The sequence below is a fragment of the Marmota flaviventris genome, chromosome 10, assembly GCF_047511675.1.
Source record: "Marmota flaviventris isolate mMarFla1 chromosome 10, mMarFla1.hap1, whole genome shotgun sequence".
Classification (NCBI taxonomy): Eukaryota; Metazoa; Chordata; class Mammalia; order Rodentia; family Sciuridae; genus Marmota; species Marmota flaviventris.
In genome coordinates, this window is record NC_092507.1 from 24,524,663 (window position 1) to 24,759,155 (window position 234,493).

At 44.8% G+C, this 234,493-nt stretch overlaps 3 protein-coding genes, 1 long non-coding RNA gene and 1 pseudogene across 13 annotated transcripts; 2 read left to right on the plus strand and 3 right to left on the minus strand.

Annotated features, from left to right (window-relative positions):
- Positions 1-48,379: 48,379 nt before the first annotated feature.
- Positions 48,380-55,172, minus strand: LOC117794773 (uncharacterized). Its single transcript, XR_004618639.2, has 4 exons — positions 55,077-55,172; positions 49,618-49,687; positions 49,061-49,142; positions 48,380-48,609 (listed from the first exon to the last, which is right to left on the minus strand). It is a non-coding gene; the product is annotated as an uncharacterized lncRNA (long non-coding RNA).
- Positions 55,173-55,841: 669 nt separating this feature from the next.
- On the plus strand, positions 55,842-94,012 carry Znf362 (zinc finger protein 362). 6 transcript variants are annotated; one of them, XM_027937237.3, is made up of 9 exons: positions 55,844-56,225; positions 69,566-69,691; positions 74,794-74,857; positions 75,031-75,277; positions 78,793-79,120; positions 79,858-80,082; positions 88,730-88,808; positions 88,930-89,088; positions 92,243-94,012. In XM_027937237.3, the coding sequence occupies exons 2-9, from the start codon at positions 69,654-69,656 to the stop codon at positions 92,357-92,359; spliced, it is 1,257 nt and encodes a 418-aa protein (XP_027793038.1). In that variant the 5' UTR covers positions 55,844-56,225; positions 69,566-69,653; the 3' UTR covers positions 92,360-94,012. The 6 variants fall into 6 exon arrangements, with proteins under 6 accessions (XP_071473741.1, XP_071473736.1, XP_027793038.1 ...); XM_071617637.1 differs by lacking the exon at positions 55,844-56,225 and adding an exon at positions 57,558-57,732; XM_071617638.1 differs by lacking the exon at positions 55,844-56,225 and adding an exon at positions 68,480-69,111.
- Positions 94,013-97,243: 3,231 nt separating this feature from the next.
- On the minus strand, positions 97,244-107,902 carry A3galt2 (alpha 1,3-galactosyltransferase 2). 2 transcript variants are annotated; one of them, XM_027937564.2, is made up of 6 exons: positions 107,690-107,902; positions 104,090-104,208; positions 100,968-101,054; positions 100,696-100,785; positions 100,271-100,408; positions 97,244-98,477 (listed from the first exon to the last, which is right to left on the minus strand). In XM_027937564.2, the coding sequence occupies exons 4-6, from the start codon at positions 100,761-100,763 to the stop codon at positions 97,790-97,792; spliced, it is 894 nt and encodes a 297-aa protein (XP_027793365.1). In that variant the 5' UTR covers positions 100,764-100,785; positions 100,968-101,054; positions 104,090-104,208; positions 107,690-107,902; the 3' UTR covers positions 97,244-97,789. The 2 variants fall into 2 exon arrangements, with proteins under 2 accessions (XP_027793365.1, XP_027793364.1); XM_027937563.2 differs by lacking the exon at positions 104,090-104,208 and having other exon boundaries at positions 107,690-107,901.
- A 2,007-nt stretch (positions 107,903-109,909) lies between these two features.
- On the minus strand, positions 109,910-214,593 carry Phc2 (polyhomeotic homolog 2). 4 transcript variants are annotated; one of them, XM_027937122.2, is made up of 16 exons: positions 214,505-214,593; positions 199,205-199,308; positions 162,364-162,591; positions 159,722-159,880; positions 158,472-158,549; positions 157,863-158,027; positions 156,074-156,160; positions 154,666-154,978; positions 141,350-141,753; positions 140,942-141,107; positions 120,552-120,754; positions 118,758-118,887; positions 117,821-117,935; positions 116,037-116,178; positions 114,675-114,951; positions 109,910-111,313 (listed from the first exon to the last, which is right to left on the minus strand). In XM_027937122.2, exons 3-16 carry the CDS (start codon positions 162,535-162,537, stop codon positions 111,159-111,161), a joined length of 2,568 nt encoding a protein of 855 aa, XP_027792923.1. In that variant the 5' UTR covers positions 162,538-162,591; positions 199,205-199,308; positions 214,505-214,593; the 3' UTR covers positions 109,910-111,158. The 4 variants fall into 4 exon arrangements, with proteins under 4 accessions (XP_027792923.1, XP_027792922.1, XP_027792921.1 ...); XM_027937121.2 differs by lacking the exons at positions 140,942-141,107; positions 141,350-141,753; positions 154,666-154,978; ... (5 more) ...; positions 199,205-199,308; positions 214,505-214,593 and adding an exon at positions 135,902-136,124; XM_027937120.3 differs by lacking the exons at positions 140,942-141,107; positions 141,350-141,753; positions 154,666-154,978; ... (5 more) ...; positions 199,205-199,308; positions 214,505-214,593 and adding an exon at positions 135,366-135,594.
- Positions 121,647-121,814, plus strand: LOC117794774 (large ribosomal subunit protein eL39-like; annotated as a pseudogene).
- Positions 214,594-234,493: the final 19,900 nt, after the last annotated feature.

Below are 234,493 nucleotides of genomic sequence, written 5' to 3' on the forward strand. Positions count from 1 at the left end.
AGTAATGCTTTCAAGTGGTTATTTTAATTTTTTTCTCAGAAAGCAGCTTCTGGTTGATATAGTGTATAGTAGGACAGATGAATAACATGGTCACATGCTTCCTTCCTCTGGGGGATCCCATGATGATAAATTACATATTCTGGGAGATCTTATTGGTGCTGGGCAAGACATTGTGGACAGAAAGGACCAATCTATCAGTTCCGTGAAGTCTTAGAAGAGCCACATCCCCTCTAGGATGTTTGGGTCCAATATAATCAGCCCAGCACCATATGGTCCTGGCATGGTACCAGGTAAAAAGCTCATCCTCAGACTCTGACAGATTGAACCCTTCACAAGAGTAATACCTGGTCAGCCTTGGCCACAGGGAGCCCATGCTGTTGGGCCACATGCGACCTCCATCCCTGTCACCATGACAACTAGGTCATGGGCCAGTTGTGCTTCAGAGTGGCAGAGGAAAGAGGTAGGCTTATTTCTGCTGGATGAGTCATTCCATCTACCTGGTTGTTCAGTGTCTGCTCTGTAAGGGACATCGTCTGATAGATCATAAAATGAGATGGAGATCCACACATTTTGTATCTTCTCTCATAGCTTGTTCCACATGCCTCTTCCCCAAACTTCCTTAACTGAAAATTTTCCATCTGACTCTTTGTGAGTCCCTAAGCAGTCGGCCAAACCCGTGCACCACTACCCAGGAGGCCTGACCCTAGGGAACTTCTCTTTTTGTACCAAGTTGATGACATCCCACTGCTTGAATTTACTGCATCTGGCACTGCTTGAAGTCCTGCCTCCTAAGAAAAATCCCTGTGCCCCCATGCTTTAGAAGCTTCTAGGTGGGGCTTTAGCACAGCAAGAGTATTTTTGTCTTATGCAACCCATTGTCCCAATCTGTTCAAAAGCCAAACCCAAGCTTTTTCCTTTTCTGTCAGCTGGTCACAAGGAATTCATAGGCATGAACGGAGGGAGAGGCTCCAGTATAAACAGAGGTGACCACATGGGGATCTAGACCTGCTTATATATTTTATTTGGGACCTCTGGTCCTAATCCTGAATGTTTTATTTCCAACCTGCAATGGATTGCTGTTGTACCTGTCCAAATTTATGGCTCAGTGGACCTGATAGGACCCAACTTATGATGGGAAGCTCTGGCCAAATACTCCCCACAGGGATTGACTGCCTGATGCAGGTGAACTTCCCCCTCAAGCTCTGCCTAAGGGTGTGACCTGCCAAGATGTCAATCAACCTGCTGACTGCAAGACATCACAAAGCAAGACTCCACCCTTGAAACCTTACGCCTGCCTTTGATGTACCCCCTTAAGTACATTGGAGCAGTACAGACTGGACACTTGTCTAGTTCAAGAACTAGAATTTACCAATGTGGTAAATTCTTGTCTAGTTCAAGAACCCATGTGGATTAGATCTATCAGGGGCTTCGCTTTTCTAAATGTATTTCTGAGTGTTTGTATTTTATTGTTTGTTAATTATTGAGATATTAAGATTTAGGGTGGCTTGGATTCCTCTGGGAAGAAGAACCCTGCAATGAGACCCTGGCCATCTCCCCCCCAACCCCGAAACCACAACAAATGGATTGGAGCAGTTCCCACATGAGATGTATGCTGGGTCCAAAATCCCAAGAGGTCTACTGAGTGGCTCTTGGTAGTAAAAAGTGCAAGGCCCAATCACTTATGCATGACTTTGGAGGAGATATCTCTGCATGACATAGGTCATAGAACACCTAGGATCTTTACTCTTGGGTCAGACCCTTGAATTTGTTTATCTCCCACCCTCTTGTTCATGTGTCTTGAAGGGCATCCAAAGTCTTTTCTCAGGCCTGATTATCATGGTATCATCAACAAAGAGAACCAGAATGACCTTCTAGGAATGGCAGGTACTATAATGTCACAGTAGGAAAGTTAGCATTGCCCTGAGAAAAAACCGTTTGTGTACACAATTATCTGTTCCAAGTGAATGCAAATTGCTTCTGTTCTTCCTTCCTGAAAATGACTGGGGTTTGCATACCACATTGGAATTGCATACCACATGTCAGAACTTGTCTTGACTTATTTTAGTTAACTTATTGCATCTGGCGTAAGTTACAATTGAGGCTACTACTTGGTTAAGTTTATGGTAGCACACCCATCACCACCATGATTTTTAAAAAATTTTTAATTTTTGCACTGGCCAATGTGGTAAATTAAATGGGGCCACTCCTACATTTGTTAAATCTCTTGAATATATTGCTAATCTCTGCCATTCACCAGAGAGTACAGAATTACTTCTATCTTATCTCTCTGTCTCTGTCTCTGGGTGTATGTGTGTGCGTGTGTGTGTGTGTGTGTGTGTGTGTGTGCGCGCAATTCCAGATGCCTCCATTTGGCCTTCCTTCCATTATGGATCTTACTTCACAGAATGAGAAACCGCTGTAAAATTTCTACTGCCTACTGAGTTTGATCATCCCAATTAAGTATTCAGAGACTAAGAAATGGACATAGGAGAGCCTGCTGATCTATTGGACCCACTATGAAGTGTGCTTTGTCAAAGACTCCTTTTTGTCATCTTGTCTCCATACCTCCTACTAACAGGAGGGCCATAATGGCATTTTGGATTCCCCTATCTCACTGTTAGTCCAGACCCTATATCCAAAAAGCATGAAGATATCTGGATATTATTCTTTCCCTGCTGTGCAGTTACTCAGGTTAAATGGTCATAGGTTCCTTTGGTGAAAGACTTGAGGGAATCAAATATGTAGATACTTTCTGAGTTGCATCATGGTCCCCTTTTTTAAGGAATCCAATCTTTCCTTCAAACAATAAGCTCTGGGTCTAAGGACTAGCACAAAAAATGGGATGGTGATTTTCCATTGTGTCTTGACCTTTGTTGTGACAGTGGTCAAAAATACCCTTGAGTATCGCCCATTGACCTTACCCTTAGGAAGTCCAGACTCCTGTGTAGGTAAGGACCCCTGGTTGGCTTTCTGGCTTTGCTGCCCATATAGTAATTCTACCCACTGCGTTCCTCGTGGTTAAGTGCTGCCAACTGGCATCTGCTGTTCTGGAGTCCCATTGTCACCAAAAACAAACATTGATCCCAGTTCCATAGCAACCTCTCCTACTGTTCCCCTATCTTAGAAAAGACAGCCACTGCTGAGCTGCTCCGTGGTGCCCATGCCCACTTTGTGAGCACATTCCTTTCTTCTCCAATGAAAGAGCATACTGGGAAACACGTGGGTCCTCTGGTTTTAAGTAATGGATTTCTTCTAACAAGCCCACCTCTGACCCTTTTGACTGCTTCCTCTTATCTGGAAGTTCGTACATGTCTTCATCATTTATTGTAACTGTTCTTTAGAAATTGTTATTATAATTATTAGTGTGCACTAATTGTTCGAATTAATGGGTTTCACTGTGACATTTCCATATTTACATATATGGTGATTTGGTCATGTCCACCTCCCTTCTCCTCTCTCTTGGCTTCCCCACTCTCTCTCCCCTTCCCTGGGTCCTATTCCTCTTTCCTAATATCCTTCTTCTACTTTCAGGTCAGTTCTTTCCTTCTTTTACTTTCTACATATGAGAGGAAACATGATGTTTGTTTTCCGGGTCTGGTTGATTTCACTTTACATGGTATCTTCAAGTTCCATCCATTTTCCTGCAAAGTACATGATTTTATTCTTCTTTATGGCTGAATAATACTTCCTTGGGTTTACATATTATATTTTCTTTATCCATTCATTTGCTGACAGGAACCTAGGCTGATTCCATATTTTGGCTTTGAATAGTGCTGCAATAAATGGATAGGCAGGCAGGTATCTCTTTTGTAAGATAACTTCTTTTCCTTGGTATAAACACCCAGGAGTGGTATAGCTGTATCATATAGTAGTTTTAGTTTTTTTGTGGAACCTCCATACTGTTTTCCATAGTGACTGTGCTAATTTACATCAGTACACCCACAGTGGATAAGGGCTCCTTTTTCTCCATATCCTTGCAAGCATGTGTGTAACTGTTCCTTCTCTCATTAAGCTATTGCCTCTTAGCGCCACGCCTACCCTTCTACACCATGTTGTGTGATGTGGGAGCTACGACTCAGAGAATCCCAATTCAGCCCTGCCAATCGCTCCCTGCTCTGCCTTGCCAATGATTTCAGGAGGTAGCTGATAAGGCTGAAGCAGGAAGAAGGAACTTGCTTCTTCCTCTTGGCTTCCTGTTCCTGTGAGCGTCGCCCTAGCAACACTTCTTCACCCTGGCATCTGCTCTGCCTTCTCTTGGCAGCAGCTGAACCCAGTTTGCAGTTTTCCCAACACTTTGTGGCACCAGTTTCCAACACTTTGGCATCCCTCCTCAGAGTCTGAGCTTTGGTTTCTTGGAAATCCTCTTCTAAGCTTCTAAATTTGATAATGTTACTCTCTTACCTTGTTTCACCAGCCCTGGGTATGGTATCTGTTCCTGTTGCTGCTTCTGTGTGACAACTTAATACTCTTTTTTTTTTTTTTTTGCCTTTTCAGTTTCCTAGATAATAAGCTAATACCTACATAACAATAATTTACATTAGAAAAATATGTAAATTACTGCTGTGGTTTATGTCTTCTGATGGATTCTGATCATCTTTCCCCTCCAACTTTCAAGTAACCATCCCAGATCCAAGTGTCCTTGCCCAGGACAGTACCTCCTTATCAAGAAACTCTTCTTCATCCCTGTGTTCCCTTCCCCTTCCCCACTTAGCATCCTTAATATCCATTCCCAGACATGTCCTTCAACTTTCTCTTGGTTCTAGTTATCCAGGCCCTGAGGAAATAAAACAATCCTATTTCTCCAAGCAGGGATAGTACTTTCTCAGTGGTACCATGCTGAGACTTGGTCCTAGTGATTGGCCTAAAGACACAGAGGAGGTAGAATCAGGTTTTGAGGAGTGCAAGTACCATCTTTCAAGGCATCTTCTGTGAGGCCTCTGCATGTCCTCCAGGCAAGGGGAGGGAGCCTACTGTCCCCTTGTAAAGGGGAATGGGACACTTCTGCTGCTCTTGTCATTAGGTCCTGGATGTGGTTTTCAGCTCTATCTGCCTTACAGCTGCAAAACATTAAGGAGTTTTAAAAGTGTCATCATTGGTGTTTTCTGTCTTTCATGGCATGCCCTGTGTTGGTAGTTGGCTAGTCTAACCCTGTAATTTTCTTCCTTTGGCACATCAGTGCATAACAATAACCAATGGGTTTCACCAGTTCTTTAATTATCATTGCTTCCACACCTCACACATGCTGGAAGGACTACATGGGCCACTTCATTCCCCTTATATATGTGTCCTAGTCCCAATTCAGTATAAGAGAGTTCTTACAATAGTCCTTATAATGTTATGGACTATCAGAAATGGGATCTCACTGTTATTGGCTGTAAAATTATCCAATTCTACAATCCATCCTAAGACCATTATAAGACCACTTCTGGTATAAGCTCTTAGTGTAGGAGACCAAAGCAGATCCAAAACAAAAATCGTTTATTTATTTATTTGTTCAATCAGTTATACATGACTGTATAACTGATAGAAAGCTCTTTGATTCATTGTACACAAATGGAGTAGAATTTTTCACTTCTCTGGTTGTGCATGAAGTAGAGTCACACCATCCATGCAATCATATATGTACCTAGGGTAATGATGCCTGTCTCATTCCACCATCTTTCCTACCCCTTTGCTCTCTCCCCCATCACTTTTGCCCTATCTAAAGTCCCTATTTTTTGTTTGTTTGTTTGTTTTGGTATTTAGCTTTTTGAGTTCTTTATATACCCTAGAGATTAGTGCTCTATTTGATGTGAGAGTGGTAAAAATTTGCTCCCAAGATGTAGGCTCTCTATTCACCCCACTGATTGTTTCTTTTGCTGAGAAGAAGCTTTTTAGTTTGAATCCATCCCATTTATTGATTCTTGATTTTAATCTTGTAGAGTCTTATTAAGGAAGTTGGGGCCTAATCCAACATGATGGCGATTTGGGCCTATGTTTTCTTCCAATAAGCACAGTGTCTCTGGTTTAATTCCTAGGTCATTGATCCACTTTGAGTTGAGTTGTGTGCATGGTGAAAGATAGGGTTTTAATTTTATTTTGTTGCATATGGATTTCCAGTTTTCCCAGCACCATTTGTTGAAGAGGTTATCTTTTTCTCCAATGTAGTTTTTGGCACCTTTGTCTAATATAAGATAACTGTAATTATGTGGGTTGGTCTCTGTGTCCTCTATTCTGTACCATTGGTCTACCAGTCTATTTTGTGCCAATATCATGCCGTTTTTGTTAGTATTGCTCTGTAGTATAATTTAAGTTCTGCTATAGTGATGCCACCTGCTTCACTCTTCTTGTTAAGGATTGCTGTAGCTATTCTGGGTCTCTTAATTTTCCAGATGAATTTCACGACTGCTTTTTCTATTTCTATAAGGGATGTCATTGGGATTTTGATTGGAAATACATTAAATCTGTATAGTGCTTTTGGTAGTAGGGTCATTTAAAAATTTTTTTTGTAGTTGTAGATGGACAGAATGCCTTTATTTTATTTATTTTTATGTGGTGCTAAGGTTTGAACCCAGTGCCTCACACATGCTAGGCAAGCGCTCTGCTACTGAGCTACAGCCCCAGCCCAGTAGTATGGTCATTTTTACAATATTAATCATGCCTATCCAAGAACAAGGGAGATCTTTCCATCTTCTAAGGTCTTCTTTAACATTCTATAGTTTTCATTATAGAGGTCTTTCACCTCTTCCATTAGATTAATTGTTTTCACTCTCTTGTTAGATTGATTCCCAAGTTTTCTTTCTTTTTTTTGAGAATATTGTGAATGGTATAGTTTTCCTAATTTCTCTTTCACAGGATTCATCACTGATGTATAGAAATGCATTTGATTTATGGATATTGATTTTATATCCTGCTACTTTGCTAAATTCACTTATTAATTATAGAAGTTTCCTGGTGGAGTTTTTTGAATCCTCTAAGTATAGAATCATGCCACAAGACAAAAATCTTGAATTAAATTACCTTATTTGGTAAGTATCAGTTACACTAGTAGAGAAGTCTGCAGTGATAAAAGGCAGCCAGTAAGAGTGCACTACTGAACCAGCTATGAGGGGTTATTAAAGCTCACTCCAGTGGGGAAACTCTGGAAAAAGACATAAAACATGACTCAGAAACAACCTACTTGAGGGATGAGAAAGCTGGGATATTTAAATACCACCACTGAGAGACCTTGGTGAAGGGTGGATTTATCAGATATAAGCAGGAAATGGACAGTATCTGCAACAACTCACCTGTATGTCTGAGCCATCTGATCACCATCTTGAAGTGCTGGATCCTGAGTAGGGTCCTGGGAGCACTGAGTCCTTAAAGTGCCCCATACTTATCATCTGTCCACTTCTCTGGGTCCTTGCCAGTGTTAACGAGGTCTAAGTCATCACCATCTTTTCCACGGAAGATTTTGAAAGTCTCCCAGCTGGCTCCCTGGCTGTGCCCCTTTCTAGTCCACCCCCACCCCAATGGCCACATAGGCCTTTTGGAATGAACTTGGGCCACGGGTTACTTCTTTATTTAACTGCTACCTCTCCATGACTCCCTAATTCTCTTAAACTAAAATCCTATACCCTCACCGATTCGAGCCCACCTGGGGCATCCATCCCAGAGTGTCACTTCACAGTCCCCCTCATTCCATTGCAGCTCCACTGTCCTTCCTGTCCCCTTAATGTTGCAAGCCCTCCTTGTCTCTGAGCCTTCACTTGCTTGTAAATACTGTGGAATAAGTGGGGGAAAACCCCAGAAAATATGAGACATGGTTTCTTCCTCAAAGAATTTACTCTGATGCAAGAGAAAAATACTACATGCTCTTCAGTAAGGAAAACAGTTAAAGGCCAGACTGTAAAAATAAAGCAATGAGAAGGAGAGCAACCACAGAGGGCTTCCAAGAGGACCGTGAGGAATGTTTGCAGAATTGAAAAAAAAAATGAGCTGGGTTTGCTGTCTGTCCCCTCATTTGTTGATCCATTTAGCAAATATTTATTCTGATGCACCATGATAAGTGCTTTGTCAGAAGTGTGGCCAGAAGACCACCGGGATCAGGGGAACCAGGGGAAAGCATCTCTTTCCATACAGAGGATCTAGAATGGCTTCACAGAAGAGGTGATATTTGAGTTGAGCCTCGATGAGTAGGTGTTCATCAGAGAGAAGAGATGGGAGAAAAGGACTGAGGCTGCCAGGCAGATGGATGGGCACAAGAAGAGACTGGCACATGAAAGTTCACAGTGTGTTCAGGGATAAGAAGCATGAAGCTCGGCTGGATTGGGAGGAGAGGAGTGTGAATACCAGTGGCAAAGAGCTGCGAATCTCCGTGACTTCCTGCACCTCACACCACACTGTCTCCATTCAAACCGTGTTAACAGCATCATGGAAAGTCCTAGAAGGCTTTTAAAGAGGATGTCTAAACTAAGACCTGAAAGACGAGCTGAAGGTAGCCAGGAAAGGTGGGAGGAAACAACAAGGAAGGATGTTCCAGGAAGAAGGAACAGCATGTGCAAAGGTCACACAGAAGGGAGATGGCAAGGTCTGAGAGGCAGCTCACTTGGGATGATGGGAGCATGGCTTTCCAGGTGGTAAGAGAGGAGGTGGTGAGGCTGAGATAGGCCAGGTCATGTTATCTGCCCCCCACACGTCCCTTCCAAAGCCTAGCTCAGCAGCCAAGGTCTTTAGGATTCTATCTCTCTGCCTCTCTTTCGTCCTGCACCCCTCTGCCTCTGTGCGTGCGGTTTTAAGTGCTGCTGCTGATCATGACATAATAGCTTTGAGGACCCTCAGAATCTTAGGTACTATGATGAGCATTATTTCATTGACACTCTCAACAATGCTATGGCTAGTACATTTTAAAAGATTATTTTCTTGCCAGGTGTGATGGCACACACCTGTAATTCCAGCGGCTTGGGAGGCTAAGGCAGGAGGATCACAAGTTCAAAGGCAGCCCCAGCAATTTCATGAAGCTCAAAAGCAACTTAGAGAGACCCTGTCTCTAAAAACAAACAAACAGGGCTGGGGATGTGGCTCAAGCAGTAGCGCGCTCGCCTGGCATGCGTGTGGCCCGGGTTTGATCCTCAGCACCACATACAAACAAAGATGTTGTGTCCGCCGAAAACTAAAAAATAAATATTAAAATTCTCTCCCTCCCTCTCTCTCTCTCTCTTTAAAAAAAATAAAAACAAATAAAAACAAACAAACAAAGGCTGGGGATATGGATCCATGATTTAGCGCCCCTGGGTTCTATCCCCAGCACCCCCACCAAATTATTTTCTTTTTTAGACTTTATTTTTTAAGGTAAATTTTTAGCATACTTTTAGATTTACAGAAAAAATGAGAAAGCATTCTAGAGAATTCCTGGGAATCCATTCTCACCAGTTTTCCCTATTAGCAACATTTTATGTTACTGTTTAATTTGTTATAATTATTGATGGATTCTTTTACTGGTATATTATGGTTAACTAAAGCCTGTAGTTTATTTAGACTTCCTGAGTTTTCCCTTAATGCCATTTTCCCCCGTTCCTGTTTCTCTTTTAACACACCCCATTACATATACCTGTCATGCGTCTTCCGGTTCCTTGGGGCTGCTCCAGTTTCTCAGACTCTCCTTGTTTTTGATGATCTGGAGAGTTCTGAGGAGTAACCAGACAGGTGTTTTGTTGGATACTCCACACTTGATGTCTGATACTTTTCTCCCAGCAAGTCTAGGGTTATGGTTCTTGGGAAGAAGACCAAAGAGGTAAAGTATAATTTTTATCACATAATATCAAGCTCACATACTATCAACATGGTTCATGACTGTTGATGTTGGCTTTGGTCACTTGGCTGAGGTGGTAGTTGTCAGGTTTTTCCACTGCAAAGTACTTTCCTCCCTCCTTTTCCACACTGTGCTCTTTGGAAGGCACTCACTATGTGTAGACGATGGCTAAGCAGTATGGAATAGCCACACAAGTTATCTGGAATTCTTCTGTACAGGTGATTTGTCTCTCTGCCCCATTTATTGGTGGATTAACTCATGAAATGTCTCAACAATGGACTGGCACTTTTACTCTCATTTCTGGAAGCTGGAAAATTTTCCTTTCTTCCCCACCAGGTTCACTCCAGAAGGACTTTCTGAAAACCACCTTCAGCTCTCTGGGGAAGAGTGGCCTCCTCTGTGTTCTCACACTGTGCCTTGTGATGCCAACTAATTCATGCCACATGTAAGTATGGTGCCTCTGCCCTGTGCCAGTCACTGTGCTTGGGGATTGGGGCTTGGGAATAAAGGGCCTCTATGGATCCTGTCCCCAGTTACCCCCATTTTTTGCCATCCTATGCTAGACTAGAAGCTCCATGAGGACAGAGACCTGTCCAACTCATTCATAGCTGTACTCCCAGTCAACCAGCACATCATCTGGCACTTAGTAGGTCCTCAATAAATGTTTACTGGACTGGGAATGGCTTCCTGGAAGATATATGATTGTTTATGTGTGTGCCCCTCCTGGGGGGATTGGGTGCTTCCTGAGGGCAGGGCCGACTTTCCTCCCTTACTCTAAATACATAGAAACACATTTTAAAATATAAAACTGAAGTTTTAGGTAGAGCAGAGCCACCCAGCAGCAATTGTACTCATGGTCTGCATTAGTGTGAATGTGAGATTGCATTTGCAGTAACTATATCATGATGTAAGTGGTAGGGGAACTCTAGCCAAGAAATTGACAAAAAATTCATCTTGGAACTAGTTAAACTAATGGAGCTTATCATGAAACTACCCATGGTACCCTCCCACGATGCAGAGCACATGGGGCTTCTACAGAAAGTAGCTCCTACTGAAGATAATCTCAGAGTTTAAAAAACACATATGTATGAATGGATTGCTGGGAGAGAAATTCAGAAAATGAAACAAGTTGGATGGTTCACACATGTGTTAGTTGGAGTTAGGAGTATGGAGGGTTATTGAGGGGTAAGGACTGCAAAAGATAAAGTGGGGAGGAAGCCAGTTTGGGCAAAGAGAGCCTCAGATGTGACACATAAATGAGAATCTTGGTTAGCCCAAAGAGGAACTGCAGAACAAATACTCCCATTAGAGGAATGTGTTGAGCCCAGAAATGGCAAGACTCCAGGGCCTCTGCCCTGTCCAGGTATTGCTTAGGGACCTCCAAGGGAAAGCATGGCCCCTACTCAGTAGCAGTCACTGGGATTATAGGTGTGCACCATTGCACCCTGCAGAGGCAGCTTTCTGCTCCTGGAGCCTAGGACTTAATAACAAGCATAATCAGATTGTTCTTGCATGCACCTGCTGTGAGATCTAAAGTGCACTTGGTGGGGAACAACTGAAACAGGAATGGAAGATTATACCTGGGGGACTCAGGCTGGGGACACTGAGGGGAGTGCAACATGCTCTCACTTTGGATCTGATGGTTTGTGTCATTGGCCAGAGAGAACACTCTCTGTGTTCAACTGGACAGGTGGGCACATTTGCACTCAGGCTCTGATCCTGGGAGGCTCACGTTCACTTGAGACCTGCATGCAGAGGTTTGGACTCTTTGCCCTACCAATGGAGTTCTTAAGAGGCCCTGGAGATCCAGATGCCCAGCAGAAATTAGCATATGCCCTCCAATAGGGTAGGCGGGCTATTCTCTCTTGAGCCAGATACCACCTGACAAAACTCCAAATGTCCACCAGAACTAAACACCAGCTGTTAGAATTTCACATTTAGAACTGTGCCTCAGTTCCACTCTAGGAGTACATCTATGTAGTTTGCCCAGACAAAACTCCAAATGATCACTACTTCCTATTCTGTTCTGCCTTATACTGGTGAGAGGAAAAGTTGAACTCTATTACAACCAGCTTTGGTTCCAGGCCACTCTAGCGGCAATTTAGTGAGCAACTCAAGGATTAACTCAAGGTTTAACAATCCCAAGCCCTAAGGAGTACACAGCCAAAGAAATGGAAAGGACAGGATGGCAGAGTTTTGACCATGTCACCAGAGATAATCCCTTTATTTTCTTTCTTTTTTTTAATATTTATTTTTTTGCTGGGCACAATATCTTTATCTTATTTATTTTTTATGTGGTGCTGAGGTTCGAACCCAGGGCCTCACACATGCTAGGCAAGCACTCTACCACTGAGCTACAACCCCAGCCCAATCCCTTCATTTTCTAATAAGATATTTTCCCCTTCCCCCAGCCCCCCGCCCCAGGCGTGTGTGTGTGTGTGTGTGTGTGTGTGTGCGCGCGCATGTGCATGTGCACACATTCTTGCTTTGCTAATTTGCTCATGGATATATATATATATATATATATATATATATATATACATTTTTTCCTAGTTCATTGGTTTTGGTTTGACTTTTGTTTGTTTTTGCTTCTCTTATTACTCTTTTTCTCCTTTCTTTCTCCTCCAATAGCCAAATTCACTTGTTCTCTCTCTCTCTCACTCTTGTTTTGGTACTGGGAATTGAACCTAGGGGATCTTAACCACTGAGCCACATCCTCAGCCATTTTTTATATTTTATTTAGAGACAGGGTCTCACTGAGTTAACTAGGGCTTCACTAAGTTGTTGAGGCTGGCTTTGAACTCCCACTCTTCTTGTCTCAGCCTCCCAAGATACTGGAATTGTGGGCATGTGCCACCACACCCCACTCTCTTTTTTAAATTTTAATTCTTTTGGTTATTTTTATTCTTTCTTTATCACTTTCTGCTTCTCTCCTTTTACTCTGTTTACTTTTTGAATATTTTAAGCCATTTTCCCCTCCCTACCCCATTTCTTTTCTCTTAATGAACTGTAATTTGACTCTCTTTTTAAAATTTGTTTTATTTAGTTACACATGACAATACAGTGATATTGACATATCATACATTTGAATCATATGGGATATAATTTCTCATTTTTCTGAGTATCAGGTTGCAGAATCACATTGGTCCTCATTGTTATATGTAATTTGACTCTCATAGAACTATTTAGTTTGTGTCATTCCTGCCCACACCACTCATGTTGCACTGAAGTATACTGAAAAGGCAGATTTAGTTTATGGTTGTTTGTTGGTGTTACTGTTGTTACACACTAACCCTGTCATTCCTCATTTTGTGATCATTAGTGTTGTATGCATGATAGGAGGCATCAGCCTTTTATTGTGATGCTGTGTATTGATCACTATTGTTGTTGCTGATGCTAGTTTCCCCTTTTTCTGAGAGCGGCTGAGAAGTGATTAACAAATTCACAGCATTGAGACTGTGTGGCTGAATTGTATTCATAACTCAGCAAAATAACAGTGCACCTTCCTTCACATACAACTTAACTCCACTCAAACTTCACCAATACTTTAACACATAGAATAGGGAAGACAAAAGCCCTAAACCAGTGACTAGGCCCCAAGTAAGAACAACTAGAAGGGGATGCCACATCTCACTCTTATATGTCTACTCCTATGCAAAATCAGAGAAAGATTCCAAAATAATGGCTTAGGGGGCTGGGGATGTGGCTCAAGCGGTAGCGCGCTTGCCTGGCATGCGCGAGGCGCGGGGTTCGATCCTCAGCACCACATACAAATAAAGATGTTGTGTCCGCCAAAAACTAAAAAAAAAAAAAAAAATATTGAATTCTCTCTCTCTCTCTCTTTAAAAAAAATAATAATGGCTTAGGAAAACACACAGCTCTCCAAGCAGCTTTCCAAGAGTGAATTAAATCAGCAAATCTGCAGTAGCTCACTGAGAGGCATTGGTGTTAGAAACTAATGTTTAGATTACACTGAGCCTGTGTGTTAAACCTAAGAGATACCAAAAGCACAGGACTTATTATGAAAGAGATAACTACACATCAAAGGACATCCTCACAAAAGAGGAAGGAGCGTCCACCTCAAAGGTGCAAATCCAAGACCTCTGAAAACATGAGGGAATAGGCAAACAAATCTCTCCATCCCTAATTTACAATTACCCAACAATGGAACCCATAAACTTGGAAGGGGATGAAATTCCAGAGGAAAACAAATTATAATTAAAATGGTTAATGAGCGAACAGAAGCTTAGGGATGAATTAAGAAAGCAAATATAAGAGGTGAAAGACCATTTCAATAAAGAGAAATTCTGAAGAGAAACCAATGAAAACTATTCATGAAGGCTAGGGTTATGGCTCAGCGGTAGAGCACTCGCCTAGCATATGCAAGGCCCTGGGTTCCATTCTCAGCACGACAGAAAAATAATAAATAAAGGATTGTGTTCAACTACAACTAAAAAATAATATTTAAAAAGAAACCATTCATGACTATTAAACCATCACTACAGAAAATACCTAAAGAAATACTACACAAAGAAACACAAACCCTAGAGCTCTCAAGCCAATGAGGCTTAGCAGAACAGCAATTAAACAAATTGAAAATTAAATCTATGAAACAAACTGAAGATGTCTGTAACAAACATCTCTCCATAATAACTCTGAATATAAATGGTCTCAACTCTCAATTAAAATACATAAACTGGCAGAATGGATTAAAATAAGACCCAATCATATGCTATTTGCAACAAACAACTTGTAGACAAAGACATCCACAGACTGAAAATAAAAGGCTGGAAAAAGATATTCCATGCAAACAGAGTTTAGAAACAAGCAGGAGTAGCTATTCTCATATGGACAAAGCTGATATCAAGCAAAAATTGAACAGAAGAGACAAATAAGGTCACTGCATACTGTTAAAGGGAACAATCCAACGAGAAGATATAATGATAGTAAATGTGCCCTAAATGTTGATGTACCTAATTACATAAAACAAGCATTTATTGACAATAGTCCCAGATAGACCTCAATACAATAATAGTGGGTGATTTCAACACACCCCTCTTACCCATAGATAGGTGATCAAGACATAAAATCAACAAAGACTTTTTTAAATCTAAATAATGCTATAAATTGAGTGGACCTAATAGACACATATAGAATATTTCATTCAAGAACAGCTGCATACACTTTCTTCTCAGCAGCTCATGGAACGTTTTGGAAATGGACTATACTTTAGGCCATGAAGCAAGTCTTAGCAAATGCAAAATAACTGCTATTATCTCATGCATTTCATCAGATCATATGAAATGAAATTAGAAATCAATAGCAAGAAAAATTATAGAAATCACATAAATACATGGAGATTGAACAATACTATTAAAGGAGAAATAGATCATAGAAGAAATGAAAGAAGAAATAAAACATTCCTAAAATCAAATGAGAATAATGATAGATCATATCAAAATTTCTGGGACACTATGAAGGTGGTTCTAAGAAGAAAGTTTATAGCATCAAGTATTTACATTAAAAAAAAAGAAAGATACAAAATAAACAGTTTAATGCTACATCTCAAGGCCCTAGAAAAGCGGGAGCAAATTAATTCCCAAACCAGTAAAAGACAGGAAATTATTAAAATCAGAACTGAAATGAATGAAATAGAGAATGAAAAAATAGAAAGGATCAACACAACAAAGATTTAGTTCTTTTTTGAAAAGATAAACAAGATTGATAAACCCTTAGCCAAATTAGCTCAAAGAAAGAGAGAGAAGACTCTAATCAACAAAATTAAAGATGAAAAAGGAGATATCACCATAGACATTTCTGAAATCCAGAGATAGTTATGGTCTATTTTGAAAACTTGCATTCCAATAAATTAGAAAAATTTAGATATTGACAAATTTCTAGTCACATGTGACCTACCCAAATTGAGCCAAGAGGATATAGAAAACCGAAACAGATCAATATTAAGCAGTGAGATTGAAGCAGTAATAAAAAGCCTTCCAAGAAAGAAAAGCCCAGGACCCAGATGGATTCTCAGATGATTTCTACCAGACCTTTAAAAAAAACTAACACCAACCCTCCTCAGAATGTTCCATGAAATAGAACGGGATGGAACATGCCCAAATTCATTCTATGAAGCCAGGATCACCCTAATACCAAAACCAGATAAAGACACTCGAAAGAAGGGTAGAGGGTATGGCTCAGTGGTAGAAAATTTGTTTAGCATGCACAAGACACTGGGTTCATTTCCCAGCACTACAATAAATAAATAAATAAAGCGCTTCAAAGTTATTTAAAAAAGGCACACCAAGGGAAAAAAATTACAGACCAATATCCCTGATGAACACAGATGCAAAAATCCTTGATAAAATATTACCAAACCATATTCAAAAACATATTAGCAAGATTGTACACAATGAATCAAGTTGGATTCATTCCAGGGGTACAAGACTGATTCAATGTACAAAAATCAATACATGTAATTTATCACATAAATATAATCATGGACAAAAATTACATGCTCATCTCAATAGATACAGAAAAAACCTTTGACAAAACTCAGCATCCATTGATGCTCAAAATACAGAAGAAACTAAGGACAAAAGGAACTTACCTTGACATCTAAAGGCTATATATAACAACCCAAAGCTAACATCATGTTAAATGGAGAAAAACTGAAAGCATTTCCTTTAAAATCAGGAACAAAGCAAGGATATTGACTTTCACCACTTTTATTCAACGTTTTTGAAACTTTAGTCAGAGCAATCAGGCCAGATAAGAATATTAAATAATATTAAAGGAATACAAATAGGAAAAAATAAGTCAAACTCTCTGATAAGAACATAATTCTATATCCAGAGAATCTAAAAAACTCCACCAGAAGACGTACAGATCTGATAAACAAATTCAGCAAAGCAGCGGGATACAAGGTCAACATACAAACACCAATAGCTTTCTTCTATTCCAATAATGTATCTGCTGAGAAAGAAATCAAGAAAACTACTTATTTACAATAGCCTCCAAAAATATACTTAGGAATAAATCTAAATAAGAAAACATAGAAGAAGTCTCTAGAAGATGGTTCAATCAAACATATTAGTGCAGGAACTGACATCCTTAATAAGATTCCTAAATCTCAAAAAATAAAAACCAGACCTCTACAGTGAAAATTATAAAACACTGAAGAATGAATTAAGTCGTATTAGAAAGAAAGTGAAGAAGACCTTAGAAGATGGAAAGATCTCCCCTGTTCGTGGATAGGTAGAATTAATATCATCAAAATGACCATATTACCTAAAGTAATGTAATCCCCATCAAAATATTAATAATAGTTTGAACTAGAAAAAAACATGGAAAAATAATAGAATAGCCAAAGCAATCTTGAGCAGAAAGGCAAGGTCGAAGGCACCACAATACCTGATTTCAAATTTATACTTAGAGCTATAGTAACGGAAGCAGCATGATATTGGCATAAAGTAGATATGGTATTGGCATAGCAGTAGATCCACTCCAACATATTGGTACAGGCACTGACATCCTTAATAAGATTCCTAAAGCTCAAGACAAAACCAAGAATCAAGAAGTGGGGATGGCATTAAATTAAAAAGCTCTGCATAGCAAAATAAATGTTTAAGAATGTGAAGAGATAGTCTACAGATTAGGAAGCAATCTTTGCCAGCTACTCTTCCAACAGAAGATTAATAACCATAAAATATAAAGAATATATAAAAAGCTCAAGAAACTTAACACACACATACACACACACACATACACTAATAATCCACTCAATAAATGGGCAAAAAATCTAAATAGACATTTCTCAAAAGAACAAATGCAAATGGTAAGCAAATGCACTCAGGGAGATGTAAATCAAAACTACACTGAAATTTCATTTCACCCCAGCTTGAATGGCAATCATCAAGAATACAAATAATGATAATTGCTGGTGAGGACATAGGAGAAAAGGTACACTCATACATTGTGTATAAGTGTGCCTTATACACTTATAAGTGGATGGGATTGCATATTAGTACAACCACTTTGGAAAGCAGTATGGCGATTGCTCAAAACAAAAAACAAAACACAAAAAAACACAAAAACCCAGGAATGGAACCATCATATGACTCAACTATCTAACCCATTGGTATTCATCCAAAAGAACTAAAATCAGTACACTATAATGATATATGCATACCGATGTTTATAGCAGCACAATCCACAATAGCCAAGTTGAACCAGCATAGGTGATCATCAAGAGATGAATGGATAAAGAAAATGTGGTATATATACACATAAAGAAGAATGAAATTATGCCATTGCTGGTTAATGTATGGAACTGGAGAACATCATGCTAAGTAAAATAATCCAGACTCAGAAAGTCAAGGGTCTAATTTTTTCCCCATATATAGAAGCTAGAGAGAAGAAAGGAATAAAAAAGGTTCGAGGGATCTTGTGAAAATAGAAGGGAGATCAGTAGAGGGAAGTGTTCAAGGGGAAGGGAGGGAGAAGGGAAAGGAGAAGAATTGGGGAATGAAGTTGACCAAATTATGCTATGAATAGATGTATGAATATATCACAGTGCATTCCAATGTTATATATAACTATAATACAACAATTAAAAAATAAACAGAAGGAAAACCAATAAACTCTAGAAAGAGGATTATGGGAGAGAGGAGGGAAGAAAAAGAGAAAATAATTGGTAAGGAGATAAGCAAACTACTTATATGCATATATGAATATGTCAAAATGAACTCCACTATTATGTATAACTATAATGCACTACTAAAAACATTAAAAACTCAATAGATGTTTTAAAGAATAAATTAGACACAGCTGGAAAGAGATTTAGTGAACTCAAATGCATATGAAGAAACTACTAATAATATCATACAGAAAGCATAGCAAAAGGATGAAATAAGAATAACATAGAATATTGGTGGAGAATATGGGCTTTTAAGCCCTGCACCTGGAATTAAATCTTAACTCTGCCACTTGCTAGTAATAAGGCCTTAGGCACATTTTAAACCCCTTTGTGTCTCATCTATAAAATGGAGATAGACTGGTACTACTTCATGGTGTTGCTATGAAGTTGAAATGGGTTTATGGTTCTTGGCACACAGTAAGTGCTCAAAAAAGAAAATGAGAATTTCCAACATTTACCTTAGGTTAGTGGGTTAGATTAGTAGCTGCAGAAGGAGAAAATAAGGTAGAGGCAGCATTTGAAGAAATAGTGGTGATGGTTTTTCTGTAAGTGAAGAAAAAATGGGCCCCTAAAATGAAAAGGCACACTGAGTTGTGAGTAGGATAAAAATTTCCAATTCTGGTCATGTTGTAGAGCAATTGAAAAATAATAAAGACAAAGGAGAAAAATCTAAAAAGCTACCAGGAAGGAAGCATGAGCCATAAATAAGTGATGTTCTGTCAGAAGCCAATTTCTCATCAGCAACAATAGATATTTTTTTGGCATGGGTGGGGCAGGTACTGGGGATTGTACTCAGGGGCACTCAATCACTGAGCACATCCCCAGCCCTATTTTGTGTTTTATTTAGAGACAGGGTCTTACTGAATTGCTTAGTGCCTCGCCATTGCTGAGGCTGGCTTTGAACTCTCCATCCTCCTGCCTTAGCCTCCCAAGCCGCTGAGATTACAAGCATGCACCACCAGGCCCCGCTCTCATCAGCAACAATAGATGACAATGTTCTTTTTTTTTCTTTGATTAAATTATTTATTTATTCTAATTTGTTGTACATGATGGCAGAATGCAATTTATTTAATATTACACATATAGAGCACAATTTTCCAAGTCACTGGTTGTACACAAAGTATTTTCACACCATTCGTGTCTTCATACATGTACTTAGGGTAATTATATCTAACTCATTCCATTCCATCGTCATTGTTATTCCTACCCACTTGCCAGCTCTCCTTCCCTTTCTCCCCTTTGCCATATCTAAAGTTCCTCCATTCCTCCCACACTCCCTCCCATAGCCCTTATGAGTCAGCATCCTCATATCAAAGAAAAATATTCAGTCTTTGGTTTTTTGGGATTGGCTGACTTCACTTAGCATTATATTCTCCAACTCCATCCATTTACCTGCAAATGCCATGATTTTATTCTCTTTTAATGCTGAGTAACGTTCCATTGTGTATATAAACCAAAGTTTCCCTATCCATTCATCTACTGAAGGGCATCTGGGTTGGTTCCACAGTTTAGCTATTGTAAATTGTGCTGCTATAAACACTGATGTGGCTGTGTCCCTGTAGTATGCTGTTTTTAAGTCCTTTGGGTATAAATCAATGAGTGGAATAGCTGGGTCAAATGGTGGTTCCATTCCAAGTTTTCCAAGGAATCTCCATACTGCTTTCCAGATTGGCTGCACCAAATTGCAGTCCCACCAGCAATGTATGAGTGTGCCTTTTCCCCCACATCCTCGCCATTGTTTGTATTCTTGATAGCTGCCATTCTGACTGGAGTGAGATGAAATCTTAGAGTAGTTTTGATTTGCATTTCTCTAATTGCTAGAGATGTTGAACATTTTTTCATATGTTTGTGATTGGTTGTGTATCCTCTTCTGAGAAGTGTCTTTTCAGTTCCTTGGCCCATTTATTGATTGGGTTATTTGCTTTTTTTTTTTTTTTTTGGTGTTAAGGTTTTTGAGTTCTTTCTATACCCTAGAGATTAGTGCTCTATCTGATGTGCTTGTGGTAAAGATTTGCTCCCATTATGTAGGCTCTCTATTTACCTCAATGATTGTTTCTTTTGCTGAGAAGAAGCTTTTTAGTTTGAATCCATCCCATTTATTGATTCTTGGTTTTAATTCTTGCACCAAAGGAGTCTTATTAAGGAAGTTGGGGCCTAATCCAACATGATGGCGATTTGGGCCTACTTTTTCTTCTATTAGGTACAGGGGCTCTGGTTTAATTCCTAGGTCCTTGATCCACTTTGAGTTGAGTTGTGTGGGTGGTGAGAGAGAGGAGTTTAATTTTATTTTGTTACATGTGAATGATGACAATGTTCTACTAACTTCAAAGAGCTCAGAAAAACAATTATTGTCTGCACTCAGCTATCCAGCATTTAAAGTGAACATAAAAAGCAGAAATTTTCAGATATACACAGATCAAAAATTTACTAATTTTTTACTCAAAAGTTTTGCTTAAGTGACCATTTATTTATTTTTTTTTTTACTTTTGCTCAGAGATTTTATAAAGGATAAACTGCAGCCAGAAGAAATTAAATTTGAAGGAAAGAAATTATCTTTTAGTGAAGATGGAATAACAAGGACTAGATTTATGCTCATACCTGGTGCAACCAAATGGAACAAAATATATGAAACAATTCCTGAGACATTGGCCATCAAGGACAGGATATCTGAGAGATGGGAAACAGGCAAGGTGAGCTGCACAATTGCCCCAGCTGTTGCCTAGAGACAGTTTCCAGGCTATGGTATAGAGAAGAGGAGCCCAAGCTGACCCTGGATGCCTGCCTGAGATGAAGGGACAGGAGTGGGAGTCCAAGTGGAGCAAAGATACTAGGGTCTGCAGATCAGAGAACCAGAGAGGGGTAGAGTTTCATGGTGATGAATGCTGATAAATTAATATTAGGAAATGATCCAGGCCTGGGAAAAGAACGTCCCAAAGGATGAGAGGAACAATTCTCAGAGTTCACCTATAGCCAGGAATAGTGCCATTCCCCTAACCACAGTGCAAAAATGTCATAATTCTTGGGGCCCTGGGTAGAGTAATCAGTTTACATCAGTAAAGGGGAAACTCAACTCTAGACTGAATGCTGGTCCTGCCAAACATGTTAAAAGCAAGATCTGAGAGGATGAGATTATTCCCCAATAGCTTAACAACATTTTAACCTAAGCTAAAGGATTTTTATAGAAATAGAAAAAGTATCCAACGTCCAACAAGGTTAAATTTACAATGATTAGTATCCAATAAAAAAAATCACCAGGCAAGTAAAGATGAAGAAAATTCTATTTATGTGTAAATCAGACTTCCATCACTGTGACACAATACCTGAGAAAATAAATTTGAAGAAAGATTTATTTTAGCTTTTGCTTTTGGAATTTTCAGTCCATGGCCAGTTGGTTTCCAATGCTTTTGTGCCAGTGGCAAGGTAGGATATCAAGGCAGCCAGAGTGAGTGACAGAGAGTCTGCTCACTTCCTGGCAGCCAGGAAGGAGAAGAGAGAGACCTTCAAAGGACACACCTCCAATGACATAACTTCCTTCCTTTCACTAGGCCCTATCTCTCAGGATATCACTAGGATATCACTATTAATTTTAAAAGTCCCACCACTTCCCAATAGTGACATCTTCTGAGGACCAATCCTTCAACACATGAGGCTTTGTGGAACACTTAAGATCAAAACCATAAAAATAAGAAAGAAAAACCAGTTGATCAAAACTGACCCAGAAATAACACATAACAGAATCAGGAGACAAAAACATTAATATAGGGCTGGGGATGTGGCTCAAGCGGTAGCAGGCTCGCCTGTCATGCGTGCGGCCCGGGTTCGATCCTCAGCACCACATACAAACAAAGATGTTGTGTCCGCCAAAAAATAAATATTAAAAAATTCTCTCTCTCTCTCTCTCTCTCTCTCTCTCCTCTCTCTTTAAAAAAACATTAATATATCAATTGTAACAGAATTCCATATGTTCAGAAGCTAGAAAAAAGATTAAACACATTAAATATAATAATGGAAGATATTTTAAAATCAGACTTCTTTAGATGAAAACTCATAATGTTTGAGCTAAAAAACAGTCTGAAATTAATGGCAGTTTTGATGTTGTGAACTTGAAAAAGAGTTGTGAACTTTAAAAAAGTTGTGAACTTGAAAACATCGTCATAGACACTATCCAAAAGAAAAAAGAAAAAAAAAACATACTAAAACAAATAAAAAGAGCATCAATGAGCCATGTGATAACTTTAAAGCAGTGTAATATGTAGTATTTAAAGCCCCTGAAGGAGGGAGAGAAGGAGAGGCAGAAACAAATTTGAAGAAATGTCTGAAAAATTTCCAAATCTGCTGAAAACTATAAATTCACAGATCCAAGAAACTAAATGAACCACAAATACAAGAAACATAAACAAAACAAAAACAAAAACAAAAAACCAAGGTACATCACCAGATTGCTTAAAACAAGTGGTAATGAGAAAATCCTAAAAGCATACAGAGGAGGAAGAGACATCACTTACAGAGGATCAAGGAATGACAGTAGATTTCTTATGATAAAACAATGCAAGCTAAGAGACAGAAGGACAACATATTTAAGGCACTGAAAGAAAAAAATCTGTCAACCCAGAATTTTATACCCAGTGCAAATATAGAAATTTTAAAAACAATCAACTATTTAAAGCAAAAATAATTACAATGCATAAGCATAAGCAAGATATATGACAAAATAGCAAGAAAACCTGGAGGAGCTAAGTGGAAGAATACTGTTACAAAGTTCTTATATACTATAGTGAAGTGATATAATATCGACTGAAGATAGACTGTAATAAGTTAAAGCTGCATACTGTGAATACTAAAGCAATGACTAGAACAACACGATAAATTATAGCTAATAAGCTAACAAAGGAGATAAAGTATAATTATGGACAACCTAAAGAAGGCAGAAAAAGAGAAAAAAAGGGAATAAAGAACAAATGAAACAAATAGAAGCCAAAATGCAAGATGTAAGCCCAACCATATAAAAAATTACATTCAATGTAAAAGATCTAAATATTTCAATTTAAAAACAGATTTTCAGATTGAAATAGAACATTCTATGTTTTTAAAGAAATTCACTTTAAATAGATTTAGACACAAATAGATTAAAAGTAAAGTGATGTAGCCAGGCACAGTAGTGCACGCCTGTAATCCCAGTGGCTTGGGAGGCTGAGGCAGGAGGTTCGTGAGTTCAAAGCCAGCCTCAGCAACAGTGAGGTGCTAAGCAACTCAGTGAGACCCTGTCTCTAAATAAAATACAAAATAGGGCTGGGATGTAGCTCAGTGGTTGAGTGACCCTGGGTTCAATCCCCAGTACCAAAAAAAAAAAAAAGTAAAGTGATGTAAAAATGCATACCACTTAGCAGCCAATCAAAATAATTAAATTTCAGAGCAAAGAATATTATCAGGGATAAAATGAGTTATTGGTCAATGGGTCAATTAAACATGAGGACATCGCAACTTTAAACATTTCTGCAAGTAAAATAGTCTTGAGATACATGATTGTGGGATGAATTATGTACCTCTCTAATTCATTATGTTGAAGTCCTAATTCCTAGTACCTCAGAATGTGAGTGCCTTTGGAGATAGTCTCTAAAGACACAAGTAAGCTAAATTAGAGTAGATCCTAATATTCCATGATTGGTGTCTTTATAAGAAGAGAAAATTTGGACCTAATTTATAGAGGGAAGATCACATAAAGACGGATATAAAATGGCCATCAATAGTCCAAGGAGAAAGGCCTCAGAACCAACCCTGCTGACACCTTGACCTTGGACTTCAAGAGTCCATAACCATACAAAAATAAATTTCAGCTATTTAAACCACCCAGTCTGTGGTACTTTGTCATAGCAGTCCTAGCAAACTAGCAAAAATATGCAGGAAGATGAATTGATAGAACTTCAAGGAGAAAGAGACAAATCCATTATCATAGCAGGAGATTCCAAAACCTTTCTACCAAAAGTTGACAGAAAAATAGGCAAAAATCTGCAAAGATCTAAAGGAGCTGGAAAATACTATCAGCAAACTTGACCTACCAGATGTTTTCAAATCAACTCACCAGCATCAATAGAGTACCCATTCATTTCAGTTAATACACAACATTTACCAAGACACACCATATTCTGGACCATGAAAAAAACATCAATACGTCTGTTGGATTCAACACATATAAAATCTGTTTTCTGACACTAATAAGATGAAATTAAAATTCAACAACAGAAATATCTCTGGAAAATCTCCAAATATATGGAGAATAATAAATAACACACTTCCAAGCAACCTATGAGAAGAAATAAAAAACCAGAAAGTATTTTTAAAAAATTATTTTTTAGTTGTTGAGGACATTTATTTATTTATTTATATGCAGTGCTGAGAATTGAATTCAGTGCCTCATACATGCTAGGCAAGTGCTCTACCACTGAGACACAACTCCAGCCCCAACAAAAAGTATTTTGAATGGAATTAAAATACTAACTCAACATATTAAAATTTGTTAGGCTGGGGATGTAGTTCAAGCGGTAGCGCTGGGTGCTGGGTTCGATCCTCAGCACCACATAAAAATAAAATAAAGATGTTGTGTTCACCGAAAACTAAAAAATAAATATTAAAAAATTCTCTCTCTCTCTAAAAAAAATTTTTGTAGGATGCTGCTAAAGTACTACACAGAAGGAAAGTTATATCATGAAATGCCCATGTTAGAAAAGAAGGAAGATATCAGCCAACAGCTTTAGCTTTCACCTCAAAAAACTGGAAAAAAGAGAAAATTAAACAAAAAGTAATCAGAATAAAGGAAATAATAAAGAAATGGAAACAGAAACAATACAGAAAATTGATAACACCAAAAGCTGGTTCTTTAAGATCAATAAAATGGAAAATCTCCATCCAGAATGATCAAGGAAACAAAAGAAGATAAGATACAAATTATTGATACCAGGAATAAGAGATGACATCACTATAAATTTTAAATACATCAGAAGGAGAATAAGAGCAACTTATTCCAAAAAGTTTGATAACCTAGATGAAATTTCTTGAAAGATACAAACTACAAAAGTTTACTCAAAGAAGAAATAGATAACATGAATAGCCTTACAAATACAAATTGAATTTGCATTTGAAATTCTGAGGCCAGATGGCTCCAATTAGAAATTCTTCCAAACATATGATAAAGAAATAATACTGATTCTACACAAAATCTTCCATAAAATTAAAGAATAATTCTCAATTCATTCTATGAGACCAGTACACCAAATTCAACAATGTATAAAAAGAATACTATATCATAGCCCAAAGGGTAACACACCTCAGGACTGGAAGATTATGTAAAATTCCAAAAGCTATCAATATAATTCACTATATTAACATACTGAAAAGGAAAAGTCATATGGTCATCTTAATAGATGCAGAAAAAAACATTTCACAAAAGCCAAAATTTATTCCTGACTATAACTCTCAACACATCAGGGATAATAGAGAAAAAGGACCCTTATTATTTTTAATTTAAAAAGGACACATTATTTTTAATTAATTTTTAAATTTTATCTGTTGAAGCTAGTTGTAATCCTGAATACAACCCAAATTATTAACTATAGTCCTGATATTGTACATTAGATCTCTAGACTTGTTCATCCTACACATCTGCACTTTGTATCCTTTGGCCTATATCTCCTGGTATCCTCATGATTTATTCTCCATCTCTATGTTTTCAACTTTTCTTTTTATCCACATGTAAGTGACATCATATAGTATTTTTCTTTCTGTGTGAATCTTATTTCATTTAGCGTAAAGTCTTCCGGGTTCATCCATGTTGTGGCCAATAGCAGATCTCCTTTTTAAAGTCTGAATGATGTCCTCATGTTGTATGCTGTATATTTCAGGTTTTTTATTCATTCATTTGGATGTTACCATATATGGGCTATTGCGAAAAATGCTGCAATGAACGTGGCAGTGCAGATATATTTAGGATGCAATGATTTCATTTCTCTTGGGTAAATACCCAGAAGAGGGATTGCTGGTCACATGGTAGTTCTGCTCTTAATTTTTTGGGGAACCACCATACTGTTTTCCATAAAATCTATAATAACCTACACTCCCACCACAGTATACCAGGGCTCTCTTTTTTGATAATAGCTATCCTATTTGATGTGAAGTGAAACTATGGTTTCAATTCACATTCTTCTGATGTTTAGTGATGTTGAGCACATTTTCTTATACCTGTTGGCTATTTTAATATCTTTTTTTAGAGAAATGTCTATGCAAGTGCTTTCCCCATTTTTAAATTGGGTTGTTTGTTTTCTTCTGCTTATTGAGTTGTGTGAGTTCTTTATATATAGGGGATATTAACCCATTGTCAGATAGATAATTTGAAAACATTTTCTCCCAATCTGTAGGCTCTAGCCATAGGCAGGTAGCAGTGTTTATAGCGTGGATACCCTGGGAAAAAGGATGATTCCTGTCCAGGTTGGACAGAGAGAGACTGCACAAGATTTCACCTTGCTACTCAGAATAGTGCATAATCTAAAACTCATAAACCATTTAATCCTGGGATTTTCCTCTTAACATTTTCAAACCATGGATGATGTGTGATAAATGAATGCACAGAAAACAATATCAGAGATAGAGAAGGGCTACTTTAAAAGACATTGAAACTCTATAATAAAAAAACACACAACATTCCCCCCGCAAATTGGCAAAAGATTTGCACAGACATTTCACCAAAGAATATATGTGGATGTCAAATTAGCATATAAAAAGATGTTTGCTATCATTAGTTCTCATAAAACACAAATTAAAACCACCTTAAGATACTACCATGTACCTGTTGCTATGCCTAAGACCATTGCCAAGTTCTGGTGAGAATGAGGAACAATTTACCTTTTCTTATGTTGCTTGTGGGAATGTCAAATGTACATCCATTTTGAAAATAGTTTGGCAGCTTCTTTTTTTTTTTGGCAAGCTCTTAAAAAGCTAAATATATATATGCCATATAACACAGCCATTCCTCTTCTAGGTACCCAAGAGCGAAAGCATATGTCTATATAAAGATTTGTACACAAGGGCTGGGGTTGTGGCTCAGTGGTAGAGTGCTTGCCTGCCATGTGTGAGGCCCTGAGTTCAATCCTCAGCACCACGTATAAATAAATAAATAAGGTAAAAAATCCATTGACAACTAAAAAGTATTAAAACAAAAGATTTGTACCCAAAAGCTCATTGTTGTTTTATTTAGAATAGCCAAAATTTATTTTGAAGTAAACTAAATGTCCAAAATCAACAGGTGAGTAGGTAAACAAAATGTGGCATATCTATACGATGATCTATTACACAGGACATAGAAAGAATAAATTATTTATATACACAACATGGCTGAATCTTGAAATAATTGTGCTAAGCAAAAGAAGGTAAGCAAAAAGTATATGTAGAATAATCCCATTTATATAAAATTCTTGAAAGTTACATCTGATCTAAAGGAAAAGAAGGCAGATCAGTGGTTTTCTGCCGACAGGGGCGGGGCAGAGAGTGAAGGGAGGAAGAAATTACACAGTCACAAGGAAACTTTGGGGTTGATGTTCATTATCTTAATTGTGGTGAACATTAGATGGGTGTATACATGTCAAAACTCTTCAAAATTGTTCACTGTAAATATTTGCACTGTAAATATCTATCAATTATACTTCAATAAAGCTGTTAAAAAATACCAGAAGGGAAGTAGGAAGTAATGGTGAAGAAAGAAACTGGCAATTTGTTGGTGAATCTAAATAAGTATTGGCAATTGACAGTAATAATGATTGTATTGGTCAGTTTTCCATTACTGTAACAAAGACCAGGGGGGAAAAAATAGGAAAGGTTTATTCTGGATCCCAGTATTAGAGGTTTCAGTCCCTAGTCAGTTGGCCTGTTGCTTTTGGACTTGGGGCAAAGCAGCCTATCATGGGAGGGAGCACTGGGTGGAGCAGAGCTACTAACTTCATGGGTGGAAGAAAATCAAAAGGTTCCCAATACCCCCTCCAAGCGCACATCCCCAGTCGTCAGAAGACAGCAAACCAGGAACTGCACTGGGTCTGTGGAACATGCTGTTTAACAGTGAGCTTAATTCTGACTCAAGTCCACCTTATGGAGTGAGAGCCACAAAGAAAAGAGCCTTGGGTCTGAAAGTCTGGGTCCTAGTGGTGACTGATATAGCACGACTAACTCTCTAGATAACCTTGGCCAAGTCCCTTGCCCTCTCTGGGCCATTCAGACTACACTCCCGCCTCAAAGGGAGAGCAGACCCTTCCATCTGACTGCTCAGGATTCACTCCAGAAAAACCTCACACTGGGCCAGCAGATCCAGGCCCAGATCTCTGTGCCCCACCTTAAAGACCCAGCCCACTGGCATGCCCTCCCTGTAGGGTCTCCTGTCAGCCTTACCACAGGCTCCACCAGCTTGGAAACAAGGCCTTCTGCTCACTTTCTTTCCTCAAAATAAAAGTAAATTTATTGTTTTCATTATAAAATTCTTATGGACTCACTGTTAAAAATTTCAACCATAAGGAAAGTATAAAGGAGACAGTTAAATGCAACCAAAATCCTACTGTACAAAGGTAACCACCATTAAGGTTTTGGTAATAATCTTCAAGATAATTCCTTATATTCACACACACACACACACACACACACACATATTTCCAATGCCCTTATATACAACATGACAGGACAGTAGTAGTTTTTCATTTTTCTGGTGCTGAGGATGAAAACCAGGGCCTCACACATGCTTGTGCTCTACCACAGAGCCCCAGCCCCAGCCCCAGGATTGGAGTGTTTTAACTGTGGAGCAATCTAAGTTTTCCATTCAATAATATGTCACAAGTATCTATGTAAAACATATACCTAACTTGTTATCTCCAAAATGTTCTCTTGATCACATACTCACAACTATTCAATTTTCAAACAAGTACAAATGTGATCAGCAGGTTTGTGAGTGGACTCCAGCCATCTCTTTGTGTTCAGTGGGTCCCTGTTACTTCATAAGTAGTTGGGCCATAAACATGCTGCAGTGAACATCTTTAAACATATATCCTTCTCCATTTTTAGGATAAGTTTCTAGATGTGGAATTTTGCCCCCATCAGGGTCAAAAATATGAGTATTAAAATTTTTGACATCATTCTCCCAAAAGTCAGTACTTATTATCACTTCCACCAATGATATGTGAATGCCCATTTCTCAACACCCCTTCGACAGAAGGCATTATCCATTTGTAATCTAAGAGGTGAATGTGTCATCTCATTTTTTTAAATCGTAATTTATTTGGTTGTTAGTGACATTGATCATCTGCTTATTGGTTATTTGGTGGCTTTTTTGTGTCACATGGCCAGTTTGTTTTTCTTTTGGGTACATTTGGTTGCTTTGTATTCCTTTTTGAGAGCTCTTTGAATGTCAAGGATTTAACTTGAGACCAATGGGTTTCTCAGGGTTGCTGAGGTTGAGCAACCTGGAGTCCTTGTTGTCAGATTCCCAAGAGACTGGAACAGTTCTGCCTCTGGTCAGTGGAGGGCAGCAGTGGGCAAGATTCACTTCCAAGCCAGATCATATGCAAGACTGCCCAGGAGCTTCACATACAGACACACACCAAAGAGCCTTCCAGAGTGCCTCTCAGGAATTCTCTTGGTCCACTGACTCTTCAGGGCCCCAAACACAGACAACTTTCCCATGGTCTCTAGAGACAGGTCTGAACAGTAAAGAGAACCAGGTCCTCCAGGCAGACTGGAGTTCAAAATCCAACTCTGCTGCTGGCCAGCTGTAGGCTGGTATGATCTTCATGACCTTCCTGCCTCTTTCTGTCCTCATCTGCAAAATGGGCCTGTGGTCTCTACTTCACTGGTGGAAGTGAATGGCACTGAGGGATGCTGCGGCCTGGGCTATGGAAGGTGCTCGGCGAGCCGGAGCCGGGTGCTGGGCCTCTCAGCCTGCTCCCCAGCCTCTGTCCACCTCACTTGTTGGCTGACCAGAGAGAAGTTCTGGCTCCTGTGGTCACAGCTGGGTGTGTTCCTTCCCCAGCCTGCCCCCAGGTTCAATCATTTCCTTGTCTAAGGAAGATTCCCCCTTGGGGTGTAGGGAGGGAGCACAGGGGAGGAGATCTGGGAGAAGAGCTAGGAGGACTGAACCCAGGCCCTGGGAAAGTCTTGGGGTGGGAGGAGTCAATAGGTCAGCTGCTGGTCCAGGTAGGAAGGCCAACACCTGAGACTGATAAGCTGGCCAGAGGGTGGGGGCTCCTTGGCTTCTATCCGAGGGACCTGGCGGTCAGCCAGAGAGGCATAGTTTTATCATGGAGGAGATGAGTTCTGCCTGCACTGTGCTGAGTTTGAGGTGCCATAAGGACTTTCAAGATCCTCCCAGCAAGGGAAAATCATGGCCCTAGCCTGACCCCTCCCCTCCTCCCTGCCTCCCTCCATACCTCTCACCCCAGCAAAACCTGGGTCCATCCCTGCCCAGGGATCAGCTGCTCCAGACTAACTCAGGCCAGGGAGGGACTGCCTCCTCCTTCCTTCCTCTCCGTCTTCTGCCTTAGTCCCCCAACTCCCCCAGACCCCAGGTCTGGGAGGAGACAAGAGGAAGCCCCTTATTCCAGCTCAGGGCTCCCTGCCCCTCCCTTCATGCTGGCAGCAAGGCAGTGCCCAAGGGGCCCTTGGCTCAGGAGGAGAAACCGGAAAAGTGACTTTCTGATGGGCACAGTTATGGCCTGGGGAGGATGAGTCAGTAGTCTGCAGAGGGAGAGGGCTGGGCCCAGCCGCAGGGATGTGGGCTCTGGGGAAGGAGGGGCCGACAGGTAAGGGTGAGATCCTGGGGCTCCACAATGTGAAGTGGGGCTGTTTCCCTTGATCTCCAACCTGGTCCCAGGGTTAAGGCAGGATAGATTTTATTCCATCATTAAGAATGATGGCAATAGGGCTCCTTTTATAGATGGCTTCCTACATGCCGGGTCTCCTGCTCAACCCTTCACAGTGTTACTTCATCGACTCCTCACTTACCTTATAATTGAACTCCATTTTACGGAGGACACGGAAGTTCAGAGAGGTCAAGTCCCTTGTCCTAGATCACAGTGAGGAGTCAGGGCAGAGTCTTCCATTTGTCCCCAGAAACTAAGAACTCCCTTTTCCCCTGGCCTCTATAGTCATGGTTGGACTGTGTCCTGAGCCCATCAGAAGGTGTCTCTGTGGGCCTGAGTGGTCCTCAGGGCTGGCCCAGGACAGGTGAGAGACAGGTCAGGTCTTGGAAGTTCTGGCTTGCAGCATCTCAGGCCTGACAAACTTGGGCAAGTTGCTTTTGCTCTCTGGCCCTCCATTTGCCCATCTGTCCAGCAAGATTAATGGTTCCATTCTGGGATTTCAGGCCCCCAGAATCCATAGAGCCATAATCAAGGTGAAGAAGCCCAGAGGGTGCTGGGTACCTTCCCCACCATCGGGCCCCCCTGGCCATGGTTTCCCTAATGCTGGAAGTTATTTTAACGTGCAAGTTTCATGTGGAGGAAAGGAATGAAACTGGTTGGCACTCAGTGGAGAACACGGGAGGGGTCACTAGACAGAGGGCAGAGTCAACAGGAAGGTGGCAGGGGTTCTTTGGAGTTCCTTAAAGCTGTACTATCCTGTGACGAAGAGGCGGGGCATGTGTGCCTATGGTAAGAGGTGCTGGCAGTCACCTGCCTGTAGCACTGAGGGGAGGGTCTGGTCTTGTGGGTGGTGGGTGTGGCTTCTTGAATCTTATCAATCCCTCAGGAATGTACGTGGCTTTGGCAAACTCCAGCTGCAGGCAGAGGAGTGGGGTACAGGCCAGGGCCTGTCCTGGCTATGGGTGGGGATCCTGGGAAGGGCCCCTATCAGGTAGGCCTAGGCTGAGGCCAGGTTTGAGGTGGAGCTGGCTGAGGAAACAGTACAGGAGCATCAGACATCTGTTTCCCCTGCCTGAGCTGGCCTTTCCTCACCCCAGCTTCCAGATCATACCCACAGGGCTGCTACGGCCTCAGCTATATCTTCATTAATCAAAGCACAGAGTGCCTACTAGACCAGGTATTTCTTGTCAAGATCTTTTTTAATCCTCACAAATCCATCCAATTTATATTTTTAATCATTAATTTATACCTGAGGAAAAGTAAGTCTCAGAGAGGTTAAGTGACTTGTCCAAAGCCAAGGAGATACTGAATGTTCAGAGCCAGGTACTTACTGGCTGACTCCAAAGCTGAATCGTGTCTCATTTCACTGTTTGAGGTTCAGAGTAAATAAAATCTACTCCTTGACCTTAAGGTGTGTGCTGTCTGTTCCTACAAGGATAAGCAGATGGATAGATAATCCCACCTAGTATGTTAGTCAGTTTCCCAATACTATAACAAATACCTGAGATAATCAACTTACAAAGAGAAAAATATTAGAAGTTGCATTCCATGATTGTTTGACTCCTTTGCTTTGGGCTTGAGAAGATGCAGTACATCATGGTGGGAATGTGTGATGTATCCCAGAGGAAAAACCCACTCATTTCATAGTTGGTAAGTAAAAGGGGTGGGGAGGGAGAGATGGCCAGGATCCTACAATTCTCTTCAATGGCAAACCCCAATGATCTAAAGACCTCCCACTAGGCCCCACCTCTTCATCTTTCCACCACCTCCCAATAATGCCAAGCTGGGGACCAAATCTCTAACACATGGGCCTTTGGAGACATCTCAGATCCAAAGAATAGCACACAACATGAATGGTAGACTGTGGAATGGCTACTTTTTCTTCTGCTGTAGACAGTTTCCTCTGTGGGTGGGGTGTAGCTGCAGTCACTCCAGGATTAAGAAAAGAGAGGGAAACAAGTGAAGGAGGAGGTGAAGGAGACCCAAAGAGAGAGCAAGATAGTTTATGTATGTTTTGATAATTGTTATAGTGCCTGAATCTAGCTGCCCCAAAGCCTTTAACTCCCAACAATGTTAGCCAACAATTTCTCATTTTTGTTTAGGCCAATTTGTCACTTGAAACTAAAAGACACCAAATTAAAGCCATGTGTGTAGCACTTAAATGGCTCAAAATGAAACTCTTGACTTTCATCCCTCAAACCTATTTATGTCTTCCCCATCCTTCCCAATCTTGGTGTATGATTCTACCACCCACCCATTTGCTCCAGGCCTTTTCTTTCCCCACCAACCCTACATCTAATCTACATCTACTACAAGTCCTGTAAGTTCTACCTCCAAAATTCATCTCAAATCCATCTATTTATCTTCATTTGTCCTGCATCCTGGTCCAAGTCACTACTCTGACTCACCTGGAATACCAGGATCACTGGTCTCTCTGCTTCAAGTCTTATTTTCCCATGGATATTTCTCCCCTCGCAGCCAGAATGATCTTTCAGAAACAAACCCAAGCCAGGTATTGTCACTGCTTTGCATGAAATTCTTTAATAATTTCTCACTGAAATATGTTTTCTTTTCCAGGGCTTCTAGTGGCTAACTCCTATCAACCTTGCAATGTCATCCTGCCTTCTTTCTATCCTACAAAGCTGCCAAGCTCATTCCACCACAGGGCACTCACATTTGTTGCTTGCTCTGTCTGGAAAAATCTACACCTTCCCGTGGCTGTTGTCTTTTCATCATTCCATTTGTCACCTCTCATAGAGGCCTTCCTTATGTACCCCAGCTAAAGCAGCATCCACTTCTTACTCCCAGCCCAAAGTGCACTGTTTTATCACCCCTTTTACCTTCTTCATAGCACTTTTCACAAATTACAAACTTTGGGTGAATCGGAAATAGACTAATCATAGACTGAAAACCAGCTTTGGATCTGCTCAGTCTGACTGCATGAAGGTGATCTGCCTCTACTACCCATCAAAAGTAAAAGTCTATCATCTCTTGAGGACAGTACATAATCCAGAGCTTCAAATTATCTCTGTTTTCATTCACAATGTCAACTTTTAATCAAAAGTTAATAAACATGCAAAAAGACAAGAATTGACCAAAATATCAAGAGAAAAATGTGTGATAGACACAAATCTACAGGAGACCCAGATATTGGCATTATCAATCTTCTAAATAATAATGATTAATGTGATCAGCAAATTAAATGAAAAGATGAGGAATTTCAACAGAGAAAAGGAAACTATGAAAATTATTTTAAAAATTAATTCTAGAATTTAAAAAAGTAACAATTGCAATTAAGAACTCAATAAATGTGTTTGACAACAGATTGGACAAAAGTGGAGAAAAAAGTTAGTGAACTGTAAATAGGCCAGACCAAAATTAAGGAGAAGTTCAGACCAAAAACCCTGACCAAATTAAGAAGAAGCTAAAAAATGAAGAAAAAAAAAATAGAGCAAACAATGTAAAAGATATATCAAACAGTAGAAATGTCTAAATTGTGTGTGATTAGAGAGTCAAAGTGAGGGAAAGAGAAAACAGGACAATATTTGAGGAGATAATGGTTGAGAATTTCCAAAGCTGAAGAAAGACATCAAGTTATAAGATGCATGATGACCTATGAACTCTAGACAGAATGGATACAAAGAAAGCTATATTCAGGCACGTGGTAATAACATTTCTTAACACCAAAGGCAAAGAGAAAATCCTAAATACAGTCAGAGGGAAAAGGACATCTTTAGGGAATCTACAGTAGGACTGGCAGCAGACTTCTCCTCAGATATCATGGATGCAAGAAGATGATGGAATGAGTGATATCAAATTGCTGAAGGAAAACACTGCCAATCTAGAATTCTATATCCATGACCTAATAATTCTATATCTATGACCTTGTCTTCTTCTACTCTCCTCCTCATTCCTTCAGTTCCAGTCACACTGGCTTCTTTGTTCCTCACATATTCCAGATATGTTCATGCTGCAGGCTTTTTGCGCTGTTTCCTGTATTTGATTTTTTTTTCTTCTGTGATATTCAAATGGCTATTGACCTAATTACTGTCAAGTCTTTTCTCAAATGTCACCATTTCAATGAGGACAACTGTGACTGCCCTATTTAAAACTGAAACGCACTCCATCTGACTCTCCTTATCTCTCTTTCCTGAATTATTGTTCTCTTTACACATTATTACTTTCTGACATACTATATACTTTACCATTTATACTTTTTTTTGGTTGATCATCCTTGACTTAAATGTAAGCTGATTAATTAAAAAATATGTATTTTAAATAATTCCACCTGTTTTTAATCAAGAAGCTCATTGAGTAGATCAAGATACCAGAAACAGAAGCCCCCCCCTTCATTACTTGTTTGCCCTGTTTTGATTTTCCCTGTGTCTTTTATTGTAAGGTAAGATTACTCTCCAGAAATAGATCAGGTGGAGCTGTGGTTATAGCTCAGTGGTAGAGCACTTGCCTAGCATGTGTGAGGCACTGGGTTCAATCCTCAGCACCCCCCATAAAAATAAATAAATATAAGGGTATTTGTCCATTTAACAACTAAAAATATTTTTTAAAAAAGAAATTGATCAGGTGGACAAATAGATAATACTGACCTGGGTTTAAGTATGGATGTTCTCAGTTACAGGTTTCAGAAAACCCAACTACAAGTGACTTTAAGAATAAGGACACCTATTACATCACATAAGAACTCATCCAGAGGCAAAACTTCTCTAGTGTTAGCTTACTAATGACATAAATGAGCTGTCCAGTTTTACATTGTTTCTTACTCAGCAAGCTGATTATCTTACTAAAGAGGGGTTGTGTCTCCTTCTGCTCTTTTCCAAGGGCTATGCTATTCATTTTCTGCAATGTTCTCCAGCAGACTTCCCTCTATCTTGATGACCAGTAATAGTGCATCACTAGGCCATTCCAAAGCAGACAATGCATATTGTGAATGGTTTAGACTGATCATGATTTGTCCTCTGTGGTAGGAGGGGGGTCTAGAACCATAAGTAGACAACTGCTGTATACTTGTCCTAAATCAGCATTTGGAGACCAAGGAAGGGAGTGCTGTTGGTGGGCAACCCACAGTGTCTTCTAAAAAAAATCATTTAAAAAGTCATTTAATATTAATGCTCACCTGGCCAGGAATACTTTATCATTTCACTTTGTAGATAAGGCTCAGAGATGCTGGGTGACTTGCTAAAGATCACAGAGCTAAAACATGTTTTTTTGGATGATCAAAGGTGGTTTAAAAAAACTGACTGTACATGAATATTCTCTGCCAGCATCATTCTTGAGCCAAACTACAGAAACTGAGGAATGGATAAACAAAATGTGGTTGTCCACACAATGGACTATTATTTGGCATAAAAAGGAATGAAGTACTGATACGTGCTATAAGATGAATGAACCTTGAAAATATGCTAAATGAAAGAAGCCAGTCATAAAAGATCACATATTATATGACTCCATGTATGTGATGGAAGGAGCTCCAATGACCCCAGTCTTCAGTTGCTGGAGTCTTCCTGGGCAAAGCCTCAGCCATCATGGAGCAGAGAGACCAGCTATTTCAGCTGTGCTCTATCCCAATTCCTGATCCCTAAATCCAGGAACATAATAAAAATGTTTTATATTGTCAAGTTGGGAGTGGTTTGTTAAGCAGCAACAGATTGCCAGAAACTTCTGACTTTATAACTCTGTCCCGTCTGATCCTTCCCAGGTGCCCTGAAGAAGCAGATGCTGCTCAAAACTGGGGAGGGCAGGGTCCTTTTCCCTCACTCAGTTCTTCTCTGAGGGTGTTTCCTTGACATTATGTATGGTTGAATACTTCACCTGCAGGTTCAAATTTCTGATAATCCCTGGGACACCTGCATGAACACCTGTTTGCCCTCCTCTGAGATTTGGGAAAAGGGCTCAGGTTGGTATAGATTTGCATTTCTTCTATATAAACGTGCCAGTACCTCGGGTAGCCCCTGTTTCAGTCTCTTGTCCAGGTGCCAGGCCACATCCCTCTGTGTGTCCTCCAGCGCACACACCATTTTCCCTCCACGATCTGATCATTACCCTGTGTCCTTCTTTTCCGAAGAAGAAAAACAATCCTACTTAGCAGCCCATGCCTAAAACCCCAGAGTCACCCTTTCCTTTGACACTCACTCTAGACCTCCTTATCCAGTGCACAGGCATTAAGTATCGCCTGTACCTTGATAACCCCTAAATTTTTGTCTCCTGTCCTGACTTTTCCTCTCAGCATCTTTCCAGATCATCTGCCAACTACTTGACCTCTCCCGGGGGCCACTGAAAGGGATCTCAAGCTCAACATATCCAACCACTCCCAGCTTACCTCTACACACCTAGCTCTTGGACCATCTTCTTCTTCTCAGGAAATGTCAACTCCATTCTCCCAGATGCCCAGGCCACACATTTGGGACTTACTCTTGATTCTTCTGCACCACATATTCAGTAAGTCAGGAAATAGTCTGTCCAAACTACTTTTCAGAATCCAGCGCTCTATGTGACTCTATGGCTCTGGAAGTACCATAATCTCTCCCCAGGATCATCGTAAATGCCTCTAACTGACCCCCCAACCCCTACTGCCAACTTTGCCTGTGTCTTTTTCCTACACAGCAGCCTCAGTGATCCTTTTGATCCTCTTTGTTTCTCCCTGAAGAGGCTCTCGAAGCCTTGGAGGCTGCTGTTACCTCTGCAAGGAATGGCTTTGCTCAAGATGCCCACAGGCCCCCCCAGTTCCTTCCATCTCTACTAGACTGTTTCTAAAGGAATGCAGGCTCTGGCTCCCCCTTCTCTGAACTGCCCCTCAAACCCCTCAACAGCTTTCCTTTTCCCTATAACACTCTTACAACCAATGTGCCATATAGTGACTTGTCTTCTCTCGGTGAAGGTGTGTCTGTTTAATGTGCCTGTTTCTCACCTGTAAGATGGGGTTGGTATTATTACCCACCTCACTGGCAGGGGTTGAGGATTAAATCTGGAAAGTGAACTTGGTAAATGCTTTCTAAGTGTTATTATTCTTGTTTTTTTTTTTTACTGAGTGCATGAGCAGGCTGTATATCTATTTTTCCAAGTCTATCCCACGCATAAACTCAGGTAAACCACCCAATCGCCCTCCAAAGCAGATGCAGAAATAACAACACAGTAGCCAAAGTGGCTCCAGTCACTTTACAAAGGGAAGGGAAAGCAATGCTGCTCATGGCTCTCTCCAGCTTACAGTTGTTGATGCTGCCACCATTAAAGAGGACACATATCACTACCGAGAATAGCTGGTGTTCCCAAACTCTTCGCCTGCTTGGGCCCGGCGCGAAGGGTTTGATGTGCAGGCATTCCTCCTACCACTGAGCCAGTTTTCAGAACCCAATCTGTGCATAGCTTGTTGGATTAATTAGACAACACAATTTGCATCTTGCAGCTTGTGATTGGTTATACACCGTGCAAGCTGGAAGCAGCCTGGCAGCTGCGGCTGCTGGCTGGGTTTTGCTTTGTTTATCTTAACAATGGTTGCTTCTCCAGGTGTGTTACGGATAGTAATGGTGGGGATAGGAAGGCTGGGTCCTCAGTGGACAATCTGGATATAATAGAAACCCAGGAACGCTCAGGGATGTTTCACTTCCACAGCTGAACACATATTCCTATGACAAACACCTTTATTAAGATATTGATGATAAGAAAAATGACTTTGTAGTTGCTAGCCTGAAAATATCTAACCTTACCATATTTTCACATTTGTTTTTGTGATTAATTTCAAAAGAATGATAATCATACTAATAATGTTTGCTAACATTTAATGAGTTTACTTCCTGGCCGGCTCTGTGCTAAGAGCTTTATCTACATGATCTATTTAATCATTACAACAACCTCTTTGTGATCGGCTCTATTTTACAGATGGGGAAACTAAGGCCTATGGAGATGAGACAATTGCTCAATGTCACACAGTTAGAAGGAGGTAGAGCCTGGTCTCAAACACATGAGTTTGGTCTGACTCTGCATTATCCTACTTGATTATCAATGGCCTGAGTTTCTTGGAACTGTAGTTATTGCACCATGGTCTGGCAAGCCATATTATGTCATTTAGTTTTCCTAGCAGTCCTGGAAGGTAATAACTTCCCAAAGAAGACCAAGCCACTGAGGTGTCAAATAAGCATCAAAGTCACACAGCCAGGAAGTGGCTGAGCCTGCACACCAAATGACACCTGGTGAACCCAAAGTCCTCCACCTCTCTGCCTGAGCCAAGTCTCCTGACATACCCCTCAGCACCAGGTGTCTGTCCATCCAGGCTGATCATTTTACACACACCTGTGTGGCTATTTGACTATCTCTCCAATAGAGGGTGAGCTCTGTGAGGGTCAGGTGCATGCTGAGTTTTGCTCATTGTTATGTCCCCAATACAAAGTAGGTGCCCAATTATCACGTGTGGAGTGAGTGGGGGAGAGATGGGCTCTCCAGAGACTGAGGTGGACTCAGGGGCATCGGGGTACACCCTGGCCCTCTCAGCTCTGCAAAGTTGATTTCTAAGGCTCAAGATGTTGGAGTCAGCATGTTCCAACCTCAGGGACTACAAAAGGAAGTTAGTGCCTGAGCCACCGCCAGGTGGGACCTGGAATGACTTTGATTGCCTACAGCCTGGATTCAAATCCTTAGAGGCACATGTAACACTGATGTCCTACCCACATCCATCTCCCTACCTTCTTCTTGGCAAGAAAGGCCAGATTAAAAAAAAAAAAAAAAAAATATATATATATATATATATATATAAAATTTTTAATTGACACAGAGTAATTGTCCACAATTATGGGGTACAGTGTGACCTCTCAATTCTTGTGTACAATGTGTAATGATCAGATCCGTATATAATCACCTCAGACATTTATCATTTCTTTGTGTTGGGAACATTCAAAATCCTCTCTTCTGGATATTTTGAGGTAGTCAACTAATTTTGTAAGCCACAGTTATCCTACTGTGCTATAGAACCCTGTGCTGATTAAGCATCTTCTCTCCTTTCTTCTCTCCTCCACACCCCTCCGGTCTCTGGAATCCACTATTTTCTACTTTTTTGAGATCTACTTTTTAGTTTCCACATGTAGATGGGAACATATGGCATTTGTTTTTTTGTGCCTGATTAATTTTCACTTCCAGTGCCATTCATGTTGTGTCAAAGGACAGAAACCCATTCTTTTTTTATGGATGAATAATATTCCATTGTCTATATGGACCACATTTCCTTTATTCACTTATCTCTCTATAGACACTCAGCTTGATGTCCTATCTTGGCTATTGGGAATAGTGTTGCAATAAACATCAGAGGGCAGGTGTCTCTGCAACATACTGATTTCAATTCCTTATACATCCATCCACTACTATACATACAAATAGTAGCAGGATTGCTGGGTCAAAATGGTGGTTGTGTTTCTAGTTTTTTGAAGAACCTCCGTATTGTTTTCCAAGATGGTTCTGCATTAACTTAAATTCCCATCTTGAGAATTTCCCAGGAAAGCCCAGGTAGGTTTCTTTGTTGTTGTTGTTTGGTTCTTTTCCTTCCTCAGTACTGGACATCAATCATGACTGGTTTAAGCCAATCACAGTGACTATATTCCTTTTGTTAAATATTGCTTTAGTGAAAGACTGTATGATTTAATTCCAGCCAAAGGGACTGAGGGGAAATCTGATGATTTCTAGTGAGCCTTTGTTTCCTTTCAAGATGCAGAGGAAGAAATGCCTTCTTCACTGCACAGCGTCATGTCTGCAGATGATGGCAGGTGCTACTGCAGCCATATTTTGGCCATAAGGCAGGGTATTGTCAACAAGTGAAGGAGGCTGACCTCAGTGAAGATATCATTGAGCCACTGAATTTCCAAATCCCAGAATTTCTCTCCTTTGTATTGTGATAAAATGAATTCCTTATGGCTGAATGTTGAATCAGGCTTTTCTCTTCCTGCTGCTTATAGCCTCCTGATTGGCACACAGGGAGCTCTGGTTGTGTGGCACTTATCTGGTTATTCAGCTGCACCTCTTTGTTTCTGGTTCCTCATTTCAGGGCTGGTGGGAGGTGAAGGCTGGAAACTAACATTTGTGGGGTTCTCCCTACAACTGCATTGTCTCATTTCTTCCACTCAATAACTATGAGATGCAAAATAGGTCCTTATAACCCCAATTCACGGAGAAGGAAGCTGAAGTGCAGGCAGGTCAAGCAACTTCTCCGGGGTCACAGGTCAAGGCTCCCCACCACCTGCAGGGTAAAATTCAAACTTCTGAACATGGCATTCAGTTTTCTTAGGAATCTTGGTTCTCTCTCCCCATCTCCAGCTTCAAGTTTTCCCATTCTGCGCTCCCCACCTCATTCCCCGATTAGCCAGACTTCCTGTGGTTCCCCAGCGTGCCCTCTGCCCCCCACCCCTCCTCACAGTCAGTTTCCTTTCTGCCTGACCACATATGATTCACTCTTTTCTTTTTCTTGTGGTGCCGGGAATCAAGCACAGGGCTTCATACACACAGGGCACATGCTCTGCCTCTGAGCTACCGCCCAGCTCCTGGGTCACTCTTCAGGCGTTGATTATGCTGTCACCTCCTCTCCAAGGTCTCTTCCTGACCACCCAAGCTGGCCTTGACAGCCCTTTCTCTGCATGCCCACAGTGTCCCGTACTGGCCACGTCCATCACTTCTCACACTATTACAATTACCTAGAGCCAAGTTTGTCTTCTACCAGACCGTGAGCATGGGCTGTCACGCTGAGACTGACTGGCGGGTCTGTGGCTTCCTGGCTATGGAACTGTGACGTGTCCCCTTGCCTCTCTGTGCCTCACTTTCGTTCCCTCTAAGATGGGGATATTTAGTAGTTTCCCCTTGCGTGATTGTTGTGGGGATCAAATGAGTTCATGCATGTAAAATACTTAGAATAGTGACTGGTGCATAGGAAGTACTCAGTAAGGTTTGCCTATTTTTATTATCTCTTTATTCAAAGCACTTGGCCCCTACCAGACGTTTGGCAAGTGTTTATTGAAAGAATAGGGCAGTGGAACTCAGATTTCCCAGACCACAATGCCTAGGGCTCTAATATTAGTGACCCCCAAACCCAACACTCTTAAGGCCTTGGTATTCAACGAACTTGGGCTCAAATCCTAGCTCTGTGACCCTGAACAAGTTGCTTCACCTCCCTGAATGTCTGCAAAATGAGGAAGCCATTGTCTCCAAGGAAAGGCTGTTGTCTACGAAAGATTTACCTGCACAGAGCTGAGCATACAGTAGGAGCTCAGATACCTTACTTTTCCTCCCATCTCTGACCCGTTCGTGGCATAATTTTTATCAAGGGCCACATTAGACGAAAGAATTTAGTAAATTGGCTTCTGTCCACTTAAAATCTCAGAGGATAAAGTAGTCTTTGTGGTTTAAAGACCCCCCTCCCTGTCTTGCACTGTCTCAATCCCCCACCATCCAGGGGCCTTTGAACTTACTCAGCTTTGGCAGGAAGCAGACTCCCTACAGCAGAGAGCTGGGAAGGAGCTGGCCCTCCCGCTGGCTCCCCACTGAGTGAGAGGAAGCTGGGGGAATGGGAAGGTCCAGGGCAAGTGAGCACTGTGGCCCAGATGCTGGGCCCAGCTCGTTCTCTGGCTCCCTGTGCCTCTCAGGACTCCACTGGCCCCATCTGTCCAGTGGAGTTGAGCTCCGTGACCTCTGAGGTCCCTTGCAGAGCAGGCATTCTGGGATGCAGGAAGCAGGATCCCCTTGGCTGCCAAGGAGATCAAAGGCTGGTTTCCCAGAGGAGGCCTCGCAGCTGAGCTGCGGCCCTCTGAGCAGCTCCTGGCTTCCTGCTTTGCACAGAGCCTGCTGTGCAGCCCTGGGAACAGCTGAGGCCTCCGTGGAGGCCTCAGCTAAGGTCAGACATGGGGCTTCTTCACTCTCTCACCCCAGTCCTGGGTCAGAGGTTTGAGATACTTGACTCCATTCTCCTCTGTGAGCCACCTGGAATGCAGGCACCATGTGCGCGCGCGCGCGCGTGTGTGTGTGTGTGTGTGTGTGTGTTCTCCAAGTTTAATTCACAGGAAATGACTGTCTATACCTTAGGACACTGAGGAACTTCCCTTTTACCCTTCTGGAACCTCTTGTGACTTTCCATAGTTGTTGGGCCCCATCCACATTCCTAGTCTGTTTGTCCACCCTCAATCCTGGCTGGCTGGTTTCTCCTTGCCCTGCCTAGTGCTTCCTCTGCACCTTAGCAAGAGCAGCCTCTGTCCCACCCCACCCCACCCCACCTCCCAGGTACTCAGGGCCAGAGACAGAACTGTTACTTCCCTAGATTGTCTCCCATCTTTCTTGCAAAAGCCTCTGAGAAAGATGTTATTGCCTTCTTCACTTTCTCGGAGGAGAAAACAAAGATTTGGAAGGTGAGATGTCTCCTAGAAGATCTCCGGAAGGCTCTAGGAGGCTCACCAGGATTTGGCCTCCTCTCTCCATATCCAGCACCTTGCTAAAGAAGAAAATGATTCCACGGTGCCTGCTGAACGCTAAAGCAGACTTGATTCAGGACCATCACTATAGGTATAGGGACCATGCGATGGGATTTTGTAGTGGGGAAGAGAGATTGGACTCAATTCCAAATATAGCAGGGCTAAGTGGGAATTTATAGCCAAGGAGTAGGGTGGGGATCAGAGAATGGAAAACTACCCAGTGGAAACATCAAGTGTAGAGTTATTCTGGCTAAAACCACCTAATAGGATTCTTGCTGAAGGCAGACCATAGTGATCAGACATACTTGGCGGGGAGGGGTGGAGGATGGGGAACTAATCAAATATCAAGGATAGGGAATTCTTGCTTAACGGATTTAGCAGGGTTCTTGTGAAACTGGATTTACAAGGAAATGCACAGATGGGCCCAGGAGGAGATTCAGGAGTCTGACTAAAGTTTGGCCAGCCTGGTCCAGACTCTTTCCTCTCTGCTATCAGGAATGTTGGGTTTGCACAACAACAAAAAGCCCCCTGAAGGAGCTGAAGCCCAAAGGGAAGGGTCTGATGCATCAGAGGACATTAGGACAAATCTTAGAGTGGGACTGGGAAGACAGATTGTAGAGATGCAAACGCTGACTGGGCCACTTTCTAGCTGTGCAGGCCACAGCCAGTGAGGTCACCCTGGCTGCTTCCACTTCCCTATAGGATGGAGCTTAAAATAAAACCTCCTTCCTTGGGTCGTAGGGAGGAGCCAGGGAATTAGGGCAGTGACTGCAGCCCACAGTAAGAAAGATATCTTCTATCATGACCAGTACCCACATAAATATAAAACGAAAGTCCACAAAACAATGTCCTTACTAGGTGTGATATACTCTGATATTTTCTTTTAGTTTAGTCTGGTTTAGATTTTTATTTTGTTTATTTAAAAAGGGCTGGTACCAGCTCCTTAAGACATGCCAGGGCCTTTTTGCCTTCTTGTAACATGTTAGGAGGTGAGATGGAGAGAGGGGGCGGAACTCTTTTATCTCAGGGAGGGCTTACCAGAATAGCACTTGACCACTGAGCTACATCCCCAATCCTATTTTGTATTTTTTATTTAGAGACAAGGGTCTGACTGAGTTGCTTAGTGCCTGGCTTTGCTGAGGCTGGCTTTGAACTCGAGATCCTCCTGAGCCACTGGTATTATAGATGGTCACCACCATACCCGGCAGGGGATTGAACTCTTACAGCTCCAGTACCCCCCATGAGGGTGGAGCCATCACAGCCTAATCATCTGTCAAATTTCCCATCTATTAATACTCTTGCGATGGCAATTAAATTACAACAAGTTTTAGAGAGGGCTTTCAAATCATAGCATCCCAAGACCAAAAATCTTCACTATGGTAGCCTTCTGTTTTTTTTTTATGATATATTCCTGATCTTTAAAATCCCTTAATTAAAAAAAAAAAAAAAAAAACAGACTCCAACCCTGCTGTCACTTCGATCTTGGACTTCCAGTTTCCAGAAGTGTGGAAAGCTAACTCAAGGACAGTGAAGTGCTGTGATTGGCCAAATTCCGTTCCAGGCGTACTCTTTAGCCAATCAGCACAGCCATGAAGATAGAGTCACACAGTCAGAACCAAGGGAGAGGTTCCACGAACTGTCTTCTCACAATCCATGTTGAAACCCAAGTATACAGTTGGCTGTGGTACATGTGGAATCTGCAAAACCTATCTGTTTTGAGAGTAATTTCATTTTGGTTCTTATGGGTCAAGCTGACTTTGGCGCCCTGTTGTGTTACATAGCTCTGTGTTTAAAGAGCAGACTCAAAATCATCTCTGGTGGCAGAATGATGGCAAAGACACTCTACTTGAGTTAGTTTAATTCTGACATTCCGTGTGGTTACCTGGAGATTTCCTCCCACATGTGACACTTTTTGGAACTTGGGGAAAATGTACTCCTTTTCAGTCTCGCTTCACTGATGGGAAATGCTGCAGAATAAAGGTGTGTAAGAGTGAAAAGACTTCTTTTTGCAGATGAAACGTTGTCTCCACACGAAGCTGTGCATGCAGTAGAGATGGCATTTGCAAAGTTAACCTCAACGTTTGAAGTGCTGTGTGATCAGTAGAGAGATCCGTTCAGATTTTGCTCTCTGCTCTACGCGATAATTTTTTCCCCCACTGAGTTGCTTTTTTTCAAGTGTGATGTTTCAGGTGAGGTCAATCAGATACAGAAATATTTGGAAACAGCCAGAGTCAGCCCTGCTTGCTGTACAGGAAAATATCAAGCTTTAAGATTGCTCCTTTAAAGAAGGTTGACATACAGAAATCAGGAAGTTCAGTAACTGCGCAACTGCAAAGTGTAAGGAAATGAACATTTACCTAGGAAAAATAATCAAACCCCAAAGAAGAGAGTTGGAGAAACAACAGAAAATGCTAGTCTTGTGCTGCCAGAAGACATAAAAGGGAAAAATCTGAATGCCATAATCATCCTCATCAAGAATTGGATATTCTTCAAAGACAACCAAATAATGCCAATGTTTAGCCATTTTGTCTGTTTTTACAAAAAGGGAAAACCATTAGATGTTATTTTTTAATCCAAATACAATAGAAATAGTTGAGTTTGCTGGTGGATATATTTTAATGGAAAATTTTTGACTGCAAATGTTTCAATCAGTATCAGCCCCAAAGAAATGAAGTCATGTGCATCACTGCAAATTCTTGCATTTATTATGAAAGAGGGTGGGAAATGTAACCCAGTTGGTAGAATGCGTGTTTAGCATGTATAAGGCCCCAGCACCATCCAAAATAATAATAATATCCGGATGTGGTGGCATATGCCTGTAATCCCAGTGACTTGGGAGGCTGAGGCAGTAGGATGACAAGTTGGAGGCCAATCTCAGCAATTTAGTGAAACCCTGTCTCAAAATAATAATAAAAATAAAAATAAGGGCTGGGATTGTGGCTCAGCGGTAGAGCGCTCGCCTAGCACGGGCGGGACCCGGTTCGATCCTCAGCACCACATAAAAATAAAGGCATTGTGTTGTGTCCATCTACAACTAAAAAATAAATATTAAAAAAAATAATTAAAAAATAAAAATAAAAAAGGACTGGGATGTGGCTCAGGGTATAGCACCTTGGGTTTAATCACCAGTACCAAAAAAAAAAAAAAAAAAGATAATAGTATGAAGGAGGATTTTTGTGAGTCCCTTACAGACTCACCCCTGTGTTTAAGACTTTTCCTAACTATTTGTATATCTGTTGATTCACGAGAAAGAAACTTTTCTAAATTAAAATTAATAAAATGTATTTTTATCAACTGAATGAAGATAGATTTATAAATCTGGCTACACTTTTATTAAATATGAACATAGGAAGATGAATTTTGATGAAGTCATGAGAAATTTTTAGAAGTCACAAAAATAGTAACTGTAAAGTGATTCTGTCTCTCTAGGACGGACAAATGTGTAGGTCTACATTTCCACCCTTCTTTTAAAACTATACGAATGTAATTAAAAATCATTAGCCCATTATTTTTTCCTTTTTGTCTTATAAGATTTAAAAATCTTTAATTTTCTTATATTGTTACTGGCACATCTGTGTTTCTTTTATGGCTGTTATTATTCATATCATCTTTGTGATTATTTCTGAAAATAACTGTTTCATCTGGGAGAGGGAGCGTTCATAAAAAAAAAAAAAAGTTTTGTTCTGCGTTTGGTATGTTCTGGAAGATCCACTGAAAAGTGTACAACCCTCAGTGGTATTTCTACCCAAAATGTATAATCTGATTCTAATCATAAGGAAATATCAGACAAACCCAAAGTGAATGACATTTTACAAAATAACTGGCTCATGGAATCTTCAAAAATGTCAAGGTGAAGAGAGATAGAGAAAGGCTCCGGAATTGTTTCAGATTACAGGACACTAAAGAGAGATCACAATTAAATGCAATGTGCTGTCTTTGTTTAGATTCTGGACTGAGAAAAGTAGTTATAGAGGACATTATTGAAACAATTGACAATATTCAAACAAGGACTGTGGATTAGACAACAGAATTGTGCAATATTAATTTCCTGTTTTTTGTGATTGTATTTTTATTTAAGATAATACTGTTGTTCTGAGATGGGGTTGTGGATCAGTGGTAGAGTACTTGCCTAGCATGTGTGAGGCCCTGGGTTTGATCCTCAGCACCACATATAAATAAATAAAATAAATGTATTGTGTCTACCTACAACTTAAAAAAATAATAAATTTTTTTAAAAATTTTAAATTTTTTAAAAATTTATTGTTCTTAGGAAACACACTCTGAAATATTTTGCGGAAAAGAGGCATGATGCTTTCATGTGAGTGATGTGTATATGTGTGTGTGTGTGTGTGAGAGAGAGAGAGAGAGAGAGAAACATATATCTAGGTAGAGCTGGAGAGAATAACAGAGTGAATGAGGTAAAATATCAACCATTGTGAATCTGGGTAAAAGATTTTTCAAGATTGCTTGTGCTATTCTTGCATCTTTTTTTAAAATTTGCAATTATTTCAAAATGAAACATCACCCCCAAACAAAACAACAAACATAACAAAAACCCTGCAAAATCAAAAACACAAACGAGTTTACCTGGACTTAGTAGTACTGACACTGAGCCACTGCGTTTATTTTGGTTTTGAGGAACATAGACTTGCTAGAGTGGGTTAAGTAAAAAATTAAAAAAAAAAAAATAGGGATAAGTAAATGTGAGCTTATTTGGTAAAAGGATCTTTGCAGATGTAATGAAGTTAAGGATCTTGAGATGAGATCAATCTGGATTACCCAGGTGGCCCTCAAATCCAATGCCAAGTGTCACTGAAAGTCAAAGGAGGAGGAAAAGGCCACATGAACATGGAGGCAATGATCAGGGTTATGTACCCATCAGCATCTGGATAGGGCAAAGGAAGGAGTCTCCCCTAGAACCCCAAGAAGGAGCAGGAGGACCCTGTGGATACCTTGAATTTAGACTTCTGATTTCCAGAGCTGTGAGAGAATAAATCCCTGTTATTTTAAGCCACCAAGATTGTGGCAATTCATTATGATAGCTGTCGGAAGCAAATATACCTGCCCAAAGGGGAATTGGCCTGGCACACTGTCGCCAAACCAAGGGAAAGGGCCTGCAGTTGGGCTGAACTCTGGGGTGGCTGGGATCAGACAGTGGACATTGCCCCTTTTGACATAGACTTCTATTTGCTTAGTTGGCTTCTTATGGGGCAATGACCTTAGATATCTCCCAAGGAAAGACCAGAGAAGGGTTGTGACTGACCTGGCTTAGATTATGTGATCCCTGGAGTCCCATGTAATATCCACATCCATTGATGAAGCATGTCACCCGGCAGTGGAGAAACCTGGGGACAGTTTTTTTCCACATTGCTGTAGCATGCAAAGGGGATGCTCAGATAGGAATGGATACCCCAGGGCTGGGGTCTGAAGTCAAGCCTGCCTTGAATGGTACAGCTCTCTTCTCCTCCCCCTGGGGGAGCCTCCAGCATTTCTGCATTCCTGGCGATTTGTGCTGTCACTCTGGTTTAATGTCACTTTCCCTCCAATGTTGTGTAGGCCAAACTCAGGAACTTTGTTCTGGTGAATACACACCAATTATGATGCTTGCTCAGTGGCCCCCTTTCCTTTAGGCCTGACCCCTTCTCTAACTTCATCCCTAAAGGTGGCCTTGGGACATCATAGATGCTGGTCTACTGGTTGCATTTGATTAGTCCAAGGGTGGTCACCTGACTCAGGCTGGGACAATAGGGACAGATGCCCTTAGGAGGCTGAATCTTTGAACTGCAGGTTGGGGAAGATGTTGGTGTCCATTTTTCTCACCGTCTGGAGGAAGAATATAGTTGCTATCTGAGGGAGGCAGCGGTGCTCTTGTCCCTGGTTTGATTCATGGCTGGGATATGAAAAGACAGACAGAGGAAGGCTGGAGCCCCATTATCCCCAATGACTGGAAGAGCTCCTGCTGAGACCTACCCCCTTTTAAAGGTTTTCACCACCTCCCCATAATGCCAGGCTGGGGACCAACCCTTTAGCACATATGCTGTTGGGGGACATTCAGATCCAAACTGTAGCACTGAGACCTCTGTGTTTTTTTTTGTTTTTTTTTAACAGATTGATTATTCAAGCATGTTGTCAACCCTTGTTGGGTTCTATGAGTGAGTAACCCTCTTTTTCTGCTTGCTTGCCAGCCTTAGATAGATTACTACCTCTTGCAACCCAGAGTGTGCAAAAAGGATGGCCCATGATTTCATATGAACAGAATAGAGCCAAGCATGATAGGCTTATGGCGGGTCATCTTATTTTATATATGGGGAAACTGAGGTCTAGAGAGAGGAGTGAACCAACCAAGCCAATTCCTGTGAGCAGTGGAGCTAGCCGAGGCCCTCAGTTGTCGGGCACTTGGAGTCATTTCTTTAAGGACCTTTCCCGAACTCTGGCAATCTGCTTTGCATATGACTAAGGGCAACTGGCCTTATTCCTCTCTGCCTCAATTTCCCTGTTCCTGTGGGCATTCCATTCCTGGCAGAAGGGAGGGGAACCAGATGTTATGAATGGGCTGTTTTGAGTTCTCAGGGCCTACAAAAGGTTATTATTATTTAATTACAGCAAATGGTAATTAAAAGGGAAAGTAATTGTCTGCTCTTTCATTATGGCCCATCTGCCCTTTTCCTCTGGCAGCCTCCAGGCCAGTCATAAAAGAGAGCTGGGTACAGATCTATGGTGAGGGCCACTCCAGGAGGACATCACCTTCCCCAGCTGGGAAGGGAGGGCTGTAAATAGTTACTGTCATCAGCCTTGCTTTCTAGAGGTGACCTGCGGCTGATGCAGCCCTTCTGTACCCAAGAACTCCTCCGATCCCACAGGACAAGGGAGTTAACTACCACTTGCTGAGCATGGCCATGCCTTGGACACTGCACCCTGCCTACTTGGGGCCAGGTCCTGTGGGAAGGGGTATATATCCCCCAAAGATAAACTTAAAATAACCCTTTTTACTCTAAACTTTTTAAATTTGGATTCATCAGGGCTCAGTGTTGCGGAAAGGCATATGTGTCCAAAAAATGTACATAAGCCCAAGGTACTTTGGAAGGATAGTCTAACAGGACAATGGAAAGGTCCTGACCCAGTGATTGTCTGGAGTCTGGGTTCTGTTTGTGTGTTTCCACAGGGAGAACAGCAGCCAATTTGGATTCCAGAGAGACTAACCAAAGCGAACTCTTCAGGAATCCCCGCGAGAGCTCAACCGGAACTCAATGGGAACTCCGCGAGAACTCAAAAGTCATCATCTTAATGGCTCCCTGGCGTCACCTCTCAACCACTACTTCTGGCAAAAATGCCATGCATCATCCCAACTCGGCTGTGGCCCTCAACAGTCCTGCCCAAGAGATGCCTGGATAGGTGTCCAGCTTAAAGCAAATACTTGGCCAGTGGTGGTGTGTACAATTTCTAATCCCAGGGCACTGCCCTGTGAAGTGAAGATTACCATCCGCTTTTTTAAAGAACACTGAGAGCCTTTCAGGTGCTAAATGGACTAGGAACCAAGATTTGGACCCTTAGTGTCTGACCTCAAAGCTCATACTTGCCCCTGGTACTCTTGGCCTGTTTCTCAGGTGAAGAAATGGACGCCCAGCGTAGTCAGACAGTTTGCCCCAGCTCACAGGGGATTGAACAGAGTCTTAAGACTTGGAGTCACATGCTGGGTGCTGTTTGGTTGAGGTTCTGACCTGCTGCTGGTTCTTCTCTGTACCCCTGCCAGCTCCCTCCATCCCATGCCCCCCAGCTCACTATTGATGGCACCGATATGAAAGATGACTAAGACACAGTCTTTACCCTCCAGCTAAGAAAACGCTAAGCCGAACTGCAGACCTGGGAGCTGCTGAATGAGGCTGGCTTATGAACTGTCACTGCCCGTGACAGACATTGCTAATCAGTCATAGCATTCTTTGTGTTTAGAGCCCAGATTCCTAGGCCTTTGAGATTTAGATAACAGTTGACTGGAATTTCCTATTTCATATCTTGGGAAAATCCGATGATGTCCCCAAGACTTCTTCAAATTCCAGTAACTCACAAAGTCCTGGTCACTTCCATCTCTAATTTTCTGCTCCCAATGCACCCATACTCTTGTCTCCCCTGTTTGTCTTTCCTCTCTGCTCAGTGCCAATCCAGGTGACCTGGTGCCAACCTAATATTCAGAGTACAGCTCATGTTACGTGGCTCAAGGAGACAGAGCGAGGGTTGCATGGTAGCAAAGATAAGGGCAGAAAGAGCAAGAGCGGATATCCCGGTCCTTACAAGTCCCCCAGCCCTGGCCCCTGGCCACCTCTCTTCTCAGGTTCTTCTCTTTCATTGATCACTCCACACTTCAAGACAATAGTCACACATTTCAGCTTCTTCATTTTCTGAGCCCCTCTGCCTTCAAAAATTTGATCCCCATCACTTTTTTTTATTACACGAACGAACAAATATGCACTGAATTTATAAACTGCTGTCAAGTTAAAGTATTAGAAATCTGAATATAGAATTATAGCTGGGATAGGTGTGCAAAAAGGGGAGAGGATAACCAATCTGTGAGAGCATCCTGAAGGTGGCAGAAAGATGTAGCTAGGGGCCAGACCAAGGCAGGTGATTATGAGTTCCTTAGGTGAGATTGTGGTGTGGTTAAACAGAAAGGGCCTTGCCCAAGAGAACTGCCATGCAAAGGCCCTGTGGCAACGTGCTTTCTACTAACTCACAGGAAACCTATGTGGCTGCAGACAGAGGCCAAAGAGAAAAACAACCCTAGTTGAGGATGAAGAGTTTGGCAGGGGCCAGACTGTGTAGAGACCTGGAGGCCACAATCCCCAACATTCTATCATTAGAACAAAGTAGACCTCCATCCCCTGCTCACTTCATGGACAACTGTGGTTTATCCAAAGCTCCATGGATATCTCTGCTTAACAGAAGCCAAGTATTCAGCGTCTCCCTAGAGAAAGGGGTAGAAGTTCTTCCTTTCCAGTTCCATTCTCCCAAAAAGTAGAAAGGAGAGGACAGAGAGAATTTACCTTTCACCAATAGGAATTAGGTCAACAATCTAAGAAGCAAAGCAGCCAGTTGGGGACTGAAATGCCATTTCCCTGCACATCATAGCTTGGGAGGTGTGCATGAAGAGCCGGAGGAGCTCCTGTCAGGCTACTGTCTGGCTGGTGTCCTCTGGGAACATTTGCCAGATGAGGAGCATGTGGATCCACCATGAGGTGGCTCCGGGCCTCTGGAGGACAGAGGGCCACATTGCTGCAGCCTGACCCGCACGTTCTCTTTGAATAGCTACCCTGTGAAGTAGGTATTCAAAAGAAGTTCTGACCAGGAGTTGGAGGACCCCGGCTAGAGGCTGGCCCCGAGGTTTAGCCAGCCACTTCCTACCTATGGGCCTCAGTTTCCCCAGCCTCCTTCTCAGGACTGCTGTGGGGGTCAAGTAGAAGGTGCCTGTGTTGGTGGTTGAGTTTGTTTTGACCTTTGATAGGGCTACACCCCACTTTGAGGGATGAAGCAGTGGCTAGCTTGACTGGTGGGTAGGGAGGAGGAGACCCTCTTGGCATCAAGGTCCCACTGCAAACATGCTCAGGGGATAAGGAAATGAAGCCAGGCTCATGCTGAGCAGAATGGTAGCTGCAGAACCCGGGAGTCCTCTGGACACCTCCTGATTTCTCACTCCCCACAACTATCAGTCACCAAGTCCTGGGAGCACTGAGTCCTTAAAGTGCCCCATACTTATCATCTGTCCACTTCTCTGGGTCCTTGCCAGTGTTAACGAGGTCTAAGTCATCACCATCTTTTCCACGGAAGATTTTGAAAGTCTCCCAGCTGGCTCCCTGGCTGTGCCCCTTTCTAATCCACCCCCACCCCAATGGCCACATAGGCCTTTTGGAATGAACTTGGGCCACGGGTTACTTCTTTATTTAACTGCTACCTCTCCATGACTCCCTACTTCTCTTAAACTAAAATCCTATACCCTCACTGACTCGAGCCCACCTGGGGCATCCATCCCAGAGTGTCATTTCACAGTCCCCCTCATTCCATTGCAGCTCCACTGTTCTTCCTGTCCCCTTAATGTGGCAAGCCCTCCTTGTCTCTGAGCCTTCACTTGCTTGTAAATACTGTGGAATAAGTGGGAAAAACACCCAGAAAATATGAGACATGGTTCCTTCCTCAAAGAATTTACTCTGATGCAAGAGAAAAATACTACATGCTCTTCAGTAAGGAAAACAGTTAAAGGCCAGACTGTAAAAGTAAAGCAATGAGAAGGAGAGCAACCACAGAGGGCTTCCAAGAGGACCGTGAGGAATGTTTGCAGAATTGAAAAAAAATGAGCTGGGTTTGCTGTCTGTCCCCTCATTTGTTGATCCATTCAGCAAATATTTATTCTGATGCACCATGATAAGTGCTTTGTCAGAAGTGTGGCCAGAAGACCACGGGGATCAGGGGAACCAGGGGAAAGTATCACTTTCCATACAGAGGATCTAGAATGGCTTCACAGAAGAGGTGATATTTGAGTTGAGCCTCGATGAGTAGGTGTTCATCAGAGAGAAGAGATGGGAGAAAAGGACTGAGGCTGCCAGGCAGACGGATGGGCACAAGAAGAGACTGGCACATGAAAGTTCACAGTGTGTTCAGGGATAAGAAGCATGAAGCTCAGCTGGATTGGGAGGAGAGGAGTGTGAATACCAGTGGCAAAGAGCTGCGAATCTCCGTGACTTCCTGCACCTCACACCACACTGTCTCCATTCAGACCGGGTTAACAGCATCATGGAAAGTCCTAGAAGGCTTTTAAAGAGGATGTCTAAACTAAGACCTGAAAGACGAGCTGAAGGTAGCCAGGAAAGGTGGGAGGAAACAACAAGGAAGGATGTTCCAGGAAGAAGGAACAGCATGTGCAAAGGTCACACAGAAGGGAGATGGCAAGGTCTGAGAGGCAGCTCACTTGGGATGATGGGAGCATGGCTTTCCAGGTGGTAAGAGAGGAGGTGGTGAGGCTGAGATAGGCCAGGTCATGTTATCTGCCCCCCACACGTCCCTTCCAAAGCCTAGCTCAGCAGCCAAGGTTTTAGGATTCTATCTCTCTGCCTCTCTTTCGTCCTGTACCCCTCTGCCTCTGCGCATGCGGTTTTAAGTGCTGCTGCTGCTGATCATGATATAATAGCTTTGAGGACCCTCAGAATCTTAGGTACTATGATGAGCATTATTTCATTGACACTCTCAGCTAGTACATTTTAAAAGATTATTTTCTTGCCAGGTGTGGTGGCACACACCTGTAATTCCAGCGGCTTGGGAGGCTGAGGCAGGAGGATCACAAGTTCAAAGGCAGCCCCAGCAATTTCATGAAGCTCAAAAGCAACTTAGAGAGACCCTGTCTCTAAAAACAAACAAACAAACAAACAAACAAACAAACAAACAAATAAAGGCTGGGGATGTGGATCCATGGTTAAGCGCCCCTGGGTTCTATCCCCAGCACCCCCACCAAATTATTTTCTTTTTTAGACTTTATTTTTTAAGGTAAATTTTTAGCATACTTTTAGATTTACAGAAAAATTGAGAAAGCATTCTAGAGAATTCCTGGGAATCCATTCTCACCAGTTTTCCCTATTAGCAACATTTTATGTTACTGTTTAATTTGTTATAATTATTGATGGATACTTTTACTGATATATTATGGTTAACTAAAGCCTGTAGTTTATTTAGACTTCCTGAGTTTTCCCTTAATGCCATTTCCCCCCGTTCCTGTTTCTCTTTTAACACACCCCATTACATATACCTGTCATGCGTCTTCCGGTTCCTTGGGGCTGCTCCAGTTTCTCAGACTCTCCTTGTTTTTGATGATCTGGAGAGTTTTGAGGAGTAACCAGACAGGTGTTTTGTTGGATACTCCACACTTGACGTCTGATACTTTTCTCCCAGCAAGTCTAGGGTTATGGTTCTTGGGAAGAAGACCAAAGAGGTAAAGTATAATTTTTATCACATAATATCAAGCTCACATACTATCAACATGGTCCATGACTGTTGATGTTGGCTTTGGTCACTTGGCTGAGGTGGTAGTTGTCAGGTTTTTCCACTGCAAAGTACTTTCCTCCCTCCTTTTCCACACTGTGCTCTTTGGAAGGCACTCACTATGTGTAGACGATGGCTAAGCAGTATGGAATAGCCACACAAGTTATCTGGAATTCTTCTGTACAGGTGATTTGTCTCTCTGCCCCATTTATTGGTGGATTAACTCATGAAATGTCTCAACAATGGACTGGCAATTTTACTCTCATTTCTGGAAGCTGGAAAATTTTCCTTTCTTCCCCACCAGGTTCACTCCAGAAGGACTTTCTGAAAACCACCTTCAGCTCTCTGGGGAAGAGTGGCCTCCTCTGTGTTCTCACACTGTGCCTTGTGATGCCAACTAATTCATGCCACATGTAAGTATGGTGCCTCTGCCCTGTGCCAGTCACTGTGCTTTGGGATTGGGGCTTGGGAATAAAGGGCCTCTATGGATCCTGTCCGCAGTTACCCCCATTTTTTGCCATCCTATGCTAGACTAGAAGCTCCATGAGGACAGAGACCTGTCCAACTCATTCATAGCTGTACTCCCAGTCAACCAGCACATCATCTGGCACTTAGTAGGTCCTCAATAAATGTTTACTGGACTGGGAAAGGCTTCCTGGAAGATATATGATTGTTTATGTGTGTGCCCCTCCCGGGGGGATTGGGTGCTTCCTGAGGGCAGGGCCAACCTGGATTCGTCCTAGAGGCTGCGTAACCATGTGTGCATAGAAATCTACTAGGTTAAAGAGACCTGAGCAGGCTGCCTCATCAGGTAGAAGTGAAGTTTGGAAGCTGACACAGCCTGGGAGGCCAAATCAGGAGGACTTGGTGACTGATTGGCTGGGGAGGGTGAAGCGGGAGGAGGAGTCACACAGATGGCTCTGAGGTCCGGAGCTGGGGGACAGCGGTGCCACCTCTGATAGACTGTGAGGAGTGCCGCTGCCAGGCTCAGGCCGCCCAGTCCATTGGGATTCAGGCCTAGGACCAGGAAGGGGTGGCCTTCCCTGTGCAAACTTCTGGCCCCCACCCCATGTCCTTGTCTTAAAAAAAAAAAAAAAAAAAAAAAAAAAAAGCCTGGATTTTGAGCACGGTTGTTCATTATCAGGTGTGAGAGTCCACTTCTTCGAAGAAGACCCCAGGGGCATCCTGGCACCGCGCGGGCTCAGCGGGGTCAGGGCCGCGGCCCGCCAAGTCCAGGTCCCCTGCCCGCCATCACTCGGGAGAGGGTTGGCGAGGCGGTAGCCGGGCTTGGGCGGGACAATGGCCGCGGCCGCCGGGGTCCCGGGAGCCCCCGTGCTGGGGAAGGGGCTGTCCTAGGGCCGGGCGCCGGTGCCCTCCCTGCGCGGCTCGGGCGGGCGGAGGGGGGCGAGGAGTTCCTTTGTGGCTCTGCCTCCGGCGCGGCGCGGGTGGGGGGCGCCGCGCAACTTTGCTAGGCGGCGGCGGCGAGCGCGAGACGAGGCCCCGGGGCCCGAGCGGGGCCCCCAGCGCGCGGCCCGCCCCCGCCCCGGCCCCCTCCCCTCGCCGTCGCCAGCGCCGGGCGCTGCCCACTCGCCGGAGCCCCGGGCCGGACGGGCTGCGCAGCCAGAGAGGCGGGGGCCCGACGCGGCCCCCCCAGAGCCGGGCGCCTGGCGCGGGGGCTCGCCGAGCGCACGGGGGGCCGCGCGGCGCTGCAGACCCAGCCTCCCGCCGCCGCCGCCGCCGCCGCCTCGGCGCTTGCAGAACCCAGAAGTGAACAGCAGGCGACCCGGAAGGTTTGCGCGCGGCTCCGCACCGAGCCGGAGCCCGAGCCCGGAGCCGGAGCCGGAGCCCCAGCCCGGCCCTGCTCGGGCCGCCGGGCGCGGGGCTGCGGCCGCGTCCCGGAGGCACCGCCAGCACAGCCAGGTCCGTGCGGGCCCGGGGTGCGCGGGGAGCGGGCCCGGCGGCGGCGGGCGGCCGCCAGCGGGAAAGTTGCGCCGAGTTGCGGGTGGGGGCCGGGCCGGGGCGAGGGCGCTGTCAGCGCGGGCCGGGGCGCTCCGAGGGCCCGGGGCCGCCTGCGCCTCGGGCCCGGTCCGGGGTGACGGCGGCGGCGGCGGCGCTCGGGGTAGGAAGTGTCTCCGGCGGCGTGTCTGGGGTTGGTCTCCGAGTGTGTGTGCGTGTGTGTGTGTGCGTGTGTGTGTGTGTATGTGTGCGTGCGTGTGTGTGTGTGTGTGTGTGTGTGTGTGTGTGTTTTCTTAAGCCGGGCTATTCAAACCTGCTGCAATTCTCCGGTAAACAATGATTCATGGGGCTTAATGCAAATAAACGGATTGCAAACGGCGCGGTTCGCGCACTTTGCAGCCGGCCCGGTGGAGCGGCCAGTGCCGGATTTCTCCCTTTTTTTGCAGATCTGCAGAATATGGCGTCCCTGTCCTGTTTTAAAAATAAGCCAGGCTGCCATTTTTGTTTTTCTTTTGTCTGAAAATTTTAATAAAACTGTCTGAGAATGTGGGAGAGGCGGCTGGAAGCAGAGGGGGCACCCGAAGGGTTGGCTTTTTTCCTTTTCTTTGGCGAGAGCCGCGAGCCTTTCGGGGAGGTGAGACACAATGCAATTGCACTTTAAAGAAAAAAAAATTAGGGAAGCTGCCGGGCGATTTCGGGGGGAGGGCTCGGAATTTTAAAGTTAACTCCGAAAGTTTTCTTTTCTTTTTTAAGCTTTTTCTTTCTTTCTTTCTTTCTTTCTTTATTTTGTGGGGGAAGTCAGTGAGATGCCGAGAAAGGATCCCGGGCCCATTTCTCCCCCCAGCTAGCCGCCTTTACAGGGTTTTTCAGAAAAGTTAACTGCCGGTTTCCTCATAGCTGCGCGGGGGGGACGTGGAGGGTTGGGGCTAGGAGTTTGGGGACTCCCTGGGAATGACTTCTGGAAGGGGCTCTATAAAAATGGCATTGTAAGGAACTATGTCCTCAGATCTGGGGGAGAGGTCTGGCACTAGGGGCCCTGAGTGGGCCCGAGGTTTCCAGCTAAGACCCCTGGCATGAGGCGGTAATCCTGCTCTCTCCCCACCACCCTGCCCTCAGTGTGGAACCTTTAGGAGCTGTGTGTGGGGTGGGTCTTTCTCCTTCATGGGTGGCCAGGGCCCCTTGGTAGGCGGGAATGGTGCTCTGAGCGGTGTGGTTCCTCCCACCCCCACTTGGGGCAAGTGTGCTTAGCTGATTGCAGTGGGAGAGCCCCATCCCCAACTTGGTGGTCCTCCTGGCCCCCAGAGATGGTGGGGAATGCCCTTGATGGTGGGCTTTTGGCTGGGTGAAGGCCTGCATCCCCGGGGATCCTGTGGGGTGATGAACTATGCCTGGTTTGCTAGTCGCCTGTGGTGTGGGCCTGTCTCCTGTGTATACTCTTACCCCTTTCTGCCACTTATGTGGGACACACTGGAGACCTCTGAATTGGAGGCAGTTTAGACTTCAGTTAGTTCCTGAAGTATCTGGCTGGACGGGTCAGGACTTGCCTGCTCTGCCGGCTGCAGAGGGGGCTTGAAGACCAGGCCCATAGAGTCTGGGGTAATTGGTGCTGTCCACAGGGCTACGCAGAGTTGGACCTGACCTTTTCCCCATTGGGAAAGTCTGACCTGGGAGGACCCTGTACTCTGCTCTGAGCCTGTCTAATCCCTGCCTCCAACCCCCATTTCCTGGAGGAGAGACCTTTATGTCTCACCCCTGGTCTATGTCCTGGATCTCCTGGACCATGTGAGCTCCCTAAGGGCAGAATCTGTGGTTGAAGGCTGGAGTTTAGAGCCTCAGAGCTGCAGAGCAAGGCATGCCTGGGTCAGAGGGTACCAAGCCGGGCATTTTTTAGAGGGAGAAACAGGTCCAGAGAGGGAAAATGACTTGCCCAAAGTCACACAGCCAGGTAGAAGGAGAGCTGAGCGCAGGACCCACGTGTCCAGGTTCCCACTGTTGGGCTGTTTCTGCTGTTGTCCATTGAGGGCTCTGGTGCCTAGAAGGTTCGTTTTGGATAGAACTAGATTGGAGTGGGGCAGTATAACCTCCCACTGACCCCTGCCATCTTAATCCTTCTTTAGAAATCAAACTTTACAGTTACAGTGTGGCACCCAGTTTTTGCCACCTCCTGGAAACTCAGTTGGGGTGAGATGTTCAGATGGGGTCATTGACTCCATACTAGAATTTCAGAAACTGAGACTTGGAGAGGTTGGACAGTGGCAGGGGGGAGCTTTTCAGGCAGACTTTGGTGCTTGTGGGCAGGACTCTTCCCCAACCTTCTAGTTTGGTCTCTGAAATTCTGCTGACCCCAGTGACTATGTAAAACTCCAGAAACTGACCCCCTCCTCCACTGCATGCCAGAGATGGAAAGGCCCTGGGGAGGTCTTTTGGGCTCAGAGAAGGGTAGCCACTGCTAAAAGTCACTCAGTGGTTCTTATCCCAGCTAGGACCACGGCCTGCCTTGGCCACCTGTCACCTTTCCTCTGTGAGACACTAGGGACAATGAACCACTCTTCCCACCGCCAGCTCCACCTGGGCCCAGGGGAGCTGTGAAGCTGCTGGTGGGCATCATGGCCAGCACTTAGTGGTGACCTGTGTTTGTCCTAGGTGCTGGGGAGTAGGCCACCTGTAGTCTTGGTGAATGGAAGCAAGCTGGTCCTAGGTGGAAAGTGGAAGTGGTGTGTGAGTGAGGGACGTACTGGGTCTGAAGCTAGTCTGGCCCCAGCCCTTCCCTGGGTGGGCACTTTTTTGCCCTACCTCTCTCCATTCATCCGTTTTTCTGCCATTGGTTAGTTTATTCATTCATTCGTTATTAGAGTGTTCGTTCACCTTTTCAATGTCCATTCATTAGTTTTTTGGTTAGTCAACTCAGTGGTCCTTCCATCTAACCATCTGTCCATCCATCCAATCCCTGGCTCACCCAGCCCGGTTGGACAGGTGGAGGTACAAGTTTGGTCCTCCGGGGTTCTAAAGCCAACAGGGAAGAAGAGGTGAGGCTGCAGGTGCGTGAGGTACCACCCAGGGCAGCATTCCCGGGGTGCCTACATGGGTCCCCAGGGAAAGCCTCTCGGAGAGCAGGAGCCTGGAAAACACCAGAGGAGTTCCATAGATGGTCACAGTGGTGGAACTGGGTTCTGGATTAAGAACCATTTGTGTCACATGGCTTGTGGGGCTTTGAGCACATTGTTTCCTTCTCTGGCCTTGGTTTCTTCATCTCTAAAATGGTACTGTCTGTGAGTTTCTCCTGAGTTGGTGGCAGTGATAGCAACATAGCATCTGCAGTGTCTCCCATCGATGGCCAGACATGTCCTAGGAGCTCAGTGACAGTGACCATCAAGGCCCTGCCTTTCCTCTGTGAACTAAGATGATGGTTTCAGAATGACCCAAATGATCTGGAGAACCTGAAGGCCCTGCTCTGCCTTGTCGTTCCCTTTTGAAACTCTTCTGCGATTTCCTGGACATTTAGAAGGGGGAAAAAGAAAAAAAAAAAAACAGTTTTTTCTGGACCAACAAAGCACTTCATGGTCCAGGCCTTGCCTGTGTCTCAGCCTGGGCTCCTCTGCCCTGCTCCCCTGTCTCACCACCCCTAGCCACCCTGCCTTCTTTCTGTAACTCAAATTTACAAAGCCTGTTGGTGGGGCCTTTGCACATCCCCTTGCCAGGAATGCTTTTCCCTTTTGCATGACTGGCACCAACTGAATGTCACCTCCTCAAAGGGGCTTTCCTGACCATTTGCTCTAAAATAGCTTCCCACTGTCACTCTTTGTCACATGAGCCTCTTTTTATTTTCTTTTGCAGCTTTCAGATCTGAAACCTCTCCCCGCTTTCTTTCTCTCTCCCTGCCTCCCTCCCTCCCTCTCTCCCTCTTTCCCTCTCTCTTTATTTGCACTTGCTCTCTACCACTAGAACACACTCAGGCTCCCTGCAAGCTTCTAGCATGGTGTGGCTGAGGTGGGGCAAGGCTGCGGAGTCCAGGTGTGGCAGCAGCCCCAGCGGCCTGGGAGATGAAGTTACAATGAGGTCTGTCTTTTCCTTCCCCTGGGAGGCTCTGGGTTGTTGTTAGGAAATAATGAGATGATTCAATCGCAGAATCTAAGACTCCTAGACTCTCCCAATCTCAGAATCTGAGCAGTTTCCAGCTGAGAACCTTTGACACTTGGATTTTTTGCATGCTCTGATCTTGGATTTAGAATCTTACAAAGTGAACTCTCACCACCTTATTTATTATTTAGTGACAGAGCTCAATTTGTGCCACACCATGTACAACAAAGCTTTATAAATATGAACTTATTTAATCCTCATTGATATTACCCCCATTTTGTAGATGAGGAAACTGAGGTACAGACAGATGAAGTAACCAGTTGTCATGGTGTTGCGGGGGCTGGAACCCAGCACGGTGGGACTTCTTAGGGTCCCCCAGCTATCCAGGGGAAGCCCAGCCTCACCTGACCCCTGCACAGAGCAGGAATCCCCTTCTCACATCTTGACAAAAGGGCCTCTGATCTCTGCCAGAAACCCCCCTCCAGCGAGCTCCCTCCTCACCAGGCCTGCAGCTGCCTGTGGTCAGACAGTTCTCATTTGCTAGGAAGATTTTCTTGTTTTAAAGTGTAAAGGGCTGCCCCTCTCCAATGACTGACACCTGCGAGGTGATGTTAGCGTTACAGTTTCCCAGTGCTTTTGACCTTGTGGTTTCATGGCCTCTTTCTCTCGGGCTTGTGAGCTCCCTGGGTCAGGTAGCCTTGTTGAACATGTGGAGGATTGAATGAATGAATGGGTGCACAGAGGTGACATTAGCATCTGGTATTTCCTGAGCTTCTTTCGCTATAGCACTGGCTGACACTTGTCCCGAGTTTTTGGACAGGCTCCATGTAGATAGGGGAAAGGAGGCACTTTCCAGTAAAGTGAATACCTGATGATACCATCTTGGGGAATCATGGGCAATCCCAGGTCTAGCACTGTTGGGAAGGCGGAGCTCACAGATGATCCAACCAAACCTCATTTTACCACTGGGGAATCATAAGTGGGAAGAGGGGCAGGCCTTGTCTAAGGCCAGGAGTGCCTCCTGGGGCTCTGCCTGGGGGGCCTTCTGCTCCCCAGGTACCCACTCCCGGCTGCCACAGCCTCTGCCTGGGAGTTCAAGGGCAGGAGAAAGCCCTCAGTGGGGCAGCTGCTCCTCTTCTGGCACTAAATTCCTCACCTCTGCCTTGGGGGCGATATTCCTGGGTGCACAGGGCTGCATCTGTCACTTGAGTGACAGGAATGGGTTGAGGGATAGGATGGTGGGGATGGCTCTCGAACTCAGGGTCAGAGCTGGGTTTTAGAGACTAGGTAGGATTTGGGGAGGTGGCTGGTTAGTGTCTTTGGTGGAAAAAAGTGTGACAGGTGAGGGATTGGCTCTGGGGCCTAAGAAGTCCTATCTTATCTCTGCCCCATCTGTGGCCACCAGGATGTCCTTGGGGCCTCCCCACCATTTAGGTCCTTTTCTGAATGTTGCGAAAGGGCTTCAGCCTCCTTGAGGGGATAGTCTAGCTAGCTAGTTCTAGGATTCCTGGCTAGAGTGGACACATCCCCTGACACATTCAAACATACACATTCCTACATATTCACACAATTAGCTATTCCACTACCACTCCTTACCCTAGCCCCTGCCTCATCTTTGCTAATTTGGGGTGCTCCCCTGCCATTTCAGAAACAGTACCTTGGCGCATGCACCATATAGGGACATGTACATACACCCTGCCACCCGAAGGGTTGCACATCTGTGTACACTGTGCACACCCTCCCAGGAAACTGAATGCTGCCAGGGCCTGCTCGGCCGTATGTCCTCGAACACTTGTGGTCCTCAGCCTGTGCATTTACACAGAGCTCTCCTCACCCAGGCCTGCCTGTACACACGTGTTGTACACTTAGGCACATCTTGCACATGTGCTCATTTACACCAGAGAATGTAGCCCTGCATTCTGGGCCTTGCACTTATGCCTGTGCTCTATTCTTGCCTGGATCTGCTTGAAGGAGCAGGCAGCTCATTGCCATCCATCCAGCAGTATTTATTGAGCATTTACTGTATCCCAGGCCTGTGGCAGATGCTGGGGGTAGAGGGAAAGAAGAGTGACATGGTACCTGCCTGGACCCTCTCTCTCTTTCTTGGTTGCCTGGTGCTGTGTGGGGCCTACTCTGTCATCTGGTCCCCAGCCATCCTGAGCCTTGCTTGACTTGCCCCACAGGCTACCTGCCAGGCAGGGGGGTGAGGAGCACTGAGATACAGTATGGGGAGGGGCTTATGATCACCTGCCAGGGGTTCACTTTCCAGGAACCCTGGCACCTGTCTAAAAGGATCCTGGGGACAAGGCCCAGCTGCAGTCTTGTTTTGAATTGGTCGCAGAGCTGGATGGCCTCCAGCTGTCAACAGAGCAGCCCTGGGGTTCCAGGTAGTGGAATCTGATTGGTCAACTCCTGCAGGTCTTCCTAGTGTAGGAAAAGCCTCCCTTAAGCCTTGGGGAACCTACCAAGGACAGTTAATACATCTCCTGAGTCCCTCCTGCACACCAGGTTCCATTCTATGGCTTTAACCTATTGAGGCGTGTAGTCCTCTCAGTAACCCTGTGGGGACCACTGCCATCCCAGTTAACAGATGAGAACACTGAGACTCAGGGCCTTTGTAATGATCCCAAGGAGCCAAGCCCTGCTATCGGGTCCCAGAATCCATACTGTTAACCCCTGAGCTGCCACATTGCCCCTTTGGGCGTACAACTTCGTTGGGCCCTTCAGCCCCTGGAAGAGGGAATGAGGAGGGGGACTTGGAGGGCTCTGCTCCCTTGACCCTCACCAGCACATGGCTTTGGGGAGGTTAGAACCACCCTAGGCCTCATTTTGGACCCCAAACAAGGAAGAGATTATCATGGAAGGCAAGAGGGAGGAGCCTTAGGTGGGGACTAGGGGTGAGAAAGGCCCAGGCAGCCTGGGTGTCCTGGGTACATGCTTTACATAAGTCCCTGCACCAACGAGGGTGTTCTGGGCCTCTTTCCGAATATGTGCTGTATCTCGAGATGTTCACAGCATCTACCGCACGAGGTCATCAGGAGACCAGTGAGACATGCTCTGGAAGCATCTAAGGGCACCCGGCAGGGAAGAAGTGCTTAGTTTCTATCATCATCATCCTCGGCCTGTGGGCATGGGAGCGGGGTCCCCAGCAGGCCTGTGTTCATAATTTGCAGAACATTCTCTCGGCCCTGAGAAGGTGTGGGCCTTGTCCCTAGGTGAGGGCACCAAGGCTCCCAGAGAAGGTCCACTGCCTGGGACATCTGTGGGTGACTGGAGGTGGGGTCCCAGAGGGTGAAGGGATGGGGCAACACAGACCGCAGCCCCTTCCCACTAGAATCAGCTCTGCATCGCCACGGAGACATCCCTGCCCAGCCTGGGCACTGAGGAGACCCAGCTGAACTGGATCCAGCACCCTCAGGAGCCCTGCTCCTCACAGGGGGTTCCCGGGAGCGAGTTTCCAAGGCTGGCCTGGCCAGGGTCTTGGGGGTGGGGTGGGGTGCAGCAGAGGGGCTCTAGGCTGCATGGAGTGGAGGTGGGTGGAAGGCAGGGGGTCCATGGGAGGTAGATTTGGAGCTGTAAGGGTCTCCAGGAGCTGGGACAGTGGGACACCTCAACTTCTCCTTCCTAGATGGCCTCCTGATCATCCCTTCCAGGCCATCCTCTGGCCCTGTCAGGACCCGTCCCTGGAAACCCTTGACCACACCCTCCCCACTCAGTCTTCAGGGACCCATGGAAAGATCCCTGTTCTTGCTGATCCTCTTGGGTGCTCCGTGGGCACACTGTGGACTGCCATGGCCCTGTCCTTGGGTCACCACTGATGGGGAGACAGGAATATTTAGGGTGTGAGAAGGTTGGGCTAGAGAGAATGCAAGGGGCACAGGAATGTAAATCAGGGCCACCCAGTTCCTGTTGGGGGAAGGTCAGAAAGTGACCTCTAAGTTGAGGCCTGAAGGAAGACCCAGCCAAGCTGTGGGGCCCAGAGGAGGTATGGTGACTGCCACCTAGACCCAGGCCCAAGCCCCTCCTCAGAGCTCACAGCTGACGGGGTCCTGGACAGACATCCAGGCCATTCATAAGAATGGGTGACATCTGAGCTCAGAATTGGTGACAGGGGTCTAGGGGGATAGTTTGGCCTCAGGTCAGTGTAGGACAAGGCACGATGCACAAGAGCAGCTTGTTGGAGGACCTGCCAGTGGCATACTCGTGGGAGAATGTGGCCAGCAGGACCTTCTTGGCAAAATCCTTGAGTGTCTGGCTGCCCCTTTGGGAACCTAAGAGGGATTTTCAGTGGGAGAGCGAGTGACCTCGGCAGGCTAGGCTGTCCCTTGGCCTGTCCTCATTTGAGCCTCTGGATGGGATGGGATGGGAGCCCCTTTCTGACGGCTCACCTGTTGGGGTCGAGGATAAGCCTGGGCTTACTGTGGGACTTGAAGCAAGTTGCTGCTCCTCTCCGAACCCCAATCTCCTGGGTCAGTTTGCAGGACTTGAGGCTGGAGTCCTTTCTGGGGCCATGGGCTGGCCCCAGAGTTATTGTTTTGTTAAAGCTTGCTGAAGCTTTGTTTGTATTAAAACTATTTCTTTAAAAAGTCACATAGTACTGGGTGTGGTGATGCATTCCTGTAATCCCAGCAACTCGGGAGGCTGAGGCAGGAGGATCCAAGTTTGAGACCATCTTCAACAAGTTAGCAAGACCATCTCAAAAACAACAACAACAAAAAAAAACAAATACAAAACAAAAGAAAAAACCAACAAGGTCTAGGGAGGTAGCTCAATGGTAGAGTGCCCTTGAGCTCAGTCTCCAGTACTGGGGGGAAAAAAAGTCACATAGCCACCCTGTAGAAAAACCATAATATAGAGAAGTGAAATAAATCAACCCTTACTCCCATCTCTGCCCCACTCCAGGCTTTGAAAACTACCACATTAGCATTTAGGTGTTTTATAACCTAATTCTTTCAGTTTTTATAAAGATGTCATTGCTTTATTTATACATATAAAAAGTTTCAGTCTTCTCCATGAATACTTTTTTGTGTTTTTCTAAATAACTGCAGTATTTTCTAATTCTTCTTGTTAATGGATCCAGTGTCCAGGTGGAGATCCTGGGCTCAGAACCCAGGATTCAAGTTCTACACTCAATGCCGGACCCTGGGCGAGTCACCTAATCTTTCTGTGCCTCAGTTCCTGATAGGTCTATGTGAATGTTGAAGGGGTCAGGAGGATGCCAGTAGCACTGGCTCTTGCTAATGACTGTTGACTACGATGCTGAGCCACATGATTAACAGACCCATCCCCCTATTGACTAAAAGTTTGGCTGTTCCAGATTTTTGCTGCTGTGAAACCACAGAAGCAAACAGCTTTGTCTTTCTTTGGGTTATTTTCTGAAGATGGATGCCCGAGAATGGGATCACTAGGCCAAGAAGTCTGAACCCTTTTAGAGTTCTTGACACGTGATGGCCAGATTGTTTTCAGAAATGATTATTCCAGTTTACACTCTCACGGATAATACATGGAAGTGCCGATTTCACCATACCCTCGCTGGAATTGGGTATTATCATTTTCTTGTTTCCTTTTGCTCTTTTGACAGGTGAAGCTCATTTAATTTTCACTGCCAGGGAAGCCGAAGCATCTGCTGTGTTTATGAGCTGTTAACCTCTGTTTCAGGTCTGCTAGGCTTTACCGAGACATGTAGCCCTTCCTCGGATCAATTAGGAAGAGATACTTAGATACAGGAAATAGAGAACAGTGCCATGCAGGGGATGGCATAATGGGTAGTGGGGACTCAGAGGAGGTGGAGGGGCTTTCTTCTTGCCAGGCCCTGACCTTCCAGCTCCCTCCACCCAAGCATGCATGCCTTCAGACCCTTACCAGACACCACATGGCATTTAAAAGGTCAACAACTCAGCCGTGATGCTTCTCTGATGCACTTGAGTCCAGAAGCAGAGAAAATACACCGAGCAGAGTGAGCGAAGCGCAGGTTACAGGGAGCACAGCCCAGGGTGGAGGTGGAGCAGCCCCTGCCGGCTTCCAGGAGGAAGTGGCCTGTGAACTGGGGCTCCCAGGAAAAGTTGGGATGAACCAGGGAAATGGGGAGGGCAGAAGGTATCAGGGGGAGGGTACAGCCTGCTTGGAGTTGAGGAAACAAGAAAAGTGGAGTTCCAGGGGACAAGGAGACTGTCTGGGCCGTGTACAAAGGGGAAGGACAGTGAGGCCACAGAGGTCAGCAGGAGCTGGTTATGTAAGGTCCAAAGAACCCTTAGACTGGAGGGAAGTAGGGAGCCATGGGAGGCTCAGTAGGGCAGCCCATGACTGCAGTGGGAGATGGAATGGAAGATGAGGGTGCAAGTGGTCTCTTAGCAACAGCTGAGGCCAGAGCTGGAGGGGCCCTGGACCTGAACAGGGGAGGGATGACTTCCTGTTTCCTCCGACCTGTAGACTCCTAAGCAGGTTCACAGTGCTCAAAGCATGTCACTTATTTCAGGTAGCCCTTCCAGTCACCCACTCCCCACGCAGGTCCTATATGCTTGGGGGTGGGGGCTGTGGGGGGCTTGGCGCAGGTCCTACATGCTTAGGGGGTGGGGGCTGTGGGGGGCTTGGCGCTGGCGCCCCTGACCTTCCTCTGCTCCGCCTCCTTCATGCCTCCTGACCCTGCATCTGCTGCCCCCCTCGGGCTACCAACCACTTTCTTTCATTTTTTTTTTAAAGAATAAATTTATTGTTTTCATTATAAAAGTAACTGAATGACATTACTGAGAATTTGGAAACCAGAGAAACAAAGACAAAAACCCAAAGCGGCGGGCGCCTCCCCGCCTGCCTACCCCCTCCTCTGGGCGTGGCTCCCTGCAGCTTGCTTTTTCTGACGCAGGTTTTTATTTTTGCTCCTTGTAATCATAGTGTCCGGACACTTTTGGGTCCTGCGCTCTCGCGTTTGCTTTGTTGGGAGCAAGTTCCCTGTGGCCTCGGAGCCCTGGGCAGGCTGCATTTTTTAATGTCTGGGGCTGGGGGGGGGGCACGCGTTGCTCAACGGCTCCCCCTGCTCCACCGTGGGCGAGGCTCCTCAGACCCAGCCTGGCCGCCGGCCTCTGTGTGTCCTGCTGTCTGGGTCTGAACCTTCCCACACCGCGGGGCCTGGCACCTGGTGTTTCCCTCCCTCAGCCCCCCCCTCCCTAGCCCTTTTGTGGAGTTTCCCGGGTTGACCTCAGAAGCCACCCTCCTGGGAAAGGGTGTCAGACAGACCTGCTTTCAAATCCAGACTCAGCTCTGGAACCTCAGGCAAGTTGCTGAACCTCTCTGGACCTCACTTTTTTCATCTGTCCAATGGGTTCACTGAAACAGTAAAGTAATGGCTATCAATATTCCGCCACAGTTCCCAGCCCATTTTAAGTGACCACCTGGGGTCCAGTTGTGGCACAGCTGAGTGAGCACCAGCCCCGCCTGTGACAGGCTCCGCAGACTGGTGGGGTAACAGGACTACGTTTGTGTGGGATGGGGCCTGTAGGGCTAGACCAGATTTGGGTGAAAACTTAACTCCCTCACTTTATTAGCTGTGTGACTTTGGGCAAGTTGGTTGACTTCTCAGAGCTGCAGTTTCTTTTTCTATTAAGTGCACATCTCAGAGTCATTGGGAGGATTCAGTGGCCTGAATCATACTCAGGACACAGGTATTGAAATCAATAGTAGCTGCCATTTTATTATTATGATTGTTATTGTTATTCCCATATACAAGGTGCTGTTGGGAACACAGAGGAAGTGACTGACTGGGGGTTCAGGGAAAGCTCCGTAGAAGAGGGAACACTTGAGCTGGGTCTTGAAGGATGAGTAGAAGTTCACCAAGTGGGAAAGGACACTCTAGGTAAGGAGCCTGATTTCAGGCTGCATCTGTCATTGAGGGGTTTGTTCTTTGGGGGATTAAGGCATTGTGTTCATCCTCGTGTCCTGAGCCCCCCTCACGGCTGCCCTGGGGGAGGTGTGTGCTCCCCCCCCCCCCCCCCCCGCAGCAGCCTCCTGTGTCCTCGTGGCTGTGGCTTCCTGCTCATGGCAGTTGCTGTGTCCCTGTTGGTCCATGCTGTGTCTGTGTCTGTCCTGTGTGTCTGGTCTGGTGCTGTCTGCATGTTGCTGTGACCATGTTTGTCCAAATCGGTATCCAGAGCTCTCCCAGGCCACTCTGTGGGGAGCAGCCTGCTTCCTTGGCCTCCAGCTCTAACCAGGCCTCCTCTTCCGCCCAGGGGCTGCCCCTGCCTCTCACCTCCCTTCTCCAGGGCCTCCTAACGGACTCTCTGGCTGCCAGCCTCCGGCCCTTCAGTCCCTTCTGCACGCAGCAGGCCGAGGGGTCTTCCTGTCCCATCACACACTGCTTGGAGTCTCCACTCCAGGCCTCCTGGCCTGTCCCCGCCCATCTCCCAGTGAGCACTCCCTGTACCCCCTCCCCGCAGGCCTCTGCTGAACTGTCGCTTCTGCTGGAATGTCCCCACGTTGTCTTTGCCTGGCTAACTCCCGCTCATCCTTTAAGACCCAAGGCAGGCCTCACCTCCCCAGGGGAGTCTTCCTTCCCCTTTCCAGGCTGGGTCACCCCAGGCTCCAGGCTGCTAATCCCTCACTTGGGGACAGGGGCAAGTGACTCGCCTCAGATCACACAGCTGGTGAGTTGGAGCCAAGATTTGAATCCGGGCATGTGGGCTCCAAACAAAGCAGGCTGTTCCCTGGTCCCAGAGGCGGTGCTAGCGACGGGACTGGTGCACAGGAAGGGGTTCTAAGGAGATCCTGGCAATGAACTCCTGAGGACTCCGACCACTCCTGGTGGTGGTCTGGGGTGGGTGGGGATGGAGAACAAGAGCTGTGGTCACTGGGCGTCTGTGGCAGAAGCATCTGGGCAGATGGTGGTGTCTGCTGAAGGTAGGGTAACTAGAGGAGGGGCATGCCTCGGAGGAAGGCCAAGTGCACTGCAGGCCTGCTGAGGCCAGGGGGAGGGAGCACTGCACGGTGGCAGAGCTCATGGCGGTGGCCGCAGCTCTTCCTTGCTGAAGCCACCGGTCACCTGTGTGCTCTTCCATGTAGCGTAGGCAGGCAGGGCTCCACTCAGGTTCCCCAGCAGTGGCCCGTGGCTTAGCTTGGTATCTAGCACGGGCGGCTGGACAGTGGCTGGAGGGCCAGCAGCCACCAGGATGCCGTTTTCAGGAGCAGCTCCGAGGCAGGCCATTCATCACCCATCCAACTTTTCACCTTTCAGAACAAGAGAAACAAAATGATGGCTGGCGAGCCCGTGCTTTGGCTGGGCTTCCAGGATGCTGTCCCTGTTTCTGTCTGGTGCTTCAGGCCCCTCCCAGTCTGCCTGTCCTTCCCAAGTGCCAGCGTGTGGCCACTGTCCATCTGGGCATGGCTGCTCAACCCTAGCTGCCTGCCTGCTCTACCTCCCCACCCCGACCCCTGCCAGGCACCCAGGCTCTCCCTGACCCTGGCAGTCCCCTGTGCCCAGGATGCTCCCTGAAGCCTCCGCACCACTGACATCTGGCTCGTCCTCATGTTCAGCGTGGCCTTTGAGGCCCTGCTGGCTGGCCAGCATCCCTCCCACCTCCTCATTCTCCTGCTCTTTGGTGCCCACTGCCCAAGCCTGTTGTGTGCCGCCACCTCCATGCTCTGCTTGAGCTGCTGCCTCTCAGGAATGCCCTCTGCCTCATCCATCTGCCCCAAGCACACAGCTGGCCGCACCTGGCTCCTGCTTCACACCCCCTACAAGACAAGGCCGTAGTAGCTTAGCCTGGCTCTGTCTGCCTTCCTCCTTCTTCACCTCTTGCCAGGTCCCAGGGTGGCATAGGGACCTCGAAGGCTTGTTGGGCACTCACTGTGCACCTAGCAGTGGTTCAGGAAATGCTCTGTCCCTGCCTCCCTGCATCTGGCACATAGGAAGTGGACGCCAGAGCCAGGGTCGTTGACTAAATCATTATAGTACCTAGCTCCAGCCAGACGGGTGCGGATGAACCAGGTAGGGGCTGCACAGATCAAAGTGACCCGGGGCAGACCCCTTCCCTCTGTGGGCCTGGATCCCCAGTAGGGTAAGCAGTGGTCCCTGGTGGACTACAAGCTGATGAGTAGCAGCTCTGGACCTTAGGCAAGCTCCCTAACATTGACACTGAACTGAAGGGAGGAGAGGTAGGTGGCTCCCCCAGAACTGTCTGAGGAGCAGCCTGGTACAGTGGGTAGTGTCCTGAGCCAAGGATGGAATGAGGTAGGGCAGCTTCTCTTACCCCATTTTGCAGATGAGGAAAATTGAGGCTTAGAGGGCCAACCCCCAACATTGCAGCACTGTTGCCATCTCCGTGGCTCAGAGCAAGCAACCTCCCTACTGATTCTCTTGTGTGTTACTCTGTGGAAATGGGGCAAACACCCTTCTCTGATTTCCATCCTCCTGGGGTTCTGGAAGTTATGACAGTGGATACAGAAGGGCTTGACAAATTGTGCACAGCTAGAGGATTGTGTGGGATTGTCTTCAGTGATTCTGATTAACATTCCTTCATTTACTCATTCTGCTGTGCACCTCACATTATTGATAACCTCTGGGCCTGAATACTGGAGATACCCAGACAAACCAGACAGTTCCCAGGCTCCCCTGTCCCCCCATCTCACTGTCTCCCTTAGCCCTATCTTTGCTCACCCATAGGGTCACAGCCATGCTATCCTGAGGGAGGGTACATCCACAAACCTAGTCAGGATGCTTTGTCCTTTCCCTAAACAGCTAAGGGACATAGGCACTGGACATTGAATCAGGTAGATTGGAGTGGGAGTCTCAGCTTTATGTGCTTACTTGCTGTGTGACTTTGAGAAAGTCACTTCTCTGTTGCAAAATTGGGATGATGAGTATCTGTCAGTGTGCTTGCATAAGGTAGGCTTTTGAGGACCTGCAGCCTCCTCTCTGCTATTATTTTGAGATTTTTCTGGGAAAGGAGAAGCCCCAGGGATTTGCAGTCCCCAGGATTTGGAACTCCAGGCAGAAGTATTTCTTGTGTTGGGCTGTAAGGAGTGGGTAGGGTTTGGATGGGCAGAGGGAAGGGCATTGTGTGAGTGGCAGAAGCAGGAGGCTGATAGAGGGCAGGAGCTGCCTCAGACTCCCAGGCTGGCCAGGCTCAGACCAAACCAGCTCCAGGCTGGAAGTGAGGGGCAAAGATTTTTACATGTAAATATTGAGCTATTTACATGTGGGTACTTGCTCTACCAAGGACTAGGGTTTGCAATACAAATTCCCCAAAGGAACCAACTTGAGCAAATCTGATCTCTAGTTTGACCCTGGCATCCCAGCCCTGTGTTGTGGACAGGTCGCTTCCTTCCCCTTTCTCCAAGCCTCAAGTTTCTTAACTATAAAATGGAAATAAGTCAGGTGCAGTGTTGCATGTCTATAATCCCACTGACTTGAGCTGAGGCAAGAGGATCACAAGTTGGAGACCAGCCTTAGCAACTTAGCAAAACCCTGTCTCAAAATTAAAAAAAAAAAAGAAAAAAAGAAAGAAAAGAAAAGAAAGAAAGAAAGCAAGAGAATGAAAGAAAAAAGGCTGGGGATGTAGCTTAGGGGTAGAGTGCTTGCCTGGCATGTTATAAGACTCTGAGTTCAATCCCTAGTACTTCAGGGGGGGAAAAAAAGCATTATAACTCTAGTTCTGCTTTTCAAATAAAGATCATAAAAGATAATTTGTATGAAAGTTCTTTCTTAAAATGTTCAGATTAGGGGATGGGATTGTGGCTCAGTGGCAGAGCACTTGCCTAGCATGCTTGAGGCCCTGGGTTCGATCCTCTGCACCATATAAAAATAAACAAATAAAATAAAGGTATTGTGTCCATCCACAACTAAAAAGAAATATTTAAAAAAATGTTCAGATTAGTTCATGTCCTTATTGAGGGTTTTATCCTGAACTCTATGCTTATAATTCCAGTAGGGACTTCTCAAGCTCATGGGACCTGGAAAAGAGGTTGAAGGCTCTTTAATTTGGCCTTCCCTCTCAAAATAAACAATTTTATTTAAGCAACAATACCAGGCAGCTAAATAATTTCTGTAAGAGAAACTTGATAGGGAGCAAGTCTTAATGTGATATGTCTGTGCAGCAAGGTCCCTGTAAGACACTTCTTGACTTACTCTAGGGTCACAGAAGACTCAGACCCTCCGGACGACTGAGATAGCACTGAGGGCTCACCCTTCCTACAGCCCTGGTTGAAAAGGCCTTCTAACCACACAGGCCTGCCATGGAACTTGCCAGAGTGAGGGCCAGGAATCAGACTATCACACACTTTGCCTAAAGAGCCCCAGACTCCCCTAGCTTCAGGCCTCCAACCCCTCCTTAGGTACAGCATCCTGGTGCACATCTTGTAGGTCAAATGTGTCCACCAACTCCTGTTTCTAGATAGCTTTCCAGAAGTACCATTTCTTTGTCAAAGGACAGTAATCATTTGGGTCTCCATTTGGATCTCTAAGTCATCCTTCCAAACTGCCCTCCAAAAAAGCTGTAACTGGTGACCCCAGTTTGTCCCCTGTATACTGAAGAGGAGGCCTTTATTCAAGGGAGCAGTGGACAGAAGGGCAGAGATAGGGGATGGACAATTGCTTCTGCTCTGTGGCCATTTACAAAGTTGCTGCAGGACACCCCAATTTATCTCTGGATGGGGGCAGGGGGCTTTTGTGTGGAATCCATGGGGTTGGTTCTGCAGCTTAGGAACCTACTGGGGAATGGAGATTTGTTGGGGTTGGGGGGGGTGTCCTGGGAGTGCTCTGGTCTGGATGTGACCTTTGCCCTCTGGGGCCCACTGAGGGAGATACTAAATTCCAGTGTTATGAGCCTGAAGATGTGGTTTCCCTGAGCCCCGTGGAAGGCCTGCTCTTCTGGGTGCCAAGGGAAGGATTCCAGACACTGGCTCCAACTGGAGTGTGCATAGCTGATGGGAACCTCCTTGTGACTGTCGCTCTCTCCCCCTCAGGATGGCCGAACCTCGATTTAACAACCCCTACTTCTGGCCCCCTCCTCCCACCATGCCTAGCCAGGTAAGACCGACATCACCCCTCCAGTTGCACCCCGCGTTGCAGCCGCTTCACTTTGCCCGGGTTTGGTCTGTGCCCTGCGGGAGAGGGGCTCCAGATTCACAGGGGGATGGGGTCCAGGAAAGGAGCAGGGCGCGGCCCAAGCCCCCTCAGCAGGTCTCCTCTGTCGCTCATAGCTGGACAACCTGGTCCTGATTAATAAAATCAAGGAGCAGCTGATGGCGGAGAAGATTCGGCCACCTCACCTGCCACCCACTTCGGCCTCGTCACAGCAGCCGCTGTTAGTGCCACCCGCGCCCGCTGAAAGCAGCCAAGCTGTCATGTCGCTGCCCAAGCTGCAGCAGGTGCCCGGGCTGCACCCGCAGGCCGTGCCGCAGCCAGACGTGGCGCTGCACGCGCGGCCAGCCACCAGCACGGTCACAGGTGGGCAGCCCCGGGTAGGCTGGGAACGGGGCGGGCAGTCCCGTTCCTTGGCAGGGAGTGGGCGGTCCTTGGCAGGGAGTGGGCGGAGCCTGGATGGGCGGAGACTCTGGTTGGCCGGGGAGAGTGGGCGGGGGAAAGGGCGGATCCTGGGAAATGAGGTGGAGGCTGGTGAGGCCTGGGCAGATAATTGGTCAGCTGAGGGGACAGGTCTGTGTCGGCTTGGAGAGGGCTGCATAGGTGAGAACAGGATGGGCGGGGTTGGGGGCTGGGAAGCTGAGGGGTTAGGGAGAGAGAAGCTTGAGGTGGCTGTGGGAGGGGGGAAGACTAGCCATAGCCATCAGATGTCCTCTGACCCTGTACTAGGAGGACTCCCTTCTTCCAGTGGACAGGAGGAAGGCTGGGGCTTGCCAGGGAAGCCAAATCAACCTAGAGAACCTTGAGACTAAAGAGAAGAAACTTGATCAGATTGGGGGAACAAGAGACTTTCTTGGTGGAGCCAAATTGTAAGGTTGACGGCAAATGAGGGAAATGGAGCGTAAGGAGTGTGTGTAGAAAGCAAGAGAAGGCTGTCTGTGTGGGTTGAGGAGGACCAGAAGATGGTGATAATGATGAAGGTGTCAATGGCAGCTTACTCCCGATAGCTTCTGCATTTACTGATAATCATTTTATTACCCACCTCACCCTGTGCAGTGGACAGATGCTATTAGTATTAGCTTGAACAATGGACTGTTTTTGATTTACAAAAACAGTAATTTCATGTGCTTCACCCTAATGTCTCCATTCAACAGTTTAGCAAACCAAGATAGAGAAAGGTCAAGTCATGAAACCAAGCTTTCATGGCTAGGAAGAGGCATGGCAGGCAGTGTGTTCCAGGGTCCGAGTCTTCTCAAAAGAAGTAGGCATTGGATAAGGAAGGCTCAGCAGCTTGGACTTTACCCTGGCAGTGGGGAGCCACAGAAAGGTTTTATGTAGGGGAGGGGGTTGCTCAGCTTTGGGTTTAAAAGCTGAGTCTGGCTGTTGCGGCGACATAAAGACTGGGTTGTTGGGGACAAACATGGAAGTAGGGAGACCTTTAGGAGGGCGGTGATGTGAACCAGGCAATGGTAGTGGATATGGAGAGAAGTGGGCAGATGTCAGGAGATTGAGAAAGAAGAGCGGGCAGGGCCTGGTGCTTCCCAGGATGTAGGGGGTGAGCACAGGGAGGACGGGCTGGAGAAGATTCCTACTCTGTGGCTGGGAAGGAATCCACAGAGGAAGAGGTTTATGAAAGAACGGAGCTCAGTCTTAGCCTGAGGCTGAGGTGGCAGGGGACACTCAGGGTAGGTGTCTAAGGGTTGGAGCCCCCTGATACCCTACTTAGAGCTTAGACAGGCTTTTCCAGGAGGCCACACTAGCTAGGTCTTTCTTCTTCCTCGGGCTCACCCTCTACCCCCAGCCAGGTGCCTCTGCCTCTCTCCCTGCCTCCCTCCCTTCCTCAGAGATGCCCAGAAATTGTAGGGCTGGTGGGCCTCCCCAGACTGCAGCTGCACTCTGCACATCTCCTGTTATTATGATTTTATTAAATTTATTTTTTCATTATAAAAGCAATATTAAAAAAGCAATATAAGCATATTAAGGGAATTTTGGAAAAAAAAAAAAAGAGAAACTAAGAAAAAAAGTCGCTCATAATCTCCAGCTCCTAACCCTGCAGCTTAAAGAGCCTTTTGGTCCATTTCCTTCCTTTCCCATATTTTTTGTTTGGTTTTTTTTTTTTAATATGTGTGTGTGTTTTGCTGAGCTTGTGGTAGAACTGGAGCCATGATTTAACTTGCCCTTCTATCATCAACATGCTTATTGCACTTTTATTGTAAAGATAGTAACAGTCATTATAGAAAATTTAGAAATTACAGAAAAACTGGAAGGAGAAAAAATTAGGCTTAGTCCTATAATTGTTAGAGTTTTTGTACATTTTCCCTATATTTTATTTCCTTTAATCATAGATGTGAAAAGTGGATGAATTCACCAGGTAAAAGAACCAAGTAATACAGAAACTGATAGGGAAAGCTTGCAAATCTCCTATTACAAAATTCTCCTCCTTCCCTGGATAGGACACTAGCGTGTCTCTTCTCAGATCTGTTGCGAGTGTTCACACATGCCCACATTGTCCGTGTGTACCTATGTATTTTGAGTGTGTGTGTCTTAAAATAGATGCATTCACAATGTCTGTGACTTGCATTTTTTTTAACCTGGCAGCACATTTTGGCAATTCCTCTCTGTCGCTGCATTCCATCTATTCTGTTTCGTGGCTGTGCATGAAGTTCTCCATCATCAGGAGGCCCCACATCTGTTTACACAGCCCCTGCTGACCAACGGGTTATGCCCAGTTTTGTTTAATCACAGTTTTGTATGAGAGGCCCCTGTACTCAGATCTTTGTGTTCATGTGCAAATATTTTTTATGGTAGGTTTCCAGAAGTCAAGTTAATTTACTTGGTTGAAAGTTATGTACATTTACAATTTTCATGGCTGTGGCCAAACTGCCCTCCATGAAGACTGCAGAAATGTGCACTCCTGGGGTACTGTGTGTGATACAAGGCATATCTCTTGCCAACTCTGGATATTTTCTTTCTCAATGCAAAGATTTTTGTGTTCTGAACCACGTGATGAATGCCATTTTCATGTTTTTGTCTACTAAACTTGATATTATACATCTAGTCCTCTCATATTTTCTTTTCTTTTTTTGGTACTGGGACTTGAACCTAGAGACAATTTACCACTGCTACATCCCCAGGCCTTTTTTATTTTTTATTTTGAGACAGGGTCTTAGTTCTGAGGGTCTCACTAAGTTACTGAGGCTGGCCTCAGACTCAGGATCCTCCTGCCTCAGCTCCTGAGTTACTGGGATTACAGATGTATGATAGCCACAATGCCTGACCTAGGCCTCTCATTTTTTAAAGAGAACTTTTATTATAGAAGTTCTTAAAAAAGTTTATTGTCGAAGAATTAGAAAGTACAGGTTAACCAAGAAATTATTTTAATCACTCCTATTATTCACATCACATTTTGGTCCTTCTACTTATGTTTTTCTGTGCACACACATGCAGGTTTTAAAAATGAACATAATGGCAAGTTCAGTAGATGAGATTAATCACTGTATACTGAATACTTTCTAAACAATGTTGCGTATTTCAGTTGTCTCTAAATGTTTCTGTATAAATAACACAGTAGTGAACATCTTGAACCCAGCACTTCACACATTGCAAGCATTCTACCACTGAGTTATAGACCCCTCGGCCTCTAAGGCTCTAACTCAGTTTAGACTTAAGATGTCTAAGGTATTTGCGCTCTCTCTCTCTCTCTCTCTCTCTCTCTGTCTCATTCTCTCTCATTTAGTTCCCCCTGGGTAATAATTTATGAATGGGAAGGGGGAACTCACAGAGGCAGTGCGACCTGCCAAAGTCACACATCTGGACAGCTGGGGCTGAGGGGACCTCTGCAGCTCCCCTCATCCCTACCCCCAACCTGTGTGTCTTTGCAGGTCTGGGGCTCTCCTCCCGGACCCCGACTGTGAGCACATCTGAGTCGAGCACCGGCACCGGCACGGGTACCAGCACCCCGTCCACACCCACCACCACCAGCCAGAGCCGCCTCATCGCCTCGTCCCCCACCCTCATCTCAGGGATCACCAGCCCCCCCCTCCTGGACTCCATCAAGACAATCCAGGGCCACGGCCTACTAGGCCCCCCCAAATCTGAACGTGGCCGCAAAAAGATCAAGGCGGAGAACCCGGGGGGTCCACCTGTCCTTGTTGTCCCCTACCCCATCCTGGCCTCCGGCGAGACTGCCAAGGAAGGCAAGACGTACAGGTGGGGATCTTGGTGTGACAGGACCAAGAGATCTCAGGGCAGGAACTCATGCTGAGGGCTGGGAAAAGGGGACCTGGGGCTGAGGGTGGGGCTGGGGTCCAGAGGTTGTGGTCTCCTGTTGAGCCCCGCCCACGTCTCAAGCAGGTTTGTGGGAGAGAATTAGAATAGAGCCTTCAGAGGAGGTCTGTGGTTGGCATTCCATCACAGTCTAGTGTGGCAAGAATGCATTTCTCCTCCCTTTAAGTGATGTCCTGGTCACGTGTGAGCCATCTGAACTTTCAGAACGTGCCATTGGCAAAGCTGTAGCTCCAGGGATTCTGAGTTAATGTTTTGGCAGTGGGAGCATCAAAGGAAACAGGCATCTGTATTTCTCAAAAGCCCCCAGAGTATTCTAATGTACAGCTAGGCTGAGAATCTCTTAGCCTGTTAGAATCTCCTTCCCCAGGACCATGGGCATGACCCTGGGCAAGACCTCTTCCCCCTGGATCATGGTGCCTGTCTTCCCTGAGTATAGACCTGCTCCCCAGGCTGCTGCCAATGTCTCCCAGACTTAAGGCTCTGCTCCCCCAGACTGGAGGGTCCCCAGGCTAGGAGCCTGTCCTTATTTTTCCCAGATGGGCCTGTGCCCTCTGGACTCCTCACAGACACAGGGTCCTCCAACATGGAAGATCTCCCCAGAGATATCCTACAGGGGCTGGGGTGTCTTGCCAGGTGTGACCCTGCCTCTTGCCCTGCAGGTGTAAGGTATGCCCGCTGACCTTTTTCACCAAGTCTGAGATGCAGATCCACTCCAAGTCACATACAGAGGCCAAGCCCCACAAGTGCCCGCACTGCTCCAAGTCCTTTGCCAATGCCTCCTACCTGGCCCAGCACCTGCGCATCCACCTGGGCGTCAAGCCCTACCACTGCTCCTACTGTGATAAGTCCTTCCGACAGCTCTCCCACCTCCAGCAGCACACCAGGTAGGTGGCCTGCCTCATGCTGCCCTGCGGCAACCCATTCAGTTCAGCACCTGTGGCCCCCAGGGGTCAAGAGCCAGTTCCTTTGGTGAGCATTCTTGGCCTTCTTTGATTGGGCCCTCGGAGCCCTTGCTGCTACACCACCCCTCTCTCCAGGTCTTTGTTCATGCGGTGTCCTTTTTCTGTTTTCTGGCCTTCTCCTGTCCATCTCTCAGTCCACCTTCCTCCCAGAAGCCCCCTGGTCCCCACGCTGGGTAAGGAGCCTGGTCTCTGCGTTCCCACAGGCCCCGTGCATCCTCTTCTTATCAGTGGTGGGCTGCCATGTGCTCGTACACTGCTCCCCGTATATTTGAGCTCTTGAAGGGAAGGGCTTGGTTGTCTCCATTTCCATATCTCCCGGGTGTGGTACATATGGGCATCTGTTAAATATGTGTGGAATAAATAGAACTAGTTCCTGTAGAGCATACGATTCATCCATTTAACAAGTGTTCGCAGCGCCTGTGCACCAAGCCAGACACGGTTCTAGGTACCAAGGACACGGCCAGGAATAAAACAGACAAAAACCCCTGCCCATCGGGGCTTACAGTGGGGCTGAGTGTGTGAAAGGGAGACTCAAAGATAAATGCTTTAAGGGAAGAAAAGTTGGTGCAGGGGAGTATAGACATCAGAAAGGCTGTCTCACCAAATAAAAATACCCTAGGTATTTAAAGAAACAAATCAAAGGTTTCCAAGATTGCAGTTCATCTGTTCAGAGGGGAAGAAACACGGTTTGCTCACACGATGATTATCATCTCTGGAAGCGTGGTCCTGTGTCTGCCAGTATCAGCATGGTCAAAGGCAGGGAGAAAATTGTTTTGCTGTGAAGTTTGTCACTTACTGACAAAACTGGAGGTTTTCTGTCTTCTGGGACTAATACCATACAGAGGGACCTCTATACTTTGTTTTGTTTTTGTTAGTTATTCATTTGTCTCCATGGTCTTTGTATCCTTTATCACAAGGTGCAAAATGTTTTACCTTGTCCATTTCTCTGACTTTGGGGTATGGTTTGTAGGTTCAGTAGTAAGAACAAATGACAGAGTGGCCACAGGGCAAGCTGTCAGCCTGTTTTCTCATTTCCCTGCCTCCTAAGGCAGAGATCTGACCACATAAGTTTGTTTCAGCAATTTTCTAATGTTGTCATTACTTTGATTTTATTTCTAAGGTGGCCAGTGTTATGGACACAGGTGTAGGTAGCAAGGTGTTGATTAGTAAACAAACCCTCCTGGTTGCATGGTTCTTAAGATTATGGCATATGATAAGCTGCAGAATCTAACTTCTGTCAGGAGACATTGTAAAGCTCTTGGGCCAGAATTTTAAGTGTGTATGTGTGAAAAATGTTTTCTTATATTAATAGAGATCAGGAACTTAGAACCACCAATTCAACTCTGCCAGATTGCATAATGGTAGGAGTACCCTCTTTTTTGGAGACTCCTCAAGTTGGAAGCTCAGGAACTGATGGTTTTTTATCGTCTTCGAGGCTGGAACTCCCCTGCCATGGAGCAGTGCCAGTCATTTGCCTGAGGCCTGGGGAGGCCTCATTCTCACATATGAAGTACTGTCTTATGAGGCTTGTCATGCCTAATTAAATGGGATTTGTCTTTAAATGTGACATTTCTGGCATAGTCATGGTGACAAATCTGATTTACCCAATTATATCCTGTTAGGAAAAAGGACAGATTCTTATTGAACTATACACGGAATTAATGATTGTGAAAAGAAAGGGGTCTCACTAAAGGCACTTCGAATATTTTTTAGCAATTATTCTGAGTAGTTTTGTAGACGAGGCCAATTTCGTATGTTGTTCTCAGTAGGATTATTATTTTTAAATTACTTTGATGATTTTTAAAATTTTTATAGCTCCCCATGAATTCTGAAGGGTTAGTTTGAACAGGGTGTCATTTAAGGAACAATTTTACTCCACTCTGTTAAATATAGCCTCCTAAATTGAGAACTGGAGATGGACCCAAGGAGAAAAAGGTTTTCTCAGATGCCCTTTGGAATATGAGACACTAACCACAGTGAAATCGGCTTCATCCCGTCCTAGATAGTAGTTCTGTTCCTCTGACCCTGGGTTAACTGGTCCACTTTGCTAGGTTGTCCACTTCTGGACCAGAAGATCCTGGATCCTGCAGTGGCTGCCGGTGGTGATGTCACTGGAAACCTGCACCCATTTGGCTCTTTCCTGAAGTACGTAGAGCCTAGCGTGTGTGTCCCAGCCCCTCCTGAGGCTGCGTTCTCCTAGGAGTTCTTTCAGATGACTCCATTTCTGACTTGCCACTCAAAGCAGAGGCCTTAAGGCAAGCTTGAAGTGGGAAGTGAGACCTGTGGATAAGACTAAACGAATCTGGTCAGTTTATTATAATAATCAACACTATCAGAACGGACGAGAGCAGAGGCTTCTATGAAGATACAAGGCATGATCTGTTTCTCAGATTAAGTACGTATTATATGCAGCAAGGGCATTGGCCAATCTTCAGGGTCTTTCATTTTATCTCATAAAGCTTGAGTTATGGTTATTATTAATTGGTAAGGGTATTTTAAATCTAGAGACCTATTTTTCTTTAATGGTGTTGGGGTTCAAATACATGTCGTTATGAATGCTAGGAAAGCGCTCTACCACTGAACATTGCCCAGCTTGAGGCAATATTTAAAAAAAAAATGCTTTTATGTTTGCTTTTTTTGTGCCAATTTCTCTGTGTTAAAATGATGTGGGTTTTTTTTTTTTTTTGGTTTATCTTAAAAAGCACACAAAACACCAGGTGCAGTGGCCCTTGCCTATAATCCCAGTGACTCAGGAGGCTGAGGCAGGAGGATTGCAAGTTTAAGGTCTGCCTCAGCAATTTAGTGAGGTCCTAAACCATGTACCAAGACCCTGTCTCAAAATAAACTGGGTGATTTAGTGGTTAAACACCACTAAAAAAATCCCTAGCGTGCGCGCACGCGCGCACACACACAACACAAAACATATATTTAATGTATATGCATATTGTTTAGTTAAATGTAAAATGAGTCCATTGAGCTCTCTTCTTGGTTTTCCACCTTTCTTATACTGCACACTTTCTTATACAGCTGTCCCTTCAGCGTTCAGCTAATTAACAATATGGAGAATACAAAACAGGCCCAATCATTCCGAGCTTCCCTCTTTTTCGGAAGCCTGGGATCAAATCTTTGGTGTTGCCCAGCGGCCATCTGGAAACTCCAGGAGCATTTGCATGTAAAAGACACCTTGCCGATTTTATTATTCTGCACTAGGGGACTGAATTTGAGAAAGGCTGCAGCATGAAGTGGACAGAGTCCAGTTGAAAACAGACATAGTAGCAAGTAATAATAATGATGAAAAATTCTGTGTGGTGTTTTTTTTTTTTTCCAGAAGTAGACTTTGTTTAAAAATATCATTTAAGACCATGTCCAAAAATAAATAAGTAAATAAATAAAAATTAGTAAGCCCTTGAAGGAGAGTATTTTACCAAAACATCCAGACCCAGGGATTACTCTCCATTCCTGAGGGCACAAATTTCTTTTCTCTTTTTTCCTTCTGTGTGATTAAAGTTCATAATGGCAGGAAACCAAGCAAACAACATAAGAGGATTCTATCAACAACTGGAAAAAAATTTATAAGTCACGGGGCACTGGCACATATAATTAAGCCAATGTGTCCTAGCCCAGTGGTAAAGAGATGGGTGTCCCAGTTGCCCCAAAGTCTCAGAGTCCTTTGGACAAACAGATAAACAAAGCCAAACCTAAAGAAGCAACCAGATTCCAGATTCCCCATCCTCTGCTGTTTGACAGAGACCCTGTCTTGTTTTCCTACCTCTCGGCAGGAAGTCAGACAATCAGGTCATATCATTAATCAAATGCGTCTTTCCAGTGTAACTGCCACTAATGATGGGGAGAGGAGAGGATCATGTCCAAAGCAGAATCAGCCCTGGTCTGGTGAGAGAGGAACAGTCTGAAGAGAGTGAGGAAAGTTGTTCCTAGTTGTAGAGAACAGTGTACCTGGGTGACGCTTTTGGGGGACATAGTTTAGTGGCACTGGTGAACCTAGGCATCTTGGGATGTCCTGTGTTGACAAAGGAAGGAACAACAAGGAGAAGAAAGGAGGTGACCTGTAAGTGTAGCCCGAGTCCACATTTGAGTTTCAGCCCAGCAATTAATAAATACCACGTGTACTTATGGAGAAAATAGAACATTCCCGTTACAGTCAATTGATGACAGAAAAACAGCAATTGTCTCTCGGAGTTAACATCTGACTAAGAACCATCCCACGTCCGCAAATGTCTCAATGCAAAAGTCAGGGATAAAATTGTTTGGGGAGAGAGTAAATTATAGGAAAGGGCTCAAGGTTTTATCTATTTGTGGAACCTAGTGCTAGACAGAGTGACGTATTTGTTTGTTTGTTTATTCAGGGTGCAAAGTATGTTTGGTGTTTGTTTTTCTTTTCCTGACTCTGATTTTACCAGCATGCCTAATGATAACTGCGACAGGGGGGACAGAGTCATTTTGATTTCTCAGTCTGATGATAATAATGGTAGTAACATCTTCAGCTTTTCCATATCAAAGAGCTCCTGCGTGCCTGGCCCTACACAAGGTGCTTTATTATACAAGGTATCCATAAAGTTCTGGTACTATGGAAACTTGTGTTTCTTTGTAAGAGATAATGAATTTCAAAATGCCAGAGAGCAAATCATTTTTAAGAAATATTAACTTTCACTATATCTACCATTGTTTCAGTTACAAAGCACAAGATGCAACATTGAAGCCATTTAGTAGTGGAGTAAATACCTGAGAAATACGAGAAAAGTGAACGTGGAAGATTATTATTATTCTAATGGGTAAAGACAGCAGCGACAACTACTCCGTCTTCTGAATCCTTAGTAATCTTATTTAAACATTGAATCATTTCCCTTTATTTTACACAAATCATTTATCTTAGAGATTAATGTATTAAAACTAACATGGCGGAATGTTTTATGAGCACCTTTTATGTACGGTCCTTTAATTGCTACAATTTTCACAATCCTTATTATTATCCCCATGTTAGAGATGAGGAAACTGGGGCTCACGGAGCCAGTCACTTGCCCTTGGCACACAGCTAAGAGGTGGCAGAAGTGGGATTCAGGCTCAGTGCACAAGGAGCAGCCTGGGCTGTCAGGCTGCAGACTAAGCTCGCGTGCACATGGGGTGGAGGTGCTGGGCAAGGAAACAGGACCAGTCTTTGGGGCTCCCTGTGGGCCTGGGGTTATGGGGACGGAGGAGCAGTCCAGGAGCACCAGTGCTGCCCAAGCAAGGGGCCCCCTGGGGTTAACGTGGGCATCCCATCCCTCTTCAGGGGGGAGCCAGGCCTGGGTGCTCCCCTGGTGGGAAGATGCCCTGGAGTAGGATTCCCACAGGAGCAGTGGGGGCGGGGCCTGACCTGCAGTTCAGAGATGGAGGTGAGAGCCTGGTCCTTCATTCACCCAGCAGCTGCTCCCTGCAGCCTTCTTTGAGCTGCCCAGTGCTGGTGCCACACACAGGGACAACTCAATGGTCAGGGACAGGCCCTGTCCTGGAGGAACTCCCACTGTGACCTAGAGACTGGTGGATGACAGTGGTCAGTATGAGGTGGAGGTTGGGGAGGATCAGCTGGGCCCAGTGTCGGGTTACCGTCGCCCTTCCCAGCAGAGGGAGAAGCCGCGCCAGCAGCGGGAACAGCCTGAGCAAAGGCTCAGAGGCTCGCTGGGGAAGGTGGTGGCAGGGTAGTGAGATACCAGCGAGAGCAGTGTCGGGAGGAGGCAGGAATGTAAAGGGCCTTGAAAGCTGAGGCAAGGCCTTGGGGCTCTGTCATGGAAAAAGGGAGAGATGGTGGCAGTTACTGCTCAGAGCCTTGACCAGGTACGATTCCCATGGCTGCTGCCGTGGCTGAGGTCAGGGGCAGGTGCTAAGGCCAGAGTCCGGGAAAGGGGCTGGGCTGTTGGTGAACCTGGGTAGGAGGAAGCCACCGGGAGAATTTTCTGGTCAGGAGGGCTTGGCTAGGTGCCCAAGGGGGACCAGAAGTCCCTGGAGAACTATCAGTTAGTCAACAAACACAAAATACACCTCTGGAATGGAAGTTGATTATGTGGAGTATATTCTGTTGTCAGCCGCTGACTTTAGAGAGAACTCACTTTCCTTTAGTCTACAGCTAGTTATTGTGTCCTCTGTGCGCTGAGGTCTTGCCCACTGCTGGGGAGATGGTGGTAGATGAGACCAGAGGCCTTGCTCTCGAGGAGGCAGCCGAGAACGGTGACCAGACACTGAAGTGTGGACACACTTGTGGGAGTGGGGTTTCATGGTGCTAGGCAGGTAGGCTGCAGGGGTCTGACCTCTTCTGGGGGTTCGCAGAAGGCTGTCCTGGACGTGCCCTGAGAAGGGAGGGTGGATTTGGGCCAGGGTAGCTGAAGGAGAGGTGGCAGGACCGAGGGCTGGAGGAGGAGGAGCTCTAGATGCCGGAATTGCCAGCCGGGCTGGGCTCGGGGCCGGGAGGGAGGACTGTGGGCACGAGCCTGTGAGGTTGAAAACTAAAAGTGATGCGTGTTCTGGGGGCCCTCAGGCCCTCCCTGCCACCTGCTCTCAACCAAACCCACCCCACCCTGGAGGGGAATGAGGAGAGGTTGAAATGGAGGGGTGCTGGCCACTGGTGGAGCTGGAGCAGAGGGTCCTTCCCTTGTAAAGACAGAGCAGTGGCCTGGTGGACCACCCCACCACGTGCAGGTCCATAGGTGCTCTCAGAACTGGGTCAGCTCCACTTGGCACATCTAGGTGCAGTCTGTGAGCGGGGCCCTAGCCTTACCCTGTCTTTGGGGTTCCCTGTCTGGTAGACTGTGGGTACGAATCTGGTAGACTGAGAATCCAGAGGTGTCAGCACTGTGGGGAGGAGCTGCCAAGCTCTGGGGGTAGGGAACCCTGGGTCGGGTAGGGAGGAGTACACTCAGGAAGGATGAGGTGACACTGGGCAGAACGGGGTGCAGCGAGGGCAGGGCATGGCGGGGAGAATCCTCAGACGTGGTCTCCAGGTAAGAAGTGGTTCCCTGACCAGGACGTGGTGCACAGAGTATGAAGGTGAAGCCGGGCCACCGATAATGGCCCAAGTGACACACTGAAGAATCCCGACTGGCTCTGGGTATAACAGCAACCAACATTACAAGCTCTCTGACAGCAGGAAGCCCTGTGTCCCTAAGTGCAGCACTGGTCCTGGCTACAGGGCCTTGGTCTCTGAGATGGACAGTAGGCGGAGCAGACCTGGGCTGTGAGAGGGCGAGAGGACCCTGTTTGGCCCAATCTGCATTCTCCTTCCACTTAATGGTGCTCATTGGCAACTTAGGCGAACAAGGTTTGGGCCCAGCCGGCATTTCATTGCCTACTGGCTTGGCACAGAGGGTCTGGCAGGATGGGTGCCTCTGGGCCAGCTGGGGAGCTGGTCCCGGGGCTGGAGTGTGCAGCACAGGGAAGGCCACCTGATGGCATGTGCCAGGCGCGTCAGCTGCACTCACAGCACCATCCACCACTCTGTCCCCACCTGGCTGTTGGACAAGAGTGAGCTGTGGTCAGCCATCAGGATATCACCTTCTCAACTGGTCCTATCCTGTTGTGTGTAAAACTGTCCCCCGTGTTTCCCAGTCCCCAACCTTGTTCAGTTGTTTACAACACTGACTACCTTCTGCGTGTGAGTTATTTCCTTATTTTATGCTTACGGTTCTTTTCTGCCAGGCGGTAATTTTTGTCTGTTTTGTTCACTGATATATCCCCAGTGCCTAGCATGGTGCCCGGCACACAGGAACCTGGTGTGATAAATGTTGAATGAATGACTAATAATTACTGGCAAGACTTTCTTGAGTGCTACTGTGCCAACTCTCGGCTGAGAGCCTTACATGTATTATCTGGTGCACTTTTCACAAAGCCCAGTGAGGCAGGGATTGTATTTTTATATCCATTTTGTAGGTGAGGAAACCAAGGCTCAGTGATTTGCCCAGAGTCACCCCACTAGTAAATGGTGGGTCCAGGATAAGAACTCAGGAAGGGGAGTGGGGCACAGGAGCTATCGTTAAGAACACAGAGGGACTGAGCTTCAGGGCCATGGGCCTGAATTTTCTAATACATGAGGGTGAACATGTCACCATCATGGATATATGTCTGACATGGAGAAGGCACAGGAAATAGAGGCCAGGAGCCATTCAAGGGGGATGTCCTTCTTCTGCGGAAGGAGGCAGGGTGGGAGGGAAGGTCTTCACAGCACTGTGAATCCATTCTTTTCACAGTGGCAGAGAGGACAGAAGGAAGTCCAAGCAAGCTCCCTGTGCTTAGCTGGAGGCTGGCCTGGGTCTCTGAGTGGTGCTTTTCGTAGGGCGGGTGCAGAGGGACCTAGGGGGAGTGGAAAGCGTTAGTCAGACTCGCAGTGGAAGCTAGAGAGGGAAGGAGAGACGGTGGCCTTTGAAGTCCCTAGATCTCTCTGTGGGCTCACTCTTGGCCACTGAGGAGAGTGGGTCAAGGGGACCGAGTCTAGTGTCTTGGGAGCAGAGGTATGGCCCAGGGCAGCCAAGGACTTGCGCCCAGGAGCTGGTCTGGGACCTCCTCCTCATCAGGCTGCCCCTTGCAGAATCCACACAGGTGACAGACCCTACAAGTGCCCACATCCTGGCTGCGAAAAGGCTTTCACTCAGCTCTCCAACCTCCAGGTGAGTGCCTGCCTCCCTCCTGTGCCCCAGGGACACAGCCGCCTCCCCAAAGGGAACATAAGAAGGGGGGGCAAGTGGGGGGGTCCCACTGCCTCCTGACCCCCTGCTGTGCTCCTCACAGTCTCACCAGCGCCAGCACAACAAGGACAAGCCCTACAAGTGTCCCAACTGCTACCGGGCCTACTCGGACTCCGCCTCCCTGCAGATCCACCTCTCGGCCCATGCCATCAAGCACGCCAAGGCCTACTGCTGCAGCATGTGCGGGCGGGCCTACACCTCGGTGAGTGCCAGCCCTGCCCCAGCTGCCTCCCCACTGTACTGACTCCCCACTTTGCAAGCAAAATAACAGGCCCAGAGAGGGAAAGAGACTCCCCACGATCACAGGCAATGGCTTCTGCTTCCCACTTCAGTGTCTGTCTGCCCCAGACCGATCTGGCCACCTTCTGCCTGCCTTTATCCTGGGTTTCTAAGGCCCTAGAATCCTCAAGGTAGTGGTGGGGGCTGGGCACCCTGCTCTGTGAGTCAGGGAGAAGAGTCTCCTTGCTTCCTGTAGCTGCAATCCCCATTATGGACACAAGGGGGCACAGTGACTTGGCTCAGTCACTCTCATCTCAGGGAAGGCCTGAATACCACCAGAAGGGTCATTGCATCCAACTCCCTGTCCCTGGGTGGGAAAATTCCCCAAATGGGGGCCTTTGGTCACCCAGGTGAGTCACTTTTGTTTGTGCTTTAGGTTCTTTAAATATTCTGGTTAACAGACTCTCATACACCCAACATAGGGATCACTGAGCCTCAGGTTCCTCATCTGTCAAATGGATTAACTCATGGGGTTTCTGGCTGGCAGAGTAGTGCCAAATAAACCTTAGCTAGTGCAATGACTTATTCACCTGTTGTTTACTGAACACTCTGCCAGACTCTTGGGAATTGGATACCAGACATTTATTATCCTCAGGAAGGTTAAAAACTACTGTTGGAGATAGATATTAAACAAGTAATCACACACATAAACATTTAATGGAAAATTGTGATCACTGCTCTAAAATAGAGTTTCTCAATCTTATTGACATTGAGCAGGATACCTTTTTTGTCATAGGGCGCTGTCTTGCATCTAGTAGGATGCTAAGCCATGTCTGGACTCTACCAACTAGGTGCCAGGAGCAATAAGTTGTGACCATTGGAAATGTCTCCATACATTGCTATATGTCCCCTGGGGGTCAAAATTGTCTTTGATTGAGAATCACTGCTCTAAGGATTAAGAGACAGCAGCAGGGGAAACTATAAAATAGAGTTGGGAAGGTTGAAAGGTCCAGATAAGGCTATCTGAGAAAGGAACATGTGTTAGTCAGCTTTCTGTTACTTTGGCAAAATACCTGAGATAATCAACTTTAAAAAAATGAAAAGTAAATTTTGGCTCACAGTTTTGTAGGTTTTAGTCCATAGTTACTCCTGTTGCTTTGGGGTCTGTGGCAAGACAGCACATCATGGCTGGGAGCATGTGGTAGATAGAGCAAGCTGCTGGCCTCATGATGGCCAGGAAACAAAGAGAGGACGAGGAAGAGGCTATGGTCCCAATATCCCTTCAAGGGCCTACCCCCAATGACCTAACTTCCTCCCAGTAGGTCCCATGAACTGAGGACTAATAAGCCTTTAATACGTGGGCCTTTGGGAGACATTGTAGATCCAAACTAGCAGGACATTTTGATGAAGCCTTGAAGGATAATTAAATGAAGAGGAGAAAGAGGGGCAAGAACCTTACATGTAGAGGACAGTTAGTGCCAATGCCCTGGGTGGAATAAAAATGGTGTGTAGCAGGAATTGATTGGGGGGCCTTGGGAGCCATTTGGAAACTTTGGATATTTTCCCAGGTAGAATGAGAAGCTGTTCTACCCCTGAGAGTGTCAGAGAGTATGTTGTTGAAATGTCAGTGTCACTCTGGGTGGGGGGTGGGGTGGGGTCATCATAGTCAGGACTTGTCAGGTGCCAGCCAGGGCTGCTCTTGCCCAGTGCTGAGTGTGTGATATTTATCCTCCCTGGAGTCGAGTCTGTGGGGCAGAGGAGAGACCTGCGGACGAGGGTCCCCAGGAAACCCCCCTCAGCCACTGACCTTCAGTCTGTCCCTGCGTCTCCCAAGTCCCACACTCTCGATGGCCCCCTTCACCATCTCCAGTCCCGCCTTATCTGAACCCCTAGTTTTTAAAGCAAAACCTAGACATCAATTATTTCATTTGTAAATGAAATTTATGTCTCTAATGATAACTCCTTTTTTTAAAGAGAGCATTTCCACAGTATCTAATACTTCTATATAGTCAGCGTTGATGATTTTCATTTCTCCTGCATGTCATAATTTTATTTATTTGTGATGTTATTTTTTCAGTCTTTATTAATTTTTGCAGTGTTATTTTTTAATCAGTATCCAAATAAGATTCCTATATTGTACTGGGTCAATGTATCTTTTAATCCAGAGTTCCCCCTTTTCTTTGCTATACACTCGCAGAAGAGTTTCCTAGGGTGGCTGTTGATGGGTGCCTGTCTAGGTCACCATGTATTATCACACTGTCACATCTGAGGGCTTCCTCTGCTACATCTGAGCAGGTCCAGGTATGAGGCCCTGGAGTGGCAGCTGGGGACCCTGAATGCCACCTTGTTCCTGATCAAGGCCAGTGGGTGATATGGTGTAGCTTGAGGTCAGGGGTCTACAGTGAGCCTGGGTCCCTTTGCTCACCTACTGGTGCTGCCTCAGGACAGATTTAGCAGAGCCTGTGAGGGTCCCAGGCCTGGCTTTACCCCTAGGGTAGGTCCAGTGAGGCCAAGACTCCTACCACCACCTGGGAAAAAAGTAGAGATTGGGGAAAAGAGTGGTGCCCTCAGCCCCGGCTGCATGCTGAGGGCTTTATTCATATCACCATGACAACCCTTCCCTTCCCTTCTTACAGAGGAGGAAACTGAGGCTCAGGGGTGAAATGACTTCCTAAGATCTCACCACTAAGAAATGGCAGAACTAGGCTCAATGCTGGGCCCACTGCCCACCCCCCACCCACCCTTGGGAGCCCCAGCCAGGTGCAGGGACTCGAGCTGTCCTGCAGACAGGGCTATGTCTCATGCAGTGCTCCCTGCTAGAGCCAGTTGGTAAAGGCAGCTGACCTGACTTTGGGGAGCCACAGGTGGGCACTGCTGAGGGGCTGGCCTGGTACCGGTCAGCTCCCCCAGACAGCGCTCTGTGGGCTCTGAGCCTGGCAGGGTGGCTAGTGCTGATGCTGGCAGCAGGGCCATATCCCTAGAGCCAGTGCCCAGGCCCGGCTGGGCCTCCAGACTGTGGCTGCAGACTACCAGTGTGACCACCTGCCAAGGACCCCTGCAGTGGCCACTTCTGGGAGCTGCAGCCTCCCTTGCCTCCTTTCCAGTGGTGACCATTCTGCATCTCACCCTGCCCACAGGAGACCTACCTGATGAAGCACATGTCCAAACACACTGTGGTGGAGCACCTGGTGAGCCATCACTCACCCCAGAGGACGGAGTCCCCAGGCATCCCAGTGCGAATCTCTCTCATCTGAGCCCCACCTGAGGCGCCGCCCGCCCGGCCCACTGGCAGGCTGACACCAGGCCCCGGGGCCTCCGGGCACTGCTGATCTCTTCATGACCTTCCAAACCTGCCAGGAAGCTTGGGCTGCAGAAGCCCTGCTTGGTCCAGTCCCGGGCCGGTCAGGCAGGCCAGTTGCAAGGTTCTGGACTGTTTTGGTGGCATCCAAAGACGATCTCAGAGCACTTTGAACCTGTCTGTTGAGTTTTCTTTTTGTTCCCCACCCCTCACTTGCTTCACTTTTTTTTTTTTTTTAAGTTTGTTTTGGAAATAACAAAAAAAAAAAAAAAAAAAAAAAGCTATTTATTGGCCAGGACATTGGTGCTGCTAAGACCGAGAAATGAAAAGGATCAGGCAGATGGATGCAGAGAACCAGAGGGCTGCGTGGGACCTTCTCTGGCCATGGCCTCAGGTCTTAAGGGAAGGCTCAGGTCTGGGGCTCTGGACTGCAAAGGGGTCCCCAGATGGGTGGGAGCCGAGGCAGCTGGAGTTGAGCCCTTTAGCCCTGGTGCCCAGCTCCTACCACTGAGCAGAGGGTGTGGCAGCTACCAGGGCTGTCCAGGCTTCAGGAGGCCGAAAAACGAGGGGCCGGGAGATCTGTAGGACCAAAGGGTGCAGTGACAGGCTGGGCGGCGGGCCCAGGGAAATGGGGTGGGGTGGGCTGGGTAAGACCCGGTCCCTCCCCTGATGCCCTGAAGACCACCCCAGTCTACCTCGGTGCTGGCCAGGAAACCTATCGGCTACCTCTCCTGTCATCCCAGACTGTGGGCAGGGGGATGGGAGGGAGTGGGCCTGGGCCTGGGACCTCCTTCCAGAATTTCCTCCAGATGGGGTCAGCGCCCAGGGTGGGGGAATCCTCAGCCCGGGTGCACCCCTCCGCAGGGAAGGGATCCTTGGGGAGGGTCCCAGGAGCAGACCCTGCCCCCAGCCCCCACAGACACACCCCAATCTGAAAGCCATGCGTGTCCATGTATATAGGAACCATGTACAGAGCCCGGAGAAGCCCTTCCACATCCCCTCGGGAAAAAAAAAAAGAAAACTAGACAGAAACTCATCTATATATTCTGTATCTGGAGTTCCGTTTTGAATATTAACTGTGTTATTTTTATACACTTTTTAAGCCTTAACTCGCCATTGATTTTCCAGTTTAACGTTTCCTGGGGTTTCTTTTCCCATGGGGTTCTCTGCCCCCACCCTCGCCCCTTTGTTTGACTTGCGTCGTCTGATACTCAGTATTGTAGCTTTTTGTCCGCATGTTATTGCCCTGTAAATAAGCTGTCATACATACTGTTAACACCCCTTTGCTTTTTTCTATGGGACCTCCAGGCCACCATATTTAGAACTAGTTACCTTATTAAAAAAAAAAAAAAAAAGAAAAGAAAAGAGTCTGTTGGCTTCTCAGTCTGCATCTTGGTGGCAGGGAGGTGAGGGCAGGTGTCCCTCAGACACTTCAGGAGAGAAGTTTGCATCCTATTTTAAAAAGGGGGTGGGGAGCAAGGTAAAAATCGAATGTGGGGGAAAAACACTAAAAGGGGCAAAAAAAAAAAAAAAACTAGGGAATTACAACCCCTCTGCTCTTTGTATTTCTCTGTTGTGAAGAATAAACTGTACCTGCACCCGGGTGGCAGTGATGTGTGACGTGCTGTGTGTGACAGCGGGAAGGGGCACCTTTCCACGACTCCTCTCCCCTCCCCTCCCCTAACTGGGGGCAAGGAAATGGTGGCTTACTGGGGGCTGGTCTCACCCTAGGGCAGAGCCCCTAGTGCTCTGTGCTGAACTGTTAAGTGTCAAGGACATACGTTTACCAGGTCTGTCTAGTTCTAAAGCCTTTGTACATATTCTGGGCCCCCCAAGGGGTCTCACTTGCACTGCCTTCTGAGGAGCACCGCACCCTCTGGGGGCTCCATCAAGAGTGCCTGGTTTGTGGAAGCTGTTCCCACGTTTGAAGGGAACAGACTTTCTTCAAGAGGTCCCCTCCACGCACATTTCCCCCCACAGAGGAGCCAGTGTTGTGACTGCATAGGAGGAGAATAAAGGAATGAATCCCCCCAAGTTTATCGAGGCTGGCCCTGTGGAGCGTCCTGGGGTAACTCAGCCACACGCCACTATGGAGCTCATCGTTGGGACCTCATTCTTCTGAGTCCTCATGGTCTTCATGGGTCAAGGCTTGTCGGCGAGTGACAGAAGGTCCAAATTCCTAGGACAGCTTCAGCATCCAAAGAATGTGTCGCTGGCTCTCCACTGGCTCTTCATTCTCAGGTTCCTGTGGGGTCAACTCCAGCCTACAGTCCTGCTCAGCCTTCCAGCAGCCATCCTGTCCCTTTGTCAGAAGCCCCAGCAGGGATCTCATGGGGTCTTCCTCCTTCTGGCCCAGGCATGGTATGTAATGGTTTGGCTTGGGCCCATGATCTACGGCTGGAGCAGAGAGCAAAGCCTCCATCCAAAGTATATCTTCCCAAGAGGAAACCAAGAGTACGTTGCCACAGAAGGGGGAATGAATGGGGGGATCCCAGAACCAGCATGTTTTCATTAATCTCAAGGCCTCATTTCTTGCTCTGAAATTGACTTTCCACAGCCTGCAATGCCTGGAGGGGATGGGCTCTGGCAGCTATATGGTACCATATGACCCCATTCCAGCCTACAGCTGATTGGCCAGAGGTTGGCACCTGACTGACTCCATCCATGGTTGTAGCTAACTGTGTCCTGGCTCTGGAGGGCAGATCCTGTGTATCTCTTCCCAAGGGACTTCTCAGTAAATGCTGGTAGCTTATAATTGACCACGGTGGGATTTATACCATGGAAAATGGCAAATGCTAAAAATCAGGGCTTTCTTTTTCCTTGAAGAGCCAGTTGCTATTTACTGGCACACCACTGGATGAAACTGCTTTAGATCTCCAGTCCATGAATCAGGAACAAATTAGTTAGGAAAAGGTGGGCACCTGAACTGGAAGACCCTATAGCTAGGGGTTGGGGTAGCTGTATGGGTCCAGACACAAACAGAACAAAGAAGGCAGGAGAAAGCAGAAATGGACAGAGGAGATGGAGAGCTAGTGACAACCTCGGTTCCTTACAATATCTTTACCCTCTAGCCATGTTGCTTTCCTGTTTGTTCTGGAAACCCTGAATTTAGGTTCTAATGGGGGAAGTGACTTAACCTCTTCATATCTGATTTCCTCTTATGTAAATGGGATGAATAATGGTGAACAATTTATAGTGTGGATGTGAGGATGAAGTGAATCAATACATGTTTAATGCTTAAAGCTGTGCCCGGTACACGTAAGTACCCCCAAAATGTAAATGTCATTATTGCTATTATTAGACTTAGCTCCATTGGATCTATGTTCTTTATGATCATTGATTCCTAAGAGACTTAAAGATGTTCTGGTATTTGCGGGGGTGATATCTGAGCTGGCATGAGAGGGTGGGGCACCTGGGACAGATGAAGATTCTGTATTTAGCAGTGACACTTGGGACTGAGAGTTGTATTTTCATCTGCTTGCCTGGGGAATATGTGAGCACCCCTGTCTGTGTGGGCCCCAGGATAGGTGCTGAGGAGGACAGTGGTGAGGGCCACAGCATTAGCTACAGAAGGAGTTTTTTTCTTCCTGTCAAACCTGTCTCCAACCCAAGTCCTTCAATAATCTCTGCTCCCTCCTTAGGCCTCTGGGATCCATAGGAGGGAGCCATTCTCAAGAAGCTGCCAACACCGCTCTACTCTGCCCTGCCTCAAGCCCCTCCCCTTCCTCTGGAAGGTCTTCATCAGCAGCACATGGCTGCCCAGAGCCTGGGATCAGGAAATTCCCAATTTACCATGTTTTCCCCTGTAAAACTCTGTTCTTGGGTGAATTTCTTGCACTCCATGAATTTGCTAGGAAAGGGCAGGCAGACAGAGGAAAAAGACAATATCTGTCCTCTGAAATATCACCAAAACCCCTAAGAGGGCTATATGTGAGGAAACTGAGACTCGGCCCAGGTAAGGAACTTGTCTACATCACACACACAGAAGAGGAACGGGTTCACATCCAGCTCTCACTGGCTTGTGGTCAGCTCTCCCACCGTCCAAGGGTGTTAAGGTTGGTGAAGTCTGCAGCAGAAGGTGGAGGATAAACATTGCCCCACCAGGGGAAGGCACATGACAACTTAGTCAGCCAACAATGAATGACCTTTTCTTGGGCACACCTGGCTTGCCCTTTCTCTCATCCAGAGTCCACAGGGACTGAGTTTTGCTCATCTAGTTTCGGTAGAAGGAACTGGGAAACTTTGAACTGCTTTTGAAAGGAGAGATTCCTCTTTTATCATCAATACTTGAACTTGTAAAAATTTTCAGCGTCTAAAGATCTTCAGGGCCAGGTAAATAGCTGGAATTGCTGTCCTACCTGCAAAGGCGGCGGAGGCTGCTAAAAATTCAAGGTCAGTGAGAATGCTCCATAGAAAATACTGGAGACCCACAGTGAAGTCCTACTCCCTCAGGACCTCAGTTTCCCCAACTGTCTGACAAAATCTCCAGGGCTTCCAGTGGCCACTTTCTTTGGAAAGGTCTGATGACTTCCAGCCCCCACTCAGAGCCTGTGTTTGTTCCCGTAGTTTGAAGAGTCAAGTGCAGGTGTGGATGAGGAAAATTACCTCCCAGATTCTGGCCAAACAGCCTTACCAGCCCAAGGTCAGGAATGTAATTTTTTATTTTGGGTGGTGCTGGGGACTGAACTCAGGGCCTCACACATGCTAGGCAAGTGCTTTTACCTCTGAGTCACATCCTCAGCCCACGAATGTCATTTTGTGTGTGTGTGTGTGTGTGTGTGTGTGTGAGAGAGAGACAGAGAGAGAGAGAGAGATTTGATTATAGTAGAAAAGGCCCATGTGGACAAATTTGGAAAATTTTATCTATTATAATAATACTCACATATGTACAAGCCATGCTTATGGGCAGGACAGGTAAAAAGGGAGAGCCAATGACCAGAATGCCTCCTGTGTTTGTCCCTCTATGGCTCATTCTCAAAGTCAACTGTACTGAGAGTGGAGTGGAGTCAGACAAGAGTCCTGGCTCTCCCAAATGCTGATGCCACTACACAGATCCTCAGCCTCTGGCGATTATGTTCCCTCTTTGTGTGTCAATCTTGTTTAAAAGCGAGTGGGGTAGGGGGTGAGGAGATGAGGTAGGGATAGAACATCACTTGAGGAGGCATCAGCTGAATTCTGGACGGTCACAGAGGTGTTTCGGTTGTGTTTCAGCCCACATTAAAAGTGAGGGAAGGGCGCACAGGAGCGGAGCTGGTTCTTTTCATTCAATCTTTCTCTGTCCTCCAAAGTATCATGTGGCTTCCAGAAAGAAGCCAACTGAAGGAAGGGTCTCTCCCTCCTGTAACTCCTAGTCCACGTCATCCGGTGTCAGTGCCGGTGGCTGGCGCTAGTCGCGCAGGATCGCGTACTCCTTGGGCGCAGAGAGCAGACGCGGCCGGCGAATCTCGGGGCGTGGTCCGATTTCCGGGCTCCAACAGAACTCGGGCGATAGCACCTTGGCGGGTTTGTGCAGCCAGAAGTATTTGTTGAGGTGGCTCTCATCGTGCCAGAGCGCCTCGAGGCCGCGCTCGCGGTCCTGCTGCTGGGCGCGCGCGCAGTGAGCCGTCAACCCGCGCAGCGCGGCCACGCTACCCCCGAACAAGGCGGCGTGGTAGTAGAAGTCGCCCTCGCCCTGGGCCACTGCGGCGGCTGAGCGCGAGTCGCGCTCGAAGGGCAGCAGCCACCGCGGCCAGCGGTAGTGCCAGGCGTGCAACTGCGCTACTGACTCTGCCAGCGCCTCGGGCCCAAAGGCGCTGCTGAAGTGCTGGTCCACGTCCATGCAGAACACGAAGTCCGCCTCGCGCCCTAGACGCCCTCCTAGTGCCTCGTGCAGCGTGCGCATGCGTGCCATGGACACGTCCTGCCAGCGCCGCTCGCGCACCACGTACTGCACTCTCAGCTGACGGCCGGGTCCCAGCGCCAAGCGAGGCACAGCAGCGGGCCTCTCGGTGAACACGTAGTACACCACGCGCTGGCCCACCATGAAGTGCTCCTCCGCGGACTCCAGAAAGCGCGCCAGGTACTTCTCCAGATACCTGCAAAAAGTCAGCCTGGCTGTCTGCCCTTCCGCACTCGCCACCCCTGCCTGCATTCGTGCTTCCCAGTCTTGCCCACACCGGCTCCCCAACTCCAGATCCCCCAACCTTGGAGAGGCGGGTTAAAGATGGTGCAAGTTGTCTGCACCATCTTCTCTGAATATACTTGCCTCTGACCGCCCGGGTCCATAGGGTACCAGGGAAGCTATGCTGTGCTGGCCCTTGGAGGACTGACAGTGATCGCCTCTTTAGTGCTCTAGGCCTTCCATCAAGAGGTCCCAGAACTTGGTGCTGCCACGAATTGAGGAAACCCAGGCTAGTGACATAGAAAGGCTCCGGCTGGTCATCAGCCCTTGGTCTCCTCATGGAGACCCAGACATTTGAGAGCAGTGAGGAGCCCTTCCGGCTGAGCCCTCTGAATTCCTGGCACACTAGATCATGCTGTAAGAATAATACATTGTTTTAAGTCATTGAGTTTGTAGAGTGCTTGAAATACTGGAACCGTTGTTATTACCAGCTCTTAGGATACTAGAGTTTTAAAATGAAAGTAATAATGCCTGATATTTTGAACATCTATCACTGTAGCAGACATTTTGAAGTCAATGTGCATTATCTCATTTAAAGAGCTCTAATAAGTCCTAGCTACTTGGGAGGCTGAGGCAGAAGGATTGGAAATTTGAGGCCAGCTTCAGCAACTTGGTGAGACCCTTCTCAAAGTAAAATAAAAAGGGATGGGGGATGTTGCCCAATGGCAGAGTGTCCCTTGGGTTCAATCTACTGTACTATAAACAAAGCTCTAACAACTTAGAAAAGTATACTTGATTGGTAAGTGGTGGTAAGTAGTACAGCCAGGATTTGAATCCAACTTGGCATTGAAGCTTGTATCTTTTCTTGCACTTGCTCTATTCTTGGTGGGACTGTGGGAAGAGGAATCAAGGATCTTGGAAACTTCAACATTCCAGGGTGCTAGACTTACAGGGTCTTGGAACTCCAGACCTCAGGATCCTGGAATTTCTGTTCCTTGAGACTCCATACCTGGAGGCCTGTCCATTGCCTGGCCTATCAGTTCTTTGATTGACCTCCTCTCCTGTGATTCTGTCCTCTATCCACATTTACTTATGCACTCCTGTGGCCACTCCCTCAGGTTGGACATCATTAGCATCCCATCTTCAAAACCGCAGCCTCACCCACGCCACTGTGTGGGTTCCTCATTCTTCTAGGTCACTTGCTCTGATTTACACCCCTCACAGTCCTGCCTCACTGAGTCCTCTAATCTGGTGGTCTTCCCACTTCTCAGTCTCTGTCACCTCCTTCCTCTGTGTACCTTCTTTACACGCTCAGATTCACTCCCTTGCAAGCCCCCTAGCTCTCCAGCCCCTCTCCCTCCATCTGGCTTTCCTGGCGAGACCCGCCATACTGTGCGCTATGGCTGAGCTGCTGCCTCCAGCAGCCAGTTCTGTCTCTTTGTTTATCCAGTTGCTCTTTCCCTCTTCTCCCCTCTCACCTGGAAGACTCCACCATTTCCTCACCAGTGACATGCCACTTCCTGGTGGACAGCCCTAGCCCCTAAGCAGGTTCCTTCTGGCACATAGTTCTGAGCCCCTGGCTGGGTGGGCTCCATGATATTGGTGTCCAGGGAAGAGGGGAAGGGAGAGGATATTCCTGCATTCACCCTGGGAGTCTGGGACAAGGGTGCAGCCTCCATCTGCACTTTGGGATCCAAGGCCCAGGGCCACGGGGCCACATCCTTCCCACTCCCTGCTGGACAGTGGCGCTCCCCTCCCCAGGCTTACCTGCCGACAGCAAAGACAGTCAGCCCAATGGTGAGGTTCTGCCGTCTGGCCTCTTGCTGGGCTATATCTGGGTCGAAGGTGCCATCCCAAATAATGGGGGCCCCCCAGGAAGTACAGGTTGGGACTTCAGGCCGGGCCCTGGCCAGGAAAAGGATGGAGAGAGCTCTAGTCACCCACTCATGGATGCATGATTACTGCCACCTCCCCTAGGGACCTAAGATGCATCAGACCAGTCCCTGCCCCTAGGTCGGAACCACCCCTAGACAGTTAAAGGAGAAGTATGACCCAGTGGGGCCCCTGGGGTTAGGAGTGCAGTGCCTGGATCTGTTGGAATAGCACTTGAAAGGAGGACAGGGACCTGGGACAGATGTCTAGGTTTGTGGGCATTCTTAGAGTGGGGGGGAGGGGGGAGGGTAACTCCTTACCAGGGACGCAGGACACCTGTGAAGTTGTCTTTCATCAGGAGCATTGTGGCTGAAGGGCAGACACCCATGGGGATGAAGACTTCCAGATGCCTAAGGGGTGGGGGCAGCAGGAAGTGGCATGTCACTTGCTCAGGAGGGAGGGCTCATAAGGACACTTGCCCAGGCCAAGCTAGCCACCACCCTCCATCTCTCAATAAGGCACTTGGAAAGAGCCACTTTAAATGTGACCCTGGTGGTGGTCCCATCTCAGGTGCTGGGGAAGAGATTTGTACCTGAGTATAGGGAGCCAGTTCAGAAGGAGCAACCCTAAGAGGCCAAGTGCAAGCAGGATCAGTCGCCAGACGGTTCTCTTCCTGGGCCTGGAAGGCAGGGGGATCAGCAGCCCATTTATACACACACACACACACGCATGCACATGCAAGGTAGAAATCATTTTTGTGATTTCAGTGCTTCATTTTATTTTATTTTGAGTAAGAATAACTGTTTACATGGTACAGACATTCAAAAGGATGAAAGATAGATAACACTGAAAAGTTCCTTCCTGTTCCTCCGCTTGGAAACAGCTAGAGTGACCAGTTTCATGTCTTTCCAGCAGTGGTCTGTGCATACACAGGGACGGGTGAATGTGGTGGCAAGTACTCTCACTTCCTTTCTTTTAGTTCCCCAGAAACTGTAGCACAGTGGACATGCTGTCCTGCACCTTTTCTTCCTCACTGACCAGTATGCCTGAGTTATCATCTCAGCACTTAGAGAACTCCCTCACCCTTTTGTCCAGCTGCCTGATGTGCCACAGAGTGGACATAGCCCCGGCTGCCTAACCAGGGCTCCTCTGATCCTTTCCTCTGGACAACAATGGTGCAGGTCATGACTTTGGGCAGGCACGGAGGACAGGAGCATCAAGGCTTGGGGGGCTTAGCCTGGGGAGGGATGAGGATGACCTTGGACAAGAGAATAGGCCAGAGGAGGCTACCGGTTAACTTATAGGTTGGTGGCTGGGAGTGAAGAGCTATCTGGGACCTAGAGATGAGGTCAGGCTGGCTGTGGTCAGAGACCATGTGCCTGTGGCAGCCCCAAGCCAGGCTGGGGGAAGAGTTCCTTCCGCAGGCCTTAGTGGCCTAATTGCTGGCTTAGGGGAGGTACTTTTGGAATTTGTCTATGGTAAATCCAGGAAGGGTCTCAAATGTTGAGAATCTTCTGGAACCACATAGTAAGGAGCAGACACGGGGGCCAGACCCTCTGGTCTGAAGCCCAGCTCCACCACCTCTAAACTCTCTGAGCTCAGGCAAGGCCTGACACTCTGCCCATCATTCTTATCTGTAAGATGGGGTAGTAAGCCCGTAGAGGGCTGCCGTGGACTCTGAGATAACATGAGCTGAGTGATTAGAACGAGGGGCTTACACACCGTAATCGCTCCCTCCACTGTTGATGACGACTCTTCTTAACAGATCCTCATCATGCCCTGGGCAGCCTCTAGCTCTGCCCCCTGCCCTATGAATTCTTCCAAACCTCAGCTCCCCTGCTCTCTTTCAAGAAGGCTGCCTGCCTCAGACCCTCTGCCCCTGCCTTTTCTGCTATCCTACTTAAGGGATGCTTGAGAGACGAACCCAGGAGAGGCTCTGAAAACCTTGGAGTGTATGTGTGTGTCCACCTGGACACCCTCTCAGCACACAGCACCTCCTTCTATTCATCTAGTCAACCTGAAACCTGCGGCCCCCAACCACTCCCTCTGCTGCATCCACTGTCTGCTGTCAGCCCCTGGGTTGGGTTGACTTGTCCTTCTTGATCTCGCCCCTTCCCGTCCCTCCACCCACTGCAACCTCCATCATGATCCTAGCCTGATCATCTGTCACCAAGACCATTGCAGTAGTTCCCTCGCTGCTCCCTGTCACTCCCTGCACAGCCCCCAGAGCCATCTTGTAAAACATTAACCTCCTTTAATAGTGTCTGTGTCACACAAATAGGTAAATCCTCGAAGAGATGCCTTCAGTAGGCAAACATATGGAAAAATGTTCACCCCCACTAGTAATCAAAGACATACAAATCAGAACAAGGTGGTCGGTTTTGCCTATAAAATGAACACTTTAAAGAACAGACATAATGAAAACAGCCCAGCTTCCAGCACACAGTGAGGCAGGCTCTCTTATGCTTGCTGGTGGCTGTGTGGATGGTTGGGCCTTGTGGAAAGTTTCCTGGCTGTGGGTTGAACTCTTCGAATGCTCATTCCCTTTGATTCAGTAACCCCAGTCGCTGGGAATCTGTTCAAAGGAGGTAGCCTTCAGTGTGGGGAACAAAGTGTGCACATGGAGACAGTCGTCAGATTCTGTCTAGACATGCTTTCTACACGTCCAGATTGGGCACAGGCGCAACCTTAGGCACTCAGAGGTGTGGAGCCAACAAGGGGTGGATGCAGTGTGGGGTGGGGACTGAGAGGACAAGTGATGTGGCAGACTGAAAGCATGAAGGAACCAGTGCTCAGTGAATGTTGAGGAGAGCGTGCATGAGGTGTGGAGGATGAGCAGAAGGGTGGTTTCGAGCCCTGACAGAAAGTGAGGAAGTCGGGAGGCTTCCTGGAGGGGGTGACCTATCAGCTAGGACCTGAAAAATTAGAAATTATTCAAGCAAAGGAGGAAGTGAAGGGGGAAGGGCAATCATGAGCAGGAAACACAGTGAGGAGATGGAATAGAGCTGGGTGGGGCCTTCTGCCAGGCCGCCAGGGCCCACACTGCAGGCTCAGGGCCTTGGGCTTCATCTTGAGGGCCATGGGGAGCCTGGGAAGGTATTTCCTCCAGGGAGTGCCACAGCCAGAGTTTTATTTGGAAAATAAAAAATGTGTACCTAGTCAGAACGGTGGAGCCCAGACAGGGTGTGCTGGGAGAGAGGGAGGGGCTGGAGGGAGGCAAGAAAATGAGGTGGAGGTGAGGACATCTGTGCCCGCTGTGGGAGCTCCAGGGAGCACAGCAGGTGTGGGGGGCTGGGTGGGGGAAAGTAGGTGGTGAAGGGCTGTCAGGCAGGCGGAATGAGCAGCACTCGGCCACCAGTTGGAGGGACAGGGCTGTCTGCTTTTCTGGTTGTGGTAGAAGCCCAGAAGGCAGGCAGGCTCGGGAGAGAGTTCTGGGGGCTCTCCAAGAGGGCAGGGGTGCCATGGGAGAGAGCATGGAGGGAGAGGAGGCCAGGCCCAAGCTTGGAGGAAGACTGAGCGGGGAGTGGAAGGTGCTGTGTGGGTGACTTCTCAGAAGCTGAGCTGTAAGCAGGAAGGACACAGGATGGAAATTGGAAGGGGCCAGGGCTGGGGTCAAGGGAGATGAGTGTTTATTTGACAAGAGGGAGACCATCTTGCTGACTGCTGCCTAGAAAACATCCACAGAGAGGCGTCTGAAGTCATAGGGACACTCACCATCTGAGCTGCTCAGGTACCACTCAGGCGAACCTGAGAAAGGCCCCAGCATCTGGCCAGAGTGACTGGCTAAACACATTGTCATGGAGACCCTGCAGTCACACAGGAAAATGCGTACCCTGGAGCATGAAAGGAAAAAAAGCAGGATCTGAAAGTGATGGCAATTTTGCAAGAATGAAAGAGTCTGAGTAAAGGAGAAAACTGTTTTTATATTGCTTTTTTTTTTCTTTTTTTTTTTTTCGGTACTGGGGATTGAACCTAGGGGCACTTAACCACTGAGCCACATCCCCAGCCCTTTCTATATTTTATTTAGAGACAGAGTCTTGCTAAGTTGCCTAGGGCCTTGGTAAGTTGCTGAGGTAGTTTTAAACTTATGATCCTCCTGCCTCAGTCTCCTGAGCTGCTGGGATTACAGGCCTGCACCACTATGCCCAACTATATTGCTTTTATAAAGAAGAAAAATACAGGGTTAGCAATTTACAAGGAAAAAAGTTATTGTATTGCCTCCTTCCGACTTCAGGACAAAGTCTACGTCTCTCAGTGCTGCCTAAGGAGCCTTCAAAATCTGAGCCCTCCATCACTGCATTTCATTGCTCCCCTTCCTCTCTTCCTGCCTCTAGACATGAACACTCCACAGTGGACAGTCCAGGGATGTTCTTGGGGCATTGTTTGTAAAAGCAAATGGATATCAATAGCCTCAGTGTTCCCCAGTAGGAAACTGGATGAAAGAATCATGCATATTACTATTTAATGGAAGTTAACATGACCCCTAAAAAGAATGAGGAGATAATAAGAGACCCTAATGTGTTAAGTGGAGAAGGAGTAATGGGACTCCGTGTGGAGGCAGATCTCACTTCTGTGAGGAGAGGCTCCCAGGCCGTGTGTTCATGAACTCACACATGTATATCCACGTTCTATAAATGTGTAGCGAGAGTCTAGACAGAACAGCATGGGCCATCGATATAAAATGTGAGCCACATAGATGATTTAAAATTTCAAGGTAGCCACATTAAAAAAGTGAAAAGAAACAGGTGAAATTAATTTAAATAGTATTTTTATTGAACAGAACATATCCCAAACATCTTTTCAACATGTACTTGATATAAAAATTATTGAGCTATTTTCAGACTTGTTTTGTGCTGTGTCTAAACACTCAACCTAGCGTGTATGTTAGGCTTACAGCACACATGTGGCTTGTGGCAGTTCTATGTTGGACAGTGTGGATTTAGAGGAGAGGTACCAGCTGTTGGTGGTGGACTCAGTGGAGGGTGGAAGGGGCGCCACACCCCCACCTCCTCCCTGACCGTGTGCAGTGAGCATCGCTCCTTCTGCCATGTACCAGCTAGTTGCCTCCCATCAGGCTCTGCATGCCTGGAGCCCCTGGTGGGGCTGATCTGGGCATCATGGGTGCAGTGACCTGCGGGCATTGGTGCTGTCTGAGCTCTCTATTTGAGGGTCTCACAGCATCTCAAATACATATGGCCAAAAAGGAACCCTCGATTTTCCTTAGAAACCTGCACCCACTCCATCTTCTCCATCCTGGCAAGTGACGCCATGATCATTCCTCTGCCCTATTGCACACATGCCTTGGAGTCTCTCCCGAGGCCTCTTTTTTCTCATTCTCCACATCTAATTCTCCAGCAAGCCCGTGCCCCCCCAAAAACACACTCAGTCTGTCACTGGCCTTCCCCCGCTTCTCACTGCACTCCAGGCCATTGTGCCCCGCACCTGGACGACTCCCCCTGGCCACCTCACCAACCTCCCTATTTCTACGACTGCCTCCTACAATCCATTCTCCAGAATGATCTTTCAAAATGTTAGTGGATCCCACCCCTCCCCTTGCCAAGGTCTTCTGATGATATCTCACTGCTCTTAGAAAAAAATCCACACCAGGACCGCCTCTCTCCCCCAGCTCTGTGTGGATCTCCCCCATTCCTGCACTTGCCGCCCAGCCACGCAACACATCTTTGCTGGGTTCCCACTGCCTGTTCCTCGGGACTCAGTTACAACTCTTTGCACTTCCTCCTGCACCCATCTCGATCCTTCACCTTCCGAGTGAAGTTGACTTCGTGTCCAGTCCCATCTTTGTTCAGACCGCTTTCCCATCCTCTGCCAGTCAGGTTGCTGGCTTCCTCCTTAACACCTCCCATTCCCCTCCCCAGGAGGTTCCTCTGGCCCTTGCCAACCTGTGAGGGCACAGTCTTCCCTGTGGGGCTGAGTGCCCCTGTTTCATCAGCCTTGTTACTCTGCCCCAAAGCCTGGAACCTGCCTCATACTTGGTGTTATTAAATAATGAATAATTTGTTCAGTAAATGGCTGGGGTGCTTTCTCTTCATCCTTTCCCAAACTGACTATTACTCATTTGCTTTAAACTCCATTTTTCCCAGAATTAAGTCTGCACTCATTAATAATCCCAGACACTGCTAAGACATGTACAGAATTAAGTCTGTACTCTACTATCTTGTTGAAGTCTGACCACAGTCCCTTGCAGAGGGCTCTAGGATTATTTCCACCTTGGGAGTGAGGAGATCAAAGCTCAGAAAAAGTTAAATCACTTCCTCAGCAACACAAGCTGGCAGGAATGAGTCTTGAGTTTAGGTCTGACTTCTGAGCAAGGCCTTTAATGGCATTTGGGCTCCTTGGGACTGGACCCCTGTGCAACCTGAGCACCTCTCACAGGGTGCCTGGCTCCTCCCAAGTGACCTGTGGCCAGTGGCCAGTGGCTAGTGTCTCTCCTGCAAGAAGCCTCCCCTTCCACACTTTGTCTTTTGCCCCCTCTGGACTCCTGGAAGACTGGCCGCAGCTGTGCTTTTCCGGTTTCCGGAAGCCTGAGTCCGTGGTTCTGGCAGCCGGCATGTTTGGCCGGGCTGCAGGGGTAGGAAATGGCAGGAGCTGGCCACTCACTCTCTGCCTTATCTGCTTTCTTGACCCTTTTAACCAGCCCCCAGCCCCGCCCAACCAGGGTGGGACAAGCCAAAGTTTATCTTGGGCACTGGTCTGTCAGGGTAGCCAGGCAGAGCTGGTCCTAAGTGGACCAGGCAAGCTTAAATGGTCAGCTCAGGGTGAGTGCTGGTGCCCAAGCCTGGGGTGGGGACCCACCAGCTCCACCCACTATTCCTGTGCCCCAGTCTGGAGCCCTTACCCTATAGGTACCTGCCTGACCCACTCCTCCACATTCCTTGGTCAAATAGCCTCAAAAGGACCTGTCTGGCCCTGTTCCACCAGCAGAAGGTGGTCCCTCAAGCCCCGCCCATGCCCTGCTCTCCCTCCTCCCTCTCAGGATCAGCCATTAGTCCTCCAGGAAGAATAAGTTCCTAGTCCTGGACAGTGAGGCCCACCGGGGGACTAAGAACCTCTCTGGCCTTTGCTCTCTACCTCACCAAGAGAAGAGGAGGCACCCAGGTCTTCTCCAGGTACACAGGTCTCATACCCCACAGTCCATGCATGGCTGTGTGAGCCACCTTTTCCCAGGGCTTGTGGCTCAGATTATTCTCGGCTAGCTAACATTGGTGCCTCTCCTTTGACTGTTCTGACCACCAGACTGCACCTCTCACAGGTTGGCTGTCCCACTGCCCCACTCCCTGGCAGTTCCCCACTCACCTCAGTCCTTCCTTGAGAGCCATAGAAAGGAGCCAGTGGGGCAGCCGCCACGAACTTTCTCAGCTCAGAGCTGGTGAAGAAATGACCTCTTTCCCGTGGTAGGGACAAACCAGCTCCTTCCTGCCCCTAGCCTCAGGAGCCACACCCACAGAAGCAATCAGAGATGGACTGCCCAAGAGGGACCTGCTTGGGGTGGGGCTTAATGAAGGAACCTGGTTCCTGGGTAGGGTGGGGGGTGGTAACCCCCCAGGGGCCAATCACCTGCTAGAGGGTGGATCTGAGTATGGCCAGCTCTGGTTGGCCAGGGACTTGGAGCTATTTGTACAGACTTCTTTTCCCTCCCCAGGGGTCCTAAGCCCTCTTCAGAGTCTTGTTCCTGGGACTGGCAGGGAACTGGGTGGGAAAGGGCTAAGGTGTTCCCATGGGGGAGAGCCCTGTTTCAGAGCCCCAGCTAGAGCTGAGGGTACTGGGCACTGTGACCTTGAGCAATCCACTTCTCCTCAAGAAAGTGGGATACACATGCCCAACACTCAGGCCAGTGTGAGATAAGATCAGGGCTGTGGAACAGTTCTGTGAAGCTCATACTACCTGTTTTCAAAAGTGCAAGTTGTGTTCCATCAGAGGTACAGGAAGTTAGTTTAGTGGATTGTGATCAAGATTTTAAAACGTTGAAATAAGATTGAAAAAACAGCATCAGAATGTACAGTATGCATCTGACAGGTGGGTGTTGTTGCATGAAATTTTGGTTCTATTTTAAGTGTGTAGGCACCATTGGGAAATATTTTTTAAAACTAAAGGTCAAGATGGAAAGTTAACCAATTTCTGTGTAAAGTATAAGCAACAGGAGCAAATGTATTTTTAAGGAAGCACCCTTTAAACTTGCAATAGATTCCCACTCTAAGAGTGGGACCAATAAAAATTAAACAAAGGAATCAATGTATATACACACATATCCCCCTTATTTACTCACTGAGAATGTTTTTAGAATAAAATATTAATTCTGAGCCTAAAAAACAAAACTCCAACCTTACAATAGTGAAGAAAACACAAATGTTTAGCTGTGAAAGACCATGCTGCAGTCACCATATTCTCTTAAAGTAGTGGTTTTCATTCCTTCTCTTCAGCACACACATACCAGCAAACTGGGGTGGGGCCTGGTTTTCATTTTTCCCAGGAAAAAAGTCAAGGTCCAGAAGCAGAGAGACCTGCCCAGAGGGCTGCTGGCTGCAGTGCACCTGTGCACACGCCCTGTGTGCCTTAGCAGAGGGAAGAGGTGCAGGCAGCTTCCTGCTGCGGTCCCAAGACTCTCCACTCAGGCAACTACCCAAGCCTCCCTGAACCCTCTGGCTTCCCAGTGTTCCCTGCCTCTGGGACACCAAGCTTTCCAGGCCCTGGTCCTACTGGATACCAACCAGTTTGTTTCTCCTCCTCCTCCAGCAGGTAGTTACATTTTAACAGGCTCTCCAGAGAGGAGTCACCAAGATAGGGAGGGTATTGATTCTTAAAAGTTACTGTGACTAATCCGATTCAATACAGGTGGGGCTGAGCCTCAAACCCACATTCCTAACAGACACTTTAAGGAAAACCCCAATCCTGGGGAAGGAGCAGTGAGGCAGTAGTCTCCTTACTGCCCCATTCGTATCTGAGGACAGACTCCTTTCTAGATGGCCAACCTCAGCCACTGCTGGCCACTTACACCTCACCCAACGTAGCCAGCATGGACCAACTCATCTGCATGTCCAGTCATATTATCTGTGCCCTCCCACACTGCCTGGTCTGGAATATCCTTCCTCCTACTTTAGGCAAGGCTTAGGTGTCACCTCCTCTGTATAATCATAAAATAGGCTTGTAAAGTGCTGAGTGAACCAGAGGCGTCCAAGGGCTCTTCTGGACACAGGGCAGCTCTCTCCAAGGCCATTTGCTGGGGAATGAAGTCTGGGTTCTGGCCCAGGTGTTCCAGATGCTGCTGGCCCACCAAATCTCCCAGGGGGACTCAGAGCTGAAGGGGCTTCTGGACCCTCCAGCTCTAAGGGACACCATGTGAACTGGGGCTAGGAGCAACCTCAGATGATCTGGAGTCCCAGCCAAGCATGAAGGATATACTGTTCAGTTGAGGTGGATGTCTCTCCCTCAACCAGGGTCCATTCCTTTTCCTTATCGGTGAAAAGTAGCCATTTGGCTTCAGACTGATATCCTCAGGGGAGAAAGGCACAGAAGAGGCAGATTTTGCAAATTTATTTTTAAAAAAACAAAAAGGTTAAAAAAAGTCCTTCATTTCCAACCTTGCCTGGGGGTGTGGGTGGGGAATAGAACAAGCTGAGAAAGGTGCCCACCCCTTCCTGTGAAGAGTCCAACTCTTCCCCCAGGAGCCTGCAAGGACAGGGCAAGTCAGAGGCAGGTCCTCACCCTTCCTGCCCTGCCTCCTCCTCAGGTAGCTGTAACTGCTGCTAGGAAGTTTTGTAAGCTAAAAAGTGTGGGAGTGGGAGGTCAAAGGCTGCCTTCTTCACACCAACAGTGACTGGCTGCTCTCTCCCTGCTTAATTCTCTGGGCCCCCACCACTTGGGCTCCCAGGGCGGGCGGGCGGGCAGGCAGGCAGACCCAGAGGCTCAGCTGATGTGCCCAGCCCACCGGCAGTTTCCTTAATGCTGTTTGTGAGGCAGCAGGGCAGTCAGGGGACGTCACAGTGTGGGGAGGGGCTTAGAGACCTCTTGACTCCTCTGGAGGGGGGACTTGCCTCTCCCTAGAGGCTGCCCTTCTTTTCTATTCCCCATCCTCAGGCGGAGTGGAGTCCAGGACAAAGCACTAAGTGGCCATTTGCTACAAAACACCTGGAGATGCCAGAGGGCAGCTGTGGACTGTCAGTCAGTCCAGGCTCCCACAGTCACACAGTCACACACACAGCATTAAGGCGTCTATGCCAGCAGGCACGGCCAACCTGGGCCCAGCTTCTCTCTCTCCACCTGCACCTGGTGTAGGGAAGCCCCCGGCTGCTGCCGAAACAGGCTGAAGGGGAGAAGCTGGCAACGGAAGGTTCACCAGGCCTGGAGAAGGAAGTGGAGGAAGGAAGGCAAGGGCGCTCCAGGCCTCGCTCAGGCCTGCTGGCTGCCCTTGGAAGGAACCCAACTTAGGTTGGGAAGCCCTGACCATAAACCCCCTGGAAAACGGGGGACAGAGAGAGGGGAAGAGAGCGGGGCTAAAGTACTGGGACTTTGGAAGAAGCCAGTGCTATCAATATATACAAGCATAAAGCCCCATCTTCTGTGCCACCTCCCTCTCTGCCCCTCCCACAGAAATGAAAGGCCCCTGAGAGCCATTGAGGAGGGCCCAGACCTCCTCACCAGCCATGCCCCTAGGGAGGCCCCTTTCCTCCAACTAGCCCCGTTTCTGGGGCCCTCAAGGAATGTCTGTCTGGCTCTGCTCAGTTGGGAGGAGGACCCCTGGGCCAGGATCCTGGCTGCCCAGCCAGCCCTAGGAGTCCTTGAGCATGCTGATGCGGGCGTAGATTTTCAGGGCGGGGCCCAGCTTGATGTTCATGGCGCTCATCAGATGGTCCTCCTTGAGCAGCAACAGAGCTTGCCCATCGATTTCCTGGGCTCGGAATTCCTCTGCTATCTCCTGGCAGCCTGAGGGGACACCACCAAAAACAACATCAGTTAAGCGGCCAGTGTCCACGCATGGTAGCCACTGCACTTTAGAGACCGTCTCTCCTTCAACCCTCACAGTCATACCTTGAAGATGGTGTTGCTATCTTGAGGCTTGAGAGAGGCTAAGTGACTGACCCCAGGTAGCCATGATCCAAACATCCCCATTCACGACCTTGCTCATACCTCCCTCTCGAGAAACCAACCTAGATGACCAACAAGATGGTGCACACTGATAGGGTATGATTTCCAAGGCTAGGTCACAAAGGGCACAGCAGCTTTCACCTTGTTCTTTCAGATAGCTAACCTCCCTGTAAGGAGATCCTTCAAAGCAGCCCTCTGGAGAGGCCCATGTGAGAGCGACTGAGGCCACCTGCCAAGAGCCAGCCTCACTTGCCATGTAAGGCAGCCACCGTGGAAGTGGATTCTCCGGCTCAGACCTTCAGGTGACTGCAGTCCTGGTTGACATCTTCACTAAGACCCTGCATAAGCTCCTGAGCCAGGGGCTTGGTAGAGCCATTGCAAATTCCTGACCTTCAGATAGTGATTTTTGTATTACAGCAATAGGCAACTAATATAGATTATGGTATCTGAAATAGGGGTGTGGCCATTAAAAAACTCTAAACATGTAGATGGGGCCTTGGAACAGGCATGGGCAGCAACTGTAATGACTCTGAGGAGGGTCAGTTAATATAGAAGGTGCGCTGAGCTGGTAAGCAAAGGTCCAGTGGCCTCTGAGGCAACTGCTGAGGAGGTTTAAAAAAAGTGAGGAAACTGCTAAGAGAGATTGGAAGAAATGGGAATTTCAATTTCATATTGTTTTTGAAATAGCAGAAACTTTCTTAATGCTGTTTGGTGGTATGATAACATGCTGAGTTTAAAGATCCCAACAAACAGTGTGAATAGTTAAGATGATTTCGGGAAGAATGCCAAAGGCGTTGCCTAGCTTCTTTTTGTTGCTCATAGTAAAAAAGGGAGGAGGAAAGGTTAGGTAAAGAAATAGGTGTTCAATGCCAAGGAGCTGGGGAAGACTTCCTGGCCTCTCCAGATGGCAAACGATGCTGGAATTATAAAATGGTTCTAGCCCAAGTCAAACCCAGGGCACAACCAAGAAATGATTTTCTACCCATGAAATGGAGGGTATGGCAAACCCTTTGTTCAGATTTCAGGAAGATCTAAGGTTATGCCTTAGGGGCTCTCTAAGGAGTCTGGGCAGCCTCACAGAAATGTTCAACACAGGACTCTGTTCACATTTCAACATGGTGAAAGGTTTATCTGGAAGACAATTTTGGGTGTGGTTTTTGACTAATGGAATGTACTACTATAAATATTTTAAGAGAATTATATGGATAACCAAATGCTGAATGTTTTCTCTGATATAAGGAGGCTGATTCATAGTGGGGTAGGGAGCGGGAGCATGGGAGGATTAGAGAAACTCTAGGTAGGGCAGAGGGGTTGGAGGGGATAGGAGGGGGCATGGGGTTATTAATGATGGTGGAACGTGATGATCATTATTATCCAAAGTACAGGTATGAAGACACGAATTGGTGTGAATATACTTTGTATACAACCAGAGATATGAAAAATTGTACTCTATATGTGTAATAAGAATTGTAATGCATTTCACTGTCATATATAAATAAAAAAAGGAATTATATGGGTAGAAATATTGGACTGGAAGGTCAGGTAATATAAAAAAAAAGCCAGTAGGAAGTGGGCTAAAAAACCTGCCACATTAAACAGTCAGAATTCCCTTCACAAAAAAGGAAGGGTGACTCAGAGGGTGGAACTAGAGGTGAGCAAGAATCACTCCCAGGCTGAGTTTTCACTGAGAAAATGCCAACCTGTGCTTTATTGTATTGATACTGGTGTGGATCAGTGGCTCTGGTACGTTCTTTGTTTCCCCTTTTCGATTGGGCACGTATTATTCTGCACCTATTCCATTACATGCTGGGTGTGTGTGTGTGTGTGGGGGGGACGACAGCCTGTGATTAGTCCTCACTGTCTGCAGACTGCAAAGAACCACACTTCAGGAGCTGGACCCATGGAACCTCATCGATGCTAAGACCTGAGTTAGAAAACAAGACCCTGGACTTCAACTAATGTTGTCTTGGGTTGAGACTCCTGGGGACTCTGGCAGGGGGGCAGGGTATTTTGTATACGAAGGAACTTGAACCATGCTGAGCAAGGGTTAACCCACCTCCAAATGGCTCCCAATAATCCTTACTTACTGCACTCATGTCCCTGTGAGTTCCTCAATGGATAGGGCTTATTGGTATGACCAATAAGATATACAGAAGTGACAGTACGTGACTTCTGAGACTAGATCATCAAGTGCACACTGGCTTCTGCCTTGCTCTCTTGGATTCACTACCTGTGGGGGAAAAACTGTGGCCATGTTGTTATGAGAACAGCAAGCAGCCTCTGGAGAGGCCTGTAAGGAGAACAGGCCTCTTGCCAATAGCCAGCCTCCACTTGTGCATTTGCATGACTGAGGTACCTTGGGAAAGGATCCTATGGCCCCAGCAAAGCCTCCAGATCTTGGCCTTAGCTGACCCCTGCAAACTCATAAGACATCCTGAGACATGCAATCCTCCAGAAGTCTTTACCTAATGTAACTGTGTAACTGTGCTACATTACATTTGGGGAATGTAGCAATAGATGAAAATTCACTGGGTTAAGTGACAGAGCCAGGGTATGAACCAGTTCTGTGATTTGGAAGTCTGTGCTCCCAACTACTATGCCACTAAGTAGTGGATGAATAAGACTGGCTGAGCAGAGGGAGCAGCTCTGGGGTTCCACTGACCATCTGGGAATGACACAAGTCTGCCAGTCTGGGTTCCAGTCCTCATAGCTGTGCACACTCTGCCCCAAAGGCTACGTGTGGTCCCAGCTCTGTCCTGCATTTCCATGTCTTCTTCCTCAGTGCAAGCTGCTCCAGGGGACGGTCTCTCCACCTGGCAAAGGCGCACTTGCCCACTGTTGCTCAGTTTAAATTTTCTTAATTTTAAAGTCCTCCTTGACAGATTTCCTACATTGTCACCTATCTCCCCTCCCAGCCTGCCCCAGGAAGAAAGATGGAGTAAATTTCATTATCATCTCTGCATTTTATGCAGACCACCTACCACACCTGTAGGTATTTAAAATTAGAGCTGAGGAATATTATTTATAAGATGTGTTCTATGCTAAAAAATAAGCTTACATGCAGGTGCTCACGTCACTCATTTCTGCACCCCAGGTCCTAGACCCGAGCCATTAAATGAACTACCTAATCCTTCCTGATGGAGTGAGGTGAGGTCTCCCGCTCCCTTTCATTCCTTGCTATTCCAGGCAAGGGCCTTACCTGGCAGAGAGCGGATGAATTCGTAGACATCTTCTACATTCCATTTGGTGGGCTCACTTGGAAGGAAGTGGTGTCCCATGCCCACCAGGTCCCGCATGTGCATGTCCGGGAGCTCCAGGTCTCGCTGGCCTTGTCTCCGGCGGGAGGTGGATGAGCTGGCCGAGATGGGTGACAAGGGTTCCTCATAGCTGGAGTTATCTGAGCAGCGGCTGGAGTCTTCCTGGCTGTGTGTCAGCTGCAGTGCAGCAGTAACTGAAAGGGGTACAGTGCCTGTTGGCTGGGAGCAGAGAGAACAGCTTCTTCAGGACAGCGAACAACCATCTCGAGCAGCAATGATGGGCGAAGGCAGGTGTTTCTCCCTTTTCAGCCTGGTCCACTACTACCTCAGAGACCCTGGATCACACAGCATTATCTGTGCTGTCCCTCCTCGTACTTTCACCTGGGCCACGCTATATTGCAATAGCCTGATCTTACGTCTACTTTTTCCTTCAGATGTAGCTTTTAAAACCAGGGCTCTATTCATTTTAGGAGGCGGTCTATGCACCACCTGAAATCACTGTACATTTTTGGACCACAGCTTTCATCAAATTCTTAATGAAGTTTAAAATGAAAATAACAAGAAGCAAATACACAACAAATTAAAAAACAAATTAGGCTGTGAATTCTTTTACGGTAAGTATATGTCTTAGGAGTCTCTGTGCCTAACAGAGTTCCTGGCACAGAGCTGGTGCTAAAAAATATTTAATAGATGAATTGCTCAGGGTCCTGGTGGGGACCTTCAAGAGCTCAGTGCTCCAGTGTTCAAGGGGCAGAAAGATACCAGGGATAGGGTGAAGGCCACCGTCTCAACTAGCCCTCCAAGAAAGACGGGCTGTAACCCAACAGCCTATCTCTGCCTAGGATCAGGCAAGGGAGACCCCACCTCCACGGCCCACAAGTCAAGAACAGAGGTGAGCAGGAAGGCGAGGGTCAGGCCACTGGAGAGGGTAAGATGCCTCACGAGTATCCTTGAGTCTAAATGAAGGGATGCGGGCTGGGGATGTGGCTCAAGTGGTAGCGCGCTCGCCTGCCATGCGTGCGGCCTGGGTTCGATCCTCAGCACCACGTACAAACAATGATGTTGTGTCTGCCAATAACTAAAAAATAAATATTAAAAAATTCTCTCTGTCTCTCTAAAAAAAAAAAAAAAAAAAAAAAAAAATGAAGGGATGCAGGGAAGGCCTGACCTGACTGGCCTGAGAGAAATGAGAAAGCACAGAGCAAGCTGAAGCCACTGCAGGGACGGCGGGCGTAAGGGCCATGCCAGCAGGGAAACTGTCGGTCACCTGCGGAATGGAGCCTTGGGCTCTGCCTGCCTCTCACCTGCTTCTTGGTATCCTTGGTAAGTGTTGGCAGACTGGCCTTGCTGGCCCGGCGGCGGTTGTGGGTGGTGGACCCTGTCTTCTGCAGCTTGCTCCGGTCTGAGTGGAAAAGTCCCACTCGCTTGGTGCATCCCACATTATACCTGTCCAAGATGGAGGGTCAGGGAAGTCAGAGCAGTCGTAGGGCTCATGGGCACCAGACAGAACAAGGCAGCTGTCGGAAGCCACCCATGAAATGTGCATGGACTAGATCGGCATGGTAACCATTGAATAGGAAAATCTGGTATCTGGGAACTAACTCCCAGCAGCACACTTCTGCTGGTGAGACTGCCCAGGTACATGCGAGCTTCTATTCAGCTCTGGAGATGGGGTGACCTGCTGCAGCCACATAGCCACACAGCCTCCCAGAGATGGGTGTGGCTTGTCAAGATGCCATGAAGCAAGACTCCACCTGCTGAAACCTTCTCTGCCTTTGATGTATCCCCTCTGCTCCAGCTCCTACCAGGACTAGAAGAATCTATCAGGCACTCCCTTAAAACTATTTTTTGACTCTGTCTCTTATTTCTTCCCTAATTACTTCAGACTATTTTTCTCAGGTGGCTTATCCCCTTCTGAGCAGGGAGAATTACCCTGGCAATATGCTGGCTGCCTCGAGATAGGCAGCCAGGCTGTTTGGCAACCTGTGAGTCCTTTAGTTGGTTCAAATCCTGACTCCACCACTTGCTGCTGGGTGTATGGCACCGAGCAATCATTTAAGCTCCGAGCCTTACTGTGAGTTGGGATAACACCACTCACCTTCTAAAACTGGTCTCATGGATGACATGAAGTAATATTGGTGACATGTTTAATTAACATAACAACTTGGGACATGGCTGACACAATTCTATTTAATCCTACTTGTGCCAGGAAGCTGCTATGCATTGTTCTGTTGGACAGTGGTGTGAAAAGTTTGACAAAGGGGCCCTGGCCACCGCCAGCATAGCCTAAGCAAGACGAGGGCTGAGGACAGTAGACTCTAGCTTAATTTGTAGGGCACCTTTGCCTGGGACCTACATATTTCTTCTTTCTGGGGGGCTCCAGGCTTCAAGATCAGCTGCCTCTTTCACCTTGGAACAAATATCACCTAAGACTTTAGAGTCAGACAAGTCTAAAGCTTCATGCCTATGACTTACTAGCTGTGTCATTGTAAGCACAACTGTTCTTTGGGCCTTACAAATAGGCCTATACAAAAAGGACAACAGTAAGTATAACGAGGACAACAGTAATAGCTACCTTGCAGAGTTATTTTGAAGATAAGACAATGCATATTCTCAACTAGCACAGTACGTAGCACATGGCAGGTTCTCAATACATGACAATGGTTTTTGTTATGATCACCAGTCTTCTAAGCTGGGTGAAAACTTGCCACAGGAACACTGTAACTAGTGTGATGGTTCCAGGCACAGCTTCAGGTGGAGAGCTTACACTAAGAAGGTAGTAGCTGCCAATGGCAGGCAAAGAAAGGGTGCCAGTGGGACCCCAAAGCCAGGAAAGCTAAAGCACTGCTTCCTGTCCTCAGACTCTGCTGTGTTCTGATCCACTCCTGGGGGTCTGGTTTCTCAGGCTTGGTGCATTAGGAATGCAACAGTGCATCCAGGCAGGTCAAGGAAATAGGATGCTGGATAAGCCACACACCTATGGCCTCCTGGGGTGGATAATGGGCGCTGGCATAAAAACAAGATTCCAAAGTGCAGTCCTGAAGATAGGGAAGGAATCTGGCATGGCAGTGGGGCTGAGGTCACTCACCTCTTTGCACAAGCCATGGAACAAAAACGCTTGGATCGCTTGAACTTATAGGCAAAGTCCACCCGGCCACAGAGCTCACACTTGAGTTTGAGGGGAGTACCCTCCTCTTTGGATTCTGAAAAGTACAGAAATGGGTATAAATATGGACAAGAAGGAATTCCCACAGGCCAGTGGAAGCCACACTCCAGGGCCTCCCTACTCTATCCTGTCTCTTTTTTATGTTCCCATGGGTATCATATACAGTGGCAGTCTAGCTTGGACAATGCCAGTGCTTTTGCCACTGTTTTTGGAAGTGCTGTATCTCCCCACTGGGAAGTTCTCAAGGTGTCTGGTGTCCTTTGTAAACTTAACATTTTTTTCTGCCAATTGCTACAAGTCTGGGGCACATCTTGGGTGGGGCAGCATCATAAACCTTCTTCACAATCATGGAAGGAAGCAGGAGGTTCAGAGGAAATACTCTGGATACTGTCACGACTGTTCCTCTGGAATTATCCCACTTGACCTTGTCCCATGGAGCTGGCTTCCTGGGTCAGAGAACCCCAGAGCCCACATTCCCATATTCTGTACAGAGTCCAGGTTGTTAGGGGTTCAGTCTTTTGCCTGGCCACTGCTGTGCCTCAGAGCCAGCGCCAGTCCTGAGTGCAGGCTCCTTAGTAAAAGACAGGAATACCTGACTGGTGCTGCATTCGCCCCAAGAATTTGCCAATGGAAAGTTCAGTTCCTGAAACCCTACGGTTGGCTGGAGTGGGGCTGGAGAAGCAGGGGACAAAAGGCACCTAATTTCTGCCATCCCTATTCTCTAGGGAATAAGAGTGAGGAAGGATTAGAGGAAATGTGTTTATCAGTCCCTGTTCCAAGTTCTTCCATAGACATTCAGAAAGAGAAGAATGTGGGGCCTGCCATTCCTGCCAACCAGATCCAGGTCTGAGGCACCTACCTTGCAGGTAGGGCTCCTCCATCTCAGAGTCAGTGGTGGTGGTATGGTCCTGCTGTGGAAGCTTCTCAGGCAAGAACCCCTGTGCATACTTCTTCTTGAGATTCCCCACCAGCAGGGACGAGCGTCCCACCTACAGGACAGGTGACATGGAGGCCGCGAGGGTTAGGTGGGAGCAGCTCCCTTGCCAGCCTCATCACAATCACATGTATAAAGTATCCAGGCAGATGTCAGTCCTCTGCAAACCTCCCCCACGCCATTATACAAGGGTGCCTGCTCAAGGCCTGATTCTGCTGTCTAGCTCCCAAGGCAGGATGCAGTAGGCACCAAAGTATGAAGATGGTTTTGGTGTAGAACCAATAGATGGCTTGAGAGGTTAGGAGCCTATTTTTCCATGTGTAAGGGCAGCAATGGAGGCAAAGGTCAGGTTTCCCACAGTGCTATGCCAAGTGCCAGGTCCTGAGCTCACAAGCTGCCAGGCAGGGGCAGGGCTGAGTCTGTGTGAGTGCACTTATGAGACTCAGATTTCTTACCATTCTCCACCTCACCAATGCCCTATCCAAGCCAAAAGTACAGGAGGCCAGAGGGAGAGCAGAAAATCAGACCCTGGGCAACAGCACAAGTGCCCCTTTGGTTGCCAGTTTGCAGACTGGCTTATTCGCCCCTTTGGTCCTCCCTTTGTTGTCTGTCCAGGCAGCGTGGTGGCCAGATCAATTGGTGTCCAACTCTGGGGTGATGCTGTCAACCTGTATCCACCCTGTGAGGACAGCTGGTTTCCAGAGTTACTGCAGGGTCAGGGGAGGCCTGGTCCAGTAAGGGGAGGGTTGCAGCAATGTAGAGCCCCCTCATGGCTAGGGTGCTCCAGGTGGGTTTCTTTGCCAATGGCCTTGGACAATCAAACCTCCAGGGTAAAGGGGACAAGGACCTATTTGCCATTTGACATTTTAGGTTATTCACCCATCTAGGTTATCAAGTTCATAGTTTTATGCTAACGAATCAAACCACCCATGAATCCAAAGAATGAGCAAAAAGCAGATGGCATCCCAGAAGACTGGGTCTCTAATAGCCAGATAATCCTTATCAGGAGACAGGCCAGTATGCACCTGGCTCCAGGCTCTGCACACCTACAGAGCAGCACCACCTGCCTAAGTCACACTGCACAGAATCAATTGTAGAGCTCTCCTCTAACAGACCATCTTCATGATTCTTGCTACTTCCCTTCAGTCTCATGCTTCTGTTGGAAACCCCAGATTGTACCCTTTCTGAGGGCCCCTCAATCTCATTCACACCCATCAAGGCTCTGTCCCTACAGAACAAGCCTCAGGTGGCAACCCTGCCCCTCATCCTCATTTCCAAGAACTTAGTACTAATCAAGTTCTTTTGTTCACTAACTGGCCAAAGTTTTGCTGTTGAGGCATTCAAAACTTGATGAGGTCTAATTCCCCAAAGTCCACAGTCTCTCACCAAATGCCTCGAGGTGAACTAACTCCCTTCTAGCCAAAGGGTCTCAAATTACCAGACTGGGACACAGTTGGGTCTGTGTGTGGAAACTTCTAACTGAAGGGTCTTGCCAATTATTCCTGATCACTGAGCCCTTCTGGACTCTGGACAGATATTCAATCCTAGAAAGAAATGGTTCTGACATGCTTTCAGAGGGATGAGGGGGAGGGATTAGCAAGACAGCAAATTGTTCACATTTTCAGAAACCATACACGGAAATGTAAAAATATTCTAATACACATCCAAAATATACTTAAAAAAAAAAAAAAAAAAGAGGGGAAAAGAAGTAGTCCGTACCGGGAAAGGCTCCGCCCCCTCCTGGATCACAAACCCTTCGATAACATGCGTCAGGATTTGGGGTTTCACAATGGCCTGTGGTGGTTTATTCTCACCATTCTGGGGGGCAGTGCCGGCGATGCTGGAGGCAGAGTTTCCGTTCCCTGAGGTCATGCCGGGGCTGCTGAGGTCGGTCAGCGCATGAACAATGCCCTGCCCTGTCTCTGCAGGGAAGAGTGAGAAACAAAGCAGCAGAGATCAGAACAGAGGTCAGGCCTGAAGAGGGACAGCAGGAACTCAAAGTGTGCCACCAAATGCCAACACCAACCCAAGCAGTCCCCTTCCTCAAGGACCTACTTGAAAAGTGGTACTGTTTCAATGGACACACCACCAAGTGTGTAATCGATTCCTCAGCAACTCAGCTAGCAGCATTTCTCTACCACCACCAACTGCCCATTGAGCTGAGCTGTCTTTAACCTGGAACTTCCTTAAAAGGAAAAGGGAGAAGCCATTTCCTTATTGCAACACACCTATAATATTAAGCACAACTCAGTGGTGTATGATATAGATTTTTAAAAATGATTTTAGTACCTTTATATCCACTCCAACATTCAGCTGTGCTAAGAACAGTTTAATCAATCAAGAGTTGTGTCTTTAAGGAGGTAAAGCCTTGGGCAATACTGATTCTGACAAATAAAATAACATTCAATTTGAGGGAGAAAATTAAGTTGTATTCAAGATGACACTTAAAACCAGGAAGAAAAGCTAAACTATGTATAAACTATGTACATATTAGGTTTAGGGTGTATTGGAGTCTGATGATCAAAGGTTACATGAACCTTCTGTGAGGTTCCTTGGAGGGTTTTTTTTTTTTAACTAGAGATTGAACCCAGGGTAACTCTACCACTGAATTACACCCCCAGCCCTTAGATTTTTTTTTATTTTGAGACAAGGTCTCCCTAAATTGTTGAGGGCCTCACTAAGTTTCTCAGGCCTGCCTTGAACTTACTATCCTGCCTCAGTTATCCAGGTCACTAGGATTACAGGTAGTCATTATCATCCCTGGCTAGAGGACTAGATTTTAAGAGCCCTGGGAATAACAAAGCCCTGAGATCCATGTTTTCTCATAAAACTTTCAGGATCAAGCAATTTCTGGCCAAGAAACAAAAGCAAAATGGTCCCATTCCCCAATGGATTTGAGTGAAAACTGATAATAAAATCAGGTACAATTCTAAGAGGAGACATTGGAGGAGAACCAAGCTGGATCTAAGGAATTACACATGAAAAAGTACACATATTTATGCTGTATCAAGGTTATGATCGTCTTGTCATATCAAGCTGAAAATGTCACCATTATCTGGACAGTTGAGAATTTTTAACTGAGAATGTGAGCTTTCTTTAGTTACAAAGGTGCTATAGTACTGGTTTTGGTTGGCTCATTAATAAATATGTGAAACTTTGGGGAAAAAGAATCAAAGCACTGAACCCCAGAAATTGATGCCAAGAGATTTCATGTCAAACCAACACCAGACACTACCACTGGATCTGAATTATCCAGAGACTGGTTTTTGAAGGTTACTGCATTAAGAAATGCATAAATTTTCTTTCTCCACCACAGAAGATGCTACACAGGTCTAGGACCTTCTGTCTTGCTTCTGTGGTCCTGGGCTATCAAGCCCCCTTACCCAGTAAACAACTTTATATCCACTCCAACACTCAACAAATCCCTCCATCTCTCTGTGAATCACCTAGCTTTCCTATAGAAGACCTAAAAGTACTCCAAAAAAGTGTGACAAGGTGCCTTACGCAACACCACTGCAGCAGATCACCTTCCCTCTACTACCAACAGCATCACTCTTGAGTTGCCTCACTGCTTACACAGTAAGGTTTCATGGCCTTATTATTATTATTATCATTTTTAAGCTCTCACCAGCTTCTCTACCCAGGGTCATTCTCTACCACCACCAACTGTCCATTGAGCTGAGCTGCCTTTAACCTGGAACTTCCTAAAAAGGAAAAGGGAGAAGCTATTTCCTTATTGCAACCCACCTATTATATTAAGCACAACTCAGTGGTATATGATATAGATTTAAAAAAATGATTTCAGTACCTTTGTTAGGTAAGTAATTTTTGCACAAAACATTACATGAAGATGTTATTTCATGTTAAGAACCCAAAATATCATGATGAAATGGAAATTATGCAGCATGGGGAAATCGAAATAGACACATTTAGTAAAGGTTTTTTACCTGGGTCACAATAGGCCTTTGCCTCCTTTGGGCTCATTTGCTTACGAGTAGTCCTAAGGCTCAATAAACCAGGATAAATCTTTTTAATGAAAAAAGCACTGTCTATGACACAAGTCATTCCACAATTCATTTATATGATAAACTTCAGAGTTCAGCCGCAGAAGTCATTCAGGAGAAGTGACTGATAAGGGTTTTTTAAAATTAATTTTTTTTTTTTTTTAGAGAGAGAGAGAAGAGAGAGAATTTTAATATTTATTTTTCAGTTTTTGGCGGACACAACATCATTGTTTGTATGTGGTGCTGAGGATCGAACCCGGGCCGCACGCATGCCAGGCAAGCGCGCTACCGCTTGAGCCACATCCCCAGCCCCTAAAATTAATTTTTGTTTGACACACAAGTTAGAAAAATTCCCTTAAGTGTTTATATTCATTTGGAAAAAAAATTTAATAGCTTTGCCTTTCTGAAGAGATGAAAAAAAATCCCCTTTTGGAATTAGTCTTTCTAATTTGTAAAGGTATCTGGGAACTGAAAAATATTCACTATCCATGAATAGCTAGAACTGAGTTAACGACAATCAATCATATTGTTTCTCTGTTTTTAAGTTTTAAATATTTAAGTCTATGTTTACACAATTACATTTTCCTCGGTTCTTACTTTCTAATATTTTAAATACAAAGAAACAAATGCATATATTATTTAAAGTGATGGATACATGTTAAAACATAAAAACTAAAATTGTTTTTTTAGATGATGGTGATTTCCTCCTAATTAGAGCCTAGTAAAACACTCCCTGAGGAATCTCATGAACCACAGATCATAAAACTGAACAAAGTAGGTGTCCATGTCTCACCAGTGTTCTCCATAGTACCCCACCCAGGGATTTCCTAGCATTTGTTTGAATGTTTCCAGTGACAAAGAAATCTGCTACCTATGAACCGTGTTTGTACCGAGCATCATGCAACTTAAAAGTTCTTCCTTATAATGAGCACCAAATCTGTCCTATAAATTTTTGCCCAATTAATCCAGGTTCTGTTCCTTAAGACTGAGGAGACCAAGGCCAGATGGATGTGTACACTGAGCATAAACATAGGCTTAGACCTGGCTTAGAGACTGGTCTCTATTACTGAACGAGTTATGATGGGTCATGGTCCCTCTCCAAGCCTGTTTCATGTATTATGGCTTGGATCTGGAATGTCTCCCAAAGGCTCCCGTGTTGAGGACTTGGTCTTCAATGCAGCAATGTACAGAGGTGAGTTTCAGAAAATGATCAGGTCATGAGGGCTATGACCTTACAATGAATTAATTCATTGAGGAAGCCAGAGCTGAATGACTACTGGGAGGTGTTGGAAACTGTAGGAGGATTGGAGGGAAATGGATGGAGGGAGTGGGTCCTGGGGATGTACCCTTGGGTACCATATCTTATCCCTGGTCCCTTCCTCTCTTTCTGTCTCCTTCCAACTGCCACTAGTTGAGCTGCTTTCCTTCAACTCATTCTTCACCATGACATTCTGCTTCTCCTCAGGGTCAAAACAAAGGAACCAGCCAACCATGGACTGAAACCTCTGAAACCAAAAGATGAGTCAAAATAAATCTCTCCTCCAAGTTGTTTTTCTTAGGTATTGTCACAGTGGATTAACACACCAGGGTATAAAATAAGAATGCTGATATCTGCTTAACTGTGTTGCTGTGAACGGCAGTGCAGTGCCACCTTACCACATGAAATGAAGGGTGCTGTTCCAGACTCCAGGGTAATCTCTCCTCCAGGCAACCCAGTTTGCTCTTTCAACTACTCCTTATGTAAAAATGGTGCAAGTTTAGCTGGGTGCAGTGGTACACGCATGTAATCCCAGTGGCTTGGGAGGCTGAGGCAGGAGGATCACAAGTTTAAAACCAGCCTCAGCAATCTGGCGAGGTCCTAAGCAACCCTGCCCTCAAAATAAAAATAAAAAGGGCTGAGGACATGGCTTAGTGATTAAGCACCACTGGATTCAATCTCTGATACAAAAAGAAAAAAAAAAAAGTGCGAGTTCATAGTCATCCATGTTCTTCTTTGTCTACACTTTTAAACATCAGGTGCCCAGTCAATACTGAGCATAACATATCAAATTGTAATCATCTGAGTGATCTCATTGATGAGATTTTTTTTTTTAATTTAACAGTGCACATCCTGTTAAATAAAAGGTAGGGGGAAGCAAGTATACCCCTTGCTTTAGTTTAACCTCTGGGGTTAACAATGGAATTAATCTACTCTCTCTGAATTCTGGGGTCACTCCCACCTTTCACCTTTCATTAATAGTCATTACTAAACAGTTCCTGATATCTTATCCCCTTTTATGGGATCCCTCTGTCCTTGCTCTATTGCAATCTCCCTGTTCTCAGGCCTGTGCATATTGATTTGCCTGTAAGATGGTGGGGTGGGGTGGGGGTGGGGGTGGGGGTGGGGTGGTCTTGAGGTCAGATTCTTTCTTCAAGCCCAACATAGATATGCTTACCAGCTCAGAGGCTACAGAACCAGTTCTTGCCTCTGGGAAGCAAAGACTTTGAATCTCTCTTTGAATCTCTCATTAAAAGAGAAGACTAACTAATAAATCATTTCACCCTAACACTGGAAGCTCCCACTCTCCATTATAGCCCTGGGGAAGATTACAGGAGAGAGAGAATCCAAGGGACAGAAGGGAGGATGTTTTGTAAATAACAAAGATCCACAGCTGTTTTGCTGTGCAGTCATCTTCTAGGCCAATAACTCCACATCTGCTTTAGTAACAAAGGAGTACGGGCTATTTCTGGAATGACCAAACACAATCTCACCCCCTGCCAAGCTCAGCACACTGAGATTAATTTAATCTGCTTCCCGCTTTCCCAGACTGCTTTTCGGCCTGCTTGAGGGAAAACAGCTTAACAGAGAAACTTGCAAAAACCTGCCCTGCTGGCTCTGAGGCCAGATGAAAGAGACAAAGAAATAGTCTATGGAATTCAGTTCCTTACTCTATTCTCTTAGCCAATCCTGGGGCTGAAAGTGCTGCCAGGGATTCCCACAGGTCTCAGATGCCTTTATTCAGATTGGCACCTGAAATGGAGTGGTAGGGCAGGCCACCCTGAGCTCCTGGAAGTCTCTGGGAAGGGAAGTAAAACCAAGCTCCACTGCGTGGGTGGAGCTTGCCTTGAAATGGCTAGGCATATGGGTAAGAATGAACAAAACATGAACAAAATAGCATGGGCTGGGGATACTTGCAAAATGTCTGCTCAAAACTAGGCTGCTTTGCCATTCTAGTCTCGTTTATAGGCTTTGGCAGACATAGTCCTTACGCAGGATGAGACAGGAAGGACCATCCAGTATCCCTTCTCTGTCCTATGTTTATGAAATTATCTGCTTTGGGGTTGGTCATTTCTGCTAAGCATAGCAGGGGGCTATACTTTTTCACCTCTATGCCTTCAGGAGCTAACCTGATGTCCAAGACAGGACCAATGCTCAACGTCTGTTACACTGGAATGTATGGAACCCAGAGTCTCTGTTTTCATTGTCAACATAAAGAGTTCAGGTCTCCCCAATATTAAAACAAGCAACTCTGCACCAACTGAGATCTATGAATTGCTTTTTGGAGCTATCATGATTTGAGAGAGACTAGGCTGATATCCATCTTCAGGGGTGGCATTTCTGGGTACCTGGTTATAAAGAATGGCTATTCTTTGGCCTACTTCTTCCTGTCACAGTGGGGATTTCCTCAGCAGAGGGGAGATACGGCCCTGGAGTCTGGAGCCAAGCCCAGGCATCCAGAATTTCAGATTTCCTGTCCTCTCTGAAACATTTATGCCAGACCCAGGAACTTGGCAAGGGAGGGTGCCCTCTAGAGGCAAAAGCCAGGAGGCGCCTAGAAAAATGGCCTGGCCCTCAGGACACATGGGTGGATGTCCAAAGAGGCCCTGTTCTCTAGCCCCTAAAGACAAAGGTCAAACTGGTCCCACATCTGGCTACTTCAGACCAATTTTAATGTTCTTTATATGCACAGATAAAACAAAACCATTCATTATGCTGGACTATGACTTAGTACTAACACTGCAAGGGGTATCAGATGGTCTAGCACTCATTTTAAGTGAGTACACCTAAGTCTGATGAGCCGGGAAGACCTGACAACAGAGAAAATGGAGAACAAGCAGAGCTTCTACCTCCTCTGCCTGGCCAATGGCTATTTCCTCCTTTCTCTAGACATGAGGAAGGAGTGCTTTAATTTAAAATTGTTTTAATTTAAAATACTTCCATCTGCCCATGTTTGGTGACAGCAGGAATAAGATAGAGCTAATGAAGCCACTCAAGGACTTAGGAAGCAGAGTTAGGTAATAACATGGATCATCTTCTTGTGGCAAATTCTGCTCCACAAATGGCAAGACAAGACTGCCAATAAAATGCTGGGTGCTGGCAGCTCTGTGCTCTATGCCTGTGCTTAGTAGGCCCAGTAAGTGACAAAGCAGTGGTGGAGGGTAACAGCAGGGTTCCTCAGGAACCACCTGCTCTAGAGAGAGGTGAGAGGAGAACCTGCAAAGTGACTCCCTGAACTCATATCCAGGAGACAGACAGATGCAGACCACCCCCTCTGGTCCCAGCAACATGCTTGCCGTCTTGCCGACTGGTAAGCTGTAGAGAGGTCTGGGGCCACCCTTTACAATCTCTAGTTTATATATGTGCCACCCCCCAAAAGGTCAGTGGCACTCTGAAAGTGAAGGAGGTGCATTCCAAGAATACCAATTTACTGACACCCTTCCTCCCCCTGACTCCCAGGAGAGGAAAGTGAAGAGGAGGGCAGGGGTCAGGGAGGCAGGCTGGAGCTCTATCCTGGGACCCTCAGGGAGCCCATCAGTTAGAGATTCTCAGGTTAACAATCTTCTTTCAAATCAAGTGTATACCTACAGACATTTACACTTTACTGTGAATCACTGCACTCAAATTAAGTGCTCTCCCCCACACACTTTGGGACAGAGGTATGGGAGTGGGGAGACAGTGATTGTTTTGGTGAGGATTAAAAGTGAGTCCTACTTAGGGACAGAGGTGTGTGTGTGTGTGTGTGTGTGTGTGTGTGTTGGGGGGGAGGGACAGTGATTGTTTAGGTAATGGAGCACTCAGCTGAGAGGATTAAAAGTTAGCCCTCCTTAGGGACAGAGGTGTGTATATGTTGGGGGGAGGTATATTCAGTGATTGTTTTGGTGATGGGGCACTAACTTACAAAGGATTAAGAGCTTGAGGGCCCTGAGTTGACCTTCTTAATTTTTTATTTTAAACATCAGAAATTTATTGGTTGCTCAAAACATTACATTGATCTTGAACCTTCTTAATTTTTTAAAGTGCATTTCATGAATCCCATTTTATTTTAGTTGTAGTTGGACACAATGCCTTTATTTTATTTATTTTTATGTGGTACTGAGGATCGTACCCAGGACCTCACACATGCTAGGCAAGCGCTCTAGCACTGAACTACAACCCCAGCCTCAAGCCTCTTAATTTTAATAAAGCAACGTGGTCTCAGGGTGAGGTGACTTACCCAAGGTCACAAAAGCTAGTCAGGGGTCAGAATCCAGTGCTTTAGATTTCCCTGAATGGACTGCTCAAGTGGAGCAGTGGAGGGAGAGCTGGGCTTTGTTTAGTCATGGGATAGCAGAAAGGGACCTAGGAAAAGCAGGCGAAAATGAAGAATGCATTCTGGGACATTCTGAAGCAGAGGCCAGATATCTATCACATGTGGTCTGGTCATTTGGGCTGGGAAGGGTCTAGGTAAGTGATAACTGGACCGAGATTCCTGGGGTAATAAGAACAGGATCCTGAACAGGTTAATGGGAACCTACAAGTTAGATCCAATATTTCAAGACACTTAAAAGGAAACAACGCATCTACCTTCAACAGGGATAAACATGCTATTTAAAAGAAGTTCCCCAACTTTAAAACGACCCATCTCCCTCACAAAATTTTTTATACAAATTTACACAAGATCACACATGCATCTTCTTTGCAGATTATACATGTTCTAAGTGTGCATTTTAGAACCAAGATGAACGAGTGCCACTTGGAAGGCAGTATCTTCTAGAACACATATCAAAGGAGCTCTTAGTAGTGAAAAAATTCTAGGCCCCTTCCCACCCTCAGGTACTGAGTACCACAGACAGGAAAAACCAGAGGAACCAGTGCCAAATGTTTGTAATCTTTTCAGTGCTGCTAAGGATGAGGCTGTCAGACGTTCAAGACCTCCTTGCCTGAAGGACACAAAGGCCGTGGCTCTCACACGGGTGCCATCACAAGCCTGCCCCCAGCACCCTTCTCAGCTCTGCCAACAAGAGCAGCTTGCTCTGAAAAACCTGACAGAAGGGAAGAAACAGCAATGACAGGAGGACCTCTTGGGGCATCCTGCCCAGCACAATGGTGAGCTTTTCAGTCACGGGGGCGGGGGCGGGGGGGGGGGGGGGGCCTGAATCCACACCAGGGTTCCATGCAGGAAAGGAAGCTGGCTAGCAGAATGACCTTGAGTCTGGGTAGCGAGAAGTCTTCTCAAGCACCTCGGCTGAGACATCTTTTAGAGAGGCTGGCTCCTCCTTTGCTGGCAGCCATTACCATACAGCTGACTTTCATGCTGTCTCTTAGGACACAGGCAAAGAGAGGGGCCCTTTTGACTCACCCACAATCCCCAGCTAACGTGTACATAAGCTGAATTGTAAACAGCTGAATGTCTTCCAAGCTGCTACCCCAGCTAGGAGGGAAAGAATCAATGGAGCGAACAGCTGCCCTCCCCCATGCAGCTCAGGACAACTGGGAGCAATGGGGGATTTCCAAGCAGCGGCTTGAACTGCTTCCCAGGCCACAGGCTGGGACCACAATAGGGCTCAGGTCAAACACAATAGCAGGACCACAGGGTGACTTCCAACAGGCCAGTGTGTCAGGAATGATAGCTAGCCCTGGTTGCAAGGGGTCAAGGTAGTTTTCAGAGTTCTGTTTAGCACTGGCAATGGAGGCCAGTCACACGATGGTATGCAGTGAGGAGCTCATGGCTCCCAGGTGGTCTCACAGTACAGTACTCTGGCAGATGCTATGATTTCAAAAGGCAACACAAGTCTGGGGCCAGGGGAGAGGCCTCAGAGAGGTATCCAGATCAAAGGAAATGGAAGGAAGAATGGCAGGGAGGAAGGAGCACTGGGTCTGGAGTCAGATCTGGGCTCATATACGGGGCTCCATCTGTGATGATCTGTGTGGCTTCAGGCACTCAGTACCTGCTGAGCCTTGCTTTCTATATCTCTAAGGAGAAGGATCATATTGCCTGTCTTGCACGGTTACAATATTAGTTTATATAGGTGAAATGCCTGCCACTGAATACGTGTAGAGAAGCTGTGCTACATGGCATTATAAGACTCTGAGATCAGAAAGGCCCTAGGCACAAACCCCAGCTTATAACGCCAGCAAGTACTCTTGGTCTCAGTTTCCTGATCTATGGCACGGGGTATCTATCCTACATGGCTACAGCGAGGATAAATAAGATAATGCAACACAACAGAGTGGGATAGGCTTGTCCTGGCCATAGGAGTGGCAATATCACTGAGAGCTGAGAGAAAACTAGGAAGCAACCCTAAACCTCGCTCTCACCGAGCCTGGCCTCTTCATCTCCGCAGGGCGGCTAGTCTTTCCTGGGCCTCAAAAGGCATCATTGTGTCCCCCAGATGCCTTAGCTACTCAGGGTGTCCAGTGCTTGCACTCTTGGGGTTGGGTTTCAGAAAAAAAAAAGTGTTACCTTCACTTTGACAGTGATAACAAGAAACAGAAATGCCCTTCAAGGTAAACCAAGTCTCAATTCACCATTAATAGTTATTAATCCAAAAGGCAAGAAAGCAATGCCGGGTTCCCTTTCTATACGAATCTTCCATCAAGAGACTCAGAGTCATCAAGCAGACAGTGCAGAAGGACTTCAGAAACCAGAAAACAGGTTCACCCTGAGACAAAGGGAAGAACCCCTTTACCTATTTAGTAAATTTATGAAACCTGTAATGATAGGAGGTGTTTTGGTGTTCGAAATGAGTTTAAAAAGCTGAAAATAAACTCATGGATGATGGATTTCTTCCAGTTTATAAAAGAATCTAGAAATATTTAGTAAATGCTCTAATTATTTTCAGGCAGTAGAAAAGCAACCATTTCCCCACTATGACATGTTATTTATTTTCAGTTACCAACTACAGGATCACTAATATTCTCAAATAAATGGTGGGGTAGAGGATGCACCCAGCCCCAGTTGTCTTGCCTGCATAATAGTCCAGATGATACTTATCTTATAAATCAATCCTGAACATTTCTTTTGGAAAACATTATCCCTTCTTCTCATAGTCATTGTCTAAGCTTTCAACTACCCTGTTTAGCACCAATCAACTAACAGAACAGATTAATACTGAATACTGGAAGCCTGGAAATGTGGATTTAATCAAGATTTTTTAATGCATTTGCTTGCCATTAATTTTGTTTTAAAGTGTCACTTAAAGTGTTTCAAATGTCTTAATATAGCCGTATAGCTTTAAGCCACACAGGGATAGTTTCAAATATACTAAAGATATCAGTAACTAGGAATAATTATGCACTATTTGAGACATAATAGCCATGCAACTAAAAGCTTTAAAAATAACTCCCAGCAGACATGAACTTTCATTTTCTTGTGAACAGTTTTGATATTCAGTATCAGGACTGGTCTTCCTAATCTGCTACAGAAGACCCGGTTATAACATGGCATCTAACAGTCATCTCTTCTTAAAAATGATAATAATATCACTGCTAAGAAGAAATTTATCCAAGAAACAGACATTTCCTTACACTTTCAAGAAAGTTGTAAGAGCAAACCAGGACTTTTTTTCAACATCTGGACTCATCCTCAGTACACTGCCAATCTGTGTTTAGCTGTAATCATTTCTTTAGCAGATGTAGAAAGAATGGTCTTTCCTTTTGGACTTATCTAAACTAAGACATCATTTGGAAGACTAGGAAAGCACATCCTTTCCCACTAACTATAAATAATTTGGAAGGGAAGAGAGAAATAGAGCTATGAAGTTTACTATCATGGCTTAGATGGTCTTATAATGAATCCCATGGCAAAAATTTATTTAAATCACATGCTGTGTTTCTTACAATACTCATCTTCAAAAACTAGTAATATAAAATTGCATAATTCTTGATGAACTATAAAAAGTCCATTTCTTGACCATGTCATTTACATTCTAGTTTTGTTATTGATGAAGAAAAAAAGTCCAGAATTTGTAAGAATGTTGTCTTGGATAAACAAATGGTTATTTTCCTGACAATTCCCAAAACATGCATATTGTAAATAAAGTATAATTTAAGATACTTTGTCCCTGAATATATTTACAAATAACTCTGATGAAGCTAGTTAATTAAAAATGAAAGTTAAAACTTTAACACTTAAAATGAAACCTACAACTACTTGATTTTGTGAATAAGTAATTAAAATGATCTTAAATGGCATATTTTTTAACAAAAAATATACTCAGTCTTTTTAAATGACTACTCATGTTATAGTTTAATCCATGCCATAAAAACACTGAAAACATAAATCTATATATGTTCAGACCTCTACCTTGAGAGTCATCCAGCCTGGAGTTGTTAAATCATTGAAGAGAAAGATTTCTGTCATTAGCTCGAAGGCCCTAACCAAGTAGACTGCATAAGGTAGTCTCAACCTCACATGGCTTTTCCATGTGGAAGGGACTGGGGCGGGGAGGTGGAAGGGGGGTGGCAGGCTCAAACACTGAGCCTCACTTCATTCAGGGCAGTCTCCTGAGGGAGTACCCAAAAGCCTCTCCCAGTGACTTTTCTGAGATTCCCCCTGACCACAGAAAGTCATCACCTTCATATTTCAATTGTAAAATGGTACAAAACAAAAACACGACTCATTGTCATTGTTGATTCCCATCTCTAGTAGGCACCTTTTTACAACCGAATTTTTTGTGGGTAGGATCTACTGTCTGGAGATTAAATATTGAACAGCTGGACAAACTTTAATATAAACATGGACTGACTCAAGAAAAGGGGAAAAAAACCTTGGTAATTTCATATTAACATGGAAAAGGAGTATCTGATACTCCTTTGGTGGTTCTGATCAAAACCACTATTCCATAGTTTTTAACTTTAATTTCATTTGAGCTTGCTGACTCATGCTGTCTAGAAGTAAGGGACTCTGGCAGGAGGCAGGTGAACTTTATTCAGCAAATGGTTACAGAATGCCCACATCAGACCCACAGCCCAAGGTAGGACAGAGACCTAGAGGGAAGAGTATAAGCCAATCAGTCATCCTATTTACACATTCACAACAGGAAAAAAAAAAAAAATAGAGATAAGATATTCCTGAGCATACAGGGAGAAGTTCCTAATTTTGAGACAGTAATCCTTTCCTCTCTTTGCATTTCCTTAAATAAGACAATATAGGGAGAGGGCAACCTATATAAGAGCATGCAGGGCCAGAGGTAATAAAAACTCAGTTTTATAAGATCATCTCTCCATTTATTCCTCTTCACTTAGTTTATTCTCTCTCCCCCTGAAAGATCAGAACCAAGGGATCCAAAGCATCTGAGACAGGAAATGAGTAATGCAGGAAAAAGGATGTGGTCTGAAAAAGAGTGGATTCTGGGGCTGAGCCAGAAAAAGTAACAGGCATAGGTCAGAGCTGGGGGAAGGGGTTTGGGTGGCAGGAAGAGAAATCTCAGAGTCAATCAGCTTGGACGAGAAAGTCAGTGACAGAGTATGTCTGGAGAACAAAACAATATATTTCCAAGGAGGCTGTCCTCCAGGGAAGGTACAGAGAAGCAATGGCTGAAGACCTGCAGGAAAACCATAGCTGTGACAGAAGGAAGAAGGCTGCAATATCCTCTTTACTCTAAGGGGAGGAAATAAAATACACCATGTACACTTGATGAAGTAAAGTAGAAATTAAGATGGGATGTGGAAGAGAAGCAGACAGGGCTACAAGGTGGGTACGTGACAGAACATCAACATCCATTAGTACTTATATGCCACATGTCAGTAAAAAAAAGTTGGGGGAAAAATAAGGGGATGAAAACAGGAAAGACTACTTGTAGAAAAGCAGTTGGGTAACTGAGACACCAACTTGAGAACAACAGGAGAGTGGACTACGAAGCTACCCACTTCCTCAAGATAGAGGATGGAGGGGAAAAAGGCATCTATTCTTCCCAGTGTGTATGGGCAAGCCTGGAAACAGATCCTGGGTGGGCAGAAAAGCAGCACTCACGTGATAAACAGGGCCTGGAAAGGGCAGGTGCCCAAAGAGCACCACTCCCCATCTGCCAGGCCCTCTGTGAAACAAGCCTGCCCTTGTGAAGGAGCCAAGCCAGAAGCCATGGTCCCTGCCTTGCAGGGGCTGGAACCTACATGTAGAAATGAATAGTGGAAAACATAGCTTATCAGCTGATTTAAAAAATGGGAATATCCCCAATCCAGACACTGAAGCTTATATGTGAAAAGCACTTTTATATTCTCCACAGGGACTAGGACAATGTTTTATCTCAAACATTGTATTTTACCTTTTAATGTTTTACCTAAAAATTTAAGGTGTTTTAAGTCTAACTAAACAAAACCCAAACTACTTAGCTATACTGGTATATTAATATTCAAGACAAAATTCCTTGCCCTATAGCTAATGAAGCAGGATATGCTCTAGAGTCCAAATGATGTGAAGCTCTATACTCCTGTGACCCAAAGCTAAACCCTAAGCAACAGGCACCACCACAGGTGCCCTGCCCTGCACTGCACTGGAATATAAGATAGGATTGGAAGTGGGGAATAGGGAGCAAGAAGAAATTTCTTTGCTTCATCAGACTGTAATGTTCATGCTGACCTAGAAATCCTGGCAATTCCAACATTTGGGTTGACTCAGGAGGGGAATAAAAATCCCAGGTGAGTGATAATTGGATTACCCAGTAATGCCCCAGGGCCAAATGGCTGGAAAAGGCAGAGACAGTAGGGTCTGGTACAGTGAAACTAACATTATTTTCTAAACCAAAAATCAACACGCTCAGGCTGATAGACAATGGGACTTAATAGTTTAAATTGGGGCTGTCCTAGAAAAATTGCAGACATATTATAGATTTAGGTTGGTAGTTTATTTCACAAGGGATCCCTCTCGGGCCCAATATGCTAATAGGCGGGGATTAAGAATCCAAGGAGGGGAGTTCTGTGAGGGGAAAGCTGTCATTGATTTTTGTAAAGCAGGAAAAAGAAAAAGTGTGTGCTCTGTAGACCAGACATGAAGCTGGTAAACATTCTACGTTTGGAGTAGGAAGGAAAGGAAAGTTGATCAGAACCGAAAGTGTATTAGTGAAATCTATTCAGGCAGCAAGGTCAAGGTTAGGTTGGCAAAGGGGGGTCGCACTGGCACAAACTGGCATCCAACGCGGGTGCCACGGGGCTAGGCGTTCAGATGTAGCTTCACCACTGGTTTGCAACCTGGCCTTGGGCAAATTATTTCCCTCTCTGTGGCCTTCAAATTTAAATAAAGAATCGATCAGATCCCGCTTTTAACGCAAAGAACTAACAAACGTATCATACCTTCATTTGGCACAGGAAGGAGAGAAAACGCTCTTCTAAAAATGGAAGAGAGGACAGGCACGGAACAGCCTGTCCCTTTCTCATCCAATAAAAAACCTCATGAGGCTGAACTAGATTAAGAACAAAACTCTCCAGCGAGGCCGCAGGCGCCTCCGGGATAGGTAGTCCGCTCCCAGTAAAGAGCAGCAGATGCCAGCAGTCCTACTCTAACGGACCGTCCACCCAGGAAATCGTGCTCCCGGGGAGGCGACCAGCCGGGGCGGGGGCGTGCGGGGACAGGGACACACGGAAGCCTGCGGCGCGCGAAGCTGACGCGGCGACTTCCAAGGCTGCGCGGCCGGGGCAGCAGGGTCCCCAGGCGAGGCGGCGGCAGCCGGGCACCTCCCAGGCGCCGAGGCGGCGAGCGCAGCGGCTGGCACGGCCTGGCAGTCGAGTAGGCCCGCCGCGCGCAGCCCGGAGGGCGGTGCCGGGTTTCCAGCGCGGCGCACGGCCTCGGCCTCTCCAGGCGAGAACCCCTCTCCCGCCCCGGCACTGACCTGTCCAGGGCCCGGCTGGGCCTGGCCGGGCGGGGCCTATGCAGCCCCTCGGCCCGGCGCCGCCGCGCGCGGGGTCCCGGGCCCGGGAGGGCCGCCTCCTCTCCGCCGGGAGCCTCCGAGCCGGGGCCCGGGGCTGCCGCGGCGCATCCGACCGCACCGGCCCTGCCGGCCTCAACAAAGGGCGGCGGGGGCGCTGGCCCGGGCGGGGGCGCGGATGGCGGCTGGGGTTGCGCGCGCGCGGCGGGCGCTCGAGGGCTGCAGCGCCGCGGAGACAATGCGGCGCGTCCGGGACGGCTCCCGCGGCCGCCTCCGCCGGGGGCGGGGCTAGGGCGAGGCGGGGCCCGCGCGCGGGGCGGGGCGGGACGGGACGGGCGCGGGGCGGGGCCGTGGGCCCGGGCCGCGCGCTTCCTTTGTGCACCCGAGCCCCGCCCGCGCCCTCCGGAAGGCGCGGCCGGCGGGGACGGCGGGGCCCGCGGGGCAACGCGGCCGGGCGAGCGGGTCTGGGTCTCGGGAGGCGAGTGGCGCGCCCTAGCACTGTTGCCCCTGTCCTCCGCAGAAGTGCCCCGGGGCGGAGTGGCCTGTGACTCCCGCCTTGACGGTTCACTGTCTGTGGGGCCTGGGAGGCAAGCATCGTAATAACGACCACTAGTAATTGAGGGCTGAGTATGTGTCAGGGCCTAAGTGAACGCGCCCTCTGTCCTGTGCTCACAATAACCCTCCAAGTGGTCATTATCCTCCCCACTGGGAACCGAAGATCAGAGAGGGGAAGTAATGACTAAAGTGACCCAGTCATACCTCCATAAAGGGCGTAATCCCTACCCGTTAGGTTTAATGTGAGGGTTAACTGATTTACAAATTGCTTGCAGCGCCTGACGCACAGTGGGAGCCCAATAAATGTTAGTTTTCTTCCCAGAACACACTAGTTAAACCTGAACAGTCTAGAGAAATACCCTCAGTCAGAAAACATGCTAAGAGCTGTGGGGTTCGAACGATGTACAACATGACACAATTCTCACCCCAGGAGCTGGGGATAAACCACAGCGAATTTCTGTCTATTCCCAATATTCCCCCATCTTGCCTTTCTTGGTATTCCTATTCATTCTCTATCATTCTGTCTCTTTTAACCCTCTGGCCTTATACCTTTTGTTTGTTTCCATGTTTTATATTTATTTTGCATTCTCTGAATTTTACTTCTCTCCATTTCCCATCATTCCTTTTCTTTCCACTTTACTATTTTTCAAGTCTCTTTTTTATTAATATTCACATTTCCTTACCCCGGTGTCTCTGCATTTCTTACATATTATATTTTGCTTTACAAACTGAGGTAATGAGGGATTGAATACTCAGCTTCTCTCTATTCCCCAAACATACCCATACTTTCTGACCCCACCCCTTTAACTTCCACTGGTCCTTCTGGGAATGCTCTTTCCTCAACTTTCTATATTCCAGACTCAAGAAATGCAGTGACCAACTTTTTCTGTAAGGGAAGAGAGAGGAGATATCTTGGAATTTACAGGCCACATGGTCTCTGTCCAGCTATCCACCCTGTCATTGGGGTATGAGAGATGCCACAGAACTTCGCTATGAACACTGAAATTTGAATCTCATAGAGTTTTCCTGTTATCACAAAATAATATTCTCTTGATTGTTAAAATCATTATTAGCTTGCAAACTGTTAATACTAGGGTTATGATGGATGTGGCCCTGGGGCTGTAGTTGCCAATCCCTGATCTAGCACAATGCCACTTCCTCCCTGGAATTCATCCTTGTAATCTCTACCTGGCAGGATTTATTTCCTTCCTTGCCACTTGTAAAGCACTTACCTAAGATTCTTCTATGGCATTTAACATGGCACCTTAGCTTTTACTGTAATTTTCTTCCTGTGTACCTTACATCTTTCCCTGCAGATGTTAAACTCCTTGAAGGTTGGGACAGTCTGTGTATTGCCTCCCAACCAACAGCGCAGGCATTCACACATACACGAATGCATGGATATTTAAGGCAGGCTTGCTTGGCAATTGTTTCCACTATGCAAGGCTTACTTCTTTCATAAGATAAGACCTCAAGAACAGGATGCTTTTTATGGGTTGATCATAACCACTGAGCCACATCCCCAGCACCACCCCCGCTTTTGTATTTTATTTAGATACAGGGTCTCACTCAGTTGCTTAGCACCTTGCTTTTGCTGAGACTGGCTTTGAACTCGTGATCTTCCTGCCTCGGTTTCCTGAGCCACTGGGATTACAGGCATACACCACTGTGCTCTGCAGAAAGATAATTTTGAGAGCTTTGTGGACAAAATGAAAGAAGGTAGGCAAATGTCAGTTCACTTAGGGGATGTAGGATAAAAAGTCCTTGAACAAAGAATGTTGATTAGCAACAGCCTGGAGACAGGGTATGTAGCTCAGTAGGTCCTATACAACATTCCTATCAGCAAATTGGTAAAAGACTAGGAAATCGTACTGTATAATTACAGGTGGCAAAGCTAAGTGGAAAAGATAGCATAATGAATAAAAAGGGTTCATATATAAAAAATTCCTTTCCCACATTTTATTCTTTCTGTACCGTGGTTTTCTCACTTTTAAAATAGGGATAAATGATAGTTCCTATTCAGAGGGTTATTGTCAGGATCAAATGAGGAAATGTATGTAAAGCCTTTTAGAAAGAGTTTAATAAGTGTTAGGTATTAACTATCACTAATTATTGTTAGGATGGAATTATGGGCTAAATTCACAAGGTAACATTTAGAAGATAAAATTAATCATATTTTGGTTCAAAATATAAATTGTGAAAGTTTGAGATTGAGGAGAGACCAGGCAAGATAGCAAATTCATGGGGAAAAAACAAAACAAAACAAAAACCCTCTGAAATAAAACCAAAACTAAATCCAACCCTCTGAAATTCAGTTGACATAGTACTCTGTGAACCAACAGCACCATTCCCATGAGTGGGAGGAGTTAATATGGGGCCACAGTACATCGATGAAGGAAGGTGAGGGAATTACTACACTAGGAGCCAGGGCCAGATTGATGCCTTTTCACAGTTGTGTGATCTGTAGTTCCTTTAGGCTTTTGTTTTTCCCCTGTGAATCATGGGGATAATAATAATTATCTCAGGGGTATCATGAGTGAGTAAAGGACAGAAGAGTATCCAGCACATAGTAGGTGCTCAGCAAATTTTAGTTCTTTCCTACCTTTTCATGTGGATCTAGGAAATAGTCCTGTCTCTTAAAAGGCTTATAAGGATTAGTGACTTTTTAATTTGGAAGTACTGTGTTTAATTTTGGATGTCACACTTTAGAAAAACAAGTAAAAGAACATGGATCGATAAGCAAGACTAGAATGGTAGGAATGGAGGCTTTGAAAAGTCATAGAGAAAAATGAAAAAAGTCTCAGGTCCTTAGCCTGGAGGGGTTTGTCATTGTTGTCCTCTTCTTCTTCTTCTTCTTCTTTTTTTTTTTTTTAGAACTGAGGATAGAACCCAGTGGTGCTTTGCCCCTGAGCTCCATCCAGCCCTCTCTTCTTTTTAAAATGTTGAGACAGCATCTCCCTAAGTTACTGAGAGCCTCTCTATGTTGCTGAGGCTGGCCTTGAACTTGTGATCCTCCTGCCTCAGCCTCTCGGATTGCTGCAATTACATGCCACCATGCATGGCCTCAATTTCTCTCTCTCTCTCTCTCTCTCTCTCTCTCTCTCTCTGTTAGAGGAAGATGGTGGAGACATAACAACTGTCAATGATACTGTGAGATGGATTCTTGTTAAAATTTTTAAGACAGAATCATCATCAGTGATGGTCAAGTTCCAGAAGGGCAGGTTTTGGCTTACTTGAAAAGCAACTTTCTGATAATTAGAGCAATTCCAGAAAGAAATGGGCCTGTACTGTCATGTGTAACTCATTAAAACAAAAAATAAAAATTAAAAATAAATAAATAAATGAAAAAAATGGGCCTGCTTTTTTTTTTTTTTTTTTTTTTGAGTGTGTGTGTGTGTGAGAGAGTGTGGTTTTTCAGTGCTGGGGATTGAACCCAGGGGACCCAAGGACCCATGCATGCCAGGCAAGTGCTGGACCAGTGAGCCAAACCCCCAGGCTGCTTTCCAGAATGATGATCCTCTTACCATTGCAAGTGTACAATGAGAATGGATGATTTCCTTCCCATATTTAATTTTTCTAGTATCTTTTCTCCATATTATTTTGCTTTCTATTTCCTTGATCTCATCCCCTATTCCTTTTAGGTCCTTATAAACTTTTAGCCCTACCTTGTTCCAAAGTATTTTTCTCCTCCCTTCTCCTTTTTCAATTTCTAGATTCTTTTTCTCTGGTTTCTCCCATCCCTACTCCTAGCACACACTTAGCATCGTGACTGAACTGCCTCCTTGAGCTGCAGGTGGCCCATGGCTCAAAATGTCACTGAGATGTGGGCCAAGATTTCTGTGCGAACTGGCAGAGAGGGAAAGGGAAGCAAATGGATCTCTATAGAGGGCGGAGGTCCTGCTGAGACTCTCCCATCAGGGAGGAGGGATCCAGCCTCCTAAATCTTGGGCGGTAACTCTCAGACACGTGGGGACTCCAGGGCTGAGCACAATTCCCTCAAAGGTGCTTTCTGAATCCCTTCTAGATCCCCTTATCTTTGAGATATGGCAACCATCTTGCCATATTTCCAATTTCAAGAAATTGAAAATTTCTCATACTAAATGAAGCAGACAATCAACAACAGGATGCCTTACCTCAACTCTCAACTTGGTGCGACTATCTGCACATACATCTGACACCAGTGACAATGAAGGCTGTAGAGTCTGGCTCTAGAACTTTAACTCTCCTTTTCTTTCTCTACCAATTTCCTTCTATATCTCCTGGGTCCTCTGTCTGCATCCCTGATGCAGCTTCTCATTTCCCTCTTGTTTCTAACTGCCTAGCTTTCTCATTGCCTCATTGGGTTTACAGTTTACCCTCACGTTCCAGATGCTCAGGTGAAATGTGCCAGGGGATGGCTAGGAAGACCGACTTTCTCCCCTCCTCCAAGGGCCCCACTATGCTTCATACCGTGAGCTGGAGACTGCTGGATGCTAGGGCTCTTGGCTACAGGCAGGCCACTAGGCATGGCAGTGACAATGGCTTGCTGGTGTGGTGATGGACCTGACCGAGTCTCAGGCACACTCTTCTCCCCAGGTCCCACTTCCTTCCAGTCATCAGGGGAGCACTGCTGGGGCTGTTAGGGGCAGGACAAAGAGATTGGTCTTCTCATAAATTGCCTCTGCATTCTCACACACTACCCCCGTTTCTGTGGAGCTTGGGGCAGCCGGCAGGGCTTTAGGATTCAGTCATCTTCCTTGGAACACCCAGAGATGACTTCAACACTCAGCCTACCCAAAAACACATCAAATGGGGCTGTGGGATTGCCTGAGCTGTGGCCTCCCCAGTCGCTCCGCACCCTAGGATCAGCTTACTCACCACTGGTGAAGCAGGCTGTAGTTGTAAGATGACAGCTGAGGTGTGTTGGAACCTGCGATGAGGGGTGTGGGACATGCCCTCGGGATGTCCATTCTGAGGCCCAGGGTCTGGCGTGGGAGGGTGACACTGCTGACTGCTGCTGGGCTTGTGCAGATTGGCAGTGGGACACTGGAGTGGCAGGGTGGGTGTAACTGGGCCCAGGGGCATGGTGTGGGCTTCTGAGCCAGGCTGCAGGGCCAGGCTTGGAGGGACTGAGGTGAGCTGGGGTTGGGACTGGGCTTGGGGTGCAGGTCGTGGCGGCTGGGTCTGCTGTGGCTGCGGCTGCTGTTGGATCACAAACTGGGGCTGCAGGTGCTTTGATGATGGCTGCGAGAGGAGCTGATGTGGCTGTAGTTGCGCATAAGCTGAAGGGGAAACACCAGGTTAGAGGCACAGCTGAAGCTTGTCTGCCGTGGCCCTCGACGCACCCCTCCCGCACCCACAAATAAAGGGCTTCCCCAATGCCATGTACCCTTTCATGTTTCACCTAGAGCCTGGCCTGGTCAATGCCAGAGTCCAACACATACTCCCTTCTTGCTTTTCTCTTATGTCAAACACTGGGCTCTATGGGCTGCCTGTCAAAGCCTGACTCAAAACTCATGTCCCTTGAGAAGGCTTCCTTGACACATTTCAGAGAAATACTGGATTCTAAGTGTTTCCTCTTCTTCTCTCTTCCAAGCCCAGCACTTGCTGTTCTCTATGCCTGCAATATCTGCAACCTCCTCGCCATCCACCCCTAGTTCTGCGTGGTTCATCCTTATCCATCCTTTTGGCTCTGCCCAGGTTGAGCTTCCTAGAAGAAGAGTCAGTGGACACAGTAGTCCTCCAATACTGGCATTGGGCAGACCAGAGCTGAACTCCTGGTTCCTTTTTTTTTTTTGACAAACCATGGGAACTAACTAGTTACCACTACCTAACCTCTCCAAAACTCACCATCCTAATCCAAAAATTGGAAATAGTTTCTGCCCAGAAAATCACTGTAAAGATGAAAGGAGGGGAAAACCTAAAAATAAAATGTAAGCAAATGACATAATTTGTATAGCAGTGCCTGGCACACAGCCATGATCAATCATTTCTAGATACAATTATAAATATTATTTCCATCTTAGTTTAGGTTCTCAAAGCATCCCTGGTTTACCTCTGTCATAATAATATTATTCTTGGTGGGTGATATTGCTACTTATCTGTCTTCCTTTTAAGTCATGAATCCCCAGTGGTCTGAAACTACAATGTATCTCTTTATCCTGAACCTAACATAGTGCTGGGTTTATTTACAAGAAGATAAAACATGTCTTGATCTGGAATTTCTTTCTTTCTCTCTTTCTTTTCTTTTCCTTTCCTCCCTTCCTTCCTGTACTGGGAATTTAACCCAGGGGCTCTTTACCACTGAGTTACATCCCTAACCCCCCCCCCCTTTTTTTTTAATGTTGAGATAGGGTTTTGCTAAATTGCTGAGGTTGGCCTCAAACTTGTGATCCTCCAGCCTTAGCCCGTCAAGTAGCTTGAATTGTAAGCATGAACCACCACACCTGGCCTGATCTAAATTTCTCTCTCTTTCTCTTTTTAGACAGGGTCTTGGTAAGTGCTGAGGCTGGCCATGAACTTGCAATCCTCCTGCCTCAGCCTCCCCAGTGGCTGGAATTATAGGTGTGTGCCATCATGCCTGTCCTGATCTGGAATCTCTTTGTTTCCATGTGTTGCTAGCTTTTCTTTCTGCTATTTAACTAGGCCGTCTCTTTGAGATTAAGGAAGCTTATATTTTTTAGTAATCCCTTCAGCATCTAGCGGCTGCTCTGTATATATTAAGGATTCAGGGAATTCAGCTCAAGTGATTGATTTCCTCCCACAAATCCCTCTGTTTACTGGCACCCAGGGTAGCTCAGTGATTCTATCCCAAGTAGAAGCCACTCTCTACAGACTCCCGTGGCTGGAGACCCACAGGAGGAGCCTGTGCCATGTGAATGCCCTGGCAGTCACAGCTGGAAGCTTACACATGGATTTCACAACTAGAGGCTCACAACCAAGAAAAAGGCAACTTCCGGTCTCAAGCTAGTATTTTAAAAAGAATTCTGTGATGCTACAGGTACGCTGATTTCAAATTGAGTTAGGCGAGGTACCTTCTTTTGAAAATTTTTGTCTATATGCAACTTTCCAACTGTCTCATCACAGCCCAACTGGAATTCCAAGAAGGATGCCAACAGGAATGGAAAGGAAAGAACAGAAACAAGAAGCAATACGAAGGAAAGTCACAATGGTACAGAGGGAATTTGGATGGCTCATAGATTTTAATCTGAATTGCCCTGGATGGGGGAATTAGGAAACTTGACATTGATGTGGTTTAAGGGGAATGTGTTGAGTTTGAGATGATGATGGGACCTTGGTGGAAACTGCCAGCAGACATTTGGTGATTATAAAATAAATTGTCCCAGATCCCAATTTAGGTCCTGTCTCCTAATGCTATGTCAGATAGCTCTGAGGTTACCAATCAGCAAAGATTGTTCATCAGATAAACTAACACTCAGGTATTTTGAAAAACAACTCTTGATAAGGCACCTGAGAGATACTGTAGATGCCTATTAGACCCCAGTGGCCAAAAGGACCTGCAAGTGATGGGTATTTGTGTCACTGAAAATGCAACCCATTCCCATGGACACCGTCATCCCAAGGGCTACCCATCTGAGGTGAGAGCTGGAAGTGGTCCATGTCAGGGGAGCTTAGAGCATCAGTGGTGTGTCCCACCACCTGCTGACGATGTGGTCAGAGCTTCAACTTTTCCCAGTGGAACAAGAGTTCTGGGCTAGGTGCTCATATAAATTTTCTCTAGCTCTACAACTTGATTGGGGTGGTTATAGTAGGAAGATTTAAAATTCAGGATTAACAAGATGAGAAAGGAAAGGTTAAAGAGGCAAAAGGTCTAAATTTGTGGAGGACAGAGAATAAATTTAGAGATAATACATATTTGTTGTACCAAATGCTGTAGTTTGGACCTTAAACAACCCACAAAGGTCCATGTGCTGGGAGCCCTGGGAGACTTTAGGTCACTGGGGGTGTGCTGCCCCTGAAGAGGACTATGGGACCTTTGCCCCCTCATCCTCCTTTTGCTTCCTGGCCAGGAGGTGAATAGTTTTGCTCAACTACTATGAATGTGCTTTTGACACAATGTGCTGCCTGACCACAGGTCCAAAACACTGGGGCCAACCAGTCATGGCCTGGAACCTCCAAACCTGTGAGCCCAAATAAACCTTTTCTCTTTATAAGCTGATTGGGTGGTTGCTACAGTGACTGAAAGCTAACACCAAAGGCTGGGAGAGGAAACCACTAGCTCCTGGCCCTCTATTCCTGCACTTCCCACCCTATTCCCTGCTCTCCCCTAACCTGTGCTGCTCATAGAAAACCAAAGGGAATCGTTTCAGGACAAATAATGCCACTATAACCCAACCTGGAAATAAAGCTCATAAAACTTAAATAAGTTCATAGATCAAAGATCCTAAGGTATTTTAGAGAATGAATAGGTATTTTTGAGGTTAATTAAAAAAGAAAACACATGGTTTAACTTACCCTGGGTAAAAAAAAAATCCTTTTAATAGAGTATTGCAATAATTTTATAACCCTTTTCCTGATTCCAGTTTCTTTCTGCTATAATTCATCCTATGAATAGAGTGCAAATTAATCTTTCCTAGTGCTCAGATCTGACCCCTGACTGAACGCCACCAAGGACTCTCCTATCTATAGTTGTCCCAAGCCCCTGGCATTCAAGATCTCTTTTCAATATAAACTAACCTTTTTATTCTTATTATTTCTTTGACCCAAGCAATCTTTGCCATTCACTGTGCTGTGCCCTATCCCCTGTACAGTTAGTCCCTTTTCTCATAAACCAAATTTTTGTCATTCTTCCTTGATGCATATAGCCAATGGGACTCTTCCATTTTTTGAACTGCCACTAAAGTTTTTCAGATTAACACTGTCTTCTGAGATGCAATGTGCCCAGCAGTAAATGTGAGTTCTATAATCAATATGCTTGGGTTTGAATACCAACTCTGTTGCTTACCATCTGTGTGATGCTGGGTAAATGACTTGACCTCTCTGTACCCTTTTGCCATCATCTTTAAAATGGAGGTAAGCATGATATCTATCTTGTAGTTATTTCAATAAATGACTAATCTTAGTAAGCAAGATTTATGGAACTCATTTGTTTCTTCCAAAATAACTTGAATTTAGAAGATGCTTAGTCAGCACTACTGAGTGAATGAGTATGTTGGGACTTGTTCTCTTTAGAGCCAGTCCATGGGTGAGATGGATATCATCCCACAGGCCACACGGTCTCACCAACAGTCTAGCTGGCTGAACCCTGTACCCAGCCAGCTTATCCTGACCTTCCTGTACCCACCCACCCTGATTCCCTCATTGTGCCATAAGACTTCCTGTCCCATCATGTCTGTTGGGCCTCAGTCTTAGTGCCTCCACCTGTGGGGATGCCTGCCTTCTGCTTTTAGAGAATGAATAGGTATTTTCACATCAGTGATCTCAGGTTTAAGGGGCTTTGGCTGGGCCTCAGTTCCTGTTTTCTCTCTGTTTGCCTTAACCTCAGTTACAGGTATTTCCCTAGAGTTCCTGAATGCTTTGTTTGATTCATTTGTAATAGGTACTCTCCTATATACATATTTCACTGATTAAAAAAATTGATTATTCCCCTCCATTTTAGCATCTTTGGAATTGGGCTGCTGCGTATTACAGCGGATGCTAGTTTCTTTCTTAAGAGTTAGTAAAATAACTTACATCTTACAATTAAGAGATGTCTTAGATTAAATGAAATGGGAATACTTTTATTATTTTGTGTGTAGATGTCCTATTGCTCCAAGTAGACTATATGCTTTTTGAGTCAAAGGTTTTTGAGTCTTATCTTTTAATCCAAAAGATGTGCTCTAATTAAAGCAGTGCTTCTTTTACCCTCTGCTTTGTCTAACATAATGGCAAGTTTGTAGGTGATCAGCAAATGTCTTCTGATGATCACAACAAGATCAATTCACTTTCTCCCTCTTCCTTTCCCTCCCTGTTCAATTTGGGGGCAGTGAGGCCACAATACCAGAAGTCATGTCCTCCCCTCCAGCTAGGATGGGTATATCAGTTTGTGAAATATTAATGTACAAAAATCTCTCCAGACCTTTCTTCTTATTTCTTCCTAAAGACCAATAGCTTCTCCCCAGCTCCCACTCCCTCGCTGCCAGAAAGCTCATTGCTTCTAAGAAACATGGGCCGTTTCTGGGGGATCTCAACCACAGCTTTGCAAAGCCTGATCAATCCTTTGTGTTATGGAGCAGGGGAGAGGCGGGCTGAGGGCTTTTGCAAATTAGGACCTCGCTCAAAGGAGAGACTGCTTTGAAGCATCGCTCAACTTCCTGGCTGGTGCTCTAACCTGAATTGCCTCCTTAGAATCTGAAGAGGCCAATTCACTGCTTCCAAACCAGTGTGTTGATACTAACAAGAGGATTAAGATCTCTCGGGCAGGAGGGCTGACTGAGGGGTCACTGGCACACTCCCTTGACTGCATCCACTGCCAAAATTTATCAATAATAGTTCTCTATTGATCTCAAGGCTTCACATATGTAGGGAACAGCTCACTGTCTTAGAAATACTGCGAGCACCCTGCTTACGGGTGGTGAGTCTGCCTACAGCCTTATTTTTCTGAGAGTCCAGTAAACTGACTTCCATTGGAGGATGCCTGTGGGAGAGAAATGGTGTATCTTTTTACCAACCACTACTTTTCAAGATTTAAAAAGTTAAGTGAAGATATACTTTCAACCATTCAGTCAGTCAGCATTTACTAAGCACCTACTACAGAGGAAGCACTATGCTTGAGCTGGATAAAACATGGTCCCTAGATTAGATTACAGTCTAGTAAAAGAGGCAGATGGTAGACAGAGACTTTCGGCATCATTTGGTAAATGTTGTGACAGGATAAGCACAGAATAATAAGAACATGGAAAAGAGGATTTGGCTTTGGAAGGAGGGCAGAGAAGGCTTCCCTCAGGAAGTGCTTAATATGGCTCAGAGTTAGAAATTTCACAAAAGGAACAGCACATGGGGAGACCTGGAGGGATAGGTACTGTGGTGTATTAAGGGACCCACAGAGTGCTCTGTACAGTAGTCTCAGCCCAGGGTGTCTGTAGGAGGGAGCCAGATGAGGAGGCACTTTTAGGTTGGGTCTAAGTTGTGCACCATGTTCAAGAGGTTGCTCTGCTCCAAAGAAGTCTCATGTGACCAGGCTTCAGGAGGTGACTGAGACTGAAGCTAACTAGAGGTCAGAGCTCCACACACACATGAAAAGATGAGGTCACTTTTTTAAATTTATTTATTTGTTTATTTATTCATTCTGGAGATTTAACCAGGGGCACTTTACCACTGAGCTACATCCCTAGCCCTTTTTGTTTTTCATTTTGAGACAGGGTCTCATTAAGTTGCTTAGGTCCTCGCTAAGTTGCTGATGCTGCTCTTGAACTTGTAATTCTCCTGTCTCAGCCTCCTGAGCCCCTGGAATTGCACAACTATATCCGGCAAGGGTGCTCTTTTTAGAAAGACCTAAAACAATTCTACATGAATTTTCTGTGATGCATTCCCTCCAGGCTTAGGGTCAGGAGAGGTTTGAGAGGGGAAGGAGAACTAGGGGGAGTTTCCCTGTCAGAGGAAACTAGGTCATAAAAACAGACGTGTAGGGCATTCTGTCACATTCTGCGCAGCCTTAATGTCTTTGGGTCTGCTTGGCAGCGTCTGGCAAAACCACCAGATACTCTTGTGTGGGCAGGATTCCTTGCTGAGTGGCTTGGAGAATTAAAAAAGAAACTGTTTTCTGCATCTCTGCCCCTGCCCTCCCTTGGCAGAGGGACAGCACTACAGGGAAGTGAGTACAGGCATGGGTTTTAGAGTCAGGTAGATCTGGGTTGGGTTTGGTTCTGCCACCTATCATCTTAGAGAAACTGCCTAAGCCTCTCTGCATCTTGACTTCCTGTCCTGTAAATGATGATACATAGCATCTAGGGTAATTGTTAGTATCAAACAGAATATTTTGAACCACAAAAACGTTTGCTGCCTTTGCTCAATGACTGGTACTCAGAAGATGCTCAGTTAATGATGACATTTTTAAAATACCATTGCTTTGAAATTCTCAGTTTTCATAATTTGAATCTCATTTATTCCTAATAAGAAGCCTCTGAGGCAATTGAGCAGTGTCCCCATTTTACAACCAAGAACTGAGAGTAATTTCCAAATGACTTCCACAATGCAGAAGGCTGAGGGGAAGTTGACTTCATTTGACAAATGAGGCCCAGTGGCTTGCCTACAGCAAAAGCTCCAAATGCTTACGATTGAGTGAATAGCTGTTAACAAGCACAAACGAATATAGCAAGCCCAGGAATATGAACTGTGGCTGCTGAGAACTTTGGAGGGAGTCTTGGACGGATGGACAATGAAAAGGATGTGTTCTGGCAGAAGGTAGGAGGCAAAAGGAATATGTCTGGTCAGGTCAGTCACAAAGGGGTGGGAGTGGGAGAAGAGACAAGACCTATTTGCTTGAAACAGAGGGTCTATGTGAGGAAGCCATAGCAATCAAGTGGTATGTCGTGGGTCTTGAAGGTCCCACCCAGGTCAGAGAGTCATCCATCAGCACTCATCAACATGCCGCTTTGTGGGCCCTTATAGAGACTCGACAATCCAACTGGCCAGGTAGGAAATACAGACACAGTGAAGGTCTCTAAACAGGAAAGAAACAATGCAGCTGTTTAGGAAGATAATTCTAGCAGCTTAGAAGGATGTCCTGGAGATCAGTTAAGCCTCATCAAGTCAGCTGGCCTTGCGCAAAGCAGGAAGCCAGTACAGAGGATGCATCATCAGAACCTGGTGATCAACTGGTGATAAGGTAAGGGTAGGAACAGGAAGGGAAAGAGAAGAGCGTTTTCTGTGTTGGTCATTTTCGCAGGCCTCTCATTCATTGATACAGACTAAGGAAAATGTGACCTCCTTTGTTTTATACATGAGGAAACTGAGGTTTAGAAACTTGATCATTAAACCAGTAAGTGATGAAACTGGGATCTGAAGCCAGGTCTAAGTCTGAAGCCCCTGCTTTTCCTGCTAGAACATTCTGCCTCCCTGGTGAAGGAAGTGGGCTTAGGAAGACCTTGGGGTTGTGGAAAGTGGTCAGGAATCTGGGAAAGGGGAACTCTCCATAGAGGAAGACTTCAGAAGTTTTGTTTTTGTTTGTTCATGAATTCTTAGGGAAAAAATGGTATAAAGTGGGATGAAATCAAAGTAGGAATACCTTAGAGAAGCTGGAAATCTCTGGGGAGAGGGCATGAGAGCAGGGATGGATGCATATTGAGAAGCTATTGGCAGACAGGTGGCAGGTATCTGAGGGGTGGGAACAGATAAGTTCCTTTAAGAGTTAAAAATAAACACAGGGGGCACAGGACTGAGGAGACCCACAGCTAATGGCAGCAGGCAAGGGAAAAGGAAAGACAGGTCCTACCTCCACGCATAGATGGTCATGTATGTATGTGTCCACTTTGGGTTCAGGTGCTTCTCGGGGCCAGCTGAGACAATCCTCCTTCTGTTTCGCGTGAAACAGACTCATTTTTAAAAGCATGACCCAAATTTTCATACCCCCTATTAAAATTTCAGCTCTTATTCAGTTATGTAACTCCTGTAGTGCTTAGAATAATGTTTGGCACATAATAGTTGCTAAATCAACAAGAGATAGAGTAGAATCATTTGGGAATGGCAGTTAATTATTCTTTCTGAACTAGATCTTCATTTATGCAATGGAATGATCACCGTTATGATTAAATGAGATAGATAGGTAAATAGTTAGTACAATACCTAGAGCATGGTTGTTCACTAACTAGAAATTATTATTATTAGCTGGTAGCGACCAGGGAAGTAGTATAATAGAAGCCTTAGGTAAAGAATTTTAGGAAAGGGGAGGGGAGGGGAGAGGTGGGGAGGGGGGAGGGTGGAGGACGGGAAAGGCAGCAGAGCACAACAGACACTAGTATGGCAATTTGTAAATCAATGGATGTGTAACTGATGTGATTCTGCAATCTGGGTATGGGGTAAAGGTGGGAGTTCATAACCCACTTGAATCAAAGTGTGGAATATGATATATCAAGAAATTTGTAATGTTTTGAACAACCCACAATAAAAAATTAAAAAAAAAAAAAAAGAATTTTAGGAAAGAAGGAAAGCTGAACAATTCCAAGGCCTTTTGTGTATCACAGTGGGCTCTCTCTCCTCTGTCTCTCTCATACACACACACACACACACACACACACACACACACACACAGAGACACACACAGAGAAATATGCATACATATATATGCAGTGAATGATGTTAAGCAAAATATAAAACTCCTCTACTGCTAACCTATATCTTCTGGATTTTCCCCCTGAATAGTAAGAAGAGATTCTTCATTATTTAAATGTGATTCTACAGTAGATAGTTGAAGTGACCTGCATGGCTAGTTCCATGATTTTAGTGTTAGAATTGGTGGGAATTTTGATTTCCAGAGACAACAGGCTCACCTGCATGCACTGCTGTTAGCTGGATTCTGAAAGTAAAAGTGTGTTTACCCCATCGTTTGGTGGCTGCTTTGGAAGGGAAATGTGGTATCCGAGAATCCAAAAATCAGCAAGCATCACATTGTCCAGTCTATTACAGATGGAAATCTCTGCACCCTGACACAGAATACCCTCTGTGATTAAACAAAGCAGCTATGTGGCAGGCCTGCCCAACAGAGAATTCTCTCTTCAGTGTCCTGAGGCGGGTTGAGGCTATGGAACAAAGGCCTGGCATCTGGAAGCAGGACTGGGTGAAAAGGACCCCAGATTTTCAATGACCCAACAGCTCCCTTTTATCACAGCATCCCCCTCCCGGTCAGCAACTTTCTCCTCACCTTTGGGCTGAGTGTGCACCCAAAGCCTGGAGCTTATCCTCTACAATGAGGACTCCAAGAACCAAGCTAGAGCTGTGGCCCAACTCCTTTAGGACTCCCTGGAGGCCAGGCCCATGAGACCCTTGCTGCCTGCTCCTCTTCTGCCCTCTGTGGTCCAGTCCTCCTATCACTGAGAAGGGCAAGACCAGACCATTGCCTTCCCCTCCAAAGTGCAACCTCAGGCTCCCTTCCTCCCTGTACTCCCCTCCCCCACCCCGCCCCCTTTCAGGGCATAAGGGACCTTTTCTATTTGCAGAGCCTAAAGAAGCTGGTTGCCAAGGTGACAGGAGCAGGAACAGCAGGGAGCTTGCCATGGGGGAGGAGCTTTGCCCCCAAACAGCTGTCAGTGGGAGCAGTCCCAGCTGGGATGGAGAGTTTGCCTCTCGGGGAGGAAACACCCCAGGAGAACACATGCACCCCTCCAGGGTCTCCACTGGCTACTTTCCCTGGGGGCTGCCTGCTAGCTGCCCCCAAAATGCTCAAATAGCAAACAAAACACGCACACCCTCTGCCTCACATGCAAGAGCACACTCCTCCCTCAGATCTTTCCCTCCCTTGGCTCATTCACGGTGGGTCCTCTGGGTAGGAGGCCAGAAGTCACCTCTGCCTGGGGAACTGTGAAGCCCAAGACAGGTGCTGCTTTCACGCTGTCCCCAGCAGGCCATAAGAATTATTTTAGTCTTTTTGTTCTGGAGGCCCTCAGAGGATCCAAGCTTCCTAAGCCTCCCCCAGCTGCCTTCCGTTTGGGAGGTGAGAGAGGGGAGTGGAACCAAGGGCTTGTAGAGAGGAGGGGTGGCCAGAATAGGAGAGGCCGGTGGGAGGCAGGAGCAGGGCAAAGCCCACTGATCTGCGTCTCTGGGGAGAGGGTCTTTGTAGTAAGCACTCAGTTCACAGCTGCTCCACGGAGAGTGCCATGGGGCCCTGGCCTCTGTACTGTGTCGGGCACACACTGTTAGTCTCAAGCCACACCTAGGCTCCCGGATCACAAGACTGTTTGTTTCTCACTGATGCTTACAGGGCTTAAGAAGAGAGAGCCTGTCACCAGCTCTGCAAAGTCCAGACAGTCTTAGAACGCCTAGACTCTTTGAGCTTTGGGTCAGGATCAGGCAAGGCCAAGAAGGCCCCAAAGCAATATAAGAACTAAGGGGCAACCTGGCTTGATTAAGGACAGAAGCTGACTCTGCCAGATATGGAGTTAGGTCTCAACTCTACCATTTACTACTTAGGTGACCTTAAGAACTTAGAATATACTAAGTTCTTCTGAGCCTCAGTTTTCTTATCTATAAAATGGATAAATACCTACCTTAAGGTTTTTTTTTTTTTTTTTTTTTTTTTTAAGATTTAAATGCCTAGCAGATTAACAGATGAGGGACTTTCCCTAAGTGCTGGTCCCTTTCTATCTAATTTCCTTGAGAACCCAGAGATGTCTAGCAGGAGGAAGAACCCAAGAACTGTTCTTTCTTTTGAAAAGTTGTTAGACTTTGGGGGGATTGCTTAGGTTTAGAGAGAAGCCATATGTTGGACTGGGCAGGAATGGGGTTCTCAGGGAGTCCTGAGTCCTGGTATTGTTCAAGGGTCTGTGGGTCGAGTGAGAATGTAGAAGAAACGCAGCTTCCAAGTTCTAGCTGGAATCCAAGCTGCTGTCAGCACATTGTAAGATCCCCTTGAGTTTCACCATTCTGAGCCTCAGTTTCTTTTCCCATAAAAGGAAGAGGCTGGAGTCTCTGGGGAAAGCCATGTCAGCCACTGAGAAACTTTGGGAGCCACGGCGCTTCAGCAGGGCAGTGTCTTCCTCACTCAGCAGTGGCCACTTGGAGTCTCAAAAAATGAATAAATTTATTTCAGCCCAGTTTTTTCCAACTCAGGGTCATGCTCTCTATGTGCTTCCCTCTGTCTGTCTGGGATACCTTTCCTCGCTTCATCTGCTGGGTCACTGCTCATGCTTTCAGGAGATGGCACCTCTGACCATTGTGCCTGGCAGTGAGGTGATCATCTGTGGTCCACGGTACCTAATAGGATTATGAAATTGAATGGATTTGTTTATATATCTGGTTTCTTCCCTTTGCCTGCCCGCTCCTTTAGGTAAGAAGTCATATTGTGAGCTGGGCACAGTAGCTGTAATGCAGCGGTATACCAGGGAGGCTGAGGCAGGAGGATCACAAGTTTGAGGCCATTCCCAGCAACGTAGTGAGACCCCATCTCAAAAAATAAAAAGGACTGGGATATGGCTCCATGGTATACTGCTTGCCTAGCATATGTGAGGTCCTGGGTTCAATCTCCAGAACTGTGTGTGTACGTGTGCGTGAGCGCGCGCACACACACACACACACACACACACATGCTTAGATGATCTTGGTTTTAATTTAGAGTAAACAAATAGAGGGTTTTCAATAAAAAAAGATGCAAGTTACATTGAATGGTAAAATGGCCTGGATGAGGGCAGAGGGTTAGTGGTTTTCTCAGGTATATGACCAGAGTCTTTCTTTAACACCAAGCCGTATTGCCCGCCACTCTATTTATTTCCCTAGACCGATAAAGTCTGGCTTCTAGGACTTTTGGCAGATTTTTCCCATTAAAGATTGCCTATAATAGGCAGTGCTGGGAACATTTAGCAAGCAGGGAAAGGAGTCGAGCCAGGGAACACTGATTCATTCCCTTTGCAGAATTTGCTGTTTTTTTCTTTCTTTTTTTAATCTCCTCGATCTATTCTCGAGTGTCACCCTTACTGGCAAGCCTTTCTCAGCTCCTCTCTACAAGGCTGGCCCACTCCTGCTCCTACAGTGGCTGGAGCTTACAGCCTGTCTGCACCTGTCAGTCTCCCCACCTAGACTGTGCCCTTCTTGCTCTCATTGATCTCTGCACACCCAGATGTGTGGCAATGTGACTGGCAAACACCAGTAAACAAACATCTGCTGAATGATGAGAAGACAAATGCTCTACTCCCCACTCCCTGCGTGGCTCCTCCGTGCTTCTGGCTAGCCCCAATTCTTTTCACTGAGTCACAGGGAATTTGAAAATTGTCCACCTGCCAACCTCTGCTCACTCAAGGTTAAGAGATATGATAGTGTACTCCAAGATCCACTGTGAAGAACTCATTTATTCCTACACATCTGGCTTCCTTTCTTAAAGTTAGAAACAGAAATCAAACTAGAAAGTTGAAACAGAATCAGGAGCTGATGAACACCTCAAGATTGGAAGAGGGGAGAGAGACACACAGCTGGTCCATGGGGAAAACGAAGGTTTCAAAGATTCCTCCTGACTCACAGCCTGGTCTGGATTCTGTTCCTGTAGCCCTTACCTGGTGCAATGAGGGGGTGGGCAGCCACAGCAGGAACAGTTCGGCTGAGCCCAGCCCGGCCCTCCACGCTCCCTGGCAGGCTGCCATTGCCATCTCCTTTCTTGAGTGGCTCCACCACACTGTCAGTTACGCCAGGCTTGGCACCTGCAGGGGAACCCTGAGCAGTGTTCCTGCCCTGTGATGGGGTAGGCAGAGGCTGGCTACTGCCAGGTGTGGGTTTCAGGGCCAAGCTGGGCAGGACAGGCTGAGTGGGGTTAGGGCCCGAGGCTGCTGCAGCTGGTGTCTGCTGTGTTCGGAGGGTCAGGTTCTGTACCTGGAAAAGAGGGGTCTTTGGGAGTCCAGAGAAAGTGGGCAGGAGAAATGCTAGCACAACCAAGATAGAGGACTTAGGGATGGATCCAGCAGTGGCTGAACAGGATAGTGGGTTATAAAATTAGACAGAAAAAGAAAGAGTTAGGGCTGAAAGAGGAATCAGAAGCAAGTGAAATTCTAGAAAGAATAAGAACGATCACTACCCGACTGGATCCACCAGCAAAAGTAACTGAGTTCTCAGAAGCGACTGCTCCCCGGCTGGGGCAGGCGGGGTCAGGGAGGCCAGGCTCTTCCCCCGGTTAGCCTCCCTCCTCCCCAAACTAACAGGGTTGGATGCATACCACTGGAAATAATTCCCAGATATAGTGAGCATGGGGCTTCCCACACTGGAAAAGGCCAGGGCAAAAATGAAAGTTAACTGGCCAGGAAAGCCACTAACAAAGCATTATCTTGTCCTCAAAATAAGGTGAACTCCAGGCCTTTGCAGAAACGGGCAGCATGTTTACTCAGCCTGGTTCCTGGCGCCCTCTGCTGGATACATGGAAGCTGTGCCAGACTTTGATAACTGCTACCCAATCCTAGGCTCCCATCCCCATTCTGGAGATGGGGTAGAGAAATGGGAGCTGGAAGGACTCCTCCTTCCCCAGCAACTCCTAGAATCTCCACCACCATAAGAATATCCATGTGCTGCCAGCAGAAAGCAGGAACCCAGGATTCATCTTCTCCCTCTCTGTGCCATTTCCCCTGAATCCTGGCAGAGCTGGCACATGTAATCAGAATGGGATTTTCCCCTTGCAAAGCAGCAATAAGCAAGTTATCCCGAGGAGTGTTGTGGGTGTATTAAACCCTCAGCATGCTGCCCTCTGAACCCTAACTGTACTTGAGGGAAAAACAGCCAAGAGGGGCTGAGGCTGTCTAGACAGGAACTGAAGAGCTGGTCTGGGAGCAGTGGGCTGTCCGGTCTCCACTTGCTTCCTTAGAAGAGTCCAGCCTTTCCAGAGACTCAGAGCTCCTCCAGGGCTGCCCATCCCCAGTGTCCTACCCCTGTAAAGTGCTGCCCACCCCCCCTGCCCTCCCACAAACATGGGATCCTCACCTGGGCGGGGGTGGGGGGCCGGGCGGGGGAGCCAGTGCCGAGCTCAGGCTGCACAGTAGCGACGGTGGCCGTGGGCGTGAAGATGAGCTGAGGGGACAAAGGAACAGTGCCGCCTAGGCTCCTAGCTACCTGCACCAGGTTACCTGGCTGGGCCTGGAATCACAGGAAACGAGGCGCCTTTTACCTGCCCCATGTGGGTTCAGCCACAGGGCAGAACACTGTAGCCAGGGAGCAGAGATGGGGTTGGCTAGGAAGTAGAAATAAGGAAGCAGGTAAGGGCAGGGGTCCCAAGGACCACCTGAAAGTTTCAAGAGGCTTATAGTGTGCTGACCCATGCTGGGCAGTGACAGGATGAAGCAGGAGAGCTGCTCTGGGACTTCAGAACACTGTGAGGGGCTCATTCTAGGTGGGTGGGTGGGAGGACACCCTGAACTCACTGTCTCCTCAGCATCCTGGCCAACAGGGACCTTAGACAGGTGCCCAAGGACTATTTTCTGGGTCTAATTCAACCCTAACCCAACGGCTGAATCAGATCAAAATTCCCCTCCAGAAGGGACCAAATCAGACATATGCTTTTGGTCATTTTAAAGTCAAATTTGGAGGAAGGGGCCTAGGAGCAGCAATAGCAGAGGAAGTAGACAACCTGGAGCTGTACTGTGTCTGAATCTCATCTGGAAGGGCACAGGTTACTTGCCATTCCCAGCTGGCACCTCGCCCCGTGTGGGTCTAGACTGCACCAGTGTGGACAGGCTGCGGTGCTGTCAGGGCTTTCCCCTCAGCTCCGTGGCCACGCTTCCAGGCTCACTCCTCTATATGTGTATGTCCTGCTTTTGGAGAGCAGCAGGCAGGCATCGGGGTCCTAGTGGGGGCACTGAGTGGGACATGGGGGTGAGTGAAGTGGAGGCAAGGGCAGGTTTGGGAGGTATCAATGTGTGGCTGTCAGTTTGCTAGGGAAGTGAAAGTCAATTTGATGTTGTGTGTCTAAGAGGCCTTGCTGGAGAATGGAGATGAACCTCAAACGAGGAACTCAGAGCCCAGGACAGGCGTATGGGAGCAAGACCTAAAAAACTCCAGCTGCCAAGTTCTGGCCATAAGAGCAAAGGGAGGGGCAGGACTGCACTATTCTCAGGATGGTGTGCCAAGGGGCTGATGAGAAAACTCTTCAGCATGGGAAATGTGAGGTATAACTCAGATGGGAGCTCAACATGGGCTGAATGTTAGTTACTGCCTGCTAGGGAGAATGCTGTCATTGTCCCAGGGAATTCTCTGGGGGGCAGCAGCAGTAAGCATCAGGCCCTAAAGCTGCACCTCTCTGCTCTCCAGTGTATCTTTGGCCCCTGAGCTAGAGGTGGTCAGTCCACGCAAGAACTGTCAGAGTAGGGGAAGATTCCATTTTGGGAAAGTACCTGTGTGTATGCTCATCTTAAGTCTGAGTGTGGAGGATCGGCTGGGCATGGGCCCCTGCACACTCTACCCTAATTAGTTCTCAGGAACAGTTTCTGATAAGAAGGAGATGATTTTATTTGCTGTAGGACAGGGAAGGGAAGTATTATGGGTAACTTCTTCTCAGCCTGGAACCCCACCCTTCCTTGAGTCATGGAGTCCACACCACATTCCCACTCAGCCTTCCAGACCACCCTTTTTCATTCTACCCCCTTCCTCTTGCCCCTGTCCCACAGTACTTCTTCCCCCTTTTCTTGTCTCCTCATTTTTCTAGTCTTCCAGCTCCCAAACTCTCAGCCTGTGTCTTCCTGGCCCCAAATCTATGGCTCAAGCCAGGGGTACTCACCATCTGTGCCCTGAGATACATCTGTGCTTGGCTGGCGGTGAGGGCTGGAGAAGATGTGTTGCCCAGGAGCACGGCCTGCTGGGCAAGGCCTGAGGCTGTGGCTGAGTTGACACTCTGAGCCCGGTTGATGAGCTGGGCTGCTGCTGGGGAGGTTGCCAGATTGATCTGATGAAAGAGACACGTGCAGTAGGGAACAGGAGGCTCTGACGTGAACTATGTTCCCTCATTCATTTCTTGCTCTCCCTCTCTTCTGTTCCTTGGTTTATGTAGCCTCCTTTAGAACCTCTGGTCCTTGGGTCAAGGAGTTTCACCTAGAACTTCCCCATCTCCGGCCTAGGTACAGAGGTTAAGGGAGGACTCAGCATTCAAAGGGGGAGCAAGCAACAGAGCCTTGACACCAGAAAGATGACAGAGCATTGATATAAGGCTTAGAGAGAAGTATGCACTTTTTTTTCCCCTGGCAAGAGCAATAGACTCCAGATATGATCCTGCACAGCTAAGGATTCACTAAGGATCACTGGGTCCAGGAACTCGTGAGCATCTTAGGTAAGAAGGAAGGAGTTGGTCCAGAGCTATGGGTGCTGTGTGCTGCTCCCAAGTTCTACTCACCGAAGGTGACTGGGTCGGGGCCTGTGCAGACGCACTGCTGCCAGAAGTGCTCCCTTGTCTGCTGGCCACTAGGCTCGCCTGGAAAAGAACAGATTCTTGCTACTAGTGTCCCAGCACCCCACCCCCACTCATTTTTGAGCTCTCATCTTCCAGGGACAGTGGTAAGGACAGCAACCCTGGGAGCCCAACCCCATCATGTGGCCTTGAGAAAGGGCCCAAGGGCCCAGTCTCCCCTTTCATAGGGGGGGATAATGACCATACCCAGCTGAAAGGTTGCTGGGAGGACTGAACAAGAGAGCACAGATACTAAGCACTCTGTCAGCCATTGCTGCTGCCCGTTTCTGCAGCTCTCTCCAGGCCTCCACCACACCCATGCAGCTCGCTGCGCCATGCGGAGAGTGTCGATACTCTGTCTCACGCATCAAAAGCTCCCCTCTGCCTCTCCTCTTTGTCATCTTTCAAGCATCAGTTTTGATGTTATTCCAGTAGGCAGACCTTCCCTGACTACCCAATGTAGGGTCATCTTCCTTGTCCTTCAGTGACAGTATCTATTCTTTTCTGTCATAGTACATACCACAACTGAGATATTTAAATAGCTTCTTTTCTTGACTATTTTGGTTCCTATTTACTTGCTAACTCCCTACTCCAAGCTCCAAGAAGACAGGGTCCACAGCATACCCAGTGCCTGACATGAACTTTGCATAAAACATTCTTTCAGATGGATGGATGGATGGGTAGGTGGGTGGATGGCTGGATGGGTGGATGAGTGGGTGGATGGACAGATGGATGGATGGGCGGATGGGTGGATGGACGGATGGATGATGGATAAGTGGATGGAAGGATGGATGGGTGGATGGATGGATGAGTGGATGGATAATGGATGACCATGTTCTTCTCAACTACTGGGATCAGAGGGAAACAGACAGAAAGTGAGTCTGGCACACCCTTCTCCTGCGAGTGCCTCATTGGAGTTATGGTCCCTTTCCCAGCAGCACAGTGATGTGGTTGAGGAAGTGGCTCTCCTAACACTTCTCTATGGGACAACCTGTGAGAATTCCAGCTGCTCCACTCACGAGCTGGGCTCTCTCTGTTCCTCATCTGCCAAAAGGAAATGATGGCAAGTCCTCACTAGGACTCTGTGGACTGGCAAGAGGAGACAGGGGAAGCATTGGCAGTGCCCACTTCTTCTTCCTCTTGCTCACACAGTCTGGACACCCCATGAGCCTCATCCCCGCTGCCAGGCTCCTCACCTGCTGTACTGCCGCCAGGCTCTGGAGCTGGGCACTGCTGAGGTGCTGCTGCTGCAGGGCGGCTGTCTGCAGCATGAGGTGCTGCTGCTGGGCGGCGTACATCTGCTGCAGGTACTGAGCCGCAGTGCTGGGCTGCCTGTGCAGGGCCTGCTGGATCACCTGGGAGGCAGGGAGAGTGGGAGCTGGAGATGTCAGCTGGCTGCATGGCACACCCTTACTGCAGCCATGGCTTGTCAACCCAGCTCTCCTCAGCTGCTCGGGGAACCCCAGGATCTGTGACCATTACCACAACCCACTGCCCTCTCCAGAGCCTCTGACTCAAGAGACATCTGTTAGAAGAGTTTTCTGTCTATTTTTGCTATCTTGATTAGTCTCCAGCTCCTCCCTGATGGGCCTGCTCCTGCATCAGTGCTGTGAGGAGAGTCGCAGCAGCACGCCACTGCTCTAACCGGCTCTCCCAGAGTCAGAAGCCTCCCATGCCAGGCTTGCCAGGTACTGTCTCCCCCAAGCACTCTGCAGCCTCAGATGAAGGTGAAGCAAATGAGGGCAGAATGAAGAGAGGTTCTGGGGAGAAGAGCTGTATCAGAGGGGCCAGGTTCAGCAGAAGCAGCCAAACTGAGACTCATGCAAAGGCAACTGCTTTTGCAGAGGCTACAAGGTTGAATGGGTGCTACTCCCCAGGTTTGACACACAATGCTCAGAGGATCCTATCAGTCCTGAGAAGGTGGCCTTGCAGCATGCTGGGCCACAGGAATGACACATTCCCCTTTTCTTCTTTCCCTCCCTCGCCTCTTTTCTCCTCTGCTCCCTCTTTTTAGCGACTATCTCCCATTCTGTGGCCTTACTGCTTACTCCCTCCTTCCTGATTGGTTGAACAGCAGCCTCTAGGAAATGATAAAGGGCTATTGTTTGATCCTCCCCCACTCCCAGGAACAAAGAGAGCTGGATGCTACACGGCAGGCTTCAGGCCCTCTGTCTTCTTCTTAGGAGGCCCAGAGACATTTATTCTCTCTCCTACCTTTGCTTCCCAGCTGGTACCCAGCAATAGTGCTCCCTGGGTTCTGGCCTACTCCCTGCCCTCAGCTCTGTGGGATCCTTGGCTATAGGGCTGCTCCTGACCCCAGGCCCTGCTAAGGGCGAAAGCTCTGGGCTCAGACTTGGGTTTCTTGAGAACAGGCTGATATCACAGATCCTCCGTGGGCTCTGGTGTCTCCCTAGAAACCCCAACCCCAACTCTTGCACATATTTCTCTGACTCCTCTCTCCCTAGTACGCTCTACTCTCTCAGATCCTCTTCATTTGGATTCTACTTTTTAACCCCCTGTTGTCCCCAGAATTATCTACTCTTTTTCCCCTTAAATTGGCCCTTCTTTTTCCTTAGCCTCCTGAAAGTGACCTTTCCAGCAGTTCAGCCAGCAGTACCTGAGGTTCTGACTCTTCCTCACCAGAGGGAGTCAGTGGATGGGCCAGGAGGAGCTCCCAGTGGCTCTGCCTGGGTGTAAATGCAAGGTTGCCAGAGCAGAAGCCCTGAGCCCCTTTTGCCTTGAGTTCTGATGAGTGGTGGGAGAAGGGCACATCCATGATGCCAGATGCTGGATACCAGAGCTCAGATACTCATGCATGAAGGGGCAGGGGAAGAGGCAGGGAGTAGGGTGGGAGCTAGAGACGTGGTTAGATTAACTGTGAGGCAGAGATAACTAGGAGAGGGACAGTCCAGGTCATCCACTAGTGTCTTCTTTAGCTGAATTTCTCAGGCTTCTCACTGTCTGCTGTGGCTTCTCCCCCACTCTCTTATCTGGGCCTGGGGCCAAAACGGGATGAGGTCACTCCTCTAGTACAGCAAAATTACTTAGAGTAAACATTTCTCAACTGTGGCCTCTCTCTTCTGCCTATATTATCTAGGAACCTCAAACAGATATTGTTGTGATTAAGAACATGGGCTTGGGGTCAGATTTAGGCTCATTTTTTTTTTCTTTATCTGAATGGCCTTAGACAAGTTACTGCCTTCTCAGAGCCTCCATTTCAGCAGTTATAGGACTGTGTTGATAACAGCCATTTTCATAGCTGGAGAAGTAAATATGCAGAATGCTGCCACAGTGCTGGGCACACAAAAGGTGGCAACACATGGCCAGGACTACATTTTGGAACATTGTGTAATCATCTGGGGGTCTCATGGATGACATTTTGTTAATATCAGGGAAAAAAGAAAAAAGCTCAAGAACAATAGACTCCTTTGGGCTTCTTTTATGCTCCTCTGTCTTTGAGACACTTATTTGTTCCTGACAGGTCAATGGTCATTTGGATAATGGGTTTGGATTTTGGCTGAGCAGTTAAGTCATTTTTGCAGTTTCTTATTTTTAGCTGTCTGCCCTTGTACACACTATTCTCCTAAAATATCACCCTGGGATCTACACTATTGGGTAAGAAAGAGATTTTTATGATCTGCTAAGTACTCTCCCTTTCCAAATTTCCTTGCGCCTCTCCCACTCCCCTAACCATATATAAATTTAGATCTACTAACCTACTCCCTTTTGCCCATCTGGGAGGCATCTAGGTTACTCCAGCAGATCATGCCTACACCTCTGCCTGGCTAACCCTGCGGATGGTTAAGGAATGCAATTCCTGGATCAATCAGAATCTTACCTGCACAGTCTGTCGGTCAGGAATGCCACTGTATACAGAAATCTGGGGTCCCGGGGGGCGTCCACTGCCACCACTGCTGCTATTGTTGCAGCCACTGCTGCTACTGGCCCCGCTGGTACTATTGGTGACACTGGCACTGCTAGATGTGTGCGGGACTGGCAGCTCATTCTCCATGGCCTACAGAGTGGCACAGTCAGGGCACACAGACAGCAGAAGAGCAGGCAGACGCTAGGAGGGAAGAGGCAGTAGTAAAATATCTAACAAATGCTTTCAGAGAATGTGCACGCAGTTGGCCCTCCATGGTTATGCATCCTTTAGTTCAACCAGCTTTGAATACCTTTTTTTCTTGTTATTTTTTTCCCTAAATAATATAGTAGAACAATTATTTACATAGAATTTTCATTGTATTAAGCAGTACAGATAATCTAGAGATGACTTAAAAGTATTTGGGAGGATGTGGGTAAGATATATACAATTGCTATGCCAGTTTACATAAAAGGCTTGAGTTTCTGCACATTTTGGTGACTATGAGGGGTCCTGGGACAAATATGCTGCTGATATCAAGGTTTGACTACATACGCATCACCTTTCCAAACAGCCTGCCATAGAGCCACTTGTAAACCAATGTTTTGAGACACACTTGTCACCAAAAGCACAGGGCCAGGCTTGGCTCATTAGTCGAGATTTGAAATTAGGTCAGACTGATGTTAAAGTCTATGACAAGTTTCTTCTGCCAGAGGAGGTAAAACTAGTGCAGAGGAGGTGGATTTCTGCATGTTCTCCTGGCAGTTATCTTAGGGATCATCTTCCACCTTGTCAACCTCTTCTTTTTGGGATGGAGAAACTGAACATCAGCATGCTTATTATGTACACAGCCAGACGGTGAAAGAAATAGGATTAAAAATTTGGAGAGAACAGAATAAGAGAAAGAGGCAAATAAGGAGGTAATAAAATAAACTGAAAGGCTGGTGATATAGCTCAGGGATAGAGCATCCGTGAAGCTCTACAATCAAAATAGTCATTAATGTCCTGTTGGAATCTCCCTAGTGCTGCTCAATTTGGGGGTTGACATTCATCAGGCTGCTTTCTTCAGACTAGGGTGGGTTTCACTGTGGGTTTTAAAAATACGGGTGAAGGCTGAAAGGCAGGACTCTTATCCCCATGTGGCAGGCAGCAAGTTGCTTTTGGCTTCCAAGGTTGTGAACCCGTCTGCAAACCATGCTCCTGACCTGGGCCTTTCGGTAGAGGTTTTCCCTAGCATTTCCATGTCTACTCTTACTGCACAGGGCAAGGCCCTTGCCCATGAATTCCTTTTGCCTTGAACTGCACTGGCTACTCACTTGTTAAGGATGTTTATGACAGTAGTGATGACATGGGAATCAATGCACAGCAAAGTCAACAAGGGTTTCCTGTCCTCTGCTTTGTGGAAAGCCGCCTTATCTACATTCTAGGGAGAGAAGTCTAGGCTGGGTAGAAAATGACAACAGGGTTAATTCATGACCTTGCAGAAACTGAAAAACTAGTTGTCAAGAGGGGGCTCAACTGGGATTTTAAGATCACTGAGCAGGAAATCAGTAAAAAACAGTTCTGTCCAGACATGGAATATCCCTTTCAATTCCAAGGTCCTTTCTCAGTTCAAGGCCTCACTTCCTTTCCCCAAATGTTGACCTGCATTGGGTTTCAGTTCCTGCTTCTCATCCCACCCTAGGAAATCTCAACTAAAGTGCTTGTAGGGAAAACAGGGCAACAGCCACAGCAAATCAAGATGATAGGCTGTCCAGGCCTGGGATCAAGCCGTAGCTCCTTTTTGTTTCTTCTGCAGCAGTTAGGGACACTATCATGGACAGTGTGTACTCAATCCTCATTGAAAAACAAGACAGCATCCTACAGAGAGCAAGGCATTCCTTTATAGGAAAGTGCACAGGTAAGGACAGCCTCTGCTCCCCTGTGGGGTGAGACTTACCTAGCAACTTGGGGCCTCAGGCACACAGCACTTCCTGGACTCCCTGACCACGTGTCCTTCCTGCTATGGCCAGCACGCCTCTCCCTTTTCTCTTCTCTCCTCTTGTTCTTGGCTCAGTCTGTCAGGTTTTTGCTCCCTCGGCCCCTGGGGCTGCCCCTGTCCCTACCCTTTCATACCCTCCCTTTCCCCCTTGGCCTTGGTGGCTATCTCCTTGCTGGTCCTCCCAGGTATGTCTCACCTCACTGTGCTTTTGCTCCCAGGAGCCTGCTCTCCTTCTCACTCTCCTTCCTTCCCTTGACCACTTGCCCTCCTGATTGGCCTGGCCTGGTCACTCTTCCCCTTCATTCACTGATGAGCTCTCTCTCCTAATCTTCATTTCTTCACTCTTTGGCCCCTTGCCCTTGACAGCCTGCCTTTGGCCCTCTCTGTGATGGGCTCCCATGCTGCTCAGCTCCAGTTCTCTCTCCTCTTGAGGATCTCTGCCACCCGCTGATCAAACACACGCTGTCTCTCCCTTTCAGGCACACATATACCCTTAATCCTCAGACAGTGCATGCTCACAATGTGTCTCATCCCTCGGCCCTTTCTGTCCTAGCTCATGCTCTTGGTAGCTACAGCTGTCTCCCAATCGCTCACAAACAGGGAAAAAGAAGGAAGGCACTGACTCTGATGGGAAGATCGGGAGATTAACCATTTTTAAGCATGCTATTTGATAACATTAACTCACAATGTCGTGTGACCATCACCTCTATCTATTTCCTGAGCTTTTTCATTACCCAAAACAGAAACTTTATAACTATTAAGCAATAAATAAGACCCCATTGCCCTCCCCCCTTGACTGGGCCCTGGTAACCTCAAATTTACTTTCTGAGTTTGCTTACTCTGTCTCATGGAAGTGGAACCACACCATATCTTCCTTTCATGTCTGGCTTATTCACTTAGTACAATGTTTTCAAGGTTCATTCATGCTGTAGCATATATTAGAATTTCATTTGTTTCGTGTGTGTGTGTGTGTGTCTGCACACCACATTTTGTCTATTCATCCATCGTTGATGGCCACTGGTTTTTACCTCTTGACTACTGCTACTGTGAATAACATTGCAATGAACATTGGCATACAAGTGTTCTATTGGAGTCCTTGCCTTCAATTCTTTGGCTATATAAGTAGCAGCGAAATTGCTGGATCATATGACATTTTGTATTTGGACATTTGAGTATCCAGTTGTCTCTGCTCCAGCTGTTGAGTTACCACTGCAAGTTTGGGGGTCCACGTGGTTCCCCTGGTAAGCTGCTCAGTGTGTGTGAAGCCCCCAAATCTACTCTGCCTGTCTTTCTCACTTCTCACCTCACCTCTCACCACTTTTCCATACCACATACCCGCTGGGCTCAGAATGATTCTAAATGTCTACAAGTCTTGTACACCTTGCTATCTGCCACCTCTTTTACTGCTGTGGGCTACCCATGCTGCTCCCTTCCTCTGAAATGCCTTCCCTCCACCTTTCATTTAACCAGCTCCTTAGATCTTCAATAGTTTGAGTCTCTGCCATGGAACAGGCACTGAATATAACAACCTCTAGCTGTTCTGCTTTTGGTGTGAATTTTTCCTTTAAGCCATCCAGTGGAGGGCTGCTTCCACAATACCTTGTGCTTACCTCGCTTACAGCACTCACAAGTGTAGAATTACATGAAAGTGATTTGATTGGGGTGGGTCTTCCCCATTGGACTCTGAGCTCCTGGAGAACAGGGCTCATGTCATGTTTTCCCATGCACACCTAGGATTTCAGTCCATAAATGTTTGTTTAGCAGTACACGATGAGTGCCACATTCTAACCTACTGCTTATTTGAAAGATTAGTTTAACTTCCACCTGACCTACAGAACTCTTCCCAGCTAGTTTAAAACATGAACTATCTTTTAATTTCCACACCTTCCATCAATGGTGATTATTTATTGAGCACTTATCATTTGTCAAGCATAGCAGATGCTTTATATAGACTCATGACTTCCATTATGGAGTAGCTATTAATACCCAAATTTTGTTAGTAGGAAATTTATCTAAATAATTATCTAAATAACGTGCCTCATGGTGGTGGGATCAGAAGGCTGAAGTTTGCCCTGAAGAGAATCCAGGAAGAAAGTTGCCGTATATCTGGTTTTCATTGGTCTCTTAGTGGGAGGGAACTTGAATTAATCAGGAAGTGTGGGTCACTATACTGGCTTTTGAGCCTTTTCTTCTGTAGTTCCACTCTTTGCACCAAAGCTGTCACATTTACCCACTCCTATCTTCCTTCTGCTTCAGAGCTCTGGGCTGGTGGCGAGCGAGGGCTACGGAGACATCTCGCTAAGTCTCCCCCTCTGGTGTTCCACAGTAGAAAACTGGAATCCTTAAACATTCCTAGCATTTACTGTTTAAACATTTACCCACTCATATTCAATTTCCTTTTAATTTCTACTCTTATTTCTTCTGACAAATGCCTTATTTCTTCCCCTAGGCCACCCAGCCCTGTGGAATCCCAGTGTGAACCACAGCCAAATCTCTCTAATGGCTAACATCCAGCATGAGAAGTCTATTTTTCTCTGGGTTCCAACTCACTGTGTGGTTTTGTGTGAGCCTGTGCTCTCTAGAGCCAGGACTCCTATTTCCGTTGATTCTCCCCTCCCAACCTCAAGGGACCACTTTGAATGATGTGCTGACTGTAACTGGCTTAGATGGTGATCTTATTACAGGTCTCTGCCGCCCACAGGGCTTGAGACCAGCAGCTGGAGAAATGCTGATGGTTCTGCCCTCCCAGGAGCCGCCAAGTCTAGGAAACACTAGGCCTTTGTCCCCAGGGTCAGGGAAATCCATTTGCTGTGGATTACAGCTGTGACAGCTTTCCAGGGACAAGAGGAGAAAGATACTGAAAATGGAGCTCTCCAAACCTAAAGTCTAAAGCCCTGGGGTAAAGCAGGGTGAGGTTTTCCTAATGGAATCAGAGCTTGACAGGAAATGTGAGGTCTAGTCAATTCTATAATGGCTGCTATTGGTATTATCATGCCTGTTCGGCTTGCATGAGCAGAGTCTGAGCAGGGGGAAGGGATTCTTCTTTGATTGCCCATATCTCTGAGGCATAAGGCAACAAGAGAAGAAGACTCAATTTTCTAGACTTACTGGCCTGGAGGAGACCTCTTTATACCTTCAAGTTGTTGCATGAACATAGGACCCTGATTCACACCCATGGAACTGTCCTCAGACAGCAGGCTGGAGTGACTGAAATACTGGCACAGTCCAAATGCACTCTTCCTAGTTGACTGTGTTACCACCCTTAGTGTCTCTAGAAAGTGGAATAAATAAATGAAGGTCAACAAGACAGATGTGAAAGATGCGAAGTTAGACCCAATCATATAGTCCTAGCAATAGAAATCAAACTGAATGGTTTCACTGTGGAACATAACACCATAAATTTAAACAAATAATCTTTATCTGAAACCTTACTATTTTCTTCACAATTTATAAAAGGAAGATTTTTACCAAATATTTATATTACAAGTCAGTACTGGTTGGTTGAAGAATATGAGAAAAAAGGATTTGATCTTTTTGGAAGGGATACATAGTTTGAGGCATGCTCTGCACATGCTGAGTGTCTGGGGACTGAGCAAGAGGGTGAGTTTGTCTAGACTGAGACAGCTCTAGTTTCATTGCTCTAAGGCACAGAGTACACATCTATAGGCTCTTAATCCAGCATGAATGGTGTCTTTATAAGAGAAGCCATGTGAAGAGACGTCACACATAGGGAGAATCTGGCTGAGTGAAGCTGGAGGCAGACCGGAATGATGCTGCCACAAACTGAGGAATGTTTAAAGCCACCAGAAGCTAGAAGGCAGCAAGAAAGCATTTCAGAGGGAGTGTGGCCCTGCAGATACCTTAATTTCAGACTTCTAGTCTCCAAAGCAGTGAGACAACGAATTTCAATTACTTGAAGCCACCAGTTTTTGGTACTTTGTTATGGTAACCCTAGCAAATACTAAATCATATTGCCTAATATTGAAGCCAACTAGCTCAGAAACTGGTATAAAATAATACAAATGAAATTTGTATAAAGGATGAAAAATCCTTGTCTTCACAACAGTTTTGCATACTTCAAGGCAGGAGTTTTCAAAATATAGTCCTTGGCAACTCTTCAAAAATGCCACTTTTGGGGTCAGATGTGGTATACATGCCTGTAAGCTACTTGAGAGGCTGAGGCAGGAGGGTTGCAAGTTTGAGGAGGATTATATGTTTGAAGGTAGCCTGGGCAGCTTAACAAGACTCTGTCTCAAAATAAAATAAAAAGGGCTGGAGATGTAGCTCAGCAGTAGAGCACTAGCCTAGCATGTACGAGGCCTTGAGTTCCATGCTCAGTACTGCAAAGAAAAAAATAAATGCCAATTTTTGGGTCCCATTTTTAGACTTACCAAATCAGAACTCCTGGGGATGTCACTCAGCAACTGTATCTTCATGAACACTCTGAGGAATTCTGATGCACATAAAGTCTAAAAGTCACTGTTCTAGGGACCCTGTTATACCTTGTATAAGATAACAGATGAGGTGCTCAGTGGTAGAGTGCTTGCCTCACACTGTGAGGCACTGGGTTCAATCCTCAGAACCACATAAAAATAACTAAAGATATTGTATCCATCTACAACTAAAAAAATACTTAAAAAATGAGTAGTTGCCTTTATGATATAAATGATCATTATAAAATTCCTGAAGGAGGAGGAAGAAAATGGACAGTGGTGGAATTGGGGACAGTTACCAAACAGCTTGCTCACTGCTGAAGATCCCCAAATACCTGCCATGGAAAGGGGAGATGCTGGCAGTGCTTCCCTCCAACTGCACCTACTGCTTGCCCACAGGCTGCAGTTCCAGAACCAGTCACACTTTGTCTCATGACTCTGCCTGGACCCTTCCCTCTACTTGGCCATTCCTGTGTCCTCTTCCCATTTCCCTGGCCAGAACCCAGTCATCCTGTGCCATTCAGCTTGAATGTCTGCTCCTCTTAGAGGCCTCTCTTTGTACTGGGTTTGGTACCTTCTTCTGATCTTTGATAATGTGTCAGGATGGCTGATTTTCTTCCGCAGGCCTTGACTATCATTTTTAGATTCCGAATGCTTAACATAGTGTCTGGCCAGCAGCAGTGAATGCTGTTAAGTGAGGAATGAATAAAGCTGGAAACTCTGCTGATAGATCTTTCCTCCTGATGAGGAAGTACCCAAGTAGATACTGAAGTACTTCATGAACACGAGACATTGAGAAGGTACCTTTGAAACTCTCAATAGCCATTAACACTTTTATTCAGATTTTTTGGTCCGGACTACTATTTAGAATAGTAGAGCCCAGCACATTTCGGCTTAGAAAAGGAGTAAGAGGGAAAGTTAAAGGAAGGTGGTGTTGAAGTGATGTGAATCTATCACTGCAAAAGGTAGGTGTGGGAGATCCTGGTCAGGAATTCTGGGTTCTGGACCAGCTCTATCACTCAATGTATTAACACAGGCAGAGAAGGCAATCTTCTCACTCCTGCCTCTCAGAGCTTTTGCAAAAATGAATCAAAATAGACACATACAAGAAAGTACTTTGGAAACAAAAATTACACAAATGCAAATGTCAAGAGAGAGTTCAGAAAAAAAGGAAGAGAAATTAAGTACTATACAAATGAACAAACATCACTATGGCCTAGAATATACCAAAGCAACCCTGGCCAAGTTACTTAGCTCTTTATGCCTCATTTTCCTTTTATGCAAAAAAGACAGAAGAATAATAGTTTCATTGGTTTGTTTTAAAGAATGGGGAAAATAATGAATTAAAAACACCTAGCATAACTCAGGCATAGACTGGTAGGTAGGTTAGGTTAGAAGATGTTTTTTCCCCTAGAGAAAAACTATAATTTACTTCAATAGCCTCAAATTAGAAAAAAAATCTTTCTTGTTTCTAATAATGAAGTAAATTCTTTATGATATGATCTAGTCAGTTCTTTCTTATTTAGTTTTAGTAGAGCTATCCTTTTGGGAGATTTATACACAGAAATCTTAGTAGCCAGGGCTACAAAAAGACTGTTTTAAAGTCTCTCCATGCTAGATCTCTGTCTGTCTGTCTCTCTCTTACACACACACACACACACACACACACACCCCACATCTACCATTTCTAGAGCTTGCCATTTTCTGTCACCCCAACTCATCCTTGAACTAGTCTGATGTCAGTGCAACCCATGGTAGGCTGGTCTTTCTATCACTGCTACTTAGTGACAAGCAGTGTAATTAAGCAGGCCAGGGATTATAGGAAACAGTGAGCAGCCTTTTTCTCTCTACTTCCTCCTGTTGCACTGTCCCCTGGGCTGTGGCGATAGCCTCCCTCTAGGCATAGGTTGATTTTTTTGCAGCCTAAGGACTTTGCTGACTTACTGAGGCAAGCATCAAAAGTGCATCTGAAGCTGGACATGGTGCATACGACTATAATCCCTGTGACTGGGTGAGGGGGTGGGCAAGGCAGGAGGATTGCAAGTTCAAGGCCAGTCTCAACAATTTAGTGAGACCCTCAGCAACTTAGCAAAACCCTGCCTCACACTTAAAAAATAAGTAAGTAGAAAGGACTGAGGATGTAGCTCAGTACCCCTGGGTCCATTCCCAGTTCCAAAAACCAAAAACCAAAACCAAAAAAAAACCCTCAAAACAAAACAAGACCAACAAACAACACGCCCCCCCACCCCCGCCAAAAAAAAAAAAAAACCCAAAGTGCCTCTGAGAAGCAGGGACCATGTTGGAGTGCCCTAACAGGCTCCCGCAGAGCTTTTTCCAAGGGCATAGCCTTAGTGTTTCCCTTTACATCCTCTTTGAGGAGATTAAAGGAACAGATTTTGAACACTTTGACATATTTTAAACAGACAAATTGCCAGGGACAGGTGGGGCATTTCTTGCCATAAATACTTTCATTTGGTATGTAAATGATCTTTTATCCATTAGGAAGCCAGCATCCTTGGAACTGGTACTGGTAAATAATCATAATTCTTGGCACTTACTATGGGCTTGTTAGGGAAAATGATCTCATCTTACAATCCCTATATTGATCTCTGATACAGGGATTATTTCCTCATTTTTTTCCACAAGTTCATAGAGGACCTGTAACTTATCAGAGGACACAGAGCTAGCAAATAGCAGGCATAGGATTCAAAACCAGGGTTGCACATCCACACACAAGAGGCAAAACTGCTTGTGCTCACTCCAGTCTAGGCTGCTTGGAGTCAATCCATTCTTATGAACTGAACCTGGCCTCAGGGTCTTCTGTCTAGTAGACTATCTCACAAGTCATCCAAAGCTGTAGAGTCAGTCCAAGCAAATCTGTCAACCACAGCTCACACAGGTGCTGCCACCAAGAATCACTACTGGCATAGTAACTGGAGCATGTCCAACATCCACAGACCTTTCCTGTTCATAAGTATTTTCACATATGTTATATGTACATAAGACTGGTTGTGTTATCACTGTTTACAAAATCATTTGCAGTCATTTAATTGTAAAGTAACACAAAACGATGACAACTGCCCCAAAGTGCTTTGCAAGGAAGGATAGAGGAATGTCTTTCCTGAATGCTGGGCATAGGGCTGGGCAGCATGACTTATAAGACAGTGGAAGAGCAGCATCGCAGGGAACGCTGTTTTGATTCCTGCCTCCATCCTAGCTGGGGGACCTTACAGGTTACTTAACCTCCATGAACTCAGTTTCTCAGTTTCCTCATGTGTTTAACAGATCAATTATCAAGAATTATTGGGGCTGTAGCTCAGTGGTAGAGCACTTGCCTAGCACATGTGAGGCACTGGGTTTGATTCTCAGCATCATATAAAAAAATAAATGAAATATAAAAAAAAATGTGTGTGTGTGTGTGTGTGTGTGTGTGTATTAGAAAAGAGTTTTGGGAAAAGTAAGAAAGAAAACAGAGGCAAAAACTCAGTACCATGTTCTGCATCATGTGCTATTTTGGTTAAAACCATCCCTGCCCACCGCCCCCCATGTCTGCGTCATCCTTTTAGTTTTGCTTTAGAGCAGTAATTACAGATGAGAAAATAGGTTCTGAGAATTAAAGTAACTTGCCCAAGACTATCAAGTTACTAAGCAGTATAAACCAAAACAGCCTGAATCTAGAGCTCATGTTCAAACTGTAATAAGGGAGTGCCTTGAGTGCAAAGGGAAGGTCCCAACACGGGGGCCTAAGCCTTGATGTGATTGAATATGCTCTGAGTCCTGGCTTGGATGTGAGTGTTCCACTAGAGGCCAAAAAGTTTTGTTCTTAAATCCTAGGAATTTTCTTGTGTTCCTAAGAAAAGAAAAGGAAAAAAAAAAAAAAAAAAAACCTCACCTCCAAGTGAAACTGGGAGAAGTGATAACCCGAATAGACAGAAGCCAGGGTGTGTGTGTCTGTGTGTGTGTGCAAGAGGTGCTCATACAACATGTGTCACGTACACATGCGTGTTGTGAAGGGAAGGGAAAACACAAGAAACCAGAAGCTGGTTAGCAACAGCTATTACTAGATAACATTCCTCCTGTGACTCCTGGCTCTGCAGTAAAGGTTCTTATAAATCTGGAGAGTCGGCGAACGCTCAGTAAGCATTCTTCTTGGGACTATTTTTTATGCAGTGATTGATTTATCAGGTGTTTGGATTAATGTCAACACTGCTGCACATTATGCTGCTGACAGGCATATGACTTGGAGTTTAGGCTTCCTTTCTTCACTCCCTTCTTCCATCCTCTGTGTAAGGCCCTCTCTATTTTGGCCTAACCCACCATTTAGAGAACTCAGCCATTCCTGAGGGGTTTTCTCCTGCTCTGCTTCTGCTCTAGCATCCTGTCTGGGCCACTGTTTCAATGCTCTGGAATCACAAAGCAATTGCAGAGTCCCTCAGGCTCAGCTCTGGGGCCTCCTCATACTCATTTGACCTAAATAATAGCCTCTAATTGTGATTAACATTCCTTTCTAGCAGGGACACACTGCATACCTGTGGTCAGCCAATGATCTCCCGTGGCCACCAGAATGTCCTATTTCATTTCATACTTACAAGTTTGCTTTCTTCTTAGCATACATGCTGGCTTTTAGTTCTTGTATTTCTTTCTTTTGTACAGGGGATTGAATTCAGGGGCACTCAACCACTGAGCCACATCCCCAGCCCTATTTTGTATTTTATTTAGAGACAGGGTCTCACTGAGTTGCTCAGTGCCTCACTCTTGCTGAGGCTGGCTTTGAACTTGAGATCCTCCTGCCTCAGCCTCCCAAGCCGCTGGGATTACAGGTGTGCGCCACTACAGCCGGCTCAAATGAACTCCTTTTGCTCACAAAATGATGTCTTAAAAAAACTTCATAAATCTTTCCTTTAGCTTCTCGTATTTCTAACCTATTCTCTTATTATTTTCAGGGGAAAACTATCTAAATGGGTAGATTCCCTTTAACACTCTACCCTTTCCTTTCAGGTATAATTCTACCCTACTTCCTACCTCATGCTTACAAAGCTTAGGTAGCTAATTTTGATAATTACTATAGGCAGAATGAGGACCACAGGGTAGAAATCATAAGGAGAGAGATTTCAGTGTAACAGAAAAAAGAACTTCCTACCAATTGGGCTGTTAAGAGGTGGACTGGGGCTGCTTCTGAGGACATGAGCTTCTGTTTGGGGAGATGTCCACCCAAGCTGGGCATCCTTGAGGCAGGTGTAATCCTCAAGGCTACTAGCACTGGTAGAGTATTATTCCATGAAAACCTTTTACTGAACATCAGAAATCCACTTGAAGATTTTCCATTTCTTATTTTTAACTCTTTCATTTATGAACTAATCTTTTTTTTAAATGATAATCTTTTTTTTTGAGATGCAATTCAACTCCTAATTGGCTTTCATCATTTTAGATACTAAGGAAAAGAGTAAATACCATAAGTCTGAACTTCTTGATTTTTTTTTTATCTGCTTAAGTCATTGTTCCTATTTCATGGATGGGCAGCTACAAAGTGGCTAAGTAGGAAAGTTGATTCTCTTTTGGGTTCCCTCAGAATACTTGGTGGTTGACAACCATCCAGTTAGTGCACCCAACCACCACTATCTCATCCATTCTTTCTGTATTTATTGAACAGCTATTATGTGCTCAGAACTGAATGGAATACAGAAGTGATTCAGATATTAACTCTGTCCTTAAGGAGTTAACAGTGTAAGAGGAGAAATAAGTACATAACATTGATAAAAAGAGTTAGAAAGCCTTTTTTTTTTTCTGTAAAGGTACAGATGGTATATAATTTAGGCTTTACAGACAGCTTAGAGTCTCTATTGCATATTCTTTGACCCCCCTCAATCTAAAAATGTAAATACTGCTTTTAGCTTGAGGGCTTTACATAAACAGTTGTGAGTTAGGTTTGGCCTGTGAATCCTAGTTTGCCTACCCTGGAAATGTGATAAAGGGTAAAGTGACAACCTTCAGATGAATCAGTTAAAGTTTTACTTGGGGTGGGACTTGTGAGATGGATTTGATTGGGACTTTAGGAAGGGGTACTAAGTGGAAGAGGATCATTCTCAATATACATTGTCCCCTGTTTTCAAGGAACAGAGATTTTATAGTGGTCAATATCACCTGATAATTTATTTAAAATGCAATTTTCAGGTTCACAGTGGTTCTCAAACTTTAACGTACACCAGAATTATTTGGAGGGTTGTTAAATGGTTGCTTGAATTCCACCCTCAAACTTCTGATGCTGCTGGTCCAGTGATTACACTTTGAAATTCTGCCTTGGAGAATGCTGGGGAAGAAGAGGTAGAAGAGAGATTGTTTTCTGAATTGATGTATGAGAAAGCTGGGATGAAGAATTGAGAACTGAGAGGTAACAAAAGTCACTGTTGGAGACAGAAGAGCCTTCACAGAGTACCAGGTTCATTCCATTAGTATCTGTACTCTGAAAGGGGCAATGAGCCCCTGTGAGTTAGCTATGGGTTTTTCCCTCTGGGGCAGGAGCTCTGAGTCTTGTTAATCTTACCCACTGGCAATAGCCAGTGTTTACTGGGGCAGGGGTGTGGTTGGGAGGATCTTCTCTTCTGAGTCTGGATTTTTGGAATGCATTCTGTCTTGCTTTTGATGTATTTGCACATTTTTACTACTCCTACAAAATGGTCCTCTCTGCATTATGTCTGGGACTATCTCCTGTGATTAGGCAAAATATGGTAGTGCTTCTAGTTTAGTATTTAAATTGAATGGCTTCTAAAAACTCAGATGTGGAGCTCCAGAGGCTGAGCTGAGGATGTAGGAAGAAGGGAAAGATAAGCCAGAAAAAGTACACAGCAGAATCTCAGGAGGCTCTGGGCAGCCAGACACAGGAGGAGTCATTAATCTGGCAGACAATGAATGGCAAAAGGCAATTAGCTTGCCTGGGGTTGTAGCAAGCCAATGAAGTATGCAGTGTAGCAAGTGAGGGTCTAGTTTAAGGGCAGGGTCATTGCTAGGGAACTGAACAGGAGGATAAGACAAGGGAGGTTAGAGGTGGGAAAGCTGCCTGGGGCAAGCATGAAGGGAAAGGACAGTGCCTCAGGGTCTTCGTGGATATTCACTACCCAGTGGAAGCATCCAGGTAGGGCTGTGCTCTTGCTAGGACTCTATGCACTGTTAACCTTGGACACAATCTTAATAATGAACCAGGGCCTTTGATTATGTGTGCACGTGCACACACAGTCACACACAGACACATTCACATACTAATGTCTTTTCACCTACCTGCTAAGTGTAACCAGGCAGAGGGTAGGATGAGAGAGCCTGGCCGAATGACTGGAGGACCACATGCCTCAACGCAGGAGGAGCTACAGCAGACAGTTCTAAACTTCAGTTTACGGGGCTCCCTTCCACATTTTATAGCATGCTTGCTTTTTCTGCCACATGCCTCATTCACATGCACTTTCTCACGTTCTGTTCCTTGCTGGTGCTCTGCAGCCATGAGAATGGATTCTTACCTGCCAATACACATTCCTCACACACCTTCAGTTATTCGCCTTCACTCAGTCTTCCCCACATACCAAACACTGCCTTTTGCTTCTAAAAATCAATTCAAATGTCAAAGTTGCTTCCATAGCTTCTGTTCCTGCTGTCTGCAGGGCCCTGCCAGCTTTGTCATTTGTACAAAAATAAAAGGAAAATGTACCAATACTGGCTTGACTGAGTAAAGAGCCCAACCCAAAGCAGATTGTCCTACCGTGGGATGCAGGTTTGTGGCTGTGGTGTCCCCGCCTTCAAGACCATCCCATTTATCTCTCTTTGTTCCACTCCCTCTCTCTTCCTGCACAACGCTGCAATCACACACATACTCTGGGTTGGAAAAAAAGAGGACAGCCTAATTTCCTGATGATTATGTTGTTACCTAGCAACAGCCAATCAGGGGCTGGGCTTTTTGTCTGCAGTATTTCATGCAAATAGTTTGGAGAAATTGCAGGGTAACACAGGCTGCTTAGTCTGTCTTCTCAGGGGACACATTACAGAACACAACCAACCCAAAAGGGGACTATTGAAGCCAGACACATGCTTCAGAGAACAGACCATCTGATCTCATTCCCTTCTCTCTCTGCTTGGTACCCTCTTACAAAGCTTGAGGGTTCCAAAGAGATACCTAGAGAGGCCCAAAACTTGAAGAAAGCTCACCAGTAGCCACCTTTACCTTAGACCTATGTACTGATAGCCCCAGCCCAGAGCAGCCTCTGATAGTCTGAAAGCTCTTCTACTTTCCCAGGAAGGCAAAGAATGTTACCTGCTCTATAGCTGTCTGTAGAGGACAGGAAGGAAAATCCTCCTCAGCCTTCCTGTTTAGAAAGAAGCTAAAGCCTGGCACTTCATCTGTACCTATGCTGGCCTATCTCACCTAATATGAAAAACCCACTATTTGCAACTCCATTCTTCCTGCTGCTAATTGGCAAATCCTCATTTAAATAGTTGAAGGATAAGAGACCATATCACATACAAGATCCCTTAAAGAGACTTCTTTTCTTCCAACAAGTACTGAGTATTTGATATAAAACACTGTCAGGAGCCATACACACCAACTCTCTGTAAGGTTCAGGGACCTGTTCAACCAGATCTGGATGGTGCCATCTAAAGTGGATTCAGAAGAGTTTCCATGTCTGTCTCCTCAGGGGGAGTGTGACTTCAGACAGTGGGGATCAAATCTGAATAGGTCTGTTCATTTGCTGTTGTTGACTCAAAGCTCAGCAGTCCAGAGCCAGTGAAGGCATGGATAAACTAGAACCTCTGCTATTGGATCACTCCCCACTGTTCTCTTAATACTGACTCTAACCGGCAGTCCTGTAAAGGTTCATTGTGGGTACACAGGGATAGTGAATAGTGAGATCAGCCCAAGTCACTATCAGGAAAGGAAAACCAAAACAAAATCCCCATTCTATTGAGTTACATATATGTAAGACAAGAGATAATTAATTATGCATCAGTCATTAGAAGAAGGTAGTGACAGTTCTTCAACCTCTGACATTTACAGCCTCACCATCCACAGCCATTTTATGGAACTAAAGAAAAGAACTGTCAATCTGCCTTTGTTCAGAAAGGCAGAGTTGAGGAATCCAACTGGTTTGGAGGGGTTAGATAACTCTACTCCCACCCTGCTGAAAATTCTCTGAGTCAGGCACTTTTATCCTCATAGCCTTGGAACACACAGGAGAAGCCCTACATTGGGTAACTTTCCCAAAGTTGTACAGTCACCAAGTGGCAAATCGGGATTAAAAAGTGGGTCTTTTGACTCTAAATTCTGCAGCATGGTGTCCAAATAATCTCAGAACACCCGAAGACTTTGTAACAGTAAAAGTAAAGGAAAAAAGGGAACAGCAACAAAAGTCTACTTTTCAAAAGTAAAAAAAGAAAATCAACTTTTCACATTTATTATAAGTAACTGAAGGTATTTCATCTGGGGTTGAATGTTAAGCCTTCAGTGACTCCCTCCAGATGGACATTAGACCCACCAAGATGTGTGTAAGAAACACCTGTGCCTGCTCCTCACTAATTAATTAATTAGTTAATCATTTTTTGAGGGAAGGGCAGCTTTATTTTTAAAGTTTCCCACAAATAGCACAACCACTTCAGAAAATGACTGCACAACATTTTTTTTTTAATTTTTAAAATTTTTAGTAGGCACATAATAATTATACATATTTATGGAGTATAGGGTGATATTTTGATACACATATACAATGCAAAATGATCAAATCAAGGTAATTAGCACATAAATCACCTTAAACACTTATCATTTCTTTGTGTCAGAACATTCAAAAGTCTGTCTTCTAGTTATTTTGAAATATACAATAAATTATTGTTAACTATAGTCACCCTACTGTGCTACAGAATACTAGCAGTTAATCCTCTAATTTAACTGTATTTTTGGACTCATTAAACCATACTTCTCCCTTCTCTCTTTACTATCCTCTGGTGAACACTATTCTACTCTCCACTCTAAGAGATATACTCAATTTCTTATAAAAATTAAACATTAACTCAATCTTTAACCCTGAAATTTTAACCCTAGGAATTTACTCAAGTAAAATGAAAATACATTTCCATGAAAAGCCTTGTATAGATACATTCATAGCCATTTTATTCATAGTAACCCCCAAACTGTGATATACCCATACAAGGAAATACTACTCATCAAAAAACAAAGGAATAAACTATTGATATATACAACAATATTAATGAATCTAAAAAATACTATGCTGAATGAAAGAAGCCTTATGTATATTCAGGGCAATATTAGGGTTGTTTAATAGATACAAAAATACAGTTAGATAAGAGGATTAACTGCCAGTATTCTATAACACAGTAGGATATAGTTAACAATAGTTCATTGTACACTTTTAAATAGCTAGGAGAGAGAATTTTAAAGAAATGATGAATGTTTAAGATGATGGATTGCTATATAGAATTTTATGTTGCATTTATGTGATTTTCTAAGAATAGGAAAAATTAATCTGTGATAGAAAAAAATGAGAGCAGTGGTTGCCTCTGGAAACAGGAGGAAGGGGCAGGGAGTGGCAGGGAAGATGCATGAGGGAACTTCTGATGACCGTGACTAGCGATTTGTTTGGTATCAGTGTATGCAGCTGTCAAAACTTACAGAATGGTATTTTTTAGGTTTGTATATTTCACTGTTCATAAATTTTACCTTAAAAATGAATTTCAAACTCTAGCTAATGATGTACAGGTTGAAGCTTTTAAGGGTGAAGGATACTGATGCCTGTAACTTTGAAATATATTTTGCAAAAAGATGAACTGATAGATAGCAGGAGGGATAGCTGGATATATATGTGATAAGCAAGTCTGGTAAAATATCAGTTGTAGAATCTAGATAGAATATACTTGGCATTGTGTAAATGTTACAACTTTATATTTAAGCATTTTCATTAAAATTTTTAGGAAAATCTCCTCAGGTGATTCTAACAAGGATATTGGGATAAAAGACAATTTTCAATTATCTGAATTGAAAAGTACAAAGTGCAATAACTCTGTGTCCTAAATGTCCAGAAATAACTGCAGTCACCACCCCCACCACCATATCTGAACTATGAATGAATATCCAGGTTGCAACAAGACTTCCCAGAGTTAGGCTAAATCTTCTCGAGATACTATGGATTACTTCACACTGGACACATCATTTGATATGTGGTCTCATGGGATGAAATATTTGTAATCAGTCAGTTCTAAAGTTCTGGGGAATATGGTAACTATATTATTCTCTAAAACTAAAATATCTTAAACCAATCTCACAGCATGAGAGTAAAGTACTTATTACTACTCAGTATATGGCATGAAGAGCCCCTATTTAGCCTCTAATTTTCCTTTGGGGCTCATACCTCTGGTCTCTTCAGACTCTAATTTTCTTTAGTTCTGTTTTCCACAAATCCACAGGGACACTGCAGGATAAGGCATTGCAGGATAAGAAAGAAACTGGTGTGTGGCACCTCAAAGGATCTGAATGGACAGTTATTTTAATAGGGTGGAGAAAGGTAAGGGGAGGAGTAAAGGGGAAATATGCAGTCAAGTGCAATATGGAGCCCTATTCCCTGACCTGCTCCATTTATTCTGCATAATTGCTTCATTTCCACTGGCAGTGCATCTCCAAATGAATTTCATTACTGGTGCCTTGGATATCATATTGATTACCAGTTTCATCGATCCCTATCTTGCTAATTAGCATATAAATTAGCCATTTGGGGGGAGGCATTAGGCAAAATTGAATTTTCCCCTTAATCTTCTTTCAGAAGGTAAATGAAAATAGATGTGGCCTGTGAAGGCCCATGGCCTTCCTCTGACACAATCTAAGTGCTGTTCACAGCCAAAGAACCCTCTTGTTGAGGGAGAGACAGGCTGATGGAAGAAGCCTTCTTACCCCCTGATTGACATAGCTGTACTCTGAACCCCTTAAGTTATCCAGAAAATTCTGAGGCAGAGGAGAGATCTGCAAGCCGAGATGTGTTGCCTTGGAGGAGACACTGGAGCTGAACAATGGCAGTGCCCCATCCCGCAGAGACATAAGAGGAGGCCTGTGACAGTTATCCCTGTGGTGTTCACTTCTAAGACTGCAGTGGAAAAAGCCATTCTTCTCTTGATTTAGGGGAGTCTGGAACTGGAAGGTCTCCTACCAGCTGTGCAGTCTTGAGCATGCTAACTCCCTAGGTCTTAGTTTCCTCATTTGTACGATGGGGATGATCATAGCATCCACCTCATTGGATAGCTTTGAGAGTCAAGAGAGAGGGAATGTATTTGGAGCATTTAGCACTATCCTGGCACACAGCAGTGCTCACTCAGTCTCCACTTGGCAACCTGAGCCAAGAGGACCAGAAAGACCACATAGGGATCTGAGGCAAACAAATGCCAGGGTTCTCCAGTGGCAACCGCTCGGCTTTGAAATAGACATTACTTCAAAATCCCAGGTGCTTAGTCCCTGGGACAGGTCACAGTCTTGATACCAAAAATGTAGTCCTTAAAGCAGTGGATCGCATCACTGGGAGCACATTGAAAATGCAGAACTTCAGGCCCCACCCCAGATGTGGGTGCCCCAGGGACTGACAGGCACAGGAAAGCTTGAGCAGTGTTGTGAGTGACCTACTGATTAGAATGTGACACTGTCAGAGAAGGGACTCTGGGTTACCTAGTGAAAAGTCCAGGTTCAGAAAGGTTAGACAACTTGCATACAGTGAGGCCACAGCACAGCTGGATGAGGCTTTTGGTCTTCCAACTGAGACTAGTTCAGAGTCAGAGGTGGCCCCCTGAGGCTCTGCTTCCTTTCTTTGGGGTGGTCTCAGTGGTGGTGGTCTTGACCTGGCCTTGGGATGCAGCCACCATGGGCTTTGAAGGGTGACTGGGTTCCCTCAGATGCCACTGGGGGTAGGAGGCAGGGTTACTCAGATGACCTCAGCAGAGGATACTAATGAGACAGGGGAGTGAACCCTGGATGACCTCTATGATCTCCTGCCCTTTGAACTCAGAATGCTTCTCATAAGGACACACAGGAAACCACTGACAGAGAAGCCCACAGAGAGGACAACTGGGTGGCCCAGGGACTCAGCAGCAGGGAGGCAGGGTGGGAGAGGGGTGCTTTTCACTGTATGCTTTTTTATATCTTTTACATTTTGTTCCCTGTGCATGTAAAATACATTAAATAATTAGTCAGTCAATAATAACATGAACAAGAATGTCTCAGATAGATGGCAGCTAAAAACAATACCCCATCTGGCCCTGTCATTCCAGCTTCCAACTCCTGCCACCCTCACCCCTCCTGAAACCTGAAACTTAAAAGCACCATGGAAAGAGTCTGTGGCTGGAGTGCAGATACAGATGCTGGTCTTGCCTTGGCACTGTGACCATGACCAAGTCATTTCCTCATTGGGGTGTGACCTGCTTTGCTTTGCAAAGTTTTAAATGATATTAAGTAAGTGTAAGGATGATTCAAATTCCACCTCCACTCCACAAAATCACTGTGAAAGGAAGGACTGGACTTTCCCCTAGTGGGCTTTCACAAGGCTCAGGAGAACCAGTAAATATGGAAGGGCACTAAGCTTGTCCCAGAGAATACACAATATAATGCCATTTTTTTAAGTACATGTTATTTAACATATAGCTTAACTGGAAAGATATATTTTCAAAATGTTAAGAATGGGGGACTGGGGTTGTAGCTCAGTGGTAGAGTGCCAGCCTAGCAGGTGTGAGGCCCTGTGTTCAATCCTCAGCACCACATAAAAACAAATAAATAAAGGTATTGTTCCCATCTACAGCTAAATAAATAAATAATAAATAAAAAAGAAAAAAAGAATGGCTGATTTCAGGGACAGGGTTACCCCATAGGTTTTTATTTTCTTTATTTTTAAAATTATCTCTATTTTTAAAAATATCTGGCTTTAGCACCATATCCTTATATAAAACACAGGTGAAAGATAAAAACTCTGGAAAGGACACTCCTCTATCTAGACAACAGATCACTCAGAAGCTGGTGACACAGATCTGTCCACAGGGGCCCACAATGTCCAGACACCTGCAGCACCAAAGACTGAAGGTGTTTTTGGTTTCCTGAGTCCATATTCCAGTGGACCCAGGGAATACTTGGTGTTTTTCAGAGCTGGAAGGCAAACACAGATTGGAGGCACCAGATTCCTAGGATTGTCTCTTAAGAGAGAGTACAGTTGGCCAAATGACCCAGACACTGACCATTTCTTGGGGCAAACCCAGTTGTCCTGGACAACATCACAAATAGTTGCTTGGAGGGTAGGTGAAAGAGATGTGGTTTCTGCCTTCTTGGACTTTGACAATGGAAATATATACAAGGCAAAATGTGAAATATTCTACCAGAGATGTACAAAGTGCAGCCAAGCACTGTGGAGCATTGGGGAGTCCAGGCCTTTGGGTCTGTCATTATTCTTTGGGCATAGAGCTCACAAGGACCATGAGGGCCATATTATGGTCACATTATCATCATCACTGTCATTATTTAGAAAAGTTCCAAGGAGTCATACAATTATAGGAGAATGCATACCAAAAAGCTGTTAATGGCTCTGCATCTTTCTGGAAGATGCCACACAAACAGATCAGCCTTTTTATTTGTTATAATCGACTTAAGCATTTTGCTTTTGAAGATACTAGAAGAGCCTGTTTAGCCCCTAATCCACTTTTCTTGTTTTTCAGGCTTCACATCACCCAATGGGTGGTTTACATTTTGGAATTGTGACTCTGTTCTTTTGAAAATTTTATAGCAAGTTCCCTGCACCAGTCATTGAATTTGGCAAAGAAGCTTTTGCTACCAAAGAAACATGGAATAGGAAGGAATAAGGGATAGAAGTCATAGACCTTGACGCCCCCAAAATTTAGGTGGGAATGCTCAGGATATATTGAGGGGGAGGAAGGGAAGGGAAGCTTTAAAAATCTTTACAAAATAATATCAAGTGAATGTAACTATTTCACACTTATATTTAACTTTCATAGTAACTATGTTTCTAAAACCTGATCTGACAATATTCTTTTTTATAAAGCACTAAAGACTCAGAAATCAACAAGAAATACCTACATAACTCAGTGAGAAAATAGTCAATGAAGATGAAAAAGCATTCATCATTATTTGTAAAAAGGTATAGATGATAAGCGTACAAGTATGTTTAACCTTTCTCATATTTAAAGGTAACGTTAATATTAACACTTAGAAGTTTGATAATAGTTGGGATAATATAAGGTGATAATATACTTCTTAAACTGAAATTTGGAATATCCTTTTTACAAGGCAATTTGGCAATAGATACCAATTTTAGGTACATAACCCTGTGACCTAACAACTCTGTTTATGGGAATTTACCTTTAGGGATATACATCCTCTCAAATATTTTAAGATATATGTACAAGGGTGTTCATCTCAGCATTGCTTATCATAGCAGAAACATGGAAATTAGCTAAATATTACTGGTAATGTAAGAGTGAAAAAATAGCAGTTAACATTTATTGAGCACTTACTACATGCTCTAATGCTTCACATGAATTGTCTCCTATAAGTCCTCATACCAATTCTATGATGTAGGCATTGTTACTTTGTGCATTTTATAAATGAAGAAGATGAGATTCACAGAGGAAAGAAATTTTTCTATCACTTAGCAGGGTGGCAGAGCAGGATCCAGAGATAAGCAGTCTGCTTCTAAAAGTGCATGCTCTTAAACACTATGTCACACACACATAGCCACACATAAACATACACACATAATAGAATATTCTGCATTCTGTTAATATTCTGTTAAAAAGAATTAGTTAGAATAGTATGTGTTGATATGGGAAAAATCTCTAAGATACATTATTAACTGAAAAGACCTAGGTTGGGATGATTTCTTCAGATGTCTTCTCTTGGTGTCAATAAAAAAAAAGATATATCAATGGATCATCATAACATTGTTTTCCATATTTAAAAATATTAAATAAATAAAAGCCTTAGGAAACCTGTCTAAATATTAAAAGACTCCAGTCTAAATATATATAAAATAGCATAAAATGACTTTTACTTTGTTTGGAAGGCATGAGAGAGGGGATGGTGAATGCAAATTTTAAAGTGGGTTTTCCTAAACTAAATGATTTCCTTAGCACATGTGGAAACGGGAGTGGAAAGAATGAGGGGAAGATGGTAAGAGAATTGGTATTGAATCCTCAAGGCCAAACAAGGTCTAGATTTAAAGTGTAACACAGGCCATTGTGAGTTTGTTTATAAAAGTGATTGATGTGGTGACATTTTTTAAAATGAAGATTGTTCCAAGGCTATGTATTGGGTCGAAAGAAGCTGCAGAAACAAAGGGAGAATAGGTTGGAGTTTATAATAGCAATAGGAGCACAAGGGCATCAAAGTCTGGGCCTGGCTGCAGGATGGGGAATTAGGAAAATCAGCATAGCCAAAGTCTATCTGTTTGAATGAAATTTAAGCTGTTTTGTGGCTCTTGGTGAAAAGGATAGCTACTTGCCCAGTCTATCTTCACTCCATTCTTTTCCATTCCAATTGCTACCACCTTAGTCGAGGCCCTCATCATAATGTGGTTAAGTTGTTGCAAAAGTCTTTTGAAGAGGTTTCCCCTCTTTCCCATGTCACGTCTCTGATTCATCATGTCCTGCTGCATTAGTTTAATCTTTTTATAATACTGGTTTTACAGTCCTCTCCCTTTAAGATTTTTAACAGCAACACTTTAGGAAAGAATTCACGCCACTTAGTGTGATAGGCACTGACCTTTAATTGGTCCCACCCATCTAACCCCTGTTTATTCATTCAACAAAGTCCTGAGCTTCAAACATGTGCCAGGCAGCGCTCTCAATATAAGGGATACAGTGGTGAACAAAACAGACAAAGTTCCTTCCTTGTGGGGAGACAGAGAATGAATACCAGGTGGTGGTAAATGCTTTAACAAAGGCAGAGTAAGGTCAAGGGTACATGGACAGGTCGCTATTCGTAAGTGGCCACAGAATGACTCTCCAATAAGGGACATTTGAACAGAAAACTGAAATAAATGAGCAAGTGAGCCATGTAGTTCTCTGGAGGAAGAGTGTTCCAAGCAAAGAGAGAGGCAAAGGCCTTGAGGTGGGAGCATGCTTCCTACATATATCTAAAAATAGAAAGGTCCCAGTGTGGCTCAGTGAGGTTTGAGTAATAGTGCAGACTGCATCTGTGGGCAGAGATTCTCAACTGAGGGCAGTTTCTACCCTTAGGAGAAATTAGGCAATGTCTGAAAACACTTTTGGTTGTCAGAACTGGATCAGGGGTTCCATCGGGATTCAGTAGGTCAAAGCCTGGAATACTGCTGCAAATGCTTTGATGCACAGGAAAGCCCCCACAATAAGGAATTACCCTGCCCCAAATAGTAGTGTTAAGGTTGAGAAACCCTGATGTGGGGCCTTGAAGGGCATTACAGGGACTTTGGCTTTTCTCTATATGAGAGGGAAAATCCTAGAGGGTTCTAAGTAAAGGGGTGACATTTTAGAGATATCATGCTGGTTGCCAAATGGAGAATAAATGGTACAGGGGAAAGGCTGAAGCAGAGACCTGTCAGGAAACTTACAACCATCTAGGCAAGAAGTAATAGTCTGAATTTGGGGGCTATGAAAAACGTAGTAAGAAATGGTTTGACTCTAGATGTGATGTATCTTTGAAGATCAAGCTGACAGGATTAGATGATCTTATCCAAATGAACTATAATCACTCAGCCTTCTTACTCTACCACCACGTGCCAAGCTCATTCCTGCCTTTGTTTTTGCCATTTCCCTTCCCTGCAACTTCCCCTGGCCTGCACTTTTTAACTAAGCAGTCTAGCCAGTCTGGATTTCAATCAAGAATCTTCCTTAACCAAAGGAGCCCTCTTTTCTCCAAAGTACCTAGTTTTTCTAGTCTGCACATCCTAATTATATTTTCAATATTCTTTTCACATATGTGATGAGATGCCATGCCTTGTGATGAAAAGTGACCAGCCCCCTGCTATTATCACTCATGAAATATTATAATGGAAGTCCTAGCCATCATGGTAGGGCAGGAAAAATAATTCAAATACACAAAGTAAAAGCATAGGGAAGGAGGAAACAAAAATCATCCTTACTTGCAGTTTACGTGATTGTATGTACAGAAAACCTAATGGAATCTAATTCAGTTTAGTGATTTAGAACTATTGAGAGTTGCAAATTCCTGGCAACAAAATCATTTTGTACAAATAAAATGTATTTTTATTCACTAGAATAGTTTAAATGAAAAATTTAAAATTACATTGTTTCTAATAGCAGCAAAATAATAAAGTATCAAGAATAGAATAGAGTAATAAAATATTCACAAGACACTTATGGGGTAAATTATAAAAATTCTAAAAAATCATTTTAAAAAACCTAAATAAATAGAAAGATATACTATATTCATGTTTTGGAAAACTTCATAATATAAAGATGTTATTTATTCCTAAATAAAACTTCATGTTATAAATATGTCATTGCTTCCCAAATCAAATAGATTGATTTAGTCCCTAGTTTTTTTTTAAAAAAGAAAACAGACAGGCTGATTCTAAAATTTATATGAAAATGTAAAAGGCCAAGAATGGGCAAATTGCTCTTAAAGAGAAGAGTGTAAAGAAAACTGCCCTATCAGATATCCAGCTCTATTTCTTAAGAAAGTTTGATATTAGACTGGGAGAGATACCATTCTTTACCTCCACTTGTTCACATCTCTTAGCAATATCATATGGGTACCTTGTGTACAGGACAGGAGAGGGAAGAGCTGGTTGCAAAACGCTACTAGAACACCACTTAATGGAACTAAATAGAGATTCCCCAATATTTACATGGACCTCCAATTTCATATATCAATACAAACAAATCTCAAAAAGATAATTTTGAGCAAAAGAAGCAAGGCTCAGAATGGATACAGTCTGATTCTATTTAAAGAGAGTTCAAAATCAGCTGCAACTGAAAAAGGATATTGTAAAAATACATATGTGGCCTGGGCAGAGGAAGAAGGTAGATGCAACCAGGCAGGGCAAATAGGTGTCATTTAAGATTCTATTTCCTAGCTTGGATTATAGGTCAACTTTGTTCATTCTATTCCTCAAATGCTACATATATGCTATTATACATTTGTCTGCATAATTATATGTTTCATGATAAAACAAAACAAAACAAAATCAAGCATCTACCCCATGCAGAGATACTGTGGGCACTAACCTAAACCAGACTCAGATTCCATCCCCACTCTGCTAAAATCACTTTCACTGAGCTCAAAGACTTCAATGTCACTAAAGCTAAAAAACATTTTCAATTCTTATTTTCCTTGTGCCTCAGCAGCATCTGGTACTGCTGACAATTCTTCGCCTTGCAACAGCATCTTACCTTGAAACACATTCTCCTGGCCCTCCTGCAGCCTCCTTCACAGGGCTGTCTCCCACCATCCAGAGCACTACATATCAGAGTTCTTTAAGTTTCATCCCTGGAATCTTGTTCTTTTGAATTCTGTTCTCTCTTTATAGATATTCACATCATGCCTATGGCTTTGATACATCAAAGATTTAGATCTCCAGCTTAGACCTCGCCTCTGAGCTCCAGGTGGATGAACCCAATCATCTAGTCAACATCTCTATTTGGATTTTTTGAAGCAGCTATACCTTAATGCATTAAAAATGAAAGTTATGATTTCTCTCCAAAAGTTCTGCTACCATTCTTTCTTAGGGAATGGCCCTACCTGTCATCCTTGACAATCTATTCCAGGAAAACAAACAGTCTTTTCGTTTCTTTCTGTAGAATGAAAACACTCTCTTTTCTTCTTTTTTTTTTTTTTTTAATATTTTTTAGTTGTTGATGTACCTTTATTATTTATTTATTTATATGTGGTGCTGAGGATGGAACCCAGTGCCTCACACATGCTAGGCAAGCACTCTGCCACTGAGCCACAGCCCCAGCCCATCTCTCTTTTCTTCTTAAGGAAGAGTTGAAAAGGAGAAAAGTTATTTTAGTGATAACTCTCAGTAAGAATAAAATCTTTCAAATAAACAAACAAAAACTATCACCTGGCAATTTAGGTTCCCTACATAGGTGGTGTTCAATACAGTTAGCTCCTTTCCCTCTAATTAAGTTTTTCCAAAACACAACAGTAATAATATATAATTAAAGTATTTTCCTCTCTCCTTGTTTTAATTCTTTTCTGCATGTTTTCATGTCTCTTCTTTCCACTACATTTTTGCACACAATAGTTTCCTTTTTATTCATTTTCTGTTTCTACATTTTTCCCCTAGTCCACCTCTCCACAACTAACAAAATATGGTATTTTCAATCAATATTTATTGAGAACCTGCTCTGTGCTCTCTGGGATAGAATGATGAACAAGATAAGGTTCCTCGTGTATTTTACATCTATCAGGGAGCAAATAAAAAGTCAGACAATAATATGAGCTAATTAGGAATTAGAACTTGAATGACATCATGGAGAATAATTGGGTTACTATTTTAGATTGGGTGATCAAGAAAGACCTTTCTGAGGAGGTTATATTTAAAATTGAGATCAAATTACAAAGAGACCGAAATTGCATCCCTTTGTACTACTTAGCACAAAGATCTAAGTGAGAAACAAGCTTGGCATGTTTGATGACAGCATAGCAGACAGGAGGCGAATGCAGGAGTTAGATCATACAGGGCTTCGTATACCCAGAATAAGAAATTGGAATTTAATTGTTTAGAAATGTATTTCTTTAAATATCTGTAGGATCTGCATTGATGTATACTTCTTCATTCCTCTTATTGGTTATGTATGTCTTTTTTCCTTGACCAGTCTTTATAATGTTGAATAATCTTATTAGTATTTTAAAAGAACTGACTTTAGCTTTGCAGAGCCTTTCTATGAGTGTTTTCTATTTCATTAATTTCTCTTCTCGCCTTCATTATTTGCTTGCTTTCACTTTTTTTGAATTTAACTTGCTGTTTCCCCCACTTAAGATGGATGAACTTAAAGTTCCCTCAAAGCTCTGTTTTATGTATATACCAAAATATTTTATGTTAGAAAACATTCTTAACTGAATGATGATGTTATATAGAACTGTACTAGTTACTTTTCAAATTTTTGGTGTGGTGATGAGTTTCTAGTCACCTTTTTCTTATTGAATAATTAATTACATAATTACATTGTGGCCAGGCAGGATTGTTATTTGTGACTTTAATCCTATGAAATTTGTTGAGACTAGCTCTATGTCCAGTATATGGATATCTTTAATAAGTGTGCTATGTATGCTTGAAAAAATACATATACTCTGCAAATGTTATAGCTTTCTAAATATGTCCATTGTTAAAATTTGATCATTGTGTTATTAAATTGGATGTTCTTACTGTCTTTTTATTGCTTGTTACATCAAATGCTGAGAGAAGTATGTAAAACACCTTAAGAGTGGACTTGTCTTTTTCCTTGTGGTTCTGACATTTTTGCTTTATCTATTTAGTTAGATAAATATAGTTCATTATTAATTAATTAATTTTTAAAGAGATGGAGTCTTGCTTTGTTGTCCAGGCTGGCCCCCAGCTGGGCTCAAGTGATCCTTCTGCCTTAGCTTCCTGAGTAGCCAGGACTACAGGTGAATGCCACTACATCTAGAAAGATGTGCATAACTTTAAAATTACTAAATCTTTCTGTTAAATGAAAATTTTAGTTTTTAAAATATTTTGTCCAATAAAATTGGCTAGCATATTATTTTATTAATAATCCCAGAGGTTTTTAAGTTATGGGAAAAAGCAGTACATTGAGGAAATTTTAATTAAATTAAAATTAAGATTAAAAGTAGCCCCTTTTATCTCTAGAAGTGGTGACTCAGTATAATTCTGTCTATTGTTAACATAGCTGTATTGGCTTATCTTTTAGTGTGCATTTTCATGGTATATCTTCTTTCCTATCTTTTTATTTGTAAATTTTTTGTTTACTTATATCAAGGTTTCTCAACCCAAGTATTATTAAATTGGGCTAGATAATTCTTTGTTGTTGGGGGCAGTCTTGTGTATTGTAATTTACAATAGAAATCAATCCCGATAATAAACTACTAACATATTTTAAGTGTGTCTTCTGTAAATAGCAGAGTGTTAAATTATTTTATTCAGTATGACAATCTTTGTCTTTTAGTGGAAACACTTAGCCCATTTACATTTAATGTAATAATGGCAAACTCTCTGCATCTGTCTGGCTCAAATGCATTTAATTTTCCTTCTGCCTAAGTCTACCTGTGGGAAGAAGAGAAAGAACATATAACTTCAAAACTGAGACACTTTGACATTATTCCACCCTTCTGCAGAGCTGCTGCTAGCTCATTTGGTGATTTCATGAAAATTAAAACAAGGTACCTTCAATGAGTAGACGCTGCCCTACAGACACGTGGCTTGGCAAATGGAAGATACTTTGTGGAAATTAGGAAAAGGTATTCTTTGAGAAGAAACAATTGAGAGCCAGGGCCAGGTTTGGACACTTGGAATGAGGATTAGATTTTGGTTTCATGCACCCCCTTAGCAGGAGGTCCTTATATAGCAAAGGATCTGCAAAGACTCCTGTAGAAGTCTTGTCTTTCATTATTACTATCCAGAAGTTAGCCATATTTTTACCTGATGCTTCTTTCAAGGTAAATTGTTTACTTATTAATCATCTTTTAAAGACTTATCTCTGGTTATCTTCAGCTTTACTATCATGTGCTTAAGTGTGAATTCTTTTCATTTACCAGTGTGAGATTCATTAAGCTTCTTGAAAATGTAGATTGTAGTTTTTATGTCACTTAGGGAAAATTCTCAGCCATCATTTGTTCAAATACACCTCCTTCTCAACTCCTCACTTTTTGGAACTCTAAGTAAAGGTATGTTAGTAGATGTTCTCCTTCTATCCTCTTTGTCTCTTGCATATGTTCTGTCATTTTATTTTCCATGCTGTATTCTGGATAATTTCTTCAGACCTATTTTCCAGTTTTGTCCTCAGTTATGAATGATTTTCTGATAAATATGTTAACTGGAGTTCTTAATTTGGTTGATGTGTTTTTTTTATTTTAGAAGTTACATGTAATTATTTTTCAGATCTATTATAATACTTTTTATAGATTCATGTTCTTAAAGATATTTAAAAATCATTTAAAAATATCTTTAAACATAGCATAGTTTGCCTACTGATTGTAATATCTGAAAGAAGTTTTGTGGGACTCTCTGTGTTTTCAAGAGTATGACTCTTTACATGTATGTGTTTTCTCTCTCCTGTCTCCACAGTGAGCTCTCCTGTTATTTCTGTTGGTTATTACTCAAGGTATCTTGTTATTTTATGGAATGATTATGTGTAACTGCAGGTAATTATACCAAAAAAAATTTAAAGATTAATTTGAGTCCTAGATAGTGGAACCATTCTTTAGAAAGGATTTTTCTTTGCTTTTGTCAGGTACCAGAAGACACTAGTAGTATAGAATCACCCTGGTGTAAGCCAAAAGTCTGTTACCTAGGAGACACAAAATTGACCCATTCCAGGAATGGTTTACTTCCAGATCACTCTTAGATTTAGCTCTTCATAGTTCCCCTTAAAGAGGGAAAGGATTTATCCAATTTCTTACTTGGGGGAGTCTCTAGGTTTGATACCTATCTTCCTTATCCTATGAGATTGGCAAATACTCAGCTTGACTTCACATACATTTTTTTCAGACTAATAAATGCATTCAGAGAAAAATGATTTGAGTGCTAAGTTTACCTCTCTGCATACTTGCTTTACCCAAGATTTTGGCTCAGTACTACCTTCCTATTTTGTTAACACTCTAATAAATGTAAGAAAATTTAAAAAGAATGCTGTTCTCAGCTTTTCTAGTTGTCATCAGTGGCTCTAAGTACCTAGATCCCATTAACAGAAGTAAAAGTTCCTCAAGTAAGAGTGAGGGAACACGGTGGGGTGAGGAGAGGTAATCAGCCAGCCTGTTTGATTATATTCTGTCAGAGTGTTTATAGGCAAAAGGAAAAATGTATTTAAATCATCAATTGTGGGAGGCCATCCTCGCACGTGATTTGAGTTACCTCCCTGGCTGGGTGAGATGCGCTTAGACACAGCTGTGTCAGAGCTTTCCCCACTCTTTTCAAGGTCCAAGGGCTTGTCCGTGCAGAGGCGTGTCTGGCCACTGCCCCAAAGACCAAATCGTCGCCCCTGACCTTGGAATGCTGCCCCCCTTAACCTTCATTGGATGGGATTTTCCCTGGAATTTTTTTGTTCCCCAATAAAAGTCCACTCCCTGGCATGTTCTCTCATCTCGCTGGCCTCTTCAGTAAACCTCGCTACCGCATTAGGTGGCTGGAGGCTGGAGCTAGGAGAAGCCATCCTGGAGCTCACGAATCAAACCTTCTTTAATGAAGCCACCGCTGGTCACATGGCAGAATCAACCAAAAAAGAAAATAGTTTTAATCTTGTGAATTTGTATTTATACTAGTTTGCTTCAAATGTATGTGTTTTCTCTCTCCTGACTACGCAGTGAGCTCTTAAAGATTAGGTATCTTTTCTGTTTTTTTTTATAAGTATCTACTCTTTGTTTAGGACCAAAACAGTCTTATTGCCTTCCTTGTCACCAGCCTGGGGCTTGAGGCCCCAAGAGAGAAACAGGTTCTCAGGAATTCATCTCTTCCACCCTCCCCCACCTACTTATAGTAAAGTATTAGTTGATGACTGAGAACAATGAAAACTACTTTACAACAGGATTGAAAGTGCAAGGATATATAAGTAGATAAATACAAATAAAGAGCTTGCTAATGCTCAATTATGTCCATACTCTCTCACACAATTGCTGCTGATAAGTTGGGGGAAATAAAAAAACTACATTAAGAGTCATAGTATTTCATATAACTTTGATACAGTAATTCCATATTTAGGAATTTGCCTTACATAATCATGGGGGTAGGTAGTGTGTATGAAGTCCCAGCTAGCTACTCAAGAGGCTGAGGCAGCAGGATTGCTTGAGCCCAGGAGTTCAAGATTAGGGCACAGTGAGATCCCACATCAAACAAACAAACAAGCAAAGTGGATGGTCACAAAGATTTAGCTACCTGGATGGTCATTAAAAGAGGGAACTGATACGTGTATGCTGATCCATAATGGTGGGGGCAAGGGAAGAATGGAGGAACTTTGGATGGGGCAGAGGGGAGTGAGGAGAGAGGAGGGAGTATGGGGATAGGAAAGATGGTGAAATGAGACAGACATCATTACCCTATGTACATGTATGAATGCGTGAATGGCGTGACTCTTCATTGTACAACCAGAGAAATGAAAAGTTGTGCTCCATTTGTGTACAGTGAGCCAAAATGCATTCTGCTGTCATGTATAACTAATTAGAACAAATAATAAAAAAAGAGGGAAATTAAAAATTTTAAATTCCATCAGTTGGGGATAAAGTTTCACAATAAGGTAACAAAAACAGTTTACAAAAGAGTACAAGGCATGGCTTTTGTAAAAACAAATATACCTATAGCTATATCTATATATCCACAAACTTAAAAAGTTAGAAGGATAGCAAACAAAATGGTAACAGCATTACTTTAGGGTGCTTTCATAATAGGTTTCTAAAATTGACTTTGCTTATCTGAATCTTCTATAATGAAAACATATTACTTTTGTAATTAGAAAAAACAACATTGATTATTAAAAAAACCCCTAGAGTTCCTTTATATCTATTGCCTATTATTAGCCACCCCTGACCAGTGCTTTCCAGGTCCAATCCATCCCCAATCAGTGATTAGTAAAGAAGTTTATCTTCTAATTCCATCCTCTGTCTCAGATGGCCTACACAAAATAAAGAGTGGCACTCATCCATGAGTGGGTGGGTCATAATACATATTTATTGAACTGTACTGATTGCTAAGAACCAGAAATCTACCCACATAATGTTAAGAGAATAACAAATACTTCAAATGTGATCATTTTCTATCAAATAGTCTTCCTTTTAAATTATCCCTACCTTATAATTTCTTTTGCACCAAGTTAAATAAAAGATTTTTAAAGAATACCATAAGGAAAAAACTATAATGACTTCATATCATTTTACATGAAGTATATGCTGGAAGGCCTGTTATTTATTTAGTAGTTTTGTGTAGGCTTAACTGCTTCTGCTGAATGGCCTGTCACATAAAAAGACTCAAACCTGCCCTGCTCTTACAGAGAAAAACAAATGCCTGGAAAGAGCTGGAATTTCCAGGAAAAACCTACCAGCTCAATTTGTTTCAGTCCCTATGGGATTACTGCAGTGATGTCATTTTTAATGTCTTACTCTTCCCCTCTGATTGGCATGATTCCCTCGCCTCCTTCCTCAGCTGGCTGTGCCTCTCCTTAGAGCAGACTGTCTTTGTGAATGATGCTCAGGGAGCGAGAGACAGAGTTCAAGAATGGGGTAGGCATGGCAGCTGAATGGAGCAGGCCATGCTGCTTCTGGAAACTGAAAAGACCAATCCTGTGAGAGAGCTGATGCAGCTCACATAGGGGAAGCTTCACAAGATTCCAGAGCTGCCTTCAGCCACGTACTCACCTATGTGATTCAGTTGTGTTTGTACAATGCATTTGTTGAGGCAATGGGCAAGCTATGGCTTTAGGAATCAAAGGCTATGAAAATAAAACCTAACGGAAGACTCAATCAGCTAATGTCTCCCTCAGTGCGATTTCCATTTGTAGTACTGGCCCTGGCAACAGGGAAATGAATCATTCTTTCTATATTTGAACACTTATTTTAAACCACTTTCTTTACAAAAATAGCAGTCACTATGACAAGACAGGCCTTGTAATACCTAGTAACAAACAACCAAAATACCTTCCTATAAAGAGAACGAACATCATATGATGGCCACAGTTGAACAGCAAACGTGACAAATCAAGGTGTCAACTACGGAAGTCCCCATTTTGTTTATCATGCAATGAAGAACTGAGCATTTTATCACTTGGACACTTGTGCTTATTATAATTGCCACTCTAAAATATTTCTAAATATGGAGTGAATTACATCTCAACAATTATGTGTTACCTAGTCAGCTTCATTACCCAGTGTGTTCATTTATTTGAAAAGGAAGATCTCAAAAGAATTAAAATTGCTTTTCTGTGAATTATGGGAGAATTAAATGATCAGGAAGCTAGTGTAAATACTATATTATTATAGTTTTTGTTTCATCACAAAATTTAAATCACCAGTTAGAAAGTCTCAATATAATCATTTGTTTCTCCCCTAAAGGGTATATTATTGTTGTCTATTATGTCTTTAACATATTGTCTTTATAACTGAGAGACAGAGAATAAGCCTAGAGATTTTGAACTATCTTAAAATACTGCCAGTTCCCAACAAATGCACAAAAAAAAGATAATGGAATATCTCAATTTCTTTTTGTTATATTAAGAGAAATTCTAACATTTGAAAAAAATCAATCAATATAAATCACCATATTAACAAAGAAGGTGAGCATATGATTATCCCCATAGATAGATGAAAATCATTTGACAAAATTCAGTACTCAGTCATCATAACAACTCTAAGCAAACTAGAAATAGAAGAAAATGTCCTCAATTTCAAAAAGATCACATAACAAAAGTCTACACTGACATCATGTTTATATAGTGAAAGACTGAATGTTTTTCCCCTAAGACTGGGAATAGAATTCAATTGTTCATTTAATATTACATTGGAGGTGCTAGCCAGCACAACAAAGTAAGTAAGAAAAGCATAAAGGTTTAAAAAAGAAGTAGTAAAGCTGTCTTCACTTGTAGGCAAAATGAATGAATTTGTAGAAAATCCTAAGGAATCTATTGAACAACTACTATCAGAATTAAAGTGAATTTACCAAGGTCACAGGGTACAATAACACAGAGAGGTTAAGTAACTTGACCAAAGTCACACTTACAATTAGTGACTGGAAGAGCTAGGGTTCAAGTTCAGGCAGTCTGGTCCTGAAGAGGACTTCTTAACTAATATTTATATGGTAACTTAAAAACCAAGGCTTACTATTTGTAATAGTCAAGATACGGAATCAACCCAGATGTTCATCGGCAGATAAATGGATAAAGAAACAATGGTAAATATAAACAATGAAATATTATTCAGCCTGAAAAATAATGAAATCCTGTCATTTGTGGCAAAATGGACAATGTCAGAGGTAATTATGTTAAGTAAAATAAGCCAGACACAGAAAGAAAAATGCTTTATGTTCTCAGTCATATATAAAAGTTGAGACAGTTTCTCTCAAGCAAGAAGAAAGGACAGAGATAGAGACAAGGAAGAGTGTGGTGGGTGGATAGAGAGAGGTTGGACTATGGGTGATAAATAGGAATAATAAAATGTAGTGTTCTGCAGCATGGTTGGGTGACTGCAGTTTATAGCAACCCATTATATATTTTATGAAGAACTAAAGTGAGGAGCTTAAATGCTTCAAACACAAAGAAAGGATAAAATATATAAGAAGATGGAGAAGCTAATCACCTTGATTTGATCTTTATACATTGTATAAGTGTAGTATATTAAATTATCACACTGTACCCCATAAATATGTACATTGATTTGTTAATTAAAAATAAAAAGTACAAATTTAAAAATAATAAAATAAAAATTAAAAAATAATCAAAGTGTTATCACACATATATATGTAAACACTAAACATAATTTCTCCCCTTCTATTTAATTACCACTAGTTTCACCCTAAATTTTGGAGATGAGGAATTTAAAAAAAAAAAATCCTGAGTCTCCATTCTATATACAAAAGCATGACATGACCACTATCTAATAAAATCAATGTTGTAGATATAATCCTTACATAGGCCAGCATGTTTCACACTGAGAAAAACTCCTGACGAACACAGTACCAGATATATGTACCCTTACAATTCTCTATCCCAATAAATGGCAAATTCAAGTTCAATACAACCTATGTATAATACCAAAAAACAATATGAAAGAGAGCACTGCTCACTGATAAATGCAGAAACTATTTTAAAATTGTGAAGGATTTGAAAGCAAGGCACTAATACCCGATTAACCACAAGCCAAAGTAAATCTGTTAGTGTTTGTATCTTTATAGGAGAAACTCAAGGTTATCACCAAGGACTTTATATATGGGTTTTTAAGTAGCCATACTCAAGGTTGTCTGTACCAATAATAGTAGAAATAATAAGATACCTAGAATTGATAAATTAACAAGCATTCATTGAACTTACTATCTAATTATGAGTTCCTATAATAACAGCAATCTACCAACAATGGACACCAACACAGGCAGAGAGAAGCTGGAGGAGGAGCCCGAGGCAGCTTCATCATCATGAGCAAAATCAAGATGACTGCAAGCAAAATACAGGTGGAGCATACCTTGACCATATTAAAATCCAAAGTGCTCCAGAATCTGAAGATTTTGAGTACCAACATAATACTTAAGTGGAAAATTTCATGCCATAAAATTCAGTTTCATGTACAAAATTATTAAATACATTATATAAAGTTACCTTCAGGATAATATATATTATAAGAAACAAAAATTAATTTCATATTTAGAGTTGGGTCCCTTCCCTAAAACATCTCATCATTTATGTGCAAATATTCCAAAATTTGAAAAAATAAAAAATAAAAAAAAATCCAAAACCCCAAATACAAATATCTTAAGCATTTCAGATAAGGGATACTTGACCTGTAGTTGATGTAGGATCTTATACAGAATGGCACAGCTAGAAGTCAACTACAGAAAAATTATTCCATTGTACAATCTCAAATGTGAAGGTCTTTATGAAGACCATCAATTTAACAGATAAAGGTGCAAACACAGACATTGTTAATAGTGACTATAACCTCAAACTTAAAGGCCTATCTAGCAACAGGTAATATAGTGTTGGGCACGCATCAGTCTCTTTCAGTTAAATTGGCCTAAGTAAAGAAAATAATGTACTACTGCCTTAACTACTTCATTGTTGTTTTGATTTGCTGCATGTGAATTATAAACTTCAAATTATTTCCTAATGAAAGACACTATGATTATCCATCCAACACTGTCTTACTTGCCTTTTGTAGCTCAGGGTACACGACTGCAAGATGCATGGCCCAAGGTTGTTTGTGGTCTGTTGTCGGCTGAATTCTGATACTACATATGGTAATGCTGCATGGCATTGTAAGAGATAGTGTGGTGTAGTGGGAAAACTTGGACTTGTCATTTAGTATCTCTGGATCTCAGTTTTTTCATTAAATGTCTGAGATGTATACCTAAAAACCTGAATTTACAGGGTTGTCATGATGGTTGAGATGCCCGGCATATACAAGGTACAAAATAAGTCAGGGAGCATGTGTACTTGCATATGCACTTTCTGTCTCTTGCATACATGCGCACATACCACACATACTCACACGAAAGGTTAATAGTTGAGGTTGATCTATTGCTCCACAGAAGTTGGCCCAAGGATGGATTATTATCATTAGCCTCACTTAATTTCAGTGCAGCCAGCAAGGATCTGGAGAAAAACATTAATTCTGGTGTTAAACAGTAGTTAGTGGAGACTACCACAGTTTAAATATTGTTAGCATTTTATTTGTCTGACTTTCTCACTATGATTTTGATCTTTATCACATTGGTTCTGAGTGTTTTACTCCTTGTTCGAATAATGGATGAAACATCAAAATAAAAATTTAAACCCTGAAGAACACTGACAAAGGATTTAAATAGACAGTAAGGCAATGAAGGGTTTGTAGCTAAGATTCAGTGACTGGGTACAGCTCTGAGCAACCACAGTTCCTCAGTAAGTCACAATTTGGTCTGCTTTAGCCCTCTTCTGAAACTACTTTTCAACCCCCTGCAATTCTATAACAATGAATTAGTCTCCGGTCATATGATAGATAGCCATGTGGGGAAGATCTAAATTTCCTAAATCATATTTTGATTTATTTAGATATACAATTTTTATTACTTTAAATACAGATCTACTTTTTAACTCTTCAAAAGCCGTGTCTTACAGTGAGAGCTCTTTAAAGAAAGCAATCTACTGTCAATATGTAAGGTCCCTAAAAAATGTTAGAGACTTCTACCTAGAGGATGGAGAATCAGGGACCAGATTTACCCTCCTACTGTACACAATTAAAAAATTGGACAAAGTATAGAAGCAATGGTTTCTAGGCAGTAGCTGACAGGCCTGTGGTCTCTGGGAAAAAAGGAAACAAAGTGAGCCCTATGAATTACTCATTTGCTGCTTGAAGGCATTTCCAGGATGCAATGCAGAAGGGAACACACAACCAGTCCAGGGGTTTCCCTGGGTTGAGGAGACTGAGAAAAGAGATCAAGAAGGGCAAAATGGCTTAAATTTGTAGAACAAAGAACCAGAGAGAAGGGCTGGGGAGGGAGGGAAGAAAAGCATGGAGAGAAAGAGAAACACCCTGGAGTTCCACAGACAGGCCTCTCTCGAGTTTTTGGCTAAGTACTAATCTACACACGCATGAGAGAAAACTACTGAAGACTATTTGAAAAGAGTAGACAGAACAACTCCAGTGTTGACACAAGGCTGTTAATAGTTTATGTTTAAGTAACTAAACTGTATTCCAAAACAAAAGCCAAAGCTAATTAAAGGAATATAACAAAATCTAGCAATGAAAAATATAAAATTCACAGTGCCTGGTATCTAATAAAAAATCATAAGGCATTCAGAAAAACAAAAAGACAAGACCCCTTGGGCTGGGGATATAGCTTAGTTGGTAGAGTGCTTACCTTGCACACACAAAGCCCTGGGTTCAATCCCAGCACTATAAATAAATAAATAAATAAAGACCCTTAATCAAGATAAAAAAGTAAATAAATAAAAATAGACCCAGAAGTCACAGGGATGAAAAAACTAGCACATAAGGTATTTAAATATCTTTAGAAAAATATGTTCCATGTGTTCAAGAAGTAGCAAAAACATGAAATGAGAACAAGAGAAAAAGAAAACATAAAAAAGACTGAAATTAAACTTCTAGTGATTAAAAACACAACATCTCAAATGAAAAATAGACTGAATGAGATTGATAACAGATTAGAAATTTCAGGAAAAAAATCAGTGAACTCGAAGGCATACAGCATTAGAAATTATCCAGAATGAAGCCTAGAAGGCTGAATAAAAATGGGCAGAGCGTCAGCGACCTGTAGGACAACACTAAGAAATCTGATATTTTGGGGATTGAAGTTCCAGAAGGAAATGAGATCTGAGAGGAAGGGAATAAAATTTTTAAAATTTAAAATATTTAAACATTTCTGTATTTGATCCAAGAAGCCCAAATATAAGCAGAATAAATATAAAGAAAATGATCCCAATAACATCATAATCAAATTTCTAAGGTGATAAAATGAAAATCTTAAAAGTTGACAGGGAAAAAGACACATTACAGAAGACCAAAGATAAAAATTACAGATTTCTTATGAGCTTTGGCAGGCAAGAGAGTACTGGAATAAAGAACCCGCCCCCGCCCCCCCCAAACAACACCAACTACAACCAAACAAAAACCCTGCCAAGCTAGAATTCTTTGCCCAGCCAACTATCTCTCAAAATGAAAATAAAATAGAACATTTCAGACAGATGAACATGGAAAGAATTAATTTTAGCATATTTGCACTACTAAAAGTATGAAAAGAAGTTCTTGAAGCTAAAGGAAACTGATAACAAAAAACAAAGTACAGGTTGAGCATCCCTTGTCCCAAAATACAAAATACAAAATGATGGGTAAAAAAAGGCATGAGGATTAGAAAGGAAGAAGAAAAACTTTTTATTTGCAGACAACATGATTGAATTTGTACAAAATTCTAAGGAAGATATTCAAAACCTTTTGGAACCAACGTGAATTTACCAAGGTCATGGCATTCAATAACATAAAGAAATAAAGAATGTCTGAAACAGTACACAGGTGGGTTACTTGTTTTCCCACTTTAAAATATCTTTTAAAAATAATTGACCATTTAAAGCAAAAGTGACAGCATATTAAATGAAATATATGACAATAGCAGACAGAAGGGGGAAAATGGCAGTGTAAAGTTTTAAAGTACTTTCAGTATATACAAAGTGATACAATATTATTTGAACACGTAAATAAATAAAAGAGATATTATAAAAGCAGCCACTAAAAAAATGATAAAGACATAAAGGCAATGTGTTTGCATCCCATTACTCTAACTAATACTTGTGATAATCAACTTATAGAGAGAAATGTTTTCTTTTGGCTCAGGGTTTTGGAGGTCTCGGTCTATTACTCATTGGTCTCATTGCTCTGAGCCTGTAGTCACATGGAATATCATGGTGGGAGCATGTGGGGGAGGAAGCCTGATCATCTCATAGCAGGGGAGTGAAAGAGATTGAGAGAGGAAGAGACCAGGGTCCCACAGTCCCTGCTGCGGCACATCACCAGTGATCTACATTCTCCCACTGGGTCCACCTCTTAAAGTTTTCACCACCTACCCATAGTACCATGCTAGGGAACAAGCCTTCATCACAAGGGCCTTTGGGGACATTTCAGATCTAAACTACAACAGGCAATAAGCAATAATGAAGATAAAATGGAGTTATAAATAAGAAACTCAATCTAAAATAAGAGAAAAAATTTAAAAAAAGAATAGATGGGGTAAACAGAAAAAAATAGCAAAATCATCAATTTAAAGCCAGCCATACCAATAATTATGACAGATAAAATATAAATAAACATTCCAATTAAAAGGAAGAAATTGTTATATTGGATCAAAAGGCAAATATACACACTCTATAAGAAACCAATTTTAAATATAAAGACACATATAGGTTAAAAATAAAATGGTGGAGAAAATATACCATGCAAACAAAAAACATGCCAAAATGACTTTATCAATATTGAACAAAGTAGACTGCAGAACAAGGAATATTACTAGGGAAAAATAAGATGATGTTATAATGATAAAAGGGTCAATTCATCAAAAGGGCATACAATCCCAAATGTGCATGCACCAGCAACAGTTTCACAACACATAAGGGGAGAACTCGTAGAACTAAAAGGAGGAAAAGACAAATTTACATTTATAATTGGAAGTTTCAAAACTCCTCTTTTAGTCATTGTTAGATCAAGCAGACATTAAAATTAATAAAGATACAAAAGAATTGAATAACACTACTAACCTAATATAGATATATAGAACACTCTACTTAATGACAATGGAATTCACATTCTGAACCATAAAGTTCTCATTAAATTTGGGAGAATTGAAATCATACAAAATATATTACTGAGCCTAACAGAAGTGTACTTAGAACTGACAAGAAAAAGCTGATAGGAAAATCCCTAGTATTTGGAAACCAACAATGCGCTTCAAAATAACTCATGGGTCAAAGAAGAATCAGAAAATATTTTGAACCTAATAAAATAAAAACATGACAGAAAAAAATTTGTGGGATATAGCTAATACAAGGATTTTATAGGAATAAATACCTATAGTAGGAAAGAAGAAAGGTCTCAAACCTTAAGAAGCTAGAAAAAGAAGAACAAATAACATATAAAGTAAGCATAAGAAAAGAAATATTAATGAGAATTGGAATTAATGAAATAGCAGAAAAATGACAGATAAAAATCAATGAAATGAAAAGTTGGGTCTTTGAAAAAGATCAATAATATCAATAAACTTCTAGTGAGAAACAAAATAGAAGACACAAATTATCAATAGTAGTAATGAAAGAAATTCTATAGATACTAACGGACAATAAGACACTAGTATAAAGTAGTTTATGCCAATAAATTAAACAACTTAGGTGAAATGGACAAACTCCTGGAAAGACACAAACTATCCGAGTTCACTCAAGAAGACAGAGAAAACCTGAATACCCCTGAATCTACTAAAGAACCTTAATTCTTGGCTTAAAACCTTTCCACAAAGACAACTCATGGTCCAGATAACTTCACTGGTGAATTCTATTAAATATTCAAGAAAGGGCAGGGCATGGTGATGCATGCCATATCCCAGTGGCTCAGGAGGCTGAGGTAAGAGGATTTCAGGTTCAAAAGCAAAAATAAAAAGGGCTGGAGATATGGCTCAGTGCCAGGTGGTTCAATTCCTGGTACCAAAAAAAAAAAAAAAAGAGGAAGATATAATGCCAACACTATATGAACCCTTCTAGAAAACAGAAAAAGAAGGAAACTCTTGCCTTCTCAGAGTTACCTTGATACCAAAACTATACAAGGATATTAATAAAAGATAAAAAGATATTAATGGTAAAAGATAATGAAAGAGGACACAGCGAAAAGCAGAAACACAAAGAAGGGGGGCTGGAGGAGTGAAAGGACTAGACATTGTCACATATCTTCTGTTGACCAGTTCCCAAGTGTAATGCCCTGTGTGGCACAGTGCTCAACAGCATGGACTGTGGGCGCCAGACTGCCAGGGTTCAGGTCTCAGCCCTCCTACTTGCTAGTCACATGACTTTTACCAAGTTACCAATTTCTCTGTGCTTTAAACTTCCCATCTACAAATGGAGATAATAATAGTATAGTTGTTACGAGGATAAAATGAATAAATATATTTCAATTGCTTATATCAGAACCAGGCACAAGGTAAGTACTTCATCTGTGTTTGCTGAAATTACTATCCATGTTATGTTAGTTGGTTCCTGTCTTCATAATATTTAACCTCAAAACGAACCAAGCAGCATAATTGGGAACAGTGATGCCACGAGTGATCTTCCTAAAAGGCAAATCTGATCATGCCACTCTTGAGGTGGTTTAGTAGCATCATCAAGTCTAAAATTCCCAGACTTTAGTGATCTGAGTCCTGGTTTCTGTGACTACCCTGCTCATGCTGCACTGCCGTCCTCAGGGTTGTTTGGAGTTCCCACATATGCTCTCACCGGCAGACGCCCCACTTAGGCACATACTGCCTCCTGTTGGCCTGGGAAGTCCCTCCCTATGGGTCAATCATCATCTCAAAAGTCACTTTCGCCAGAAAAATTTTCCTAACATTTCTCTGCAGAGCAAAGTGGTCCCTCTAGTAAGCTATTGGACCTCTTACCCATATTCCTGTAATGGCACTAACCACAATACAGAATTAAAATTTCTGTGTCTGTCTCTAGAGACCTATGGGTAGGGTTGTGTCCATCTTAGCATCCATAAAAATGAGGTAAAGAAGTTTAAAGATGTTTCTTGGATAAATAAATAGATTTAAAGGCCAAAAATAGAAATAAAGCTTATATATTCAGGTGAACAAGACAGAATAGGATACTAAAAATCTGTGAGGGATGGGTAAGTTCACCTCTATAATTAGAAGATTTTGACATGATTGGCAGCTGTTGTACTGCCATCCAATAGTTCCCTGTTATCAATAATAGGGCTGGATATACTACAACCCTGGCTCAAAATGATATTCTCTTATATATATTCCAATCATTTCTCACATTCATTCTGCCTTTGAGAGAGAAAATTCATTTTCATGTGCTTCAGTGTTTTTTGTGAAGTAATTTCTATGTCAAAAATGCTCCAAAAGCAAAATTCTTCCCTTTTACTCTAATTCTCAATTTCTTTCTCTTTTATAAAGCGGAATAGGAAATTTCAGTGCCACACTAAGTGTAAGAATAATGAGCCAATCTTACTGAACAACTTTGGGGAAGTTATTATACATTTATACATCTCAACTTTCTCTTCCTTTAAAGGGAATCAACTCTACTATCTTGGAGGTCACAGGAAATAGTAAAAAGAAAAATTTACAAAGTCTTTCTATGCACCTTACATGTATTAACCTATCTAGTTCCATAATTCTTAGAAGTAGGAGCCATGATTATCCCCAATATACAAAAGAAGAAGGAAGCACAGAGTGAGACTTGAAGAATGAAAGTCACAGTTAAAGAGTGGCAGAGGCAGGCTGGAACCCAAGCATTCTGGCTTCAGTGTCCCTCCTGCTACCCTCACCTCCTGCCTCCCTGCAGGCCAATGAAAGCTAGCAGGCACCAAACAAAACCTCAGTACATTAAAGGATTAAAAGGCTTTAAAGTTATATGTTTTTTTTTTCTTCAAACAAATGCCAGCCTTATTATAACTGAACACAAAATAAAAGTGAAAAGAAAAGTAAAGCAGCAGTGAATAATAGGCTTCAGATATGGGGCAAGGTTTGATATTTCAACCACATCTTGTAGACAAGATTTTAAATTCTCAATCTACCCACCACCTATAGCAAAAATTAGAAGAGTTTTGTGATTTTAGCCTTTAAGAAGATGGACTTGTCTTTCATGTTTACTAAATCCACAGTAAAGGTGACACTGCCACTAGATGAACTTCTACCTTAGGGTAAGGCTTTACGAATCAGCAAGTTAGGCTGTTCTCAGGAGCAATGGCTGAAGAACACAAATACAGCACAAGATACACTTGTGTTATGTTTTTTCTACAGAAGTCAATTTTATTTTTTATAAAACATTAAATATTTAATTAATTCCATGTCATCCTCTATTCAAAGAAGTAATTTACAGCAAAATTGAAGGAACATTCACTAGGTGTAATCCATTACCTCCAAATAGTTATTAACCTCTTACAATTATATTCCCTTCTGGGCAATGGACCTTAGAAAATGCCAAATAAATAATTGTTGAATAAAGAAATACTATTTCAGAGATGGGTTCACAGAAATTCTGCATTTCCAGATGGTTCCTTAAAAGGAACAGGAGCCTTATGCTAGTTGTCAGGTGCCCTGAAGAACTCCACTAACTTGGAGAACTTACACCTTAGGTATCTAAGTCTCAAGCCCCATTTATCTGCACCTAGGGTTTCTTCATGTCCTTCTCCCATCAGAAAGAACAGAGGAAGATCAGGTTACATTGCTTCTTAGGGACGGTATAAATTCCTGTGAGGTCTCTCTTCTGTCAGGAAAAGTTGCCCTGGCAACCATATTTACACATCCATTCATTTCCCTCCCCTCCTTTGATTCACTGGTTGGTATAAAAATTAATTTGCATTGAACTGCTGAAGCTTACAAGTCAATCATTCCAATAAACTTACAAAAAAGTTTAGACCCTGTTTTATGCCCAAAACTCATGCTTTTTTAAAAATATTTTTTAGTTGTAGATGGACACAATACCTTTATTTTATTTATTTATTTTTATGTGGTGCTGAGGATCGAACCCAGTGTCCCATACATATGAGGCAAGCACTCTGCTGCTGAGCCACAATCCCAGTCCCCAAAACTCATTCTTAAAAAGGACATATTCACTTTAGAAATTTGAGTGCAATTCTCTTTAGTTCAATATTTTAAAACACAATTAATACATATGCTAGATGTTTCTGGTTAGAGGTAAAGAAAAGAATATTGTCCCAAGGGCATCTGGCCAATATTAGTTAGGAAGACCAAGAGACAACAAGGTAACTTAGTTCTAAGTAAGCTATGTTATGCATTGGAGAAAAGAATTAAGGACCAGGGCAGAAAGTCTAGGCCATATGAGAAGTCAGCACATGGATAGCAGGAATGGGCATAAGTTTTTAAGAAAAGAGTTCCATTAATTCATTCACCAAGTATTTAAGTAGCTACTAGTGCCAGGTATTGGGAATATAGCAACTAACACTCAGACACAGACCCTGCCTTTATAAAGTCTCAAGTTAAATATTTGAAAAGTGAACCAATGTTGACTTTGAAACTATATAATTTCATATGAGATCTGGAACTGGTTTTAGAGAAGGGATGGCACAGGGATTCACAGAGTGAGAGAAGGCTGAGTCCTCACTAGAGCCAGAGAGCTGGCATGTCAAGTAGTCCTTGACATAAACCTTTACATTTTTACCTTCAGTGACAATAGATCTATAGATGGGAAGATGAACAAAGATATATTTATTCTAGGGCACAAGGCTGGATACTTTGCAGTACACCTAAGTTTTCTAAAGAGTAGTGTAAAAGATAAGAAAGGTAGTAGTTATTCTTAAGATTGTTCAACAACCATTTATTAAGCATCTATCATGTTCAAGGAATAGTTTTAGAAATTGGAGCTATAGGTATGAAAAAGACACAGTCCCTAGAAATTATAAAAATGTGGTAAAAGCTATCATGAGATGTTAGAGTACAAAGGAGGACCAGAGAGGAAAGATACTAAGTCAATAAAAGCAAGATGGATGTGTTTCCGAGAAGTAATGCTTGAATAGAGCCTTAAAAGATAAAGGAGCTGATTGTTTGGAGCTGATTGTTTTAAGCTGATAAACTTTGAGTAATTTCTTATGCAGCAATATCATAGCACAAACAAGAGAATATGGAGAACACGTAGCCGCCTAAACTGCCTCATGAAGTATGCCATAAGTTATACTGCACCGGAAATCTTTTCATATTTTTAATCTCACGTTTTCTTAGGTTTACTTGGTCTATGTTGGGAATAGGAAAGGAAAACAAACATTCCAATCAGGAAGGAGATAGGTAAGGGAAGGAGGAAACACAATCTCAGTCCTGTCTGATTTCCTCCATGAGGACATCTGGGTTGGCTGGCGTAGGACTAGGTCAAATGGTTGGTTAGTGTCAAGACCTGGTTAGTACTTGGTTAAATCATTACTCAGGGAGATCGAGAATAGGAGGAGCGAGACGGTGAGTAAAAATTGTTTTCAAGAGAATAATAACCACTAAAACCATAAAAATTTTAATTTTTTAATTTTTCAGGTTCAAGCAAAGGCAAAAAAGAAAGAAAATGTAAAAAAAAAAGTTTTCCTGTTTTTCATGGTCTGTGGGAGTACATGAAATTTTAACAGAATGAGCAATAAAGGCAAGAGCAGAAAATGAGCATTCCAGACACTATGGTAAACAGGGCAGTCTGTGCTTTGGGAGTGAAAGGGTGGTGGCAGTCTGGGTAAAAAGGCACCAGAAGAGAACAGATAAGTCCCAGAAAACTGTCCAACTCTAATTTCTATTTCAGTAGTTTGAAAAGTGATCTCCTTAGCTTTCCATAGGCACATGGGTACATCTGACTACAAAGGAAACAGAAATGAACTCATGTTTTATTTACATTGGGAGTAAAATAGCACAGGATTATACCTTTATCAAATAATACCCTTGAAATATAATGGATGAGTTTCCAGAAGTTATTTTGAGTAAATAATTCCTTGTCTCTTCATTCTCTATTCTTTTCATACTGACTGGGAATCCACTTAAAATTCAAATTATCTCTTTTCCCTCTTCATACCACCAAACCAAAATGAGAGGAAGACAGGAAAATGTGATTGTGCATCATGACACAGCAAGGACTCTGGGCCACTTGACCAAAATAAAGGCTACAGCGTGGCACACTTTCCCAGCTTTACACCTAAAGGCAGCATTGATACCCCAGCCAGAATGGTTACATGATTTGTGGAGCCCAGTGCAAAATGAAAACGCAGCGCCCCTTGTTAAAAAATCACTGAAATTGCAAGCCAGCAACAATAGAGCACTAAATCAGGCACAGGGCCCCTCTAAGTACAGGGTCCTGGGAGACTGCATAGGTTGCATGTCCGTGAAGCTGGCCCAGCCTTCAGAGACAGCAAGGCATGGTCCTGTAGAAAATCTGAAGAGTCAGAGCTGGATCAAAATCCTATCTCTGCCACTCATTAGCTATGCGATCGTAGGCGATGTATTTCACCTCTCCATATTTCCAAGAGGTTGTGTGATTAGAATCCAGCTTGTGAGAATTAAATGGGATATTTAATAGAATATATAAAATGCTTAGCACAATGCCTAGCACTTAATAAATGGTAACTATACTATTACTGTTCAGTGTAATGTACAGGTAGATAGTTATTAAAGCAGTAAGTTGAAGAAATGAATTGTTGACTTGCTATTAAGGTCACAAAAGAAAAAGAACACCAGTTTAGAACAAAATAATGAGGCACATAGGGAAGACTAAATCTTTTCTTTGACTCTGCTACTTTTTCTAACCATTTTCCTATTTTTTCTTCCTTTTATTGCCAAACATACACTGAGTAATCTGCATGCTGTCTCCATTTCTTATCTGCGTCTCATGCTACAATTCCCCCCCACCCCCACCTTTTTGGCTTTTAATATCCATGCTTCTCTGCCCCGACCAAATTAAAGTTATCACTTTCAAAAAGTTACTCCGACCTCCTATCTCCTAAATATAATGGATGTTTCCCGTGTTTTCTGCATAATTTCTTACTGCGGACCCAGTTTGAAACCCTTTTTGAAACAACTTTCCCAGCTTGAAACCCTTTTTCTCGTGACTTCTGTGAGACTGCACTCTCATGGTTAGCAGCATGGCCATGCATCCACCAGGGCACCACAAATAGTGGTGAACAGGATGCACGTCTTAGATGAATAAATGAGTCCTTCTGCCTTTCTAATATTTCTTGTTTTCTGCCGTACTAGCTCCATTTCCCCTCCTTATCCTTAAGTGTGGCTAATCTCTGAGCCTCAGTTCTTGGTTCTCCATACTTCCATTTTTATGCCATAATCAGTGGTGAACCCAGCTAACCATATGACTTCAGTTACTACCTTCTCTACATACAATTCCCTATCTTCCCTCTTTTGACCATTAGCCCCCAAATTCCAAACACTTGTGGGGCATGTCCATTGAAAAGTCTAGCATTCTCTCACGATATTAGTTAGCATCTCCTCTTCTCCCCTGGCTTTCCTTCCTCTGTCCTATTTTTGCTGATCCTTCGCCTAGGGTCAAGACTACATTTGATGCTACTTTATCTCTTGCCCTCCTTATCCAATCAGTCACAAAGTCTAGTTCATTTCTCCTTTATAATACTTATTAGACACATTTTTCTTGTTGTCATTGCAATACCCTTACTCAATTCCTGATCCCCTCACACACTAACATCCTTTAAATAGCCAACTAACTGGTTATAAAATTTTCTTTATCTCCTTACTAAAGTCTATTCTCCAAATGACTGTTGAGAATCTTTTTAAAATATTATTTTCATGACCTCACATTTTCCTAACCAAAAATCTGCTTTCCGTCATCTACAGCATTTCAGTGCTTGTGACAATATGTCTTCAACAAACTCTTCTAGGCTCACACTTTTCTACTTAAATCCTCTGATCTTGCCAGACTGGCTAACCTCATTAATTGATGCCTAAAACTTTCATCTATATCCCCACCTAATGTTTAATGAACATTATTTTTCCCATCAGGAAATCGTGTCCACTTTCCTTCCAACAGAATTCACATAGCTCTGAAAAAGCTTTCTTTGGTAATCATAGTCCATAGCTCATGTTGATCTTTTCCTTTCCTTCCCTTCCCTTTCCTTAAAAAAAAAATGACATGTGTGTGTGTATATGTATGTATGTATATGTATATATATATATATATATATATATATATATATATATATATATATTTTAGTTGTTGATAGACCTTTATTTTATTTATTTTTATGTGGTGCTAAGAATCGAACCCAGTGCTTCACACATGCCAGGGAAGTGTACTACCTCTGAGCCACAACCACAGCCCTTCTTCCCTTCCCTTTTAAAATTGAAGCCCTAAGATAATTCATGACTATTTCTTCTTTCCTCTTCTTCTTCTTCTTCCTCCTCCTCCTCCTCTTTTTCTTCTTTTTTTTTTTAATCATAACTAGGGATTGAACCCAGAGTCTCACACATGCTAGGCAAGTGCTCTACCACTGAGTTATATTCCCAGCTTTTTTAAATATTTGTGTTTTAAGACAGGATCTTGCTAAGTAGCTGAAGCTGGCCTTGAACTTGCAGGCCTCCTGCCTCCACCTCCCAAGTAGCTGGGATTATAAGTATGCACCACTATAACCAGCATGATGATCTTTTTCTTTCTCAACTCCTAAAATAACACATGTTTAGTACTTCCAAAATGTGCTGAATTAATGCTTTATCTTTGTGATTTCATTTACTCCTCAAAATAGTATGAGGTAGGTGGCTTTCTTACAGATGAAGAAACGGAAGTCAAATAACTTGCCCAAAGTTATACAGCAAGTAACTGGAAGAACTGGGATCTAAATCCTAGTTAACTGAGAATACCCCATACCACACCACCTCTCTCATTTTCCTGTCTCCTCCAAAGCACAAATACAGCACAGTATTTGCACACAAGCAGGTGTTCAGTAAATATACTGATTGAGAAGATTGCTTAAATACTACCCATGATTTTCTAGAACTTACACAACTGTCAATCTTAGCAAAGCACTTTAGGCACGTCACCCCTGAGTTACCTTCTTTACCCAGCTTAATCTGTAATGTAGTTCACAAGAGAAGTGTCAAAAAATCTCCACAGTTCATTCTAAAAACAAATTTTGGCTTATGTAAAGCTAAAAGGACTTTAATGATTCAAACATTAGATGAGCTCTGGAGAAAAGGTCCATCTTACAACTTTGTCACCTACCCTTGTGCTCTGCTTCTAAATGACCAGAAAGTAAAAATAGGCTGGCAAGTTGATGGCTTATGAGGTAAAATGGACTATTTATAGTTCTGGAGATACATGCTAAGGCAGAAGAACAGGATTTTCTCTGCTCTCTTAGTTAAGACCTTAGTAAAAGAAATCCTACAAAAGTGAATCATGGGTAGAAATTGGGATTAAGAGGATAAGTAGTAAAGAGGAAGAGAGAACAGAAAGGAGACAGCACTAGAAATAGTTTCCCAAGGAAATAACACTGTCCTTTTCTGCACAGGTGCTTGAAGTTGTCAGATCTACAGCTGTTTTACACCACAGTGGGTTCTGACTCATCTGCGTGATTCATGGCCTGTCCCCAATGGGCTTGCCCTAACTCCCGGCACAGTCCAATCCTCTTTTGATCCAGATCCTTCTAGTTTCTGATCCTATTACTCATTTCCCTAGGTCTCACAGATTTGACATCCAGCATTGCTTCCCTGGCTATGACCTGCATTTCTCTTTTTGTATGGCTTAGATCTGTCCTCCTAGGAAGCTGCTTCTAGTGCCCAGTTTTCAGGCCCTCTACCTTGGGAAGTCTTGTAAACTACCCCATTTCTACTTCTACTTGTTGGAAACTTTCTTGCCAAGATATAGATGACAAAGACCAGGAATGAGGCTCAGAAAAACTAATGAGGGTAAAATATGAGGGAGAAAAACAAATACCACTGGAAAATTGTAATAAGAATTGAGAAATTCTAGGTAATATTGGTAAAGGCATGTTGTAGAGAAAGGGAAAATGCCACAGTTACAATATGAAGCCATTCCCCAGAGAAACCGTTCTTTAAGTGGCTGCATTCACTGGTCCCTCTGCTTTGGTTGTTCTTGAAGTCCTTTCACTCTTCCTTGCAAAGCAAACTCTTATTCATCCTTTATCACCTTGCTTAAGTGTGTTCTTCCCTGATCTTCTACACAGTTAATTGTTCCCTCTTCTATTATGCTGCTATCACTTTTACTAACAATTTTGTCTCTCCCACTACTTCTTTGAGGACAAGGACTAATTATCTTATTTATCATGGCATCCCCAAGACATAGCAGAGTGCCTGGCATATGCCAAGTGTTTATTGTGTGATAAAAGACATCAAGAGCAACACGGAAGTGCAATTTGCACTTCATTTGCAAAAATCAATTTGGTTCCTGGTACTTTACATGTGTAACCACATTTTCCCTTGATTTTGAAGAAAAGGCTTTAGACTCATAAATGAAACTCTATTGATATGACTGGTACATTAGTAGGTTTTTCATCACCATGGGAGATGAAAACATTTTCCCTAACAGGAAAACTCCCAGGGCAAACTAAATATTAGTGGCACATCTCCCATCCTACCATTTCTATTGCAGTGAAAGCTAAATTACACTGTGAGCCTAAAGCTGCCGCCAGTCTTAGTGAACTGGGGGAGGGGGAATAATTAAAAGACGTCACTTCTGTAGCAGTCCTAGGAGGGGGGTGGGGAGAAAGATGAATTTAAATCTTTCCTCATAAGAAATTTGTTAGAAACTCACGTAAAACCGCTGCTTCCTCTGTACATGACAGACCCGATCCAGGTGTCCCGCAGTGACCTTTTTCCTTGGGTGTCAGGTCATCACCCAGCACAGAAAACAAGGGGCCAGTGCCTTTCTTGGGTAAATTTCCTTTTCATACTTTGGGGCCTGTGTTTCCTTAAGGGGACTGTCCTCTCCTCCCAGTACCAATAACCGGGTTCCCTTGGCTGGTGACCCCACGCACCAATCTCGCCTTCTTCCCGCAGGATTCCCCCCTCCCCGTGCCCGACCCCAGGCTTGACTCTGGGTCTAAAGTGCCGGCGGCTGGACTGTCAGGCCGCGGCTGAGGAGGGGGCGCCGTGGTCAGGCCCGACCCCCGGTTTCCCCCGCACTCTGCGGGACAGTGGCGGAGACGCAGGCCGCGAAGCCCACTGGCTGCTGAGGAGGGCCTCTGCGCCGGACCGGATCCCCGCTCCCTAAAGCGCGCGAGTGCCAGGACTTCAGCCGGTTCCCCGCAGCTTCCCGCAAGCCCGGGCCGCAGAGTTCGCCGCAGCCCTCCTCTTGGCTGGGTCCCGGGCCCCGGCGTGCCGCGGTCAGCAGGTCGCCCGCCCGGGCTGCTCAGTCCCCGCGCGGGCCCCGCGCTGCGGATCCCGGGTCAGACCGTCCGCCGTCTGCCGCCGATGCCCACGGCAATGCCCCGCCTCGCGCGGCCGGGCCCTGCCGCCGCGCCCCGCTGCTCCGTGACAGCTGGGTGCCCAAAGGGTTAAGCCGGCAGCGCGGCGCCGGGAGTCCCCCGCGAGCTCTCGGTCCGCCGCGAGCCGACCCCAGCGCGCACGCGCCCGCCCGTTACCTGCGGTCGCCTTCGCGCTCCTCCTCCACCTGGCCGCTCTCTCCCGGGGGCCGCCCCTCAGCCCGCCCCCTCGGCTCGGCGCCGCGCACCCTGCTGGCTACTCGGACGCGGCCCGGGGAGGAGGGGCGTGGGGGCTATTACCATATATTAGCATACCAGCGCCGTCACGTGGCTGCTCTAGCCAATAGTCACTCTGGAAAGGTGGGGATTGGGCTAAACACGCCTCCCTGCTGCTCCCGACCTGAACCGGTGGCCATGGCAACGACTGGGCGGGGGAGTGAAGAGTCCGCTGGCCCCGGGGAGCGTCTCCTCTACCTGAGCTCCGCTTGGCAGTACCGCGTACTTTTCCCATCCCACGTAGGGAGAGGGGCTGAGTTTGGATCAGCCAACGAGATTCAAATTCAGCAAATACTTACGGAGTACTTAATCACGTGCTTAATACTTTTCTGCCGAATATGATTCTCTGGGTAAACCTGAGAAGTTTGTACTGTTAACCTCACTTGATATTAGGAAATACGGAGTCCCAGAGAAATTAGGTCACTCCTCCGAAGTCACACAACCACACCAAACAGCAAAGGTGTAGATCTGACTTCAGGCCCAGGACTCTCCTGAGTTTTTTTTCTCCAGTAGGGGTCTCCCAACACCTCTTCACAATTCCAGGTATCCCAAGCAGTTGAGAAAATCCTCATACATGAGCTGCCCAGTTCCTTACTGTTTTCTTGCAATGACTTTTGAGGTTAGCAGGCAAAATAGATATAGCCACATTACTGATGAGGGAAAATGAGGCCTAGAGAGGGGATGCGACCTCCCTTAGGTCAGATAGCTATTAAGAGCTAAGGTTTAATTATTATTATTATTTTGGGGGGTACAAGAGATTGAACCCAGGAGCACTTGACCACTGAGCCACATCCCCAGCCCTATTTTCTATTTTATTTTAGAGACAGAGTCTCACTGAATTGCTTAGTGCTCCTCTTTTGCTGAGGTTGACTTTGAACCCGCCATCCTCCTGCCTCAGCCTCTTTAGCGGCTGGGATTACAGGCTTGTGCCTCCTCGCCCAGCTTAATTATTATTATTCATATATTCTCAAACTGATTTCTTTAGAAACTTTTAAACTCAGCCTTCTCAATGCAGTATTATAGGTGTAACCATTTTACAGATTAAGAAACTTTTGCAAATTAAACAAATTGCCCAAGGTTACACAGCTAGCAAATAGCAGATTTAGGGTTCAAATCCAGGTTTGTCTGGCTCCAAAGATAGCCTTGTGGAGTTTCATTATACCAGTGTCATTTAATTTAGGATTGGGCATTAGAACTCCTTTCTCTAATAGAACTTTCAAGATGTAAACTTATCTCTTAATCCTATAGCAAGTATATCTTGGGACAAGTGACATGTGCTAAGGTTACAGAGGCTAAATATTAAAAGAGAAGTCACTGGGTCGGTAGGTGCACTCTAGAATTCTGTCTCTTTATTTTCACCCCTGTGGATTCCATAGCTCACCTAGAGGCAGGGTAGCTTAAAAGCACAAACATCTGCATGTAGACATTTTTAGCTCAGTAGTTCTCTTAAGTTTAAAGTACTATATATGAATGACTGGATGGGACCTGAAGTCTTAAATGAAATATGCCAAACTATATAGGCATTGGAAAGAATTTTGAAAAGTGTGTGTGTGTGTGGGTGGGTGTGTACACATGCTTTCCACTTTACTGGACTGACTTAAAACCCAATTCTCTCTAAATTATGACTATTTGATGCTTAAGAGCACAAACATAGACTCAGATTAAAATCTTGACTTGGCCATTCATTGGCTGTGTGATGTCAAGAAAATTATATAACCTCTCGGTACCTAGATTTCCTTATTTGGAAAATAGAATTGGAAGATTGTGAGAATTAAATGAATTACTGTACAAAAAACATTTAGTTCAGATCCTGGCCTAGGGGTTAACTGTTGTAATTGTTAGCTTTTGTCTTTTCTGTCCTGGTCCCAAAAGTTTTCTTCAAAACAGACAACCAGAGACACAGAAAACTCTCTACAGAGAGACATGTACAACAGTGTCTCTCAAGCCTTCCTAACTGGTTTTGGAATTTTGACGCTGCCTCGAATCCCTCTGGCACATTAAATAGCCTGTTGTGCTGGTGAAGTCTTGTTATCTCTCCAAATGACATACTCTCTTCTTGGGACCATAAATAATTCCTGGACTCAAAGGAGCTGGTTTCTCTTGCACATCTCCTAGCACCAAATTACCGGAGTGGCTCCTTGCAGAAGAGGATCTTGACAAACAGTCGAGCTGTAAGTCAGCCTCCTTGAAACACTTTTATGAGCGCCTTAATGAGGGAGATGAGCTGTCATCAGGAACTTGTCCCGTCTTTCCCGGCCACAGGAAATGAGCTCTTTGTACTCAAAGGGTTTCCAAAACTGAGGCGCAAAAAGCTTTCAGGAAGTGGACCAGGGATGAGAAGCTGTTGACTCAGAAGGTCCCAGAACTAAACAGCCCCATTCTGCCATTCACCTTTTAGGGTCAAATTACTTATGGTCTTATGGCAGCAATAGCACCAAAGGGTGGCTTGTGTGTGTTTGTGTGGGGGGGTGTCAATCCTCCCTGTACCCCACTATGTACACACTCTGACTTCTGTGACTCAATATCTGTACTATGTTAGGAAAGTTGCTTAACCGCTTTTTGTCTTAATATCCACATCTGTAAAACGGAACAAACAACAGTGCCCATTTTATAGGCTCTAAGATATAGTGTTCAGGACACCGTATGGTAAGGACTAGAGATACATTTGGTAATTAAACAAAATGTAAATCTGGTAAATGTGCTTTCTATGCAGGCCACTGCAGCCTTCAGTGAAGTGCCCTAGACCCTCTCCCAAACAATGTGCTGCCCTCCAGCCCCTTCTGATTTGCATGTAAATGTCACTCAGGAATAGGAAGAATGTGTGCTTAGGCGCTCTATTTTGCATTCCTTGCTGTGTAGTGAACTTGGCTAAGTTGCTTGATATCTCTGAGCTATGGTTTCATTATTTATAAAATGAGATTAACTTCCTCCCAGAACTGCTCTGAGCATTCAGTCAGATGGTATCTGGCAGGAGGTGATGAGGGGTCCTGCTTGATCTAAATCACCCTGCTCTTTTAGTGAACTGTTTCTGGAAATAAACTTTGCTCTCCAAAATATTTATTGAGCACTTATCCTGGCCCTCTGCTCTATACATCATTTTATTTAATCCTCACAGTAAGCCTGAGGCCCAGGGAGATTAAGAAGCTTGTCCAAGATCTCAATGGAAGTCAGTGGGTAGAGCCAGAATCCCAACCAGGACCATCTGATCCCCAAGTCAGGCTGCATAGAGGCCCCTCCAACTCAGCTTGGCTCTTAGAAGTCAGGGAATGTGTGTTCTATTTCTTTAGCATTCCTCCTCCATCCATCTACACACTTTGTCCTGTTACCCACCAGTGCCTGGCATAGTAAGTGCTTCATATATATTTAATGAATGAATGAAAATAAATGTGACATCATCTTACAGTGATGAAAACTCCTTATTCTTGGCCTGTCCCTAGTGGGGAGGGGAAAAAAAAAAGGCATCTGGCAATCTTTCCCCATCCAGCATCCTCTTCTGGATAATAATCATGTGGAAGACCTCCTCCATCTTTTTCCCCAAGGGAAGTCAGGCTTCTTGGTTTTAGAGATCCTCAGTAGACACAATGACTCATTTTCAGTGTATAATTGTGGAGATGTCAGGGCCACCAGAGCTCTCTAGAGCTCTGTTAATCAGTGGGATAATCTCCAAATAATGGCATTGTATTTGTTTCCTGGGGCTTTCGTGACAAAGTACCGAAAACTGGGGTGTGTTGAAACAACACAAATTGATTCTCCCACAGTTCAGGAAGCCAGAAGTCTGACATCTGGCATCATTAGGGTGGATTCTTTCTTGGGGCTCAGAGGGGGAATTTGTTCCATGCATCTCTGAACTCCTGGTGATGGCTGGCAAGTTGCAGCAGACCTTGGTTTATGGATGCATCGCTTCCGTATCTGTCTCTGTTGGCACATGGAGTTCTACCTGTGTATTTGTGTCGAAATTTCCCTTTTCTTATAAGGACACAATCACTGGATTAGGGCCCACCCTAATTGACAAAGACCTTGTTTCCAAATAAAGTCACAGGTACTGGAGACTAGAACTTGAATATATCTTTTTTGGGGGAAACACAATTCAACCCACAACAATATGGGGTAGAGTGGAAAGAGACAGAAAATGAAGGATGGGAACAAAGAGAAAGGGGAGGTGGTCCTTGAAGGGCAGATCACTCTGACAGGACAGAGTATGACTAAGGGCCCATCAGGAAGGGGATCAACCTTTTTCTTCTTGGTCAATTCTATTCTTTCTCAGAGGTCTCCAGCACATAGACTTACAACACCAGAGCTGGAAAAGACTTTGGAGATTTTCTCATTCACTGCATAAACATTTACCAAGTACGCTTTGAGGATCTGGGCACTGAGAGGAAAAAATACATCGTCTGGGGAAACTGAGGTCCAGAAAGCAAATGTGAGTTGTCTAAGATCACATATCAAGTTAGAGTACAGCCAGGAACAGAACAGGTACCCTGAACCCCACTCCTGGGCCCTTTTGGTGCCTTCTAGGAAGGCTACCCATATCTCTAGGCATGAACCTCTGATGCACAGACAGATCTAAGTGTTTAAAAACTGCTCTGGGGCATTACCAATCTCCCCATGTGTCCATCAGCTGATCCAGTACTTGAAGCATTTTGGAGCCTTGGATTAAGCTACAAACACCCCTTCTCTGAAAGTGAAATCTGATAACCTTTCTTCTCTTGGGTCCAATTAACTGCCTGATCTCATCTCTGAATACGGCAGCAAAATTGGGCATAAGGGCACTCCTTGGGGGCAGACTCAATGACTTGTTCATCTTTTTCACCCCCAATGTTAATACAGTAACTGTCATGGAATCGGCCCTCACAAAGCATTTGTTCAACGAATGAAAGCCCACGTTGTGCCAGCTTGTGCCAAGGGCTATTTCTGTTTCTATATCCCATGCTCAGTGACAGTGTTGAGTTGGTTTAAGATACCTGAATTCCACTCTCAGAGTTACAGTGGAACAAATATTCCATTTGTCGCTACATCATTAGAAGAGATGGCATTTTGATTTTAATATTGGTGGCTGATACAAATATTGTCCTGCCTGAGCTGTCATGAGGTAAGGTATCAGCCTGGAGCAGTGAGGCGGAAAACTGGGGCAGGCCAGGGGTCAGAGAGGGTGTCAACCCAGCAGGAGTTGCCAGATCAGAGCAGGGGTGAACAGGAGGTCAGATGGGAGATCAAAGACCAGGAACTAGGGCAGGTACGGCCAGTCCTGACTCTACTGAGGACAGAGGCCTGCTAGCTGGAACTGCTTGAGAGAATATCTCCTAGGCAGTTCCTCTGGGCAGGTCTTCTGCTCAAAGGTCCCCTCCCCGGAGGGTTCTTTGTCATTGATCTGGATTTGAGTTCCCTTGTCACAAAGACAATATGATCATTCAGCAGGCTTTATGTTCATAGAATCAGATAAGCCTCAAAATAGTCAAAACAGCCTCCTTTGTTGTAGCCACACAGCCCTGGGCTTACTGCTGTTGTTTAGATTGGCACTTGTAGGTGTAATTCTGGTTGTGCATCAGAATCATGTGAACTTTTAAAAATAGAGATTCTCTGGGCCCACCCCCAGATTCTGATTCCTTAAATCTGGGGTACCTGCTGGCATCTTGGAGATGGTGTGATGCCGTGGTTAAGGAGAAACTCTGGAGTAGGCTGTTTAGATTTGTAATGATTCTGCCATCAGCCTAGTGAGCTTGGGTGTCTTTCTTAACCTCTCTGTGCCTCAGCATCTTACTTTTAAAAGGGAATAATAATACTCCACTCAATGGCTTGATGATAATGATTTAAAACCTGCAAAGTCCCTTAGAATACTAAGAAATGTTACTGTTGTTATCCTTTTCTTTTCTTTTTTTAAATCCATCTCTACAAGAGATGTGGGAGCACAGTTCTTGGTTCACTCAGTCATTCATTATTAGTTCATTTGTTCTTTTGTTCTACAAATACTGAGAATTTCTACCTACCAGGCCTCTTGTTAAATTCAGGCTCCTCTCCAGGTTATAGACCAGCAGGGAAACCAGTATTAAAAATACCGCCTTCAGTTCTCTGAACCCTCTTTGGATTCTGAGGCTCTGGGCTTTACCTCTGGTGTCCTGCAGGCACAGAGGCCTTCATTTCATAATCTTGAATTGGAACAAAATGGAAAGAGCATAGGAGTCACTGGGACTTGGTGTTTGTGTTGGTCATCTTTTTCCTTGTTGAGACCAAAAGACTTGATAAGAACAATGTGGAGAAGGAAAAGTTTGTTTTGGCTCATGGTTTCAGAGGTTCAGTTCATGGTTGTCTGACTCCATAGTTCTGGGCCTAGGGTGAGGCAGAACATCATGGTGGAAAGGTGTGGCAGAGGAATGTGGCTCAGGACTTGACAGCCAAGAAGAGAAGCAGAGAGAGCTCTGCTCACTAGGGACAAAATATAGATCCCAAAGTTACCCCCGCATCCACCTCTTCCAGCCATACCCTACCTGCGCTAGTTACCACCCAGTTAATTCATATCAGTGGATTAATGCACTATACAGTTAGGTTATGGCTCTTATAACCTAATCATTTCACCTTTGAACATTCTTGCATTGTCTCACACGTGAGCTTCTGGGGTATACCTCATATCTAAACCATAACAGTGTTCCATTTTCTAGCTGGGTGACATTGGGCATATCTCATGAAGAAAGTACCTGTGTCTACTGCTTGTGCAATATCTTTATAAATGGCCTTGCCCCTCTTGCATCTACAGGGTTGGGAGAAGAGTAGCTTAATATACTTGTGATTCTGCCCTTCACTCCAGATCACAGATAATGACTTAAGTGGGCATCTGACCCAAGCTGAGCCAATCATATACCATCTCCAGGCCCCACAGCCTTTCTGCTAATTCTAGCTCCTCCCTTGTATGCAGATGGTATATAGGCAGAAGCTGTTGGCACCATGCATACCAGAAAAAAGAAAGAGCTAGTCAGTATGTAGTGAGGAAGAAAAGTAGAGCTGTTGCTCAGATTTCCCAGGAAACTAAGTTTGCAGATTGCTTTCCTATCCTGGGGCCCAGTACCATCTCCAGCCTTGGGTCCTGTGACTCATTCCTTATCCTTATAGTAATCCCTCCTTGTATATAAGACAGATGTAGCAGGTGCCACTTGGAAAGGACCCCAACAGCTCAAGATGTCTGTGCCCAAGGATTACTCAAACAGAAGCAAATTCAAGGGCCCTGGTCTGGAATCTTGAGACCCAAATCCCTACCTCAGTTCTGGAGCCTCTGAAGTTTTTGGGTCAGGGAACTTTAAGAATACAGAGGAATCTTGAACAGAAGTTGGGTGCCTGGCCAGGCTTTCAAGGGAGAGACTCCTATTTCTAACTTCCCCGAGTAACAGAGGACTCTCTGCCACTGTGACGTCCAGCACTGTTCTCTTCCTTCATGTTCCCCATTCCCGGGCACTGATGGCCTCTTCACCTTGAGCCAGACTCGTCCTGCACACCTGGAATTGGCAATGAGGACTCTCTGTCTCTCTTGGGGCTGGGGTGGGGATGAGGAGCAGGAAGATAGAGTGTAGCTATGTGTGTCCTAGCATTATGGATAATTTCTAGGGTTTCCTTTATTGTAGGCCTGCCTCTTTTACACGCCACAGAGTTTATGTGCGTTATCTCCTCCCGCTCCTCCTGTGCTCAGTTAGGTCTCTGTTCCTCCATTTTACAGATGTGGCTGACATTTAGCTGCTTTGCACCAGTAGAGCCTCAAGTGCTTGCTAGTTTAGTGAAATGTTTTCCTATTGACTACTGACCCAAGTTGCCTTTTTTATGAGGGAGGGTGGTGATTACTGGGGATTGAACTCAGAGGCACATGACCAATGAGCCACATCCCCAGCCCTGTTTTGTATTTTATTTACAGACAGGGTCTCACTGAGTTGCTTAGTGCCTCACTTTTTGCTGAGGCTGGCTTTGAACTTGTGACCTTCCTGCCTCTGCCTCCCAAACTGCTGGGATTACCAGTGTGCGCCACTATGCCCAGCCTGCTCCAAGCCTTCTAAGTACCCTCCTTAACCTCCCTGGCACCCCCAGTTTCTCCCCTGAGGTTCCCTAGACCTTTATACCTTCTAGCAACTAAAGGTTGATATCTGGCCCAGCAGGAACCTCCAAAGTTCAGGCTGTGCCTCAAGTTCAGGCTGAGAAACTTGGCTGGTTTGCCATATTTACTGCCTCTGCCTTACTCATTAGAAGCTTTAAATATCCTCCCTGTTTACAGATAAGATTTAAAGAACTTAACTTTGTTCTTTTTTTATTCAGTCATTCATACATTGGATGAATTTTGAGTAGCAGCTTTATGTCAGTCTTTGGCCAAGGATACAGTGCCAAGGATACAGTATGAACAAAACTAACGTGGAGAGTGCAGATTGGTACAATACAGATGAAAAATTAAGAGGCAAGTAGATAAATATATACAGGCTGAGCTTCCCTAATCTGGAAATTCATATCTGAAATCCTTCAAAATCTGAAACTTTGAATGCCAACATTATACCATGAGTAGAATATTCCATGCTTAATCTCATGTGACAGGTTGAAGTCAAAATATTGTATAAAATAATTTCCCAGGTTATATGTATAAAATATATATGAAACAAATGAATTTCAGGTTTAAATTTGTATCCCATCCCCAAGATACTGAATACAAAGTATACCCAAACCTGAAAAAAATCCCATATCTGAAACATTTTTGGTCCCAAGCATTTTAAATAAGTACCAAATACTCAAGTTGAACGACCAAATACTAATTAGTGCTACAGAAAAGACGGGGGTGGTGCACAGGAGTTCAGGCAGAGACTTGCTTTTAGGTGGGAAGCCTCTGAAGGACTTGAGGGAAGAGCTGTCAGGTACAGGGGCCTGGCATGTATGCAGAATAAGGCATGCATTAGATGAACTTGACCAAGGTCATCCAATGAGAAGGGACAGGGCTGGGCTGTGGGCCTACATCTGTCTGACTCTGATGTCTGTGTTCTTTTCTTTCCTCCTTAATGATTTTGCCCCTGCCACTTTTCCTAGGGTAGGTATTTCAGTTCTCCTGCAAATCTCTCCTATCACTGTCTATATGGTTAAACAATACCCCTGTAATACAGGGCACAGTCAAAGGCTTCTTGTCACCCCAACAAGCACATTTTTCACCAGACAGCCACATGATCATAAACGATACAAAAGAATACTAGAAAAGCATCACAAGGAGAGTCTGCTACAAATTAAACCTTGTGGTAGGGTGGAGGAAAGAGCTTCCCCTCCTCACATGCATACAGTGCCTACCTCTATTGCTAGTTTTACCCACAGATCCTCTCGAGTCAGTTTTATGCATGGTGGTGATAGAGCTCCTCCAGCCCTGGGCAGAGCTGAGTTGCCCAAGGTAGGTAGACATCCTGCCCAGGGCAGGCAATCCATAGGCCAAGGAAAATAAATAACAGAGGAGCTACCCTCATGAATTTGAGAAAAGGAGGGCTGCTTGCAGAGCAAAAAGTGGAGATGGTGGTCAGAGTGAGAGAAGAAGGCAACAGAGACACCAAGAAGACATGCCCTGGCTATGGCAGACGCTGCTAACTGCCTCCCAGCACCCACTATCCTCAGTGCTGACAAATGTTGAGTTGCCTTTTGGTGGAGGGTGTGGGAGGGGCAGAGCCCAGATTGGAGTGTTGGCCAATTTCTGTGGTGTAAATACTCTCCTCAGGGCTGATTTCAAGGCCCATGTCAAGAAATGCAGCATCTGGGGAAATTCATGCAACTGACTCTCATGAGTTTGTGTGAGCCAGCTCTAGGACAACACTGAATTAGCTCCTCCTGGGTTCTACCATTAGGAGGCGCCCTCTGAACTTCATCAGAGCAGGTGACCCCCCCTGGCTAGAAACTATATTTCCCAGCTTTTTTACCCCCCTTCTATTAGAAATGGCCATGTAAGTAAAATATGGTCAATGGGTTATGAGTAGAAATGATGTGGCCAACTTTTCTGTCACATCCTTAAAGGATCACTGGCTGCCCGTACTTCTCTCTTTCTTCCATCCTGTAGTCGGGACTGCAGACATGGTATAAATGAGACTAATAACATGGGGGCCAGAAGGAGCAGGGAGTTAGTTAGAACCTGGATCTTTGTGCAACCTCTTGAAGCAAAGCTGCCTGGCCACTCTGGGCCACCCACTTACCTCCAGGCCCTTTCATCAGAGAGAAGTCAACGTGTATCTTATTTAAGAGTTGTATTTTGGAGTTTCTTTATTATGGCAGCTTACCCTAAACACTAATTCTCATCCCTAGAGCTACCTGGAATTTGATGCATTTTATGGATCTCTTCAACTACAAATCCCATCTTCCCTTTTAATTTGTCCCTGATGATTCTGTTTATATCACAGCCAAAAGATTATTAGTGGGGCTGTGGTGGTGGCTCCATGGTAGAGCACTTGCCTAGCATGTGTGAGGCACTGGGGTAGATTCTCAGCACCACATATAAATAAATAAAATAAAGGTCCATTGACAACTAAAAAATATTTTTAAAAAACATTAGTCAGCTTTTGGTAAGTTGTGCTACAGAAACCACTCCAAAATCTCAATGACTGACAAAAAAAAAAAAAAAAAAGGATTTATTTCTACTTACGTTAAATGACAGCTGCAGATCATTTAAACTTCTGTTCAACATGTCTTCACATTCTAGGTTCCAGACTAAAATATCTGCCTATATCAATCTGAAGACAAGAAAAAATGTGATGGGTGAATTTTGCAAAGACTCAAAGTTTCTGCTGAGATGTGGCACATGTCACTTCTGTTCCATTGGACAAGGGAAACCAATGGCCTAGGCTGGCACCAAGGGGTCAATGAGGTATATTCCTCCCACACAGAGGTTCTGCAAAATTGTGTTGCAAGGGTAGGGATGGGTAATCCTCTTCCTGAGAGTCCAGAAAAATCACAGGGAATAATACTACCATCTATTGAAAGGGCCTAAAATGGAAAAACAGGCATGTCAGGGCAGGTGCTACTATTATTACCATTTCACAAATGAGGAAACTAAAGTTTAGAGAGCCACATGGTCATATGATCTTATACTTGCTTTGGGGACTGGACATTTCTGAGAAGTTTATCTTGTTTTTTAATCTAATTTAATTTAATTTATTAATGGTAGATCAATCCCATTAATAAAATGTTGTAGATCGTCTAGAATACCCTCTACCTTCCTTCTATTTTTGGAAGCCAAGCTCAGGAGTTTGTGAAGAAGTGACTTTAAGCTCAGCGTGTAGGAAGAGAGGAGGGCACTGTGGACTGTGAAGTTAGGTGGTTTGGGGACTGGCTCAGGAACGATGCCTCCAAATTCTTGTTCAAACTCAGAAAGTTGTTTAACTTCTCCAGGTCTCAGTTTTCTTACATGAAAGGGCATGCAACTAATAAGGTCTTTCTGACTCTGCCTTAGTCCATTTTCTGTTGCTATAATGGGATCCTTTATAAAGAATAGAGATTTATTTAGCTCACAGTTCTGGAGGCTGGCACCAGCATCTGCTTGGCATCTGGCGAGGGCCTTCTTGCTACATCATAATATGGCAGAGGTCATCACATGGCAAGATAGAAAAAGTATGCCAGCTCGGATCTCTCTTTCTCTTGGTACAAAGCCACCAATGCCATAATGGGGGCTCGGCTCTCATGACTTCATCTAATCCTAATTACTTTCTAAAGGCTCCACCTCCAAATACTGTTAACCAAATGAACTTGAGGATTAAAATTCCAATTCACTGAATTTCCAGCCACGGCAGGCTCCAGGAAGCTAATATCTAATTTCACTATTCCCAGTAGAACTTCAGATGGCCTGTTCTTTTTTTTTTTTTTTTTTTAAGAATTACCTCAGGGGCTAGGGTTGTGGCTCAGTGGTCGAGCACTTGCCTTGCACTCTTTAGGTACTGGGTCCGATCCTCAGCACCACATAAATAAACAAATGAGTAAATAAAATAAAGATATATATATATATATATATATTATACATATATGTGTGTGTGTATGTGTATATATATATATATATCAGAACAGGCGAGGCGGGCAGCGACCAAAGGAGGCAGATTTAAAAGGGCCGCTGAACAAGGCTTTATTGAGATCTCACTCCCTGGCGGAACTGGATCAGACCCACAGAGGAGACAGGAGAAGGGTCTGAGGAGAAACCGTGTGGAAGCTCAACTGGACTGGACTTTTATGGGGCTTACAGCAGGAAGGGAAGGGCTTGGGACAGGAAAAGGCGTTTTTAGGGTCCCTTGCCCCCTTGGAGTTGGTCAGGGGAGTTGGCTGAACTCCAGGATTGGCCAGGGGGTCCTGCTGATTGACAGGCGTTAGTCAGGAGATCTGACTGATTGACAGGCATTCCCGCCGGCATCTGATTGATGTTCTTTTCCCGCGCGGGCTGCTTTGTTCTAAGTTGCCACCAAGTAGCCACCAAGTTGCCACCACCGACCTAACAATATATATATATATATATATAAAGATAGTCTTGATGAATGGGCCCATCTCTGTTCCTATGTTTATTCCTTCAACCATTCAGCTAGAAGTAGAAGTCCTCTGTGCCAGGTTTCTATTGTAGGCACTGGGGTACAGGGATGAGTCAGATCCCATTCTTCGTTTCCAGGAGTCCACAGTCTTTATCTATAGGAGATATACAGGGATATGGATGATGGTAAATTCATGACAAGTGCCCTACCTACAAAACAGGGCTGAGGCTGTGGCTCAGTGGCAGAGTGCTTGCCTTGCACATGTGAGGCACTGGATTCAACCCTCAGCACCACCTAAAAATAAACAAAATAAAAATATTGTGTCCAGGTATAACTAAAAAAAAAAAAAAAAAAAAAAAAAACAGGGCCAAAGAGGAAATTGTATGAAGATACTCATCATGACCAGAAGAAGCAGCTTTCTCAGACTCACTGTGGTGCTAACCAGATGTTATGGTTTAAATATGAGGTGTCCCCCAAAAGCTCATTTGTGAGACAATACTAAGAAAGTTAAGAGGGGAAATGTTTGGGTTATGAGGGCCTTAACCTAATCACTGCACTAATCCACTTGAATGGATTAATTGGAGGTAACTGAAGGCAGGTAGGGTGTGGCGGAGGAAGTGGGTCCCTGAGGGTGTGCCTTTGGGATCTGTTTTGTCCCTGGTGAGTGGGGCTCTCTCTGCCTCCTGGTTGTCACGTTCTGAGCTGCTTTCCTCTGTCATACCCTTCAGCCCTGATGTTCTGCCTCACTTCAAACCCAGAGTCTGGACTGAGACCTCTGAAACCATGAGTGCCAGATAAACCTTTCCAAGTCTTGGTCGCAGCAAAGAAAGAAAAGCAGATTAAAACACCAGGGGAGGAGGAACAGGGAGATGAGCAGGCAGGCAGGTCAATGGGAGTTTAGGCTGGAACTGGGGACATGTGAGAGGAGGTGTCCAGCAGGCCTGTGGACAGCTGGGACTGAAACTGAAGGGAAGTATAGATTCAAGATGTGGGTTGGGAGACATTTGCAAACAGGTGCTCACTGAAGCCATGCAGGCACATGAGAGTGAGACTTTTCCTTCTGTTCATTGTCCCTGGATATTGTGTCAAGATCAGGGTCCTGAACTCCCGGCAACCTTGACCTCACAGGGTGGCCACACAGAATAACATTTCCCAGGGAGGATTCTGCAAGGGACTGACTTGAGCTGGGTGCATCCGCGGACAAGTTGTCCCTAAAGGAACAAACAGGCAGCACCAATTCCGTTTTATGGCCTTGTCTGATGCTAGAACACGTAGAGAAGGCACCAGGTCATCCCTGGTGCAACATGGACATAAATCAGACAGCACCCTGCTTCCTGAGGCCCCAGCCAAGGAAGACAGGACCGGCCCAGCCCTGACTGGGATCAATTACAGGCCATTCCTCTGCCTGCCTCCTTCCACGGACACATGCAGGCCTGGCTCCAGGAGGCCCTACGGAGAAGCAGCTCTCAGACTGTGTCTGTGACAAGATGCAGAGCTCTACCTTGGACAGGGCAAATGGAAGAGAGCTGAGTGAGGAGGATAAAAGTAATGGTAGTGAAACAATGTCTACTTTTGTTGACTGCAGCAGGCCAGGCACATGTCAGCAATTTACACCCATTACTTAATTTTAATCTCACACTAACCTTCAGAGGTAGGTTGTATTATTGCCAAGAACAGCAACTAGAATTGGGAGGTAATCCTGGAACTGAGGTGGCAGCAGGTCCTCTGAAGACAGGATGCATGGGTCACTGGTGACACAGTGTGCACACATACCCCTGCTTCTTTTCTATTCCCAGGCCCGTCTCATTCTTAGTTTTGGCTCACTTGGGCTTGCACATGGCCTATTCTAGTTTCACCAGCTTTCTCTACATTATGGCCTTTCAATCATAGATCCTTTTGATAAGTGGCTCATTGCTTTTCAAAGTCTACAAGATAGAATCTAATTGGCCAAACCTCACCTTTTCATGCAGCCCAAGTTTGGATGAGGTGCAATGCACACCTGAATAAAATCAGGATTCCTTGTGGTCAAAAGAAGGAAGGATGGAGAGATATTGGAACAGCATTCAATAGTGACCACTATGTTGCACAATTATTTAGTTTCAGACTGTGAAAAGTGTTTTGAAGAAATACAGGATGCTACAAGACAGTGTAACAGGAAGACTTAGGTTGGATGGGAATGGTGAGGTTTCAAAAGGAATATGGCTTGCCAGCTAGTGAGTCAATGTTATGTTGCCTAGAGTACAGGTTAAGCTGCTGTAACAAAAAGTTCCCACACACAATGGCTTAGAGGAAATATATGCTTATTTTTCTTACATGAATAGTTCAGTGTTGAGTAGTCCATTGCTAATAGAGCTGGCTCTGTCCTAAGGAGTCATCTGGAACGCAGATTTGTAAGTTGATGTTACTTCCCTTAACTTGAGGGTCTCATCTCTGGGTTCACAGCACCAAGGGCGCTCACTTCCTATTGGCAATCAGAGTGCTCTACCTACCTGCCAGGAAAGATGGAGAATGGACAATTCCACTGGGCTTCCACGTTCTCTGTTTCAACTCTGATATTGAGAAAAGAAAGAGGGAAAGGCAACCACTGAGGGCAATTCCAGTACCCTGCTCTTGGGGGAGAAGATGAAGGACTGAGCCTGCATAGTTGAATGCAGTAGGAAAGGCCAGTGAGACGAGGGGGAAAAAGTGCTCACTGGACTTGGCATTAATGAAGTTTCTGTGGCCCTGAAGATCATAAGGAGTCAAGGACAAGAAGTGTCAATGTGGAGCTCGAAGTATAAGACAACACTTTTGAATAACTTGGAGGAGAAAGGGAAGAAAGAGTATCAAACCTAGATACAAAAGGTACAAGTCAAAGGTACAAAAGGGGTCTCTCTCTCTCTCTCTCTCTCTCTCTCTCTCTCTCTCTCTCTCTCTCTTGAGTTAGGGATTGAACTTGGGGCCTTGTGCATGCCAAGTAGGCACTCTACCACTAGCTATACCCCCAGACTCTTTCTTTTATTTTCTTCTTCTGTTTTTAACATTGAGAATATTTACAGGCAAAGAGGAATATTTTAGGGAGGGAGCATTTGAAGATGTGAGAAAGTGTGGGTTAGCAGCCCATAACCGAGAGGCACCTCTCACGGCAGACAAGAAGGGACCAAGCACAAACATGTGGACAGAAGCCTTGAACCAAGAGAGAAACGTCCCCTCTGAGGTGACAGGAGGGCAGTGAGGGTGGAAGGTGAGGTGATTACATTCGTGGGGAGGGGAGTCAAACCATTCTTGCCCAAGAGCTCCTGTCTCTGAACCAGAAGGGAGGAGCTTCCTGGCACAGAAGAGACACATGGTTGAATAGGAAATGAAGGAATCTGTGCAAGGCACAGGATCAGGGGTACAAGGATTGCTCCAAGAGGGATGGCAGGCTGCAGTCCATCAAGAGGAAGTCAAAGGGCAGGCAGTACAATGTGAGCACCTGTCCATGTAGAACACTGTCCTGCTGCCCCAGGTAGAGTGAGCAGCAGCTTCGGTGGGCCCAGACACTGCTGAAAACCCTGAAGACACGGGGGCAAAGCAGCCTTGTGAGGGTTCTGAGCCCTGCAGTCACCTAGGCTGGGGTGGGGCAGAACTGAGCTAGCAAAATGTACTGTCCAAATGATACCTTGGCCTCATTCATATGAATGAGGTCTATGGCCTCCAGGTCACTCCTGGAACATGAACAGAAGGAACCTGCTGTGGTCAGATTGTGTCACTTACAGAAAGGTAACTTGAGTCCTGACTTTCAGTATCTCAGAATGTAACCTTTAAAGATAGGCCCTTTCTAGAGTGAAGGCATTAAGGGTGGCTTCAACTGGCCATCCAATATGGCTGGGGAAATTTGGGCAGAGATAGACCACATAAAAGGAAGACAGTGTGAAGGGACGGAGAGGAAATGGCCATCTACCAGCCAAGGAGAGAGGCTTGGAGCTGATCCTTCCCTCACCGACCTCTGAGGAACCGAGGCTGCAGATGCCCGGATCTCAGCCATCCAGCCTCAGAACTGTGAGATGAGACCTTTCTGTTGTTAACCTCACAATTTGTGGTACTTTGCTACAGCAGCCTTAGCAAATCCACTATTGCTCTGCGTCCAGCGCACATCTCCTAGAGGGCTCGTTGACCTGATGAACTTGGGGTGTGTGGGAAGGACCTTTGGTGGAACAGCAGGAAGCAGCAGCTGTGTCCTCTGTGCCCAGGAGTACAGCAGGGGAGCCCCCACTACCCCCTCCCTGGCAGTGTGGCTGAGGCAGCTGCAAACAACAGCTGTGCCCAGCAGGAGCAGCTGTGGGAAGTGGGGTTTGGAAGGAGTATGGAGGACACAGGGATCAGCAGAACAGGAAGGGTCACTCTGGGAAAGGACTTGTTTTTTTAAGCATAAGTAAGACTTGTCTTGGGAACCAATAAAACTTGGTGGGGACACTTTACAGGGGGCTGGAGATGATGTGATTATTCAAAATCCTGTTCACTAACTCACGTGTATTGTCCCAACTCCTTCTTCCTGCTGTATCAGTAGCTGAGGTTGTCAGCAGCTGATGGTGGCCTCTCTCCACCATGCTCTCCCATCTTCTAGGAAGTCATTGCGTCAAGTCACTGTGCCCTGCCTATTTCTGGGAAGTAGCCCCAGACTTTATGTCTCTAGGGAAGTGGGAAGAAGCTCTTACTTCAGGAAGATTTTGGATCCTGCCTTAGACTGGATTGGGAAAAATAAACCCCTGTGTCCTGGGAAACCTGCCAATCTAGTTCCCGGAGTCTAGGGGAGGAAAAGGGAGTGTGGACAAAGGGAATGGGGGCGGGGGATGGGTGGGAAGCAGATGTAGCTGAGTATAGCACATTGAAGGAGTTCTCTGGGTGCTATTAAGTTACGCACGAGAGGACCTGATAGAAGACTGTACTTGAGAGGAGGCCAGGGCCAGTTGATGGCTGCAAGGCGTCCTGGTGGTGCTTCCTAATGCTGAAAATCTCAGAGCCTGGCTGATTGGATGTTCTCCTCTGGAAGACTTGACCAGATTTGCTAGATGAGTAGCTCAGGATATTTACGGACTATGGCTCCATCCCTCTAGATGGCTTTCCGATGCACATCATGTACTTACAGTTGCCATTTTGCTCACAGACTTGTAATTTGGGCATGGCTCGATGGGAACAGCTCATCTCTGCTCCATTCCACGTTAGCTGGAACAGCTGGGATCATCTGAAGTCTCTGTCACTTGCAAGTCTGGCAGTGACCTTAGCTGGAGCTGAGCTAGAACCTCTCTATATGGCCTCTTTTGTGGCCTGGACTTCCCATAACGTAATGAGTGGGTTCCCAGGGTGAGTGTCCTCTAAGTGAGAGCTTGGAAGTCTGGCTAGCTTAGCCTTGGCAGTCTGATTGCCTCACTTCTGCTGATTTGGCTCATTAGCAGTCAGCCACTAAGGTCTTCTCATTTGCAAAAAGAGAGGAATTAAAAACAATTTTTTTTTTTTTTTTTTTGGTTAGGCAGAGTGTCAAAAAATTGTAGATGTGATTTAAAACATCCTGGAAGGTAGGCCTGATTATCTCTGTGTTCCAAAGAAGCTGGGTGACTTGCCAAGATCACACGACCACCAAGAGACAGAAGTGGCCTAACGTCAACACACCTACATGTACACATCACACAATGCACACACATGCACATGGATTCGCACGCATCAAGTGTTTCCTTTGCCTAGCAATTTACATTTTCTAACACCTGTACTTGGGTATATGAGGGTCATTTTAAGTTTACACTTCAAAAGTCAAATTCCTAATTCTCCTAGTCTTGTTCTGCAGTTTCGCCATCCTTCTTGACTCTCCTCACATCCCACATGGAAGTCATTAACCAATGCTGTCAGTCCTAGCTTCAAAATACACCCGGAATCCAACCATATCTTCAATCTTTAACTCAAGTCTACCACCATGCTTCAAGCCAGCATTATCTGACACCTGAATTATTGCAATTGCTACCTGCTTATTTCTCGGTTTCTGTCTTTACTTACCCACCACTTCTGGTCTCCACAGAGCAATCTGAATAATTCTTTTATAGTATAAATAAGATCATGTCTCTTCTCCGCTCAAAACCTTATAACGATATCACTCCTCATGCAGAATAAAAGCTAAAGTCTTCACAATACTCTCTAGGCTCCACCCTGAGCTGTCTATGCTCATCTCCAACCTTTTGAACCTCATCTTTTACAACTCTCTGGCTCATTCTACTTTAGTCACCCTGGTCTCCTAGCTTTTTTCAAAAGGGCCAGGTACTTCCCCCCACCCCACCCCACACTGCCACAGAGCCTTTGCACTTACAGTTTCATCTGTCAGAGAGTTGCATGGCTTCCTTTTTGTCTTTCAGGTTTCTGCTCAGATGTTACCTTATTAGGTCTTTTTGGATTACATTAGTTATTGCAAGTATTCATATACTTGCTTTTTCCCATCCACTGTCATTGCTTTATTTTTCTCCATAGGACCCATTATTATTGCAAATATGTAGTTTATAATATTACTTTTATAATATTATTACATGTTTTATAAAAAACTGCTGTTTCCTATAAGTTCTACAGTCTCGGGGATTTTATGTTTTGTTCAGTGCTTATTCCCCACCATTTAGAACAGTACCTAGCACATAATAGTCTATCATTTGTTGGATGAATAAATGAAAACTAAAATTGTGCTATCAACTTATCCTTATATTTTTGAAAGCTATGTTGTGTGTGGTGTTGTTCTAGCAATATAGCTTCTGTTCTTTCAATATGAGCCTCTTTAATCTCATTTAATGATTTGGCCTTAAATTCTATTTTGTTTTCATATTATTATGATTACCAAGTTATGGTCCTTTCATTGTTGGAAAGACTTCAAAGTGATTTGTTTTGTTTTAGGTTCAAAGTCATGTTATCTGCTAAGAAAATAGGCTGGGAGAATAGAACCTCCTGATGGTCTAGGAGAATTGTTTGGTCTCAGGCAAAAAGTTCCTAATGTGGTAGCCCATGGGCAAAGCCATTGGTTCTATAGCATTAATACATGATTAGTAAAAACAGACAGACAGACAGTCATGCATACACATAGGCATTCACACACACACACACAAGCAGACACGTGCATGTACACACATGCACACAAGCAGACACATCTACAAACAATCAATTTTCCTAAAAACAGAGACCAAAATCCCTCCCAGATGGTAGAGCTTACCAGACAAAGGAAACGACTATTAGGAAAGCCCATGGGTGGAGGTGGGTCCAATTTCTCCTGATGAACAGAGAGAAGGTCAAGTATGGCTGAGTGAGAGAGAGAAAGAGGAAGAAAGAAAGGGAGGGAGGGAGAGAGGGAGGGAGGGAGGGAGGAAGGGAGAGAGAGAGAACACTGGCTTAAGAGAGGTAGTCA

What these genes read in the sequence shown, in the direction of transcription:
- Znf362 (XM_071617635.1), top strand. Translation starts at nt 55,945, where the DNA reads ATGGCTAAGCAGTATGGAATAGCCACACAAGTTATCTGGAATTCTTCT. An exon ending in AGCCACCAGCACGGTCACAG is followed by an intron (nt 75,278 to 78,792) that starts GTGGGCAGCCCC and finishes GTGTCTTTGCAG; the next exon opens with GTCTGGGGCTCTCCTCCCGG. An exon ending in CACCTCCAGCAGCACACCAG is followed by an intron (nt 80,083 to 88,729) that starts GTAGGTGGCCTG and finishes TGCCCCTTGCAG; the next exon opens with AATCCACACAGGTGACAGAC.
- Phc2 (XM_027937122.2), bottom strand. Translation starts at nt 162,537, where the DNA reads ATGGAGAATGAGCTGCCAGTCCCGCACACATCTAGCAGTGCCAGTGTC. An exon ending in AGGGGGCGGAGCCTTTCCCG is followed by an intron (nt 118,888 to 120,551) that starts GTACGGACTACT and finishes CCTGTCCTGTAG; the next exon opens with GTGGGACGCTCGTCCCTGCT. An exon ending in ATTCATCCGCTCTCTGCCAG is followed by an intron (nt 111,314 to 114,674) that starts GTAAGGCCCTTG and finishes GTGTCCCCTCAG; the next exon opens with GCTGCCAGGAGATAGCAGAG.
- A3galt2 (XM_027937563.2), bottom strand. Translation starts at nt 107,712, where the DNA reads ATGGCTCTCAAGGAAGGACTGAG. An exon ending in GCTCTCAAGGAAGGACTGAG is followed by an intron (nt 101,055 to 107,689) that starts GTGAGTGGGGAA and finishes CCTGCCTTCCAG; the next exon opens with GCCCAGGAAGAGAACCGTCT. An exon ending in AACTGGCTCCCTATACTCAG is followed by an intron (nt 100,786 to 100,967) that starts GTACAAATCTCT and finishes CCCACCCCTTAG; the next exon opens with GCATCTGGAAGTCTTCATCC.